Consider the following 254,961-nt stretch of genomic DNA (forward strand, 5'->3'; position numbering starts at 1 on the left):
CGTGGTTGTGGGGAGACCTTGCGTGTCTTGTGGTGGATCGATCACGTTGTCTAGTATGACTACTTATGTATGCTAATGAGCGCGCGTAATTATAGAGACGTACTAATCGAGAAAGTAAGTAGCAAATAATCATTAAAGCTGTAGTGTCATACCCTTAAGGCAGAGTTCCCCTAATTATTTTGCATGCGCTGTCGGCACCTTTCCTACCGCACATGTTAGGGAGAAAGAGGTTCCTTCTCGGACAAGGAGGAGTCAGTGCGAGAGAGAACGGAACACGCAGCTAGTGAGATGAGGAGGGTTCCGCTCTCTGGAGTGTGCACCGGTCTCTTTCCCACTGGCTTCCTTTTACCCGCCCGAAAGAAGGACGACGGATGCCATAGCTTCCGTTGGTGGCTGTCGAGGTAGAACAAAAAAAGTGCACTCTATTTTTTGTCCCTTGTTTGCAAGCTATATGAAGTCAAGAATGCCCACCCTTCTCCTCATTGGAGTCGTTGCATGGCGTTCACCTTTTTGAAGCGAAAAGCTTCAGTACGCTAGGTAACGCAGTCCTCGCGTAGGGCGGAGAATAACCTTGAATGACCTTCATCCCAGCCACGCTAGCCGTGTGTGACCATATGTGGTACAGTTGTTGTATCGAACCCTTGACCCCTGACCCACAACCTTTAGTTGACCTTTGAGATGGGGCGACCTTTGGGTTGACCTTTGAGCTTAAGAACATCCGATGGGGTGATGTGAAGCCACGTGATGACATCCGATGGTGGTGTCATAAGACCATGTGATACCACGTCATAGCCACGTGGTCGTGTGGGTATATATAGAACGGCTGTCGCGAGCGTGTAGCGGAGCTGCCATGGACGAGCCTCAGACGCTTAGCAAGCGTGCTTGCTTTTCACTGAATTCCAGGGTTAGCCAAGTTAAGCCACTGCCAATATTTTGTACTAATATAGTTCTAACAGTGCACCCACCGAAAGAGGCAAACAGCACGTAATGCTAACCACTACACGATTTGTGGGAACATTACCATTATGTAGCAAGAATTCCATCATGTAGAATCAATATACCATTACGCGCTTTCAGCTGGACAGATCGATATATCTTGACACTTCCGTGATCAGGAAAACATAGTTAAGATCACAGCACGTTTTGGTTCAAACGCAATTTTATTTTCACAAATCAACAACCAAATACATGATTGCATGGTACTGGCAATTCAGTGCTGCTGACATCGTACCTCCTTGGAAGACGCCAGAAACGAAAAACAAAAAGTGTGCCTTGAAGAGTAGCGTAAGAAATAAAAACTTGCTAAAAGCGCAATATTTTGAAATAAATATGTTATGATCACAGCTTTCTTGCGACTTGAGGAAAATCGTTTTGCGACATGACTTTTGTTAGTCGCAACCTCTGAGTGATGTTATTTACACACGTGCTATATACATCAGTTGATCCGAGCGCTTACGCCCAAAACGCTGAGGTTAAACTTGTTTTTTCGTTCTCCTAATATTCAAGAATGTACCGCAACAACCATCTTAGCATCTGCAGAATTCCTATCTAAAAAGCAGTGAATAATGCGCAGTGCGTAAGCTGACAGTAGCTCGCAAGTTGTGTATAGGTCATGGCTGAATATTTCAGTTCTCCTATAGTGGAGTGCAATGAAATCATTTACTACGTATCTTTCAACATGACAGCTCATTTGGCCGCTAACATATAGCACGGTTCACTGGATGCATGTAATACCCCTATCACACGGCATTCGTCAAAGGACTTTGCTGGAAAGGCGCCTTTTCACTAAAGGAGCGCAAGCTTAAAGAAGTAGTGACGCAGCTACACAGTGCAGCTCAAAGGTAGTACGGTCACTTAGGCTTTTTCCTGTTGCTGGGCACGAGGTGGCTAAAGTGACAGTTTTAAATTTAGTAAGGTATTCTATATATTTGTTGAGCTCAGGCATTTTTTTATTCTTATCGCTTTCTTAAAAGAATTGCAACAGCTACTCTCATCAGCCGCAGCAGGTTTTGTGTACTGCCTTGGCCACCAGGGGCACTCGGGGTTGCTGCAACAATTTCACGGTTTTGAAAAAAGCAAAACCAGACAAACGTTTCGTATATTTATAAGATGTTTTCAAACAGTGTTGACTGCATATACTTTTTTCTTTTGATGTAGTCGAGGGTTTGACGGCATACCGTCTGGTCAGGAATCATGTTGATGCAGATTGCTGGTCACTGGCCAAAGTCAAAGGATGAAAAGACGTTTCGGGAGCACTACGGCTCCCTTGTTCACTATGAAGCAATCGGCGCACGGATTCGTCCTTTTGTAGCACCCAGTAGCGTTTTTAATGATTTAGCATAGATAGGATGTAGAGTTCCGTCGTTCCTGTTTAATGTGTTAGACGATGTCTGTATCATAAGGGACTCAAGATTCTGCCGTGCTGATGTGTTCTTTTCTGTTGTCAATATCTTTACTTGATCCCAGTTAATCTCGTGGCCGGATTCTTGCACATGCTCGGCGATGGCGTTAGATGCTGCTTTCCGGTTTCGGACGTCGTTCTGGTGCTCTCAGGCGTCTCCTGAAGTCCTTTGTTTCACCGATATATATTGATGAGCAATCGGCGCAGTCTATCTCATATACAACACCTGGAAATCTTTCACGAGGGAGCTTGTCCTTCACATTGACCAGTTCCGCTCGCACCTTGCCAGCGGGGACGTGCGCGATGTTGACGCCATGCTTGCGGAAAATACGTGCAAGCGCTTCGCTAATTCCCGCCACGTATGGGACAGCAGCTCGTTTTTCTTTTGTTTTTTCTGTGCTCTCGCGTTCTTCGGAGGTAGGCTGATTCGCTGTCATTCTTCTTTCGGTGTTCCTGATGAAGGAAAGAGGGTAGCCGTTTCTTCGAAGATCCGACTCTATTCTTTTCATTTCGCTCTTTAGATCGGCATCTTGACTGCATACCTGTCTGGCACGGTTGATCAGGGAGACAACCACAGACCGTTTGTTTACATGTTTACCGCAAACCTACGCACACTGGAAGATATTTAAATTTCAGTTCTGTGCACCCAGTCGCTCACAAAGGGTCTGTGGTTGTCTCCCTGATCAACCGTGCCAGACAGGTCTGCAGTCAAGATGCCGATCTAAAGAGCGAAATGAAAAGAATAGAGTCGGATCTTCGAAGAAACGGCTACCCTCTTTCCTTCATCAGGAACACCGAAAGAAGAATGACAGCGAATCAGCCTACCTCCGAAGAACGCGAGAGCACAGAAAAAACAAAAGAAAAACGAGCTGCTGTCCCATACGTGGCGGGAATTAGCGAAGCGCTTGTACGTATTTTCCGCAAGCATGGCGTCAACATCGCGCACGTCCCCGCTGGCAAGGTGCGAGCGGAACTGGTCAATGTGAAGGACAAGCTCCCTCGTGAAAGATTTCCAGGTGTTGTATATGAGATAGACTGCGCCGATTGCTCATCAATAAATATCGGTGAAACAAAGGACTTCAGGAGACGCCTGAGAGAGCACCAGAACGACGTCCGAAACCGGAAAGCAGCATCTAACGCCATCGCCGAGCATGTGCAAGAATCCGGCCACGAGATTAACTGGGATCAAGTAAAGATATTGACAACAGAAAAGAACACATCAGCACGGCAGAATCTTGAGTCCCTTATGATACAGACATCGTCTAACACATTAAACAGGAACGACGGAACTCTACATCCTATCTATGCTAAATCATTAAAAACGCTACTGGGTGCTACAAAAGGACGAATCCGTGCGCCGATTGCTTCATAGTGAACAAGGGAGCCGTAGTGCTCCCGAAACGTCTTTTCATCCTTTGACTTTGGCCAGTGACCAGCAATCTGCATCAACTTTTTTCTTTGCTTTTACTTTTTGATGTTGGACGACACTGCGATCGCAGATTCTCGAATGCCGCGCCTTTATAGGCTCCAAAGATCTCTGACTGGCGCCTTCGTCTCCAAGTCCCTTAGCGACAAAGGCGCAACATTTGTTTCGTGCAGCTGCTCTCCTTACGCCTTTGAAAATAAGGAGCTGATTGTCAAAGGCCTTTTGCGGTGCTCGTGCGACAGGGGTATGAGGCATGCATATTAATTTAGTAAAACTAATCATAACGGAAAATCCTGCTAACAAAACTCTAGTTGAGGTTTAAGGTGCAAACTACGCGGTTCATTCGGTGGTATAGCGCAATTTAAAGCTGCATTCTATTAAGTAATTTGATCTGTTGATTAGACCGCTCCAATCTCGCTTAACGCGTACTGTTAACATTGCGAAACACACACGCGTAATCAATCATTTTATCTCAATTTTATGACGAGATCATACAAAACCGATTCAGTCAGCTTAAGTAATCTAACAACTATTGCCAGAAGAAGGACACTCATCGTCGGCGGGAACTTCAGTTAGGTGTGGCACCTTGCCAACTGCTTCCAAGAGCAGTACTAGAGAGAAGCGAAAATAAACTTGAAGCTTCCTTGTTGCAATCACTGCTGGCAATCTCGATCAGAGAATCGGCGTGCCGTGCAAACTATAACAACTATCAGGTCGATGATTCTTCTCTCCTCCGTAACAGCCTCTCTCAACAGATCCGTTCGAAGCCTGCGGCGAGCGTTGGTGCCGACAAACAAACGTCGCGAGAGCAGGCTTGTAACGCGTCGCTCAATCTGAGGCCTCGATCTCTGCGGCTGGACTTATCATAAGCCTCGCTCTTGACGAGGCGCTCAGCGATGGAGATCAGCAACGACGGCAACCGTTTGAGAAATGAAAGAGAAAGAAGGGAGGACAGCTGGTTAGAGGGCACCCTCGGCAGGCTGGGGGAGGAGGTGGTTCTAGGCGACCTTGTCCTCGGGCCGGCAGACCCTCCGCAGGACGCCCCGGGCGTCGGGCGCATAGCGTGATTTCCAGGTCATGGCGACCGCGGCGTCGGCGAACATGCTGGGCAGGTTGAAGAGCAACAGCGCCAGCAGCCAACCGGGCGTGCCATCGCAGCGGTAGTAGCGCCGGGGCCGCGCCCTGGTCAGCGCGTGCGCCATGGCGTCCACCACCTCCGAGAGCTCGCGCCGGGACACCCTGGAGAGGAAGCGCACCATGGCCCGGCAGCGGTCGCGCGCGTACGCCTCGCCGTACGCCGCGCGCACCTGGTCCGGGGCGGCGGCGAACCGCTTCAGCAGCTCCTGCTCGGCGCGAGGGTTGATCTCCGTCCTGTGTGGGCCACGCATTCGTCATCATCGTCATCAAATCATCGCTGGACGAACACTCCTTACTGATCTTCGGAAAGCTTTGTCTTGCGCCAGCCGCGACCGTCCTACCCGAACGAATTTATTAATTTTGTCTCCCTTACTAACTTTCTATTGCTCTCTCCGTTTCCCTTCCATTGACGTCTGCTTGGTTAGGCTGTTATCTGCTATTTGCGTTAAAGCGCATCAACTCTGTGGAGTTTACTCTGCGATCGACGCTGCTCTCTCTCTCTCTTAGCTATTCTGAATGGCGCTGTTAATTAAATCACAATAAAGGAAGTTCCCAGAGGAGGGCTCCTGATTAATTTCGACCAACACAGGCTCTTTTAACGTGCTCTGACGTCACACAGCACATGGGCGTCTTTTGACGCGATGACGTTAAGGCTTTCGCTGTGCAGAAAATCCGGCATCGTCGTCGCTGGTGTCTGCGTTGTGAGCGAAAAATCCCCGGAGAAGCAACTCAGGTCGCGTGACCTTGTGGCGTCATCACAAGCTGCCCCACCGGATGGTGATCAAACTGACCACTGTGGCAGGTAGCAGTTAAATTAATGATTGGTCGCGAGTAGTTGCCCAGGAGGAGCAACCTGGGTCACACAAGCACCCCCGATGGCAGCACCATCGCAGGGCCACCGCTTAACCGCTGCACCACTGTGCCAGGAGTGGTGTGAGGACTCCCAGGTATTTATGAACGCAAAGCCGAGAATAACCAATTCAGCATACATGGCCGTTCACCCACTAAGGCTATAGCGTCATACCTTCAAATCGGAGCTTAAGTGTCCGCGACAATTTCTTAATATCCCCTGCATCGAAGTGTTGTCGCCGGAACCCGCAACCAACACTGAGAACTCGTGCGCAGCTGCCGAACGCCACTGAACCACCGCGCGCGCAGCGTCCTGTTATGTCTGTTTGGTGTAGCGCTACTGCACGTATTTGTAAGCTGCGTTGTGTACTGACACGTAGTAGGTGGGCTCGACGGTAGACACGCTGACGCCCCACTGGGCGAGCTCCCGCCTCAGTCCGTCGGCGAGGGCGATCACGGCCGCCTTGGTCATGGCATACGGCACGATCCACACGGGGGCCACTCGACCTGAGGAGAAGCAGACGAGGAAGGCTCTCAAAGACTCGTTTGGACGCTCATTGTAAAGGCTTATCATTAGCGAATGACAAGGAAAGAAAGACAGAGAAGGGTCCTTCACGAAATAAAAAACAAGGCTATAGCCAGCGCGTAAAAACATCGACATAGTTTACCGTGCTGTGAAGATGATGTTTCGGGAAAGAAAGACAGTAGGTTGCAGGTGAAAAAATTTATTTTTGAAACGAAAACCCACTCAAAGAAATGGGGTGTTTTAATTTTAAGGGCAGATACATAAGGATCACGACCGTCACCATCAGATGGACACCGCCCACTGCAGGACAAAAGCATCTCTCTTCAGTTAACCCTGTCGTGCGCTAGCTGCGGCCACCCAATCCCTGTAATCTCATCCGTCCACGTAAGTTTCTGCCGCCCCTGCTACGCTTGCCTACTCTCGGAATCCAGTCCGTTACCGTTAACTACCATCGGTCATTAGACTAGCCTCCCTGGATAAGTTCCGAGCCAGGTTAACCGTTGCCAGGTTCAGTTTCCAATGGTGGCTTGTCCCGGAGCCAGAGATTCTGAGCGCCCTCCGGTGCGTCATATAGGTTTGACCGCCGCCTTCATCGGTTGCTCCGCAGCCAGTGGGGACTGAAGGCCGAAGGTTAATTGTATTCATAAAAAAACGTTGTGGCCAAGTACTACACCAGGGTGGCCAAATCCTGTTCTGGTGAGCGAGTGCGTTGTCGGTTCCGGTGATTGAGATCAGGCCGCACCCCAGGCCTGGCTATGCAATTCCATCGACACGTGGATAAGGATATGGAGGGGCTAATCAAGAAACGACGTACGACCAAAATCGGCTGAGGACCATCTGGTTTTCCCTTAAATGGACAAAAGCACCTTCAGTTGGCTAGAGCTATATATCTCCGAAGCTGCAACGTGAAGTGAGGCTCTGGAGTGCTTTCGTTCTCCTTACGCTACTTGGCGAACAGAAATTTTTGTCGGCTTGGTATACCGTCCCCTGTCTCTAATACGCTTAGATCCGGCTCCGATCACATTAGAAGAAAACGAGGAATGGCATACCGGATGAATTCAATTCCAGTTTATTGAGCAGGAATTTTTGCGCAGAGGAGATATAATCATTCTACACTATAATTCTATCCTTCTTCTTTGTCCTTCCCTATTAATCTAAGGCGCCACCACGCACGTGTTTTCTTCAGTATCAGCTTGTGGCGCCTGACAACCATTCGAACGGCCAAGTACAACAGACTTCTGCATGAGCGATTTCCATACCAAGAATCAAGAAGAATCAGTCAAGAGCTGCATAATTTCCGAAAACAAAAATACACTTTGTTCACCGGGACATTACATGCGTCTTGTCTATGTCTTTGTAAATACAGGCCCGCGTAGGTCTACTGGGTAAATACGTAATAAGAGATCAAGAGCGTGCACGCGACTAATGTACATGCGTGTAGTCAAGAATTACAACCACTGATATTCATACGCATGTAGAAAAAAAAAACACTATCCTAGAAGTTTCAATCCCAGTCGAAAAATAAAAAACGACAGAATCGTGCGCTTAATATGATATATCTTCTTTTTGTTCGTTTAGTCGTAACTTATTTTTCTGTATTATTGTTGTATTCTTCTGTAGCGCTGTAGAATTCGTCCGTAGTAACCTGTAGTTTTGTGACCACAACAAGGAAAAGCAGAATACTACAAGGAATTATGTTGTTACTACAAGGTGGTGGCCAAAAGTACGACAAAAAATCTGTGTATAGTGACGACAGAAAATATTTTGATGTGTTTTTCGACTAAGAGCTGTCCTGTGCACCACCAACGCGCCCTACTCCACACCCCATCCCCTTCCCCTTCAAGCATGCAGCTGCACCAAGGCCAACTTACACCGCATGAGCACAGTAGGTTTGAGCATACAAGGGTAAGGAAATGAGAAACTCGTTACAACTACACACGAATGAAGCCAAGAGTCACTGCAATCAAATAAGCACAAGCCTCACGACCCACCACAAACGGGCCGAACGGTGGTAGTGCAGAGGAGGGCATAACCCCGGGTCGACGCTTGGCCAACGTCACGACGCGTCAAACCGTCGGTTGCCGGCATTTTCAATAAAGTTTTTCCTACCTACCTACCTACCTAGGAGGAGATGTTAGTGGCGCAGTCGTATGGCCTGAACATAATTTCATAGCAAACAGACAACCGCGCCGCCGATAGGGTCCGAGCCCATGACCTCTGCATGTCGCGTGCAATTCTCTACCACATGGGCCTGATTTCTACTAAAATATCTTTCACCTAAAGTGATTATGCAACTAATTTCCTAACCTTATTAGCAGCACCTACAGAGAAAGTTGCATTGCTTCATGTTTACCTTATTTTTTTTAATAATAATAGTGTTTATTGTTTTTGTCAAGGACATCTTCCGGCCTGCCAAAGCCAGATGTTGGCTTGACTGGCAGCCACCGACAGATAGCTGCACAAAAGAGGGAATAAGAAGGTGTGAAGTCATGAATACACACAAACGAGGAGTATTGCAAAAATTAATTTGGAAATTAGCCATTTTCAGAAACGCATGCCGGATTACCAGAAGACAAACCATAGCTCAGCGAAGTTAAAATATTGCTTATAACATATTTTTTCCCCAAAACCTACTACAGAAATAAAAACAACAAATGCCATAGCAAAGAGTGCTATATACACCACGTACTTTACTGTAGGTGCACATTCAATGGGCAGGCAATCACAATCTGGCAAATGGGCATATGCAAGTATAAAGGGACAGTGGCCATAATGTGCTTTTTTTTTCGGGGGGGGGGGGGGGTTCGAAAGCATACCAGTTCGACATTTGGTTTCAGCCCTATGTATGAGCCCCACGGGACATTCTCTGAAGCGCTGTTTCTCCAGTAGTTATTTATTCCTTGCGGTTCATAACCACAAGGGAAGCATTGTAGAAAGTGTTAGCATAGCGTTACCGTACACCGCTACTGTATACTGCCACCGCCAGGAGCCATTGCGCATGCGCAGATGGCAGCTGTCGGTGGCGGTGCATGGCAGCGATGCACGACTGTCCTGTGCTCAAAATTCCTTCGTCACTGAGGTGAAGGGAAGAGTTTTCGATTAGGACATTCTGCGCTACCGGAAGCGAAGCCGTTATCCTGCAGGAAGTCCGTCATCCCTGTGAAGGTAAAAGACAAGTCCTAATTAAAAGGGACGTTGTATCATGGCAACCAAGTGCATCAGTGTATAGCTTAAGCCTTTTGTCATTTGAAGAGAGAAACAGGTGGCCTAGCAATCACAAAAACGTAACCTAAAAATATTTGGCGTTTACCGAGCCTGAATGCAACCGCCAGCCAGCACAGTTCTCTGTTCTAAGAATGAGGAGGCCCTAACGTGGCCTCGTCTTCGTTCCCAAACAGTAGCACGTAAATCACAATGTGTGTAAACAGAGCGAAAATGACGCACTCGCGGCACTTCCTCTGCACAGCTGCCCACTTTGGAGGAGGAGGACGCTTTTCTCCCTTCACCATGCGTGACCAAGCGTGAGGAGTGCGGGGCAGGCTGCGTGGCCTTGGAACAGCTACAATGGGCAGCGAATGTGGACCGGCGGCCCAGATGTGTCTTCCGGCTTGAAACCACTTGCCGGCTGACGAGGCTTGTCGGCTCACTTTAACGTCCGGTTTTCCTTAGTTTTTCTGCCTGACAGTGAAAAACAAAGGGTTGCACTCGACCACCAAGAGCACCTTTCCGCGCCATTACGTGCATATTCCCTTCTAAAGAGAGGTCGCGGTAATCTTACCTACGAAGGTCAAATAGCATTCTGGCAACAGGATGTTTGGTCATAAAAGATGTCGGCAGTAAGTATTTTGCAGTTATCATGAGGTACAGCAGAAATCAGGGGACCAAATCGTAAATGTTTCTCGCTTCAGTCTGATTGTTATGCCCGTTGCGTGGGACTAATTTTTTAGATCTGTTTACGAAGCAACTGAACGTACGCAAGGCGACCGCGTGACTCAATTACAACCTTTGACCGTAAGGTTTCGGGTCTGATTTATTTTCTTCTCGAGAAATGATTCCCCAAAACAAATGTTGGTGCCTATGTGTACCGTCATCTTCTCGGGATAACCGGAGCTATTTACGTTAATTGCTGTGGCAGCCGCTTGATGGCACTACATGTAGAAAAATACGTTGTCGCTAGTCGTCTGCGCATTCTACTGTGAGTGAATGTGGAGAGATTGACGTCCACCTCGAACAGCGTGTAAACATACAATTCTGTGTGAAGCTTGGCAAGGCAGCCACACAGACGCATGAGCTCCTTCGTGACGCTTACGGCAAAGAGACATTAACGCGGGCGCGAGTTCTCGAGTGGCACAAGAGGTTCGTTTCGGGGAGAACGTCGGTGGAAGACGACAGAAGGCAGGGATGCCCTTCAACCTCACGGAATGAAAACAACGTGACTGGGATCAGGGAAATCATATAGCAAGACCACACCATTACAGTCCGCATGCTATCAGATGCATTCGCCATTAGTAAGACAACATGCTACCAACTTTTGCGTGAAAACTTGGGGAAACTAAAGCTGAATGCGAGACTTGTGCCGCACTCCCTCACACAGGACCGGGAGGCCACGCGGGCATCAGTGAGCGCTGAATTCCTCTCCGAGGCAGAGAAGGATGCAGCATTCGTCGATAGCATCATTACTGAAGACGAAACATGGTGTTTTCAATACGATCCTCAAACAAGGAGGCAGAGCGCCGAATATCGGTCCACAACCTCTCCGGTGTCGAGAAAGGTGCGAAGACAGAAGACCAAAACAAAGACGATGCTGATAGTTTTTTTCGATGCCAGAGGTGTCATACACCACGAGTTAATCCCAAAAGGGCGGTCGGTGAATCAGGAGTTTCATATCCGCTTGTTCCAACACGTGCGTGATGCACTGCGACGCCGTCGCCCTGACTTATGGGCATCTGGACAATGGAGCCTTTTCCACGATAACGCAAAGCCGCACACTGCTCTCAGCTTGACAAAATTTCTCGCCAAGCACGGTATTATTGTACTTCCCCATCCGCCATACTCGCCTGACCTCTCCCGATGCGATTTTTTCCGGTTTCCTTGTGCAAGAGAGCCCTAAAAGGTCGCAGGATGGGGAGTGTGAAGGCCTTTCAAGACGCCACGACAAAGGAGCTGACAGCCCTGCCAAAACAAGCGTTTTCCAACTGTTTCCAAGACCTCAAGAAGCGTTGGAAGCTGTGTATAGACTGCAAGGAAGACTATTTCGAAGGGGTGCTGCACAAATTATCTCAATGTTAAACGCATTTTTTTTAACGGACTCAGTCTCGGAATTTTACGGACAAAGGTTGTACTTATTCGCTTTCAGAAATAATCAAAACTTGAATACCGATGTGAAGAAACGGACCGGTGGGGATGTTATGATTATATCACTGCATGGACCTAAGCTGTGTCAGTGTGTGTTTTAAAAGACCCGAAGCGGCATAAACCGATATCAGGTGCTTCAGAGAAACCACTAATTTAATGATATCGCATTAATAAATAGATAAAATATGTATTTTTTTCAAATGTGTTATTTCGATTATCTGTCTAGATTGCTGTCTAGAAACTAGGCTGTTCATTATCCGGTTGGCAGGTTGTGATGACGTCACAAGACCACATGACTTCTCTCGATCGAGTAATCATTAGTTAAATTTCCATCTGCCACGGTAGGCAGGTTGTGATGGCCTCATAAGGTAACTTGCCTTCCTATGACCAATGAGCGAATTTCGTCTCGAACATGACGGGCTTTTGGTGTGGCGACAACTCCAATGCTATACATTAAACTAAATAAGCAACATACGTTGTTGGGCTACATGGTGCATAGTATTAAGAAAATAAACTAGCCAAAAAGACGCACAGAAGAAGATAGGAAAAAACTTTTGGTTTTTGGGGTCCTGACGAAATTTTCAAACAATATACTGTTTGTTGAATTTCTTTTAGAAAAAGGGGCGCAGTATCTATATTGCTGCAGACCATTTCATATGACCTGAAAAAAGTGTCACCAAGGGTGTATGCATCGTTTTGAAGTATCAATTTTAGTATTTATTTTGTCTGAGGCATAGGAACGTATGTGTCGCAAAGATGAATGTCCGCAATCTTGCTCCCATCGTTCACTAACCAAGTAGATCGCTTCTAACCACCACCGCGCCTAATATTTGGCGGTGCGCACGTGTAACATACCGACCTGCGTAGCTGGCCACGAAGACGAGCCTTCCCCTCGAACGGCGCAGCAGGGGCAGGAAGGCCCGGGTGACGCGCACCGTGCCGTGCACGTTGACGTCGAACATCCAGCCAACCTCCCGCTGGCTCGTCCACTCGAACTCGCTGAAGATGTTCACGCCCGCGTTGCACACCACGCCCCACAGCTCTGCATTCAAGTGCACACGCACGGGCAGACATGCACACCATCAGCGTCAAACGAAAATAGCACTAGCTGTTTAAGAGGAAATACTGGCCATGGGGACTATCAACACTTACAAAGAGGTCTTCGAGCCTTTGAAGCGAAAAGCAACTGCGCTAATGTTCGGTTTTCTTAATCTAAGGTCTTCTCATTTCACTGTACTTGTTTATTTGTCTTCGCGTTTGATTTTAATTCGGTAGTACGTCACAAGGGAAGTTGCTTACCCAACAGTCTGTGAAGAACGCAATATTGTGTGGAAAATAGAGTAATGGAAGGGTACCTTTGAAAACAGCGCATCCATAGCAGTCAAACTGTGCATTCTGGTCTATTACAATAAATTTCTCTCGGTACCCATGGCAGTGCTATACACTATATACCTTCATACCTGTTTATTAACTTATATGTTTATTGTGAGAGGGAAAATGACAATAGGCTTGGAGAGAGATTTTAGAATGCTTTGCGATTTCTCGTGTGAATCCTCTGTGAGCATGAAAACATGTTATGTCTTCAAATTGAGAGCACACTTGGAAGGCTAATCTATCGATCAGCTGTATATAGCTGGAAAATGCCAGGAATTTGAGTTCGGGAACTATTGGCCGGAGTGGAATAGTGCGCATCTCCGTTGATTCGTTCGAGCTAGCATGACGGTGTCTGCGGATTTCCTCCTCTGCAATCATCATCCTCATCATCATCATCAGCACCATCAGCGAGCTTCAGCGCACTGCAGGACAAATGCCTCTCTCGCTTATTCCCGTGTTAACCTGGTCCTCCACCAGCTGCGGTCAACTTGTGTACCTGTGAACCTCCTAATGTAATGTCTCCACTTGGTCTTCTACCATTTCCAGCAACACTTTCCGAGTCCACTCCACTACCTTAGAAGAGCATTAGTTGCCTGTCCTACGCCCTACATGTCTCTCCCATACCCTTTCTCTCTTGATTTCAGCTAGGATATATTTTAAAACTCTCTTTTGTTCTTTAAACCAATCACTTGTGTTCCTATCTCTCTGCTTCCACCCGATCTTTTTCCCTTCCATGACTCAGTGCGCCGTCCTCAGCTTGATTTCGAGCCTACTCGTTAGCATTCAATTTTCTGCCCTATGGATGAGCACTAACAGGTTGAAACTACCCTCTTGAGAGATATTCGTAGGCTTCGTTTCTCTATCTCACGGTTATCCTTCTCATCGCCACACCTAATTTCAAAACCAGCGACCGGAAACAATCCTTGCGTCGCTATTCGACTGCGTGAGCTCAGCGGTCACGAGTTGAGCGGCCTGCGAAGTGCCCACGTGCATACACAGGCGTGGCGTGTTCGAATACTCACGGTGCTGTCCCAGCTCTCGCTCGACCATGAGCACCGCCTCCGCGACCTGCTTGTCGTCAGTGACGTCCAGCGGCACGACCTGCAGGCCAGACCTGCTGGCCGCCTCCAGCTCGGCGCGGCTCTGGTCCGGGAAGAGGCACCCGGCGAACACCTTGTACCCTTCGCCATCCAGGCGCCGTGCAAGCAACTTGCCGAAGCCGCGGTCACAGCCTGCGGCCCAGCATAAGACAGGAACCCCGGGGCTGTGAGGCCTGAGCGAAGGAAGCTCTTAAACGGGCTCTGAAACCACTTCCGAGGAAAGCACATTAACTCACTTAATCACTGCACTGTGTTGTCATGCAAACCTGAGTCAAATAATACGCTTCTACACGCAGCAGAGGATCCACAATCACGCGCTAAAGAGCCATTCCCGGCGACTTTTTCATTCTCGCACCCCCCTCCGTCGCTCGCACCTGTGTAATACAAGTTGAGAGATGGGTATTGGTGAAATTCTATCAGACGTCAGGCAGCTACCGTGGCCGCGGCCAATATGCGGCGTAGCTTCGGCGTGTCAGGAAGATCCGCCCCCGGAGGTGGGGACAGCGGAGAAGCGCCAACCTTTCAGCGTGCAAAAAGTAACGAGAGGGGAGCGAAAGGCGTGGAGACATTGAAATTCAAAGTTTGACTAGAGATAGCCCAACTTCTACAAAGCGCATTAAAAAAAATTCTTGCTGGACAGTATTCGTGCAGCGGCGTACTTAGGCATCCCAAGCATACCGCAACTTTATTATAGCCCCTTTCAGAGCCCTTTTCAGAGCACCTTCAAGGGACGGTGATATAAAAATTTTCATACTGACAGTTTCCCCTTTGTCTCTTGATTCAAAACTTAGGATGTCCGGACTGACGGGTGTTGTGCTATATCGAACGCCACGCTCGCTAGCGCACCGCATGCACTTGCGACAGTTTCTCATCGGGAGTTCGTTATGATTCCCGAGAGGAAGGGCTGACTTGTGGCATCATGACAAGCACATGGCTTGCTGCTCGACACTATCACATAAAGCTGACGTCACATGAAATCTTTTATAAGATTGACGCCACATTGCTGATTTAAGCAGGTTTAGCCGTTCTACCCAGCTAAATTTCACGTGCTTTGCCCCGAAGGCAGGACAGCCGTTTTCTGCAGTTTTTTTTAATAAATTACACTGGGTGAGAGCATTCTCTTCGAACTCAAGGAATGCCATGCTATAGCTTCTATACAGTATGGAATATTTGCGTACTTATTTACACGAATGGTGGAGAGCTTGACCACAGGACCGGGGAATATGGATACACGGGCTTTCTAACTAGAACACACTAGAAGATGACGAACCAACTAAATAATGTGATGAGGCAGGACTCAAGATAAAATAACTTGAAGATGAAGATTCTGATGGAATACTTTCCACGATTTGCGAGGCGCTACGCACGCGAAGACAAGTAACACATACTGAGGGGGCTTGATTTACTTGCCATCCGTGACTATCTTGCACGGCTGCCTTGGTCTGCCGCATCTGCCTCAGGGGGTTCCTCCGAAGAATCCTAGTCATGTGTGCAGCCAGACGCCTCAGAGATAAGTAATAACTTCCTACTTCAAGGATCTTAGCCTGGGCACTGTAATAGTTTATGTAAAGTCCTTACGTCCGAAATGCGGTGCCAGATATATCCTATCTCATGAATGACTGCTTGAGCAACGCTCTAACAAAGAGCCGGCTTTTAGCGCGGAAGCAAGAGCCATTCCCTCGAAGGTCTGACTACACACACGAATGAGGTTCTCTGGATGAACAAGCTGAGGCAGCTGCACAACAGATCAAAGAAATAGTCAAGGATCCCAAGTACCACCAGTCTTGTCCGCATGTGTTCCTTGTATTCATTTGTGCGGCGTTTTGTAAATCATGAAATATGGCAGATAGTGCAATAATGCAGTGATTTCTCACTATCTCAGGCGGCTCTGACAGTGACGCAGCCTGGAAAACTAATGAAGCCAGCAGGAATAGAAAATATGCGCGAGTATCTTGCCACAAATTTCGTTAAGCAAATTTATGCACAAAATATTCTTTGTAGCCCTTTTCATTTCACAAATCCCCATAAGTCACCGCAGAATATGTGTAATTAGTGCACTCGCTAAAAAGAAACGATAAATTTCCATGGCAGGCCGGTATTTATAGAAGGCCGGCATATGCAGCTCGTTGCTTCTTAAATTTCAAATTAGGCTGCTTATTAAGTAAGCCTCTCTTTTAATACTTTTAAAGGTTGCTGAAGCAGCTCTAATGAGCATGATACTAGAAGACTTCGCTCGGCAAGAGCCTTGCTTGCTGCGGCTGAATGCACTTGGTAATGCACACAGAGGCGTAACAGAAAAAAACACAAGGAAAATAACAGAGACCGAACAATTCACTCAGTAAACAAAGCGCATGATGAGGCGAGGTTACTCAACCGAAAGAGACGCGGAAATATTCGTATCGTTGGGATAGCAGCGTGCTGTCCTGCACTGCCAATCAGTGCCCGCCTTATGCTAACAAAGCGAAGTACCTGATCGGAATTGGGGCAGACTGCGATAAGGAATAGTTCTGACCAAGCTGGTGCAACAGTTCGATGAAATTGAACTAACATCGTTCACCTTGTGCCACGGTGTGTGCACGCGTTTTAATACAATAGAGTGACGCGAACTTTTGTTATTTACGCGTAAAAAGCTTCTGTGTAGTTTTTGTTCACGCCATGCAAACAGCAGAGGGCGCTGCATGACTGAACTGGCGGCTAATGAAGCGCGTCAACGTATTGTAGCAGATATGAAGGAGACAACGGACGCACTTTGAGCCACTTCCTGAACGAAACGAGCCTTCTCGGCGGGTCGTCGGACGACCGATGAAAGTCGCGGCGCCTTGATGCATGTTGATATCCAGCCCCCTTTTAAGAGGCAGCTGAGGCTGGCACTAAGCCTGCATTCCTAAACAAACAAAAAATAACAGTGAAACGAACAACTTGCACGGCTCCAGCGGGGCGAATATCCTGCAACGGTGCGACGGAGCAAGCCAGCGCAGGAACAGTTTCCAGTGTGGCAGGGGTTCAGTTTCCTTGCATTCTGCGCGCTGACACGCCATTTAACTTCATGCACGTCACTTCCTGCTTAGTTACTTCCGGTCTCCGTTGGCGCATGGTGTTTGCTTAGGCGTTCAATTTTGAGCGCATTTTTTGCTCTCCTAGCTTATACGACTGTATAGAGTGATACTGACGTAAAAGCGCGCCGCATAACCCTTATGCACGGTACATGTTTAAAATTAGGCTCCACGGATTAAAAAAAAAATAACCAGCACCAATACACAAAAGTCATTATTGTAAATGGGTTATACGGTCAAGCGGACGCAAACAGTGCGAAAAATTGGTCAAATGCTTTTGGGGAATCCCCCAAGGTGGAGCAGATTTGTAACAAGGGAGTAATTACTCACTGACATCCACCCGAGCGCAGCCGTATGGCTACAAAGGAAAGCTTGAAAACTGGGCATGTTTATGCTGAAAAAAAAATTGTTCTATTTTGTACAATTTTAGTAGCGCGCCTTTGTCCTGAAATATGAACATGTAAAGTTTCAGCTCAAATCGTGTAATTACGCATGCCAGACCGCGGCACTCATTATGAGGCTCCTCTCTGGTGAGCCACAACTGTTGCGTATGGCGCTCCGCCTGACAAGAATATGGAGTTGCAGCCGACGGTGATAATTTTTCGTTCTTGGCCACCGAAGCTGAAGAATGTCACTGCGCCGGTGGCTTGGGGCCAGCACTGTTTCTGTAAGCGATTGCCTGTAGGACGGGTGGATGATAAGACGTGGTGCTGCTCTAGAGTTTGCATGCGGCGATGCGCAGCGATACCACGTTGCTGGACAGGAGAGAAAATTTATAAGCGTCGCCTATAGCTCCACATTCTTGCTTAGGCGAAGCGCCATACGCAACAGCTTGGGCACATCAGGAAGGAGCTTCATGCCGAGGGACGCGGTCTCGTCTGCGTAACTAGACGGAGAGGGCTGAAAATTTAGACGTGCATATCTCAGGACACAGGTGTGTTACGAAAAGTGTACAAAGTACAATAGTTGTCAAGTGCCACTCTCTCCAAGTTTTCAGTATAAACAGGCATGCTAACTGCACTTAATAAAGGTTAACTAATAAATTTTGGTTAATTACTGAGTTTACGATGAGGATTTTTTTCTAATATTCTGTGTGCTAATATTTTGCGTATACGCATGCGCACAGAGATAGTGCGTTTCTTTCTGCAACAACCTGCAATATTATGTGTCAGCTTCTCCAACAGGGTGTATTCAAACCAAAATAACTTGGGTGTACTGCTCTCCGTACTTTTTTTTCTAATCCGTAAAGCCTACTTCTGAACGCCTGCATATGCGGTCAAGACATGTTATTGCTTGTCGGTCCATGTGCTAAGGGCAGTTCGAATGACGCGAAAAGTTGTGTTCACTTCTGTCCGGGCTTCATCATGTAGTTATTCTCTCTGGACTGCTAAAGAATTTTAATTTATACAGCGAGATCTTCAGTTATTACTATCACATACTTCAAGGATCAGGGTTGGGCACGATAATTCGAAGAAATTGCTGCTGGTTTAGCTCTGGTTAACCCTCGTCGAAAGCGAAAAGCTGCATCTGAATTGAATTGAATTGGCTTTTGGGGAAAGGAAATGGCGAGGTATCTGTCTCATATATCGGCTGACACCTGAACCGCGCCGTTAGAGAAGGAATAAAGGAGGGACTAAGAGAAGAAAGGAAGAAAGAGGTGCCGTAGTGGAGGGCTGCGGAATAATTCCGACCACCTGGGGATCTTTAACATGTACTGACATCGCACAGCACACGGGCGCCTTAGCGTTTCGCCTGCATCGAAACGCGGCCACCGCGGTCGGGACCCTGGCTACGTTTGTGGTCGAGCGACTGGCGGTTTTCATAGATAGCCATACTGACACACACACACAGTAGTAGGCATTTTTTTTTATTGTTAAACACCTTGCTTTCCTCGAAACGACATTAAAGGCGCTCACACAAGACAGTATATATTTAATGTAGCTTCGGTGATATTTACAACTCTATCATTGCTCGTTGTACGCAGAGACATGAAACCAAATCCGGTTCCAAACGACGTGTAAACCCTGCAGATAATTTCAGAAATGCAAATTGAAAAAGAAATTGGTTTTGTGGGGGAACGAAAATGGCGCAGTGTGAGACAGACGTCATTTACTTTTCTTAAAACCAATCTTCATTTCATTTTCCTTCTCTTGCGGGCGCGGTTCGGGTATCGAAAGAGATATGTGAGACAGGCGTCATTTCCTTGTTCGACCTCTAGCTACATTCAAGGTCAAACTTGCGGCCCCGCAGACGCCTCGAAAAGCTGGCGTAGTGAAGCTTTTCGCTTCAAAAAGTATCTCTGATACTCGATACCCTCAACAATTTTGTTTCCGGTACCGTTACATGATACAAAATAGAAATTAATTTCCGATGCAGATACTCGATACTGAATCGTCGATACTTCAACACACCATTGATGCCGCCACTATTAACAAAGCTGCTAATATGATTACCTAAATTAAGATTATTATATATCCATAATTTCTGGAATATTTAGTGTATTTAAGAGCACAGCTTTTTTAAAGGGTTAAAAAAACCCGTCCGCGATTATTTCTTTAAGATGCGCTACCGGTCCAGCTGCTTTTGTTAAACTTTAACGTTGGGCGGAAGCCATGACGGCGTTGAAACGATCCCTTCCTGATGCAGCCTATACCAAAATCCTTTCCTAGGCTAATGATCTGTACGCGAATCGGTCTGTGAGCACTTCACTATATACGAATAAACTTGAAACTTTTTATGATGCTTTTCGTTTGTTACTGCAGTACATACCGGCTTTCCACTGCCTTTGCCCTGCGCTAATTGGCTCAAGCTGCGCACACTTCGTAAAGTCCGACAGCTATTGCCATATCACTGCACTAAGGATGTTTGAAGTTGAACATTCTGCGTTAAAAGCTACAAAGAAATTTTAAAAGAAATGAAGGGCTGAAAGTTTTTATTAGGCAGAACATATCTTGCTGACCCCTGTTATTTAGACATTTCTTTTACTTAACGGTATTGAGTAGCAGCATTTTGTCGAACCACCGGCCCGAAAGAGCCACGCGATGCGGCCATACTATACGCGAAGCAAAGTAAAAAAAAAGCTTCTGAGCAGGAGCAGACGAGCACGTTGCCGTGTTGCATTTAATGGAGGCGCCTTTTATCAACGAATAAGAATGAAGAATAGCCACTTCTACTCGAGGATCCTGGCGATACAGTTAACTCAATTGCAGTAGCGCCTCTTGAGAACTATGGCTTGTTGTAGCGTTTGGTTATCCGAACGAAAGGAATGCATCAGCTGACTGACGCATTTGACACTGCCGGCACTGATTACCCGCGTGTCGAAGAGTGCGTGACTTTATCATGCTGACAAATTAATGAACAAGTGTTCTGCAAGGTCTTGAGCATGACGGCGAAAGTCGTTCATTTCTGTTGGCAACCACCGCAACTTGAAATAAGGGTGGGCAGGTGTTGTTTCTACCACTATTGCACTGTTAACAAAAATGAAACACCGAAGTGGGAGTAGATGGCTTGTCCTTAGCGCACACCAAAAGGAGGTTTTATTTACTCCTTTATAGAAGGGGGTATTTAGGAGTACCAGGGAGTAATTTTTGTACTACCCATAGAAATGGGGCCCAAAACTGGCGTCGTGTTTATTTATCCTTATTCAGGCTCATTCTTACAGCAGTGCCAGCGGCGGGAACGGGCAGTAGCTGTGGAGGCCGCCAGCAACGCAACTTGGGAAACTGCGCTGCCCTAATTAATGTGAACCCGCGTCACGCATTTTTTTCGCCGTCTGCAAGCCCAGCGGCGGCGTAGGCGGAGGCGGCAGGTGTCGTCTGCTTTTGCTTCACGAGCTCGTTTGGTTGGCTATGTTCATAGATAAAATGATGTAAATTAGAATCAATAGTTCAAATCTGAAAAGGAGCCGCGGGGTAGTTTCCACGCTATATTTGACTAAAACCCAGAGCAGAATAAGTTGAAAATGAAAACACCTCTGAAGGTAGTTTGGTATAGCAGTGTTTGATTTCATATTCACTTCTTTAAGGCTTGGCTTTTCAATATGATTGAGGAAAAATGTAGCCTCGTCAGCTGAATCAAGAGCTCAGCGTTGAAACTAAGTTCTATCACAGTTCCACGTTCATGCAACGCATCATAATCTGCTGCAACACACCGCGAGAACCACATGAAAAAAGCTGTGAGAATTGGGCCTAAGCGGAGGCTCTAACGGGGTGGCGACACTAACAAAAGAAGGTCAGGTATGGTTAGAGCTCTGCAGGCTTTTTAAGAGAAGTCAAATTATGTAGTTTACTGTAACGGAAAACAGCGACAAGCCGATATCTTGTACCGCGGCAGGCGCCCGTGAAGGCGCAGAAGTGAGCAAATATCCAGTGACGATGGTAACCAGGGGGTCGTCACTCACAGCTATTATCAGACGACTGACCAGAAGCAGACGAGACGTAGGCTCGGGACGGATGGCGCAAGATGGTGTTTTTTTTTTTTTTACTCCATTTGGGACTTGGGGCGCATTGAGACCAAGAAACTCCTTATAAAATGGGAGTTATAAGGAGAATTCTTTTCCTTTATACTCCATTATTTATTGCAGGGAGTAAACTTGGTCATTTAGCACATTTTTACTCCATATTGAGGAATTAAATGTTTCCGCATATGGAGTATAAAGTGTGGCGCCAACCATTTAAACTCCCATTTGGGTTGATTCTTGTTTACAGTGTGGGAGGCTCTCTCCACGTCCCTTCTTCCACCGAGTGTGTAGAACACAAGGTACACGCCGTCTATTTTTGCTCACGTTTGCTCACAGTATTGGTACGAATGTAGTCGGGAAAACTGGCGCCATATTGAGGTCAGCCGGTAGGGGGGTTATATATAGAAGAACGAACATGTATGTGATTGTCTGAAATGGCGGTGCTCGGCTTGCTGTGTGCGTCCTACGGCCGCATGATGGCGTCAGTCTATTTTTCTTGCCATTGCTTGCATTTTCTGTACCATCTGCGAGGGCACACACTAACACATGCCGCCTGCTTTTCTCGTAATGGGGTTAGTAATGCTCTCACATAGAACAAAAAAACGAGATGGTGCACAAGGTTCTGTGCTCAGTGCCATCTATAGGTGAGGACAATAATACAACGGAGGAAAATAACTAGTGGCAAAGGGCGCTCGGTATATGGACATATCCTTGAGGACCGTGTAGTCCGCAACATATGCAGCAGATGGAGCCGGATTAGCGCAGACGTTCGCACGTAATCTTGCACGAACATTTGAATACCCGGCAAATCCGGCACCCTCATACCGGCAATAATGAACTGTGCATTCTTATTTCCTTCCTTAGTTGTGCCAGCCATCCATCACATGGCTTCCTTCGCAAAACGGTTCAGGGCTATTCCACGTGTGCATGCGGCTGTCAGCTCGTTCCATAAAGTTCAGAGCAAAACTGTCTCTCCGTTATTCGCAAGGTGATTCAACCGCAAGAGACAGTGTCTTTTTTTGGTTTCCAAGCTACTCGTACGCTTCTTTGGCTTGCACTGCGGCTCGTGTAGCATCCCCAATGCTCCAGATGTCTGGGAGGCAATAACTTTTCCCACACCCCTCCACAACTTCAGATGGTTGGGGCGTTACCAGGCCTTCTACTCTAGACGACTCAAGAGTAACGACAGTAGTCTAGGAACTTTCGAAAAAGACGGAAAAACCAGCAGGCTGTGCTGTCATATACAAGATCGATGTCCCAACAGCCCGAGCCATAAGCACAAAAAAAAAGAAATAGCAACAGTCTGTATACACGTGCAAGGTACGAAACTAAGGTATTATTAATGGCGGTCGAGTATCGACAGCATTGGTAATTTTTTTGCGATGGCATAGAAGCCTCGGTGGAGCAAAGGCCGGCTACCACAGTCCGGCGTTGTACAGCAAAATCCTAATTGGCTGGCGGGGAGTGATGTCATTAGTGACGTCACCAGAGAGAAGAAAACAAATTGGATGGAGGGACGTGACGTCACCAGCCTAGAGAAGGCTCATTCGCTGGAGGAAAGGGACGTCATCAGACCAAGTTCGTCTGGTGAAGCCTCCGCCTGCCAACCGCGGCAGGTGACGCACGGGAAGAGCAACTTGGGGTCTCACAAACGCCACCGCTCACTACCGGGAAAGGCATCAACGGTTCCAAATGACATGGCACTGCGACCCCATAATAGAATTAGTTATCCTTGTGTTTTCTATTGAGTACCAACCTCATTAAAGAGCAGTAGTAGTAGTGATTTGTTTAAAATTATTTATTTATTTATTTATTTATTTATTTATTTATTTATTTATTTATTTATTTATTTATTTCAAAATACTGCAGGCAGCAATGCTGCCCAGGCAGGAGAGGGTTACAAAAGGTAAGCTTGCAAAGAACGCTCAAAGGTATTAATGTTAGTGCATTCAACAACCGAAGCAGGCAGGCGATTCCATTGTTCGATTGTACATGGGAAAAAAGATTTTTGGAACTGCTTGGTCCTGGCATTGTATGGCCTTATCACTTTTGTGTGGTTCAGCATTGATGATCCTTGTGGTGCACAAAGTAAATACGAATAACGTGGCAATCCTGTTTTGTTATGATATAACAAGTGCAAAAATTTTAACCTGGCAATCTGTCTGCGCATCTGAAGCGGCTCAAACTTATGCTGTCTCGGCATATCAGTAACGGAAGAACGTTTCCGGTAATCGGATGAGATGAACCTGGTTGCATGACGTTGGATGTGCTCCACCTGCTCGATGTTTTTTTTTACATGATACGGATCCCACCCAAAAAGGAAGGAACCCATTTCTGTTAGCCCCGGCATCAGCCATCCCTAGGGGGAGCACCTGAGCTGGGGCAGCGGAAATAAAGGGATAGCAGGGAGACTGGAGGAATGAAGTGAAAGAGGTGAGGAGACAGGCAGAGGCACAATATACAAGTATTGTATTCACACAATAGTAAATATGTACAGGTCAGGCGCGTGTGATGTCCTTACTCGCAGAGGAACGAGCTCATTAAAGATCTAAATTTGATTATCGCATGTCACCGCGTCTAATATACCTGTGTAATATATCGTTGTCTGAAAGAATATTTTCACTGCGAATTTTTTTTCCTCGTATCTTGAAGGAAGCGAGTGACGCCCTAAAGTAATAAAGAGATGAGTGACGAGAACTCTCTCCGGCACGAGATTCTCAAATCGCGCGATCCTGTATGGAGAAGCATGTCGTATTTTGCTCGCTTTGTTCAGAGCACGGAAAACATATTCACGACATGTGGCTACAGCGGCTATAAGAATTACCTTTTCCGTGCATCTGCTACAAGTGAAGTTCAAAAACTTGTTATTTATGCTTATCTAAATATAGATTAGCGTCAAAGGAAGAGCGCATATGCCCCCCCCCCCCCCCCCTAACTTACTAAACGACTGCTTGAATTTCATTCCACATGTACCATGCTTGTTTAAACCATCGGCTCCTCCTACCTGATGCGCCGACGCCTTACGTATCCCGCAGGGTATAGAGAGCGCTCAGACCTATTGGCGATTTGCCCTACCCAGAGGAGACTCCTGAATTTATCTAGAATGGCGGCGCTACGGAGGACTGCTTCCGGGAGCAATCTGTCTAGAATCGTGCTTGTTTTAGAATTCCGCAATGAACTCGCGCTTGTCACTCTTTTGTTGATCGACGGTGTTCAAGAAGTGCTGCGAAAATGGCTGGCGCGAATGTGGAGCAGTGGACGGTGAACGCGCACTTTGGAAAAAATTTAAACACACTCAGCAATTGTGGACAAAAATATTTTTGAGCGGGAAATCTTTTATGAACTCAATTTTTTGAATAATGTAAGATTTCACTATAACAATAAATATATCCGCAGATCACCCAGCGGCAGAGTAATGTTCCGTTTATGTTCGTTAGTCTTCTTTGTTGGTCCGAGTGCGGATGAGAGCGGCTTCGATCCAATAGGAGTTTCACAAGGCGATGCAGGTGTTGAATAAGAGTGATATATTTTCTTGTTACATTTTCAGATAACACAAAAATACAAGATATTCGGTTCGCCTCAGCGTCCTGGTTGTGGCCGCGCACGGCACACTTATGGCTCGCAAGCCGTTTTGAATGGGCCAGCCGCGCACGACTGCCCTGAAATACGCCGAGCCCTCGGGCGACCGCGGGAGGTCTGAACTTGCGACCGCGCACAGTCGCTGCTCCGTTCAAACTCAAACATACTCGCCGCTGAACCTCTGTTCCCCCCATGTACAGCCCACCCACGCTTTATTTATCTCAGCAGTTGCGTGACATACGCGGCCCGTGGCCGCGACGCTCGCCTGGCCCCACGGGTGCGTCGCCAGCACTCGGCAGGTGTTTACGTCTGCTGAGGCCAAACATCGCAATTCTTGAATAGCAGCGGAGGCGCGGGTAACCCGGGGCTGACCGGGTCACAGGACACAGCTGCTGTAGCCAGACACGGGCTCTGTAAGCGGGTGCGAGTGCTGCGGGTCAGGGTTCGGCCGGCAAGGAAATTCCCCTGGCGCCGAAGTTCGCTACAGGCAGTCTTGTAGTTCTTTTTTTTTTCTATTCACGTTTTTCCTATCATCAAAAGCGTTCCTCATTTCTTTCTATGGCAGTCCTAACTGTTCAATGCTATCGCTGGAAACACTTTAAAAGAAAGATTTTGCAACATATCAGAATAATGAACAATTACCTTCAATATTCCATAAGAGTGTCTTACAATTTTCCAATTTTCAAAATTGTTGCCCGGGAAACCTGGACTTGAACAGCATTGACGTTGGCGACTAGTGCAATGGGTAAATGGCAGATATAGACGCGCATTTTTTTTTCCATTTCGCACTACAGGTAAGCAACGCTCCGCGACTGTCATGCGGCTACACAAAAAACAAGCTATAAATGACCTCACTATCACGGTTTTAATTGCTAAGCTGCCCTGTTTTTCGTTCTTTCGTACTGACAAATTTCAGTCAACACGTACTGCTTTATAGAAACGAACATATTTTTTTTGTTTGGGTGCAAAGGTAGAAAGTGATAACACTATGATATCGCCTTCTCTGCGCACAGTTTTCTCAGAACAACCGCGTCTGATGATCTATGTTTGTAAGCAGTGAATTCAAGCAGGTTATGCATGCAAGACCACCATGATACAATCTTTTCGTCCGATTCTATTCTGTTATCACCATCCGCCTGTCATAGCGCATGTTTGCAGTCACTGAGAAGGCATGGGGAAAAAAGCGTTATTATAACAAAGTGGACAACACCCGCCAAACTTGGACAACAAATCACGATACGACCAAGCAATAAGAAGGCCCGCCGTTACAGGGACATTTATGAAAAAAAAAAACTGCTCGCGCTACCATACCTCGTGTGTGCTGAGCAATAGCTGTTTAAAAATAGCGCCTCATACTTACATAGTTCCGCGCAAATCACTTCTTTATAAAAAGAGGCGTTCCCGCAAGAACACCACTATACAGCGTGCAAACTTCCTGTCCGCATGCTTTGTGGCACCAGAAAACTAACTCGAACAAGGACATTCACCGCCTCTTCTATGTTATCAGAGTGCTAACATTCACGTAGCAGGACCCCCGAAATATATCGAGAAAAACTGTTACAGCAACGTCCTGGTGCGCCGGAAGACCACTCGCTCTACGAAGCAAACAGCATGGAGCCGCGCCCCGATCTTTCTTGGCTAGTTCGCGGCGCCGCCGCAAGTGGCGTCAATTTCGTGAAAATCGCCAGTAAGAACGGTCTGCCGTTTACTTCCGCTTCGTATGCGCTTTATGTGCCAAATATTTAGCATGTTGCGGCCATTCTTGTTGCTACTGATGGTGCGATGCTGCTACTGCTTCTGATGATCATTGTGATGGATGTGGTGGCGTGCATAATTGTGCTGTGGCGGCGACTGTGATCGTCGTAATGGTGGTGCTGGTGATCTACGCTTTGCAATTTTGGTCGGGCAGGTGATGCTGATGCATCACTATCTGGTCCATCGATGCGCCCTTTGCTTCTACTCCGTGTCTGTCCATTCTTTTACTGGATGGTGGCTGATGTCACCCTCACCTGTGACGAGCACGGCTTTTCCGCGGGGGATGAGCTTGGCGTTGGGCAGCACGAAGGTGGTGAGCACCCAGCCCAGCAGCAGCGTAAGCGCCAGCAGGGTCAGCAGGGCACCCAGCCACCACAGCGCCAGCCGCCAGTCGTGCTCGTGCGCCGGCAGCCAGCGCCACAGCGCCACCAGGCAGCCGGCCACGCTCAGGTGCACCACGACGTCACGACGCACCTGCAGCTGAGAATAGACAGGCGCCGCATCTCCCGCATTACAGGTTGCTCCAGTCTGTTGATGAGAGTGTCGTTTGCTAAAAGCACGTACCAAGCATTAGGGAGCTTTAGCACAGCGTTGCCGTACATCGCTACTACCCGGCGCAGACAGCGCATGCGCAGATGTCCCAGATGTGGAAGATGCGCCTGTACTTGATGCACACTTGACCACTCGCGCATGCGCTATTGGCAGCTATAGGTAGAGTTATACGATAACAATATGCTAAAGCTTTATTAAAACGATAGCTGCGTAACTTTAGCGTCAGCTTCGTCGTAATATGTCGTAACTTTAATCGTTGGGTGGTTGAGCATCCGCCTCGTATGCGGGAGGTGCGGGGTTCGATCCCCAGTGCCGCCGGGTACCCACCGGTGATACAATGGGTACAAGCTTTCCCCTGGCCTGGTGCTCGGCATCTTTAGGGTGAAATGCTTGGAAAATGAGTATCTGACCCCAGCTTGAGCCCATGCAAATACCTTGTGCTATGGCGCTCTTTGGCCATAGACGCCCTTGCGCCATAAAAATCCATAATCATCATCATCAACAACTTTAATCGCCTCCGTTCACGCTCTTGGAGACGGGAATGTCATCTTGACAGGAGCGAGGGGAAGGCTAAGCTGGGAGTTTTTACTGCTCGCTTACTTCCTGAAAGACACCTAAGTCGGCATATATGTATGTTTGAAGAATTATCTATTTGAAAGCTGCTGCATTCAGCTAGCGCTACCCGAGCGCTTGAAATTCCGAGTTTTGTGAGACGTCATCACAACAGTAACACAAAACACACGCAAGTGAAATGGAGGACGACGCTGCCCTGCGTTTCACTTACACATGTTTTTTATGTTGCTTTCTCGCAAGACAAATAACAACGAACAAAGGTTGAACCTATTTTAAAATTTTGAGTACGACTGGTCTACGGGGTAGTATATTATACAAGTCGGGGAAGAAAGTTGTTCTGGGCATCGCGATACTCGGTGCTGCGTTTTTACGACAGGGACTGCGAATGATAGAACGCTTTGTTTCGTAGTGACGACGGTTTCATATTAGCCTTCAGGTGTAAATATCAGGAGAGCTTCTGCGTACTGAGCGTTACGCTGTGGAGCAGTAGAACCCAAATTCTGTGCGACAGCTGGAAGTCGAGCAGCGATCCCTAACACTTGGCAAACAATGCACATGGGAGCGTATAGCCGCTGACAGCAAATAACGTGCTACCGAACGGCGCAGCAGAGCTCACATTTTCTGCATCAGTTTTTTTTTTTTTACAGCCGTGCCATATCCGGCCTGGACAGTTTCACACTCCAGGCCGAGCATACGATTTCCGAAGCGAGTACACTGATATGATCTATCACCAATATCCAATAAGTTGTGAAGGAAACATATGTACTCGCTGAGTGTGTTGTAAACGCGTATGTTTGTCAAACTGCAACAATGATACAAGTATCCATTCTGATGCACAGACCCCAGAGTCAATTCAGTTTCAGTTTAGGTCAAGAGGCCACCGACGCGTTGCTCTGCTAAGCGGTTCACATTTTTGATCGTGCGTATGTCTCGATGAGACCACTTCACGAAAAAGCGGTGGAAGGTAAACTTGAATAATGTACAACTTTTCCACATGTGTCTCTGCACCGAATGAACTGCTTCGGCGTCACTGCTTAACCGAGGTAGAAGGAAAAATTGTTTTTTTTTTATTTTCTGAGGAAAGGAAATGGGGTAGCACGCCGCGTTTCAATGGCGGCGAAACGCAAAAGGCACCCGTGTGCTATGCAATGTCGGTGCACGTTCAAGATACCAAGCTGGTCGAAATTACACCGGAGCCTTCTACTACGGCAGCTCTTGATTTTTTTTCTTTTACTACCACCGTCCTGCCTTCCCTGATGGCGTGGTTGAGGCGTCCGCCTAGAAATTAGACAGTTAATGCTTTATTTTCTTATTTCGAACTTCTTTTCCTCATTAGTTTTTTACACTTGAATTCCCAGATGCGAAAATGTGTGGCTCGTCTAGAGAGAACGGCTCTATCACTTCTCCAGATGACCTTCAACTGTCCTTGTGGGTGTATCGGATAACGCATGTAAAGAGCAAGGGTTTGCGTTCCCTTCAGAACTCCCTGTGCACCTCAAAGTTTCCGGCATTTACTAACTATAGATCATGAGATGACGGGCTGCGTCCGTAGCGCGTGCGCAGTGCCTTCAGTGTTTTTTGATTGTTTGGTGGTGTGTAAACAGCGAAGATGTAATGCGTGAACAGTAAACGTTGTTTATATATTTAGTTTTATTTCTTTTTACTTCCTTTCTTGAAGCTTTCTGTACTTCTTTCACAGCACGTCTCATTGTTGTATGAGCATCAAAGCTCTGAAACAAAAACAAACAGGCTCCGTTACTGGGGTGCCCCTCCATACCTTTTTTTCACGACCATTTCTCTCCCTTCTCTCAATAATTCCACGTGCTCGTAAGGCCGTGAAGAGAGCTCAGCTCTGCAGGACGGCAGCGTACACCAGAGGGAGCAGCCACCGCCTGACGGCCTCACTCAAGGAAGCAACGTTTTCCGCTGCGCACCTCGGATCGCACGCTTTCCTTCTTCGGGCGTTCTTTTATTTTTCTGCTTGCCGGTTCTTTCTGTTCTTCTGCCGGAAGTTAGTCTCTCAAGAGATTACTTTGTCACGTTCCACGCGTCTCTGGAAAGTGAGCGCTCTCCGGCGACACAACGTTAGAGACGTTTATCCTCGCGTTTCCTCCTCACAAACAGACGTCATTTAACAACAAGCGAAATGAGTAGAGTTGGTTTCCGCTTTGCTAAACTAAACGTGTCCTAAACTGAGGTATCACTTGAGACGTACGTAGTCAGGAGACAAATATTGCTAGCTGCTAGCTGTGGAAAAGTTCCATGCAGAACGGGCTGATAACGTTGTAACGTCGCACCGTGAATGCAGTGTCCCCGTGATGAAAACGTGTCTTCTGCGTTGCTACACACGAATGTTGGTGGCGAAGTATAGGTACCCTTGACGCCAAGTAACAGTCACATTTATTAGCTTAAATGGTAGTATATATAGGCGGCACTTTATCGTAGCCTGTGCTATGAAAAGTGTCCTTGAGGCTCAGCAGCTGATTGCACAAACAACGCTTGCGTGTGCGTATCCCAAGAACCTAATGCATTTGAGTTACGTCAGCCTTCGTTAACTAACATTAAGTTATATTAGAATAATCATCATCGTTTAATTTTACTTAGTCCTGTCAGGGACAGTACATATGTTATGTTGTGTTGGTTATGTACGGTTTTAACGTCCTGAAACGACCTATAGGCAATCAAGGACGCCACAGTGGAGGGCTCCGCGGATTAATTAATTAACCCGTAGATATAGTGTGACGCGGAAGGCTGGAGATTAAATTTCTAACGCCCTGTACAGAGCCATCTCAAGCCAGACATGCGAGATGAACGCCGAAAAACTCGGGGCACACATAAGCTTCGCCTTAATTGTATGACGCGGCGGCGTTAATGGGCACTCAACAGCCTGGGGTCCTCCTTGCATATCATTTTGCAGACACAGATACTGTTCTTTATTTTATTTTTCATTTGCCACAAGACACACAAGGCCTCCCTTTAACCAAGTCGAGCGAATGTTCTCCAGTGTTCGAGGGTTAGCGTGGCCAGCTCACGACCAAAGGAGCAACGGTTCGAGACCCGGCTCGACGATTTTTCTTTTCGGCACAATTGCTTTCCTTTCTTCAGAGACACTACGTAACGATGGTGGAATGACGTCGCGACCCTATCGACAAATGAGGAAATGTGCAGTGACGTCACCACTGTTGTACTGTGCCATCTTTGAATTATCCGCGCGAGGTCATGTGGTAGTGACGTCATGACCCTCTCGACCAATTCCGATATTCCAGGCACGCAACGCCAACGGCTATTGCTCCGCTGAAGGGTACCATAACGCTATCGCGCAGGCAGGCAGGTCTGGCAGGCAGGTCTGGCAGGTCTGGCAGGCTCTTGATCCCGGATGGTGGCCAACAGTCCATGACGTGTGGCGACCTCTCCAGCCCACTCTACCAGCCGCCTTTGTGAGGCCGGTTCAGAGGTGGAGACCGCGATCTCCCAACCCTCTTTGTCCGTGAGGTTCCAGCGAGATGGTGGTTGGAATTCTCGGCAGAGATATAACATGTGGTCAGAGTTGGCTCTCGGAGCCCCACAAAGAGAGCATTCGGGTCTGTATTGGCCTGGGTGCATAAGGGCTAACAAAGCCGGTGAAGGAAATGTGCGAGCCTGGAGCTGTCTCCAGGTAGTTTGTTGTTCTTTGGAGAGGGAGATGTGTGGTGGGAGATAGACGAGACTTTACTCCCTGTAATGGAGGGTTATTTCATGATAGGTGACGAGCCGGTCCCTAGCGCTACCCCGGACATTTTAGGACGGTCGCCTCCGAGTTTCACATAAACGCCGGTGTGGCTCCGGAGAGCTTGTGTTTTTTTGTTCGCTCGTTTTGCATGCATCAGCGCTTTAAATAGCCCAAAATAAGCGAACTTCAAGGATGCCAACAGTCACCGAAAAGAAGGAGCACAGAAGATTTTTTTTTTTATTTGTGGTGTTCATCAATGGGCGGTTAATACGGTAATTATTTAAAGGTAATTGATTAGAAAGCAGAAGAAAAATTCTACGGGCTATTACAATTCTCCCTAATGTGAAATTTGAGCGCAGCTTTGTCGGTGTCTCAGGCTCTCTAGGCTCATTGTTTTGCTTTGCTGGGTCGTCGGCACGCCTGGCGACGATATTAGTTCGATAGTAGTATTAGGTGAAGGAGAATACGACGTGCAATGCACAGCACGCGAGGATGTGTAAGGCCTGATCGGCTGCGGCGATAGCATATAGTGTCCTCGTGCAGTGGCCAGCGAAGCTGATCTGTTCGCGGAGCCGTGGGTTGGAATCCCGGTCGCATTTATCTTTGTTTATTTATTTTATTTATTATGGTTCGGCTAGGTTACACCGACGGGGGCGACGTGGATCAACACATGAACGGGCTCTTAAGGGCTGTGCTCTGAAAAACAACCACATGCCGCCGGTGGGATCCGAACCCACGACGTCCGAATATCGCGTCCGGTGCTCTAGCAACTGAGCTACGGCGACGACCGTACGATCTTCTGCGTTCGGAGGCGTTTATGAGTAGTGTAACCAAACCTTGAGAGTGTTCACCAGCACCACCCTCGTCCATAGTGGCGGACGTAGTACGTCCTGTTTTACCGCGAGTGCTACATCGATCGAACAGTGAAGGCGGAAGCTGTAGCAAGCGCCTCTCCTCCCTACGCTCGTCAGCGCAAAGCAAATTCAATTATTTAGGTAATGGCTTCTCATTGAAACGAGTCTAAATGAAAATCGCTGGACCCTGAAATCAGTGTACAGCCACGAAGTGGACATATTAGGACCGGTCAGAAATTTCATAATTAATCATCGCGCCAATTCTTTACAATAATCTGAAACTTTTTCTGCAGCTGGATAATAATTTGAAACGGAGGGGGTTACCAAGCAGGCTAACATCTATTAATAACAGCTAAGGTGCATGCAGTGGCGCTTATACGCTGCAGTGTATATTAAAGCAGTCTTGTAGGCGCCACTAAGTACACAATGGACGTGGTCATTTTGAAACATAAGGATAATTATAAGTGTTTGGTTTGTGGTTTGTGGGATATGACATCCCAAAACAGCTCTGTGAGGAACGCCGTAGTGGAGGGCTCCGGATGATTTCGACCGCCTTGTGCACTGTAATCGCACAGTACACGGGCCTCTGGAATTTCGCCTCCACCGAAATGCGACCGCCGCGGCCGGGATCGAACCCGCGTCTTTCGGGTCAGCCGCCGACCACCATGATTCATACGTGCCTGTTGTTTCTATGCAATTTAAAACGGAGACGGGAGAACCGAAACCGGCAGAATGTTCAGTTTCTTAGATTTCCATCAAATTGAGCGCATAAGAGTGAATGCCTATACGTCCGTGACGTCATCAAACTCAAATCGGAAGCCGGCCAAGAAGCTCGGCCGCATCAAACGTATACAGTGCGGCAGCTCGCAGTTTACGCACGGTTCAGGTGACCTTAACAGTCTTGCTTGTATAGAATGCGAGTGGTCACTATGCACGACCTGATGAGGCTAAACGATTTTTGCCTGCGGTCAGTATACACGAACCTGTTCAATGCTGTCGCCACGTGCGCGTGACTGAATCGGCATCTTGTGCCGCACTCCAGGAATTAGTCGTTGCTCTTGGCGTTAAATCAGCGCATGTTTTGTATGGTCCAAAGCGGAAGCGAAAGAACCGTGGCTCTGAAGTGCGCAGAAGTCATCGCAGGAACAGTGAAATGTAGGGCCTTGATGCTGCAGCAGGAGCAGGCAAAAAGTTTTCCACCGTGGAACATCAAAGACCGAGCTCTACTTTTGACACTTCAAAGCAGCGTCAGGTTAAGCGTGACATTCAACAAACGTTTACAGGAGGTGATTTACATATCGATTCGCGCGCTCACTAGGTTTATAGCGCAGTGTAGTTAAGACTTGAGACATTCGCTTGTGCCAGCGCTGAACGCCCATGAAGGCACTGAACACGTAATCACTGCTGTACCAATCGGTACCTCTAGTCAATCGGTATAATCGCTCTACTTCGTGAGCTGACCAGACATGTTAAGAGAGGATAAGGTTGCTGTAAGCTACATAAGGCGTCAGCTTTACGATTATACTGCTAGAAACTGCTCACCGCAACGGCAATTGAATATCAGCCGACGTGTTGTTTCAACGGTTACGGTGCTCGGCTGCTGACTCTAAAGACGCGGGCTCAATCGCGGCTGCGGCGGTAGCATTTTCTATGGAGGCGAAATGCTAGAGGCTCGTGTAAGTGCAATGTCAGCGCGCGTTAAAGAATCCCAGGTGGTCAAAATTATCTAGAGCTCTCCACTACGGCGTCCCTCATAGCCTGACTGGTTTTGGGACGTTAAGCCGCACGAAACCAAGCCAATTAAATATTAAATACGAGAGTTAGAAACACAGTTTCGTGGCCTAACGAGAACAGAAAACTGGGCGAGTTGGAATGTATTCATCTTTAAGAAGCGTGAAACACAGGACAAGTGGAAGAAACATGAGACGACACGACCGTGTCGTGGCCTCTCTGCCACCACGCACACGACCACCCACTACCAACTGCCGTTTTCGCCGATCGGTGTCCAGGCCAATGTCCTGCAGGAATTTTAGACGAACGCGGGAACACTGCATCCCAAAGGTTCGGTTTTCACTACGTCAACCCACCTTCTCCGCACATACAAAAGAACCTTGCTTAATTAAGCTATTCCTCACATCGTGGAGCGGTTACGGCTCTTGACACCGCAGACGATGTTGCGCTGTGGATGCTCTTTCTCTCTGAATGACAGTACACTCTGTCGCATGCATTCACGTGTGCTTAAACTCGTCGAGTAGCACGTATACACACACAAGCTTCGTAAACTCCCTGACTTTCGTAAGCACGCACCGTCTATTCCCGCAGCAAGTGCTCTTGATGCATCTAAAACATTCCGACCACACCACCAAACCCTGTCCAAATCCCCACAATAAATGAGCGCCACTTCAGCAGGGGCATCAACGGCAGCAGTCTCGCTGAGCGTTTACGTACCAGGCCGCCGATGACTCTGTCCGCGGACAGGGAAGCGAACATGGCCGGCGCCGCAGCAGGAGACGACGCCGCGGCATGGGAGGCGTGCGGTTCCCGCCAGCACAGGCAGCAGCAGCAGCAGCAGCGCGCGAGCAGCCGGCCGAGAGCCCCCCTGACTCGCTTCTCGGGCCTTGGCGTGAGCGGCAAATGTGGCGCAACGGAGCAGCCCTGTTTCCTCGGCCACTTCGAGGTCAGGGCTGTCGTCCCTCGGCTGCGGCGGCTCCTCCTTGCCGCCCAGCGACCGTCGCAGGCGGCGTCGCCCCTTGAGATACCGGCTCTCTCGCCATGCATGCACGTCCAGCCGCCGCAGTGACGGCTTCACGGTGCACCGTCCCAGAAACCGCCCGAGCTCGGCGCTGAGGAGTTGTGCAAGTCACCGGCGGCGGCCGTGCATTCGCCCTGCTCTGTGCACGCGCTAGGCGGTAATTGCTCTACCCTCGCGCGTGAACTGACAGTGAGTGTGCGTGTAGCACAGCGTTCCACATAAGCTTTATACCCTAACATTCAAGGAGCAAAGCTGCTGGTGCGTTGTTCACGGACGCAGGTGACGAAATCTAGAAGAGCTCTTTACCGGACCATAACCCGCTTTGTCGTGAAAGCTGCCAGTTCTTTTTTAACAGCGATGGTGTATTAGGAACTGTCTCCTCCAGGGTAAACGGTGTCGCCGTCGTAGTATGTCGCAAAAGCAAACTTCCGCTTTTAGCTGGTTCCGGATCAAACTTTGCCCAAGTAGGCCTAAACTATAACCGGCATATCAGGTGAAGGGAGGGCACTATCAAGTGTGTATCGCTTGAGGCCATGTGTTTCAGTTGGGCCCTGGAGAATGGGTGCACTGCTGAGGCCGGGTGGTGAGGGTGCGCTACAGCGCTACAGCTATTGTTGCCACATTTGCTCCCCGGAGGAGGCGCAAGCGTCTGGGATTTTCATTTTATCTTTATTTTTTACAGCGCTAGCTGTTTGTGCGATCTGTGGCGCGGTTTCGCGTCGTGCGAAACCGCGCGCTCTTGTGACGTCTTGTGACGTCAGCGTCACGGGGCGGGCGAGCGTGTCGTCACTCAATCGCTCGCTATGATACGGAAGGGTGGGTCGCCCGGTGCAGCATTCCGAAGAACTCCGCGGCGAACGTCTCTGTGCATGACGTGCGTGCGAGCTCGGGTTGTCGAGAAGACGACAAAAAGCGCGCAACGATCAGGAACTGCGCACCCGTGAAGCCGAAGCAGCCACTAGCTAGATGCAAGCGATCCACAATAGCGCCGCTCGGGCGTTTAATCGTCAGTTTTGCACCGACTCGTTCCGCCTTGCGTATTCGCTCAACAAGTAACTTTCAGCGACGTTGACTTTCAGGCTGCACGGGTAATTAACCGCCTCATTCATCGGTGAAGTCATAGCGAGGACGGGTTAAGCGACCAGTAAACGCAGGAAATCTCTACATATTTTAAATCTTTACACGGCAATTTTTTTTTCCTTCTGTCTCGGCGTTGATGTACCGCACTATTCGGAACGAAGGAAGCCAACACAAGGAGGAGAGGTGAAGGGTGCATGTGCAACGTTTAAGACTGCACGACCTATCTCAGAATACCACGGCCACGTCTTCTGTCGTCCGTCTTAAACGACTCACTCGTAGAAGTACTTTTGTTTTCGTTTTTCATGCCGGCCGTTGGAGACGTTCTTTTTTTCCTTCTACAGCGCCAGCTATCAAGCGCTGTTCTTGGGTTTCGTGTCGCAGTAGCAGTAGTCGTCATCGTAGTCGGCTTAAACGGTTGGTGGGTGGGTAGGCGTGGCTACCGTGGAAAGAAGAGGGTGTGACGAGTACGCAGGAATGCGCGACCGCAGAGTGGTTACCACGGGAACCATCCGGGGGGAGGTTACCGAGGAAAGAGAACGGCGGGCAGTATGACGAGAGCCAACACCCTCTCAATGCTAAGGCCTCTCCACCGGCCGCGTGACGTCACGCCAAGGGACCGTGCAGGCCCCGCGCTCCGCGATTTCAGCGCGCCGCGCCCGTCTGCACTATTCGGGTACTGCCGTACGTAGCTGCCTTATAAGTGATTCCTTCATTTTCATTTTTGTCGTTGCTGCAGAAAAGAAATTCGCTAGTTTGTGCGCGCCTTAGGCTATCATTTTATCTGCTTTATATATTTTTTTTATTGCAGAACACCTTATTGTCAAGAAAGTTCGAGCTGCTAATACAGTTTTTTATAATAAACAATTTAGCATACGGCCGCCAATTTCGCATTATTGGTCATTATAATAAAAAATTGATTAGTTAATTTCAATTAATCATCTAATTATTAGGTTCTATCACGTACATGATGTCTGCCGTGCGGTAAAATCCATCCGCACAGACCGCACATGCGTATATCTAGTTGTTAAAGTAGAAGTTCGTGAACATTGAAAAAAAAAACACCGTCTACTGCGCATTGTGTTAGTTTTATTCTGTATTGTGTTTTGCTTAAAGCTTTCACACACAGCAATAATGACACTCACAATAATGTTGCGCTGTTGAGTATTTGTACAGCTAATCTGACCCTTACAATAAAAAACGACGAGACACCAGCAATGAAGTGTGCGCAAAGCATTTTTATTGCTTGGGAATAAAACTTACTTCTTCTTAAGCGTTGCTGCTTTCCGGGCTGCGGCCTTCTGCTGCGCATTGTCTTGTATGGCATCATTTCTTAGTTTGCAAAAGTTGTTTAGAACAACGTTGGTTGCAACGCGTACTACCAAGCGCAGGAGAGTTTGTGCAGTGTGGCCATTTTCACATGTCTCAATGTCGTGTTCGTCCAGGAGGGAAATCGTCTGTGAAATCACGACACCACGTTGATTTCTACAGGAGAGAAAATCTTCCGCGGTTGCTCCAAAAGACAACTTCTCTGCAACTAGTTTAGTCATCAGTACCATGTGAACTGTGCATGGCTGGGGAAACTTCAGCCCTCCTCTCGACAGGTTAGCTATCATGGCAGTATTTTCCGCTTCGATCTCTCGATTTTCAATCACCAATGTGCTGAAGCAAGCAGAACATGAAAGCTTCTTTAAAGCAGCATGAGCAGCGTATCCTGCAATGTAGACAATAGCATCCATGTCAGAGTGGGCGTGTGTAATATCGTCGTCGCTGACAGCCACAGAAAAGTTGCATGGGACAAGATCCTCACTTACGTCTTCAAACTCTGTTTCCTCGCGTGGAAATGTCAAAAGTTTTTGAAGACGAAGCTTCTTCTCACATTCGTAGAGCTGACGCACGGAAATGTGGTACTGTGATCCTGCCAGCTGGCGGTAACGGCCGAACCGGTCTTCTAGCGCATCCGTCTGAAATTTGCCCAGCAGTACGTACTTGAAGTGAAGTTCTTCTAAGCAGTAGCGCGAGAGTTCTACCAGAGAATAGCATGTCAGTCGCAAAGCACTGTGAGTCTCTTTCGTCAGCGAGCCACTGGTGATGTTTATTCTTGCCCAAGCGTCCAACCAGTCCACAACGCCGCTCAGGAAAGCTAACTGTGTGTCATCAACAGACCTTACAGGGTCTTGCATGCTGTCCCTTAGCCTCTGGCCTTTGCAAGGGGTCTTAACATTGACTATTTGCCACCATGTGAGGATAACGTCAATGAAAAGAGCAGTCGACTCAGCTTGAGGAATCTTGAACGCGGAACCATGTGTCCTGAGGGCATTTGAAACAAACTGATTAATGACGTCGAGAGCGAGCTTTACATTTTGCCGCTCCATTGAGGTTGGATTCACGGCTTTTGCGTTCAGTCTGTAAGCAGCCTTCACAAGCGACGTCTTCTCTGAAGAATAAAGCTGCCGCACAGCTGCGAAAGAAGCAGCTTTCATACGAGGAGGCCCTTCGGGCATTGCTCCACTCAAGTCCATTTCAGGGAAATAGAGGCATGTTCCAGGGTTTTTCTGGTTAATCCAATTGTTCCTAATGCACTTCAAGAGATGCACAGGATCGACCACGTAGAAAAGAGGGCGAGCGTTATCGGCTGGATGGGGATAGACAATGCTCACCTGAGGACTTGTAGCAAATAACGACATCATCTTGCGGTTCAGAGCATTGTTGTCCGTTATCACAGCGATAATTTTGAGCCCCATTTTCTCAACATTAATGATTATGTTCTTAGCATGCTCGTGCAAAATTTCTGCGCTCAGTTTGCTCACAGGTAATATGTGAATGACGTCCTTGTTTGCAGAAAGGAGTGATTGTACCATGAACACATGGGCTGTTGTTGCTGGTTCCGTTGAATGAACCGACGATCCTACTATTGTGCCCCCTTTGTAGTCGAAGTATGGTTTTATGTGGATCTCATCGATCATCAGGGTCACTGTCTTCTCGTGGTCTTTCATTGATTTGACTCGTTCTCGGATGTAGGAGAGACAGTGCGGTTGATTTTGCTCCACAAGAGGGTCAGCTTTGTAATTTGAGCAAACACGGCGCAGTGTGGAAGGATGGGGCAGAATGATTCTTGATGCAGCTCTTGTGAAGTGATATGCGTGAGGAGAAATTGAATTCAAAATACTGGCGAATACCAGCAGCTCTGCGCTATACACATGCTGTTTCGCGAGGAGAAGCTCTATCTGCTCAACCAGAAATTTCAGCAAAGAAGACTGTTCTTTCGTCGTATCACTGTCCTCAATGAGGTCTGCAAGCAGTGAACCGACAAACTGCAATACTTTAGTATGTTTCGACTCTTTCGTCACCTCAGGTATATTATGCAAGCCTATCTCGAGTTCTTCTAGCAGCAAGGACAGGCTGGAGGTGTCGCATACTTGAGCTGGCAGAATCCTGCCTGAAGGAAGCGACAGAAGCTTCACTCCATTCAAGAAAACAGAAAGTGACAGATCAGGGAGAACTACCAAGGCGCATTTCACATTAGGTGAAGGATCATTCTCGATGAGAAGGAACCTAACGCACTGCTCATCGACAGAAACGGTCCAGAATTTCGTGTTGCAGATTCCAGGCAACTTAGATTTGAACTCCTCGTAAGATGAAACTTTGTTTCTTTTCTGTTCAAGCTCATTAGACTGAAGTGACTTCCTCATAGCCTCCTGCAAAGCAGCGTTTTCCCTTCTTGCTTTTTTCGTCTCTGGCGATTCACTCCGTCCAGGCGTTGAGGACAAGTATTTTGGGCAGTTTGGAAAAACAGAAGGCGCAGCATCAATCTTCAACTGTAGCCTGTCACGCTTCACCTCTATTATTTTCCCTGTCAGTTCATCTTGGTGTGACAACGTCGTAATGAAGTCGCCTGCGTGGAAGTGCAGTTCACACACCTGCACGAGAAAATGAAGCAAGGCCATTCGCCATGACTCTCCATTGCCTAAAACACTAAGTAAAAAGAGTCTGAATAGTGAACAGCTTTTACATATTTACACAGCTTTTACACAAGCCTTATGCACATCCACAGAACTAAATGCTTCCTGGACAATTCATACATAAGTGTAAGAAGTGATATCATTGCCTACAAAGACAGCATGCCTTTCCGGGAGCGACAGCTCACAACTAAGATAATTACCAGCGCCTATTAAGCAATATTTCAGAGTCTTACCCTCGAATGCTCTGTAGGTGTGAAATCCTTCCGTGGAATGGCTCGCAACCAGGCTTTTCTTCGTACTTCGTCTCTTGGGAAGCAATCAGTAATCAGCAATCAGCAATCAGCAATCAGCAGGCAATCAGTTTCCCATTCGTGCGCTAGCACAGGTACGCACGCCACACAAGAAACGGCCACACGAAACAGACACAGCCGTGCGAGGAGCGAACGGAAATGCACCCAACGCCAGGCTGAAAGACTCAAGCAGCAGCTAGACGCTCACTGCAAGACTGCGTTCGTGTCTGTGCTTGCCCGGGCAAGCGCGAGCACATCGAGGGAGACAACCGAGCGGAGCGGAGCCGCGCTTGGTGAGCAGCCTGACCGGACACTTGGCGTGACGTAGCGCGTGTGGAAAGGAGGGCCTGGAGAGGCCTGAAGAAAGTATTTAGAGGGTGTTGCGAGAGCGGATCGAGGAATGTAGCACGGACCATCTGCGACGGCTGCTGCTGCTAAACGCGCCGCCCAAGCAGGGGGTGGCGCTGCGCGAGCAAAGCGGAGGACAGGGGAGGAGCAAAAGTCTAAAAATGAGTATGCGTGGAAGACTAAAAAGAGTTCCCTATAACTATACATGTATGAGGTCACTCTTACATTTTCCAGACACGGAAATTCTGGACCAGCACGTTTTTCAACTAAAAACAGTTTATGAACGCAAGATTTCGCTGTAACAATCAGTATATCCACAGATCTCTCCTTCGTAGGCTTGAATTTTTTTTTGTTGCTATTATCGTTTTTATTATCGATATTGTTTTGTTATCGGTTTATCGGAAAAATGGACCATTACCTTCAATATCTGCATAACAGTAACTTACAATATTCCTGTTTCCTCACAATTAAAACTGACTTCCAAGAATCCTGGACGTCATCAAAACATCGTGAAATAGCAGTAACTTAACAACTATCGCTGAATCTCGCGTTACACAGTGGTAACCGTCCTGTGACTTTTTTTCGCCAATTCTTCCCCAGTTTGTTATGACCACCTTCACATAATACTCCAGTTCAGAGCCTGAAAGGGATCTGAATAAAGAAACTAAATATCATACACATAAATATAAAAATAATTCTGCTCCTAGTATCACAGAGAGAGTACAAGAAATGATAAGAGAGGTTAGAGCCCTTTTTATCCAAGAGTGACATTGTTTTTCTCAGGATGCTAAATTGAATGAACATCAAAAGGAAAGGAGCGACAATCTGTTCTTGATTCCAGGGCCCAAACCCTAACAGCCAGTTTCGTAGCGCCCCCAGGGTAGCCAGAAGGGGTAGCCAGATGGCTACGCGAAAGGAAGAAAGAGGTGGCGTAGTGGAGGTGTCCGGATAGGTTCGACCACCTATGGGTCTTTAACGTGCACTGACATCGCACAGCACACGGGCGCCTTTGCGTTTCGCCTCCATCGAAGCGCGGCCGCCACGGTCGGGTTCGAAGCCGAGTACTCCGGATCAGTAGCCGAGCGCCCTAACCACTGAGACACCGTGGCGGGCATTTTCAAATAACTTTCAGGCGTTCTGTAAATGTCCTCCAGCTCAGCTAATGCTGCGCCTATTTGACCTGCAAGATGTTTTTTTTAAAGTTCGTCAGACTTTTTGTAGTCGTCAAGATAAACAAACCGTCTTATAGACATTTCAACTGGACTCTGTGAGTGTTACTATATAAATGTTTATAAAATGTCTGGATACGTTATGACTCGTCGGCTGTTTACAAGAAACTTTTTTGACGTCTCGATGCATCTTGTAGCTATCTTCTAGCTCAGCTAGTGCTCTCAAAAGATAAGTCTTCTCAACTGGCCAAGATTTCTTGAGGAAGTTGTGCCTAATAAAGACCGCCGCAGTCATCCATGCAAACACATGAACCATCAAGGAATACAAACCCTGCACTTACCTTATACTGCCCGTAAACCTTCGCTAATCTTTGTATACCCCACTCCAATGACATCTGTAAGGTACATGGGGAGAACTGCCGATCTATAAAGTAGTGAAGGTATTTTGAGTCTACGAATTTATTCTTGGTGCATTGGAATTAATCCTGTTTAAATGCATGCGACGTTCTGTTAGTTGAAAGTCTTGATTCCTACCAGAGAAGAAAAATAAACTCAAAAGTGAAAGCTGTTTTATGGACATGCACACGAATTCTATATAAAAAGGTCGAGTAGAAACGTCGTGCAGACGTCTGTCAAAGATGTCTTAATTTTTACTGAAAAATCGCTCTTTGATTTTTGTGTCTTTGAGATGTACTGTGAGCGAACTTTCGGGGACAGACCAAAATGAGCTGTCGAGAGTTCTGATTGTCATACATGTAGCCTGTCGTAGACTGTCATTCAAGCCATTGTAGACATCTAGAATTTGTTTTGGGATATCTACCAGAAGTCTTGCAAATAGTCTTGTAGCTCGAAAAAAGGTGGGAGCTTCTGTTGTCACTCATGTGGCACAGGAATCGGGACAGCGTATACGGGCCAACAAAATATTCCTGCCGTAGGCAGTCACACATGCGTGTATGTGTTGATCACATGAGAATTGAGTTTTTTTATGTTGTCGCATTTCTGACGACCACGCAACTCTCTGTGTATTTTCTGTCTAAAAGTAAATATTGCACTTCAGCTGCATATGCGACCTTGTAGCTCAAGCCGTAAAACGTCTTGTGAGGAAGCCCTCCAGACTTCTGAAGCAGAATGTGCTGAAGACAACTTGCATAGAAAAGTGTCTTGCGTAGATGCTGAAGGCGTAAAAATCCTTCCTAAGACAGCTTCCCGACATTTTGGCTAAGGTGTCTTCTAGACAAGTACCAAAACAAGTGCAGTATCTTGTAGTCGTTTGAGCATCCGCGTCGCATGCGGGAGGTGCTTGGTTCGATCCCTAGTGCTGCCGGGTACCCACCGGCGATACAATGGGCACAAACTTTCCCCTGCCTAGCGCTCGGCTTATTTAGGGTGAAATGCTTGGGAAATGGGTCTCTTACTCCACCTTGAGTGGAAGAAAAAATCTAGTGTCATGGTGCTCTTTAGCCACAGATGCCCTTGCGCCATAAAAGTTCGTTATCATGTACATCTCTTTTGTAGCCCAAGATATCTGTCGCCATTACAGGATTTCAGGACATCTACAATATTTTCCGTGCTCAGTGGGGGTGAATTCCACATTGTGACTCTTGTATGCCAATTTGTCCAGAGCACCACTCCAAAGGAAAAAAATGCATATATCCAAAAATTTGGTGCCTCTACTTTGAATTCGCAGTTATGATTTCGTACCAACTGTTCAAGGACGGCATACCGCAAGTCGGTGGTATACTATGGCTATCCGGCGATTAATGCTCGCCCCACCCGTTAGCTGTTTGTCCATGTATCTTCATTATTTGTTTTTCTATGGACCTTTCATTTGATCGTGTGCTTACACAAAACATGGAGTGGTGGAGTTGTCAGTCAGCTCTCTTGGCGTGGCCTTCTGGAGCTGCTGTTGTGCCCTTAAGGCTGGTTCACAGTGAAAGCAAGCGAATGAGCGATTCAGCGGCGCGCCGCGGCGAAAATTTCTAACTTGTTCGAACCTCGCCGCTCACCGCCGCGACGACTCAAAAACTCAGTGGGTGCACTGGGTGGACATCTGAACCGCACTTACCGTACACCGTTCTAACGGCACTAACCGTGCCTTGAATAAAGAGATTAAGAGAGGAGTGAAAAGGAGCAGATATTTTTTAAAAAATGTCGAAGTTAGACCAGTTGTCGGTGAATTTCGCGATTTGTGCAACAAGCATAAATGCTGAAAATTTTGTTTTACCCGCCACTACATGTTTTGTTTCTCGCGTGTTCCGCTTGGTTGCGCCACAATAAAACGCATATAGCGGATTGGAGCAGTAGGAGCGGCTGGCGACTCAGTGGATCCAATCCAATCCACTGTTCTGACGCCGGTGTCTCTGTTGTGTGTTTTCAATCAAATAGCAACTCTTGCCGGCTTTCTCTTGTGTTCTGTTTCTGAGCGGAAACGGCCCTATTCACGCTGCATCATGGCTGGTGAGAATAACTGGGTTCCTCTGGAGAGCAATCCCGAGGTACGAAGTCCATACTTTCTCTTCTAAGCTGTGTTGCGTGCTTCTTGTCAAAGCGGTTCTAATCGTCCCGTTTCTCTTCATTTCAGGTGATTACGAAGGTACGAAGATGGGAAGTACGACGAATTTAGGAAGTTGAACGTTTAGACATTTCAGCTACTTGTGTTTGTTTTTTTCTTTGGCCGCTTACCAACTTTGCGAAGGCTTCGCTAACTCTAATCGATTCGCTGAAGCTTGGGCGGCTACCACTTTACGGGGGCTATTGATTTACAGTAACTTGTTAGTCTGTCTCGTTTGCAGTTTGCTCACAAGCTGGGACTGCCGGCAAATTGGTCCTTTGTGGACGTCCTGGGACTTGACCCGGAGTTTCTGGCCATGGTACCGTCGCCGGTGGCCGCCGTGTTGCTCCTTTTCCCTCTCAGCGGCAACGTAAGGCTCATCACGCTTACCGTGTAATACAACGCGGACTGTCCACACGCAACCTGTAATGAAGTGTCCCGTGTAGTGTGCCTTGATCCAGGGTGTCGTAGTTCCGTGCCGACAGCAGCGCCGTAATATGTAGCCCAGCGAGCGGAGGAAGTAGTTTCGAGCAGAACATAAGAGTTTTTGCGACGCCACGTGCATCATTCTATGCGCGCACCGCACAGCAGGACGCACGAGCGTTCGCTCACGATAAGGAGCGTTACGCTTCAGGCTCGCGGCCCTCGCAGTGTGAAATGCTGAAACCGACTCAAGCGTATGGGCAGCTTTGAGCTGGAAAGCCAAGAGGTTGCACCGTTGCTTGGGCATTGCAGGTTGCCTCAAATGCATGCAGTGAACACACAAGTTTTAGCTGTTGTGAGACAGTGGAACACAGGTTACATGAGCAACAACCTGTGGATGAATGGCAGCATGCAAGCACATTAGCCTCTCCTCTTCTACGTGGCCTGGTGAGGCCCATCTGTCTATTGTGCAAATATGCCACTGCTAAGCATCGCCGACGTTTTGCAGATCTTATTGCCAATAATTACCAAAACATAACGACCAGTGAGCAGTTTATGTATATTACCAATTTCACCGTGCCTCACAAAAGGTGCTGTACTTTAAGTTTGTGCTACTCAGTTGCAGTTCACACATATTACAATCCTTTCCACCTATTCCCAACAGTGAACACTGAAGCTTGCCACTCAGCAAAGTAGTGTTGCACACTTGTAGCCTTAACATATCCTGATGTAGGGATTATCTCACATGTCTTAAATCCAAGAGCTTTTTCTTCTTTAGTTGCCAACAGACACATCTTGTTAGAGAATGACTTGATTGGGGTAAGGTTTTTCCTTTATTTGGCCACGCCAAAACATTGTTGCAAGTTTCTCGGATAGCATATTCACTCTGCTGAAATTGTTGCCAGTGAAGTTTCAGTAGTGCCAGCAGTTTTAGCCATGCTGCACAGCAACGAACTCTCACTTTGATAGGCAGTTTCGCTCGCCGAAGCAAACAGGGACGTATGATAGACGTTAGACAGCCAGTTTGAGCAAAAACCCTCTTATAAAAGTCAGTGCCATATGTCGACGCTGAATTGCTATGCCCGATTACTGAATTAGAGTGAAGTTTGGTACTAAAACCTGAATTTTGAGATATTCGAAAGGAAAATCAGCTCTGCAACAAATAAATGTAGATGGGAATGCAGATCCTAAAACAGCACAAAAGAATAGTGGCATTGTCGTGAAAAGAAAAGATGGGGTAACTTTAGGTCTGGTTTAGCTTAATGGTAATTCCATCGAGAGCTGTTGCTTATGGTTTAGCTCCCATACAAACTCGTTCATTGCTTTATCTCAAGTGGCGCATCGTTGTTTAGGAGTGGTTGGCTGACTGGCTGCTGCTGCTGTGGCTTCTGCCTCCTCCCACTGGTGTTTGTGATGTCCTTGTTGAGCATGGCCTTCATCTGTTAGCACTTTCGGGGGCTTGACAGCAGGTGGATCGGCATTAGCAGCTTCGAGGTCTGGGGTGGTAACAGCTCTGCCTCCGCAACAGCTACCACCTGTTGCAGCTCTGCTGCTTTGGGTTGTGTCATCAGACCAGCTTTACTGAAGCTTTGCTGGAGGCCCCTCATATACTGCAAGATATTGCCACTCCTCTAGTGGTGCCATACCGCAGCTAAACTGCATTTCCTGGCAGTTGGCAAGCCTTGAGCCATCTCGGGGCTAGATGCTTTGTCGTCTTCATCTCTCATGCTGCCTGTTGCCTTGCGTGTCCCAACAATGTCTTGCGCGTATAAGTAACGCAAGTAAACCAGCCGTGCTTACGTCAACCGTTTCTCGGTGACAATATGCAGCTTTCGCTGCAATAAAGCAATGAAAAAATGCCCGATGTCCTGTCTAGCACATCTAAGGTACTATGACTAAGTAAATGAATGAATAAATATAAAATGAAATGCAGCATAAGTGGTAGCACCCGGCATTATCAGCACAGTTTTGTGTGTGCACGTGGTTTGGGCACAAAACTTTTCAAGCCTTGAGAAAGTTCAGAAAGCACCAGAAGTTCACAGTGCTAAAGCAGGTAGCACCATGAGCTGTTTCTGAAGGGAGATCAGCAAAACTTTGCTAAACATAGCATACACAAAAACATATTTATAGGTTCACAAAGAAAACATTTTTATTTTGTGTCTCGGGCTCCGAAAACGTGCTGTGCATGATGTGTCGGGTTCCAGAGGAAACAGCATCAGTGCAAATAACTGGTTTGCTGAGGCTGTGAAGCTGGCCATGTCCAGCACTGAGCAACTTTAATATTACCTGCCTATTTCTTTTTTTTCTCCATAAGTTGCAAAGCTGACTCTTTTTCTGCTAGGGGTAACTATAATGTGCCAAGCATCACAGTCTATGCCACCAGCATGCCCCAATTCCGTTTGTGTGCCAAAGACAAAATTGCCCCACTCTGTGTTGGCAGTGCTTGAATATAGACCTGGACTAAAATTCTCAAGTGCAAAAGTCAACGGGAACGAAGTCCCGAAAGTGGATGAAATTAGAATATTAGGTATCATTATCAACAGCATAGGTAGTAATGAAAGCCTGATTAAGAAATTAAAAAAACCAGGCGGAGCTCATAGTCAGAGTATTTAAGAAGACGTCCAACAGAAGGAGTGGCCTCACGGAGGCGTGTGACTCGGACTCGTACAAGCTTTTGTCACGAGCAGAATCTGCTACGCGACTCCATTCCTAAATATCAACAAGACCGAAGAAGAGGCAATGAACACCATAATAAAGAGATGCACTAAGTGCGCTCTAGGACTCCCTATAACTACTAACAACATTTTAGAGAAAATGGGGTTGCATAATGAGTGGGAAGAGCTAACTGCGGCTGTCAAGATCTCCCAGAGAGAGAGACTCGCAGGAACAGGGACGGGTAGACAAATCCTAGACTGGGTAAACCTACTAGTGCCCGGGGAAGGCGAAAGTGTCGGAGAAAGCATAGATCGGGAAATCGGAAAGCATCTATACGTCTCGCCCATACCGAAGAACATGCACCCCGTACACGACGAGGGGAGGAGGAAAAGCAGGGCTAAGCACCTCGCTAACATTTTGTCAAACTCCCTCCAGGATTGGTCGCATACATCGATGCGGCGATAGGGAAAGAAGGCGACATAACCTCGGTTGCCCTATTAGACACCAGGATTGCCATAGGAATCCATAGGAATCCATAGGAGATCTAACGCCGGTAGAGGCGAAGGAGATTGCAATAGCCATTGCCATTGCACGACCAGGCGTGAAACACGTCGTCAGCAATAGCAAAGCAGCGGTTAGGAATTCTAGCAAGGGTAGAGTCAGCAATCGTGCTGCCAAAATTCTGAACGAGCCGAGTCTCGCCGAAAGCGTGACTATAATCTGGACCCCAGCACACGCCGGTCTCACCGGCAACGAGGCTGCCCACATGCTCGCCTGCTCCTCGCTACCTCGGGGTGCTACGGACACCTCCACAACAACATCTAAAAGCAAAGAAAGTATTGGCACGTTTAGGGATCTAACCGACAATCTGAAGAAAGACGGGAGGATATATCTGCCACCGGATAGATCCCTGAGTAAAAAGGAATCCTACGACTGGAGAAGACTCCAAGCTTGAAATTTCTTCTCGCCCCTGTGAAGGAGTGGGATGGGTGCCACCAGAGGCAGAAGAGGGATGGTGCAGAAACCGAAATTTGTAAATTTTACGGCCACATGGCAACATTAGATCACATAATATAGAGATGCATTCGTGCCCCAGGGCGCAACGCGATTAAAACTAGCGTTGAATGGGAGACCACGCTAAGAAGCTCCAACGAAAAAACTCAGCGCTTCGCCATCTGCCTGGCGGCCGAGGCTGAAGACCTCTTCTCCTAGACGGGGTCGGATGTCCTCCGGCTGCGGTGCGACAGACTGCCTCCCCGGACGCCCGCATGCGGACCCGTAGGTGGCTGCCGTGCCATATTCGGTGGAAATAAATGTTCTTCCTCCTCCTCCTTTTCAAGTGTATGTCCACATAAGTCAACGCCATCAGTTGGAGGCCCAAATGCAGAAGTTATCAAGTCACAGCTGACCTGCCTGCTATGTCATCTTGGCTGAGACTTAACTTTCCTTTGTTTGAGCAGTTGTGCAGAATTGATTCTTAAGTTATATGTGCTATACTTAAGATCTCTGTTTAAGCATTCAAAGGCAAGGACAGCTGGCTGTATTCGATTTAAAGGGGTTGGAGCTGCTGTCAAACTAACATGGTCTGAGATGATAGCAGCAGTTTTGAAGCAAGGAACCATGTCAAGTTTAAGCCAAGCCAGTTTAGACCTCTATATTAAATGACCTGTTCCAGAATATGAGCTCAACTTAGGTCCATAACAGTGACTTGGTATCAATGAGCTGCTTGACTTAATGTCTTCCTGCGTTATCTACCTGTATTCATTCATGCGCCGCCTGCAAGAAAAACAATTGCAGCCCCATTAAACATGCTAGATGCTTATAGACGTGGCTTTCAAACAATGGAGCACACAATGAAATGCTGCAGCAGAGCTTGCAGTGAGTGAAGGACATTCTGAAACCTACCTCACATTCGCTTTGCCAAGCAAACTGCGTGCCATCATTCAGTGTATGCATTGTCTGTTGTGGCATTTTAAATGCCGCCTTCAGTTCAGAAAGCAGGATGTAGGACAGCTGTACCAATTGTTCCAGATTATTTCTTTACATGTTCGGCATAGCTAAAGCCAGTTTAGCATGAGGGAAATTTCTTTGAAAGGGACACGGAAGACATAAAGAAGTTGGCTTGCATCGATAGGGTACTGCAGTCTAATCAGAGAGACTACTCTCGCCAAAAATAGAGCTTTTATAAGCCAGAAAAGATAAAGAAATGAAAAACAGGTGTTTCAGTAAAACACTCTCCGGGGCATGTTGGTTCATAGCTAACAAGAATAAAAGCGCAACAACACGACACAAAGAAGGAGGAAACCGACAGGACAGGCGCTAACTTGCAACACTTTACTGTCTTCATAAACCGCCGCGTATATATCAACCACAGGGGGGGGTAAAGACAGATAGGGGGAACACAGTTGAAAGCACGTGCGTAGAAAACTCGAATATGGCACAACAAGAACAGGTGATTCCGCAGATACTATGCCATATCTAAAAACTGACATTCTTTTTTATACATCACGATCGACGGGGTGCTAACACATGCACTCCCACTCTTACATATTCTGTGCGCTTCTATCAATTCGCGTGCAATCGTGTCTTTACTTTTGCAGATCACACTTGTTTCCAGAAGTTTTGCTCCACATGCCTTCTTTCTTCCTTCTTCTTTCCAGCAATCCTTACAGTGAATCGGTAGATTTGACCCGGTCCCATTCTTTAATGACAGACTGTGTTCTCTCAAACGGTCATTAATACATCGCCCCGTTTGGCCGATGTAAGTTTTACCGCACGTCAGTGGGATGCTATACACAACTCCAACCGCACAATCTACAAAAGGATTAGCATGTTTCGTTTGGCAAACTTTATTCTTGTCCTTATCCGGGTTAGTCATTCGGCACAATGCGGCGAGTTTTCCTGGGAGCAGAAAAAACCACTGGCACCTTGTACTTGGAAGCAACATGCTTAAGATTATGTGCAACTTTATGCGAATACGGGATCACAACTGGTCTAATTTTCTTTTCTGAGGTTCCACTTTCGTCTCTTTTTTCTTTTCGTACTTTCTTCACCTTTTTTAGTAAAGCTTCGCTGACTGAGCTCAAGACCGTAGGTGGAAAGCCCGCCTGTTTTAGCTTCCGAATCTGGGCGTAAAAGCTTTCCTGCGCTTTGTGGCAACACGACTTCTTTAGAGAGGATTTTGAAGCTTTAGGTACGTTGACGACTTTTTAATTGTATTAAGGAAACAATCATCTTTGTCCTACCAGCGGGTCGTGGAAGAAGTTTTAGCCGATTTTAAAAATCACGCTGCATGCTTAGATTTTACCTATGAGCTCCCGAAGGGAAATAGCTTGTAGTTTTTAGATATTGACATCACCATTACTGACGAAAGCGCATGCTGGAAGTATTGCCCCCGTGCCCGCAAGGAACTGTTGCCGTACGGCTCTACGCATTCGAAAACGGTAAAGCGCGCCGTCACCATGATGTGCCTGGAATCCTCTCTAAAGAAGTCGTGTTGCCACAAAGCGCAGGAAAGCTTTTACGCCCAGATTCGGAAGCTAAAACAGGCGGGCTTTCCACCTTCGATCTTGAGCTCAGTCAGCGAAGCTTTACTAAAAAAGGTGAAGAAAGTACGAAAAGAAGAAAGAGACGAAAGTGGAACCTCAGAAAAGAAAATTAGACCAGTTGTGATCCCGTATTCGCATAAAGTTGCACATAATCTTAAGCATGTTGCTTCCAAGTACTAGGTGCCAGTGGTTTTTTCTGCTCCCAGGAAACTCGCCGCATTGTGCCGAATGACTAACCCGGATAAGGACAAGAATAAAGTTTGCCAAACGAAACATGCTAATCCTTTTGTAGATTGTGCGGTTGGAGTTGTGTATAGCATCCCACTGACGTGCGGTAAAACTTACATCGGCCAAACGGGGCGATGTATTAATGACCGTTTGAGAGAACACAGTCTGTCATTAAAGAATGGGACCGGGTCAAATCTACCGATTCACTGTAAGGATTGCTGGAAAGAAGAAGGAAGAAAGAAGGCATGTGGAGCAAAACTTCTGGAAACAAGTGTGATCTGCAAAAGTAAAGACACGATCGCACGTGAATTGATAGAAGCGCACAGAATATGTAAGAGTGGGAGTGCATGTGTTAGCACCCCATCGATCGTGATGTATAAAAAAGGATGTCAGTTTTTAGATATGGCATAGTATCTGCGGAATCACCTGTTCTTATTGTGCCATATTCGAGTTTTCTACGCACGTGCTTTCAAATGTGTTCCCCCCTATCTGTCTTTACCCCCCCCCCCTCCCGTGGTTGATATATACGCGGCGGTTTATGAAGACAGTAAAGTGTTGCAAGTTAGCGCCTGTCCTGTCGGTTTCCTCCTTCTTTGTGTCGTGTTGTTGCGCTTTTATTCTTGTTAACAGGTGTTTCTATCGCCGGCTGCTTTCACAACTAAAATGCATGCGTCGACTCCGATTTTTGAGCGCAGATCCCAGAGGCCGCACTACACCGTCATTCACTTAAAACAGTGGCAACAATTCTTTTTCGGTGCGAGCATTAAAAGTTTGAATCGAATGCCGGGAAGATTTTTAAATCCAATTTTCCCGCTGATAAGCAAGTATTTAGCTGCAGGTCAAACATCAGCATAGTCAGTAAGGGCTATATTATTGTTTTCCGCTAAGTACAGAAATTGCTTTGAGTAGTTCTTAGTGTACGTTTAAGCATTTACCCAAGACCTTTCGGTTAAGCATTTACTCAAGACCTGTAGATTTTGCATAATCATACACATATTGTTCATGAATTTCTTGGTACTGTATTGAGAATTTCTAATTTCATTCATTTAGTTTATTCAGTGTACTGTAAGTGTACATTCTTTTGTTGAAATGACTCTTCGCTCTATATAGATGTGCATTCAGTAAGCAACTACTCTAAGGGCAACAGCTACAGTGCCTTCTTTTTATGTTTTTGGCCTGTTCTAATGCACTGCACCAGGAGCAGACTACGCCTTTTGCCGTCCTAAGAAATGCAGGTAGGAACAGTAATAGCTCAGGTATTCAAGCTATAGGCGGTGACCCTGAGGTGACAAAATAAAAAATAAAGAAAGCTTCAAGCTCCTGCAATCTGAGCTCTTTCTCTAATTTATTAAGCTGACAGGTGTCATATTTATTGATTAACAGTCCACTTTGTATTTAATTTTATTTAGTAAATTGAGTGTTAGCAAGAAATCATTGTGGAAGTTCTGATGGATGGACAAAACCATTAATTACTGGAACATAATCTTTGCAATAGAGTTGAAGTAAAGACAGTCCATTGCCTTCCTAATGTCTGGAACACCAGGTGATGGCTAGTGCTTTGCTGTCTGGTGTTGTGGCAACTACTGTGCATGCTTTGTTATCCAAGTCCACATACTTGTTGGTCAACTTCTAGGTCCATTTTTCTTTTCTCCTACATTACATGGGCTGGCATTGTAGAGATCTCATTTGTGCAGTGTTTATAAAATGCACTGACACTATGATGCACTAGAGTTTTGCTACAAATTTCAAATTATTTGGTATTGAAATTGGCAGCAGGCAAGCTGGGACAGATTCATCATCAACAGGGAGCTAATTCATGACCAGCTAATGAGCTGCAGATCACGGATGGGTCCAATATAGTTTTAAAATCTACCTAATTACTGGTGTTTAGAAAATGGCTTAGTTTTTTTCTAACAATGACTGTGAAAAATAAGTCAAATGTGTGTCTGTCTGATACCAATTTAGCTTACTCACTTATGATTTTTGTACACACTGCAGGAAAAAAGCTCATTCTAAATTAAGGTATTCTTAGCACCAAGTTGCGTGTTCTTCATCTCTCAAGTTGTTTGCGGCACAGTGAAAGCTAGAGCTCTCCGTCCAACCAGGGCCAAGGAAGACAACAAATCATCCCACAAATATTTGAGCACCATTGTGACTATTTTTCAGACAGTTATTGCAGTAATAGAAAAGGTAGTTCAGGGCAGTGTTTTGAAAGTACAGCGAGGGCTTCAGTCATTGGTTAAATTAGCAGAGATACTCCACATAAACACAGCACTGCGGAAGCCTGCTACGAAGTGATGTGCCACGATTCATAAACATGGCTTCCGGCGAGGCGGTTCAGTCTCCTGCGCATAGCAGCTAGACATTGGTGCCCTTTCTTTCCTGGGGATGCAGCCACCAGTTGCGGAGTGAGGGATACGGAGCAACATGTTTTGTAGCTCACACCATTCTGATTGGCTCAGCTTCCTGCAGCCTTCACAGCGCAGCGCTACAAACAACTTGTGAAATAGAGTATAGTTCAGACTTGTGACAGACTGTTCTGCTTCAGTGCCTGTTAGCGTGCTGAAAGTAATGTGTTGAAAATGTCATTTGGAATGACTATTGTCTCAGATCCTTAACGGTGCAATGATTTATTTTTGTTCCTTTCAGTATGAAAGCTTTGTTAAGCAAAGAAGCCATGAGATTGAAAGTGGCAGCCAAGCAGTTAGTGGCAAGGTCTTTTTCATGAAGCAGACCATCAAGAATGCTTGTGGTGCAATGGCACTGCTCCATGCACTGGCTAACAGCTTGGATCAGGTCCCATTTGGAGGTAAGGATGACCACGTCTGCACATACTTGAGTGTCTGCAGGAACACATACTTCTGCCACAAATCTGCAGACAGATAAGTTAATCGCTAAACGTGACTTGCAAAATGTGGTCTTGAATAGCCTTTCACAACAATTTCATAGGCTGCTCTGATGTATCACTGAATGCCATTGCCCTTTCGTCCAGCAAACTCTCTTTGTGCAAGTGATCATTTGTCCCAGTGTTTGTGCAACAAGTTGCATTTGTTGTGCAGGCACTAGGAAGTAAAGTTGAAACCCATTACAACAAAGTTGAATGAGCCCTGCGATTTCTTCGCTTATAACAATTGCTTCATTATAGCAATACGCAACTTGGGTTGCAACTGTTGGATGCCAACAGGCTTACTTACCTGCCAGTGCGTATACCAGGGGCAGGATAGTTGGCATTTAGTATGGCACCAGTGTGCATTATGGAAGCCTTCAACATGTGCACCGAGCCCACCACATGGCCAAATATGTACACGAACTGAACATGTCAGCCTTGCCAATGCACACCTGTCTGCAGCAGCCTACATGGGCTTGAGAGCCTAGAAAACAGTCCTTGATCAATCATCTATTCAGACCTATTCAGAATGCTTAGCGCTGTTTTTCTAAGTGCTGAAGGTACTGTGGGCGATTGATAAATCAGGGCATTTCCTCCAGTCTGTAGAAGCCTTAATTAATGAGGTTTTACTGCCCATCATGTTATTCTTAGGTGCCAGCCATGCCAATTCATGGGTCTTTGTCACTCATCTTTCCTGACCACATTATAGGTTGCATATTGTTATGTTGTCTAATCAAGCAATATTCATTTCTCTGCACATCACATATTGGGCTGAGTCTGTCTAGTTTGCTTATTTTGGTGTCAATGACCAGATACTATTTAGAAGAAGTAAGGATCATCGATTCAGTATTTGAAGGCACTCTTTCTTCGTATTCGTGTTCAATTTGTATCAGAAATTTTAACTTTCGCACACCCCTAGTAAAATTAAAATGCCCTGCAAAAGAAGCCTGCAGCATGTGGCTACTTGCTTAGTGCAGCAAGAAAAGGTAGCCGCGGCTGTTGTGGCAAAGCATGCTCGGATTCGCCCAGCCCGCAGTTTTCCAATTGCGCCGTTTGGAAAAAAAATATTTTGTGTGCACTTGCATGCACACAAACGGCCTGTCACATGGCAGCTACTACACAAAACATGAAAAATTACCTGCTGTCGTGTGTATTTCAGCGCCATTTTTCTTGCAAAATTACACCGATCACGATGACACGGAAACCTCCCTCAATTCACCATCAATATTTACAAACATGCTAGCGTCGTCTCCTGAAAGTCATCTGCATGTGCACAACTTTTTTTGCACCTCCTTGACGGCTGGTGCCGCGGTTCCTTGCACCACGGCGGCACCACGGCTGCACCCAAATCAATCGCGGATGGGATTGCAGGGGACACTTGTAGTAAACGGCTTTAGTGCAGCGCACCATGAACTGGTGCAGGCGATGCAGTGAACCACAGCTGAATAGAATTCAGCTTGTAATGTTACTACAGTGTCACAGGTATTATTGACAGAGCACCACCTTTGGTAATGCAGCAGAGTTATTTATTGCGTCCAGATTTCTGTATTGCTATTTTCTAATTGCTTTATTCGCTGTTTGTTTTAACAGTAGGGTTGACTGTAAGGAATATTGTGTGATTGTCAACTATGTTCAATAAAATCCCTGGAGTTGCCCCTTAATCCATCTCCCAGTTTGCCCCACACTCTGCTTACTAAGGCTGAATGGAATTGTTGCTTGTTATGAATTTTAGGCAAGCCTAACTGATTGAGGTCATGCATCTATGATAGGCACATGCTGTTGGGGCCGTGGCGCAGTTGCTAATACTACTGGCATCACAGGCAATCTGAACAGCTGTCGAATTTTATTGCAATCAGGCTCCTAGAAGTTCATTCAGGCTCATAAAATGTCACTGTCATCAGTTAAAATTGGATATTTTTTTTTTCCTGCACAGGCACAGCTCTATAACTTTACTGGTGTGTTCATTGACCATAGAGGGTCCGCTCACATGATAGAGGTGTAATATTTTTTTTAAAAGAGACTGAGAATTTTTGCCTAAATTCTCTAAATGTGCGAAAAGCAGAATTGCTTGAAGGATAAAGATGACGATGAAGACAAAGAATTTTCTGTGTGTGTCTTCGCGCCACAGATGGAAGTTGATGAAGACTACAATATGCAATGCACAGTGCGAGTGTGTTTTGCAGTTTAACACGAGGAGTGCTCGGCTGCAGCAAAAGCCTAATGCTCTCGAGCACTGGCTAGTGAAGCTGATCTGTTTTGTGCCGCCGTGTGTTTGAATCCCATTTGTGGCGATATTTGTTTGATTTATTTTTATTTATTTCACTTGGCACAAACTAACAAACATTGCAAGATACTTGGCACAAACTGACAAATATCGCAAGGTCTTGCGCGGTGTTTACCCATCGGAATAGTGCGTTCACACTAATAGCCTCACAGATGCCACTCAGCTGCTCTACATAGCCAAATGATCTGCATCGATTAGGGCTTCTAAACAAGAACTTAGTTAATGTATGGTGGATTGCTCAGCCAACAGCCAGCACCCCCCGGCTAGGTGAAATTGTCTTGGGCCCCTCCCGAAAAAAAAATCCTGACCATGTGCCTGATGTGGTTGGAGTTGTCCTCATCCACATTTATTTTATTCCTTGTACTCTGTCTTCCTGTCTGCAAGTGAGGCACGGCATGACTGTGTAACTAGGCAAAGAAGAACCAGTATTTTTTGAGTGGAAATGAAGGTGCTCTGAGTTTGAGAAGTGATTGTAACAAATCTCAGCCTTGATTGTGCATGATTATATTGACCAAATGAGCATAATTGGCGCAATGTGAGCAAAACAGTTCTTGGTGTGGCATGTGTGGTTTAATAATAACAATAATAATAGTAAGACCTTGTTTACATTATTTTACGTGATGTAGGAAGCCTGCAGAAAAAGGAGCTGAAAAACCAGCTGCGGCCCACTTCATTGGCAGTTCACATAAGTCTACAAACAGTAGCATGAATAGCATTTCTCTTACAGCAACATCCTTCAGCCCTCATATGGGTTGTGAAGAACATGATGAAGGGTCCCTGGTTAATTCTGACAATCTTGGGTTCTTAAGTATGCACTGACATTGCATAGCACATTGGCAGCAGTGCATTCAGCCCCATTGATGTGTGGCTGCTTGTTTGGAATTCATTCTCATTTAATTGCAGGCTTATTTATCTACTGGGCCACCACGGCAGGGCAGGGCTGTACTTCTTATGACAAGTGGCAATCACCATCTCGCTGGCAAATATCTGTGATATGCTTACATTTCTCTTATTGTCTTTTTTTAGACGACAGTCTGTTCAAGAAATTCCTGGACGCTACTACAGCTATGAACCCTGATGAGAGAGGAACCTATTTAGAGCAGTGTAAGGTAGGTGTCTACACTGTTTACCAACAGCTTACATTTTCCAGTGGTTGGGAGCAGTCCTGTGGTGCTGCCAAAGCGACCGGCAACAGTGTGCATTCGTTGTGTTTTATACAGTGACTTTTTTTAAACGTTTACAGATTTTATTTTAAAAGCTGTGATAGATACGTCGGTACAGTTTGTACAAGTGGATTGTACAACATGACGGACATTAGTATGTTCCTTATTTTGATCAATAATTGGACGATTTATAAGATAAAATTAACTAATCGTTTTTTCTATTTTAGCGAGCAAGCTCGTATTGCAAAATTGAAGGCCGTCAGCATCGGTGGAGAGCCGTTGTAAAATTGTCCTAACCTGTATTGTGGTTTTACATTTCTGACGTCAAAAATGTGTTGGAAAGCTTATTGAGCTGGTTTTCCTGCATTACAAATCTCTAAAATGGTGCTGCTGCATGTGTTATTGTCGCCAAGATCGTTAACTTCTTCTACTTGATAAAGACACAAACGGCATCTGTATTTGATGCGTAAGATATGTGAGCAGTGCCATTTTCTAATATGCAAAGTGGGAAAGCTAATTCAACAGGCTTATCGATGAGTATTTCTGCTGTTTGATCTTTCAAACAACATTGCAGATTAAGAGAATTTAAATATTGGGTTAATTTTCGATGTTGACAGCCTTCAATTTTTTAATGTGATCTTTCCTCCTGGAATCAAAAATATAAAAGATGATAGTTAATTTTAGTTAATTAATTATCTAATTATTGATGTCTATCATGCACTAAATGCCCACCTTGCTAAGCACTGTCCACCTTCACAGATTATACTCACGTGTCTCTTGCAGATTTTAAAATAGATGTCTGTAAATGTTTTAAAAAATCATGGTATTTTAATATGTAAAAACTGCACATTTTGTTAACGTAATGTTAAATGTTGGCATCTCTTTGGCACAGCTTGTGCAGCTCTGGGGTCAACTGATCTTATGGTTCAATGGTAACTTCACTTCCCTTTTATTGAATTCACTCATCATTACCAGTAAAATGCTGCACCTAAGGCTAAAATTGTGCAGCAAATTGTATTTTCATGTAAGCACCTCCTAAATTGTGTCCACTCTCAGTTTGTATATTTCTGACGGCTGGCTTCATTCTGGGGCAGCCTAGGCAGTTGAGTTTCAGCGGTCTTGCGCCTGAGATCTTTAATGGAGTATAGACACCTGATATTAATTGCATGCTTTCTTCTCTGTACCGATTCACAAGATATTACAATAGATCTATCACCATGCATTTAGATGTATTCGCGCTTTGTTTCTGTATCATCACACTTGGCGAGTAGTAGCTGTAAGTTTTCGTTTTCTCTGAAATGAGCAATAGCAAGTGCTGGAATGTTTCCAAGACCAGAGAGGACTGCAGGCTCTCTTATTTCTTGAGGGACCAAATTTTTTAGGCATAGGTATGTGGTAGCGAGGAAATAGCAGCCAATTAAAAAATCCACTTTCAGAATTTTCACCAAACGTAACCACATTCTCATGCAGAACAGTATGACACAAAATTTGTTGTTCTAGGCCTCTTTTACCAACTGACAGGTAAGCATGATGTAATGGCTCAACACTAGAATTGAAGCCTGTTGAGCTAGTTCATGCCACATAAACACCGCAAGACTAGGATGGGACAAGAAAGGACACGTAGCAACACAAGTGCTGACATCCAAATGTTCATTTCTTGCTGAGGCACCATTTATGTACATTGTAATGATTTATGAACGCTGTGTGTACACACAGCTACACATAGCGTCAGTGGATATGTGTGTACATAAATCGTGCCTCGGCTAGAAATAAACATATCGGAAGTCGGCACTCGATATGTTGCTGTGTGCTCCTGTTTATTTGAGAACTGAAACATGTCTAAATCAAGTGTTTTTTATTTTGACGAAGCAGTTTATCAAAGTTTCAGTGTTCACTTGAATTTATTGAATACCTTATTTACAAACCCTCCAGACCATACCAGGTTATTTTCTTGTTTTTCACCCCTGGGTGAAAATACCAGAAAAAAGAACCTTTTATGCAAAATTCTGTTTTTGTCAGAGCCTTCCCATCACTAGTTGTGAGCAGTGTGATGTTAGCATGTGGTGGCTCAGTACCTATGGTGTTTGGCTGCATGGCCTGAGGTTGTTGGTTCAATTGGTTCAATTCAATGGCAGGCAAATGCAAAAAAAGCCCATCTTCTTATTGGGCATGTTAAGGAACCCCACTTGGTCAATATTAATCTAAAGCCCTCCACTAAAATGTGCTTCATAGCTCACTGTGTTGCAGTGGCATGTGAGGCTCTGTTTTTAATTATTATTTGTAACTCATGAGGAAATCTTGCATGTCATTGTTTTTCAGGAAATTGCTCAAGTCCATGAGGAATATGCCAAACAAGGACAAACACAGGTAAGAGATTAATACATTCATGTTATGCCATCCTTTTGTGTTGCGTGAGCGAGTACAGAGCTTTCTGAGAGCTGAGCACGTTTATGTAGTTTATGTACAGTCCATTGCTATATTCTCACCTAGGACTTGCCATAATGGCCGCGATGACATGCCGTACTGCCATGTACGGTCAATGCCCTTTTGGCATGGTATGAGACATCACCTGATATTTGATGTTTGAGGGCCAGGTTTGATAGTTTACTTCAGCAGTGCTTGCAAGATTTCAAATTGCAAGTGTTTCTATGTAACATTGTTTGTCAGTTTTCTTTGGTATGAAGAAGGCTTTGGATACCACCTGGAAGTTTGGTATTCTCCACAACGTAGCTGACTCAGGTAGCCAAGATAGGATACTGAACTGCATGAAAGATTTCTTGTCCAACTGTTCATTTCATGTGCGCCTGGGTTCAGTGCTTTTGAGGAACTTTTCTGGAGTGCAACAGAAAAAGAAATAGATTATATGAAGGCAAATGTGTTTGGTGGGTCAACCAGGTAGGCGTTCTGGTGGCATGCCGATGTGTTGAATGTGAGGGGCAAGGTACCCTTATGCCTATGTTTTTATTTTGGGTTTTGTTTCGGTTTTGTTTCGAATAAATTATCTGGTCGCGGAAATACTTTTCAGCCCCAGGGGTCACTAGTAACCCTTTGCATATAAAAAGCCTGTTTTGTGGAATAAACCTCAGATGAAGTCTGGCGTTCGGAGTGTCAACTCTCTTTGTCTGTGTGTTTCTGTATGCTGGAATGATGCTTCATAATTATACCCAGAACCAACTAGCCTAGCATTCTACGCTTAGTCATGCATGCACTAGTAACCACTTTTCAAGGAAGTGATTCTCTGCCGCCTTTGGATAGGCCACACTCTGTACACACAGCTTCATCTTGACAAAACAATACAAAGCTACATATGAACTCTGCAGAGAAGTGGTAACTACAGGCCACATTTTAACACAATAGCGTTAAGGGCCCCATTCTCCGGAAAATCTGGTGTTGGTGTTGGCATTGTCGGTGTCGGCGTTGTGAGTGAAAAATCATGAGCGTGGCTCAGGCAGGTGGTCCCTAGAGAGCAACCTAGGAGGCAGGTGGGCCACCTAGGTCACATCCACCAAGGTTACGTGACCTGCTCACCGGCTGGTGAGCCTACTGGATAATGAAAAAACTGCCCTGAGTAGCACGTGGCAGTTAAATTAATGATTGGTTGTTCAGGAAGAGCAACTTAGTCCGCACAAGGCCCACCACATCGCAGGGCAGTGGTGCATCGCTTAACCGCTGCAGCACTGTGCCAAAATAGGTATGAGGATTCCCAGTGATCTATGAATGTAAAGTAGAGAATAACCTTATGAATATATGGGAATTAACGAATGTTAAGAGTAAAAATTGAACCACAGTTGACACCCCACTCCAAAGCTGAATTTACACGCTGCAAAGCACAAGATTCTCAGCAACTGTGCTGCTTCTTTCGTATCAGCCTGACGATCACAGTCGATGAGAATTTCAGAATATAATACAAATTTGTAGGATTTCGGTGGGCAGAGTGCATGTTCCGAACACTGTCCCATGCTACTATGGTAGATATGAATGCAGCGAACTTCTACTGAACCCTCAAGTGCTCACTATGCTGCCCGCCCACTGCCGACTGCACGATCACCAGTAGTGCGGTGCACACAGAGCAGTGAGAGGTGAAACATGGCCCAAATATTGCTGGCATCATGATCGCCAGTCGCGCGATATGGGCCGCGAGTAGTGAGTAGTGGCATGCAGCCGTAAATAAATTCTGTTAGCCATAAACAAATCTGCGGGAAAGCATTTCTCATGCTTTTAAATGATGTGAATATTTGTCATGATCCCGTCAGATTCATATCATTGAGCTTCTGGTGTAGTACAAAATGGTGACAGGATTGGAGAATCGCATTGTGTATTTATCGGGTCAGGCTGCAATACCACAGCAGTAGAATTTTGACAGAAGTAAAAAGGCTCCTTGAGGGCAGGGATCAGTGCAGCTGCTAGGGACACTTGGATTGAAAATGCAACCTTGGTGGTGAAAAGATAAAATTCTCACTTTGCGTTCCTCGAACTTAATAGTTAGTAAGATAATTGGCAATATGAGCTGCTCTGTGCTACTTCTGGACTAACATTGAAACTAGCTTAAAATGTGCTACGAAGTTATCGACTTTGTTTCTTCACGCATGTTTTGTGTGGTAAAGTGCAAACGGAAGCACGTAACAAAAAGTTGGAACATGAAAGGATGTTTTTTACGCCTCCGATATCTTTATATGCCCTTCTAGTTATACACTTAGAACTTATTGACGGCGCACCATGGTTACCGCTCTCATTTTTTCTTTATTTTCAGGCACCAAGTGCAGATGAAAATGTGGATCTACACTTCGTTTGCTTGGCGAATGTGGATGGCCACATCTATGACTTGGGTGAGGTGCCACATATTTGTTGCTTGCGCATTCATATAAGCATGTGGTGTTCCAGTTCGTTTTCTCTTTTGTTGCTTTAAAGGACTATAGACACCAAATTTTGCATGCATGTTTTCTTCTTTCAAATGATGCGTTGACATTATAATACATGTATCATGACATGGTATTCGCCTTTGACCGCTGTATAATTTATATCGGAATTTCTTTTTGATGCTGTTTTGGGCTCACCAACGGAATGATGTAGTTCTTGTTTAGATCCCTTGAGGCGCAACAAACACTGCAATATAATCACTGATTATTAGTTTTTGATTCACGACAACACTCAGGCCAGCCTGCTTCAAGAGCTGGATTGATTACTAAACCAGCCGCCGCGGTGGCTCAGTGGTTATAGCGCTTGGCTTCTGACCAGAAAGACGCGGGTTCGATCCCGGCCGCGGTGGTTGAATTTTGATGAAGGCGAAATTCTAGAGGCTCGTGTACAGTGCAGTGCTCTTATAATGATGCCACATATAATGATATATTGGTTATAATGATAAGTTGACTTAAGAGTATCAACTTATGCATTGAGTCTATGGAAAAAAAACCATATATATAGCGACATGTTCGTGACCGAATATCGGTACAACAATGAGAATTTTGCCTTCTGTTTTCCATTCTGAGCGTGACATTCGCGGTGCAGAGTTCCACTGAACGATGTCGAGATGGGGCGAAAACTTGGGGCGGATACACGAGTTCGCCGTGCTTGCCACCATTTTTCCTGTGCGCGCCGACTACGAAAGCCACGGAGAGCGAGCATTGCGAGTTGGTGTAAGCGCCGCAAGACGGCGCCAGTTGCTCCGCGCGTCGGCCGTATCGGCTGCGCTACGGAAGGAGCTCGGTGGGAAAGAGAGAGGGGAAAAAAAAAACGAAGCAGTGGCTCCCCTCGCGCAGCCTTTACGAGAACAAGCATGGAAGCAGAGGGGCTGAGGTAGTCAGACCAGTGCTCTCCGCCTGTCAAAGATGGCGCTGACCAAGTGCAAAACTGGGATGCTGGAGGACTCTCGCAGTGGCTTCAAAGTGAGTGCGCTCATGAAGAAGCATTGATAGAGTGCGCTCGTCAAGAACCATTGACACTGGCCCACCTTCGACACCGATGACTCTCTTGAGCGCGCCAAGAAAGAGAAACTGAAGAAAAGTGATAGCAAAGATCCACCACTTTAGGTTTTTAAAGCTGTCTTGTATACAGAGCTCATATCTTGGAAATTATGCCTATGCAAATAATACAATGGAATGTCAGAGGCCTGCTACATAACCTCGATGATATAAGAGAATTAACCTCTGAATTCCAACCGAAGGTGCTCTGTGTACTGGAGACGCACCTGAATGCCTCTAACAAAGGCTTTTTGAAGCACTATACTGCATTCTGCAATGACCGCTGCAACGGTCGTGTGTTGTCAGGCGGTGTGGCAAAAATAGTAGATAGGCGAGTGGCATGTCAGCACTTGCAGCTTAGAACAGCTCTTGAAGCTGTATCTGTTTGTGCCATAGTTTTTGGTAGGCTATTAACAATTTGTTCTTTGTTTTCCTTCCGACTACCATTTCAGCATTTCACAGTTTGAAAGGTTCCGGAACCATACTTACTACTAGGCGATTTTAACACCCGCAGCACACCCTGGAGTGACTCCCATTGTGATGCGCGAGGCCGACAAATAGAAAGGTTCCTTTTATGATGTGGCGTATGTTTGTACAAAAAACACAAACCCACTTACTACCGTATTTATTCGAATCTAGGCCGATACTTTTTTTTTTTTTTCAAATAATCGTATTCCAAACTCTAGGGTCGGCTTAGATTCGAGGATTTTAAAAAATGTGGCAGTTTTTCATTGAAACTGCTAAATATGGTGCATAGCTAGCGCCATCTAGAAAGGTCAGTATCGCAGCCGCTACTAGCCGTGCCAGTAGCCAACCATACAAAAACGAGGTCGCCATTTTGAGCTGTGTCGTGTCTGCCGTATCGGTGTGCGGCATGCTGTTATCGCGATAACACCAAGCAGGAGGTGCCACTAAAGTGCTGCTGTCAAGCGAAAAGTTGTGATAGCCGCAGAGGCATCGTCGAACCTTCAAGCCAGGCGGGACTTTGGCGTCGACGGGAAAAAACGTCCGTCCTTGGAGGGGACACCGACAGCAGCTTTCTGCGTACGCTGCAACGAGAATGGCATTTAGCAGACCAAAGAAAGGCCGTCACCACGAAGTGGAGACAGTTTTGGCCGACTTTGTTCGGACACAGAGAGCAGCTGCCCTTCCAGTGACAACAGAAGTGCTCCAAGCGAAAGCTAGGGAACTTTCGAGGGAGTGAGGCCTAACGACAAAGGATTTCAAAACCAGCCGGGGCTGGCTTCAGAAATTCATGAAGTGCTCCAGCTTCAGCCTTCGACGTCACACTTCAATCACCCAGAAGCTGGCAAGCGATTTCAAAGAAAAGCTGATAGCTTTTCAGCGCTACGTGCTGCGAAAGAGAGAAGCGGCAGGCTACAACCTTGGACAAATTGGCAATGCCAACCAGGCAGCTGTGTATTTTGGTATGCCAGTGGCGTACATCATGAATGAAAAGGGTGCCAAGGAGGTGAAGGTGCACTCTGCAGCTACAAGGAGCAGCGCGCAACTGTGATGCTGTGCTGCACAGCTGATGTACATAAACTGCCTCTTTATATGATATTTAAAAGGAAGACACTGCCCGCTCGAGAAACTTTCTTAAGGGGAGAACTGGGTCTTGAGCACTATTTTCTTAATAGTCAAACTACCAACATTAAATGTGCTCATTTCAAATATGCTGTTGGTTACGTTCTACATAAACCTGTTCAATAGTTAGAAGGACCTTTCTGTTCTATATTTGCGGGAAGCTTGCTGAAAGATTCATTGAAGGAAAATGGATAAAAGATGTATGAATCTATTCCTAAACAACTAAGGAACTCAATAAAACTAGTTTTACATTCATATCTTTTTTCTAGCCGGAGTTATAGAAGTTTAAAGTTTCAACTTCAAGAGTACATGCTTCCCCTTTCTACTTTCTCATACATTTTCAAAATGTCTATGCAGTTAGAGGCCTTTTATAGTAGCTTTATTGTGTTCCTTCCACGCTCAAGAGTCAGTAAAAAAAAATCATTAAAATCTGACAAGTAGAAGGATCACAGCGCCACCTGCAAAATAGAAGGATTGGAAAATTTTACATTTTGAGAAAAATGCAAAAAACGAATTGCAATCTCAGAAAGCATTTCAGTGAAACAGAAGTAAAGAATTATTTATCACTTTGACTTAATATGCTCCCGGAGAGTAATCGGCATCAGTTTTACCCCTCTGTCTTCTTCGTGCTGCGGTCCGAAAAGCTGCCGAGGCAGCACGCTTTTTTTCGGCCCTCACATTGCGGTGCATGTCTTCCTCAGCTGCCCTTTGGCTGCCTTTTTCGCTCTGGTTTAGCTGCAGCTCTTTCAAGATGGCTGAGTTAGCATTTCGTGCACCCATGTTGAAGCGTATTATGGCTTTTGCAACTGCAGTCTTTACTGCAAACAGTGACACATTTTTGTCTTTCAGCACAAGACTCCATATTAGAGAGTGCAATGCCTCGTTTGCATTTTGCGTCCTATTTCTTTGACAACGCTGTAGTAGCATTCTGTCAGCCAAGCGCTGATACACTGGCAGTAGTGCAGTGCCAACACACTCGGAGAGGTTGTACTTATGATTTGGGGGCAGCTCATTTTTTGCCTTGGCAACATTATACTTGCACCAAGAATGTTGACCACTTGGGCAGAGACTGTGGTTAGGCCTGTCATCTGTAGAAGTTATGTGGTTATAGGTAGCCATTACAGATGAGTGCATTGCATCCAGTTTTCATGCGTGTGATTTCAGGATCCAACCATAATAACTGGACAACTTGGTAATCAAGTCGCCAGTCAGTCGCCCCTTGCCGCTGATACGCTCTCCATCTTCAGTCGGGCTTCTGCACCAAGTTGCGAAGTGCAGCTCCCATGCATTTCTGCACGTGGTTTATGCAGTCCTCTTTTAGGACATCAATAAGCCCGTACACTTTAGCTTCCTGAACTGCATTGTATGAGCGGCTGTCACCATCACACAGCATTGTTGTGTACCTGAGGCCATGGACAGAGTGCGATCGCTGAAAAAGCACCAATGCTGCCTCAACTTCCACCTGACCGGCCTTACTTCCGGTGTTCTTTTGGCAGACATGGCGAGTTTCCCAAGCTGCGTATTCTGGGCTGTCAGGACGTGGTGCACACTCGCAGCCCAAGCAAAAATTTGATAAAACTACATAGCCAGCACGTAACCACAGAATAGCTCTATGGCTGTAGCTACACCTATGTGGGAGCAATGACCCCTGGTGTGCCAAGTGCCATCAAAACAAATGGCAATATTTCCCGGGCTGCTGAAGTTTAGTTTGCTGTACAGCTCCTTCACTGCTGTGGCACACTCAGACAAGTTCTTTTTGCAAGCTGCTGTTGCTGCTGGTTGCATCTTTGTTTTCAGGTAATGCTGAAAAGTCTTATTGTGCAAGCCTCTATGGGAGATCCCAAGTCCAGCAAAAATATTGTTTAGTGCCGTCAGGCCATTTCCCGTGCTTTGTATAGCACGCGTCGCCAGCAGATTGATCTCGAAAGGTCTGCAGCTCTCTTGTCGCTCGACTCTGCGCGAGCTCCACTCGGACCCGACGTTGCCACAGTTGGCACATTTCATTTTTAGTTTCACAGCCAAACCGAATTTGCGCGCGTCCTCTTCGATAGTCACCGCCCCACGGCACATGCGGCACGCCGTAGACGCCAACAAGCTGTTCACCGCTTCCGAATCGACGATAGTGTACGTCGTTCGCGACAAACTCAGTGCCCCATGTTCCGTAGCCAGCAACGTCATCTTGCGCCCCGTCGCTGACACAGATGACAGTTCTGTAGTTTTAGCTTCGTCCCGCCGCTAAAGATCTTCATGTTCATGTTCAGCACTTGTAATGTACGCTGTGTCAATCCTCACGAGGTTCGGCCAGCTTCCTCCGTTGTCGGCAGCAGACGCGTCGGAGATCGCCCCAGCAGCGGCAGTCTCGCTCGCCGTTCCGCGTTGTGCTGACATCGCCATGGAAGCTTCATTGGATTCATCTCGCCGTTGGAGATATTCATCGGCACTTTCATATGTTGAGTCCATCCTTGCGCAGTCCGGGCGGCTACCTCCGCTGTTGGCAGCAGATGTGTCGCGGACCGCCACTGAGGCGACAGTCTCCCCCCTCCCCTTGTGCGCTGTGTTGGCATCGAGCGTTGCGGTATAAGGGTTCGCGGCCGCCGACCTTGATGACAGCGGTGCCTCATTGCGCTTCACAGCACGTTTTTTTCGCCTTTTTCCAAATTTGTGCACGGTAGCGAACTTCCGACGGTCGTTCGGCATCGTTCACGGCAGTGACTTTTACAAAATGGTGCCGTCAATGAACGCTGCCACTTGCTAGGCAAATCTGTGCTCCAATCAAGCGCGGCCATTTTTGTCACGTGATGGTTGAAGGCCAATAGTAGGGCGCGAACGTGTGTTCGTTTTTGCTTTGTATCTTCTCTGTGGAAGCACAATGGCGGTTGGCATTTGGTGGCAAAGCATGCCGAAAGAACGCTGTTTCAAATCAAACCAAGATGGCCGCGCTCCGACAAGCTGTTTTGAGATTATGGGTGATGCAAAATAGGCTGTTTCGCGGGCGCGTTTTTCGGTTTTTTGTCGAATAAATTGCGAATATTTAATAAAATACAGCTCTTTCAGCCCTAAATTTTGGCAGGAAGGCGCGGAAGAGTGAGAAAAATTCAAAGGTAGTGAAATTCAAAAATTGATTTTTTCGCGATTTTTTTCGTCTCCAAGACCCGTGTCCCCGTTTAAGAAATGTCATTGTGCGGCCAAATGAGAACGGGTGGATGACAGGTGCGATGGCGGAAGAGTGGGTTAAGATTGTGTGGCGACGGCGTCCAGGAGCCCTTTTGTCAAAGAACTCTCTCCTTGTTGTCAACTCTTACCGTGGGCACTTAACCGACAACGTGAAGGCTGCGCTCGCCCAAGTGAACACTGACCTCGCTGTCATACCGGGCGGCATGACGGGCCAGTTGCAGCCACTTGATGTCTGCATCAACAAAACTTTCAAGGATTGTCTGCGGAAATATTACGCGGACTGGTTGGCTGACGAAGACCACATGCTAGCGGCATCGGGCCGCATCAAATGTGCGTCACTATCGCAGCTGGCGGGCTGGGTAGCTGCAGCGTGGGACGACCTCCCAGGTACTGTAATCGTGCGCGCCTTTAAAAAGGGCAACATATCTAATGCGCTTGACGGTACCGAAGATAGTGCACTGTTTGAAGGTGACAGTGACAAGGAAAATCAAATAATAATTAAAATTAAAGAAAATTAAACTGGAGGCAGAAAGAGGACAGGGAAAGGCTTTCGCATTTCTGCTCTAAAACCGACTTAAGTGCAATCCTGTAATTTTAACCTCTAGCTTAGAATCAAATGCTTATACAACAATTCTTTTGATCATTTAGTATGTAATATCATCCGCCCCTGACGCCGTATTCTTCCTACTGCATAGGGCTGCTTTAAGTTCATACATACTTATTGGTCGATTGTACCCTTCCCCACAGCATCTTCAACTCTGTATTGTCATTGCTTCCACTGAACACTTGTGAACTAGGAACTTAGGCGAATAATTTTTCGAGCTGGATACCGATGCAAAGTGCTCTCCAAGGGTGTCTGCTTGTGCTTCTAATGTCTCCCCAAGGCAAATTACTAGGGGTAAGGGGTTTATATATTGCTCTTTTAGCTTTCTTATGTTGTTGTACACTTTCTTTGCATCCGTATAGAAATTTATTGAGGAGACGTAGGCTGTCCATTTATCTCGCTTAGCTCAACACCGTATGCATTTTCCATTCGATTTGCAGTGCTTGAATTTGATCCAATATTCAGCTGTTGGTTAGCGAGAGAACATGCTCAAGGCTTTATTTTGTTTTTTCTTAGCTTGCTCACAGTCCTGATTCCACCATAGCTTCGCAGCAGTCGCAATACCTCTGAACTGAGGTATGGTCTGGTGCGCTGCGTTATATGCACAGTTCTTCTGCTTTAAGAAGATGAATAGAGCCGTGCGATAAGGACAGCTCTTTAAATTTTTCCCAATCGGCACTGACGACTGCCAACGTTTGTGATATGATGGCCTATCTAATTCCTTTTCTGAAGCCTGCAGTACTATTGAGAAATGATCACTGCCATATGGATTTTTTTAGAACTCTCCAGACCAGGCTTGACATAAGGATGAGTGAGCCTATTACTAAGACAATTGACGAATATGTGTTGTGTGCTGAAACATATTGTGTTTACTTGAATATAGGCCGACCCTGATTCCAAGCCGACCCCCTAAAGTCCGAAGCCAACAAAACAAAACTATTACCTCGAATGTAGGCTGAACAATAAAAAGTGAGGACAGCGTTCACAACATGCAAACAGCATTTATTGAATCTGAACGTGCAGAGCTCATTCAACGTCGTCGCCGCTACTAGACTCGTAGCTGTGTTCCTTGTCTCTGTCACCTTCAAACAGTGCACTATCTTCGGTACCGTCAAGCGCATTAGATATGTTGCACTGGGATGTCGCTGGGATGTCGTCCCACGCTGCAGCTACCCAGCCCACCAGCAGCGATAGCGTTGCACGTTTGATGCGGCCCATTGCCGTTAGCATGTAGTCTTCGTCAGTCAACCAGTCCATGTAAAATTTCAGCAGACGATCCTTGAAAGGTTAGTTGATGCAGACATCAAGTGGCTGCAACTGGCCTGTCATGCCGCCCGGTATGACTGCGAGGTCCGTATTCGCTTGGGCGAGCACAGCCTTCACGTTGTCGGTCAAGTGCCCATAGTAAGAGTCAACGAGAAGGAACGAGTTCTTTGTCAAAAAGGGCTCCTGGACGCCGTCACCACACAATCTTAACCCACTCTTCCACCATCGCACCCGTCATCCACCCGTTCTCATTTGCCCGCACAATGACATTTCTTGGGAAAGTTTCTGGAGCGGGTAGTGTCTTCCTTTTAAATATCATAAAAGGAGGGAGTTTATGTCCATCAGCTGTGCAGCACAGCATCAGTTGCGCGCTGCTTCTCGTAGCCCGCAGAGCGCACCTTCACCTCCTTGGCACCCTTTTCATTCACGGTGTACGCCACTGGTATGTCAAAATACACAGCCGTCTGGTCGGCGTTGCCGATTTGCCGAAGGTTGTAGCCTGCCGCTTCTCTCTTTCGCAGCACGTAGCGCTGAAAAGCTATCAGCTTTTCTTTGAAATCGCTTGCCAGCTTCTGGGTGATTGAAGTGTGACGTCGGAGGCTGAAGCCGGAGCACTTCATGAATTTCTGGAGCCAGCCCCGGCTGGCTTTGAAAGCTTTTGGCGTTAAGCCTCGCTCCCTCGAAAGTTCCCTAGCTTTCGCTTGGTGCACTTCAGTTGTCACTGGAAGGGCAACAGCGGGCGCCTTGCTCACCGTGACCAATCAGTGCATTTGTATTGGCCGGCCACGGTACACAGTAGCAGTACGCATTATGCTAAAGTCTCCAGTGTCTGACGCAGGTTAGAACAGTTAGAAAATCGCTTCGTTGAAGTATCGTTGACAAGATTGAGGATAGGCCACACACACACACCGGATGTACTCGTATCTACTCTCATCCAACCCTTACCCTCCCTCTCTGTGATAAAAGTGGGCATCACGACTCTGCTGTGCATGCACTCATCGAGTGCACCTGCTGTGAGAATGAATGAAGGCCCTGTTTTGCAGAAGTATACAAGCAGTGCATTCCACTTCATCTGAAAATCTTCCTTGCACCCGATTTACTATTTCATTGACGAGAACTTAACTTTTTAAAGAAAATTAGTTTTCTACAATCCGTCTCTTTTAAGTGAACCAACTAGATCAGCCTGTAATTTTATGCTATCTACACAGTCCAGTTTTATATCGTAGCCTGCTGTAATCTCATTGTACATTAGGTTAAAGGGTACCCTGGCATAGACAGGAGGGCACTGTAGACATGCACAGTGAGGATTCCCCGCCCCTTGCTCTTGGCAAGCCCTGTAACTTCCTTCAATTTAAACATTTTACTTCTTTTTTTTTTACAGGTCACCACATCGGTTTAGATCTATCATATTTAGATTTCTGATTATATTCCAGCCATTTATACTGGACTTTTCTTTACATTCACAGCATTTCATGACTTTCGCCATTTCACATAGTAACCATCCATCTGTGGCACTCTTTGGCCTCAGATGCCCTTGCGCCAATAAGCATTATTAATCAATTTGTCTGCATCGAATGCGCTAGAAAATCAGCGTGCATGAAGGTAACCTTCACACAGATCAAAGTTTGCAGGAGGTGTACTGTGAGAGCTGACTACATGCGGAAAAAGAAGGAAAAAAAGGAAGGGGAGTTAAGCTTTATGCACAGAGGCCCTGACCTCGTTTTGTTTTTCCAATGTGAAGACATTGTGCTTTAATGAAGGTATGCATGAAAGGTTTCAGTGCATGCGCTTTTTCGTCACTTTAAAATTGTGCCACAGTGTTCAGATCACAAAAGCACTGGGTTAGAGCTCACTTACCTTGTATTGTCAGTCGCTGGTACATTTGAAAGAACACAGTTGTATCCCCTGCCTAGAACCGAGGTCTAGATTTCCGTTATTCGGCGCGACAATGAATCTGTTACCGCAAGATATTCCATTTCAAGGGTGGTGGCAACGGCAAAAAATTCGCTTCTCACATATTCAAGTAGGCCTTCACGAAACATGCTCATTGCCATTAGCGTTTCGGACAGTAAACTGAGTGTATGCACACTATACCTACTTGACAAACAGAATGCAACTAATGTCACACTTAAAACAGTCAAGAAGTGACTAGCTTCGCTAGCTTCCAACAATATTCCTTCCTAGCTGGTTACCCTAGCCTATCTCTTAAACTCAGCCAAATATCATGAAAAGTTGCTTGAGAGTTGCCCTGCATCACTCCCTCGACCGCCATAGCGACCAGCGCTATGCCTACGACGTTTTTCACAGCGTAGATTACACCAAACTCGTCAGATTTCGTTTTACCTATGCCGGTCGTCATCACGACGGTGGAAGCTCATGCGGCGTCATAATCGGCCGGCCTTTTCTTGGCGGAACAGCCTCACTGCTGCTTGGAAAGCTTGTTCTATCAGTGCACAGATTTAGGAGGCGGGAAAATGAATGCGGAAGCTCTGAACTGCCGATTTGTGCCAGCTGCGTCCTGTTTGGTGTGTGCACCGCGAATGCAATCGCGCATACCAGCATGGTGGTCGTTTCCAGCCTAGACACCAAAGGGCGCCACATTCCCAAGATGGCAGCGCCCGTGATAAAATGGCGTGTAACGCCATCGCTTTGGCATGGCCGCACGATCTCCCGATTGAGCAGCCGTGGCTTTGGTTTCAGTTTTTTTTTCCAACACAAGGAGGCGATTTGAGAATTGAAAGTGGCTGTGGCTCAACTCACCTGAGCCAGGATAAACAGAGCGAAAGCTCTATTAAGCATGGTTAGACACGGTTTAGCTTTCGTTCATATTTGTTTTTTCAAGACTTCAGCCAGAGCAAATGGTTTCAGCGAGAGCAAAGCACGTGATGCAAGTGCGAGCATGTAGTTCTTGCCTTCCTCGATGAAGAGCGAGCGTCCAAGGTCCGTATTCCGAGTTTGTGCCATAATAAAAAGCGTCATAATCTGCCGCAACAGGCACGCCTGATCGGTTAAACGCCGGAAGCGGGTTGTGGTTTGGGTGCAGCAAAAAGGGTCGAAGGAACCGGACGATGACGTCAAACACAGGCGTGAGCAGCAGATGCTCGACAGCCAACATGGCGGCGCGCTCTGAAGTGTGGCCCCTCGCTTCAAATTGAACTCGTCGGTGTTACTACGTTTTTCGGCCCGTGAACTGGCTATAAACTGGGTACAGGACTTTCGCTTCATCTTGTCTTGCCTATAACAAATTGGATGGGCGATAAATTTGGCCTGTTTTCTAGTTTGTTGGACGATTCGGTAGCCCCTAGGTCTAACGAGCACCGGCTTGTTGCAGAAATTGTTCTCTTCATTCAAACTGGATGGCGCCACTATCACCGAGTTGTCTCGTCTGCATATGTTGAATGATGTAACATAAAGCAGAATGACCTGCAAAATACTTGTGTTTACTGCGCGCAAATGTGCATTTCCTGTTCTAGAGCTCTCTATTAGCGGTTGAAGCATCCTGCATCATGATCATGTGTAATGTCTGCCAGCGTGAGGCCACTCATGTGCACGGATGATCAGTCGCCAGCGACGCTACACCAAAGCGTTTGGCATGCCAGAGGTGGTTTTTTGGTGTCCACAGTTCTCGATAGCAGCGGTGGTGTGGCTGTGCATCATTGAGCTCGCGAGTTAGCTTGCAAGTTAGTTTTAAGGCGTCAATGAGCATGCGTGCGCTTCGTACGATGGCGAACCTATGAAAACTTCGTCTGCGAAGTCTCTCTATGCATATATCAAGAAAAACACAGAAGATTTTTTTAGCTCATCCCTTTTATTTACTTGCAGTGTCTGCATAAAATGAATGAAAAAAGTTAAATTACCGTCTGCACAACCGTCCGATCACCGCACCAATTTACATTCAGCGATGTTGCAGACGGCAAGTCGTCATGGCGTCTTGGTTCAGCCCGGCACGAAGCACGCATTGTGCAGCGAGTGAGTGCATGCTACGACTTTTCCTCTCCGTTCCCTTTTCGTCAAGATAAATGTAAAACGCCGTGTTGTGCGAACAAGCTAGCTGCGTTTTATTTACCATTGGCGACCGGCGGCGGTAGAGGCCGCCTTCTGTCACTGAAAAGCCTTGGGTGGTTGCGTACAATGTTTTCTTTAAGTACACATCCGGCCTTTAAGTGCAGAAAAGGGTGCCTGAACTATATTTATATTGTTTGTATTTGCTGAAGTCAGTTGGATAAATAAAGCAGCTTTGATATTACTCCTTTACAGTGGAATTCGATGCGCAACCGAGCTTGTGGCTGAGTGTTTCTTCTGTCGCATTGGTCGCGTTCTTTTTCTCGGCAAAGAGCAAAAGCGCCGCTGGACGTTTCGCTGCGGCAACCGCAACGCAGTGACATCCTGCCACCGCTACAGTCGCAATCGAACCGACATCCGCTTCCGGTTTTTTGACCAATCAGGTGTGGCCGCTGCAGCAGATTGACGCTTTATTATGACACAAACTCGGAATACGGCCCCTGAGCAGCGTCGGACGTGACTGCCAAGCGCGCAGCTATGGCGTCGATGAGTGTCGAGCCACCTGCCACGCGCCATTTTGCACATGGGGTCAAGTTTAAGAGCCAGTTGACCTTCATGGGAGGAGGAGTCGATCATCATGGGAGGAGTCGATCTTTTCGCTCTAAAGCTTTGACCGGGCGTAGTCCGCCGATCGGTGATAATGGCGTGCGTCTGTTGCTCCGCGTGCTCCTCGAAGGCGAAAAGCTACACTGAGCAAATTTTTCTTTTCTTTTTTTTTTTTAAAGCAGAGTGATGAGTGGAATGGTTGGATTTCAGTTCCGATTGTGAGACTTCGTCTCGGAGGCTCGTGACATCAGCGCGTGCTCCTGCGTGTTTCACTTTACCGTTCACGTTGCGTATAATGGAGTGCGCTTGATTTGTAAAGGATAAGAGTATAGTTTTATTTGGAGCTTTAGGGTAACTGCAACATACTGCCACGGTATTTTACCAAATGCGCCATCAGATTCTTTTATTATGGTGATGTCAAAGGCCACGCCCCTTTTAAAGCCTTTTGTCGTCTTCATTTTATTTTTGTTGCTACCAACAAAAAAAAAGATGGAAAAAACAGGGGCTGCTAGCTATGCCACAAAGCAAACAAAACTCGGAACACGTGTAATGTGCAGAACAACGCACGTCTACCTCCGCTTCGTGTACTCACGTGACTTCTTTCTCTAGTGGCACAGCAGCCATGTTGCCTAACTTGAAAGGCCGCGGAAAGTGCAGTGTATTTTGTACGCAGCTGAATATCGCAATATTTGTGGGTAAGAACATGGGCAACATTTTTATATTTTTTTTGCAATTAATTTCTGGCTCTGTGCAGTGCCTTACTTTTTTGTGCTTGTATTCTATTTTTTTTAAGTCGAACCCCGCTACAACGAAATTCAAGGGGTGCGCGAAAAATTCGTTGAATCGGAAATTTCGTTGTGGCGAAATAAGCCCGGAAAACTAAGATCTGACAGCACTGTTCAAAAATATCATTTATTTCAAAAAAAAAATAAATTCGGTCATCTTGGCTTGCGTCATTTTTAGTGGACATGAGCGTCGTGGTGCGAGTTTCACACTCGGCCAACAACTGCATCGCAGTGTCGTCGTCATGCGCACCAATGAAAGCACGACTGGTGTCAAATGCGTCCATCACATGCAATGCAGACGGCAGGGCTGGTGCATCTTTCGCTACTACATCCGCTGCTACATCCGTGCAAGTCCGCTGCAACATCTCCCTTTTTCCTGCCGCTGAAGGTCGCGCTGATAATTCCTGCCTTCTCTTCAAGAGAAGGGAACTCCCGCTTCCTAGACGAAGTCGTCATGCTCGTGTCGATTGCAGAGCACAAGAACGAGTGAAAAAAAAAAGTAGGGTAAACGCGCTGCTGCTGTTGCCGTATAGTGCCTATAGTAGGATACAACTTTAAAAAACAGCAGTTAGCACTGGGCCACGGTCCGCGGCGTACTGTATTACTCCGCTGGCCAGTCACAAAAGTGAAAGAAATCAGCTTTTTAATATTTGACTTTATTAAACAAGCCGGGTATCAAAATTCTAGAGCTTATAACTTTTTTCTCATGGTTAGCTTCTTGTTTAGGTGACAAGAGAAGTTTTAACAACGGCCTACATTTTTGTCGTGGAGGAATTCTGTGCGCCGGTCCTGAATGTGGGCGGAGCTTCACTGCAGACTTAAGTTGTATCCGACTATAGAATATGCCGGGCACTATAGTTGCCAGGCTGCTGCTTCCTTTGGCGACGGATTGGTTGCGGCTCTGGCTTGGAAGAAAACGGGCGCTTGCCCCCACGCCTTGTCGCAAGGCAGCCAGCCCGATTGTCATCACCACCAAGCAATGGCGGTCTTCATGTGCGTTTGAATTAGTGGATCAATTGGTTCCAGCGAAAGTTTAGTGGAACAATGCAGCGTGGACCTACGGAAGTATACACAGATGGGCGGCGATATGCTTCTGTTATTGTAAGATAAATATTTAAACCCAGATTCGCATAGCAAAAATTTCGTTGAAGCGGAAACGCGCCCCGAAAATGGTTCGTTGTGATGAGAAATTTGTTCCATTACTTTCTGTGGCGAGCTGACGGGGAAATGGAAATATTTAGTTGAAGCGGTTTTTGTTGTAGCGGGGTTCGACTGTGCCAGCATATTTAACCAATAAATTTTCGACAGTTTTGCACACACAACTCTGGCTTTTTTCGTTCAAAAGTGCTGCTAATAAGCTGCAATATCGTGCATTGCAATGTGCGATGCGTTTGGCGATTCTCATAAAAAAAAAAAACAGTTTGTTCCTCTTGGGGTTTCCATGTAGTAGTAACAATTTCTTGAATTCATGGATTCCTGGCATGGTATTCGAGTCATGCTGTCATGAACATCCACGGCCAATGTCCACCCCACGCAGCAGAGAATGTGCAGTCTCGCCTAATAGGTGGCTTGTCTTTTCCTGCATTCAGCAAAAAATTGCAGTCATCGTTTGCACAACGCTTCTACACGTAGGTATATGCCCAAAGGGCACTGCCACGGCAGATCGAGCGGCCGTGGCAGTGCTATATTGGCTGCAGCCTCCTTTGGGAATCGTTGCCTCGCACTCATACATACATTCCTACTGTATTTACCAGATTGTCAGTCGACTCGAATATAAGTCAACCCTCGCATATCGCGTCAGGAAAGAAAGGCGGGGCGTGCCCACGGGCCCATTCCACAATGAAAATTATAGTCACTGGACTACTCGTCCACACTTCCACCATCGTCGTCAAGCCTGTTTCACATGCTAGCCAAAACGCTCGCCATTCCTACCGCCGCGGCGCCGAAACCTACTTCGAGCCGCCGCTGAGGCTCGAGCGGCAGTAGTGACAAGATTCCAATAATAATAATAATAATAATTGTTTTTTTTTGGAAAGGAAATGGCGCAGTATCTGTCTCATATATCGTTGGACACCTGAACCGCGCCGTAAGGGAAGGGTAAAGGAGGGAGTGAAAGAAGAAAGGAAGAGAGAGGTGCCGTAGTGGAGGGCTCCGGGATGATTTCAACCACCTGGGGATCTTTAACGTGCACTGACATCGCACAGCACACGCGCGCCTTAGCGTTTTTCCTCCATAAAAACGCAGCCGCCGCGGTCGGGTTCGAACCCGGGAACTCCGGATCAGTAGTCGAGCGCCCTAACCACTGAGCCACCGCGAAGTTGGAAATTTTGCAGCGTAAGCTACATCGGCCGCGAACTTGCGATTTCGTTGTGGCGGTGCTCCGAGGAGGCAGAGACAGACCTTGAGCCGCTGCCTAGCAACCGCCACGGCTGGGTGGACGCCGCGTGCCTCGCCGCCTCCGCGCTTTGGTATGACGTCACATCGCTCAGTCCTTCGTCGTTGCGCTCGCCTTCGCTGGCTTCGCCAGCTGTATCGCATGCCTGATAAAATGTCGGATTGAAGCCTCCCCTCTCCCCCCCCCCCCCTACTGCCCCTACGGCCCCTGCCCGCCCTGGCCTCCTGCCTCGGAGATGCAGCGAGAGCGCAACCACAGTTGAGGCGGCGGTATGGACGGCGACAAGCCTGCTAAGCAGAAGGAGGCCTGGAATCGACATCGGAACGAGGTGAAGAGGAAACGAATCGCCCAGGAAACAGAGGAACAGCGCTCCGAACGACTGGCTGAACGCCGTGAATATGCCGCCGCGAGACGGGCACGTTATGTGCCGTCTTTAATGCAACAACAACATAGCTAGACATATATAGTATGGTGGAGCTGCCATAAAAAGAATGTAAACCAATAAGCTCCTGCCTGCACCACTGACGTATAACAGGCTTGACCCAATCGTAAAATAAATGAAAAGGCCCGAAGGCAATCCATCGTTTTGCCACCCGTAGGTGGAAAAATAAAAGAAAGGGGGGGGGGGGGATGCTACAAGCGACCCATCGCCGGGGGAACGGGCCCGGGGAGAGACCCCTGATCTCCCCTAGGACGTAGCGGAGGGGGTGGGATATAGGGTATGGGAAATTGGAATTGGGAAATGGTTATGGGAATGGGGACAGCGAGATTTTGCTCTGTTCCTTCGTTTGACATCGACTCCATTTCTGGCCCGCCTGGCCAGGACAGGTAGGGCATCGAGCTTTTCCAATGGTGCGGCTCCCCCACGGGATGCAGGACCACCCACTGGCTCCGACCGTCGGAGACAGGAAAGAAAGAAAAAAAAATCCAAACTTGGGGTCCGCAGCCACCTGCTCCTCCACGATTTTAAGGGTTGGATCGGACCGGCTGGTTACTAGCCGTCGACTGTGTTTCGCGGTTTTTCAGACTCCGGAAGTGTGTGTGGTGTGGTCCGGCCAACAGAGGCCCAGGTCGTCAGCCTATCGGCGCTTGGCCCTCGGCACCATAACCCGGTAACCCTGCGGGACCCACCTGTGCTACCTTCCAACCACCATGCACTTATTTCCTCCCCTTGCTTGCTCCACGCCTTCTGAGGAGGGAGTATTCAAGGCCGGGCGCCCGGGCCACGAACCAAGAATCGGGCATAGGGTGAGATAAGCCGGGCCTACTCCACCGGTACTCCACACATCGACGGTTTTCGCACTGGTCCTACTGCACACCCTCTACCCCGGCGTCCCCGGTGGTCCCCAAGACCGGGCCAGCCTCGGCGTCCGCAATATGCCACCCATCATAAGCGACCCGCAATGACACTGCTTCCCCGAGGACATCGATTCCGAGGAGCTCGGGCTGTCGGAACCCCCGCGCGGACCTGGCCTCTATGTAGCTAGAAACCGTGCGTCGGCACGCTACCGCGCGGACCTGACCTCTTCGTAGCCAGAAACCGAGCATTAGTAGCCGTGCACGTTCCCGTGAGCGGAGGTTTTTGACTTTTGACATTCCTTTCTACCGGATTTCGTGGGTCCAACCTGGTCTGCCTCCAGGCCTGCCTCCGCACAGACAACGGACCTCACGATTCGGCTGGCCCTCACAGCCGTGGGAGTCGCTGCAGCTCCCAAGACGATGGGCCCCGGAAAACCCATCCCCACCGCTGGCGTTGCACCGGAACAAAGCCTAGTAGCCGAAACTACACCGGCCCGTATCCGGCGGCAGGGGGGGGGGGGGGGGGCACAGCAGGCCGCACAGTCGGATGACTAACCTGGACTTGCATTCAAGACTAACCAAGGCTAGCCAAGCTATGCCTTAGCTTTCGCTATGTATATCCTGGCATAGCCGAGCTAAGCCACTGCCAATTTTTTTACCGCGACGCTCCAGTCGCTTGCTTCCAGGTGGCGCTGCCGTCGGCATCGCTGCTGTGGTCTCACAGCACGCCGTTCTAATGTCGTCGACCCGCGAAGTCCCGCACTTCGCAAAAAACCGCCCTACGGCATCGCGTTTAACAGCTGAAAAATTTTGCCTCGCTGCAGCCGCCACACCTGCATCACCCGTCCCTTAACGTCGAACTTTCAGCCCGGCGCGCAATTTGTTTCTTTGGCACAACTAGTGACAACCATCTTGAATGTAGCCGTGAACGAGCGCCGAACGCTTACTGGACCCGGAGCACTAATAACGAAGCACGACAGTAAAAACCGGTAGAACATGGCCGGCAGTCAAGTCAGATGCGTCAAACACAGCCAAACAAACTATGCGTGATTGGCGTTGACTCTTCAATCAGCTATACTTACACTTCCCGGAAGCGCTGCCGTTCCGAGTGGCGGTGTCGCCGCGATTGGAACAGCAGCCCTTCCATCAACTGTCGACACTCCCATGAGCGCAGAGTACGAAGTTAAAAGTAAAAAAAAAAATTAAAACTCTTCCGGACAAGCGCGCAGAATATATCCGAATGCTACTGAATAAAGCCGTAGCGCAAACATAAAATTGCAACCACGTAATGAACTCTCCCAACAATCTGATATTAACTTTTCTGGAAAAAAAATGGGTTCATTACGCGAGTTGTTACGGTATATATGCCGCCGTGGTGGCTCAGTGGTTACGGCACTCGGCTGCTGATCCGAAAGACGCGGGTTCGATCCTGGCCGCGATGGTTGTATTGCAATGGAAGCGATATTCTGGAGGTCCGTGTACTGTGCGATGTCAGTGCACGTTAGAGACCCACAGGTAGTCGAAATTTTGGGAGCCCTTCACTGCGGCGTCCCTCGTAGCCTGGGGAGCTTTGGACGTTATAAACCCTCTAAGTCAAATCAATGTTACGGTGTATGCTAAAACTAAAGAGAGCGACATAGGCATCACCATTGCTCGAGTGGCAGTTGAACATATGGCTCTTTGCTTAGTTTAATGTTATGGGCTAGCTTTCAGCCACACAGGCTGATCTCGTCGATTTTTCCACAGGACAGGTGTTCATTTAATTACTTGTTGTTGCACGAGGTGCTAATTATTCATTGATCACCTGCACGTCTGCTCATGCTTGCAGCAGTGGCTGTACAGTTAGGTCAGTGCCAAGCCAAACGGAAGAATCTGATGGATCCAGCAGCGCAAACAAAAAATTGAATACAGTTTTTATTCTCCAAAATGCTAGATTGTTCCCAGGGCGTAAATTTGCATTTAGCAACTTTTCTTGGCACAGAGGCCATTGTACGTTGGCCATTGCACATAGGCAGGATACGTTTGGTACAGAACGAGTCACAAGAACAGCAACATATCGTATAAACGCGTGTAAGGGAGGCTTTTTTTTTCAGGTTCGAGGGCCAATTTTCGCGGTGTGGCCCATACACGCGATGTGCGAAAAAAAATTTCAAATATAAACACCAATCGGGGAATGAGCGGCATTTATTCTACGTTGAGTCGTCGCTCACGGAGCCGGTGGTGCCGTGCTCTGGTGCATCCCGCAGGAAGTCTCGCAGCATGCCCGCTGTCAACGCGTGGCCGTTATTCCGCAGTTCCTTCAGATAGCAGAGCAACTCTTCTTCCAGTTCGGGAAACTTGCACAGCTTGCCTCGGAAAGCGCGCTTTTTACAGCTTGTGTTCCTCAATGCCATCCTCTTGGTTGCACCATCGCCGGACGCACTTCTCGGCCACGTCGAATTTCCTGCCCGCTTGCACGTTACCGCGAGTTCCGCAACTGCCGTGCTTTTGACAGCTACAAGAAGCTGGAGAACTCATGCCGAAATGGATAGCGGGAGCTCGCAGGAGGCAAAAAAAAATGATGATGATGACCGGCGGCCTCGGGCGCCATCCGTGCGCAGCACCTGGAAGCTGCTATGCGCGTGCGTGGCCTCCGCGATCAAGCGAACCTTTGCTCGCTGCCGGAGCTGATCGCAGAGGCCACGGCGCGTGCATTTCGAAGGCTATTCCCGCGTGGTCGTGGAAAATTTGGGTGCGGCCCGTACACGGGTGCGGACCTTGCACGCGTTTATGCGGTAATGCAAAATGAATACTTGAAAAACATAAACTCTTGCTGGGTTTATATGAAAAGTAATTCTGCCTCTTTTGGGAAAGCAGTGGCGCTCTATTAAACATTTTAAAAACTGGTAAATATTCCCTAATGATTGTAATTTGTGCTGAGTGTGCAAGTGAAGAACAAACCATGGCTCAGAATTTCAAGTCGGGGAGTTCAAGGCAGCAGTGGGGTCACGGGGTGGGCGGGTGGGCGGGTGGGCTTTGGGTGGGGGTGGGGGCGCAATCTGCATCGGGTACAAAGCTCAATGGGATGCAGAGGCAGCAGAGGAGGGCTGGAGGTGAGATGCAGTGCAGGGACTCCGGAACCGTTTTTGAGTGGGGTGCAACACTTCGAGTCTGTTTTGTAATTTAGTTTTTTTATTCCAGGCCGCCGCGGTGGCTGAGTGGTTACGGCGCTCGGCTGCTGGCCCGATAGACGCGGGTTCGATCCTGGCCGCGGCGGTCGAATTTCGATGGAGGCGAAATTCTAGAGGCCCGTGTACTGTGCGATGCAGTGCACGTTAACGAACCCCAGGTGGTCGAAATTTCCGGAGCCCTTCACTACGGCGTCCCTCATAGCCTGAGTCGCTTTGGGACGTTAAACCCCTATAAACCAAAGCCAGTTATTTATTCCTTAATTTAATATTTACATACTGAATTATATACTTCTTGTTTATATTTTTCTTATTTTGCACAGTTCAAAGGTCTGTGTGTGTTAATGCGTATAAAACTTGAAATAGGCTGCACTGAAAAGTTTGTTCTGCTAATCATGCTAATGAACAGGGGTCAGAAGGGGGGGGGGGGGTCTCAGTGTTTCAATTCCGAAGGTCACTACCTCCTCTGACGTTGTGTCGAAATACTTTTTTTTTTCTAGTAAAATCAAGGTTTCTTGATTCCAGAATCGCTACGACGTGTAGGCAATACAGGCGAGGGTCCCTGAGTGTGTCTGAAGACACCTCAAAAATGGCATGCATTGACCTATAGGAGGCCAAGCATCGGTCAGCATTGGACTTCTTCACCATCATCGCTCAAAAAGATTTTCTTTGTCTCTCACAAGGTTTTCACTAGACCTGCAAAAATATTGAGGATATCGCTGCCTGTAGTATAGTGTCATGAGAGGGGAGTGTGGATCTAATTTGAAACTTATCAAAAACTACATCTAGCCTGTAATCGCCTAGACTCTCAGGCGTTGCAGGATTGTTTCTTGAAAGCGACTGTCAAAAAGCATCAACATTAGCTTTGCAGCCCTCACGGCCATGAGAACAAAATTTTGATTTCATTTTTTTCTTTTTTTGCTCCATACACACTGAGCGAATCCTTTCACCAAGTGTGGTCACATTTTGTACATTTGTTAGTTCCTGACCAGGGTGCGCCGGGTGCAGCTGACCCTATGGACGCTACTGCAAGGCAATGAGGGCAATTTGTAGCGCACACGAAGATAGAAGTACGCAGCGAATCTCTGCAAGTTTGGCCTGACAGTCACCAGGTGGCGCCACCTGTCCATCATCCGCTGTTTCTGCAATCCATTCTATTCAGATTCAGCCGCAGAATAATTTACATGTTTTTGGATATGAGGGGATCTGTTACGCGTTTAACTTTATGCCCACTTCAGTTCAGAAAAAAAGTTTAGCAGTGACACTTTTCTATTTGAGACAGGAATTCACAGTGTTACTATGTTGCACATGTGTTGTTTAACTTTTTTTCATCCCTGTTTTGTGCCTAGATGGACGCAAGCCATTCCCTTTCAACTGTGGTGCTACTACTGTGGATTCCTTCTTGAAGGTCAGTGGTGCTTCACTGTTATATATAGTGTTGTATATATATATACCTCTCCCCCCCCCCCCCCCCCCCCCCCCAAACCGCCGTGGTGGCTCAGTTGTTACGGGCTTGGCTGCTGACCCGAAAGACGTGGGTTCGATCCCGACCACGGCGGTCGCATTTCGATGGATGCGAAATGCTGGAGGGCCTGTACTATGCGATGTCAGACACGTTAAAGAATCCCAGGCGCTAGAAGTTATCCGGAGGCCCCCCACTACGGCGTCCCTCATAGACTGAGTCGTTTTATTTCAGAATACTGCAGGCCACTGCTTGGCCCAAGCAGGGACGTTAAAACCCATAAAGCATGCAGCTTCCCTCATAGCCTTGTGTCGCTTCAGGACGTTAAGCCGTGAAATTTACATTTTATGTTAGTGCTCTAAACTGTAGTTTCACGACGAGCTGTGTACCGAAGTTATTGTCACGCGATAGTCATCGCCTTGGCGCTTTGCAGTCGCTGTCACATCACAGCAATAATATGGCTTGCAGACTTCGTTTGCCAAACTGAAAGGAGCACTTCTGTATATGTCGAGAAATTGTGGGTTTTAAAAGATTCCGCAGTGTTTGTCAGCACCAAAGCCTTAAAATGTATATTCGGGCTAGGCACTTTCGACTGCCGGACCAACTCCTTAAGGCGTGGCTTTCATTGCTGAAAGGCCCCGAGTTAACGAAGCTCCTAGTTGATAGTGCCCTCAGGTCAGAGGTTCCTGCGCCTTATATATAATTATATGTGTGTCTGAGGAGATTGAAACGAATGCTTTGAATCTGGTAGGCATTTTTTTCATCGCTGGTAGAAGTAAATCCGGCTGAAACAGGAAATAGTCCAAGCTCGTTTTTGCTTGCAAGCAACATGGCGGGGGACGAGATAAGAAGATTGGCAAGATGAGAGGGGGGTAGAGGTTGTGAGCGATGCGAAGCTGCACATCCTTCGTGTGGTTCCGCGCGCATTAGTCTAGTTCCGCCGCGGGACCCGCAGCGCCGTCGAGTGAGGGACGACTGCTCTAGCCCCCCCTCCCTCCTCACACACGAGACCTGAGGTGGGTTCCGGGGCACGGCGCGGGACGTAAGAGCATCGGTCGGGGAGGTGTTCGGCGGCATTCGTCACGTCACCCGTTTGCCGCTCATCGTCACCACTTCTCCCACGCTGTAGCAGGTTGGCTACAATGCCCACGCCGCTTTCCCCGCCGTCGCCCTGCGTGGACCTGAGCAGCGCCCAGAGGTGCGCCCTTCTTGGCCGAAGGCGTGGCGCGGCGGCGGCGTCTGGGTGCGCGCTTTTCGGCGCTACCAGACCGGTAGTCGCCTGCCGCGCCGAGCGCCATTTGTTTCAGCGCCCTGCTGCGGTTCTCTCTTCGCTGCTGTCCCGGTGCGCAGCTTGCTGCTCTCCCGAGAGGGAGACCGCAGCGGTTTTAGCCGCCACTCTGCTGCTGCTGCTTCGCCGTCTTGTGCGACGCTCACTTTCGCGCGGGCCACCGGTTGGAGGCACCCTAGCTTTCTCTGCTGCAGCTAACAGCCGTCCGACGGCCACTGTGTGGACACCTCCGGATTCACTTGTTTGTCGCTGTTACTGCGGCCCGAGGGGTAGTTCCCCTGCCGGTGCTCGTGGAGTAAACTTTGATGCTCCGAGAAGCAGCCTGAGTTTTGTTGTTCGCGTCGCACAGGCCTCGCAGGCGGTTTGTGTGGGGCCGTACTTCTGGACTGAGGGTGCTGATGGCATTCTAGAAAGCACTTGAAGTCACGAAAGTATCTTTGATTTCTTTTGCCCATATAGTATACTTTGGCCACTGCTTACAACGTGACTGCAGAGTCTCCAGATGCAGGGCCTTCAATCTTCGGTTTGCAGACCTTCCTTAAATGTTCCTGAAGCGGTTAAGGCGACCACGTTCGCGTTTGCTCCCGGCTGCAAAGTTCATTTCGCCCCGCTTAACGTGTGTGTTCCTGCGCTGCTTGAGCCCCCCCCCCCCCTTTTTTTTTTTGCAGTTGGAAGATTGAGCCAGCAAAGTTTGGCTGGCATTTATGGGGTTCATGTCTCAACGTTGAACACCGTTTGGAGGAACGCTGTAGAGCCCTATCGAGCTCCGAAGCAAACGTCAGTATTCTGAAAGACACTGAGGCAGTGCGGTCTGCATGCGTGTAGTTAGACGCGTGTTTATTACAGCAAAAAACGTTACCCTCCGTCAAGTATACTCTTGTGTGCCCGTTCCTGCGTTCCACGTTGTAGTCGTTAGCGTAAAACGGCACCTGACAAGTGGCAGGTGGCAACGGAGCGAAGCGCCACCTGCCACGGCGAGAGCGGAGCAATGGACAGCTGGAAGGTGGCTGCCACGGCAAGATCCCTGAAGGCTTGTGAATAGCTGTGCTCAAACCTCGCGTTACCGGCTATCGTAATCGTCTGTCAATTTTTAAAATTTTAATTAGACGCGTGAGTTACTGGGTGTTCCAGTACTGCATTAAATACGACGTCACGCTTATCAAACCGTTTTCGATGCTTGTAAGCGAACAAGACGAAAGCCTGTGCAGTGGGGCGACATTGACACTGGTGGTGGTTACTCCTATGTCTGGATACAATTAAGCCGCGCAGTCTGAAGTGACTGTGACCCCAAAACTACCGACTAGCGGAACTATAGCCATCAGTTGGTGCCTGTTCGTAGACTGCGTCTGAACATCCGATCGTTTACTGCCGAGACAGTACGCAGTGCTCAGAGTGTAAGGGTGCTGGCTTCTTACGTTGCTTGTACGTTGAGCATGCGCGTAACGAAAAGGTGACCATTACCACTCGTTCGATTCGGCCGTCCTGCCCGTATAGAGCGAGGCTTTCTCTCCGTCAGTTTTTTGAATATTCCCCGACAGGGACGACCGCATATGCGCCGCCGCCGCCGTCGAGGGCCCCCAATTTGTTCGCGGCGAGTCGGCCGGGCTCCTCATGCCCCATTGGCTGCGCAGCTTGATTCTTTATAGCGAGCAGAGGAGGGGGGGGGGGGGGGGGGTGAAGCGAGGAGACCCCCGGGGTCATCGCCGGCGTCCATTAATAAAGGGCCGGCCGGACCGATTTGCGCAAGCTTCTTCGCGTCGGCCCCGTGCGCATGTATACTACGCGCGGAGAGCCGAGTGGAACGCGCGCAGGTGCCCCCGAGATGGATGGCCTGCGCTGCCCCCGGGCGACCCCCCTCGCTACGGCGGACCGACGAAATTGGCTCGCGGGCTGTGTGCGCGCGGCAGGAGAGTCAGATCCTTATGCCGGACCCCCCCCCCCCCCCCCCCCCCTCCTCCTTCCCTCTCCTCCTGTGGCCGCCTTCTCTCCCTCCTTCGTCCGCTTCGAAACGGAATGGCCTCAGGATTCCGGTATTGCATACCGCGTCCAAGACTGGGCTACTCATCTGGAGGACTCTGTCGCTGGCAGGAGAGAATTCAGTAACAGACTTGTCGCGAGTTGTTAGATTCCCAAAAAAGAAAGTAGACCGCAGCGGTGGCCGAGTTGTTGAGCATCCGCCTCGCATGTGAGAGGTCCGGGGTTCGATCCCCAAGTACCGCCGGGTACTCACCGGTGATACAATGGGTACAAGCTTTCCCCTCGTCTGGTGCTCGGCTTATCTCGGGTGAAATGCTTGGAAAATGGGTCATTGGCCCAACCTTGAGTAATCAAAAATACCTTGTGCAATGGCGTTCTTTGGCCATAAATGCCCTTGCGCCATAAAAATTCATAATCATTATCCACAAAAAGAAAAGAAGCACATGTTGGAAACAAACTAACATTTTAAAAACTAGTACCCTTGCACAACATTCAGGTTTTTCTCACCTTGTGTTTGGCATATGATAGCGTTTTTTATCTTCCTGTTTGTTATTATTTTACTATTAACACACCGTACCAACCTTTGGGGTATTCCGGAGTGCTCCTGCTCCTTTAAACCTTTGACAAGGTCTAGAAGTCCTCACCCTCCAGGGATTCGGAGCGCATCGGTGATGAAATGGAGGACGCAAAATCCGGTGGCCCGTGTAACGTTAAGAAAGGGGCGTGCTCTCGTTTCCTCTCGCGCACTTCGCAACGAGGAGCTGTCCAGAAATCGCGAAGAGTTTGGTCAGCAGAGTTTCTGAACATATTCGAATCCGGGTGGCTCTGCCTGCTTTCACGTGCTGTGCTCATTGCTACAAGGCATTCACAGCATTCTCGAGATTCGTGTGTGTACGTACACCTCCCCGTCAAAAGTGTACAGCTAAAGGGGTTTGCTTTCGAGGCCTGCAGCGTGCCTGGTTATGCATCCTCAGTGACCGCAGTCTCTCCAAGGAGGAATGACTTCGCGTCCTCAACTGTCCTAAGCTTTGGACAGCTAGGTGTGCTAGGGAGCCCCGGTACGTAGACAAGAAGCGAATCCATTGGTCTGTATACTTTTTGACGGGGGCTGTACGTGCGTGAGCGCGGCTTGTCTTGTTGTTTCTCTGGGCCGTCGTGCGCGCTGCTTCCCTGGCCACCGCGTGCCCCTGTGCAAATAGAGACGCCGCGAGCCCGTGCGGGACAAAGCTCAACGATGGGCGTGGACGGGGCGGCCGTTTAATTAGAGAGCGGGGCGGGTGTGTCATTCACACCGCGCGGCGTTCCTTCCTCCGCCGTGCAGCATCTCGGCTGCGCTTGCGGGTAACGAGGGTTTACGTGTGGGAAATATGTGCGCGACGTACGAAGGGACAAGGGCAGCTGTTGATTGTCGGAGTTCACACGTGATGCTTATGAGTCATGACATTGACGGGTGACATTACTGCACCTCGCATTATAATGCAATCGATTTGTTGGCAGTTTTTACGCAGTCTTAAGATGGCTGCTGTAGTGGGTGCAGTCAGGCTGATGATGACGATGCAGTGAGGTTGTAGCGAGACCTCCTTTCACCACCCCCCTTCCACCGCACGCTTTCTTTTTCTTGCTATTTTCTTCGAAACGTTGCCATCTCGTAGGCTTCGTGAATAGGTAGGTGAGCCAGGTTCATGTGCGTGTTCAGCTGCGTATTGTTTTAAGAGAAAGTTCGCTGCACGCCCTCACAGGCAGGAAGGAAAGGCTGCGTCGCTTTATTCAGCGGAATCCATCCGGGAGGCCTGTGCAGCAGTGGCGTTTATGTACTTAGCGGATCCTGGACCGTGCAGCTTTTGGCCGTGCAGAGTGTGTGTTCGGTGTTCGTGGGGTTACCGAAAGTACGAACGTTACCGCGCCTTTCCTTTCCTCGTGGCCTCCTCCTCTCCTGCTTTCGTTTTCCCTTTTTGTTGTTGCTGCTCATGGCCCGGGAGTGCTGGCGTCAACTTGCAGCTTTCCGGCGACGCACTTTGCTCAGCTGATATTCGGGCATATATCTTTCTCTGGCTCTGCAGCAAATATCACAGCGCGAACCGTCACCGGCCAGACGTGTATGACTGGCTCGAGAAGCGTGAGAATCAGAACGACGTAGCAGTTTTTCCCCACATGTCGGTGACGCAACATTGGTCTGATAGATTTTTTTTTTTTCCGGCTTCGTGAAACATTGTGAATGTTCTCAAATAGTTACTGCGCCAAGTTCATAAAAAGGCCAAGTAAAATTTACGACGCTGTGATGGCTTAGAACGGCGGTTTTCGATTGAAATTTGCTGGAAATCATCCCCTGTGCTGGAAGCGATTAAAATTGATACAGTTATTTATTATTACTGCGGGTGGGATTAAGTAATCGTTTGAATGCGCTGCTTCTTTCCGTTTTTGCACTTTGCTTTCGCAGCTGGTTTAAATTTGCTCACCTGTATCTTTCTTTTGTACGCCTGGGACCGCTACTGGCGCGTTGTTTAAAGCGGGCGACCGCGAGAAAACCAAATATTGACAAATTGGAGTACACTGCAACGCATAGAGGAAAGGGGGGGGGGGGGGTGATTTAGAGAGGGAACCGGCGATGTAGGGCTACGCGGCGACCTAAGCGTTGATCGCGCGATCACGACTCGCGATCTGTTCGTGCTCAGCACGCGCGGCGGCTGAATCGTGACTGCCACCGTCTTTCGCGGTGCACCGCTCGCGCTTGCCGCTGACCCCCGGGGGTCGGAGGGGTCCTGACCCCGCATTTACCACGGCGTGTCACGTCTCCCGCCAGGCTCCCCCTAGCGACGTGCCGTGGCCTCGCTTCTTCGTGCTGCTGCCGGGCCGTCACCGCGGCTGATCTGTTATCTTGCTTGTAAGCGGGGACCCTCGCGGGGCTCCTGTGTGTGTGCGCTACCGTTGAGGCCGTCAGCACTGCCGCCGCCGGTGTGTGGCGATGCATTGGCTGAGTAATGGCGCGTGTTCGAGACGGCGGCGATAGCCACGTGGCGCCTCGGGCTGTCAGCGACGGCAGCTCGCCTGCAGCGCTGAATGACAGCGCGCGCGTTGTCTACTACCGAGCGTGTGTTTTTCGCCCCCCGTTTTCGTAGTGTAGAGGTTCCTGTCTTCTCGCATAGTCTTGAGCGGGCCCTGTAAGAATTGTAGGGCTTTCCCTACATTTTTTCTTTTTTTTTAAAATTTTCTCGCTTTCCTCCAAGCGTGTGCTTCTGTGCTTCTGCTAAGGTACGGAAGGAGGTTTGTGCTGGGTTCGCGTTTTCGGGAACTGCTGTTGGGAGTCTTTCCTGGCATATGGTCTGGTGATGGTTGGGGTGTTTGTGTGGGCTGCTTTCTCGGCGAGTTAGTTGAAGTATGTGTTCAGTGTCCCCGTTAATTTGCTCGGCCGTGGTGAGTTTTTCTTTTTCTTGTATAAGCTCCACTAGGGAGCTTTTTCTGTGTCTCGTTGGTGGTCATTTTTTCTGCATTATAGCTCATTGGCCTGGGCGTTCGATCGGCTTCTCGCTCAAGACCGCGGTACCGAACTCTGGCCGCAGTGGCGCCCGCATTCCGATGGGGGCGAAATGCAAAAACGACAGAGTGTTGTACGACGTCACAGTTGGCTGGAAGATCCCTGCGTCGTCGAAATTTGTCCGGCGCCCTCTACCTAGGCGTCCCTCCATAGCCCCACATGTGCATCTGCGGGACGTTAAATGGGATCATGCTCTCGTTCATCTTGTTCTAAAAGTGGTGCATGTGCGTGCTTCGGCAAACACGCGCCTTGCGGCGAAGCCAGACGCTGTTAGGCGGGGAAGCCTGTCGCCAATTTTTCTCCATATTGCGCCGCGCTGCATGCAGCCATAGTTCCTACCCTCGGCACCAGAGTGGAAGCTACGAGGCGAGAGCGTTCGAGTCGCTGCGCTGGAAGAAGTATATGCGCTATCCAGAAACTGTCTTTTGCGACAAGCTCTTCGTTGCTCAGCCGTTCATTCGGACGTAGTTGTCGTCGCCCGGACCACGTCCACAGAAGGGCCTCCCTCTCGTAATTAAAGCCCTGCTCTATTGTCGCACATAGATCCCAGATGGCGTGGCTGGCTGACAGTGGGGTGGGACGAAGCGGAGAACGTGCTTGCCAGCGCCTTGACAGCTGCGCGTGGTGTCATCACGAGAGCAACGTTGGCGTCATGTGCACGTACGTCGTAAAAATTAGCTGTGTTCCTGCTGTGACGCGGGCGATTTTCGAAAAGGATCTCGTGCCGGCGGCAGTCGTCCCTATCCTAGCAAACTTCCCTAATCTCATCTCTCCGCCGTGGAAGGAACATTTTCACGATGATGGCTATGGGGTGATAAAACTGACCTGCGCTGTTCAAGGAAACGTTGGTGGGGGGCGCCGGGAGTCGGGTAGAAGATAAAATCGGGTAAGTGTGCGGGGATAGGGTGACAATAATTTGCGTTTTCATGTGTTCACCAGTGTGGTTGATTTTTGCCCTTGACGACGCCCTGCTGAAGAAGGACGCGCCGCGGTTGGGATACAGGAGTGGCCGCGCTCCCGATTTCCTGGCGGCGGGCGTAGGAGGCCGGAGAGCCTCTGCACAGGTTCAACTCATTTAATGTCCGCAATTATGAGGCCACTGTAGCTTGCGCGCTGTTTTCAGCAAGCTTTGCACTTGCTTGCCTGATGTGGAGTCGCTTTCCCGCAGGGCTACCCGGCTACGCGGCTAAGTGGTCCCGCAGGCACTCGTTTGCTCCCCGGATCAGCTTTTGAGCTCCTCTGCTAGTGCTCGTCGATTGCACTGTCTTGTAAAGGTGACTTAGCCTTGGCTGTTTATATCGTGTAGTAGGATGGACAGTTGAGCGAGTTGGGAAAGGTGCATATTGGGTGGAACAGCGCAAACGTAAGAAAGCGCTTGTCTGTGTGTTCCTTGGTTTTTTTTCTGTATTTCGTCAGTTTGGGCTGTTCCATCCAGAATGCTGTTTATATCCATTATGCTCACCACTGTGTATCAAAACAAAGGCCAGGAGAGGGAGGGCAGTTCAAGTAAGAACGTGCTAAGTGCCGCTTTGCTGGCCTTTCGGCTGACTGCCATCATCGGATGGTCTTGTATATTTCTGGCATCCTTGCTTGAGCTATTAATTTTGCATATAGTTGGATCTAGGTGCGTGGAATAATGCAAGTTTATTTAACTTCCCGGGTAAATTAATTCGGAGCCCTTCAGTATGGGGCGTATCCTAGCCCGCGCGCTTTGGCACATGCATCGTGGTGCGGTGCCCTTCGGTGGAGCGTTTGTTTCTCAGCGGCGGTTTCTTAGCGCGAACAGTAATGTATGGTGCCCGCAGCGGAGAAGGAGCTCGAGTAGTGACGAGTCTGTCCTGTGCAGAGGACTCGTCGCCATGCGTCTTCGACAAACGCCCTCGGGCCCGTATTCGTTTGAGTCGCGTGCGCCGAAGACTTGCAGCAAGAAAACGCGACCATGTAGGCCAGTGCGGTCTGCCACCGTGCTTGGGCGGGCGGTGTGTCGTGTAGGCACGCTGCACCCTGTGCGGGAAACCGCCGCAGTCGCTACAGGTGGGCAGACAGGAAAGGAGGCGTATATAGGGGGGGGCTGATTCCGCGTCCGATTTTGTGGAAAGGAGACGAACGGACCGCGGAGGAAATTGGTGTCTGCCGCTCTCCCTAGAGGCCTGCGAGGGATGCGTGTTGCGATGCGTGTGCGCTGCCCTCCCCCAAACCGATTTGATCCAGGGAGAGCGAGAGATGCCGTCAGGGGGGGAGAGCGTTCGCGCGAGGGATCGGTTGTTGTTACTTTTCGCCGGCGCGTTTTTATAGCCGGCTCGCTCTGCGGGAGTCCCGGAGGAGTCGGAGATCAAATCTTGCGGCCCGATCGATCGAGGCTTGCTTGGCCTTCTCTCGCCGCGTGTCTTTCGTTATTTTTTTTTCTTTCTCGCACGCGGCACTGCGCATTGGCCGAGCTGGCAACGAGGGCGTGCGCCGCGTCCTCCAATGGTCGGACCGTGCGCCGCGTCCCCCCTCCCACCGCTCTGCCGCTGCCGCTTCTGCACATTCGGAGTGTGCTCGGTTTTGCACTCGCTACACCACGCGTGTGCGTATGGGTGAAACTCCCACGCCGTCGTAGAGGGGTCCCTCCTCCTCCTCCTCCTCATCTTTGGTTGCAAGGGGTCCTCGGCTGCTGACGCCAGTGGTGTAAACGGCAGCATCGGCGTAATCGCCTCTGAAGAAGAGGCGGAGGAGGCGCAGCGACCGGCAGCTTGTTCCAGGGAAAGGGGGGGGTCGATGGATTGTTGCAGCGGAGGAAAAGGGAAATTACGTGGCCGGGTCAAAATGGCCGCTGCTCCGGCAGCGCTCGGATGCGCTTGTGCGGCGGTAGTGCGTCGGGGTCAGCAATCCTCTTTTCCAGCACTTCTCGCCGGGATAAGCGGGAAGGGGGGGGGGGGGGGAGGGGGGGGGGGATGCCGCGCTGCGCTTCGTGCCAGCCAGCCTGCCGCCGACTTGTTGTGGATGCTGCGCCGTTCATTACGTGCCGGGTGCGCATTTTGTTTCGCGTTTGCGCCCGGGAGAGGAGGCGAGCGGGTTCTTGTGCCGAGGGCGTACGGCACTGTGCGCGTGTGCCGCTGCCCCTTGAATGTAATGGCAACCCGAAATACCTGCGAGCCGCCGCCACTGTCTCGTAACTCTTGTTACGCGCGGTTCATTATACCGCTATTATAATCGACGTGAAACTGCGCGGACCGTTGTTGTTGTATCGGGAAAGGAGGGGAGAGACGCTTTATGTAAGAGCTCTCGGTGTAATCGGGATGCGAATAAATACGTTCGCTCTGCGTTATGGGCACTGCTGTTCTTACCGGCGCATCGCCAGCAGCGGTGTAAAGGCCACACTAATTCACCCACCCTTCGCCAGTGTGGTGGAGGGGTGCAGAACTACGCGTGGGCACGACTAGGGACGTCTAGAAGTGGCTCGCGGCTTCTCTCGCTGCGGCTCTGCCTTTCTTCGTGTTTACTGCGGGGAGCAAGATGAGCGCTCACCGAGGCCACGCGTATTGCTGCCCCTGGTGAACACAGAGTGGTTCGACGTCTCTCTGGCAGAGCCAAGAACCAGGCGTGCACGAGGCGCGTTTTGATCGCTTTCGAGGCTGCTGCGAAGCATGTGTATTGGCACACGTGCCGGCTGTACATCTCGTGCTTGCCTAGCTCTGGAGCGAGCTGGTTGGTCAAGTTGTCTAGTTTGAGCTGGTATCGTGATGGCCAAGCACAGAGGGTCATCAGGAAGATTAAAAAATGGATGCAAAGATTGCATAGAACATCTATCGGTGCGCCTCCTTCTAGGGAACTCGGGGAAGGAAAACCCTATAAAACTCAGCAGCGAGTGCGGTCGAGGCGCTTCCTCTGTCTGATAATCCCCCCCTCCCAAGACGCTCCCCTTTTACTAAAGAGAGACACTGTCAGTTGCTCTGTACGTGTGCAGAATGGAAGTTTCAGTGTCTTCCTCGCAACCCCGTCTCCGATCTTCCTCGTCCCTTCATTGGCCCGACCACTCTACCCGAGTCCCAGCAATAGTCGTATGCATACAACTCAAGAATGACGCGGATTTTCGCCGTCAAATCACTCCTTTCCAGGCAGTGGCATCGCCGGTTCTCGAATTGGCTAGCTTGGCAATACAGGGAGGGGACAATCCCCGACCATGCATGGAGGGCACTGTCCCCTTTATATCTGCCACTCCCTGCGTTGTCACGCTAGCAGGCTCATGAGAACCGGCCGACGCCACTGGCTGGAAGGGGGGTGCTTCGACGGGGAAAGGCCGCTTCATTCTCGCGTCTGGCTCGGCCGTTCATCCGACCGAAGCGCGCCCAGCGAGCCTGTTGTCGCTTTGTGCGCGCCACCTTCCCGCAAGGGCTCCCGCTTAGGCCTCATTCTTCTTTTTTATTTGATTCTTGGGGAAAGGAAATGGCGCATTATCTTTCTCACATATCGGCGGACACCTTAACCGCGCCGTAAGGGAAGGGATAAAGGAGGGACTGAGAGATGATAGGAACAAACAGGTGCCTTAGTGGAGGGCTCCGGAATAATTTCCACCACCTGGGGATCTTTAACGTGCAGTGGCATCGCACAGCACACGGGCGCCTTTTGCGTTGCGCGTCCATCGAATCGTTCGAACCCGGGTCCTCCGGCTCAGTAGACGAGCGCCTTAACCACTGAGCCACAGCGGCGGGTAAATTAGGCCTCATTCTCGCAGCTTTTTTTCGTGTGTTGCGGTCGGCTGTAGCGTGGTGCATCAAACTGGTACTGCGATGGGAAAGTGTCTCAACGCCGAGCCCTTGACAAAGCTTGTGAGGCTGCATTGTTCCTCTAGCAACACTTGCTGTTGGGCGAGTCATATTAAGAAACCAAGCTTTAAAGACACGGAAATGAAAGCAAGCGCTGTCATGCGAGATTGACTACGGTAGTGGCCTCAACTTATTCTGCCCTGGTTTTATACTGAACTGCGGCTTGGTGCATGACCATAAGATTCCACTATAAAATTCCGTTTCCGCTGTATACTTTTGGCAGAGCTTGTAAGGTTACATCACTTCATCTACGGTCAAAATAATGGGGACGCTTTTTTTTAGTCATTTCAAGGTAGAATGAGACGGCACTGTAGAAGCAATGTTGCTGCCTGTTTCTGTTGTCCGTGTCAGTTCTTTCACCACATACCCACTGCCATCGTGACACGTAACCATGCTCTGGGTACATCTTGTTCAATTCATGTCTTCATACCTCTAATATGTGTCTTCTTCCATATCGGTGGCCCAGATGCCGTGGACACCTTCCCACGAACCGGTTTCAACTTTCATGTCTTGCCCTTTTCTGGTTGTGCCGGAAACGGCGAAGCCACGGCCGTGGTCACATGACTTTGTGACGTCATCGTCTTCGAGAGCAGTCGTCGACTTTCGTACTAACGCCGTACGTGAATTCGCATGAAGTGCCACGGCGGGCAGATGACAATTTAATTCAATTTAATTCGATAGATTTAATTTTCGACCTGTCACGGTGGGCTGGTTTCCACCTACAAGGTGATGTGACACTGGGACGTCGTCGCCGTCTCGACCAATCCACTGCTTTTGTGACACTAACGGACGCGAAATCTGAATCCATCGCATTATTAACGGGCTACCAAGCAAGCAAGCTCGCAAAGCACGAGCAGACGACTCCCGCACGCTGCCGCCGCGCTTGCAGATGGCACTGAGCCACATGCGTCGGGCTCCTCGCAAAAAAGCTCGCGCTTTGGGCGCTGTCGGGAAAAATTGTCCGGCGTTGGCGACCGTTTCAAGCGTCGCAGCCGGAGCAACCGACCGCACCGGCAGCAACCTGGCCTGGCTTGTGGCGTCATCACAACCTGCCCTCCCGTATTGTGTGAAAACTGACCACAGTGGCAGTTAATGACCGGCCGCTCGGTAAGAGCAACCCGGGTCGCACGAGCAGCCCCATTGGTGGCAGCACCTGCCATCGGAGGGCGGGGGCTGATCGCTTAACCGCTCCACCGCTGCTCCCAGGGATCCGTGAACGTAAAGAAGAGAATGACCAGTTGCGCATGCATGGGCATGAACCGATTAACGCCACCGCGTCATTCCCTTACGGCGGAGCTCAAGTCTCCACTCTAGTCTCTTTCGCTATTTCTTCCGGTTGGGCGCCCAGTCGGTCATTGCCTGTAAAAATAGTCTCCTTCCGTCCGATACCAGGAGGCTGCGCGGTCTGTGCGTGCCTCGGCCATCGATCAGTTGGTGGCCTCGTTTCGGTGTCGCCCTCCTCGTGCAGTAGTGTGTACGTGTGCAGGCGCACGACAGCGTTGGCTGATTCGGCAACCGCGGTATATACCCGTACACACACGCCGCTCAGAGAGCCAAAGTGATATGGATCGTGTGCGTGTGTGTTTAAAGTGCGGTCTCGTATTAGCAGCCGCATGCGCGTTCGGGCCAGCTCGTGCTCGTGCATCGCACCAACCTCCGCCGCGCTGTGTGTGTCTATATGGGCGCGGCCGCTGTGGCGTGCATAATCATGCGGCGCGGCACGGCTCCCGTCCGAAGCGAAATGCCAGCGCGCGCTCATCCGCCCTTCATTTGTCCTTTTTCGCTATTGTGCGTAGTGTAGAGGTTCAGCGCGAGTGGCGCAAAGAGTCTGCTTTTGTCTTGCGCGGCTTTCGTTAATCCCCATTCGCCTCTTCTCTCCCGCGCGGCGCTCGCACCCTCCATTTCTTGATATATACTTTCGCTAGCCTTCTTCCTTCCCGTCTTTCCTTCCTTCTGTCTTTCTTCGGCGCCCGCATACTGGTTTAAGAATGTGTCTTTTCTTCCGCGCTCGTCCAGTGCTTGCTTTTTGCTACTACGACCGTGTATTCTGTGAGCGTGACTTTCTCGTTACTGCGACAAAACTTGCGAAGGCTTCTCCGAGAACGCACCGAATCCGTTGCGGAGTAGGTTGAAAGGCCGTGCATGTAATGTAGTTGCTTGTAAGTTGCGCAGTTATATATAGCCGCTATTTTAGTAGGTAAATCGTGAGGCGAGCAAACAGTGCAGTTGGCCGGAGGTCAGTTAGGTGAAGTTGGTCGGTCCCTTACAAAAATTTCTTCAGACAATTTGTAGACTGTTCATAGAGTTCTGTCTATAAAGTCTATAGACTCTCTATAGAGAAACCTTAGAGAACAATCTGTAGGCAATACAAATGCTATGGACACACTATTGACGATCTATAATAGACAAAAAGAAATATCTATAGGAAGCCAGTAGTCTGTAAGGAGTCTCTAGACTGTGTATAGACCACTTTTATAATGGGTACTGCAGCCTATCAGAATTCGCTGCCCCTGAAGAGAACGAGAACCCTGGGAATTGAGAATTACCGAGCGAGATGGAAATCGCAATGCGCTCGCCATGTGTATAAATTTCTTCCAAGCACACTCGAAGGCGTGGCGGTGAAGCGGAGGAGTGGTTGCTTGTGCCTGCCGCAGCGCATATTGTGCGGCTGCGCATGAGCTGCCTTTTGTCGCTCGCGGCAGCCCTTTTCTCCGTCTGCGAAAACACCCGGCAATTAACCCGCGTGTGTACCTTTTCTTCCACTCTGCGGAACCACGCGGATGTGTTCACGCCCCCCTATCTCTGTTCATTTATAAGAGGCCAGTGATAATCACTGCCACCACAGAAGCTCTCCGTCAGCGGGTCCTTACGGGTGAGCTGTGCGTGTACACATTGGTCGTGTCGATATTCCCGTCTAACGACTTGCGCGGCCGACGCGTGATGCGCGTTTTCGATAAGGAGCCAAGCTGCGCCAGCTGGGGCAAAGTCTGTTCTTGTAATGCCAATAGCCCGTGCCTGCTGCGCGTACGAAAACACGCTTCGGGCAACGGGTTAAACGGTGGTGCCCGCGCTTTTTTGTTCGCGCGTAACCGCGCGGACTGTGCATCACAAGAAGGGCCCGGGAAAACGGAACGAGCTGAGCGCGCGGTTGCTGCTTGATCGCCGAGCGGATTGCGCCGGGGCGAGAAGGAAAAGGCCTCCTTATTCGTCTTTCTTGTTCTTTTCGTGTTCTCTTCCTGGTTGTGCAGTGACCGGGGCCACGGGTACAGCATAACCTGCGAGCCGATCGGCGTAGAGAGCTGGTTGGTGTGCGCATGCGTCATATCGTGTAGCGTTTCTGCGTATAGCTGGCGTACTTGCTCTCCGAGCATGCACGCACGCGTATGTGAGCAGCAGCGCCAACAGCAGCAGCCGCGGGGCTCTTCTTTCTGTGCCTTCCGAGCGGGAGCGCCGTCTGTGTACGGGGCGGAGGCAACGAGGGGGGTTAGGGCGCTAGTCAGGCGGCGGCCATAATTCTCGCGATGACCGAGTCGCGATAAGCGGCCCAAACCGGGAAGGCGAAGAAGCCCGCCGCTATGGTGTGCATACCCCGTGGAGTTCTCCTCCGTGCACGTGTATCATACCTGCTGCTCGATTCCTCGTCAGCCGGGTGGGCGAAATGAAGCGCGCTAATTGCAGGGCCCCGTGGCTGGCTTTCCGGTGTGCGCGTTGGTCGTCCACCTCTCTCTCTCTCTCTCGGCCTAACCGCCCCGCGGCCGACCGCTGTGCGCGCACAAACACCGCTGCCGATAACGTCGCTCTGTCCGGCCGGCAGAAGCTCGGCATCAGGAAGCTCCAGCAGAGGGCCACCCATTTCTCGCGCTCACGATTGCTGCCTGCGTGTGTGTTGGTGTGCGCTTGCTCGGCCATTGTGTGGCTCTGCAGTTGCGCGTGTGTGCGTGCGCAAAAGCAGCCGCGTATACAGTTGCGATCCTGAAGCTCGTTTCCTTATTTCTGTTTATCTTTTTCGTCGGCTTCTGCGGCGCTCTCGGCGTGCGTGTGTGATCGAGAACTTCGATCTGGGATCGAGCCGCCGCTGCGCATGCCGTTTGTCCCGCGCAGCCTTTTTAATTTTCTTTTTTTTTCTATTTTACGTTCCCCGCGTGCTTCGGGCTCTTTTAATCTGCACTGCGCGATGCCTCCGCTATCTATATCTCTCTCCGAGCGTCCTGTGCATCGACGGCCCTTCTGCGTGGCGCTACTGAATTGAGCCTGGCCGATCCATCATGCGCACCGGACAGTTTGGTGCGTGCAGGTTCCTCCCGCGTGTGGCGCTGATTAAACGGGTGTGGCTGGCTTGCGTGTTTGTGTGGCGAAGCGTCGCGCGCGCCAGTGGGGGCTCCTTTGTGGAGAGCGTAAATGCCCGTTATCTGATCCCCCTCGAGCGGCCTGCATGACGCTAATTGTCGCCCAACGATGTTGCGGGAAACGGCGCGCAAAGATCCTTGTGTGCGTACGCATACAGCGGCATCGCGTCGTCTTTTTGCTCCGACTGTGTGCGCTGCTGAAATAGTTTTGCCCCTGTATATGGACGATCGCAAAATGCTAGAGGCGTGTGTGCTGTGCGATGTCAGTGCACGTCAAAGGGCTCTGAAACACCTTCAGAGGAGAGCGCATCAACTCTCTCAATCACTGCATTGTGTTGTCCTGAACGCCTGAGCCAAATGATACTCACCTTCATGCAGCTGAGAACCCACAGTCGGGCGCAAAGGTTGGCGAGCCCTTTCCAGCGACTTTCTCATGTTTACACCCTCCCCCGTCGCATGCTTATGCATATGCTGGCCAGCCTGCTCGTTGGTTCGATTCTTCCGGACGTCAGCCAGCTACCGTGGCAGCGGCCAGTCAGCCTCGCCACTCCGGCAGATCAGGAAACTCAGTGGTGTAAATCCGCGCAAATTTCAGGGGTAACCTAACAAGTCCTAGATGCGGGTAAAGCCCAAAGTACCGACAGAGCTGCCGCCGTCAGCAGAAGCCAAGCTGACCGGGCGTGATAAGGAGGAGGAAATTGGACAGTCGCCGGTAGAAGCCTGCAGAGCATCCCATAGCGAAAGGCCCTTTCTCCTTGCCCACAGTTAAATGCGGCACAGCGTGCTGTATTGTTTGACCGGTGAATTGTATCTTCGCCTGCGTTCCTGACGTACGAAAAGCTGACTGGTTGAAGACACTGTGTTTTCGGAGAACCCTCGCGTAACCAATGCGCATGTGGTCTTTGGGGTTGCGAATTCCTCACTTCAGATCTGGAAAGTGTTTTGACCAGAGGTGGGCAAATGCCCTCGTTTTTTCCTTTCCTCCCTCGCCCTCACTTGTTTGGCTGTGGGGCCCTTTCGAACGCCTTTCACGGTCCCCGTCTCCTCGTTTTACGGAGCCATGCTGTGAGAAGCGTGACCGAATCGCTCGCGAACGGCTGGTCTCGTTTTTCAGTCTTTCCGCTATGCTTTTCTTTTTATTTTTTCACGCGTGTCTAGACTCCTCTACCGGGGGCCTTCTGTGTGATACACATTACGTATACCACCGCGAGTGATGGTCGTTTTCCGGATTCCTCCGTCCGGCGTTCTTCGGTACGACACCGCATCGCTCGCTGTCTTGGTGTTCTCACTGACGCCGGCCGCGGGTAATTGGAAAGCGTCCGGCTAATGGGATTCCGGACACCCGTGAAAGGAGCCTCGGCAGTGTTCGCAGCCCTTCGTTCGGATGGACTCGCCTCGAAATGCCTGCTGCCGGTGTACCACTGCGTGCGTGTGCTGCCGACTCCGCCGCCGTCGGACGTGGGTTTGATTTCCATCGCCCACGCGCCCCAATGCAACCGAATGCTCCCGTGCGTGCCCACACTATACCGCGGCGCGCTTGTCCGAGCCACTGCTGTTGATGTGGAGGCGAAGGGTTTCTTCGGCGGCAGGCAAGAGAAAAAAGACATAAGGGGGGACCCGTGGGCGTTTGAAATGCCCGGCAGTTAAATGTCTTGTCGATCGACCTTTACCGCTCGCTCCTTCTCCTCGTGGCCGCGCATTTGCTTGTCTCGTGTGCAGCGTGCGCCTCGGTGTTAACTGAAGTGGCCGCGCGTCTGTTGGAGGCGGCAGCCTTATCCTCCGCGCAGGCGTCCACGTATAAAACGTCGCACACGCATGCCCCCGCCGTATATGCGCACGTCACGTGTGGGTGCACGTTCACATATGCAACCCTGGCGCTGCACAGCGGAGGCGGGGCGAAACTCCCAGCCGTTCGCTGTGTTTCGAACGCTTGTAGGGGTCAGTATAGCAGCAGCGTTCTCCTCCTCACTTTATTTCTGCGCTTCTTCCTCGCGAGGCAGGGACCCTGATTTTAGTCGGCAGGTCCGTGCACCTCATTTTTCCTCTTACTACCGCTGCTACTATGCTCGCTGTATAGAAAAGTGGCTGCGGGAAGTAAACGCTTCCAAGTCTCGGCACATTGACGCGTTCCTGAACTTTCTAAAGCGCTGCAGCTGCCTGTGTCATTCTTCAGAAGGGAGAAAGGCGGCACCCTCTTGCGTGTCTTGTGGCGCCTTCGCGTATTTCTCTTGTGCGTAGCTTCGCCAGGATGCTACTCTGTATTGGAGCGCTCCTCAGCTGCCTCACACGTGCCGAGAGGCCCACGACTTCGCATTTCTTTCGGCCTTTTTGCTGCGTCGTAAGCGAAGACTGCCGCGCTCATTGGCTGGCCTGTTACGCGGATACATAAGTAAGGGGACGTCAAGGACTTGAAAAATTGCAGACCTATCTGCTTACTGTCCGTGGCCACACAATGTATTTTCTAAGTTAATCGCAAATAAAATCAGGACAACCTTAGACTGCAATCAGCCAAATGATCAGACAGGCTTTCGTAAACGATACTCGACAGTACACCAAATTCACACTATGACAGAGAAATGCGCAGAATATAAACAACTCCTATATATATAGCGTTCATTGATTACGAGAAAGCATTTGACTCAGCGGAAACCTCAGCAGTCATGCGTGCATTGCGGAATCATAGTGTAGAAGAGCCTTATGTGGAAATACCGACAGATGTCTATATAGCAACTGCACAGCTGCCATAGTCGTTCATAAAATCGGCAATAAAATTCCAATAAGCAAGGACCGCCGCGGTGGCTGAGTGGTTATGGCGCTCGTCTGCTGACCCGAAAGACACGGGCTCGATCTCGGCCGCGGCCGTCGAATTTCGATGGAGGCGAAATTCTTCTAGAGGCCCTTGTACTGTGCGATGTCAGTGCACGGTGAAGAACTCCAGGTGATCGAAATTTCTGGAGCCCTTCACTGCGGCGTTCCTCATAGCGTGAGCCGCTTTGCGACGTTAAACCCCATAGACCAAACCAATACAAAAGGGTGTCGGGCAGTGAGACATGATCCCTCGGATGCTATTCACCGCCTGTTTGCAGGAGCTAGGTGTTCGAGGCCTGGATTGGGAACAGTAGGGGACCAGAGTTAGTGGAGAATACCTAAGTAATTTGCGATTCGCTGGTGGCGTTGCCTTGCTAAGTTACTGAGGAGGTGACCTGGAAATCATGATCAATGAGTTATACAGGCAGAGCAAAATGGTAGGTTTTAAAATTAACGTACAGAAAACCAAAGTAATGTTCAACAGCAAGGGAACAGCAGTTCACAACTGGTAACGAGGTGCTGGAAGTAGTAAGGGAATACGTCTACTTAGGGCAGGTAGTGGCCGCTGATCCGGATCATGAGAGGGAAATAACTAGAAGAATAAGAATGGGGTGGAGCGCATGTGGCATGTACTTTCAGATCATGAATAGCAGTTTACCAATATCCCTCGAAAGAAATGTGTACAACAGCTGTATCTTACCGGTACTCACCTACGGAGCAGAAACGTGGAGGCTAACGAAAAGGGTTCAGCTTATGTTAAGGACAACGCAGCGAGGTATGGAAAGGAAAATGATAGGTGTAACGTTAAGAGACCGGAAGCGGGCAGAGTGGGTGAGGGAACAAACGCGGGTTAATGACATCCTAGTCGAAATCAAAAGGAAGAAATGGGCTTGGGCAGGGCATGTAATGCGAAGGCAAGATAACCGCTGGCCCTTAATGGCAACGGAGCGGATTCCAAGAGAGCGCAAGCGTAGCAGGTGGCGGCAGAAAGTTATGTGGGCGAGTGAGATTAAGAAGTTTGCTGGTATATGGTGGCCGTAGCTGGTTAGGGACAGGATTAATTGGAGAGGCATGGGCGAGGCCTTCGCCCCGCAGTGGGCGTAATCAGGCTGGTGATAATCATATCCGGCTACTATATGCGTTCATGCCGGTGAATGGGAACTTTCAAAATTGTGCGGCTATACCGTCCAAGTGCAAGTGTGGCTGGCCCTTTAGAGTGAGCGTTCTCCGAGGGAGACAGGGGATGACGGGGGGGGGGGGGGGGGGGGGGGGGGGGGAATCTGTTGCTTCTACCCGCAGAAGAGGGAAATATGTCCGAGAGCTTTTCTCTCTTATTGTGTGTGTTTGTTTACTACAGAGCCTTCCGTTTACGAAACAAGCGAGTGTATGTCGTCACTTATTACCAGCCCTTGGTCGTTGTGCTTGTTCTCTCCCGTTGTTTGTCTCTGTCGTGGGTGCCCCTCTGCGGGGCCTCGCCAATTTTCACCTTGAGCGCATCTCCTTAACGGGGTGAAAAATGAGCTCCGCGCTGTCGACAGGCCATGCTTCACGCGTCCCGCGCGAGTGTCACGCAGTGCGCGGGGCGACCCGTTGTGTCCCTCCCCCTCCTTCGTTTCCTCTGTTTTCGCGCGGCTCGAAGAGGCCACTTCGTCTCGCGCCGACGAGCTTCGGAGCTGTCTCTGCCGTTGGCCGGGCGTAATTGAAAGAAGGGACGCAGCGAAGGCCAAATAAAGGAGGAGGTCTCCGTGCGGCCGGCTCCTTCGCTCCGGGACGAGCAGGTATTTTCTGTTCACCCGTAGTTGCCGAAACGTCGTCCACGATTGTGCGCGCACCGCGGCGAGCGATGTTTCCGTTTGCTCCAGTTCATTAGGTGCGAGCGCAGTTCGAGGCGCAGCGGGCGCTTCTTCGACTCCTGGAGTCTGGCGCCGCGGTGTCCCTGTTCGCCGTCCACGCTCAGAGCTAGGCCTAATATGTATACAGGGGAGGGAGGAGGCTCAGCGAGTTTCCTCGGTGGGGATGAAACCATGCAAAACGCCGCATTTTCATCGAATAAAATTTAAGGAACGTGCAGCTAGGACCGCCTGCCCCTTCGATGATTGCCCATAAATCTGCACCTTTGCTCGCAGTTGTGCAGTATCGACAATTAACCTAGCCTGAAATGACGGAGCGTTTAACAGATCAATAGCTGCTGCGTGCAGCCACGAGAACGCGAACTAACAACGAGGCGAGGCACTCTCTGCACTGTTATCGGCGTTTCTCTTGCATATCGGTTATGTTATCGTGGTCGTCGCTTCGTCATTGGAGGTTACGTTGTCCCACCGTGTAGAACTGCCAGGCGCTCGCCCTCCCGGCGGCAACTTTGAAACGTGGCTTGCAGCATGGGACGAGGAGACGAGGCATGCAGTGTGCCTTGCATGATTCCCTGGCGAAGGCAGCTCATACTCGGCGCACGCCAGCGCAGCGCCCTATATCCCTCCTGCCTGCAGTGGGACGGCACTCTGTTGCTCGTTCGAGGGGTTGTTGAGCCGCCTGTTGACTAGTGCGCATCAAATGTAATTGCGAGAGGCGTATCCGCATGGACATGAGTCAGCGCCCCGTCGCGATCGCCTTGCATAGACAGCAATTAAGGCTGTGCGGGAAAAGAATGGATTCCGCTTTTCAGCCTGGCCGGTCTCTGGGTCGTGTACTGCTTGCGGCACCGAGCACACTGCCCATTCGTGTACCGAACGGGAATGGCGCATGTATTGAAGGGAAGCCGAGAGATAAGGCAACTGCTTCTGCGGTTTGGGGAAATTCTGCAATTCTGTTGCGAACGGCATCGGCTTTTCCCGGTCCCTGCTAAGGGCCTGAGTGAAGCCGATGAGCGAACTCTCAGGCGTCCGCCCACCAACACTGTGTTGTGTCCTGCAATAGGAAAACATTTCGACCACAAAATTGATGGGCGCTGCCCTCAGTATGGGGAAGTGTCTGATAACTTCCACATGGTTTGGGCCTGTCAGAAGAATCCTTCCCCTCCCCCAAACCCTTTCCCTGCTCAATTTCTCGGGGCTGGAGTTTCAAACGGCGCAAGTAGCGGCCTCGTCCGGCAGAGTCCCGCATTAAGGATTCCACCTATGTAAAGCGCCATTTTTGGCCTGCAAACTCTCCTTTCACTGAATAAATATTTTTCACCACCGCCACCTCTTTCTCTCGTCCGTTGCGCCGCTCAGTTTAATGCGCTCGGCTTGCTTCTTCGCTGGAGCTGTACGGAGCAAGTGCAGTCAGTGTCCGTGTACTACGCCGATGGAGTAGCGCCTGCTGCCGCCTGATCATGTCTGGGTGGAGGGGGAAGACTTTGATGAGCCCTCAGAGCGCGGCCGGTCGTCGACGGCACGTTCTTTCTTGTACGCGCCAAGTGGCGGATTTCTGTCTCCGGACGGCGATGGCAGCAACAGCACCACTGGTGGTTGGCGATGGCGGTTGGCAGCATCGGAAGCGGCGGCCGCCCTTGCAGGCGGCGTCCCGCGGCGAAACCATTTGGCCGCGCCGCATGAGTCCGCGGCCCTTCTTTCGGCCGCTGCTGAGACGGCAGCACACTTTCATCCCCCTCTGCGACCACTGCACTCTCCCCGGCAGTGCGTTCACATGGCGCGCAGGAAAGAGCGACTGACTGCATGAGCCGCCAATGGGCAGCGGCGTAACACGCCAAAGAAAATGTGCAATTATAATGGCGGTGCGCCCCACCATGCAGTGCAGGGTCGTGCGCATGCGTGCGTACGCCGATGCCGGCCGCTCGCCGACGTCAGCCGCGTTGCGCGCTTTCGTCGTGTCTGTCGGTCGGTGTCGGTGGCCTGTGCCGCATCGCTGAGCGACGCGCCCTGATCGGGCGACAGACACGCTGTCTCCTCCGCTTGACGTGCGGGGAAGACGCCACGAGCAACGACGGCGATGACCGAGAAGGCGTTGCGGGTCCGCGCTGTTGTTTCTTGTATAATTTTTCCTTCGAGCCTTCCGTGCACTCCTGACGGGTGTTACGTGTATTGCGTACGACCTTGAGCGGGATCCACTCCCTCCTCTGCGTATGTTGAATATTTTTTTTTTCGCTTTTATCGGCAGAAGTTGGCAGCATTATGGGAAGCGATGTTGGCTTGTAGCATCTAGCCGGATAAAACTCGACAGTGAAGCGGCATATGCCCCTGAGGGAGGTATATTTGCCGCTTGTACATGCTGCCTCAACTGACGGCAGTGGTAGGCGCAAGGCAAATACTGCGATGCCATGGTGACAAAGCAAGTTGTTGGCCGACTTGGTGCCGATCTTGCACAGTTCCAGCAGGAAAGACAGGACAAGAGCGGACAGTGCAGCTCTTTGTTCCGTCGTCCTCTCTTGTGTCTTTCGTGCCGTAACTACGGCCATGCATGGTGACGCCCAGGGAGCGCTTGTTGCAGTGTGCTTGATTTCTTCATTGCCGCCGCGGATGTCCTGATACGCAGTCTTGGTCCCTCGGTCGGGAGTAGGAAGTGGTGGAGATTTCCACTGGGGCTAAATACGAGGGGAGGTCGGAAATTTCGTAACTTTGGTTGGCAAACTGATGAAAGAGAAATTTGAGTGCCACCAAAAGAAAGCCTGGTCATCCAACATTTCTCGACGTATTCGCCGCTAATGTCAATGTATTTCTTCGTAATGTACTTAGAGATCACTCTAAGTTTTTTTTTTTTTTCAATGCTTTTTGCATATATTTCTCAATGCCAGCAACATTCGCATCACTGGTCGACGATTTAGGTTGTCCACTGCGCTCATAATTTCTGTGGTCAAAGTGGCCTTTTCGACCACTTGAATACAATGATCTTAAATTGGCTCTTCCTTGTTAACATGCTGTTGAAGCATGACATGTCACTGGGTGTGTCCGAGACCATAGTGAAAAAGGCGCCGCAGCATGATTTTTCATTTCTTCTCGTTCGAGAACGTCACGGTTGTGCTCGAACCAGCTTCGCTTTTGTTTATACTCATAGTTTGCGTGTTTATCAGATAAGGCTCCGTAAAGCAGTATTGCACCTCCAAAACCACGTAGAAACACCATTTTAAAGCTAGACGAGATAAGAACTTCGTGCAGCAATATCTACTGCCACAGGCCACGGAATTCCCTGCCTCCCTTCGTTTACCACATCATGCGGTTGTGGCGGAAGAGTGTTGTAGTGAAGTTTCGCTGCGCATCGGAGGGTGACGGTCGCGCGATATATTGGGAGTGTCATCTTCTGTGCAGCGAAAATTATGATGGCTGGAGGGAAAGTTGCGCGCCTAAATGCCAGGCGGTTGACCGAGTGTGGCGAAAGCTAAGACTTGCAGAAACTGTGCTCTGACTTCCGCGCATCCAGCCCACCTATGCCCATCTTTTTTCAGACGTTACCGCTTACCAACAGCAGAAGCTATGACTGCACCGTCTGTTGGAAAGGGCTTTCATTTCATTCCTTTCTTCGTGGCTTGACACCAGTGAAAATCTTGCGGTTAGAGGTTGGACGAATGATGCTGGCGGGGCATAGCTGTTCAAAGGCGCGGGCATCGATCGCTGCCATGGAACGACTTACAGTGTGGCAGGACGTTCCTTAAATTCCCATCTCTGGCTGCACTTTGTTTATCTTCTGGCCAATTAGAACTAATCGACCACCGTAATCCCCTCCCCTCAAGAGTATCGGGTGGAGGCCGTGAAGCTCGCCGCAGACGCCTGCTGTTTGTACCGTTGTTCGTTTCTGAAAAGCTCGGTTATTTTTGTCGTCGTTCTCGCTGTTCTTTTCTGGGCCAAAAGGCTGCACCTGCGCTTCGTCTTGGGTGACCAAGTGGCCCAAGGAGTTTGGCCCACTGGCGCTTCGTGTGAGCATGTCACGTATACCAAACTTTAGTTGCTTTGCCTCACATAGATCTTGCCCCCATCTAGATCTCGCTGGCCCTTAACCCCTTCAGAAACAGGTGCAGAGTCACGGCCGGATTGGCGACACGGTCTTTCGGCTGCCGACGTGGGCCACAGCGCTATGTTCGGATTAAACCCCGGCGGGGGAGTACGAAAAAAATTGGCGGTGGTTTAGCTCTGGTTAAACCCGGAGTGACGCGATAGCTACAGCTAGCGGGGTGGAACTCGCTCAGTTGAATTGCAAAGTCAGTCTTTCGCCGTTCCGTTTCGCTGGGCGTTCCTTCTTCATCTTCGTCCCACTTGAGACGGCGCATGCGCACAGCTGTGGCAGCTCGGTTTCGGAGCAGCTGCTACGCACCACGTGGCTGGTCACGTGACCAACCACGTGATCAGCCACGGCGCCGGCAGCTGCTCCGCACCACGTGACAGCGCAGCGGTGCCGCCACGCTGAAGGCTCGAAATGCTGCCGTAATGTAGCTATCGCTACGAAATAGTGTTCCCACGGCCTCCTGTCGGATTCCTCCGTGGATTCTTTACTTTTGGGCGTAAACGGTTTTCATCAACCGTTCGTTATGCTTCATTCGATGGGTTTTTAATACTTGAGGTGCTCTTTCGTGACCAGTTTTTATTTATTTTTTTCAGTTGTGGGGCCAGCTTGAACATTTGGGGCGTTGCGAGACACACAGAACACACTGTTGACTTTCAACTTTAATGGCCAGATTTAAGGGTGAGGAGGAAGAGAGGGCAGTGCGCATGACAAGCAGGAAAGCAACAAGGAGCGTAGAAAAGGGCATCTCGACGGAAACACGGAAACCAGGTGCTAACGAAACGCAGGCAGGTGACCAAAAACAAGTCTCGAAAGCAAAACTAAAAACACCCGAAAAATAAGTCTTGTTTGAAAATACAATGAAAGCGTCATGGAAACACGGCTAAACAGAGCTAAAAGCTGACTGAAAAGTTGGACAGAAATGGTTTATGGGGTTTAACGTCCCAAAGCGACTCAGTCTATGAGAGACGCCGTAGTGAAGGGCTCCGGGAATTTCGACCACCTGGGGTTCTTTAACGTGCACTGACATCGCACAGTACACGGGCGCATTAGCGTTTTGCCTCCATCGAAATTCGACCGCCGCGGCCGGGATTGAACCCACGTCTTACGGGCCAGCAGCCGAGCGCCGTAACCACTCAGCCACCGCGGCGGCAAGTTGGATATAAAGGAAACGAAGTAAAAAGTTAAAAACTCAAGGCTTCAACTTAGGAGGAAACGATTGTAGTCGCCAACAGATAGATACACGACTAAACGAGACTAAAAGTTAATGCAGGTGACTGAAATGCATTTAAAACCAAAGGTGAACAAGATTCTAAAAGCATTCGGGGCTAAAAGATTTTAAACCGCCGCCTCATGAGTCAGGCCAGATTTTGTTTGGGAAAGCTTTTCCATCGGGAGTGCTATGTATGCGATGCTGACACAGTTCTTTCCTATTAGTGCGAATGCATTACTAGTCCCACTGCGATAAAAGCCGGTGCGTGCGTGCGTGTGTGTGTGTGAGAGAGAGAGAGAGAGAGAGATAGAGTGTGTGTGTGTGTGTGAGAGAGAGAGACAGAGAGAGTGTGTGTGTGAGAGAGTGTGTGTGCGTGCGAGAGAGAGAGAGAGTGTGTGTGTGTGTGTGTGAGAGAGAGAGAGAGTGTGAGTGTGTGTGTGTGTGTGTGTGTGTGTGTGTGTGTGTGTGTGTGTGTGTGTGTGTGTGTGTGTGTGTGTGTGTGTGTGTGTGTGTGTGTGTGAGAGAGAGAGAGAGAGAGAGAGAGAGAGTGCGTGTGTGCTACCGTAATGTAGCTATCGCTACAAAACCGCGTTCGGCGTTTGATAGGCTTCAGTGCGCGAGCTGTGCCTTCTCTTTGAGCTTTAGCATACGGTTTATGCATGCGTTCAAGTGTCGTGTATCCGTAAGTGCATACCTCCACCAGTGTATGTGCACCGAGACATGCGGGCTTTAAAACTGCCAGCTCGGTCCATTCCCGAGAGGCACTTGTCCGAATTAGCGTGCTCATATTCTCTCCCTTAACTGCGCAGCTCCGCACACTGTGTAATATGCGCCGAGGCGTAAATTATACTCGAAGCAGTGCGCGCCGTGTCGGCGAGTCCTGTAGGCACGCCGCGCCATGTAGCCGTGCTCTGTCGCGGCAAAAATGCATCGCGCGGAGTCCCCATTAGTTCCGCATCGCCGCGGTGCGGCGGATATATTATAAACGCGCGTCGTCGGTCCTTTTCAACTCATTTCCATTCTCCGTTGCGAGGAAGAACGCGCTTGATTGCGTTGAGGTTTTTCTCGCTTGTTTTCCCTTATCGAAATGGCGGTCATTTTCTCTCCCGGCGTGCGTACGCGTTGCTGCGCCAGTTCTGCGCCTCTGATGTTCCTTTCCGTCCTGTGGGCGCTGCTTCCTGTGTTCTGGAATAATAATTACTATGCGCAGTGGGCCGTACCGGCGCGTATTGGCACGTTAAAGATCTTTGATTCGAACGCGCGTTTCGTCTATCGGCATGTATACTACACGCTCGAAGTGGGTCAGGCCAGTGAAAAGATAAAGCGTGCTTCCTTTGTGCTCTTCTCGTGGTGCTTGTGCATCGAGCAGTGTGCGCGAGAGGCACCCCGTGCTTGGTGCACGAAAACGGCGCGCTGCGTGCTGCGCGCGCGGTCTCCTATATTTACGCGCTTATCTCGGGCGCATATCAAATGCGGCGGTGGCGCGCAGGTCGCCCGCGTTTTCTTTTTTTTTTTCTCGGCACCCGCTGTGCACCCCACTGGGCTATTCTCGTTGCCGGTGTTGGCGGCGCAGTGACCATGGTTGGGCATTGGCGCGAGCAATCAACCCGGGGTGATGTAAGCCTCGATCGATGTGGGGAGACGGGTACTGCTTGTGTCACCCTTTCCATAGTTAGCTGTAAGCAGCCGAAAAGACAGAGCGTTCAGCGCGCGTGCATTGAAGATGCAAATCGGCTGGGGAAGCCGTTTCTCTGCACGTGCTGTCGCGAACGGTGGTTTGAAGCGGCTGTGCTTAATGTAGCCGAATGAAGACGCTGGCTCGTGCGTGCGCGTTAAGCTAACCATTAGGTTGTGTCGGGCAGAACCCCCCCCCCCCCCCCCCCCCCCCCCCTAATTAGTAGGTGCGGTGCTGGTATAGCCTGCGAGCTGGCGAAGCGTTTTTCTGGGAGCCTCGGCTTTCATGCGGATTTGCCCGTTCATCATAACTCATGCGTGCATTGATGACTTCAACACAAGTCTTCGCTTAGCGGAGGCATACTAGAGGTTTTGGCATAGCCTGCCACCGCATGCGCAGGAGGCATCCAGTAAACTGGTATGCGTGCTCTCGAAACACGAATTATCCTATATATGTTGGAGTAAGCTGCCCGTATTCCGGAGTACAGTTCGATGACTAAATATACGGAATGCTTAAGTCTGGGCAACGGAGACATATTCCGGCTGCAAAGCATAGTAACCTGATGCAGTTCTAGCAATAGGAGAAGCATTTAAACGCGGCACCGGAGGTATTGGGGCTGCCAGTCATACAAGGTTGAAACCTCGGATGAAATCTTCGCAACATGCTAGAAATTTGCGTGCTTTGAATAGGAAATATGTTTCCCTTGCCAGCCGTATTTCGTATTTTTAGTGACGGAAGCCAACGCCAGGGCTTGGACAGCCTAGTCCCTTTATACTCCTATGTAGGCTACTTTGTGTTGACAAATATCCGATGCAGTGACAAGTATCCGCTATGCTAGACGTCTCTGCTGACGTGAACTTATAACGGATCAGACTGGAGCCTACTGCGCACGGCAGCTGATCGGCTACACCTGGCGCCTCGGAGCAGCTGGTTGTCGACGGCAGCGAGCTGCCGCACGGTCGTCCGACTGTGGTAACACTGTTACTGGAACGGCGGTGGGCGCGGACGCGCAATAGCTAAACAGTACCATGCGCTTTCTACCTTTTTATGAGCAGTGATAAGTACTAACCTTCACGAGACAACTGCACAGGCCTTTTCTTTTTTTTTCGGAATAGCGGATAGATTCAAAAGGAAGCCCGTTCTTCAAAGAAAGGTTGTTGGTATAGCGATATTTTTCTTCCCTTCTACGGGGCAGCATCGCAGGCGATGGTAGGCCGGCTTGGCGATGTGGGTGCTGTGCGGTTTTGCAGATAGCTATTGCTGCATCGCGCACTGTGCAGTTGCGTTTTGTTGCCTTGCGGATTTCGTTGGAAGAGGCTGTCGGAGTAATAGAATGGAATCCTACTCCGTAAAGGTTTATAACCGTTACTGTGTGCGCGGTTATTTGTAGGGGGAGTCTAGCGGTAGTCTAAACTTTCTGTTTAATTGCAAGTGCAGCCAAAGTCTACCGCTTAACGATCACCGTATTGCTGTGTGTGTCGCGCTAGGTACCCCTGTCTGCGTGCGCAGTAGTAGTTCCTTTGCAAGAGCAATTCGTGACGGGCACACAGTACATGCAACCGTTGTTTAATAACGTTCAAAGTGTATTACGTCCCCGCGTATTCTAGTTTGTGGCTGGTTGCCACCGTCGCTCTGATTAGACCGCGAATATTCCGCATCCGGATCAGATCATGATCGGTAGTACTCGTGGGGTTGTTGACCAAGATGGTCGATCAGTGTGGCTTGATGAATAGCTTTCTGAGATAACTTTGACAGTGAAGAGTGTACGCGGAAATACTCGGCCAGCAGACCCGGTCTCTTTCGTGTATCAAGATGTCTTGCCGGAGTATCACCGTCTTGAGCGGTTCGCGGAAATGTCTCTCAGTGCGTCGCGTTCGAAGCCTGCCGCAGCATCAGCACTTTCGATCAGAGCGGGCGCTGCCGATCTCATTTCATTGACCGACTTCTTATACTGGCGCTTACTAAAGGAAGTATTGAGAGCCCATTTCTTCGGGTCGCCTCTTGTGACGACGGTGCCGGTGATCCGTTCTGGCTCGTAACCGGGAGGTTTATATGCCTACCCGTGCACGTTCCCTCGGGTGAAGCATACTGCCATGCATGTGAGCGGCTGCTGACGGTTAACAGTCTGAAGTGAACACAAACGAGGGGCCTCTTTGGCGATGCGAAATGCTTACCGATTGCCTGGCACGAGCAACATCGCAAGAAAGCGCGCAGCAAACGAAATGCGGAATGAAATATGGGACGAGACGTATTCGCGCTTTTTTTTATTCTCTTGTTCTGTGCTGTCTTCTTTTGCGCGTTTCTTTGAAACTCTGAAACAAGAAGGCTCTGACTGAACGCATCATTGATTCTCTGGCGATATACAGCGTGTTTCGTGTGAGGAAAAAAAAATGAAAAGCTGCCTCAGAATTGTCGAATTCGGCGTTTTTTCACTTGGCTTCGACCGGAATGCAGCCGCCGCCGCTGTGCTTCGAATATTATGCACATTTGCTCACTACCAAGACGCCATCTCCTCTGAGCCATAACGACCCGAAAAAAGAAACGGTCCCAACGCGGAGGCAACGCGAACGCTTAGAAAACGCGCACCGGTACAAGAATGGGATGACATGTCTGCGTGTTGTGTTTGCTGGGGCGTCCGTGTTGTGCTTTCGCCGAAGGTGCGGAGCGTGGCGTCAAGACCCTCGAATCGCCGCTGGTCGTCTCAGTCGAAGCGCCGGGAAGAGAGCGAGCCTCTCATTACAGTGGTGCGGGCCTCGATCGGCCAAGTGGGCGCGTGTCCTCCGCGCGACGACGCGTCACGCCCTTGAAGGGGCGAGCCCGGTGGTCCCTTCTTCCGGGGCCGCGCATGGCGTGGAGCGCGCATCGTGACGGGACCCTCCCAGCCGCCGCCACGCGACCCATTCAAGGGAGCCTCGTTGTCGGGCCGCCGACGGTCACGATTTCTGCGCGCCTGGTTGGCAGCTCTTCGGTGGCATCATTGCGCGTTCACGGCAATCTCCAGTAGCGGGTAGGTGGGGAGAAGCAGATTGGAGAGTATACGAGACGATTTCATTCATCGCCTTCGTGCGTACTCGCGCGGTCGCGGTGCGCCGCCATTCACAGTAGCCGCCGCTGCTGCTACTGCGTCTTGCCAGTGGCGCTGTTCGCTTCACTCCGCTGTGGTATTCTTGTTGAGCGCCCGTTTTGTGCGTGCGTTCTGTTCGGGACCCTGCGGTGAGTTTTTTTTAAGCGAAAAACGTCACTACGCCAGCTTTTCGAGCGGGCCGCAAGTTTGACCTTGAACGTAGCTAGAGGTCAAACCATGAACATAACTTGTGGTAGTCAGGCTTGACACCAAGGTGGTCCATAAGGTCAGAGGTCAAAGTCGAGATAGTTGGTGCAATAGTCGCTGGTGTCGCTGCTGTAGCTGACGTCGTATGTAAAAGAGGAGGAGCAAGAAGTCGAGGGGCATATCAGCACGTGTGTGCGCACTCACTGCCAGACGCCTGGGGCGATGGAGGAAGATGAACATCCTGCCGTAGCAGTGCGCCGAGAAGCCATAGTCGTGAAGTTCATGTCGTTTCGAAGAAAACAAGATGCTTAACAAACAAAAAATACCTACTACTGTATGTGTGTCAGTATGGCTATCTGTGGAAACTGCCAGTCGCTCGACCACAACCATAGCGAGAGAGATGCAGCTTTTCGCTTTCGACCAGGGTTAACCAGAGCCAAACCACCAGGAATTTTTTTCTTCCGTGCTTGGCTCTATGAGTGCTGTGAGGTGTATTCTTCTCTGATTTACACGATGCACCGTGGCGGCAACCTTATTTTTAGAGTATCAGAAGTCTCGCCGAAGGGCTTTCGTCACGAATGAGTGTTTTGGTTCATATAAAGGAAACATTTAGGGAATATTCTTAATTAAAGGGGGCGCGATCAACCATAGCAGCGGCGCGATAACTTCGTGCCCTGCTTTTTGAGATGCTCTGTTGATTTCTCGGAATGGTGTGGACAACATTGTTAGGTGTACGAACATTCTTCTGCCTTTATTGGGCGCATCTAAATGTTTGAGCGGAGTGTGCTCTGCAATGAGGCAAGTGTTTGGTCTAATTCTCGACTTTACTGAGTGGCAACTGCGGATAGCTTTCACTACGGAGTGTAACAGCCGGCTATGCGTGTCTTAGCGCAACATATATTCTCGCCAGTGGGTCCCGACTGCTCCTCGCCGTATACTCATGTGTGATATTGCGCATGCGGAGAAGCCCTCGAGGCATGGTGCTTGCTGGGCATGCACCCGGGCGGCGCGCCTTCGCCGACGCATGCCTCAACGTGCGCTTTGACCTCGACACTTGAGGGCCTCAGGAGTCCGCCGGGACGTGTGACGGGGCTCTCGTCTCCTCTCCGCATCATCGGGGAATGTGGTCGCGTGTCTGCCTCTCCGTCGTCGAGTGGGCGGCCTCATGAGCACATCGCGCGCCACGACCCGGTGTTGTTGTACGTGCGTGCGCGGGCCAGTATAGATCTCGGAGGATGCGAGAAGGGGATCGGCGACGAGAACAAGTAACAGAACTAAAACGTATACCCGGGCGTCGCGTGTATGCTTCGCGCTGATAGGACGCCCGCTTATGCGCGGTCTCTCTCCCACCTTCGCTCGCAAGATCTGCGTGCATCATCGTGGTTCCAGAATACGCGTTCTCCCCCTCTCTCTCCCCCCCTTTCGAAAGAAAGGGGACGCCGCTTCGGTTCCTAATCAGAGTCCGGTCGTCGTCGTCGGCCCGGGAACGGTATCGACCCGGATGCACCGGGGTCGCATCGTCCAATTTGGTGCCCTCCTACCGGCCTGCCCGTCGCCCTCTCCTTCTCTTTCGCTTGCTGTGCGTGTATCTCCTTTCCGGTGCCCGATCCGGCGGGCAACCCGCGGCCGCTGCTCTGCGGCCTCGCTTATCCATCTATCTGTCTATCCCCGGGCCTTTTGTTTTTGACGAAGGGGGCTCCCCCTCCTCCCCCTCTTTGCTGCTTCGCCTCTGCCGCCGCGTTTTCGGGGTTGTTATTTGGCGGGCAAGGTCATCTTGCTGGAGTCCCGGGCCACGCCCACCGTTGCGCGAAGAAGGCGCCGCGGACGCCTCCGCGGCTCGAGACGCGCGCGCGCGCTCTCGGGGCATTACACGCTTCCCCCTCTCCTCCTCGTGTGCCTTCCTCGCTTACCTTCGGGGTAAAACTAGGAACGAAAGTGGAGAGGGTACAGTGGACTGCTGTGGAGCCCCCTCTGTGTCCGTCGTGCCAGATAGTATACTTGCTCCCCCACCTTGCCGTTGTCGTCCATTCTGTTGTGGCGGCGGGAGCAGAAACATCAAGCCCCCCCCCTGCTGCCACCGCGTTTCTTTATTCCGCCCTTCCGCGCCATTTTCATACGAGAAACGTTATGAAAATGCGGGCGTTACGAAAACAAGCTCTCTCGTCGTCATGCCTTCCGCCGCTGGCGAAAGTTGAGGCGGCGTTGCTCGCAAAAGCAGTGTGAAGGACGGTAGACGGGGCAAGGGGATTCTGTTTCGCTTTGTTTCGACTTCCCTCCGCGATAGCCGTCGGGCGAATTTTCGGTAACATAGGCCAGCTTTTAATGTGAGTCCTCGACTCTTGTCTGGTGTGCGCACCTTGTGAGAATTTTTTTTTTCCTCCCTTCTTCGTGCCCCGCGCATTTTCGTGAGGAGTGACTCGTCCGCTCTGGACGAGAGAGGTCGGCCTTATCGGCGCAGGCCGCTTAGCCAAGAAGAGTCTGCTTGTATAATGAGCGGGGGCTTCCCTCCGGCAACACGCCTACGTATGCCTCTCGGTGCGGATGACGGGTTGCGGCAAGATTGAACAAAAGATTGCCCCCCTTCTCACCTAACAAAAGGAGCAGCACTCGAGAGCCCTGAAGGGATATCGCGCGAGGATAGCCGGCTAACTGTGCTGCCGACACCTTGGCGCCTCTGACTGGGCCTGGCCTGCTCCGTGCATACGCATGAGCACTTTTGCTGCTGTCCGCTTGGACGTCGATAAGGGCGGCAGATTCAGCGACTCTCATGTTGTGCATGCCCTTATAGTTTCAGCTTTTTCGTTAAAGATGCAGCGCGCATGTTACTTTATCTGCCCTACCTAAGGTTTTTTTTTTTTCTGAAAAGCTGCTTGAGATTGGGACCTGCACCATTTAAACGTCCAGCTTGTGCGACTTTCATAACGTGACGGCGTAGGAAATACAAACATAGCATGATTTTCACGCAGATATAATGATATGAAATTTACAAAGAAATGTTAAGCTCAAGAGTATACCTGTATGTGGTTTGTACACAACAAATAGAAGCCCACTGACTCCTCCGCCAACCTATTAGGTGCCTCCTGTCTTCAGTAGTTATCAGTTAAGCAGAACAAAGCTTGCCTAAAAATTCTGTTCCAGATGCTCTACAGCAGCTACAAATTGGACGTTAATGAACGCATTTATCCTTAAAATGAGCCCAGTAGCGACAGTAGTGCTTAAATCTACCCTGTATTTAGCCTATATTGGTGGCCTACAAATTGCATGTGCGTCTTCGAGTATATCAGTTTGCGAAAGGCAAATACAGATTGCAGTAAATGAATCGTCTTGCTAGGTTGAAAAAAAAATGGTTTAAAATTTTCACCTCGTAATACAGTCGCTGTATTATTCTCGTTGAAGCGAGGAATACACAGATCCCACTCTCTATATGAAGAAAACCCATTTGCCCGTAAAATCGGAGCACAAATTTCTTGGTGGAACTTTTGACAAGATTCCAACTTTCCTGCCTCACATAAACCTTAGTGTTATCACGCAAACGTTGAGTGTACGACAGGGCTTGTCTTTTACATGTGTATCGTTTCCTCGTACACTCCGGTGAGAGCACGGGTATACAATACCAGGTGTTTCAGGGATGCCCGTCACTAATTCTTAGTTTTTTCTTCAGGTAAAGAGAGAAGCTTTTTGAGACATAGTAGTACCAGTGTTTTCGGACGTCAGAAAACAGGCGAATCATGTAATTACCTATCTGGAATAACTCCTAGATGTCCGCAAATTTTTCTTTGCGGTGTCTTCAGCTTTGCGGTGTCTTCAGCTTTGCGAACTGGCAAATCAACATCGTCTGGAAGGCTCATTTTCGGGGAAAAATCGGGTTTAGCCCGGTTTTGAAAAACTGTGTTCGGGGTGCGGGGATTGGGTAAATTTGGGTTTTACCCGTAAGCGAACTGCCCTAGATGTATATCATGAATCGGATTTACTGGAAATACTACCAGGTGCAGTGCACAACTCCTGCCCCCATGGTGTAACCTCCCCACTATGTGCAATTTGTGACACTCTTCCACAAAAACGAAACCCGGCCAGCGGAACACAACAAGAATACCTTATACTGCAAAAAAAAAAAAAAAAATGTCCGAAATGAACTTGATTTTACACCGACAAATCAAACGCAGCCCTTTAAGCTATACGAGGCAAAGATTACCGCAAACCGCATTAATTTCTGTTCCCGAATGGAACGCTGTGTCTGCCGCAGTTAGAAATAAATTACAAGAGAACATTCAGAGCTGTATAATCTAAACTGACTCACTAAGCGTGCCGAAAGCGGTACACCCTAGAAACGCAGTAAAGTCATTAATAGGGGAGATTATACACAATATAAAGCAACAGCTGCTACACAGGGATAAACTATAAGGGTGAACGAACAAACGCGCGCACGCACGCTTATCCAGGCAAGGTACAAAGGTCTGTCTTAGAGGCTGGCAGAACAGCACGGATGGCTGACAAGTGACAGTCCCCTTTCCCAAAACACACAACACCCTAGCATGGTTAAAAAAAATCGTGGATAGAATAACACACACTGCAACAGTCGGTAAAAGCGATGCATATCACTCAGGTACTGAAAGCGGAACGCGATTACGAAATCGTCTTTTCTAAGGTGACAACAAATATACGTGGCACCTTTTCTTTTCTTTTTTTTTTTTTTGAAGATTGCTATGGACGATGATTCGCTTTCAATAGAGGTGGCAGTAGGATGGTGATTTTCAAAATCAGCTATAAAAATCGTTGCTTTTGCGTACCATAGTTTGGGCGTATCTTGCTCTTGTAAGTTGTGTAGCGTGTATTGTAGTCCTGTGCATGCTTTCTGAAGGTGTTTTCTATAAGCAATTTCAATAAGCTTTATTTTTTGGGAGACAGCAATGGCTGTTGTTTAGTTAAAAATTTTCTTTTGTTTATACATTGTTCTTTAAAAGCGGAGTAGCGTGGCTTCTACAGGGTGAGTTCTTAGTTATTCGCATTATGCGTTTCGTAATGGTTACCCAAACAGGTAGACAATACTGAAGACATGAATGCACGGGCCTGTAATACATTTGTTTTGTTTTGTTTTTTCAGTCGAGGAAGTAATAGATTTCTTAGTTTATCAATAACACCAACGGATCTCGCAAAGCTATTTTTCATGGTGTCGATATAATTTGACCAGCTTATATTTTTTTTTCAAACAGCACAAAGAAAGGTGTGGCATGGGGAGCGTTGCATGACTGCATCATTGTATTTAACACTATGCTTTCATCAATGCGGTTATTATGAGAGCGATAATAATAACCCAATAAGCTAGAATAGCCCAATAACCCCACCCTTCAAAGCTGACAATAAAGTTTTCACTCACTCACTCACTCCCACTGAAGAGTGCACAGGTTTTCACCAGAAAAAAAAAAGTACGTTAGTGTCGTCAGTATCGGTGTTAGTGGTACGTTTGTACCATTTTTGTATAAAGGAAAAAGAAGTGCACCGAGAATGGACCCTTGTGGGACACCGAATTTGATTTCTCCTAATATGGATATCGAATGTCGAATGTCTGTGTACTGTAACTGGTTAGCTAAATAGCTTTTTACTAGGCTAAAAGCACTTACTCATTTGGCTTGTAGCAAGATACCATGTTTAATGGAGTGAAACGCCTTTCTTTTTTTAGATCGAGAAATATTCCATTTGTATACGGCTTGCTCTCGATGTTACCTCCCATTCTTTCTTTAATGTGCAGCAGCGCCGTATCGGTGGATATGTGTTTTCGAAAACCGTATTAAGCTTGTTAAATTATTTTCAGCACAAAAATTTCGATTCTTTAATCACTTGTTCTACTGATTTTGAAAAAAAAAATTGTATGACTGAAATTGGTCTGTAGTTAATGTCCTTTCTGTCACCTCCTTTAAAGATTACCATACCTTTGCTGTTTTTAATTCTTCGGGAAAAAAAACACCAATACCCAGCATCAGATTACATATATATGACGGAGGTTTACTAATGTGCACAACGACTGTTTTTTAGCCTCTGCTTATATACCATAGACACCACAGGCTGCTGAATTCTTTAACTTCAGCAATAAGTTACCTTTTTCAGCCTCAACTCTAGGTGCGAGAGAGACTTGCTCACACTTCAAGAAATCACGACCTATAAATGAGGTGTCCGAAGCGCCTGATGCTCCGCTCCTTAACAATGGTGATTAAACATATCTGCCAATGAAGCTCATATGTATGATACGTCTTCATCAGTGACCTCAAAAACAGCTTTAATCGTTGTGCGGAAGTAGTTGATTTACTTTTTCCAAACTTTTAAAATAATTAAGAATGAGTGGACTTATTCTCATAACTCTTGTTTGCTAACTTCATATTTTGAGTTAACTTGTTCCTTACCTTTTGTAATTCGATAAAGTACTCTGGTTGCCTTGTCTTTATCGAATCAACGAGAAGTCTATCTCGTTCCGTGATTCGTTTTAAAAGTGTGTTGTCAGCCCATGGTTTCCTGCATTTCTTGCATCGTTTACTCTCCCTTAAGGGAAAAGCTTTGAAATGCAGTTATGTGATTACGGCAGCAAGACAGTTAACGCCTCAACAGGATCCGTCGAGTTGTATATCTTGGACCAGTGCGTTTTGCTGACTAATGTTTCAAAATCAGCAGTCGTGACCTTGTTTTTCACTCTATACTGTAATTGCGCGTCGGGTTTGTGTTCTCGGCGTCTTTTTGCTTCAGGTGTGAATAACGCGAAGTTCGGCATACGATTACTTACTTCGGATATCAGAACACCCGGTTCTAAACCAACCTTTTGCGTCGTGAAGCTCAAGTCAAGCAGGGTTGCAGATGCATTTGCCACCCTTGACATTTTCGTAGCCAAAGGAGAGGAATACATTCAGAAACGCTTGCAAGGTGTGTTCTAAAGAAAGCAGGTTGATATCAAAATCACGCATGTCAGTGAGAAGTTGACCAGTCTGTGAACAGTAATCTAGCAGGCGTCCAGTGAAATCTAACAACTCAGATATAACACCCGAAGGTGGCTTGTAAATAACTAGAAATATGTTGGCGCATTCGATCGTGAGAGATTCGTAGTCTTTGTATAACAGAGAAATCACGAATGACATCGAAGCGTAAGTCGCATTCTACTTAAAAGGCTGCACCTCTGCCTGTTTTATTTTTCCTGGACCGTGAGGAGCACTTGTGTCCTGAGAAGTGCGCTGTATCGTAATCATGTGGAAACGAAGTATTCGTCGTCTAATTCATCCAGGAGCATCTAGAAGAGTATTCATCTCGGAGAATGAAACAGAGGTGGCTGCTCCAGGCGTATCTGTCGTCGCACACGCCGTTTCCGTGGCCACACTACGGCTACTGCGACGCCATCTTTTTGGGAGCATCTCACGGCCTCGGCAACAGCGACGGTCGCCGACGGAATTCGCCTAATGGAGCTACCGAGGCTTTGACATTAAAATGAATGGCAGGCCACATGAGATAATGAAATCAATAATATACTGCTCCTGCTAAAGCCAATCCTAGACGAAAATCAACACCAATACCGCTTTAATGAAGCTGTCTTATGCCGCCTTCGTATCGGACGTCCACACCTTGCACATGACTTATACTCATGGAACAAGGAAAGCCTGACGGAACCTAACAGTCACCGTAGTCAAGGAGCATAGGGGATGTTTTTTTTTAATGTGTTATGTGCATCAATGGCAGATCAGTAGCGTCATCTCTAAAGATCATTGATTACAAAGCAGAAGAAAACACATGCCGCCGGTGGGATCCGAACCCACGACCTCTGAATTTCTCGTCCGTTGCTCTACCAACTGAGCTACGGCGACGGCTGTCCTATCTTCTGCATTCGGCGGCATTTATGTGCGCGTGTTCGCAAACGTGGTTCCAAGTAAAAAGACGAGGGCAAGCATTGCCTGAATTGCAGCGTGCTTTTGTCTTCATTTTCGCCATCACGTGACAGTTCCGGGCAGACGGTATCGCAAAGCTCGCGAAAGGAACTGCGAGCACGTCTGCGTGCGTGCACCTCGCGCAGTTGGCGCACGAGGGGGTAAACTAACACAAATTTTGTCGGGTAAAACACTGTGGCGAAGCATCAGGGGTTGAAGATGATTACGTGCAGCCTTCGCTGGCAACGTACTGCGCTGCAGGTGTGTCTGCAGACGGCGAGTGCGCATCTGCTCAGCCCAGACGATGCCAGTGTTTCTCTTAACAATTTTAGTTAGGTATTACCACGCTGGCTAGTGCAGTGTGTCGCAGTCTAGTTAATGTATTCAATACCTAGCGTAGAAATCAACGGCTGCGATGCTTTATTTACCACCAATTCCCGGAACAAGCCTTACGTTGTGAACGCGGGCCCGTGCACTTCGAGCGAAATTACTCAGTTCAAGGCACCGATCATTCCTGTGATTCGAAGAAGCTAAAAACATGCTTGCAAGTCTCCCTAAAAACCCACACTCGGGGCCTCTCCGCCATGCCGCTCCCTGACCTTTTGCCTACCGTGAGCCTGCTAGCGACTGCAGCGCCACCTCGTTTGTTCGCAGACATGCGGTGCTTTATGCGGTGTAACGTCCCAAAGCGACTCGCGCTATGAGAGACACTGTAGTGGATTGCTCCGGATAATTTAGACCACCAGGGGTTCTTATTCTTAACGTTCACTGACATCGCACAGTGCACGGGCCTCTAGAATTTCGCCTCCATCGAAATGCGACCTCCGCGGCCGGGATCGAATCCGCGTCTGTCGGCTCGGCAGCCAAGCGCCATAACCACTGAGCCACGGCGGCGGCAACTGTGTATAGGCAACGAAGGAATCTGAAAGTGTCGGACTCAAATGAGCTGTTGCATGCCTTCGACGTTCTGTATTGTTTCGTTTAGTGAGCTCTGGCTGCCTGAGCGCAAGCATGAGTTTTTTTGTTTTGTTTTTTGCGAGCTTCGGAACAAATTCTCTTAGCAACATTATGGGGTGCAGGGATCGGATAAGGGTAGTAATACACATAATTTGCACAAAGTTTTCGCATTTCAGTTTGAGATCATGCACAACTTCGGATGGTGTGAGTATTTATCGGGTTCCCAGGAAATACTGCTCTAGCTAGGCCGCTCTCGCTAGAGCAAGCGATCAAGCGCTCTAGCTAGGCCGTTGCTGTTCAAACACCAGAACAAAACCTTTGTTTGTTGGGTGCGTGGCACTGGCGGGGTTTGTCTGGGTCGACACTTGCGGCTAACCTTGATTTGGTTTGGGGACTGTGGTGCAGATCTATTGATTGATGCCACGACTTGGGCCAGTGAATTGGAGAGAAATGGGGGACGGCTGATTACCTATGGACATGAAGCTGCGATGATGCCGCGCTGCTAGTGGTTTCACGGGGTTCATTAATCCTCTTTGTCTGAGACTACGTTCTCTTGGTGTGCAGTGTGGCAGACCAGGTCCAGCATGTTTTCCGCTGAAATACTGTACATCTACTTCCATTCTTTCCCGGTAAAGAGAAATAAAACTTATTAGGCACTGCATAGCTCTTGGACAAGCATGCACGCGACCATTAAAGGCCTGTAGTACTCCGGAACGGAGGTCGGCAAAGTCCGAAAACATAACGACGTGGCTACTTGGTACGCGGCCTTATTGTACGGCCGGCAAACAAAACACGCGAGGGTAGGAAACCGGGAGATCAGACGGCGTTGTTTCTGGAAGGCGGAAAGGAGAAAGACGGGGGAGGGGGAGTAGTCATCTGAACCGGATCTGGCAGCAGCAGCTCTCAGCCTGCTACGGGTCTCGCAGTGTATGGTAGCCGCTGCAGCAGGAGCAGCAGCTCGTCTCGTCCCCCTGGGGGCGAGGCTGCCTCCTGCCTGCCGTGCTTGGACGGCCAATAAGTGCCGCTGTATTTATAATGAAGGCAGGGATAGACGAAGCGTCCGGCGGCATTTTCGGCGAGCGTATCAAAACGGCCCAGGAATCGCCTCGGGCACCACCACCGCCGCCGCTGCTCCTCCCGCCCAGGGTCAACGCATAGGGCACCGACGACTAACTCCCTCCTCCGGCCAAGAATGAAGCTCTCTCTCTCTCTGGTCATCTCCTTCCTATACTGCTTACGCGGCTGTTTTGAGCTTGTGAATTTTTTTGCTTTTGTTGTTGTTATGTGCCCATCCAGCCTGCTCCTGGTGCTGTCTGTGTCAAGTGCGGGCTTTATACGCGCACGGCGATGATGCCGCTTGAGGAGGAGGATGGGGACAGGGCAGCGATCGCTTCTCTTCACCCTGGGCAGAGCTGGTCGCCTTCCTCCTCGTCGGTGCCGTGCCATGGCAGTGCTCGCCTTTCCCCGCGCGGATACCCCTGGTATCGGCGTAATGAAATGTAATGGGGCCCTTGGGCTCTCTCTCCTGCTGCTGCCGCGGATGTGCGAGGGCTGCATTGCGTGCAGGCGCATGCTGTTACCGCGCGGGTGTATACTGGCGTTTCGTCTGGTCGTTGGGTTGCGTCACGGAGAAAGGACAGGCGCGGTTACTGTCTCACTCCGGGCGGACGCCTGAACCGCGCCATGTGGGAAGGGATGAGAGGTGGCGGGGAGGGAATCCTTAAATTGGGAAAAGGAGTTTGCGCTGATGCACATTTTGCGCCAGTCTATAGCTGATTGCCGCTGCGTCGCCGCGAGAATCCGTACAAGCGAAAGCATTACGGTTCGCTTGCTTCTCTCCGCAAAACCAGCTCGAAAGAAAGAGAGAGGGGTGATATGTCACATCCGCCCTTAGCGTGCAGTTGCCTCCGTGCATAACTTATTACGTGGCTGTCATCGATTATGCGGTAAGCGGGTGCGCATTCCTTAGCGCGCGGTGCGCTGCATGGCACGGACCGGGCACCACCTGACAGCTGGACAGCGGTGGAATAGCGTGTGTTTGTTTCGTGGGCACCTACGCGCCTCGGAGTTCGTGCCATCAGCCGCTAAATTAGTGCAGAACGGACCGGCACACTATATAGACACACAGTATAGCGTGCCGTGAGCCGGGCTGCAATTAAGCATACGTCTCCATTTTCTCTAATTACGGTGCGCTCGATCGTTTTCGTATACGTCGGTATACTATATGCATCGAGTTCTTTGGTCGCCGGTCGCAGCACCGCGAGAGGAGCTCTATGCTGCCCAGTTTCGCCTCGGGCTGGCGTTATTTGCTCGGCGATTATTTTGAGGAAACCTGGGAGCGCTCATTCTTGTTTCCTTGGCAAACTTTTCGACGGGGGACACGGGGCATTTTCCTAGGCTTCCCTGCACTCTGGCGTTCTCGCGTCGTCGCGAAGCTACGCATCGGCCAAGTGCTCGCAGCGTTGTGCAGCCGCGAGAGAAGCGCGGGGACTTGACTCTCGAGCGCCATCTTTCTTCTCCTCCGAGGAGCAATCATCCCTGACGACATTTAAATAATTGCTTTGACTCTGGGACCCCGCATTCGGCGAGCGCGTGCGTACGTGGCCGTGGAGCGTCCGCGAGGAGGAGGGAGCATGGTCGGCGTGCTCCTGCATGTGCTGCTCTGAAACGAAAGAAAGAAAGAGGGAACGAAGGGAAGGGAAGGCCAAGCCGGGCGATACGTAAGCGGTGCGCGGGCATGCGCACTCCATATTCGCCCGGTCGGCGTTGTTGCTGTCCGGACGGCAAAAGGCATCTTGCCCGAATAAATGCACCAGCACAAAGATCAGAACGGGGGGAGCATTAGGCAAGGCCGGGAGGAGCTTCATCGGCGGCTCGTAATTGCGCATGCGCGGCACGCACCCGGATGCAAAGGCACCTGCTGCGCCTTCTGTATGCAGCAGCAGCATCAGCGGCTTCTGTGCGATGTTGCTGTACAGCATGCGCCGCGCTTGCCTCTGCCCCTCTGTACGCAACAGAAGCCTCGCTATGCTAGTGGCGGTTCGATTTGCCGCTGCTTCTGCAGGCAGGCTTTGCCCACTTGCTGCGAAATTGCGAGCGCGGACCGGAAAAGTGCTCTCTCTCTCTCGCTCTCCACTGCTTGCGCGCATTTTTGGGCGCTGCGCTGCTCGCCTCCTCCTCCTCCGCTGGGTCCCGCGTGGCTGTCGCGGGCGCGGCGCAGTAATTTGCCGCGAGGCTCCCTGACTGATGACACCGAGCGCAGCCGGACCTCTCGTCGCGGTGCGTCTCTCGACTTGCGGTCGCTGCGCGGCAGAGGAGGCGGTGCGATGCGGGGTCGCGTCGTCGCTGCCGTCATTGCGCTTTTTGTCCGGCTCGCTTCCCTTTTTGGGCAGTCGCGGTAATTAAAAATTTGTCAGCCGGACTCGGATGGAAGTTTGAAATTGATAGCCTCCGCTGCGAGACGGGAGGAGTATGTACTATGCGCGAGGCTCGTTGACCTCAGCGCCTTTCCTCCCGCTTACTTTTTGTGTTGTACGCCTCCACTTCTCTCGCCTCGACTGCGTGTTACCGCTGTAAGTGCGTGCAGAATGATCGCTCGCGCAGCGTAGATTTCATATCCCGCCCGCGTGATTTCGTTGCTCCTTGAGAGCCTTTCGGTATCTTGTTTTTCTACGCGCCACATGCGGCAACTAAAGTGCTTTACTGCTTTCGCGCATGGCGCCTGTGGTTCTGCGGTCCCTGCGTGGAGTCGAGTCAGACGTCTGTGTTTCTGTTCGTGCTTCTATTTTTTTTTTACGCGTATCCACTTATTTACGCTCTTCGAAGGAATGCGGGATACTGACTCATGGCTTTTCCCGCCGCGGTGGCTCAGTGGTTATGGTGCTCGGCTGCTGACCCGAAGGACGCGGGTTCGATCCCGTCCGCGGCGGTCGCATTTCGATGGAGGCGGAATGGAGGCTCGTGTTCTGTGCGATGTCAGTGCGCGTTAGAGATCCCCAGGTGGTCGAAACTATTCCAGAGCCCTCAATTACGGCCTCGCTCGTAGCCTCAATCGTTTTTTCACGTTCAATCCCATAAACCAAACCAATCATGGCTTTTTCTTGACAGTCCTGATACTTATTTTCCCCCGTCTACATGTTTTCTTCCAACTCGGCCATCGGTATTTGGGGTTTGTGGTTTACTTATCAGCACTGCACGTTCTCTAATTAGACTGCATCGCGTACGAACGGAAGTACAGATGGGACAAAAGCGAATCGATTGGGATCAAGGAAGACGCTTGTTGCTTATATTCTTAATGACAACACCGCGAGATAGAGCACTGTGCGCACCTTTTGCGACTCAACAGCTGATCAGTGTCCTCTCGTGTCAAGACCTAGGAGCTGCCTGTGCGCGCTAGATATTCGTTTGACAGCAATGTGGAGGCAGAGATACCAGGAAGGAGCTCATTTTTTCGGTAATTTGTCAAGATAGCCTGTGCCGCACCGTATATGCTAACGACAGCGCAGTAATAATGACACTGTAGGCGCTGCCTTTGTCCGTTGCGTGCTCTTCGTACCTGACTAGAATATTTACGTTGCTCTCGTTCGCGTTCAGAGCAGGGCTGAGCTTTGTCGGAATTTAATGTCTTTTGGCGTTTCGCCTGTGGGTGGACGTGCGGTCAGTTTGACGGGAGCCTTCGTTTCGAAAAGCGAACTGTTTGGTTACTGCTGAAACTTCAGTCTTTTTATTAATTGCGCGACGCGAAAAAAAAATTGGCAGGTGTTCGCTCGTTTTGCGGCGAAGATGTGACTTTAAAAAGAAGTGCACTCCGATATCATGACCACTGATTGCACATTCTTTTCGGGTTAAATGACTGATAATCAGGTTATCCCGAAGGTGACGTCATTGAAATTTCTCAGTGACGCCACCGGCCTGTATCTCCATGTTCCATGTAGGTCCGTAATTCTTTCGTGTGTGTTTTCCATGTTTGACGCCAGCTGTTTCCATGCGCACAGAAGTGGTTATTGAAAGAAAAACTACTAAGTATGGGTGTTCGGTTTGCGGCGGAATGTTTGAAGAGGGCGAAGTCTTGAGATCTTCAAGCCCACCGTGTGATGTTGCGGCGTGTTCTCAGTTTCGCTTGCTCTGTTGCGTTGATCTCACCGCTCCTTTTCTCTCTCTCTCCCCTCCGTGTTCGCAGGACGCCAGCCAGGTGTGCAAGGACTACATGGCCCGCGACCCGGAGAACTTGAATTTCAGCGTGGTGGCCCTGGCCAAGACTGACGGCTAAGCGCTGCCTTAGCTCGTACGTGCGCGGCGAAAAGCGACCGTGCCCTGCTGTCGTCGTGACTGCATTTTTTTAACGGCTTTGTTTATCGCCGCCATTGCGCTGCTTTGTCATTCTTTATTTGCCACGCGAGGCAAATGAAGAATGATAAGGCGATATGAACGAGTCCCGTCCTCCACGCGAGGCAAATTCGTTTCCTCGGTAGACGCGAAGTGATCGCCCTCGAAGTGTCGCGGTCACGCGCTTCTAGGCTCCCAGCTAATATTATTACGGCCACGTGACAGTGTTGTATAGGTGCAAGGACGGTGTAGCATGCGCGTAGCATTGCAGTACTGTCCCTCTATTGTGCCATGTTTGGGCTTACGTAAGACATAATTCAGTACCGCGATTGCTTGCGAAGAAGGGTTTTGAAAGCACGAATCGTTGGGCGAGTTGGTTTTGTGTGGTGGAGAGAGCGGAGGGAAGAGAACAAACACACATCACAGCGCTGTGGTGCTCTTCCTGGGTCGTGTGCCGTTGCGCTGCTGCTTCACGTAGATCGTTACGAAGGGGTGCTTAACTTGCAACAACTTTCGTTACGATTGAAGCACGCCTATGTTCGAAATGTATCTGTGAAGGGCGAATGGAGAGCTGCAATTTGCGACCTGGTTTCAGTATAATTTTAGACCCAGCGGGCACCTTTGTGGCCTACCGTAGGCGCAGCGTCTTCAAGCGTGCTGTAGCGAAACGGTCGCATCGGGGCGTACTTTTTTCAAAGCTTCGGGGCCAGAATGATTGCTCGCGTTCCTTGTGTGGTCCAAGTCAAAGCGGTATAATCAGTTCAGTGTCCTCGGCCTCGTGCGTCTGTGTACGTGGTTTCTTCGCTCGGACCGACTGACGACGCGTAAAGTTTTCGCTTTCCCCCATCCTTTATTCTATCCGTAAATAGTACCAGTGGCCGCCGTCATTCCCACAGTGGCGCCGCCTTTGCACCTGGTGGTTTGCTCGCTGGTCACTCCAAACAGAGACAATAGTTTTTTTCTCTTTGCGAAACGGCTCGCGAAAGGCTTGGGCAGTGGTCGCCTGAGGCATTTTGTAAATGTCATTGCTGCGCGCGTACCTCTTTACTGTCGCCTGTTCTCAAGGGCCGTTCTCGTTCGTTCGGCGGCGGGGACACGCCCTTCCATTGGAATGCCCCCGTGCGGGATTCTTCTTCCGCGTGCCACTCTCTGCAACGGAAACAAAAGCGCCCTCTACGGAGCGGGAAGAGCTGGGAGGGGATTCGAACGACTGCGTGAGGCACATTGCCGGCGGAACCCTTTCACTGTGCGCGATATGCAACCGCCGTGGCTGCAAAGACACGGCAACGTCGCCTCTATCCGGTGACCACTTCTTTTCTCGTGCGCCGCGGCCGAATGTCCGGCGGTCTCGGTCCACCGGTCTTCAGCCGCCGCGAAAGGAACAGGCCTAAAAAGATGTCCCGGTAAGTAGGGACAAGGCGAAGGGGAGAGCGAGGATTGACTGTGTGGCAGGAATTTCGGCGCAACACTTCCCTTTTATTCTCTCTTCCCCCCTCCCTCTGTCTCTCTAAACGCGCGTTCTGCGCTCGCTGTCTGGAACCCGGAACTCATCCGTCGAACGGCCCAACCCAGGTTTTTCCATTGTGTCCACACGGGCCGGTTCGGCCATGCGGATTCTCTCTCCCTCTTTCTTTCCCGACCGGCCTCAACAATGGGTGGGCGGCGCGGCTGGGAGAAAGGGCAGAAGCTCTTTACTTTCCCTTTTTGCTTTCCCCCTACTCCCGTCTTCCCCTTTGTGCAGCGTCTAGCGCGAGGCTTTCCCTTTTTTCTCTGTGTGTGTGCGCGTGCGTGTGTGCGTCAGGGCATGTGTATGTGCTAATGTGCCGCAGTTCGCTTGTCGTCCGGCGGAGAACGTCGTCCTGCAAAGGCATCTCTTCGATGTTGGCGCCACCTTTCCGTGCTTTGCTTAAAGCCGTTTCTCTGCGTGTAGTTTTGTGGGCGGCCCGTGCACCGGTCGGGCTGGGGCGCGTTGCCGGCAGCGTGGCCGGCCGGTGTCTCGTCATCGCTGCGGGGCCATATTGCACGCCTGGTCGCAAATCTGGGTCACTCGGCGGCGCCAGACGCTGGACACACCGGGCTTCCCCATCTGCGCGCATTGGGCGAGGCCCCTGGTAAAAGGCGACGCGTCTGCCGGTGATGTCGTGTTGCCCTGTTTGTCATCGCCGCGGCCCTGTTGTCGTCACCTGCTCGTCGTCGTGCGCCATTGTGTCGCGCTTTCGTGTCTTGCTCGCGTTTCTTTGCGCACGTTTCGCTTTCTGCGTATAGTCTGATGCGCGGGCTTTCATGCTTGAGGCCAGCCGTCGGCTTGAAACGCGGAAACTGGACGCACGGCTTTTCTTGTGTGTTGTGCAGTTACATAAATGGCTCCCTTTCTGAATGCCGGGTGTACAGCGGGAGGTACAGCCCGCTGTTTTTGTCTTGTCTCCTTATGCCGGAGTTCGCATGCCTGTTGATATTTAATCGCTCTCTGCTGCCGGATATACTGTGTACATGATATCTGCCCAACATCCACTGCGTGCACCTCAAAACACGCTCAGGCTTCGCCCCACATTTCCGCGTGACGCACTTTCAGAACCCGACTGCATCGCGTCAGAGGACAACTCCGGTGGTTCTCCAGCATTTGGAGGTGTCGATCGCGTCCACATTCCTTGGGGCGCGGTGACTCTGGCAGGACAAACCGTTCTTCAAAGATAACGAGAAATATTTTGGAAGAGCAAAAACAGCAAACCGAAACTCGGTTCGTTGCCAGAGAGTATCCTCTGACGTAGCGATCACGTCAGATACAGTATTCGAAAAACACTCGTACGCGCTTTGAATGGCTGAAACAGCGACTGGAAATGGCGGTTGATTTCATAAAATGCGTAGTAGGAGTGGGGTAATAACTTACGATTACTGTTTGTGACGTCGCAAATGCAATGTTGCTCGCACGAATCGCCTGAACAGAGGCCACGAAAATGGCAAACAAAATCGGTTCGCGCAGGAATTAAATCGCCGTGTAGCTCCCAAATATCGTGGAAAAGATGAGGACGCAGAGGAAAACGTAGTAAAACAGAGTAAAAGTTTCATTACAAAATGTGAATGTCGAAAGGCCTCCGGAGTTGATCTTTAAAGATAAAGTTTCTTCGTGTTACTACTACTCGGTGCTCACTTAGAGTGCGCGCAGAGGTTCTAGCTCCTTCTCGCTACAGCAAGCGGCCCACAAGAAAAAAGAAGGGGGGGGGGGGGGGGTTAAGGAGGATGAATTACGGGGCAAACAGGCGTCACTTCCGGTATGCGAGCCGTGCCCTACCTTCGAACAACACACCCGTCCGCGAAGGTGGCGGCTGCGTCTCGTCGCACGTGGCCGGCACGCGTCCAGTTCCGGATGAGCAGCGCGCGCCAAAAAAGTCGTGATGGCCCCCGGGCAAGATTGCGGCGGGCCGAGCGAGCGTGCGCCTTGGCTGTTACCGGCAGGGTCGTGACTCGGCCTGATCATCCCAAGAAAAGGGGGGGGGGGGGGGGGGGGGGGGCTATCTTTTCCGCCCGGGCACGTGGCGTTTTTGGCGGAATGCGCCGCCGGCCCGTTAGCTAATCGCTGACGCTTCAACGTGCTGGGGGTGAACGGGGGCCCGCGAGCCTTGTTCGGTACACGTGCGAGTGGGGGCGGGACCGCTGCTCGCCTGTCTTTCCTTTTCTCGTATACCTTCTTTTCTGACGCGTCTGCCTCCGCCTTTGATCTTCATTGTGCGGGGGACGATTTTGGCTTATTCGAGGCGAGTGATTATGCTCTGTGCCGAGGGGCGATGTGCCTGCTCAAATGCTGCGCAGGAGAGTGCTTCAGTTGTTTCCCCAGCTTTGGCTGTGGCGTATATTAGTTCGTTGTGACTGACGCATTGTGCTTACTCTTTGCTTGTTCTGCCCACAGGTGCGTTGACGCGTGGCGAAATTAATTTTTCAGGCTATGGGAGCACGCTATTACTCGTGCGTTTTCTTAGAAATTGGTTAATGCATTAGGAAAGGCGGCGTACCTTTTAGTGCATTTAAAAGGTAAGAGGATCATTTTAAATACCTTGCGGTCTAAGCAATACACAGCTGTATGAACAGCTTGTAAATATCGGCCTTGACTTATGGAGACTCCTCGACGCAGCCTAAAAGCATCTATGCCTGCGGCGGTTCGGTGGCTGGTACGGAGCACCACATGACGGGATCGATATCAGCCGTGGCGGCCGCGGATTTGCATGCAGGCGAAATCCAAAAAATGAGCCGTCGCTGAGGCAGCGACCGATTATCGAGCGTAAACACACCCAACATAGGTTGCCGGTTCGAATCCCTGCCGCGAGCTAAGCTCTAACGTAACTAAGTTCATGCTGCACGAAACGCTGAATCATGTGACGCCATCCGGAATACTCTGCGGCAGACGGTTGGGCCACAAATTTTACGCGAATGTCTGGTCTAAGTGGCCGACTTTGACGCCTGCTAGGCAGGGATACATATACGGGATCGATTGTCATAGTTCAGAGTACCACCACGGATACCATGGCAACCGCCGGGTTGCGATTTGCGTCATAACGCATAACGCTTGAGACCCGAAACGCAAGAAATGGAGCTTCTAGAAGCGCTCCTCTTCTGCGGAGGTCTCGGTTCGCTTTTAAAGAGGCGCTGCGTTGTCGGAAAATATTCGGGAGCTATATACGAGCTCATGACGTGCCTCGCATACGCCAGGTGCGCGGTTGGTCCGCACAGTGAGTCCGAAGATGCGGTGACCTCGCCCTGGCTGCATCGTCGCTGTGCAGGTGCAGGCTTACCGGGTTGCCGCACTGAAGGCCCAGGGTTCGTTTACTTCCGTTTCCTCGCCGTTCGCTCTCGCAAAATGTTTTCGTTGTGGTGTGCCGCCGCCGGAGCGACGCTGCTCACTGGCCGTGGTAGCTGCGTGGCTCCCGAAAGGATCTAACCACCTGTGAACAGAATGACGCAGGGGTGCGCGACGGAGGAGGGCGCGAGCATGAAAAAGTCGCCTGAAAAGACTCGCCAACTTTCGCGCGCGATTGCGCGGGAATGTTGTAGTGCTTGAACGATTTTATGTACACTCCTCCTCAGAAGGGTGTTTTAGAGCACCTTTTAAAAGTAGTTATTTGTTCAGATGTTGTTGTGAAAAGCAGCTTAGTGATAGTAATTTTATTCCAGCAACGTCGTTACCTCCGTGTTTAATTACTTCTCGCACAGGGAATGTTTTATTGCCGAGGCGTGTGTGTGTGTGTGTGTGTGTGTGTGTGTGTGTGTGTGTGTGTGTGTGTGTGTGTGTGTGTGTGTGTGTGTGTGTGTGTGTGTGTGTGTGTGTGTGTGTGTGTGTGTGTGTGTGTGTGTGTTTTCTAGCTTACAGAATCCTATTTTTGGTGAGAGCAGTCACTTTGTGATAGGAACTGGGTACCCGATTGATACAGGTCAACTTCAGGTTGTCTTAAGTGTGTCCCACAACAACTTCATTTTGAAGTACCGCTTTATATTGGCCGCAGTCATGATATATTATTCTGATTACTGGACAACTTCCGGCCATCAGACAGGATCATCCGTGAAAAAAAAAAACTATACTGCCATTCATAGTTTTTATTTGTTTGTTTGTTTTTTCTTTCTCTTTCTTTCTTTCTTTCATGTGAAGCAGTACATCGGCGAACGCTGTATACGCTCTTCCGAGTGTTGCTTTGTGTTGGGGCCTCCCGTGGTAGCCCTCGGCATATATCCCATTGTCTTCTGACGTTGTCATGGCTGCTGACTGATTTTTAATCTTCTTTTACATTTTTCAGGTTTGCTGCGATGGTGAAAGCCGCGCCCAGCAGCCAGCTTTTGTGTTGCCGTGCTTGTGGGCTCCTCTCGCCTAGTCGTTTTCATTTCTGCCAAGGATTCTATAGAGCAGCTGCTTTGTCTCGTGCATGGAGTTCGTGCCTTTTTCCACGCTGCTTGAGCTCAGGAAAGCCACTACGCTATTACTAAAGAAAAGCGCGCGTGAAACTTTTTGCCTTTGCGGATGTACTGAGCGTGAATAAAGTATTCTTGCAGAAGAATCTGTCGATTTCATCCATGTTCCTGCGCTGCACCGGCGTACATGTCCTGTCGAAATCGCGACGAACCTTTCGCTTCAGTGCTGGCCACTATTCACTATACTGCCGCCGCCGCGGTGGTTCAGTGGTTACGGCGCTCGACTGCTGACCCGAAAGACGCGGGTTCGATCTCGGCTGCGGCGTTCGAATTTCGATGGAGGCGAAATGCTAGAGGCCCGTGTACTGTCCGTTGTCAGTGCATGTTAAAAAAAACCTAGATGGTCGAAATTTTTGCAGCCCTTCAGTACAGCGTCCCTCATAGCCTTAGTCGCTTTGGGACGTTAAGCCCCAATAGCCATAGCGAACTAAATTGTGAGGTGGAGCACATGAGAGGAAAAAGGTGAGTGCTTTCTTACCGACGGCATTGCTCATGGGGCTGTCCTCTAGTGGCAAAGTAGAAAAATATTTTCGAATGGTGAGGTATTGGTTTGTGCCGCTACTAATTCTCGAGTCTCGATGTCCTGCGCTTGCGTGTATTGTATTGTGCACTGCAATATTTGACATCACTGCTCGAGACTACATAGGTGCTGTGACAGCCATGTCGCTCTGCTCCTTTTGTGGCACCTCGAGTGGAAGCTCATGAGAAGCGGTTGAGAGAAGATGCAGGGACAAGTTCGTGAACTGCACCCGTTCCTCTGCTGGTCTGCTGCAAGCACAGCACTGAATTTTTTTCACGGATATCGCGACGAGCCTGCTCTGTAAAATTAAGCATGAAATATTTTTTACTCCCATTCTCGGCAAATTAAGACCAACATAGCTCAAGCCTGAGACCGAATTTGAAGCTGAGTGTCTCAAAAATATTCGTAAACTTTCCGTCGGTATGGTATCCTCCAGTAGACAACTATCTTCAGCCCCGAGCGGGATTCGAGCCGGCGGCGGCGCAAACAGGTCTGCTTCGCTTCCCACTGCGACCACCCGGCCATCGCCGCAGCTTCTGGCGCTCTGCTCTTGGATGTCGACGTCGGCGTGTCTCCGTCCGTTTTGCACCGCGTATGTTTGCGAAGGCCGCTCGGAGAAAAAGCTTTCGGGATGTGGATTCGCGGAAAACAATTTATTTCTTCGCTGTTTCGCTATTCAGATATTTTTAGTGTGAATGGAGCACGCATGTCATCTCCTGGGTCAGTACTTTTATTTGACCTGCTTTGCAGGGCACCACGGAAATGCGTCCCGCAGCCCACCACCTAAAAAGTACGTTGACGTAGTGAACACGCCAAGCGGTGCGCTTGCTAACGTGGAAGCTCGTGCAGCATTAGCTAGCCATAGGAGTTTCCCTCGGAGTACACACGCTGCTCCGCACTACATGTAAACCGAGGCGCGTCAAAAACGAAACTACGTGGACACGCGAAGCACCAAAACATACCGAAACTGAGCTGGCTGCCTGTTGCGTCGGCAAGTATTGATTTTGCTTGGCTTCCAACATTCGATCGTCTTTTTAACGTCGTCTTCGTGTGAAAAAAGTGCTCTAACGGTTCCAAAACAAAACTTGATAAACCAACAGCGTGTTTACAAACATAGGGGGCGCTCGCGGACGCCGCAGCCGACTGGGAGTGAAAATTAGGGTTAGCGCCCTTAACAATACATGGAAGCAAACGTTTTGAAACCAGTTTTCTGATTTCGCAGTGCACCTATGATTCCCCTTCGTAGAGAATAATTTATCCTACAACATATTGTGATAGTATGAAACATTTTGAAGGCGATGTATTTATTATTAAACTCTGATTTGAACGGCAGTATTTGCGAGGAAACGTAGCGCACGATGCGCATACTGCACGAGAAGTATGCGCGATTCGGGGGAACCCCTAACTGACAGAACCCCTTTTGGGGATATGTCTGCGCATTCATCGTGGCATTTTATAGCGATAGCTTCGAAATCGCGTAGCATACTTTGTCGCAGTTTTCAGTGCACTTGCCAATTGTTAACGCGTGGCCGCCTCCGTGGGTAGTCTGCGGAACGATAAAAGTATTTTTTTTTTTAGGTTTTGCTTACATGTGTGTTCTATGGGTCGTATTCCGTACCCTCAGACGGAAGTGACTCCCTCGGGCACGTATCGCGGTGTTTTAAAAGTACCCCGTCTTTGAAATAATTTTCCCTATTCTCACAATATGTTCTAGGATGCACTTGCTTATTATTCATGAACGTAATCCATCATAGGCTCACTTTGTAACCAGACTGAATGATTGAAAATTTTATTGCCATCTATTTGGCATTCTTCATGGCTCTCTTCCGCAGCTGCTCCAGGTGGCCGGCAGTTGAAGCTGTCGGCGACGTCTTGCGCTCTTGCCACAGCCTTGGACTGAAAAATGCTTTGAAAAATTTGCTTCCGCGTTTTCTTATGGTTGTTAACCCTACTTTTCACCCCCAGTCGTCCCAGCCAGCGACAGTGGCGCTACCGCATCTTGCTTTTGTCGCAGGTCGGTGTTGGTCTACACGTAAGTATCCAAGCGCGTAACTTTCATGCACGCTTGTCAGCCTCAGAGATCATTGATTATATATTCGGGGTTTAGTGCAAACCCACTCGTACGCTTACCAACACCGACCTAGAATCTTGTCACCACCGTGCGTACGTTCGTTATTAATACGAAAGCATTTCTAGGCTATGTCGACGGGGTCGTGTTCGCCGCGATTGTGACGTCCTCAGAAGAGACAGCATCAAATGAGTGGTTGTTATCGATAGATGACGATGCGAGGATGAACCCCCAAAATTTTGATGTCAAAAGTATGAGTAGTTAATTAGAGCCAATAATATCAAAAAACGTCGAAATACCGCGGACGTCGATTAGTGAGTGGTCGGGAAAAAGCCGTGGACGGCAAAATAGCGGGAAAATAGGCAAAACGTTAAAATAAAGTTTGAAATGGATTTAAATGTGTTTGATGAGTCATAATTAATTGAACAAAACATTTGATTGACAGATTATTAATTAATCAGAAGCAAACGTCAATGGACTCTGAGGGGCGACGAGTGTCGCGGAAGCGTCAGTGCTTTCGCGTTCCTCCAATGCTGGTGGCCGTAGTGATCTCTAACGCTTTGTGCCGTTTCCTAGCAACAGTGACGTCACCTTAAGCGAATTAAACTAAGCATAAAAACACATCCACCTCCAATATGGCCCTGCCAACCCAGAATTTGACCTTGGCCGATTCGTACCAAGATGTCCGGCTCGCGGCCTCGTCCAACTACATGACGGCTGTGTTAGTGTCCTCACGATTTTCGCCGACAAGTTTCAGCAGCTCGGCTTTCACCTTCGCGCTTGATTTTACATTCTTGCTTCATTTGTGCGTCGTGGGGGCAAGCCTTGAAGATAAGGGCGCACCATGCCCCGCCTTTCGGGCCGTTAAAATCAATTACCCGGACTTGAAACCTGAACAGAAGGATCTTCTCTCGGCTCTTCTAACCGATTACGCAGATTTCTTCGCCACCAGCTCGAAGGTCGGTCGCACTCCTGTCGCGAAGCATCGCATCTTCACCGGCGAGGCCACGTCACCTGTATGGCAGCGCCCATGCCGAATTTCCCCGAAGGAACGCGCAGCCATTCAAACGCAAGTCGACGGAATGCTCGCCGACGATGTTATCTAGCCGTCCAGTTACCAGTGGCCATCGTAAACAAAGAAAGACAACACTTTACGGTTCTGTCTCGATTACAGGAAACTGAACACCTTGGCCAAAAAGGAGGCTTACTCGCTCCCCAGGATTCATGACGTGCTCGACTGACTACGTGACGGGATTCCAGATACTTGGATCCCAAAAGCGGATACTGGCAGATAGAGGTGGACAAGAGAGAAAACTGCTTTTGTGACGCCCGACGGTCTATACGAGTTCAAGGTGCTCACGTTTGGCCTTCGCTCAGTGCCGGCCACGTTCCAGCGCATGGTAGACACTGTTTTATTTGGTCGCAAGTGGCAGACGTGCCTTGTATACCTGGACGGTGTCATTTTCTCGCCTACCTTCGAGCGCCCTCATATTAGTGCAACTTACGATCAAGCCTGAGAAATGCCGATCCGGCTTTGTCGAACTTCGATTCCTCGGACATGTTTTCAGCGCCCACTGCGTTCTCCGAGATCGCGACAAGACTCCGCTGCGCAGAAAATCCGGCGTCGGTGTCGGCGTTGTGAAGGAAAAATCACAGGGGTGGCTCTTGCCGGTGGTCCCGAGAGCGTAACCTTGGAGGCGGGTGGGCCACCTAGGTCACGTGCCCTTGCGGCATCATCACAACCTGCCCACCGGATAGCAGAGGTGGGCATTTGACCTGGCATTTGACATGGACCTCACCTCAACCTCAAAAAGAATTTGCCGACCTCACTCAACCTAAACCTCATCAGTTGAGGTTGAGGTCTCCTTAGACGCCCTCACCTCACTTTTCCTGAAGCCACTGCTGACCTCGCTAAACCTCAAATAGTGAGGTTGAGGTCGGCTGCTCGACCTCAGAAAACAAACGATAAACAAAACAAAAAGCGAATAAGAAGATTTTCAGTTAAAAACACTTCAGAGAATCCTGTGAGACAGGAAAGCCAAAGTGATGATGGTGTTATTAAATAAGGTGTGTACAGACACTATTGATGCGCATGCAATAGGAGAAGCTTATAATCTGGGATGAACCCTCAGAGAGTATACGGCCTGCGAGCTGGGGTGTCCCATACGCGGTTACCACCAGTACGTCGGTCAATACTGTATATGTGTCAGTATTTGGCAACCTGCTTCGTATATACCTGTTCGTACTGGGAGCCTTTCGCTCATTCGCGCACGAACCGGCAATTGACAGAGACAGCCCTTGTACATCATCTACCAGAAATTGGGAGGAGGGGGAGGCATTCACGACACTCTTTTCAGCCTTGAGAATAGTTACCGAATATAAAGAAACTGGTCGTCGATGTAGATTCCAATGCTACGGCTATGCAGACGCATATCAGTATATTTCGATTTTCTAGCTCCATCCGGCATAGCGAGAATGCTCTTTTCAGTCCTCTGTATGTTGCCTTCGAAAACACTTAACGAGCTGCGACGACTGTAGTACACCAACAGAGGCACGTTGTATTCGTGTCTGCGTTGAAGCGAGCGGCTTCTTTTATTAATGTGAAAGCATTAGAGGGCTCACATTCAAGGTCATATCCTCAAAAAAGTGTCCGCAAGAAACGGCACCATGCCACGTCACGAACCAACGGTGCCACGCGACGAAGATGATGACGTAACATAATGCTAATTATATAATTAGGTAATGCTGAGACTAATAGGTATAATTAGTGACGACATCATGTGAGTGTGGCGTTAAACCAGGTCACGTGACAGCGATGTAATGTGCCATCAAACCTAGTCATTTGATGACGCTGTAGTATGAATTCACACCTACTCACGTGACAACGATGTAATTTCTCGTCATACCAGGCCCCCATCCGCCCACTTCCACCCCCATTTCAAGGTCCATATGGATCTCGCATTACTACACATGCGCGCATGACGCATTAAAAAGAGTGCCCACAACCCGGTCCACATTAATGACAATCGGATTGTACAGCAGGTAAACGCGCCAGTTCTCATGTATGACATAGTGCAAATATCATGCAACGACACATGCCTTTGACTCTCGAGATGATGGCGATGATTATGATGCTAACAATATCCTTATGAGCCCGGGAATGTCTGATATACCGCTACCAAATAAAAGTTGCCAGAATATTGATTAAATATTGTACATTACCCAGCAACCGAGGACAATTATTGTGCGGGAAAATAGGAATACCTGCAGCTAATAATTAAGGATGATGTTGATGTTCCTGGGAGGTCAAGACCCTCCCCCGTTTTCGCCATTTCCTGCCAGGTGGCGATGGTAATGGCTTCGAAATCCTGGGAATTCTCCGATGACTCGGTGATCCCGCGGCATTTTGAAAGAAAGGGCTAGATTACATCTACGAGCACTGTGCCAACTATTGAAATCACACGGATCAAAATAACGCCTATATAGAGTGGGCAGCGTGAACCGCTCTCTCTGTCAAGAGCGTCATGGCTCTCCGCTCAAATTTCCCCGCGGCGAAATCTTTTTTCCCAGCCGCCCCCTCACCCCACCCCGGGGAAAAAAAAAAACCCCGCCTAAGTACTCATACGCCTCAACAGAATTCTGGGTACCATTTCGTCAACCAGACTGAGACAAGCTGCTTTAAGTAAATCTCTTGTTTTCCTTCAAAAATGAACTAATCAATGGTACGCCAGCATCCTCGAAATTTTTTACCCACGAGCACCACGCGTGCTTTCTGCGATGCCGATTAAGGCGAACGATGGGTCTCTGCAAAATAGTTAAAGGAAAGATAACGTGTAGTGCCTGGTAGTCTGCAGCGCAGGCCGCCAACCTAACTGATCCCATACGAGAAAAGAAAAAACAATGATTTGAAACATACAAACAAAAATCGCACGCTAAAAACAGAAGTGAACAACAGTGTGCCCCATTAAGCGTCATATATTAGAAGGTTTGAAACATCGACTCAGCACCACAACGCGAGCATGTAATCAGTTCCATTCACACAACTTCATTAAAAAAGGGAAGAGGGATCATGCTACTACATCACCATGCGTTCATTATAGTTGTGCATTTTTTCCCCGCTGTAACACTGATATGCAGGCGCGTTCGCCCCGTGTTGCGGTGTTTCGGCATAATAAGCGAATTTCCGAGAATTAACAAGGAACCGGAGACCAAAAGAGCGGCATTTAGGAAGGATTAAAAATTTAAATTATATTTGCATGTGCTTGCATTACGGAACGGGAATATACAGAATTAGTGTGAGATTCGAAAGGAAAAGTCACCGATCAAGAGCGTCGACGGTGTTATACAGGTTTTCTGGCTTCGTGCTTTCTTAATCAAAACAGCAGGTGTCCTAGTTATAAACCACCTGAATCACATTCTCTCGCCTGTGCCGACTACTCCAGTTTCTGTTAAGTCAGCTTGTAATGTACAGCAGGATCCCCTTTATTCGACTTTCTTCGCCGGCAACGAGCTTGAACACAAAACAGTATTGCTTGGGGCCATCCGCGCTGCGACGAATTTATTGCGTGCTTGTTGGACTGAACTTATTTGTGTGCGGCATCAAACAAAGCTACCGCGGGTCAACGTGAGTTACGTGCTTTGCGCGCTCCCGGGAGTTTGAGCCGACCGTTAGGCAGCCGTGTGCTACGCCAGCGTGGCAAGGGGGAGGGAGAGTGGCCACTGTGACAGTAACACTCCTTCCGGGAAGACCAGAGGGATGCGTCTTACTGTAGGCTCGGAGTGAGCGGACATAACAGCGCGGCACCGGAAGCTAAGAGGGAACTGTGGAATCCGGCTATCCAAAGAGGAAAAACCGAACACCAAGCGTCATTGCCTGAGCACTGCGGTGATGCGGTGCAACTCCGCTTCGGAAGCGGCAGTCTTCGGAGTAAGATGTGGCAACTGCAAAAAGTCTCGACCTCAAAATTTCGACCTTACTGAATGACGACCTCACTCAACCTCAAACTCACGCGTGAGGTTGAGGTCTGATTTGCTGACCTCACTCACAAATTTTGAGTCGTCGACGACCTCACCTCATCCTCACCTCACGACGTGAGGTTGAGGTCATTTTGAGGTTGAGGTCGAAACCTCGTGAGGTTGCCCACCTCTGCCGGATAGTGAGCAAACTGCCCACCAAGGCAGGTGGCAGTTAAATTAATGATTTGTTGCTCGGGAAAAGCAACCTTGGCCGCACAAGGCCCACTGCTGGGCGCACCTGCTATCGCAGGACAGTGGCGCATCGCTTAACCGCAGCACCACTGCACCAGGAGAGGTATGAGAACTCCAAGGGTTATATGAACGTAAAGTCGAGAATGACCTCCTGCATATGTGGGAATTAACCAATTGCGCTATCGCGTCATACCCTTGGGGCAGCTTCTCAAATTTTGGGACTCTGTTCTAAGTGCAGCCAGCGCTTTGTCTAAGATTTCTCCAGAATCGCTGTACCCTTAACAGTACTGACTAAATATGGCACACACGTCTTGCGGGGAAGCAATCAAGAAGTTTCATGGAGCTTCGCAGCCGCTTCCAGACTCCTCCAATCCTCGTCCATTTCGATCAAGACGCTGCGACCGACATGCACACTGATGCCAGCAACGTTGGCCTTGGGGTGGTCCTGAAGTGGCAGGGCGATGTCGAATTAGTTATTGCTTACGCAAGCCGAACTCTGATCCGATCGGAAGGTAACGATGCGACGACTGAGAAAGAATGCCTTGCGTTCCTCTGTGCCAACAGCAAGTTTAGACCATTGCTCTACGGACGACCCTTTCGTGTTGTGAGCGACCACCACTCGATATGCTGGCTGGCAGGATCCGTCTGGGCGGTTGGCGAGGTGGAGCCTCCGCAGGGGTATGACGTAACGGTCGTCTACAAGTCGGAGCAGATGCACAGAGATGCAGAATGCTTATCACGGGCGAACGTGGACCTGGCTCAGCAGTAATTAGCCGAAGATTTCCCTTCGATTTGTGCTGTTCACGCAATGCATATGACTCAGCTCCAAAGGGCGGACCCAGAGTTAGCGCCGCTCATCGAGTACCTGGAAGGCTGTGATGCTCGTGTTCCGCGTGTCTTCCTTCGTGGGCTGCAGTCCTTCACTGTGCGAAATGGCGTCCTATACATGCGCAACTTTGAGAAAAACCAAGAGGCGTTTCTCCTGGTCGTACCATCTCAGCTGCGACCCAATATATTGAGCGCTTGCCACGACGAACCATCTGCCAGCCACTTGGGAGCCAGTCGTACCTTAGCAAGGACTCTGCAGAAGTGCTAATGGCGCCTCTTAATTCCGGCAGTGCGCGCCTACGTGAAAACCAGCCGCGACTGCCAACGCCAACGCTGTAAGTGCCCACCCTTAAACCCGGCCTGAATTCTCCAGCCCATAGCGCCTCCAAAGACTCCGTTCCAACAAGTGGGAATGGCCTACTTGGACCTTTCCCGAAGTCCTGGAAAACGTTGGATTGCTGTCGCGACTGACTATTTAACGCGGCACACTGAGAGCACGTCGCGTGCAAACGGAACTGCTATCGAAGTAGCGGCGTTTTTTCTACACAACATTGTCTTCCGTCATGGCGCCCCTGCGGTTATCATTAGCGACCGTGGAGCTGCTTTCATGCACGGCCCGCTTAACTCACACTGTGCTGAATATGATACACACCCACCATATAGGCGTACGACGCCATACCACACGCAGAGAAATGCCTTGGTAGAACTACTCAGCGGGTCGCTGACCGACATGCTATCCACGTATGTTGATGTGGAGCATAAAACATGGGACCAAATTCTCCCATACGCAACATTCGCTTACAATACAGCCCAGCAGGAGACGACGCTGCTCGCTCCCTCCCAGCTTGTCTTCGGTCGTCCGGTTACTACTATACACTGGATGCAATGTTTCCCGTCGACCCTGAGTGCGACAGTGAGCCTAACCTCGACGTCGCCGCTTTTGCTCAGCGTGCGGAAGAAGTCCGCCAAATGGGCCGCAGCGAATGCACCGTCAACAGATCATCGATGCTGGCAGCTACAACCTCGGGCGGCGATTTTTTGCTTACCAACCTGGTGACCCATGTGTGGGTTTAGACACTAGTTCGACGCCGCAGACTGTCTTAAAAGCTACTGCACCGATACTTCGGTTCTTAACGTGTTTTCCGCCACATTAGCGACGTTGCTTACAAAGTTTCCCCAGGAAGTCAAGCCCGCTCATCACACAGACCACCGCGTACCGACGTTGTGCACGTCATTCGGCTGAAACCCTACCACGGCCGGCCGTCAGATTGTAGTTGAGGCTGGATGCCGCCTTGTTCCTTGTTGTGCTGCTCTCGTTTCCTTGCGCCCTTTCAGCTCTTCCGCCTGGTGGAAGCCGGCCGCACTGAGGTGATGCTGCAAAGGAGGGAGCAATGGCATGCGCATGCTTTAGAAGTCGAAGTGGCAGAGGTGGCTTTTCTTGCTTGCTGCGCCATTCTTCCAGAGGCCAACAAATGCAACCCCTGCTCGGCTGTTTGGGGTAGTACTGTCCCTGAATGCCTGTTGTGTAATAGTCGCGACAATATGGTGCCCAAGCGGAACCGCGATGAAGTACATTGAAAACCCTGTAGCACTGCTGCATGCGTATGGTAGTTCGCAGCGTGTTCTCTATGCGGCAGCAAGTATGCGAAGGCTAACCCTGCTTATTTAACTTATTACTTAACTCCACTTACAAGACGCATATGTAGCCGCAGGCTTCAAAAAGTTTACTGTTCCTGGGTTCTCAGGTGTAGATGGACCACACCCATACCCAGAGAGAAAGAGACAGAGGAAAAAAAGGTAGTCTGTCGCTCCACAATACGAGAGCTTCCAGGTTTTAGTTGCCCGTACTGTGCCCTTATTGCGCGCAGCACACCGACACTTTTAGATACCGATCTCTTAATTAGGCATCGCTACTTTGTCATCCGGCTCTGGCCCTGCATTGTTTCAGCGACGGGGAGCGACCAGGATGTCTTCACGAGTTTCATTGTCACTTCTCGTGTTGTGGAGTGACAGATTACCTTCTTTTTTTTTTCATTCTCTGCCTGTCTCTGTGCGTTATGGGTGTGCCGAATCTACAACTCACAGTCCAGGCTCAGTCAACTTGTTGAAGCTTGCGGCTGCGCATGTGCCTTACCTGTGACGTTCAGTAAGCAGGGTTAGTCTTGGCATACTTGGTGCCGTACAGTTGCCTCTGCGGTGAGGCAACGCTACCCATCGCGGCATGATGGCTTCCTCAGAGAGTGGGCGTGACGACCGAAATCGGTCTACTCCGAAGCTCCATCGGAAAGCAACCACCGAATGTTTCGGCTCAGCTTCACAAGCGAAGTCGCTGTACCCACAGTGCGTCGACCTGGCTGGCATCGCCATTCCACGCGCCCGAGGGTCTCTTCAGCCGCGTTCCACGGACCCTTTGCGTGCCGTACCGACCGGGGCTGAGCGTGTTAATAGGAGCTGTGAAGTCGTTCCGCGTGGGGTCCCCCTCCCCTCTTCCACTGGTAATGATAGTGCGCCGCCGCGATTGCCGGCCGTGCGAGCACGCCACGGCGGCGGCGGCCCGAGGTTATTAGCCGAGCGCAGCGCCTATAAGCCATGGCTGCCCTCGACGCAGAGCCTGATCCTGATTGAAGTGGGCGGCTTTGGCAGGGCGCGAAGGGATAACCGAAGCGCGCTCTGCTTCTTCGCTGCTGCTGAGGCGACGTGGTCTGCGGATTAATCTGCGGTGGCAGCGTCGCTCGCCGAAGAGGAGAGCGCGCGCCTCCGGCCAAGTTCGATGGCGTGCGGTGCTCGATGCACCGGCGTGATTAATACAGGCCCGCGCGCCGCACATTGCTCGTTCCACTCGGTCGCTCGCTGTGGCGGCCAAGGGAGGATGTAGCAACTGGTTAGCCGGCCTCTCTCTCCCTTCTTCGCTGTTCATTCTCTCTCGGTCAGTGCTCGCGAGCGCCTCTTCTCTGCGTGTGTGTGTTTGCGCATGTATGTGCTCGCCGATGTCCAGTAGATGGATCAGGGAAGAAGGAAGAGTTGCTCCCGAAAACGGCCTGGGCGGGGCATTCCGTCTTCCACCTGCAGAGCTGGACTGCGCTGCGCTCGTGTTCTTGTTTGCCTGGCCCGATTTCTCCTCCTGCCCCTGATCTTTTGCGTCTTTTGTTTCACCCTCGGCCGCCGTTTTGTTTGCAATCAGGCTCGCGCAATGAATTAATGGGCGGGCGAGGCCCCCGCCACCGTCTGCTTGCTGCACGCCTGCCGCTTTGCGGATGACGGGTGGCCGGCGTGGGCGCGGTGTGTATGCGGTGAGCTACCGTGCGCACCGCCTCCAAGGACACAGCTCGCGCTCGGGTAACTCTGCGTAGTGATAGCCGTGAAATGGGACACTGCACGCGATCGGCTGAGCTGTGCTCACAGCCACACACGATCGAACCATGACGAAAGGTGCAGCTGAAACGTGCCTGCGGTTATAGGCACAGGGCTTGTTTTTTCGAATAACGGCACGCAAATGTGTTGTACGGCAGCGCTTCGCGGTGCCTCATTAACACGTGGTGGTCCATGCGAGGCGAGCCTGCGTTGCAGTCCTTTCCAAGGGCTCCCGCAGCCCCTCTCACCGCGTCTGCAGTCTTCATGCATTGCGGGAAGGAATTCCGCAAGGTGCGTGTGCGATCGGGCATGACGAGCGTAAACGGCAAGCCAGCTGTATTCAGGGGTGCGTCTATACTTTGTTTGGCTGTGGCGACGAGGGGGCTCGGATCAAGGAAAATGAGTGCGCGCCGAGAAAATGGTATACCGTGTACAGTGCCGGCTCCGTAACCGCGCTTCGCGGGCCGGGCAATCGATAACGTCTCGCATGACTGCGTTAACGCGGTTTCGAAGCAGCAACGCTTCAGTCTCTGTTGTGGCTATCTCACAGTAGCGAAGAAAAGGATTGTGCAGGGTGATTAAGTGTCCGGGAAAGAAAAGTAAAGTAGCTTGATCACCTTGTTCGTTATGGTCGGTCGATGGATCCGTGGTTATACATGGTCATCTGACCGAGATTGAAACTCAGCTGTTGCTTGCTGCGACAGTTCCTCTTGAGTGTTTCCATCATGCTCAGAGTCGTCATTCTGCAATACTTGTGTTTTTATGTTCGCTGCGCTTCGTGTAGCGTCATATGTTTGATGCGTGTACTGAGATTTCGGTGCACATTGAAGAAGCCCAAATGGTGGAAAATATTTGCAGTCCTCCAATACCACGGAGAAAGTTACAAATATACCTAACCTCGCACAACAGGGCACTGATGAAGCATAGTCGGGTGCTTTTGATAATAGCAGTGGTGAATGCAGCGCGTAGCTCTTGTCTCTTGCACATGTTTTACGTAACCTCCTCTTTGTGCAAAAATTGAAAACTTTCTCTGCGGGATGCCAGGCTCCGGTCAGGAAACCCGCAGGGATTAGTCCTCTCATGTGATCGGTGAGAGTAACAAAATTGCGCGCAGCTGTCTGTGTGGCGTTGCACAACAGTGCTTCAGGTGCCCCATATCGGCGGGGCTGGTTTACCACCTCGATTCACCCTTGCTCACAACAGATGATACAGCCGCAATGGACAGCCCACGCCACAGGAGGGAGAAAGAGCTCTTGCTTTAGAACTCCATTCAGTGATGATAGAGACAGGCTATCCTAGAGCACGGCAAGGCTTTTCAGCTGTAATTTTATATATTACCCCGAGGGCATTCAGATAAAGCGAAGGGAAGGCGATGTAAACCATGCAAACTCATCGTACTTCAAGAGAATTTAATTGAAGTGAAATGCCTTAGGAAAACGAAGAAATTTTGTAAAATCAGAAAAAAAAAACCTACATAGTACTCCGTTCAAGTAACTTTGCTGGTGGATCGGCGGTGCTTATTTGTTGTGCTGATTGGCCTATTCTATTTGTTGTAATCACTTTACTTCGGCGTCCCTCATAGCAGATGGGCATCTTCGGGACATTACACCCATCATACCACACCATTCTATTAATAATGAATCAAAACCGCGGTGGCCAATTTGGCTTTGAACTACACGCATAGATCAAAAAAGCTACCTGAGGGTTAGGAGACAGGCAAATGGGTCCGATGTCAAAACTCACTGGAATGTCGAAATGCACTGATTACATTTTTTGTCTCGTTTTCCCTGGCCCCCTCCGCGCTGTTTCTTTTCCTTTCTTTCTTTCTTTCTTTCTTTCTTTCTTTCTTTCTTTCTTTCTTTCTTTCTTTCTTTCTTTCTTTCTTTCTTTCTTTCTTTCTTTCTTTCTTTGCTTCACCATCGTGCCTGCGTGCTTCGTCTCTCACGAACTGCTCAGAAGCGCGTGAACACCTTCGTTCGTTCGCGCAAATGCCCTGGCTGGACGCATCCGCACGGCGGAGACCTTCTCGCGCGCGGTCTTCAGTGGTCGTCGTGCGGGGCTGCAGAGAGCGCAGCAACGTCTTCCCCGTGGCTGTATACACGTGTGTCATTTTTTACGGCGGGTCGTTACGGACAGATTTATCGCCGCTCGGCCGTTCGTGGCGCTGGTCAACCAGCGCTTCCATTTGCGGCTCTTCGTTGATTTATCGCCTTCATTTCGGCTGCGCGGACCCACCAGGGAGGCGGTCAGCGTTTTCTTTACGGTCGCCCCGGCGGCGCTGGCAGGCGTCGAAAACGCCTGCGGTAGACCGCGGTGCATCGAATCTGGGCATTTGTCCAGAACTCGGTGCGAGGTACCATCTGCGCACGGGGAGAGGAAGACGTGTGGTCATATGCGAGCGTATTAGTTGTTTGCGCAGCCTGTTGTAATTTGATGTACTACGTCATGTTTTGAGCCCAAAAGCTACGCATGCCTTTGACGATCACACACGCATTATAGGCGAGTGCTGAATGAATATTGACAGCAGGTGGAGTGTTCACTTCCAATACCGCGGTGGATCTCTGCTGAGTATAGGGCGTGCGACGTACAGCACTGGGACCATTTAGAGGAGTAAATGGTCGCCGGAGCTCCACCCTCGAAAGGGGCAAAAGCGTTAAGGGTGAGGAGGACTGGTGTCGGGTTGCCTGAGTCGACGTGCACCCCCCACGCTTCGCAGTGATTACTGCGACGGTGGCCGTTCCTTGTGCTAAACAAATACAGCCAGAGCAACGACGCTCATCAATCGCTTTGCCTCGTGTTTGTAATAGTAATGGTATCAAATTTGCTATCGACGGGATCAAAAAAAAATAAAAACTAATTCAACTTACCGGCTTGCTATACAATGTGCGTTCATAACGTCAGCGAGGTGTCTATATGCAAATTTTAATAGCACTGTGATACCCCCCGAGTGAGCCGAGCCCTTACTTTGAAATGGCGTCGAAGTGTTACGAATGTATATAGTCGTTTGCTTGTAAATATTTTGACGGTTCAGAGACGTTTAGTTAAAACACAATGCAGAATTTAAACAGAGTATTTTGGATGGCGATATCGAAGTTAGTCGAATCTTGTATCAAGGCTGCAGAGGAATCCTAGACCCTGCTCGCCTTCGACTCGCAGTCTCACAGCAATGCTCAGGATCCTGCTCCAGGAGGAAGCCGTATACACAGTGCCACCCGGCGCATTACTCTGTGTGCCGGCGGAGGCTTATTCAAGCGCGGAGAGTGCTTGCGCTCGTAAACGACCAAGCATTTTCCCCCTGCCGCAGAGGCCGTCGGCCCCGGAGGGACGTCGCAGGGACATCAGGCCTACGACGTCTTTACCACGCTGTGTATAGATGCGCGCGCGCAAGTATCGCGGGGACAAGTCTTTCGAATCCTGATTTACGCTGGTTGTTGGCTCGCCATGGCCATATTGACTCTCTATGTCGGCCTTCTTTGCTAAGCCTCGGCGCTGAAATGGCGCCAGTGCTGTGCTGTGAGCGGATTGATTCGGACGACGAAAGAAGGAATGAGGAGGGGGGGACATTTTCGACCGGCTTTCTGGCTGGCTCACTACAGGAGAATTCTTTTCTGTTTTTGAAGCATGGATGGCTTGACAATGCGGCAGAATGGTTCAAACTTGTCACCCGTCTGCCGCGGTTTAGCCCCGGTATACTATACAGCACCGGCCTTTGGTTCGTCGCCGCTTTTACACCATGCCAGACTGGCTTCCTGCGTATTCTCCCGCCGCCTTCTATGAATCGCGAGGCCATTTACTCAGGATTACCGCTCCCTGCACTGCACAACTTCCGCGTTCCCGGCTGAGAGCTCACGACGCTGATATGCATAGGCAGCTGATATGGCGGAATAAACCGCGTTTCTCTCTGTATCAGCGAAAAGCGGTCGCCCACACTCATTCTGTACTGTATGTACTGTACATTGTACTGTGCTTCCTTCTCTTCGTCCCTCGTCGTTTTGCGCGGTGCACTCCATTGTTAACCAGCAACTAGCCCGCCTTTCCCCGTTACATGTGCTCTTTATGTCCCCGTGTGCATAGAAATTGCGCTCGGTGGTCACGGAAAACATGGCCGATACCGGTGCACCTCTCCCCCTTCTCTGTGGGACAGGCCGGAGGCATTTTATCCCAACAGCCAGCGAGAAGGCTTGTCCCGCCGAGGCGTGACATTATCCATGATAAATATCGTGTCACTTCTGTCTGTACTACATTTTTGCATGCGTGGTTCTGCTCCGCCAAGTCCTCTTTGAGCTGGGTCTAAGTGTACATCGCTTTCCGGACCTGAGATATTTATTTTTTTATTTTATTCACACTTTAGCCTTCAGCGCCAAAGCATTTCAGAAGGAAGCGGGCGTCACATGCAGTGAAATAGATATCATGAGGTTATACTATTCAAATACTCCTTGCCTAAAAAATAAATAAATAACATAATAATAGAGCACAGTGGATTTAAATTTCGTTCAGTTAAGAGACAAAAGTTTCTGCTAGCACGTGCCAAATTTTTTGGGAGTGCATTCCATTCCGGGATTGTTCTGGGGAAAAAGGGGAATATCATGTAATTAGTTGCGCAGATAATTTCGCGAATCTTGTTTTCGTGGTCTCTTCTGGTCCAACGGTAGTGAAGAGCTTGATAATAAGCATCTCAATGTTCGCCAAATTATAAAATATGGAGTGAATCAGCTTGAGTCTACTTCTCTTCCGCCTTTTTTTTTTGAAAGGTTCTGGTCAGATACTAGTGCTGATGCCAGTTGCGCTAGCTTCTCTTGAATATTGTTGGATATGAATCTTGGTGCCCGGTTTTAGGTACCTTCTAATTCTCTCTTAGATAATCTTGGATAGATAGGCTTTTTAACTGATACTGATTAGTTAACTTTTTAACTATTACTGTTAGGCTCCTTAATTATTGAGATTTGTGTGGCCCACGATAGGAATATCCATATCAGTTTTTAGAATTTCGAAAGCGTGGTTTCCTATCCGTTGTGGCCCAACAAATTTTGGCTACATCGCGCCAGAATGCATGCGCTTTCAAGAAGCTTGCAGGCAAAGCTACCTCTCCAGTGCGAGTAACATGTCGAAATAGCCAAAAAATGTTTGGCTAGAGCGCCGAACGTAACCGCGTTTTCGAAAGTCTGAAAACTGATATGGATATTACTTATGGTGACCTACATGCCTCTTAATAATTAAGGAGCTTAGCAGAAAGAGTAAAAATCCTAACTTTTCAATATTATTTTAACAACACCTGCTGACAGGCTAGATGGTGCATTGCAGATTGACGGAATAATAAGCGCAAAGGTCAACACACACAAGAGTCCGTGTCTTCCTCTGCTCTTGTGTGTGTTGACCTGTGCGCTTATTATTCCGTCAATCTATTCAATATTAGTTAACCGGTCCACTAGTTAGCACGTCTTAGCTGTTCTGTTGCACTAAACCGCTCACAATGCTATACGGAAAAAAAGTGGTCTTCTAATCCCACTCGGGGCTACGGCGAGAGCCGCGACGCTTGGTGAAGCCGGGGTCCGAAGAACTTGGCAGGCGCCCGGAGGGTGCTCAAGGGTGAAACAGTCGTTGAGGCTTAACACCCGCTGGTGCGTATAAGACGGCTGAAGTGAGAGTTAAAAATTAAAGTGGGGGTATTTTCTTCATTCATTGAGCTCAGATATTTTTTTTTAAATTCTTATTGCTTCGTTAAAAGAACTGCAAACAGCTACCCTCATCGGCAGCAGCAGGTTTTGTGTATTATTTGCTTTGACCACCAGGGGCACTCGGGGCTGCTAAAAGAATTTTGCTGTCTTGAAATCTGAGCATAAAATATAAACACCCGTCCAAAAAGCGAAACCAGACACACCTTTCGTATATTTGTAAGGCATTTTGAAATAATGTTAGCTGCATAGATTTTTTTTTGCTTTTGCTTTTTGACGTTAGATGGCACTGCGATCGCAGGTTCTTAAAGTCCGCGCCTTTGAGCTCCAAAGGTATCGTATGGGCGCCTTCGCTTCCAAGGCCCTTAGCAGAAAAGGCGCAACATTTGTGCCATGTAGCTGCACTCCTTGTGACTTTGAACATAAAGACGCGATTCTCAAAGGCCTCTGCGATGCCCGTGTGACAGGCGTATAAAGCTGAAGAGGAGTAGCCAACACACGGAGTTTAGAATATAGTTAGCTCTTACCCGAGGTCTGAATGGCGATGTGCTCAGCTTGCCGCTTGAGAGAGCCACCGTCCGCAATGCGGATCCGGTACTAATACGGTGGTTGAACGCAGCATATGCCTGTTGTTGTCGGAGTCGCTATGTTTTTCGGCAACCATTGAGGTGGTGACACACTTCGGACGTTGCATTGCCATGGATGGAGACCGCGACTCTGAGCAGCTAACAAGCAGCCGCCCCTACCAAGCGTGCAACCGGTCTTCCATTGTTCTGAGCGAAGCAAGTCAGCTTCGCATACAAACCGCAGCACTTGCAAGTGTCTCTTTCTGTTAGCAGTTAAGTCCACGTTTAGCTCTGATCGCAAATGAAGCTACCTAGTGTCGCTTCACATTTGGCTCATTAAAATAGTCATTTCTCGTAGTAGGATGTTGTAGAAGTATAATGCTTTTGTCCCGAGGCCGTGGGGTATCAATAAACTGAAAGAAACAGTGCAGTCTGTAGCTGACGGCTGTCCCTGAAGTGAAAATGCGACATTCACTTCAAGGCTGCTGTCAGTTACTGTTGGTAATTAATGTTGGAGGTGCTGGTATATCTGTTTCATTATTAGGTAGGCCTCGAGGATTTGTTGTGGGAGTATGTGCTTCCATGTCGTACTGAGCCGAAACAAGCGCTGGATCGTCTTTTATTTATTTATTTAATCCTAAATGCCCAGGACTGGGCATTAGACAGGGGAGGAATGTTTCGAAGAAACCAGCAACCGACAACAAATGATAGAAAATGTACAGCAGGCAAAGTTGAGCTGACATTTCTTGATAAGAGGAGATTGAATAGAACTATGAAAACACGTTGGTACACAAAACAAGCTCAGGCACTCTTCAGCATAGCACAGGAATAACATAAATTAAGCAAACCAAAAAGGTACCGCCAAAATGTAACGGCATTCATAACACACAGAGGAATCAAGCCCTGTATGACGCAGTTTCTGTGTTCCAAAAAATTAGTAAACCTCATTCGACATGGCTGACTACGCTGGATGACAGAGCGTTCCATTCATTTATTGCCAATACCAGCGGTGACTTCTGATATTTTAGCGTGCGACCGAAAATCGGGCGTATATTGTGCGCTTGATCCAGGCCAGCTGAGCAATGGGGCGCAGGAAAGATTAGATTTCGGGAGAATGGCTGGTTGCTGTGGTACAACGTATGAAAAAAATGACAACCGAGCAAATTTTGTACGCCTAAAAACATGTTGAAGATTCATGATGAATACGTATTTTGCATATGCTATTTTGCAGTTTAGCGTCTTTCAGGATGTTTTTATTTCGTTCCTGACGCAGGGCCACCATAGCTGTCGGCGTAAATCTCTCTTGGTCTTGAAAGCGCGTGAGATTCCCAGCAACGTCGTAAAAAGCTGTTACAGCGGAGCCGCCCGCAGCGCAAAAACACACACATAAACAAATGGAGAAGTCAGCTGTGCGTCTTTTTCCCGCAGTCTTCTACTGGAAACTATTACTTGTTCTGTTGCAATAGGTCGATGCCTTTTGGGCGATCGTTCAGGCTATTCTGCGATGCTCTTGCTACATGATTTCCACCGACGTAGAGGGAAAGATAAGCGAAATATTTTCGCACTCACTCGATTTCATTATTGTGCGCTTTGATCCCCGGGCTTCAAACTGCACTTATTTTTAAGCGTAGTGTGGGAGCCAGAAGTTAACGCAGTATCTATAGCTTGGGACTACGAGAAGTCAGTATCAGGCGCATTGTTAATGTTATGCACATTGTTAATGTTATGTATATATAGGTATAGTGTACTTATTAGATTCCATGTGCGCAGATTCTCAACTATTAGAACTGGCGCAGTAGGAACTTGCACATCGCTAACTAAACTCATCAAGGGACGAAACAATTTTATATTCTTGATAGCTGGATTTTTCTTGGCTCTTTGTTCGATAACAAAAGGCGCTTTTGTTGGGGAGAGATTGGAAGTTGAAATATTCTTTTTTTATTTCCATTGTACCTCACTTTCAGGCCAGTAATCCTTAGTTTTTATTTGGCCGCGACTCTGCCAGACTCATTAAATTCTACCCAATCCACTTAATACGATCTCGAAAGTCATCACATATTAGTTGTGGAATCGGCCCTTGCGAAAATTTCTTTAGACAGTCTATAGACTGTCCACAGACTTTCTATAGACAAATACTATGGGCAAGTCTCTAGACAATACAAATCCTATAGGCAGCCTGGAGACAATCTATAGATTTATGGCCATGCACTTTTTGTAGACTTGTGCCTACAGATGGTCTGTAGACTATGAATAGACAGAAGGAAATATCTACAGGAAGGCAATAGAGTCTATAGAAAGTCTCTGATAGTCTATAGACCATTTTTACAAGTAGACTTATACATGTTTTTTTTTAGCCTTTTCTCTTTTCAAACTTATGAGAGTTCCTTGTTTAGGGCAAACACCCTTGGTTTTCAACAGAATACGGTAACGCATCGAGCTGAGCCAATATCAATGCCAACGCGATAGCCTTAAAGGCCTCTTTACTCAGAAAATCCGGCATCGGCTTTGTCGGCTTTGTGAGCGAAAAATAACGGGTATGGCTCTGGCAGGTGGTCCCCAGTGAGCAACCCAGGAGGCAGGAGAGCCACCTTGGTCACGTGACCTTGCGGCGTCATCACAACCTCCCCACCGCTGCAGGTGGCAGTTAAATTAATGACTGGTCGCTTGGGAAGAGCAGCCTGTGTCGCACAAGGCCCACCGCTGGGAGCACCTGCCATTGCAGGACAGTGGCGCATCGCTTAGCCGCTGCACCACTGCGCCGAGAAGGGTATGAGGACTCCCAGGGATATATCAATGTAAAGTAGAGAACGACCATCTCCATATATGTGAATTAAGCCATTTATCTATCGCGTCATGCCTCTAAGGCATAGCGTAAGTGTCTCCTCCAATTTTTTTTTTCTCAGTGTCCGTTTACACACGAAACTAAGCTATATAAAAAAATATACTGGCCCTCAAGAACTACGCCGCGGCCCCGAGGAGCAAAGAAAGCAACACCTGACCGCAATGCTGTCGTTCATGAGACAATGCTTGGGCGCGGTTGCGGCATACAGAAATACAAGCTGCACAGACACACGCATTATGCTTCAAGTAGCTCCTGCTATATTTTACTTTTTCATTTTTTTTTGTAATTTTGCTCCTGGGCGCATCGCTGGAGCACTACAGCTCGTTGCATATACCAGTTGTCCCAACTAAATGTAACCATGCTGTAAAAAAAAAATGCTTTCTAGGCAAGTGAAACATAGTGCAACCGACTGAGTGCTGTTGGAAGTCGTGTGGATTAGTCTGTACTACCTTTTCGCTGTATAAAGTTAATGAGGACTAATTATCTAACATGTTAAAAATTGGCTTTCGGAAAAAGTGTCTCTTCGAAAGCTGTAGTTCGGGTTGAAAAACAGCAAACTGAAATGTTTATAACAAGGTACCATTTCCATATTTTCTAACTGGCTTAAAAAAAACCGCCAACGGGTCAGAAGTTGCTGGTGCATATCTTGCGGCCACTGCAGACGCAAAGCCGCGTCGGGAACAGTGCTCCTGAGATTAGCAGGTCTTGCTCTCAGAGAGCGCGTCTTGGGGCGCTCAACTATTTGGCTACGCCATCACGTCGCACTTCTTGTACTTCGCATGTTTTATTTTTTGTTTAGACATGTAAAAAGCTCTGCGTAACTGGTACCTTGTTGCAAATATCTCAGACTGGCACTTTTATACAGGATCTCCAGCTTCCGAGCTTACACGTTTTTCCTGAGGCCAAGACTTAAAAAGGTAACTAATGACTATTTACTAATTAACTATCTTTTCAAGACGAAAAAGATACTGCAGACTAGGACACGCGGCTGGTCAGCACCGCGTTCGTTTCACACTCCTAGGAAACTACGTCTATTTTTTTTAAAACTTTTCTACACTTAGCTGGGGCACCTGTTATATACAGGTTGTCCAACATGACTTGTGCCAAGGTTTTAAAAATGAAACACTTCGGACACGAATTGAACCGAATGCATAATGTTGGCACTAGCCTAGAGTTACTCGGGATTTTTTTTTTTATTTTCGCCTTAACTAACTGACTAGTTACGTTTAATTGATCAACTTTTTAAACATTGCCTGCAGGCTCCAAGTGTGATTGGCAAAGTTGTGGAGCACCTTCGCGACAGTCTGTGTGTGTCTTCTCCTGGTCCTGCGTCTTTTTATTTTTTCGCAGAAACATTAAAAAAAACTGTTTCCCACACGATATATATCACATGCTCTTTTTTTTTACGCATTCCAAAGATTGCCCGCGCAATATGAAAAAGTACTACGTGACGGGGCGACTACGCTGCCGCTAGCCTCTCCGCAACCTAAGTGTTCGTTGCTGACCCAACACCCCAAGGAATGTCTGCATTCTCCCGTGCAGTCATCATCACTATACTGCGCCTTAGCGGACCCTGCAGCGCGGAGAAAACGACCCGGTCTTCCCAAGAAACAAACGCGACTGGCTCGCTTGTGGACATTCGCGGCGCACCGCTTTACCTTGGCCCGCGTTCGTTGCCTCTGGGCAGACGGCCCGGCCTGAGTGGCGACACCGCAAGAGGCAGGCAGGCAGAGTGCGCAAAGAAAGAAGCACGAAGTGAACGAACTAATGAAGGAAATAGTTTCGTGCTTTGCTCTCGTTTCGGTCCCGAGGAGGCAACTGTGCAGCAGAGGGGCGACTCCGCCAGTAGCTTCGAAACTGCACCTGGCCTGTGCCTGTGCGCCCGGTGGGGGATCAATTATTTGCCGAGCGCCGAATTACAGGGACAGCGCCGGGCGATGCTGCTGCTGTTGTTGCGTACCGTGTGCTGCGTGGTTTCGTGGCTGTAGGGGCGGGGCCCACCAGGTTTGGTGAGCGTGGTCGACCGAAATGAAGCAGTCGGCCCGGCACCGCTTTGAGGGACCAGAGCAGCGGCGGCGTTCGGTTACATACCTGTTATTGCCTCCGATGCTGCTGTTGTTGTTGTCGATGCTGAACCGGGCTGAGCGTGCGTGTCTCGGCCATCTCGTGGTCTCCTCCCCTGTCCGCCCAACATTGTTTGTCTCCCTCTCCTTCGTCTCGCCCTTCGGCCCTTGCGGAACCACGGAGAGGGGGCGTGCTCCGCGTTCCTCCCGACTGCACCCCCCCCCTTCCCCCCTTCAGACAAATGGCGCGCTAACAAATTGCGTCTTCTCTGTTTCGTTTTCCGCTATTGCCTCCCGAGCACTGCCACTTTTGAAAACGGCACTTTTATGTACGTAAGAAAGGAAAGGAACAAGAAATGCTCTCAAGCTGGAAGACCGCACTCTGGCCGCTGCCCCGAAGGTAATGGGAGATGACCCGTAAGGGTGACTCAGCGGGCGAAGCGAACTTACGAAGCGCGTCTGTGTCCGAGGTTCTCGCCGCGCTTAGTAGTACTGTGTTATTGGGGGACGTAGATGACGAGGTGATTGCAGTTCTCAGCTCTGCACCATTTCGAGAACCGCGAAGTTCTCCTATGCTGGGCGGAACGCCGGTGTCCACCATTTATCGAAACAATTTTCGCTCGAACAATTTTGTTCGAGGCTCTTAACCACTGGAGATTTGCTGCTTGTTTTGCTGTTTTCCGTTATGTAAGCCCACATCGGAATTCCAGTTTCGTCCAAGTTTCATTGGAAACTTTAACCAGAAGTGGGCAGAACGGTATTTTGTAACCATTCAGGCAAGCTACTGGAGCCCGCGGTGTCTATACTGATCTGCATGTGCCTGGATACTATATAGGTATTTTCTGCACTTTATCACCAACTGCAGCGTCGCCGCGATATATCGTCGAGGTTGGCACAACTGATAATAAGAAGATAATCAAATCGAACGAAATTAATAATAATTTTATACCGGCCCGGCTTATGCTTGCACACGCCTTTCGCTCAAATACCACCTGGAGTCAGGAGGAACAATTTTCCCGCCGATTCTGCGTACAAGCGCGCACCCGTCCTTGCGCCTCACGAATGAAGTGCGGCTTCCTATCTAAATGATAAAACACAATTTTCTCTTCCTACACACATCGCACACTTTGAGGTGATGCGTAGTTCTTTTTTTTTCGCTTCAGAGAAAGATAATGAGGCAAGAGCAGGCATAAGAGCTGCATGCCCATCATCATCGTGCCATGCGTACAGATGTGTACAGCGTGCGGGGAGCAGGGCAACCGCGCTTGCTTTACAGCATACACTGAGCGTGTGAGTGTGCGCGCTCCTGACGTGTATGCGTGACCCGCTTATTGCGCGGAGCGCGAAGGGGAGGAGGATCTCTCGGTTCGCAGTCGCCGGGGGGCCTTATTGATCTGACAATCAAGAGGCGAAGGGACGTCACGTCACGCGTCAAGCCTCGAGGCAGCGGCGACGACCGGCGGAGTAAATGAGACCGGTGTTTTGGCTCTGTTACGTCGCCGCCGATGTTCCGTCGATCACTCCGTGAGCTCGGCTCCACCGCCAGCCGAGCAGCCGTGGCTTGAGAGGAGCGCCTCTGCTGCTGCTTCTGCTTGCAGGGCTCAGCTTCTGAGCCGCTGGGCGTGGGAACAGGAACGACGGCCCCTCGCGCGGTCACTTCTTTCCGCTGTGAAGTGTGTGTACACTCCGTCGCGCTCTTGTTTGCTTCGCGTCTTTTCGGTGTTTAACCTCCTGCTCTGAGCTCTTCCTCCCTCTCGTTGCTGTGCAATTGGGCGCATACGTTTGCTGTTTGCTCGCGGTTTAATGAGCAACGTCTGGCTCGTCGCTGTTTCGAACCGTCAAGGGATGCATGCGTAGTGTAGCTCGTGAATGCCTTGCTTCTTATTTTCTTTTATCCTTAGCACCGGCTTTCGCTGTCGCGACCATAGGCTTGAAGTGACCACAGTTATCTTGCATGCCATATGTTCTGCGTAAAGCGTGTTCAATCTATTGTTACTTTCAAACACCAAGTGTGTGTGTGGTTTTTTTTGCCACTTACCTGACTATTCTATTTATTCTTGCCCTTTGAAGGAACGTGAACGTATAGCTTTGTATAGAAAAGCGGGTCATCGGTGAGAAGAAAGAACCTAGTGAACATCCACCTCACGGAAGGGGAATGCTCGGGGAGCCTCCCTATCGCGTGCACGTCGTCGATGTTCGGCGAAACGGCGGGCCGCATCACTTAGCGCTTGGAGCCGACTGTATGAAAAATCGGGTATACTTTTTCAGCCATTTTGCTTTGTTTTATTCTTTAGCTTCAGGTATGTGGCGTGCTCAGCACTTTGCACCAGTCGATACTGCGCTCATTCTTCGGCGTAAAGGCTACTCGTATATAATACGCAGTGAAGCCTTCAAACGCCGAGTGGCTGCCGCAGAGCGGAGGCACTGACCCGCGGCCGGGGTTATTTGCCTACACACGTCGCAAGGTCCTGTTCAGGCACGCGAGGCATCTTGCGCAGGCGACTGCGCAGAAGATGCGCATACTCATGGGAATACAGTGCCTCAGCCGAGGGGCCAGAAGCGCGGAATGAGCTGTTGCTCGTCTTAACGGCGGCCGACGTCGTAAAGAGCGATCACCTCGCAGGGCATCACGCGTGTGCTGGAAGAAGGAACTGGCGCGATGCGCGTTTGTGACCGCCCGCATCGGAGAATCGTCCGTCGTTTACGACTGAGGAGATTAATTGATCATCACGTCGATCCAGTGGCCCGAAAAAGAAAATCCCCCCCCCCCCCCCTCATCCACCACTTGCGTCCCTGTACTTTCACGGTGCATGGTGCGGCTGTGGGTTTTCGTCCTTTCTGTATCTTTTCTTCTTTGCCTTTAATGCCGTCAGGCGCGTTACGAAGCGGCTTCGGCCAACGACGCCCCGTGGCCGATTCTTTGGGCTGCGTGTTGTAGCGCGCGAGTGCACAAGCGCCGACGGTAATTGGGGCATAAATTCTGCACACGCAGCCCGAATGCGCGGCTCGCTCGCTCCGGGGTGCAACGGGCTCCCCTTTGAGATATCGGTTTGAGAGAGTAATAACAGGGGCCTCACTGGCTTGGTATAAGGAGCGAAGAGTGATTACCGCGCCGCCTGCCAGTTGGATGGAGAGTAACGCGCCCTTTAGGCCACCCCCTCCTCCTCCTCCCTCTCGCCGTGAGTGGTGTGTGTGCGCGTACGTGTGTGCCTTTCCCCCAAATCGAGGATAGCAACAGCGTTCATCTTTAGCCTCGCATGTACGGGCGTGCGTGACGTGTGGCCACGGGAAAAGAGTGAGGCCGCCTTTTAATAAAGCGCGAAGGAAGTGCGAATGAATGAGGTTTCCGCCAGTAAACATAAATACGCAGCAACGGAGGCCAGCAAAACCAAAATACAAGACATGACTAGGGCGCATGTGGGCCGGGCCGCGCAGCTATCTCCGCCGGGGACAAGGCAGCTTCACCAGTTGGCCCATGTGCGACAAGTGAAGCTTACTTCGCAGGAGAGCTGCGACGCGGGCTGTGACGCGAATGCGGTCCTCTGGTGAGCTTTGTCACTTGGGCTGTGTACTTAGTAACGCTTTGTGCCAACCTGTTACTTGACTTCGCTTCTGGAGACTGAAGACCAGGGACAGGAAGGCGTTGGCCAAGAGGAACTACTAGAAGCAAACATGGTTGCTGTGGTGTACCATTCCGCTGCCTCCGCTGCGTCAAGGTGGTTTTTGCTTGTACGAGTTTTTAGCCGCATGCGCCTTTGTGTCGTGAAGTCATTCCGAGTTACCATGAAACGCCTCAACCGCGTAGGAACAACAATGCTTCTGGTCTTTCAGGAGCACAGCGTTTTAAGAGAGCTAGTCAACAGCACACTTTGTCATCCATTCCTTGACGTTTAATTGGATCTGCGATGAAAAAGAGAAACGAAGATGGGTCTCGAAGCGTACGTTGGAAGTATGAAACCCTCTGTCCACTGGCCGGTGTTTGGACAAGCGGAATTCCTCTGGTCCAAACTTGTCTTTTCCTGTCGTCTTGTTTTCTAAAAGAATTCCTGTGTAGGCAACAGCCCGGAAAAATACAAGTTATCTGTTCAAGTTCGTGCTTCCAGAAGTTAGGCGCACAACATAAGGAATGAACAACGCATTTTATTGGACAGAGGAGATCCTCAACCACAGCAGAGCTATAGGGAATAAAGGAAGCTGTCTCGTATATATTGCGCTAACCCAGGACGCTGGGTAATCTTCACGGACTCGCAAGCAGAGCTGCAAACCTTGTCCAACCTACTCAGGAGAACAAATCACCAGCCATTTTCTCATGATATTGCATACTTGCACCACTTGGCTGTTGCTGAAGGCCACTGCATAATTTTGCAATGAATTCCAGCTCACTGCGGTATCCTGGCCTACGAGAGAGCAGACGAAGCGGCCCACAAAGGTCTACAGCGTCGTAACCACAAAATGAGATGCGTCCCAACTCGCCAAACGATATACCCAAGATGAAAAGAACAGCTTCTGGAACTTGCCAAGTCATCATTACCCCTTTCTCCATTCCATCGACCCACAGCTCAAATCAAGACTACCACTAGGGCTTCCGCGTCATTTAGAAACAATTTATCATCGTCTCCGTCTTAATGCTGCATTTACGAACAGTCTACGATGCCGCTTCACAACTATAGACGGCTCAATTGAGACTCTACTTTCATATTCTCTTCGAATGTCCAGCTTACGCCAAATTAAGCATGGGACTCCATTTTAGGTTATTTAGGCTGCTACAGACAGCAGCGACGTGCAATAATATTCTTATTTGACTATTTAGACACTATTGGCATTTTAGACAAACTCTAAATTGCCCGAATTAACACTTGATCACCCCGCTGTACATGCACAGAACTTGACTTCGGTATCATACAAAGAAGCCATCATGCAGGGAGCTATTGCGCTACAGCCCGCTTCAATGACCGCACTCTTTTGTAGACTCCATTTCATTCATCAGGTGCAACGCTGTGAAAGGTACGGAAGTAGTCCGGGCGGGAAAATAAAGGGAGGCGTGTTACTCCGCACTTGTTCTGTGGTCGAATGGTCTAACTCAAGAGAAAGCGACAGCGTGTCGTCAGCAATAAGAGTACATTTAATCAAGATCATGAGAAAAGTGTCATGTGGTAAGCCTGCAGGCAAAGGATTTACTGTTTCGCTCACCACAAGGAACGCACTGCTTTTTGGTTACGGATGCAGACGGCGCGAACAGGAGCACTAGCTTTGACAGCATTGCACATGATGTTTGAAACGGAGTATGGCACCCTTCTTCCATATTTACTCCCCAATTCCCTCCCCTATACAGAGCAGCATGTCAGCGAATATTCACGCCGCTAAAATCTGTTTTTCGTTACAGAGCTCTATACTTATATATACAGCTGATTAGTATAAACAAAATTTTAGGGGACACTTAAGCTCCGTCTTAACAGTACGACGCAATAGCTTAATAGGTTAGCGCCCATATATGCGGAATTGGTCATTCTAGTCTCTACATTCGTAAATCGTAGGGAGCCATCACACCGGTCCTGGGGCAGCGGTGTAACGGTTAAGCAATGCGCCACTGCCGTGTCGTGGTGGGTGCTGCCACCCGTGGGTCTTGTGCGACCCAGGTTGCTCCTCCTGGGCAGCTCCTGGCGACCAATCATTAATTTCGCTGCCATATGCCACGGTGGTCAGTTTGCTCACAATCCGGTGGGCAAGTTCTGATGACGCCACAAAATCACGTGACCTAGGTTGCTTCTTGGGGTGTTTTTCGCTCACAACGACGACACCGACGCCGACGACGCCGATTTTCTGCACAATGGGAGCCTTAACGCTTTCGCGTTTTAAGTTGAGAGGAAACTTAAGCTCCGCCTTAACGCTATGACGCGATAGCGTTGATGGGTCCTCAGCTGCCTGGGGCGCTCTTTGTCAATCACTTCGCAGACACGGACGCTGTTCTCTCTTTCACCATCACAAAACGCTTAAGCTGCTCTTAAGAGTACATTGCAGTAGCACTAGGGTTACCTCCCGCGCAAGTACTCCTCCGCATCTGTACAGCATGAACTGGTGGGCGAGTTGGTCAGACATGGTCCTCGTAAACCAGCGCAACGGCTCGAAGCCAAGCCTTGTTTGGCTGCCTTTTTTTGGCTTCGAGCCGTTGCGCTGGTTTACGAGAATACTCCATCTCTGTCGCCTAGGTTCTGCCTACATGCCCACATATGCGGAATTGGCCTTTCTCTACTTTACATTCATAGACCGCGGAGAGTCCTGGTATCATTCTTGGCGCAGTGGCGCAGCTATTAAAGGGACCATCAAATGGTGTTCAGTGAGGCCAAGAAAAGCACACGAGCGATCAGTGTTCCATCACTCGTCACCGCGCCACAAAAATGTTCAAGCTAGCTTCATTAACACCGAAAATACCGGCGATTAAAATTGGTACTCCTCCTCTCCCCCTCAACTCATACGAACCGACATGGCAGAAAAAAAAGAAACATGTCGGGACTAGACCCTAACTCACCTCATTCCTCCCGCGTCAATTGGTGAGAAGGCTGGCTAAGATTTGCCATTCATGTCATCCAGGTAGGGGTGGCTGAGAACGCGCGGTGAGATGCCGTCCTAATCGGTTGAGAGCAGCATTTTTTTTATCAAAATTATTTGTAAATAATAGAGTCCACGCGGTGGTTTTAAATTCGGCTCGAATACTTACAATGACCACTTGCACTGATAAGTTGCATTAGAATATGACCACCAAAATCATCTCAGGATCATTTTAAGCAATGCGCCGTATTCCCGGAAGGTGGCTGTTTCAAAAACTGCCACGGCGGGCCTTTTGAGACCCAAGTTACTCTTTCCGAGCAACCTCTCGCGACCAACCATTACGTAACTTCCACCTGCCACGGTGGGCAGCCTGCTCACAATCCGGTGGGCAGGTTGTGATGGCGTCACAAGATCACGTGACCTAGGTGGCATGTAGGCCACTTACTTTTCACAGCGAGAGAATATAGCGTAGAGTAAAACAGGACACAGAAGAAACGAACAACACGAGCGTGTAGAGCTCGTTTTGTTAGTTTCTTCTGTGCCCTGTTCTACTCTGCGCTATATTCTCTCGCTATGGTCATTCACCAACAAGCCGAAAAAGCCACGCTTTTCACCAACTTTTCTCGACACGCCGATGCCGGAGTTGCCGCTGAACGGGACCCTTAAAGCTATCGCTCCAATACGTAGAGGTCGCCTATATAGGGAGGGAGACTAGCGAGGGACCGCCTTCGGGAAGGAATGGTGGAACTGCAACTCCCCACCCCCTCGAGTCCAGTGATCAGAAGCCGATAAATGAAGAAATATCGCATTCTTATTCATGTGCGCTTTTTCCAAGTTAAATATCCATAATACACAATCACGTGTCGCACATCCGTGCAAACTTATCCTGGGTAATCAACATGTAACTAGCGTGTACTGTCCGGGACAAAAGCAACTGACCCGCCCCCTAGGTTCCGAACAGTGCGCCGGTCTCAACAACAGGAGTGCATCGTAAAGTGGCGCCCGCATGCGGGGTGGCAACTTATACACTAACTCCAGTGCGGCATACTGTTCTGTAGATGCTCCCGCAGTGAGCAGAGTGGCGTCAAGGTTTTCCCCTCCCCGCTCGTAACGCCATTCACGGAGCGGCGATCAGATGATCGCGCTGACGTCAAACATTCCAATTCGTTGCTACGCAGCCGTCTTCGCAGTTGCAGCGCTGCTTCATCGCATGCAAATTTTCCTGAGGCACCACGTGCTGGAACCTGCTATGCTAAATGTCTGTTTAGCATGGTGTGCAGTGTCTTACGCTTAGTTAAATGCATGGCGATCCTGTTAAAACGGTACAATTTAAACGGTACAAAGAAAATGTGTCGCTTCTGATCCGTCGTAACTATATTCCGGTCTAAGAAAAAGCAAGCGAAGCACCAAACACCGCCGGCGATGCCCTAACCGTGGCTCCTGCCACACGAGGAGTAGCTTTGCGGCGGAGTTTGGAACATTATGCGAACCTTCACGCAACTCGGCTCCCTGCGGAAGCATATACAAGAACACTAGTTCTGCACGGGTCGCTACTTGAAGTGGTAGTCTTTACTTTTGACCCCGATTGCACAGTGTAACGGGATTTGAAGGTGGTCACTTCAGGTTTAACCAACTCGCGTTAAACTCCTCTAACACGGTTTTATTTTCGCAACAACTCTGCAACGAGGGCATAAGCTTAGCTAGACGGATTCCTTTATCGTGCACAGACATGTTTGTTGGGGACTAAGCGACCGTCACGTCAGAATTTTTGGTCTTTCTAGACTGCATTTTCTCTCATTCGTGAAGGCGCCGACAGTGGTATATGCTTTTGTTGGCTCAACAGAACTTATTTCAGATTGGAGCCCATCACGCATTACTAAGGAAGACACCCACAAAGAGCACCAAACTCTCAGGTGTCCAGCTCACGTGGTGTTCTGAACTAAAGCTCTCCCTGGTCATCTTGTTCTGGGCCTATCCCCTACACATATTTGCCATTGCGCAGTTGCAATTTTTGCACAGGCCCCAGCATTTAACGTTTCGGCAGAATAAAAACACCTGAGAATCGGGCAACGCAACGAAGATTAGAACAATCATTTCCGTCGCCACTTCGCCCAAGGAGTGCCTGCTGCCTCACGTTGGGCCCGCCGCCCTCTGCGTGTTAAGCGCCCGCAGTTTGCTCTCGATAGATTCATTCGAACGGGAGCTGCCTCTCTTCGCCCACGCCAGCATTAACAACTCGTGGGCGAGAACAGAATCGAAAGTTTAGGGCAGAAATCTGGCGTCCGGAAGTCGCTTTTGCTCTCGCCAACGCGCGCCCTCCATACAAGCCGCCATGCTCCACGGAGAAAGGTCGTCGAACTTTCACATCTCTCCGGCCCACGCCGACGATGAAGAATGGAAAGAGAAAACAAAAAAGGGGGGCAGAGGACATATCGCAGCCGCTGACGTGATCAGTGGTCGACGGTCACTGCTGTTTATCGCGGCTAGGGAAATTGACCGGTCCCCTGGCAGGGCCGTATATCTTGGCGTCCCCGTTGCACGGAAGGGGGGCAGCGTCGTGTAGGTGGCTCTCGCGGTGCAGCATCGGTGCGACGACGGCATCAACTGCTCGCCTGCCATTCACGCGGTCGATGGCAGGCAGGTCTCCGTATTCCTCCCCCTCCCCCTTGCACGTCTTTCTCTTTTTCGCTCCAGCGAAGCGGCGCGCGCTGCTCGATGATCTGCCCAGATGGATGCCTTGTCGATCAAGCCTTCTCAGACACGCCCTCTTGGCGCGAGGGCAACTTTTCACTGGCTCTCTTGTTTTTGATTCCAGTTCGACGGGCGGCATATGCTGCCGCTTTGTCGGTGCGGTGTGTGCAGAATCGCGCTGCATTTTTCTTTTTTTTTTTTTCATTCGGCGTTGCCGGGGCCGCCTTTGCTCGCGGAAGGTTGGCTGCCCGTATCTACCGGCGGACGTCCTGCATGCGCACCGGGAGTCCCTCTCCTCTTCGTCGCCGACATGCGCTTACACGTGAAGTCCGTGCATCGCGTTCTTTTCTGCTGGTCTTTTCTTTTGCGCGTGATGGCGCATGTTTCACTATAGTTTGGCGCTCAACGCTCTGCTCAATGTGGGGCGTACACGTATCGCCCACTTTTTGCGCCGCGGTCCATGCTGCGCTGTTCAGTAACCCAGAAGTTTTCAATGCCAAATTACTTAATAGCACGACGCGCAGGAGCGGAATGGATAAACGATAATGCGCGAAGTGTTTCACGAAATTGGAAGACAGGGCGCCGCGGTTGAGCCGGTGCCGGACGACGAGTTTGTTGGACAAACTGTCCGCAATCATCCTTGCCATTCTTTTCGCTACTGGTAAACAGAAAAAAAAAAAACTTACTATCCCGGTTGAAAGGTTTGCTGTGATGTTCATGAAATAACTCGAAAGAGCTTAATTTGAATCTGTGCTTGTGGAACATCGGTCCCTCATCTCCGTCCAGTGCCTTACAGATGCTGTACGGATGTTGCTTCACAGCACTGATTGTTGCCAACTCTTTCAAACAGGTAGTCTATGGTCTCCTAGCCCGAACTGGGGTCCGTGACTGTTCGGGGAGACCGATGAAAAGAGCTACGGCGTGCTAGTGAACTTCGGTTTTCCAACGACTTTTCATGGCTTTCGGCCTTTCTCAGTTTAGGAGCTTCTTTCTAGGATGTTTGTGAAGTCGAGCTCTTCTTAGGATGGCCGCCTTCCTTCAGATATACCCGTATGTTCTTTCCCCCCTTCCTCCTGTGCAGTACGGAAGCACTTGATCCGAATGAGCACTGACCTCAACCATATTTACTATGGTAGTTTTAATTAAGTTTCCTTTAGCGTTCGCGCCTTCGAGTTCTAGTTACTGGGAACTCCCGCTTTTCCTGTTCACCTATGAAAACATTTTTCCAGCTTTTGATATATTTTTTTCGCAATCTGCTTTAGTGGTCTCCTAATCCTCTTAACGAACTACCCCATTTTTATCCTGGGAGCTTTTTTGCCTGGAGTGGATATGCGGGTCAGTGTGTGGGCATCATGGACAATGTGCCATATATTCGGGGATGTGCATAATTCAAGAAGCCCGCTTACTGCCGCCATGTTGGTGAAAGATCGGCTATTTGCAGTAGCCATGCGGGTCGTTTGGTGGCTGCTGCGTGGCTCGTGTAGTGCGAAATCCGCATTGTCCAGGCAGACGACTCACCGGCAGTATGACGGAGAATAGAGGCTGCCTCCAAAGACCATGCGGGAAGGCCCGCGGAAGTCGGGATTTTCGGAGCGGCATGATCACACAGGATCGAGAGCGCCTACCGCCCGACCGGCTTGGATTCTACTCCCGTTGGAGACGATGTGAAGGGCGGAGTGATTGCTTATAACAACTCACGCCGACACGAATAGCGGTTGTGACGCCGTTCACTGCGGCGAACATATACAACGGTGTTTCGCAGCAAGAGCTCCAAAACACTTCGAACTTAGACAGCGGGCGAAGCCGCAGCGCCTCTCGTACACTGGCTGCTCTGCAGATAGTGTCTTTACGCTCGGATCCCTGTTTTCATCCAAGTGGCAACAGCTTCTTGTGCACTCTTTCAGCACCGCCTCCAGCTAGTGAGAGTGTCCGTCCCAAAACCAAGTTTGCCCAGCCATGGCTACATCACATGACCAAACAGGACCCATGCTCAAAGAGGCCCTCCGCCTGGTACAATCGTGCTACATTCGCCGAAGGTGACGGCGGTAGTCCTTGGTTAAAGCACAGTACGGCACAACTTGTAGAGCCGATCACCTACACAGAGGTTCTTTTCAAGATTCTCATCGTATGTGGCACTAGCACCTACGAGCATCACCACCAGGGGGCCTGTGGAGGTCACTAGGAGGCTCATTTCTCCTGCAGTTGACGTTACCGAAGTGTTGATGAGCACCATTATCGGAAGAAATTCGTACTCAGCAGATATCTCGCTGCTGACGCTCACACTAGAGCTCGATATTTTCTGCAATCTGTCATAATAACTCCAAACCATCCATGTACGTCGTATATAGCTATAGTCCCCAATGCCCGAGTGTATACCACTATAGCTATACCACCATATGTATACCACCACGCTCATCGGAACGGGGGGCAGCTTGCCAGGAGTTCCAACAAGAGAGTATGACTCTTCATGACAATCGGGCTTGGTTTTCCCTTCCTGGATATGACAGGTGAGGCGCGTTGAAAATGCGTCAGCGTTCGGCGCCCTGCTGCTACCTGGACCCTGACGTGCGGCGTCCGTGCTTCCAAAGGAGCATGCGAGGCCTCTTCTCCATCGAAGAAGGGTGGCGCTGGTCTCCAGCGTGGACAAGAGGGGACTGGGAAGGTGGGGAGGAGGCCTCTGTCACGTCAAAACTGGGCGGCATTAATTGAACGTGGTATTTTTTTCTTTTTCTTTTTTGGCTGTACCATTCTTGAGCATATTGGAGTGGCAGTCGAGCAGAGCCCATGTCTCACTATTCAGTAAACGTATTCAGTGAGCCGAGCATCCGGAGCCATTTTTATACTTCGAAAGAGGCCACTCCAAATCCCCGATTACCAAATTCTTTCTGGACTAACATGACCATACCGGGTACACTTTAGATGGGTGACTTCCCAACCTATATGGATGACGCTGTGAATGGCCAGACGATGAAGAGCTTTGTTTTACGACACTCCGCTGTATCCCTTACAAAATTATTTTTGGCAGTCTATAGAATGTCCACAGACTTCTGTCTATAAAGTCTATAGACACTCTATAGACGAACCCTAGAGAATTGACAGTCTATAGGCAATACAAATCTTATAGACAGTCTATATAAAAGGTATAGATTTATGGCCGTACACTTTTAGTAGACTTTTTGTCTATAGACTGTGAATAAAGAAATATCTGTAGGAAGGTAATAGAGTCTATAAGAAGTCTACAGACTGGCACCATTTTTATAAGGGTTGAGAAAGGTGCCACATTCAAATGTGGTTGAAAAAGGACCCATCCGTCCTATTATTTTTTCGCCCACCGTAAAGGTGGTGAGAGGAACCGATAGATGTACCGTTCTCCATCCGCTTTTTGTGAGTCCAATAACTCCGAACGCAATAGGGTTAAAGGCCACGTTCCTCAGAAAATCCGGTGGCGGCGGTGGCGGCGGTGGCGGCGTCGGCGCTGTAAGCGAAAAAATTGCCGCCGCGGTGGTTATGGCCTTCGGCTGATGACCCGAAAGACGCGGGTTCGATCCCAGCCGCAGCGGTCGAATTGAGGTGGAGGCGAAATTCTAGAGGCCCGTGTACTGCGCGATGTGAGTGCACGTTAAAGAACCCCTGCTGGTCGAAATTTCCGGAGCCCATCACTACGGCGTCCCTCATAGCCCGAGTCGCTTTGGGACGTTTAAACCCCATAAACCCAAAACCCATAAAACATAATCAAAAAATCACGGGAGTGACTCTGGTAGGTGGTGTCCAGAGAGCAACCTAGGAGGCAGGTGGGTCACCTAGGTCGCGTGACGTTGCGACGTCATCACAACCTGTCCACCGGATAGTGAGCACACTGCCCACCGTGGCAGGTGGCAGTTAAATTAATGATTGGTCGCTCGGGAAGCGCAACCTGGCCTACACAAGGCCTACCGCTGGGAGCGCCTGTCATCGCAGGGCAGTGGCGCATCGCTTAACTGCAGCACCACCGCGGCAGGGCTCCCAGGGATGTATGAATGTTAAGTATAGAATGACCTTCTCCATATTTACCAATTAACCTATTAAGCCATCGCTTAGGGCGGAGCATAAGTGTGTCCTTAAATTTTTGTGCACTTCGTTTTTGCCCCCATACCCTCGCTAGCGGTCGCTGGAATCAGTCAATCACTTGGTCGGATGGGAGAAGTCCAACTGAATCGGACGAATAGAACTCTATTTTGCGGGCTTGCATTCACTGCACGCCTTCCATTCATCCCCCGCTTACTAACAATGTGAGCGCACAATGCGTGAAAAGAGCGCGCCGTAAAAAGCGGCCTCATTGGTCTCGCTTTCAACTCACACAGAGGATTAGAAATTTGTTTTTATATTTACAGCAGCACGTGGTTATAAGATTGATGAGGAAACATAAACAAAGAAAGAAGCAACCTTATCATTTTAAACCCAAGCGAAAGCGGTTGAATAATTCTTATAGCTTGTTTTCTTCGCTGGCAGCATGGCGGTCGTTGTGTCTTGCTACCTATAAATGCTTAATGCTAAAAGTGGCGACTCTAGTTGTCTCATTCGCCCGTTATACAAATATCCATCACCGATGTCATATATTTGAAATTTTTAACAAAAGCACGTCGTACATCTTGCGCTCCGCTTTCACACTGGATGGTTTAAAACACCAGGCAGAGATTTCTTCCTTATCTCTCGTTTATTGCTTTGAGAAACGACACTATTTGTCTCCCACGAGGCTGCCCCTACATAGCGACGCACAAGCACGAGTTATTCGTGAAATTTCAAAACAAGCGCGCATCTTCCTAGGCTGTCCCTAGAAGGAGTGCCACCACGTTGGATGAATTCATGCGCCCCTCTAGGCTGTGAAAATCGGCAATAAGAAAACGCAGGAGCACTCGCTTACGTCCTGCAACTGCGAGATATGAGAGTATTCTATATGCATCTGTCGGCGTGAAAGGAACTCTCGGTACTTTCGCCTTCAATCAGTGCACGGAAGGGACGCTGATAGTCGCGCCGCACCCCAGCTGCGCCATCACGAGTGTGGCTATCGAGCCCAGCTGAGCTGTGTCCTTGCAAGTGAGACATTTCGACGGAGCCCATCGTCCTTTCCCGGGTGCCTGCTATGGCTGAAATAGGAACATTTTTATTATCAGTAGGAGAGCAGCTGGAGCTGTTTTTTTTTTTTTGCTACCACGGAGAAAGGAAACAGCAGTATGTAGATCCTAACGTCTCAATTTGAAGCCGAAACTCTGGAACATATCCTTCTTGAGTGCCCTGCGTATGCCGATGAGCGTACGTACTATGAACATTGCATGAAGAAGCTCTCCCCTGTTCCTCTATCAGTGGACAGTGTTTTAGGTCCCTTATCCTGCCATAGGCAACAGAGACATGCAATAAACTTTTATTCGCATATTTAAAGGACATTGCACACCTTGACAAGCCCTAATTTCACCTTGCATGCTATCCTCATAAATTCTTCACGCAGTGAACTTTGTTAGCCCATTTGTCGGACTACTATACAGTTCATCATTCCATATGTGACTTCATTACTCGCCGATGCACCTTAGTACGCATTTAATGGCCGTGTTTTATCTTTCCCCTTTTTAATAGTGTTATTTTGCCTTTTCCGCACAGCTCTCCTTCTGCCTTTATCTCCCAAATTCTCTTGCCCACGCTGGGTAGCATGCCATCGATCTTTAAACGCCGGTTAAATTCTCGGTTTTTCATTAAAGGGCTTCTCTCTCTCTCTCTCTCGCAAGTGAGGGCTCCGCTATGACCAATCGGCCCAACGGTACTAGAATAAACTTAGTTTGTTCTAACAATGTTGAGTCGGCCGTGTCTCAGCGCGATTGCGCATGCGCTGCGAAAGCCGACGACGAGCAGATGACAGCTTGCGCATACACTGTCAACGCCAAGGAAGAGCAGACGGTCTTGCTTCGCGCTGGGCCCCTGTACAGGCAGACGCGGACAGACGCACCTGCAAAGAACTGCAGCCAACATGCAGACTCCACACAGGGAAGAACACACGGAGTACACGAGGCTGCACAACTGTTCAACCTCGTGTTCTTCCCTGTGTGGCGTCTACATGTTGGCTGCAGTTCTCTTTGATCGCGTACCAGCTATCTCGGAAACAAACTCTGTTACATCGATCAGGAAAGAAGGCATTGTGATACCCAGTTGTTACGTGCCTTAGTGCCAGTCGCGCACCTTTTCAAAAAGGGGGCGATGGGCGCTACCATGTTTGGCACTGGGGCTGTGCTCGTAGTACACGCAACGGTTGAGGCTTAAGCTCCCTTACTTTCTCCCGAGGTGTTCATCTTGTCCCGGCATTCTTCGCGGCTCTGTATCCGGCTGCTGTGATTGTAAACGTATTCTCACCTGTGTGTTATTTTTTAAAGAGTCTTGCAGTTGTCATGGTAACGAACACACAACGCCAGCAGCTTGCCAAAAGAGAACTGCAAAGCTGGGGCGCCAAGCCTGAGCGACGCAGCGTGTGTTCCCTTCTTTCTTGGTTCTTTTCTTGTTGTTTAGCGCTGTTTTAATATTATGGAGCATTTCCAACTCGCCCAATCTGCCGTTCTTCCGCGGCGAAAGCAGTCACAGGCTTTCGAAACAAGTGCGTAAACACGCATTGAGGGTTAACCGTCACAGAAGTCTCGCCAAACATTGTACTACCCGCAAAACACAATGGCTGCACAAGACAGCAAAATTTCATACGTCACGCGGCCATGGTTCTCGACACGCGCGGTGCAGGCGCTGTTGCCGTGCCGACTCTGTTTTGTCGAAGAATTCCGTGCTTCCTTGCGCAAAACCGCGTTACTTGCGGCACACTTTCCGTAACGCAGTGCGGACAGCCTGGGGCCTTTCCTATCGATTCCTTCTTCACTGGTTAGGACGTACTGTGACACCGACGCCATCCACCACGAAGAGAGCCCCTCATATATCCACGGCTCTATCAGGGTAACGGTGAAGCCCTGTTTGTTGAACAGACGAGTAACGCCGTCCGAGTTTCCCATGTTTTGGTCCTTTCGCACCAGCTGCTTGGACGTAGTTGTCGCGCTGGCACAGTCTCCGAAGCACTCGCGAATGGTTTCGCCTATTATGTACAGCCACTGCACTTCGTAATCGCGGCACGCTTCGCGCTGTCGTCCTACGTCGCCAGCTTGACCGCTTACATCTGTCGGAGACTTGCTTGATCTGATTCTTGTCGCGTTTAATGATGAAAATTTACAAAGCAGGCAGATGCACAAATTTTTGAAAGTTCTGTGATATTCAAGGATACAAATTTGTATAAGCTGTAAGTGAAGCATGCCAAGTTCGTTTGCGCTAGCATTCACAATGAGGACGTGATCGACGATTGACGTTCAGGCTTTTTCTCACAACACTTGAGAAGTGCGGAGAAGCTCAAAATAACGTCACGGACGGCATAAGATTTCTTATTTCTGCTGAATTCGCCCACACCGTGATGGGCGTCGTCGGATGCCGCCAAACAACGCTTCACATGTTTTGTATCCGGTGGCGTTGGTTTTCTTTCTTCTAAGCTGGCGTTTCCGCGTTGAAACTCTACCGGCACCGCAGATGGCGTCATTAGACGTTTACAGCATACCGGAGACGTACTACCGGAGACGTATACCGGTTTACCGGACCCCTCCTGCGTAAGCAACGTGGCTCCCCCTCACCCCAACAACGCCAATGCGCATGCGCGAGAGGGGTACGGTTAACCGGTATACGTCTCCGGTAGTACGTCTCGGTTATGCTAAAAACGTCTATTGTGTGTGCCCAACTGATGCTGTGCGCTGCGCAGAAGCCTGAAAGCCACTGCGGTTTTAATCGCAGATCTCGTCACTTCTTCAAATGCTCGCCCATAAGTATTTTACATGCTCTTCGTCTCTCCCTCCATTCCCCTTCCCATGTATAGGGAGTTTGCACGAAAGCTGGCGGCGCTATGCATTCTGGGTAGTCCGCCATTTTGTCGTCCTTGTTAGCAGCCGACGCACCCAGGCCAGGCAGCAGTGTTTTTATCCGAGTGCCGTATCGTCTTCTACAGTCATCAAAACTAACAAGGGGATGCATATTCGCCGCCCCGGCGTGCTTTGAAGATGTCGGCAGTTTCGTCAGAGACCTATACTTCGTCTCACAAGATGTTTGCAGCACCACGGAAGGTAGAGCTCTCTCGTCCAATCAGGGCTGCAGAAACGCAGAAAATAGTCCCTCGAATATTTGAAGAGTGTATGACTATTAATCAAAACAATAAGCATTGCAACTAAAAACATGATTTGGACAGGTATATTTAAATGGTAGGGAGTGTTTCAATCACTGGTGAAATTACCAGACAAAGCCCGTACGGACACAGCTCTGCGGAGGCCTGCTGCGAGGTAGTGATGCGTCGCCACTTTCCAACATGGCGTCGGACGAGTCTGTTGTGTCTCCTGTGTGCTCTACACCGACAGTGCGCTGTTTCCCCAAGCAGGCGAAGCAGGTGGCTTTAAATGTTCTTGAAGCGCTTCGCGTCGAGTGCGGGGGTAGTTGGAGTACAAATGCGCTCATCAAGAGGACGGCAAAACTCACGCAGGTGAGCGAGCGAACGCTTTACAAGTGGACAACGGAGACGTTGAACGCGGGCCGAGGTTGTCACCGAAGAAGCGTGCTGGCGGAAGAGGCCGCGAGCGGACGAAGAAGCTGGACGCTTTTGACCTGAGCGTGTTGCGAAGGGTGGTACACACCTTTTTCCAGAGAGGGGAAATTCCAACTATCGCGAAGGTGGTTGCGCATTTCGAAGAGGACGAAACGCTACCGACCGTGTCCGCAGCGACAATGCAGAGGATGTTGAAGAAACTTGGCTTCCGATATAAGAAGCGCACTCGGAATGCGATGTTAATCGAAGCGACGCACATTGTGCAGTGTCGCCGCCGGTACCTGCGCCAGATAGCGGAGCTGCGACGCCAGGGTAGGCCTATTTTCTTCACCGACGAAACGTGGGTTAACGCCGGCCACACGCGAAGTCGAGTGTGGACTGACTGCACCATCCAATCTGCACACCAAGCGCATCGATCCGGACTGTCGACTGGTCTACAAAACCCCAGTGGCAAAGGTGGCAGGCTTATTGTGACGCATTGCGGTAGTGAGCAAGGTTTTGTCGAAGGCGCAGCGGAAGTTTTCCGAGCGAAGAAAAACTCGGGCGATTACCACGAGGAAATGAACGGGGAACACTACGAAAACTGGTTCTCCAGGAGACCTCCCACTACTACCACCCGGCAGCGTTATAGTGATGGACAACGCGCCATATCATTCTGTGAAGCAGGATAAAGTGCCGCGGATGAGTAGCCTCGAAAAGGACATACAGGCTTGGCTGTCCGGAAAAGGTGTCGCGTGGAGCAGCGGCATGGTGAAGGCCGAGCTCATGCAGCTTGTCAGCAATGTGAACACAGGTGGGGAGCAATACCGTGTCGACTGCATTGCTAAAGCTGCTGGCCATCTCGTTGTGCGCCTGCCACCGTACCACTGCCAACTGAACCCGATAGAGCTTGTCTGGAGCGACGTCAAGGGTTTCGTGGCCAGCCAAAACAAGACGTTTAAGCTCCAAGACGTCGAGCCTCTGGTTTAGCAAGGCATCACGCAAGTGACTGTTGAGAAATGGAAGAATTACGTGCAGCATATTATCAGTGAGGAAGATGTGATGAGAAAACTGGACCACATCATCGACGATGTTGTTGACCAGGGACCGGCCATTGTTGTCAACCTGGAGGACGACACAACCAGCAGTGCTGAATTCAGTTGTTATGAGGACGATGAGATGATCGAACCCGGTTAACGTGCGTTGCCTCTCGCGCAGCACATGGGCTTGTTTTGCATTTCGCCACCATCGACACTCGGCTGCCTCGGCACGCTGGAGTAAATAAATTTATATGCACATGACACGATTACTGAAATTTACTGCGACGCGACAACAGAGGAACTGATGAGAACAGTACCCTGGTTGTCTCACATATATCGGTGGACACCCGAACCGCGCAGTAAAGGAAGGGATAAAGGAGAGAGGGAAAGAAGAAAGACAATATCTCGGTGGACACCCGAACCGCATCGTAAAGGAAGAGATAAAGGAGGGAAAGAAGCGAGAGAAAACTGAAAATTGAAAGTTGGATTTTGAGGAAAGGCGCGGCGCTGCGCGGTGGAACACCTGTGGCTCGGTGCTACTATAAATAGAGGTAGAAAGAAGCCACCTGGACATCAGGTGGATCGAGCCACAGGCGCGTAGGAACACACTAATGTAGTGCGCGCCATCCTGATTGGACGAGAGAGCTGTACCTTTCGTAGTGCTGCAAACATCTTGTGAGACGGAGTATACGTGTCGACTCCGCGCCCGAAAGACCGGGCGCGCTACGAGGAGAAAACAAAACAGTGCGGCGTGGACCCATTCACGCTATGCGCGGATGACTGCACTGTCGATTTCAACTTGTGGCCGCCCGTCGACATCGCCGATATTCACGAATTTCTAGTTCTGAAAACTAGTTTTGTTACTCGGCAGCAGCTTAAGGCCAGAAAAGCTTTGGAAGGGCACAACTTCCTCACAAGTGGATGCGTACGCGAGCCATGCATGAAAACGGTCGTAGCCGACACAGTGATACTCAAAACACAGGTAAGGACATAAAACCTTTTTTTTTCGTGAAGTTTTCAACATTCTGCTCATTTAAGCTTGTCCAAATCTTAGCAGCCCTTTCAGGCTGAATGATTCCTTTTAACGGATATGAAACGAGCCTTGTAGTGTGATAACCACACTCAATATTGAAATATTTAACAAGTTAGAAACATAATCATGTTTATTTAACATCATGACGATGTCGAATCTGCCAACAAAAAGCCAGTGAAAAGGCTTGAGGAGGCCGACGCATCCCACAGAGTCACTTCAGTGGTACACAACATGATATCATTTTCAGAGAAAAACAACAAAACACAACATATTTGGCATTAGCTATACATCCATTCAGACTTCTTACATAATTGATTGGAGAGAGTGTAGCCCAACATTTGACAACCATAACTTGTTCAGATCCTCGGTACAAACCATTTTAATGTCGTTCGTGTAGATTAGTGTAGAATTATCTGGCACTTTGCATTGTAATCCTGACAGCTTTACCATAGGGCAATTTTTTAACTGTGGATTTATACCGCCATAGGAGCAAAATATCGTACAGCTGTGGCAAGCGGCTGATTCTAAGTTTATTGAAAGTCAGTTCAGTAGGTCCTAACCGGAAAGCATTCACAGCATTTCGAGCAGCTTTCTTTTTAAGGAGGTACAAGCGTTTAAGTTTAGTGAAAAACGTAGTGCCCCACACCAAAACGCAATAATTTGCAGCAGAATAAAACTGTTCATTATACAACTATTCCTAATGTGATTTGGCTTGAAGTATCTAAGTCGGCACAAAATACCGACAACCTTTGACAGAAGTTGTTACATATTACGCGAAGTGTGCCTGTCAAGCTTTTCTAAGCTTATTTTTTGTGCATGTAGTGCAGTTTTCGCTCATCTTTTGGCGCTTACCACGCTTTTTAATACGTGGCGATAACGTACGTTAATTACCGCAAAACTTGCATTGCTGTATTGGTTCAAGCACAGTGGGATACACCAATAAGCTTAACGTGAACAATAGATGTTACGGCTAAAATCATCTTAAATGACAGCGTTTCTAAAAGTCGTGGTGTTACCAGCCTTTCATCCAGAACTACCACATATTAGCGACGCGGGAGGTGTGGTGGGCATAGATCTGCGGCCCGGAATTCATTGTCGTTTTTGTATACTAACATTCCAAGTGTTTTGCCGAAACGCGTTGAACTCTGTGAGAATATCGATGAATATGACGCTGACATTGTTCGCCTTACCGAAACGTGGCTTTCGGCGAAAGTTAACAGCTCTGGTTTTTTTCTTTGTAGCAAATGCTTTCTCCCTTATTGGTGTCACAGGAGTGAAAGGATCGGAGGCGGCCTTTTGATAGCTGTTGCTGACTTTTTTTTTTCTTCTCCTGTGCATGCTGCCACCAGATTAGAACTTCTGGAGTTGAACTGCGAACGCACGTTTAAAAACTGATTTTGGGCGTTTACTCTCGCCATCCCTCGTGCGGTGCCACCTTCTTTGAAGAACTTCATGATGCTCTTTACGCGATTACCGTTCATTTTACAACTGTTCCTGTTGTGTTAGTAGGCAATTTCAATTTTCTAACTGTTTTATGGTCCAACGTGCGTTCTTATGCGACCCTTTTGCTACTGAGTGTGATTTTTTTTTGCATATGCGTGTTGATTTTAGTCTGTCATAACTTGTCACGCAACCTACCCGTATTAATCTTCTTCCAACTCGCTAGACTTTGCTCTTACAACGATTCAGTGGTTATGGCACTCTGCTGCTGACCCGAAAGACGCGGGTCCGATCCCGGCCGCGACGGTTGAATTTCGATGGAGGCGAAATTTTAGAGGCCCGTGTACTGTGCGATGTCAGTGCACGTTAAAGAACTGAGCAACAAGGTCTTCCACGGGCCCGGGAGCGCGAGCCTCTTGAGCGATATTGGTGGGGGTCTCTCGGACAGTCCCAGAAGATGTGGTCTACGGTGGCTTTGCCGCCGCATTTGCTGCACTCCGGCTTAAATATATCCAGGTACACATAGCGTAGGACAGCTGGATTAGGGAGAGTTTTTTGTTTGAAGTTGTCTCCACAGTACCTCCTGTTCTTTGTTTAGGCTTTTATGCGGAGCAGGGAAGGTTAGCCTTTCTAGCCTATAATGCTGAGTAATCTCATGGTAGGTATTAAGGCCGTCTCTCGTGCAAAATTCGTGCAATAAGAGGAAAGAAGAAACGCCTGTTTCGCTCCGCCAAAATGTCCAATTCTCTGCCCCGGAGGGATACATACAGCTCCGGTGCTTCTGTCTGCAAAACAGCGCTAAAACTATCTAAGGAATCATTTTTTAGTAATACCATTCTGAAGATGTTAAGAACCCGAAGCAATTTTGGAACGGATCTATCTACTATTATTCTAAAAACTTCCGGTGACTAATTGATTTTGAGCGAAATGTGCTTCGTTGTTCTTAACGATGTGTTCACAGCTGCTTTTACTAACTATTTAAATAACGCTTCCGTCCGGCGGCTTTTTTGTTTTGGACCCTATTATTATAGATCCTCTTGGCATTGAAAAAGTAATTGAACTGCTAAAAATGTCATCACCTTGTGGCGTGGATAACGTCAATTTTAAAATTTTAAAATATACTGAAGTCTATAGTGCTATGATTGTTTCTAAATTATTCCAACAATCGCTTGAATATGATTATCTACCCAATGACTGGAATGCGGGCGACGTGTTCCCTTGCAAATGTCTGGGGACAAACATTCTCCTAAAAACTATCGACCAATTTCTCTTCTTAGCATCCCGAGTAAGATCATGGAACATGTAATCTATTCTCATCTTGCGGATTTCCTTGAGTCAATTTTTTTTTTTCAGTCATTGCCCCCAATACGGGTTTCGTAAAATATTTTCTTACGAGACTCAGCTTCCATGTTTTACACAGTATCTGCATTCTATTCTTGACCAGGGTTCTATGGCAGACTGTACATTTCTCGATTTCTATAAAGCCTTAGATAAAGTTTTTCACTGATTACTTCTTTTCAGGCTGAACAATCTTAATCTCCACTCTAACGTTATTTCACAACGTTATAATAGTTCTCAATTTGTGGCTGCAAATATAACTCTCGTTCCTATCCACCGGGTTCAGGCGTTCCCCAGAATTCGGTTCTAGGGCCCTTCCTTTTTTCTCATTTATGTAGATGACTTCTCTGATAACACTGGTTCTTCTATGTCTTTTTGCTGACGATTCCATATTATTTACCGTAAAAGTAACAGTGAATATGACGCTTCTCTTCTTCAATCTAATATTAACCAAGTTTTGAATTGGTACAAATTATCGGATGGCATATCCCCCGAACGGGCATCTGCTTCATGCAGACGTTGGTGAGTGGCGACACCACGGGTTCCCGACCATCCGCAGGGACATCCCCGCAAGGGGATGATGGTGAACACTGCATCACCTCGGACACGAGCACCCGCGCCTAGCCGTGCGTGGCATCGTCGTGTCCGGAGAAAAGGGGGACCTGGTGGTTGAGCCGATGCCGAGCGTTTGGACCTTTAAGGCTCCTCGGCGGAGGCAACACACCACTTTGGCCCCAGCTTCCTGTAGACGGCACCTCCGACCTGACCCGACCGGGGGGAATCGGCAGTCGCCTTTTCTTATCCTCCCCTCCATCTTTCACTTTCCTATCTCTTTCTCACAACTCTCCTATCTCCTACTCACTTCTTGGTTTTTCCTTTTTCCTGACGGCGAGGGTTAACCTTGTGTGACCAACTACCCTGAGTTCCGTCATATTTGTTTATAGCTGGGGTGTACAGCTGGCGTGGACAGGACTTGCTGGCAAGTTCCTTTCCTGTCCCCTCGTTGGGCTCCATAACGGGCGGCTGGCACCGTGGCCGAACATGAAATCATATTCTATGGCTCCACCTCCCACACATATTGGTCGCACTCTGAGAAGGGTGCTGCCGGCCGATGACATCACTACTCACTGCTTCGGGAAGACGAAAGAATCATTTCCAAAATAGCATGTCCTTCATAGTGAGGAAACAGAAAAAAAACTGCAAGAATTGAATTATGTCCCCGTTCCTAGCCTCAAAATGCGGTTTTCGACGTCACCGATTTATGGTAGACCTATTGGTGCGCCTTGAAACACGCATCCGGGAGGCCCACGCAAATGGCCAGAACTGTCTCTCTATATTTTTTTTATCTAGAAAAAGCATACGACACAACCTGGAGGTATGGAATCCTCCAGGACCTCGTCAACACTGGAACTGCCGGAAAAATGCTCCGCTGTATTGAAGACTTTCTTTCCGTGCCTTTAGAGTCCGACTGGGCAACACTCTGATGTGTTCGTTCAAGCACGTTAAGTGTGACGCTCTTTTCCTTAAAAATAAATTCATTAACTAATATCATCCCGCCTAGTGTGTAGTACTCGCTCTACGTAGATGATCTGCCAGTCCGTTTTACATCACGCAGCTTTGCTATCTGTGAACGACAAATACAAACAACTGTCAATCGCCTCACAAAGTGGGCAGATGAAAATGGCTTTAAGTTTTCTCCAGGTAAAACGGTCTCAGTCTGCTTCTCACGCAAACGAGTCTTGCTTCCACATCCATCCCTGCATCTCAACGGAAAAACCATCCCCCGTAAAAACCGAACAAAAGTTTCTTGGTTTGATTTTTTACTTGAAACCAACATTCGGACCACGCATCAAACAGCTGAAGCTCCGCTCTCAGAAAGCAAGAAATATTCTGAAAGTTCTGTCCCACAAGACATGGAGTGCAGACATGGTTTGCTTACTCCGCCTATACCGGTCGCTGATTCGTTCAAAGAATGGCTATGGGTGCGTTGTTTATTGTTCAGACCGACCATCCACATTGAAGGCTCTAGACCCCGTCCATAATCTCGGTTTAGGGATTACTTTAGGCGCACACCGAACGTCACCTATTCAAAGCCTATATGTGGAATGCCACGAACCATCCTTGCAATCGCGAAGAATGCTTTTAACGCTGACGTAACGCATAAAATTTATTTTCATCGCCGGAATACCCCTGGAGACCTATTTTGGAAAATATACGTCAGACTACTCTTTTCCGAAATAAGACATACCAACCATAGGAATAAGGATTAACTAGACCGCCAAATCATGTGAATTCAATATTTCTGTAGAGCACCTGTTCCCGTACGAAAATGACGTCGCACCCTGGATAAAAACGCCCCTGCAATGTAATTTTGCATTGACCAAGTACGTAAGAAAGCTGCACCGTTGGCACTTATAAAAAATCGAGTTTTTTTTTTATTTGAAGAAAAATATAACGAATTTACAACTTTATGCAGATATGGTTCAAAAACACATGACTGTTAGTGCAGCTGCTGTGAAAAAGGGTTCAACCGGCCGTGCCGTTATAATTAGCGCAAAAGCAAGTCTGTACACTGCGGAAATATACGGGATATTAACAGCACTGGACAAAATAAGTAGTCAACACAATAAAAACGCAGTAATATACAGACTCCAGAAGTACCATGACTGCAATTAGCTCGAAACAAAAATAAAAAAAACCCTTTACTCTATATCCTGCAACAACTTCATCGGCTTGTGATACGCTGGTGCAGTGTACACTTCTGCTGGCTTCCAAGCCATGTTGGGATTCCAGTAAACGAGCTCGCTGACTCCGTGGCAGGAAATGCAACCAGGAGCGATGCCAACAGAATGAAATTTCCTGCCAGGACTATAAAGGAGCAATTAAGCGAGCGCAGAAATCTAAGTGCCAAGTTGACTGCAACCATGAACAAAATAATAAAATACACCGCATAAAGCGAAACATAAAAGACTGGAAGGATTGCCGTCATAAAAACATATTTTATGAAGTCCTACATTCAAGACTACGAATCGAGCACGCACACTTAACACACGATTATTTCCTACTGGGAGCAGAACCACCGGAATGCGAGCACTGCAATGGCCCGCTTTCAGTCATTCACATCCTTTTAACCTGCACATTTTATGAAACGCATCGTCACGCACATTTTGCAAACCTTTACAAATAGCACGTACCATTCCATCCATTACTTTTTATTAGGTGATGAACTTATGTTACCATTTGAGAAAGTTGTGGAATTTTTAAACAGCACTGGAATTTTAAGGTATTTACAATTTTCTGTTTTCTCATATCAGATCATGCAAAGGGTGCCCTGTCACAGGCAAGGAGGCACCGTAGCCATGCACGATGGGAGGCAACTCCTCGCCCTCTTGCTATTGGCAACGCCCTGCATTCAGCCTCTATTTCAATGTATTTTTACCCCCATCATTACACCACATTTTAAGTAATGATATTTAGATCTCGTGATTTTGTTCCAGCCATTTACACAGGATTTTTAGTCGCTTTTATTTATTTATTGTGCGCATCGTTTCATAATTACATGATTTTCGCTATAAACTATATTTAGATAAACATTGTTTTGGCGCTCTTTGGCCTTAGTCGCCCTTGCGCCAATAAACTCCCAACAAACTAACTAAATTCCCAGTTATGTAGCCGACATTACTGACTTGAGTACTTTTAAGACTGCCGTATGCAATCTCTCTTTATAAATTCTGTCCATTTCCTTGCATTTGCTCTCACTGTCAATTAATTTTTTGTCACGAGCTTTTTTTTTTTTTGGCCGTGTTAACCATGACTGTATTTTTTTGTCTGTTTCTTTTGCTGCCTTATACCAGTTATTAACTTTCTTGCTGCACTGTATGTTATCCAGTGTATGTCCTCCAACTCCCATCGGTAATGTTTTCGGGCTCTGAAGGTATTTAAATAAATAATTAGGCCAGTGACGACCGTAGTTTCCACCACCATGCACTAACACCGCGATCTCGGATTCTATTTTTGATCTGACGCTCGCACGGGCATACATGAACGCGCAATTGAGTTTGTTGGTTTCCGTGGATATGATGGGCTGGAATGTAAAATTACTGTTACATTTAGATGTCATGAACAAGGTCGTAATGCCGATGGCTCGTGATATGCAGAAAAAAAAGAAACGAAATACAATTGTTTTTAGGATGCTTCACCGCGATGCACGATTTTATCTTCCGTAGCTAAATATTGTACCATTGACAGCGTTAAAGTACAAGTGTTACCGAGCGTCGTTTTCATTTTGTTTATTTGTTTTCGTCGGGACCATCCGTATTTCTTAATGTGAAAGCATTACTATAGTCATATTACGAGAAAATACAGCAGCGTGTGTTAGTGTGTGTACTCGCAGATGGTAAAGAAAATCTCAGCGATGGCAAGTAAAATATAGGGTGACGTCATCAAGACCGAACACCACCATTTCAGACAATCATATACATGTCGTTCGTTTATATCTACTCCCTATTGGCCGACTTATATCGACTCCCTATTGGCGCCAGTTTTCCCGACTACATTTCGGGTGGTGTCATACGCACGCGTGTGTGTGTTGGAGCGGTTGGAGGTGTGTTTGTGTGGGGAGTGTCAATGCACCCAGGGACAGTAATGTTTCCGCATTCCCATACGTATTGCACCCAGGGACAGTAATGTTTCCGCATTCCCATACGTATACGTATACGTATGGGAATGCGAAAGCATTACTGTCCCTGGGTGCATTGACACCCCCCACACAAACACATATGCGTATGGGAATGCGAAAGCATTCATATCCCTGGGTGCATTGGAAGAATTGGAAGAGACACTTAAGGCTGCTTATAAGCAGCCTCAAATGTCTCTTCCAATTGTTTTTTTGCGAGCGAGGAGGTGGGGGCCTCTTTCTCCGTGCGAGAGCCGGTGAGCGACAGCTGCGGCTGGCGCGCTGGGACCCGAAGCAGTGCTCCAGATTTTGACGGAACGGCAGAGGCTCGCGCGCTGGTCGGCTCCCTCCCCGACGTTTCGTGGGAGGGAGGCTTCTGCACGTCTTCGTCACTCATGCGTGTATTGGAGTGTTTTTTTTTTTTGCGTATCTGTGTGTTTGTAACTGCGAGATTATCAACTTTGACACGAGCCAGAACACCCTATGTGTGACCCAGAGCCGGTGCCTGAAACAAGCATGAGCAATCCGGGTTCGAATGAAAGCCCGATCGTGTGTGCGAGGGGTGCGTTGAGTGGAACGATGTTGCTTAGTTGTGTTTAATCAAGACATTGCAAATTGTGTATATATTAAACTTCAATAATCTCAACTGTAACTTGCAATGCGTCTTTCTATCTATATATACGTACGCTTTCGTTTCTTCTTAGTTAGCCAATAAGCTAACACAAGCTTGGACTGTTCCTTCGTTCCTGTACACTTCTCCTGAGGCTCCCTACTTGCAAATAATATCGTCGAGAAGAGAAAATGTACGAGTTTCTGCCATTTGACACGTAGCCCCGGAAAGATGAAAACACTGAGCTCACCGTCTCAGCAAGCATCATCAATCTTTCTCTCTGACATCACACAACTGGCTGGCCGTCGTTCTTGATGAGGCAGCCGATTATCGAGCTCTAATTCGACCGGTAGCGAATGAGGCCGACGCAGTAATCTCCGCGCGGCATTTATGCAGTGCCCACCGACGTGTAGTGCAGTGTTTATACGATCACTCGCAAAACAGTGGGCATGCCTTGAGAGCACGCCCAGGCACGCGCTGCGTATCTGCACCGTGCAATTTCTGGACGCCTTTGAAACACACAAATGATATTCACTGCAGCCTTTCCAGAGACGCCCGGCACATGTGCGCGTTCGATTGGGCCAATAATCTGGTTAGGTCATCAAAGCGCTGCAGCGCAAGATGACTGGGCGCTGCGCACTATATGTTTTGTGAATCAAGTATGCGCATAAATTAACTGTGTCTCGTCCCCGGTTCGCTTTACGTGGGCGCTTCCCGGAGTAACGGGGAACGTTAATTTCAGGGTTCCGTGTAGTTATAACGCACCGCGATTCGGGCTGGAGAAAATCCGCTGTCAGTTTGCTGCGGCTTTGCGTTTTTTGGTTATGTGCCGCGAGCCTCGCACGTTGAGCTAGGTTACTAGCATGACTGAGAAAAATGCCTTGGCGCGCATAGTAATTTCTAACGTTGTGCCAATGCAGCTAGATAAGTGGATTGAAGAAAAAGTTCCGCTGTAAATTTATTTCTATATTGTGTGTGTCCTCATTAAGCCGCCCCAAAAGCATAAACTTAACTTTCACCAAGCACTCCTGGTGCTCGGTAGAGTTTGTTACTACTAATCCTTGTAGAGTCTAGTCAGCCGAATGCGCTTTTTCAGGCGCATGGCGGTGAAGTCTTTCCCACTGTCTTGCCTCAAAAGAAATGACGTTTACACGAGCGCTATACCCCCGTGTCGCTTACACGGCAGCTGACAAGCGTAGTGTCGTGTCGCATAAAGCTGGGTTCAGTTCTCAAAATGAACGATTGCTCTGCGCCTCGACGTGGTGCACACACGGAGGGCCCGCGTTCAAATACATGCAGGTTTTTCATTTACGCTCGTCTCGCGTTTCTTCTCGGGGGTCGATGGGCATATATGCAGGGTGCGGCACCCATACACACGCAAAACTCCGCTTTCGGTGGCGTCCTAGATTTCTCCTAGTACGCGGGCCCGCGGTCTTCCTTCCGTTGACGACCGAAGCCGCTAGACTGCGGGACGTGTGCCTTATGACGTCACGCGAACGAGCGCCGTGCCGCTGATGATTGGCTGTCGCGCTACGACCTCCTTCCTTGCCCCCTCCTCTCCTGCACGCGCTCCTCATCTTGACCTGGAAAGTGCGCACGGGAATTGACACGATGCGTTCGTCGTGTTTCGTCATATGTCGCTAATGTAAACACTACGGGGGTGGGGGAAGGGGAGGAGTGGTGCTGTTTGTCGTGCCGCTTACGATGCCGTCACCGCCCACCCGCCTCCCCTGGTTTGGCAGATGTGTCGCGTATCTCGCCACGTATAATTCCCCATGCGATCTTTCCACTTGACCTCATACGCCTTTTGGAGAGCTTCGGCGATGCACGCGAGGTGGTGAACAGCGCAGTATTTTTTTTCGTTTTTTAGTTCATATACGGGATGTAAGCGTAACGAAGGCGAATAAGGATTGTTTTGGTTATCCCCTTGTTATCTTCTGTTTTCACGTTTTTATTTGATACCTGATAACAGCAGTGATCTCAAGCAACGGATACCTACATCAGGCGAAAGGCCTAACGTAGGCAAGTACCAAAAAGAAGAAGTATGAGAACTGCAAAGAGTATGGCCTCGGGGCTTGACAGCGCTTCAGCCACGAGCAGAAGTGAGCATTTCATTAGGCCAGTGGAAATATAAGGTCTACCTGCAGTTCACTTGGCCGTGGTCATACAGTGGCCATGTAGACTTGTCGAAAGTTCCCTAATATAACTGACTTTGCACTTCTGAGGTTGTCGTGCCACCAACACGAACATTACAGCGTGTTCATTCAGGCTTCACATAAGCACTCAGGCTGCACTTGCGGCAGAAATGATTTACTCATATGGCACACAAAATATATTTCATGAGAGGCTCCTGAATGAAGTCCTTGTAAGCCATATGTGCCCTGAACGCAAGGAAACACGGTAACCGCTGTTCGTCTGCTTATGAACTCCGTGCAGCAACGGGAGCAACAAAAGGAAGGGGCAGAATGGGGAAGGGAGGTTGCGTAGGAAGGAGATGAAAGCGACTCCGGCGACATCGCAAATTCATGGCGTCTCGGCTTCGGGCACTGCTCCACAGCACTGTGCGTGCGATGCGCGTGCGCGGGTGAGCAGCTCCACGCAGAGCGCGTGAAAAAAAACCTTCCGTCTCCGGCGCAGCTTTTCTGACTGCGGCGCCATGACCGATCGGCGGGGCTTCATGGCCGCTTTCCAGATGTTACGCAACCATCCGTCTTGCATCCCCGCGGCAAAGCATCGAAAATCGCGGCCTCTTTTTTGCGCCCGCTGCGTGCAGCTTGTCGGCCCGACGAGCCAGTTCTCCGTGTTTGCCCGACTCGGGCGAATCGCCTCGCGAGGCGTCGCGGTGAAAGATGCTTTGATCGATGGGTGCTGTTCCCCTCCTCCTCCTCTGCTCCCTCCTCCACTTCTGTCCTGCGCTTCGAGTCGGCCCAGATCGCTCGATCTGGTCGTTCGCTTCGGTGACACTCGCGTGCGGTGTGAAAACACGGTTTGGTGGGAAAATTCCTTCTATTCTCTCCTCTCCTTCTCTGTATCTTTCTTTTGCTGAGCAGTATTGCGCGAATCTGCCACATTGAGCAAGGTCTGAGACGTTGAGCAGCAACGTGAGAAATTTACGCGACAGACGAAGTCAGCGCCGGAGTGTCAACAGTGCTGCCAGGTGCAGAGGGACGCGAAACACGACCGAATTTTTTTTTTTCGATTCTTGGTCCATAAAACGTACGTCCAGTGCGTCGTGCATCGCACCGACAGTAATATCGTCGTTCATTTTTGCTGTTCACTCCGCAGAGTAATACGAAATAATCATTTTTAACGCCAGATTTCTCAAGGCGTTGCAGAACTATTTAACGCCGCATGGACAGAAGGAATGCGAACCGATGGCATTCTGTATGAGAAATTTCGCTGCAAAGAGGCCTTAAAATGTCGGTGGGTGTTCAGTGACATCTGCCAGAGACTGAACGGACTTTGGCGTTTAATTTTGAATCTCCACGCTGAGTATACGCGCAGCTTAGCTGTTTAAAGTAATTGAAGAATTGTAACTACACAAAATAAGTTTTTCAATGACTACAACCATATTTTACATTTCTACAGCCTGGACATAACGAATAAAAGTTATCTACAAGCGCAAATGTTTCATAGGATGCTTAATGGCCTATGCTTGCAGGGTATATGTCCTCTGCCCCAATAAGAAAGGGCAGACGAAATGAGTAAATATTCCAAATAACAAAAATGTTTGATGCAGTGTGAGATCTAACGTGAAAATCATAACCAGTGAGTGGTACATAAATATAAAGGGTATAGGTTAAATTTGGCATCATTTATGTTACGAAAGTATAAAGGTTGGTTAGAGAAAAGAGTTCCATGTCTGCCTGTTTGCCAAAGGAAACTAAACTAATCTCTACTCTTTCGTCTGGTTATTTCGAACACGTAAACGAGGAGACAAAATAATGTAGTCATTGGTGTCGATGTCGTTTTGGCCGAAGGCACTGCGTGAGCAACTTGACAAAATAGATGAACGTAGGTTGCATCTTCGTTTCAAGGCCTCTTTTTAAAATGCTTCAGTAGACATTGGGCATACGTTCTACACTTAGTATATATACTTGAGTAAGGCACAGAACTGCAGCTGCTACTTACACTTCAGTAAAGGAAAAATTGTGAAATGACGCATAACTCCGCCGGGGTGGCTCAGTGGTTAGGGCGCTCGGCTACTTATCAGGAGTACCCGGGTTCGAGCCCGACCGCGGCGGCAGCGTTTCGATGGAGGTGAAACGCAGAGGCGCCCGTGTGCTGTGCGATGTCAGTGCACGTTAATGATCCCCAGGTGGTCGAAATTTTTTCCGGAGACCTCCACTACCGCATCTCTGCCTTCCTTTTTTCTCTCAGTCCCTCCTTTATCCCTTCCCTTACGGCGCGGTTCCGGTTCCGCCGAGATGTGCGACAGATACTCCGCCATTTCATTTCCCCCAAAACCAATTTGCAATTTCGACATATGGCAGTTTATTTCCGTACATGACCTGAATATTGAAACTGCGTATGCAAAATAGCTGAACCAATTTTCGCTGTTTCCGCAGTTTGGCGTGAACGTCGCCTACTTCCAAGCTCCTTTACTTTCTTGCTTAGATCCGTCTATAGCCCCTGTCCTATATGCCGGTTCGTTCTGCGAAACCGCAACAAAGGCACCGGCCAGCAGGGAACAGAGAGGAGACTGCGTAGTTGCCAGACCGACAGGTTGCGAAAGCAAGCAGGACCTACGGTCTATTTGCCTGCTGGGGCATGTCTTTCTCGCGGCGGGGCCGACATTGAAAGAAGCGGCGCCATGTCTGCGCAGAACAAAAGACGGCGGAGCTGTCGGTAGATCAGTGACGAAACTTGCTCCGATGGTCGCATGAATATTGTAATACCGCATACACCCAGGCTACGTGCGCGGGAGGGGGAACCTGACTTCTTTCCGCGGAAAGACCACGAGCCGCCTTTTTTCAGCCTGTCGCGGGCCATTTCTCCCTTTAGCAGGCATGCAAATGGTATGCAAACGACCCAAGGGCAGCATCCAGCGGCCGCTCTGTCGAATGCATTCTCCCTCCCCTCCCTATCAACCTCCTTATACGATGACTCGCCGTCTTCTGCCTTCCCCTCGGCTTTCTTTCCGCGGCCTCTTTGACTAAGCGATGTCGTGTTATCCGTGGTTCCGCGGCATGGGGGTATACCACCCGAACGTATTCCCCCGTCGTATACATGGCATATGCGTGCATGCGTCTAACTCGTCGCCGCCGTTTATGTGCATACTTCCTACGCATATGCACGAAACACCACTTCCTCCACTAGCTCTCCCCCTGTTGAACAGTTCCTCCGTAACCATGTTGTATGCCAAGTGTATAACCTCCTTATTTTTTTCTTTCATTCGCAGGCCTCACATATGCAGCACACACTATTCAAGCTAGCTTCGTCTTATCAAGCAGAACTGTTTTCTTCATCTCTCGCAAACTACAAATCCCTTTTGAACTCAGTCAGTTCGGGATCTGGTTTCCGCGGTGCCGTGTTAGGGCTAATGGACCGAGCTTGGCTTTGAAGCCAATGTGCGCGGAACGATCGTTTATATGCAGCTTTTCTAGCGCTCACGTCACCGCATTTCGTGCATTCGTTGTGCAACGCTAGGTAGCAAGCATCTTCTGGTGATACGCAACCAGTACAGTTCCCAAGTGACAGTGCTTCCGTGTGAGGTTGCTGTTTTCGTGTGGGACGTTTGGTTTGAAGACATAAAAGACGGTCGTCGTGTCCAACCCATCCTTGGCAGCATCACGTAGGTACATTTCAACGAGTGTAGAAGCAGAAACCATCATTGCGAATTGCCTGATATGTATCATATTAGGAATCCTTCAAAAACTGTTCAGGGAGGAAAGCATAGGAGGGGTGATTTATTTATTTGCTGTCTGGCTGAAAGCTTATGACAGAGGAGGATTCACGCTAAAATTGTGAGATCAAAAACAGCGAAACAATGATGCAGTCTATGTTACGCGATATTAGCGGTGGTCGTTTTGAAGTGACTGACGTTAGTAATAACCTTGACTCGGTAATATAGGGGCGACGAGTTCCGACAGGCGACGAACTTAAAACCGTGCTCCAAGTCTCAACATACTCTCTTCAACAGTTTCGTTCCAGCCGCGGTAATATTTCGTTATCGAAACGACTACTCGATCGGGTTCCTTTGTGATGCTCTGTGGCTGCGCCAAACTCGAAGCTCATTAGTTCCTTAGGGAGCTAAGCGAAACACGACTCAGCCCACTGCGAGTTTGTTGGCATTCAAACGTAGCTCTTTCCATATGTCATTCTATCTCAAGTGAGAATGTGCTGGCCGTAAGAACCACGGCGGCAAAAACAAAACGATTGAAAATAAAACGAACAGGCAGTGAGCGCGCTGAGTTTTCGCGCCTCTTTTGCGCGCGCGGAAGGAGGAGGACGATGAAGGAATGGCGTGGGACACCTCATTTAGCCGCACGCCTACCACGACGACGACCAAGAAATGCCTTTCGCTGCGGGTTAAAAGAACGCGCGCGTCTCGAGCGACGGTGACACTGCGCAAGTCGCTTGAAGAAGGGAGGCGTACGCGAGCCTGCTGGGCGCTTTTCTCTCTATCACCGGCGCTGTTATTCGACTTGGTGCTTGAGAGAGAAAGCCCAAGGGCCACGCAGAACGGCGCATGGCTGGTTGCCGAGCGGCAGTCGTGTTGTGCAGCAGCGGAGGGCACCCCGCAGAGCTGGCTGTTTCTCGGAGCTGCGACGGCGACATCGTGAGCGGCGCCGGGTGTCGCAAGAGTCAGGCTGCATGGTCGCTCTCCGGTGGCGCACATTCTCCCGAGGCCGACAAAGGACTTGTCTCCTGCGCAGTCTTCTTGCTTTCTGTCTGTTTTCTTCGGTGTTCACTCTATCTATCTCTCGTTCCTAATGGAGAAGGCGAAGGGAAGCGGTGTGCGAGGCGCCCCGCAACTTTCAGAGGCCTTGGCACGCGAGAGAGAAGCCACGGCGTCCCTTTTCTACAAATGCTGCCCGGCTGCGAAACGGCAGTGCGTCGATTTGGCAGTAGTTGGGTACTGCTTGGCTTACGTGGCTTACTTGGTAGATACAGGTATCCTCATGTTTCTTGAGCTCGGAGTTTTATTTTTCTGCAATTTTCTGATCAGAATGCAGTGAGCGCGGTAATTGACGAAGGAATGTTTTCGGTTCTATAAAGAGGTACGTAAGCGTTTAGTTAAAGTGCGCCACAAATGGTTTCGTTCAAGATAATTTTACTCCTTCTGGCATGATGTGGAGAAGCCAAAGACAATCCACTGCAACGTTTCGCATTTCATCAGAATAGATGTGCTGTGCAGCGCGTAGTCTGTTTCAAAGTCGCTTGTATTCGACTATATATACAGCTAAATTCTGCAGCCGAACAAACTTCATATCGTGGAACAAGCAAGAGCTTCCAACAGGAGCAGGGAGGAGACATCTATCTCACATTTTACTAACGATTAGCTTTTAACTGTCAGCCGCCTAGCGGAATCTTGATCAACTTTAGGTTAGTACGGAGGCGTCAGCAATGCTCACGTTAACGCTTGTCAATCTCATTTCGGTCAGGTTCCGTCAATGACAAGCGCATGCAGTATTTGCTGCGGGGCGATCGAATGTGAAGAGGCTACAGGATGCACTGTCAAAGTTGGTCGTAAGCTCCCATAGAGCCTGGTCTTCTTCTGAGATTTCTTAAAGCTGAAAATATCTAGAGGCTGAGGAGAAGCGTCATGCTGACTCTTGGGCAGCTTGGTGACTTCATAGCCACCGTAACTGTCTGCATACACTGCTTAAAAGCATACCGTGTGGCCTGGGGACTTCTGGCCAACCCTCTGCAGACGCATACCGCAACCGTCTTTTTATTATAGTGCAGCAGAGCAGCACGGGCTCATTGCAGGCTGCCGCCGAAGAGGATGCGGACGGTTGTTCCACATGCGCAAGACCTGCCCGCTGGACCACCGTTCGAAATGCCTGGACGTCTCCGCTACCGCGGCCTTGAACGCTGACTTGCCAGTGCCTTCTGGTGTCAGCCCTGTGCTCCCCAGTACCCATACATGGTATATGTACAGGCTGTTCAAAAATAAGATTTAAGGATTTAAAAAATATCGAGAGCAGTGCACAACAGTCCGTACTGTAAATTATGCGGCCCGGTGGGCACAAATATTGATAAAAATTGTCAAGGTAACCTGAGTAGTGACCTAAAATTCATTAACTATCTTTTTTTTCACCGCAGTTAGCGTGCATGTATAGCTATATTGAAAACCTAGAGGCAATGACGTTCAAAAACTAACTGTTCCATAGCGCGCCTGTGTATCCTGAAACATGTACATTTAAAATTTCAGCGCAAACCGTGCAATCACGCATGCGGGATCGCAGCGCTCGGCATGAAGCTCATCCGTAATGTGACACAGCCATTGCATATGGCGCTCCGCCTGACAAGGATGTGGAATTACAGCCGACAGTGGTAACTTTTCGTTCTCGGCCAGCGAAGCTGAAGACTATCACTGCGCCGGCGGTGTGGGGCGAGCGCTGTTTCTTGAAACGATTGCTTTCATAGTGGGTGATAAGACCCTCTAGACCTCGCGTGCGATCAAGCGCAGCAATGTAACACATCTGGCCAAGAGCGAAAATTCCACATTCCTGTCAGGCGAAGCGCCGTACGCAACAGCTGCGTTACATTACAGAGGAGCTCATGCCGAACGCCACGATCTCGCATGCGTAACTGAATGGTTTGGGCTGAAATTTTATACTTGCATATTTCACGACACAAGTGCGTTACTAAAATTGCACATGTGAAGATGGGCATTAGCCTAGCCGCATTGGCATCGCTCCGAGCGAGACCATGCCCATCCTGACCGACGGCGGTCTGTGTTTCACCGCTGCTTCCGTCGACCTCAGTCAGCGTCGCCAAATAAACCGTTGTTGCATTTGGCGGAGCTTCGGTTCTCTGACAGAGTTAGTAGCCCACTCGGGAGGCCACTAAGCCCCGAAACTCGAGAAAGCCCGGTGGTCAGTACCGAGTAGCGGTTAGTGGACCTGACGAAATCGCAGCCGACACCGACCCTTGGAAAAGCACGCGCGAATTAGACCTTGTGGTAGCGTGAGATGTGAGCTGCGGACATAAAATGAGACTCCAAGCCGTTGTAGCATGGAGGTAGAAGTTTCACGGACTGTGTCAGGGGGCGAACGCCGGTGGTATGACGCCATTCGAAAACGTGAAAGGGCTCCAACTGTGTGAAAATAGCGTGGAGTAAGAGCCCAAGTACCGAATGGCTGGCGCGAAATCTCTGCCATCTTAGTACTGTCGGACGGTCGAGGTGGTGGATCCTGGCTTGGGGGAGGAGATCTCGGTCGAGCCCTTGTTCGGTTTCCCTGTCTCGGACGGTCGGGGACCCCGGCAAACGTCGTCTGTGGCATGGAAGTACGCTTGGAGGCCGAGGGCCGCACTATCGGTTGAAATTTGAGTGCTCGACCTCTATGGAGGCCTGGGAAGGAGCTGAAAGGGATCAGAAATACGGACAAAACACTCCGCTGTTCCCAATCCCTCCTAATTCCAATAATCCTACCCATATTTCCCATATCCCATTCCCACGTCCCATCCTTACCTGTTACTTCCTAGGGGAGATCAGGGAAGTTTCCCCGGATCCGCTCTCCGGCGGTGGGTCTCAGTAGCAGTGCTTCCCCCTATCGATTTCTTTCCACCTTCGGGTGGCAAAATTCCATTCAACCAAGGGCCACATCTTTTATATTACCATTGGGATTATACTCGCTATACTTATGTGGTGCGGGAGAAGCCAATTTTTCTTTTTCATTTTGTTGCCTCAACATAACTTATGTCCCCGTCCTCCCTGGAACTCCGCAGCGACACGCTACCGACCACCGTTATGCCCGCCGACGCCTACCATCAAGCCGCGCAAGTGGCCCCGGCAGTCATATATGTTCCGGTTCCCTCCGCCAGCGGGACCCCACCGTCTTCAGCGCTACTGACGACCACTACGCTGAAGACCGGCTCACATTCCACGAGCGGGCCAGCACCTAAATAAGTGGGACGACGCTACGAAATTGAATAGCGTCATTTTCTATTTGACCGGCGTTGCCAACCTCTGGTATCGCCACCACGAAGCTGACCTCTCCACGTGGGCCACCTTCCAGAAGAACCTCACCGATGTGTTCGGTCGCCCCGCTGTCCGAAGGATTCGTGCCGAGCAACGCTAGTCGAGCGAGACTGGCCTTCACCTGCTACACTGAAGATGGGGTGAACCTGCGTTCGTTCGTCAACGCCCAGATGGTCGAGACAGACAAGGTAAAGCATATTTTGAAAGGGATCGGGGATGACACATTTCAGATGCTGTTGTCCCGTGTTCTCCGCACCGTTTCCTAATTTGTCAGTCTCTCCCGGAGACACGACGAGCTGCGCAAGCAGAAACTCCTCACTCGCCAGCCCGCCAAGCCTGTCGATTCGCTTGCTGGACTCTCAAGTGCACCTGACCACTCGGTGCTATCGCAACAGATCAAAGACTTGATACGGGAGGAAGTTGCTCATCAACTCTCTCTTGTGCCACCCCACCCCGGGCCGTATCCATACCTGACGACCAACCTTTGCCGTGTCATCACCGACCGTGTGGCTGAAGCCCTTCCACCGTTCCATCCGCCTGCACCAGCACCTCAGCCTGCCCCCTGTTGCTGCCCCATTGAATTATGCTGACGCCATTGCACACCCGAGGCCACCTAGCCACTGCTCGAGCTACGGTGCGCCTGAAAGGGCCACAGAAAGGGGTGTTTGAGCTTGGTTTTAAAATGCTTGCACTATGCAGAGTACAGGCCACCTAGCGTCCATGCCGCGTACGAGACCTCAGAAGCGGGCGGGAAATTTACAATACTTTTTTTTTTAAATTCCTGCTTTCGCACCTCGCCGCGACACGCGCTGCCGGGTTTCCGCGCGAAAACCTGGCAGACGACGTCACGTCCTGCAAATGACGTCAGCAGTCGTGGGTTGGTTCACAGCTCATTGGTTCACAGCGCCAAATTGCAGACGTCACGCGCTACAGCGGCCGAGGCCACTCCGCGCGAGCCGCAACCGGCAGAGGCAAGGGAGGGCCGGCGGAGCAGCGCCGCCGTTTTGGCGTGCGAGAGGAGTGGGAAAAGTGCGAAGACGCGGAAGTTCAAATTTTGTCTGCATATAGCTCAGCTTCCACAAAAAGCATTAAAATAATTCTTGCTGGGGGATAATTATGAACCGTCGTCTTTTAACATCCCAGACATATCGCACCTTTATTGAGACCCCCTTTCTGGGTCCCTTTAAGCGCCTGTGCCTCAGGTCCCTCAAGTGACGAGGCCTTTTTTCAGACCGGTTCCACCAATCGGAAATCCCTGGCGTACAGGTGACAACCGCCCCACCTGCTACTCTTGCGGACTGCCTGCTCATGTGACCTGGTATTGCCGTAGTCGTAAGCCAGTATCCCCGCCGCCTCCCAAAGTTGCCAGCTACTGGCCTCCTCAGATTCAACACTCGGCGACAGCCGCCGAGCCGCGCCAGAATCGTCCACTTTCACCTGATCGCTCCACCCAGTGCTCGCCTTCCCCGCGTCCCTTTCTCCCATATACGCTCTTTGCCTGCTTTGCCCAATCGGCAGAGGTGAAACGATTGACTGCAGGCCATCGGCGCGCACTTGGCCGCCGGTTATCCACAGTTTCAGTGCCGCGTTTTTTGCTGCTTCTTTGTGCCGCCATGCTCCCTCCGGTGTGGCGTCACAGGGGATGAAGTGCTCTTTGCTCTCCGCACTTGCTGAAACCGCGAGTTTTTAGACTCCGGGGGCAGGTATGCGGCGCCTCCTCGTTCGCTATAACCGACTGGGACGGCCACACTTGTTCGTTCTATCTGGGATGCATTGCCATTGCCTTAGTGCTTAATTTTACGGTGGCGCCGCCCCGTCCATAATGACCGAGCGCTCGCTATACTTTCGGTGGTTGTTTCGACTGTATTCCTAAAGAGCACCTGTGAAAACAAGTGCAAAATTTCACGATGAGAAGACGGTCTAGTCAAAGTTTGTTCGCTCTTGGGACACTTTCGAGTATGCTACCGTCCTAGTGCTCTGCTCATCCATGTCTCTTTTTTTTTTTTGCGCACGTCGAACACTCACGAAAAATAGTTTGCGAGTTGGTTCGCTGTTGCGTTCGAGCTTTCAAATTGTCCCGTCCTTTGAAGGTGAAGGTAGCGCTATAAGGAAGACCACAGTGTGAAAGGACGGCACGGCAAAGAAGAACGCCACTAACAACTGGTGTATTTTTCGCTCCAAGGTTCATATTCATAGGCTTTATCACATCACATGCGCACAACGGGGCGGCATCAGCCGCTTTAATAAGAGAGTGTGAGCTATTAAAATTGCATTTAAAACGGTTGGCGACAACTAGTTGTGCTGATGTGATGTGATAAAGCCTATAAATATGAACCCTAGAGCGAAAAATTGGCCAGTTGTTAGTAGCGTTCTTCTTTGCCCTGCCACCCTTTCACACTGTAGTCTTCCTCCATAGCGCTACCTTCACTTTCAAAAAAATGAATCACCGATTCGGCAGCACCAAGTTTCATCAATTCCCCTGCCAGCCATTAAAAGATACCGAAAAAGTTCTGCATAAAGTTTTTTTTTTTTTGGCATATCCTAACGTGTCCTAAAACATATGTAGATGGTTAGGATTCGCAGGGTCTTTTGAAGCAACATTTCGGGGGCAAAATGCAAAGGATTGACAATAACGCCCAAAAGATTGTTGTGAACATATAAACGTACATGCGTTTCGAACGGGTGCTCCCACAGCAGCCCATGTGTTCTGTCAAGGTTATCTTGTTCGAGGTCCGCATGGATTACTCTCTATGCATTATTTCGCTTCTCCTTAGCACGGGCCTACGTGGATGACACAAGCTAGCACATTACCGGAGCAACACGGCATACCGGGAACTTGCTCCAAGGTTAGCCCTTTAAATGCCTTGGATCTCTCAAACAAGTCCGCCGATGGTCAAGGTGGAGACGCACCACAGCCTGTCGCTCTTCTCTGAAGCCCTCGAGCCACTCGCGTGCACGGCAACTCGCGCAAGCCAGCCGACTGCCCGCGGTGCAACACTCGGGCAGCGCTCTCTCTCTCCCTGCGGCGACACGCCAAAACCGCAGCGGCGGCGGCGGTCGTGAAGTCCAGATCGGGGCTGGCCCCTGACCTCTTCATCCGTCTTGCTCAGCAGCCGACGGCCGAAGCCCGTCAAGCCGCGCGCGCGGCCGGCTTCTCCGCCTGACGCATGCCGTATGCATCGCCTCCCGCGAGGCTAGAACGGGAGCGTGCTTTGCTTCGGCGACATTCGGCTTTGTCGCGCCCGCCCGCCGCCGCTCGGCGCCGGCGTCGTCGGCCTCTCTCTGTACACAAAGCGACGGCCGGCGCGCGGCGAGCACCGCTTCGCCCGTCGGAGGAAAACCTGTCACGCGCTCGTCCTTGCTCGTTTTGCGCGACGTTTCTTTTCCCGGCCTCCGCGATCTTCTTTTAAGCTGTTAGGGCTGACACGTGGAGGCTCTCTCTTTCCGTCTATATTCGTTTTGATTTCGTTGCGAGGAGTGAGAGTATCCCGTGGTGAGGATGGCGCATTCCTCGCGTCTTCTGCCTGTCTCGTTTGCTGGGCCATCGGTAGTCAAGCATCGTGTCATGGTTGTCGCGATGCACGCGACGCGCTAAGATGGCCACGCAGCCGGCCGTCGCGGGCCTTGCCGGTATGTAGACACCTGGGGTGAGCGCTACGTGAGCCGGCGTGGTTGCCGTGTAAATTAGTGCCTAGCGTTGACGTGATTAGAAACGAAAGCCAACAAATCCGGAGGTCATGGGTTCGGATCCCTCCGGCGGCGTGCGCTTGTTTTTTCTTCTGCTTTTATTAATCTCCCCTTGATAAAACCTACAAAAAAGGCATCCCCTATCCCCTTGGTTTTAGTGACTCTTGGCTTCCGTCATTTATGTCATGACGAGCATCTATTTCCATTCCCTTGTCTTCATCGAGGGCCTCGCGTCTGGCAATCTCGATAACATAGGAAACACAAGATGGTTCTCGCACAGCTCCGGCCCTCACCATTCTACCACGTTCCTACGTGGCACTCGCGGTAATACAGGACGTACTCCGTACGCCGCTATTGACGAAGGTAGCGCTGGTGAGCGCTCTCAAGGTTCTCTTTCCACATGAATACCTTCGAAACCTGCACATTGGACAGCCGTCACTGCACCTCAGTTTGTAGAGCACCGGACGCGAAATTCGGAAGTCGTGGGTTCGGATCCCACCGGCGGCATGCGCATGTTTTTCTTCTGCTTTTATTATTCTGCCATCGATAAAAACTACAAAAAAAAGACATCACCTATGCTTCTCGGTTTCGGTGGCTGTTGGCTTCCTTCATATACGTCATAGCGAGCACCTCTTTCCATTTCCTTGTTTCTTGGTTGCCTTTACTATATAATAAGCAGGAAACAAATAGTCGTTTCCAGTAGACTTTAAACGGCAACTAAAGAGCTTTTAGAATTCGATGAGCTTAAATGAGCCGAATGTGGGAAACTTGCAGGTAAACCATGCGAAATCTTTTTGCTCTAGCATTTGAAATGGTGACGTAGTCGCCGACTAAAGCTGTGTCGGCGTTTAGGCTTCCTTGCACTGCACAGCGACAGGCAGAAGCCGCAATGATGACGTCACGTACGGCGATGCTAAGTTTCCAGCGAGGAAGCGGTTGTTTGAAGAAAAAAAAAGAATGCTGGAGAAGGCGAAGCTCATGAAGCATTGTTTTTCGTAATCGGCAGACGCACAGCAGCATGTAGACGAAGTCAGCGGGCATCTGAAATTTCGGCGACAATGACGTCACCGCGAGTTTTTCCGCACTCCTCCAACGCATTGAGGAGAAGCCTAACATACTTGCAGTTTGAATCGGTGATTACGTCACCATTTTAAATGCCGCATGCCGCAAAACTGCTTTGCATGCTTTACCTAGAAGCTTCATAGATTAGAATTTTCGAATAACCTCGAATTCTCAAAACACGATTTCACTTTCCCTTTACGCAAATCTGGCGCTTCATCGACTGTCGACACATTTTACTGAAACCTTAACGGTACGTTCTCCGCAGTCTTCTCATCTCCTGTGTCTAATTTTGCAACCGGGCGATGTTTTGTTCCAGCGCGAATCAATTTTAAATTTTCCGTTTCGTGGCGTCATGTGGAGGGATTCATACGAATAAGTTCGCGTGCGTTACATCGAAGCTGTAGCCCGTAGATATTCGTTCGTTCAACGTTTATGAAGCACGAAATATCGACCTTGCTTTTTGTCATTTCAAACAAATAATGACCCAAACTGTCAATTACAGTCGGCATTTTAGCTGGTTCAACGCGCACAGGTTGTTTTGCGACATTTTCCATGCGTCATAATCTGGTCTGTCGTAACGTCATACTTCAGTGGCAACCCAGTTTCGGTTCCAGTTTCCAAGTTTCTGCTGTTTTAAAACAGTTTTACTCGATAGTTTGAAATATATATTTCTTTTGTGTGCCAGAGAGAGGATCGAGGCTAAGGAATGTGACGTGATTATCAATTCAAAATGTCCAAAAACCAAAAAGAAAAAAAAACGAAGTTGGCGCTTAAGGGGAATGGGCCGTAGGTTCGACATCTTTGAACGCCAGGAACACAACAGCGAGGTGGGCTGTGCGCGCGGGCACATTGTCGTAGTGCAAGGCTGTACCAGATACAGTCCTTCCATTGGTCGCCATTCTCGCATCCAGACGAAAAAATTAGGCAACGGTTTAACCCGGCTAAACCCAAGTTACCAAAGCGAAACCTCGAAAGTTATGCCTGGTAAAGCTTGGCTACACTTGGTTGTTGCTTGGTAGTAATGACTGACGTTTAGCCTAGGTTTGTCTAACTTTAAAGCTTTCGGTTTGGCTACTCTCTTCGTATCTGTGCGGCAGCCTGTCGGCGAGCTACGTCCACTGAATGATCGGATTCGGCCCACGGTCTTCGCAACTTCTGAGACGCAGACAGTTCACGAGGCGTCTCGCCTGGATCACCCATGACGACTGCCGCCGTTAAATTGTCGAGAGCTGTTGCAATGCGTTGGCACCGGCTGAGAGGCAGCGGAGGCTATATCACCTAGACAGAGCGAGCGAGCGAGAGCACGGCTCCGCCGTAGCTGCGGTTGCGTGGCGTCATGGTTGTCACGTGACTAGGCAGAGGCGAGCGCTCGGTTTCGGTGGCGGCGGCTGAGTGACGTCATAGCTGTCACGTGGTTTCTCCTCGGTTCAAGGTCAAACGCGCACACGCCGAAGAAGCTACTGCGGGGAGTAGTAGAAGTCTTCGATTTTAAAATTTCGCTAGGCGCCGAGCATATACCACCGCCACCTCTCACCCTCTTTTGTATGGGGCAAGGCTGCAAGGGGGCCGGCAACAGTGTCCGCAAACTAAGATACAGCGCGTTCACGAGTTTTCATAAAAGTAGACGGACTCTATCTGAATTGCGCTCTAGAGGTGCAAAGAATTCTCCCTCACGCGTTTAAGTGCAGGTATGTGAAATACGCCTCGTGCACTCTTTAACCTTGCAGATTATTCGACGTGAACACTATTAACAACAGGCGTCAAGTTAAGCGGTTAGCAGGCACGTTATAGCCCTGTAGGCACTTCCTTGTCCGATGTGGAGGCGGTATGCATATCTACACGCATACCGAAGCTCATCTACCGCGGCATTAACATTCCTTCCCGATGGCCAAACCAGCACGACGGCACGCTCGCTTCGAGGGGTGTTCCTCTCTCGGCGCACGACGCCCGTAACACTACTACACGTAGTATCCGCAGCCGAACTGTGAATGAAAGAGCTGCCCAGGAGCGCTCACGGCAAGTGGTCTCTCCTTTTTTTCTTCCTCCCTTCCACTTAGGCGCTGGAAGGGCGTCCCGGGAAACGAGACGGACACGAAACCGTGACGGTGTTGGCGTGACCGGGAACGCGTAAGGTCTTGGCCGCGGGGTTTCCGAGTTGACCATTAATAGATCGCCTCCCCAACGAGCCGGGTCTACGCGCCGAGGTGTGCTGTACCCTGCTCGTTTCCGGTGTGCCCTCGCGTTAGCCAGAGGTCGCCGCGCGTGGGCGGAGGTCAGAGGTTGTCACCTGCGGCCCGGTCTCCGTCTCCTAGCGCCCGCTGCTGCCGCTGTTGCCGCTGCTGCTGCTCTTGCGGTCACGGTCCGAGGGTTAGATAGTGCACACACGACGGTGTTGCAGACGAGGTGCTGCGTGCAAATCGCCTGGCTCGCGTGGAATCTAGTGTCGCAAGTTTTCCGCGTACGCTTCATCATTACGAGAGAGGGTTGTCGGCTATGACGTCGTGCACTCGGGTGCTGCCTTTGCGAATAATTATGCGACGAGCGGAGCTGGCATCACGCGCAACACATGGCTTGTACCCTGTCACACGGACACACTGAGACGCTATTGAGTCGAGACCCTTCGAGATTCTCAATCGCTATCGAACTCGAAGGAGTTGCGCCGCTGCTGCACGGCAGACTCGATCGCCGTCGAGAGATTTTTCTATAATCTCACACCAAGCTATTGTGCCGCCACCGTCGCCGTCAGTAATTTTGCACGGTGCAAAATATCAGCCCACTAGTTTAACCTGGAAAGGTTAAAACCCAGATGGCTATTCCTTACAGTAACATAAATTGCTTTCGAAATTAACTTTTTTGTTTGTGTACTTTCAAGGAAGCTGGTGTTGTGTGTTTTTTGTATCGTTGGCAAAAAAGCCATAATTCTTGTTCCACTTCACCTGCAGTGTTTTGTAGTCCTGCCTGACTTTCTTTCTGCAAATTAATTTGTGTACTTTTAAGTTCGACATTCTTTAAAGATGACACTGCCCTGGTCTCATTATTCCCCCGCTCGTCGCAGCCACTGTTCCGCGCCTGAGAATGCACGCAGCCGGCGCTGGAAGGCCCTCGAGATCTCGATTGAGTGCCGAGCTGCTCCACTGACTCAGTAGATTTTTTACTAGGCGGCCATCGGAGCAGCCCGCGCAGCAGCGCTCGATTGGCCTTCATTCGTTCGAGAGCCTTCGAAATGACCGTGTGGCATTGGTATACGCCTTCACTTTACTGCTTGAAGAGTGTGTGAAGCACAGCGGTACTTTTATATCAAATGTTTTGCAACATAGAGTGACAGTTCACTCTACCTTCACGCCACCTGCTTTTAGCATGCCTCACTGTCATTATCACCAGCATCGTCATCAACCACGTTACATCCACTTCAGACAGCCGGGGCTGGTTGCATGTCACAGAGAACTTCCTAAGCTGGGCCTCGATAATTGAATTTCCGCCGTCCTCAATTACGTTTCCTTCCTTTTGTCACTCTTCCCTCATTCACCTTGTCACAGTGGACAACCGGCTGTCTCTTCTCCGTAGTACGCCTGTCAGGCACGTGGCCAGGATTTTTTTTCGGAGGAAGCCCGAGATAAATTTTTGTACGAGGGAGAGAGGAGAAAGGGAAGTCGGCCTCCCTCGGGCCCACCCTTGGATACATGTCGTAAGGCGAATGTCCAACTTTTGGTCTCACACTCCGACGCGGGGATTTTTCTGAGAGGCATGCATTACTGCTGCTATCACAGTTATAGAAATGAAAAGAAGCAAAAAATTAATTCGAATACGAATTCCTCTGAGCCTTCAGTAAATTCTAAATATTTCTGATAAAATTCTAAAGGATCACAAAATGCGATATAGGTTTCCTCGTTTCATCTAGTATACTGCTTGTCACCGACTTGTGAGGCTGCTTGAATGGCTATTCAGAACTCTTAATGCGCGAAAGCAACTCATTGCTGCATTTAACGTACGTTTTCCTTCGTGCTTCACAGTAGTTTCAGTGGTATCAGCTCACTATACTGATTACAGAACTAGTCTGTCATCGCAATAAAATTGGCTACATCTCCGGGCATCCATCGGCAAAGCAATTTCCTTCCCATCTAAAAGCGTCTGTTTTGCTCAGATTCATTTCCTTTTCTTGATTATAAGTAGAACGCAGCCAAGTCGCACTTGCATTGCTCTAATCCTTTCGGCTCTCTTTCTGTACCTATCTCCTTCATCCCTATTATTTTAAAAGAGTTAGATGTTGGGCTAGTTGGATTTGTGACATTTCAGTTGCCTTGTACAATGCTGAAGTGAATTACCTATCACGTCTAGCGCGATGACCTTTTTCTTTTGCACTTTCCAAGTGACTTGATAGCCTGCGCCCGCGCAGGCCTGTGGTTTTATATCCCGTCGTCGTTCCCTCAATAAATCTTTCTTTGTGTCCCTGTCCTGGTTGCGCTAAACTAAGTGACATGGTTTCCGCGTACTATCAGTTCTACTATTACCCTTTGACGGGACATTACTGTTTCTATCGAAATGAAATATTTTTCCGCCTAAACAGTATAGTGAGCCGCCGCGGTGGCTCAGTGGTTACGGCGCTCGGCTGCTTGCCCGAAAGACGCGGGTTCGATCCCGGCCGCGGCAGTCGAATTTTGTGGAGGCAAAATTCTAGAGGCCCGTTGCAAGTGCACATGCAATAACCCCAGTCATTTTTTTTTTTTGCACATCCTGCTTCCTCCTCCCCGCTTTCGTTTCCACTCTCTCTCTATTTCCCTGCAAAATGGCGTGAGTCTATTGCTCGTTGTGCCAGTAACAGTTTCCGGTTTCCTCGTTGCTGGCGTTGACCCTTCCTTCCGCCGAGTGTACTGTTCCGTTTGGTACGGTACGGTTCACATTATCATCAAGAACAGACTCGGCAGGATTCGAAGCTCCAGATATCGCACTTAGCGCAGCCTCGGAGAACCGAGGCCCAAAAACTACGCAGGCATCCTGCAGCGAGCGGCGCTCTTTTTTATCGCGAAGATTCGCCGTGGGGAATTCCCCGCGCAATACCGCGCTGTCTCGTTTCCGCGTAATCCCTCCCGCGGTGCGGAGCCGCCGCTGAATCGACGCTGTCTCATCCCTTCTCTGCGTACTCGCTTCTCGTTAACGCGCACCGACACCATTAATACAGCTTTCACTCAATACGTGCTTTCTGTTCCTTGCTTTAGAGCTTGTTTGTTTTATTTTTATTTGATGTTATTTTACGCGGAGAAGACGCTGAGCGCATTCGTAAACCGGAGCACAGCGTACATAAAGTGCGTGCCATGCCGCGGACACTAATGCCCTCACAAACAAACAAAAAAGACCCCATCGCGCGTGCCGACAAAGGGCCGCCTATGGCGTTGGCGTGCAATAATATAAAAGGCACTAAAAAAGAAACTATCTCACTATCTCATCTCTCGTTGGCGATCTTTACACGCGAACGTGATCGCTTTCCAGGAAGCGGTGCTTTCCCGCCCCCGCTTGTGTGTCTACACACTCAGCCGGCACCTTATGGAAGAAAGCCTAGCATACAGGAAGAAGGACGTGAATCAAAGGAATAATAAAGAGAAGAAAGCGGAGAGCAAATCTTTCGGCGCCTCAGAGTGCGCGCACTATGTGCGTGTACCCATGTAACACAAGCATGCCGAGTTCTGCAGTTCACCCGCTCCGCGTTGTTACAAGCTCGAGGCATGCAGGGCATAGAGAAAGTAGAGTAGGTAAGCAGAGGAGGCAACTAAAGTGGAGTTGAGGGTTGGGGAGGCGCCGCGTCCTGGCGCCCCGGACAGCCGCTCTTCCACATTTTCCTTTGTCTTAGAAGAAAAGACAACGCGAGAGGCGTCGATGATGGCGGCCGTAGAAGAGCGCCGTTGCGTCGCGCCGTCTCGTCTGCACGGGTCATCGCCGAGGGTCGGAGGTCATGCTGCCCTCACGCGTAGTTGTGGGCGGAGTGGTCGCGGCTGGTGGTTGCGGCGCCACTTGGGATCCGGTGTGCGCGCGCGCCGGCCGTAAGTGCACTTCTATACGAGGAAAAGGAACGGAGAGACGAAAAGAAGAGGACGAAGGAGCGAGAGAGAAAAAGAAAGAAAGAAAGGGCTCGAATGAGCGGCCCTTTAGCGTGTGCGTGGCGTGCCGGCACTGGCGAATTAACGTGAAAGTGAGGGGGTGTATTTCCGCCGCCGCTGCTGATTGCGAACCGTATGGCTCGGCACGGCGCGCAGTGCGTGTCCACGCGCTGTTTTCGGCTTGTAAGAACGCCGCGCTCATTATCCGCTGACCTGCAAGAGTGCGATAAACAAAAAAAAAAAACAAAAAGGGGGAGGCAAGAACGATGAGGTTGGGGGCGCCTTTAAGATTATTTCTCTCGTGAAAGTGAGCTCCAAGCCTGCCACGCGTGTCCTGGTAAGGTAGTAGATGGGCAGCTCACGGAAGTGAAGGAAAGGGGGAGATCCGAGTAAGTGCACGGGTGGCGGGCGTCGGGACTTATTAGGTGGCTGCGCGGCTTGTCTTCACGGTGACGTACCGGCTTCGCGCGGAAACGGATAGACGATGGAACCTCTCACCTGCGCTTTGGACTGCGGCGCTGCTTTTGAACTGAATATTGCCATTGTGCGGGCGGTTTTGAACTAAGTATACGCGACTCTGGAGCAACCCGCACATCATATGATAAATATTTACCTGATACATACGACACTTCGAGGACGTGGGTGTTCAGGGGCACTCGAAGCTGCTCAGAATGTTTATAAGTGGCAAAAGGTGCCATAATTTCACTAAACGTAAAGTGCTCAGCGTTGGAAAGATGAGAGGACTTTTGTGCGACCAGCGTGCTGAACCTCACACTCAACTTCAGGGTTACAAAATCAATGTGCCGCTCAGGGCTTAGGGGCGCTTCATGCCCGCACAATAAAAGCCACTGTGGCCCTTGTGCGGCAAAGGTTGCTCTTACCGAGTGGCCAATCATTAATTTAACTGCCACCGGCCACGGTGGGCAGTTTTCTCACACACCGCTGGCCAGGTTGTGATGACGCCACAGGGTCACGTGACCTAAGTGGCCCACCTGCCTCCAAGGTTGCTGCCTGGGCACCACCTGGCAGAGCCATTCCCGCGATGTTTCGCTCACAACGCCAACGCCAACAGCACCGACACCGGATTTTCTGGGGAACGGGGCCTAAATTTAACGCTACTGCGTTAAGAATAGAGTCAAATAAAATATAGTGTTGGTGCCTGCGAAGTGATAAGCAAAGAGCACCTCAGGCCACTGCAGGGACCTGCTAACACTATTGCGTCACACCCTTGAGGCGCTGCTTAAGTACCCCCGAATTTTTTTATTCCTTTGTAGTTTAGCCAACTTACACTAATTGTCGTTGTTTCTGACATCCCATTTTCATTGGACGCCCATATTCATGTTGTTGCGTTTTAAGATGGCGTAATTGGTGTACATATACTGAGAAACAGAGGGTGTCATTTAAACTGGCGCTTATAGAGGCAAACGAACGGCAGGACTAAGGCATGCGGCATTTAAAGCTTTGCCGACATTACTAGCTTGAACAGTACCAAGCAATGACACCACCATTGCTATTAGCATTAGCATGCTAATTACCAAGAACATTAGCGAAATTGATAAATGCGCAAGTCGCTAATTACCAATAGCATTGCCGCTGCGAGGAAGTACTGTTATAAGCGATGTTACCTTTTAAGAGGTAGAGTTACTTTATTCATGCCTGCTCATCAAAGTAAATCTTTAACTTTGGCATTCATCCTGCTTTTCAGTATTTAATCTCGTTGAAGCAGCCATAGTTCCTTTTTGCCTAGGAAAACAGAATCTTTATTCACAAGCCCGCTTATTTTTCCATATATAATGTCCTGAACCTATAAGAAGGCGACAATCCCTTGATCGCACTCCGCTGCTGGCCCGAAAGACGCTGGTTCGATCCCGGCCGCGGCGGTCGAATTTAGATGGAGGCGAAATTATATAGGCCCGTGTGATGTGCGATGTGAGTGCACGTTAAAGAACCCCAGGTGGTCGAAATTTCCGGAGCCCTTCACTACGGTGTCCCTCATAGCTTGAGCCGTTTTGGGACGTTAAACCACCATAAACCATAAACCTTTATCTCACGTACGTTAGTTTCGTAGCACGTTAAGGCCTCGTATTATCTGTACTTTCTCCTTCTACAGGCCGACGAGCAACTCATACACAACTTAGTTCTGTCTTGAAGAACGAAAAATAAAATATATGCCCTCACACGCTGGTTAGCGACTGGACGCGTCGAAAAACAGCAGGCTGAACTGCTCGATGCCTTAGGACAGCACTTTTCTTAATTGCGACGCATGTATGTTTTCATTTTATTTCCTTTCTTTTTCTTAGAAGCGACAGCCAGCACCCGATAGTCGGGGAATCGAGTGAAAAGATACTATCGAAGTGATGCTGTCCCTTGCTCGTAACTAACTTCCAATGCTGGCACGCAGAAAAGTGCCGGGAATAAGTCTTGTTGGACAGGTTCTGGACCAACTGCGAGCAGCGCATATTTGCTGTTAATTAAACGCATCCTACAAACGAGTCCCTCCACTGCGCGCCGGAAGGTTGTTTCTCACGGGAATCGCGGCGGAACCCGCTTTGATTCATTGCAGACGAAGGCGGCGATACAAACATTGGATTACAGGCGGCCCCGCCGTTTGTCCAGAAGCGGCCGGGGTTCTGGCAGAAGACACCGGAAGGGCAAAGGGAACGACAGCCAGGAGCAGACGGACGGCTTGTTACAGGTGGCTTCACTTCTCAACCAGCGGATGTATCGCCTGGAGCTGCCACCGTCGACGTTCACATACAGCCACTTTCAAAGCCAGTGTAGAAACAAAAAGCTTGCTTCCTTATATTTTTTTTCCCCTCTAAAGAAGAAGTTTTTATTGCTAGTCCTTCTGTTTGTCGACGTATGAAGAAGGTAATTAGTTTCCCATGCAGAGGTAACCCTTGTGCAAGTTGTTTTTATTCCTAGTCGACGAGTAAACCAGCTCTCGGTGTGGTTTGTGTGTCACGTCCGCTGGAATCGTAATGGCGCTACCTAATCCGTCTGGAAGATTCCGGAAGGCTCTTTAAAGGGCTTGGATATTTCTTTCTGTTCCAAAGCTGGTAGACGAAGAACAGGAGGAGAAAAAAACGATAAAATTGAACTCAATGACTTGCCGGCTCAACTGAAATTCTAGCAACTGTCAACGCTTGGCACCCTGTCCTATTTGCTTTCATATTTATTGTGCGGCGCAGAATCATTAATGAGCTAAAAGTTCGCTGCCTCTGAGCCCGTGGGAAGACAACAGAGTCTACGGGAGCGACTCACGGGGCTTTTAAGATTCGCTGTCCTCTTGTGTTCAGCATAAACGTGATCTACTATATATATATATATATATATATATATATATATATATATATATATATATATATATATATATATATATATATATATATATATATATATATATATATATATATATATATATATATATATATATATATATATATATATATATATATATATATATATATATATATATATATATATATATATATATATATTACAGAAGAGTAGGAAACCAGGGGCCGTATTCCGAGTTTGTGTCATAATAAAAAGCGCCATCATCTGCTCCAGCGGCCACACCTGCTTGGTCGAAACTCCGGATACGGATGGGGTGGTTCGGATGCAGCAAAAAGTGTGAAAGAAAACTAACCGTGACGGCACTTAGATCACACGGCAGCGGAGCAAAGGTGGCAGCTTTCGGTGGATCAGAAATAAAAGCCCACGAGCTATAAGGACAGCAGAATCGGTCCGTCGAACGGCGAATCTCACTCACATCGTCAGGTTGTGAGGTTCGAGCTAGTTCTTTGGGCGTGAAATGGTACTGTGTGACAGTCTCTATCTGCGTCCGTCTATTCGTCGTTTCTTGCCCATATTATCAAGTGAATCTCGCACAGGACGTCCTGTCGGTGCAGCAGCTCCGTTTGCTGCCGGTCAGGGATGTGGCTATCAGCATACATCCAGTCCAGGGGCCGGTGTGCAACAACGCAGTGCACGTCCTTCACTATGGCCCCCTCCAGGAGGCACCTCTTTGCGAGTTTCTCTGCTCGAGTGTCGTACGGGGCCACTCGGCCGACCGTACACACGGCCCAGCACTGAATGCGCGCTCCGGGCGCGCACTCTGGAGGGTGAGATTAGCAACGTCTCGTAGGGAGAGCTGGTCCCTGCAGACGGGCAACCAGCGCGGGCTGCTCCGGTGGCTGCTTCTCGTCCCACCTCATCGCGACTGCTGCGGTCTGTGCACACAGGACGATGAGTAAGGGAGAGCGAGACAGAGAGGCTGACACTCCATTTGCGGAGGAAATCGTGGCGACGCCTCGCATGCACTACCCCAGCGGGCATGCGGTGCCCCGCGGGGACGAGCTGGAGGAAGACCAAGTGGCCCCCGTACGCGCTGAAGAATGGATCTGCCAATTGACCTCCTCCTCCTCCACCCCACTCTTCAGCAGCGTGCTCGAAGTCGCTCCTGGCGGCTGCTGAAGAGCGTGACGTGCAGTGGTCATCTGGAATTCCTGCGCTTTTGTGTACACGGACCGCTGCCGCACGACTGTGCGCTCAGACCCGTTCAGCTTGCATTTGTAGCGAACGTTGACCGTGACTGAGTTGGAGAGGTTGCTCCTAGTGTTTGTCGTGACGTGCGCTCGTAGCGCGCAGATGGAGTCTGGCCGTAGCACGTATTTGTCAAGTTCTCAGTCGGCGTGTGACTCCTTAGGAACCCGGCTGAATTTTAGTTCATACGTTATGTAAGCAATATAAACTTAGGGACGGCATAGCAGTGACTTGTCGCACTGGACCACTGCGCTTCTTTTCCGGAAGAGTTTATTACGGACACCAAACACAGATGCACACAGAAGTCACAAACTCGTGCGCGCTCCAGATGCAGTATTAACGACGTCAGCCAGTGGGGGCGCGTTGACATTTCTTAGAGTGAAGTTTGAGTCCCTTGGGAGAAGCTAACTTCTCTAGCTGTTTGAATTAGCACGAACGTTCAATAGCCGCTGTATGACACAAATACTCCCAGGGAACATTTGTTGGTCATGATTCGGTAATAACGGAGGAAAGGAAACAAGCCTTCAGCAGCGGCAGATTTATCGCCCACTCTTGGAGATGGCGGTTAATAAGGGGGAGTGGTTCGATTTGAAACGCGTATTTCTGATAATTTCCTTCGACTAAGAAATAGTTTTCAGTAAGGTATTTCCTATGCAAAATTTCTCGCTTGAAGAGGCAAGGAGGGCATTGCTTGCCCCCCCCCCCCCCCCCCCCCCCGCGCCCCTCCTCGTCATAAATCCGCCCCTGACCTTCAGATGCCTTCATGTAAAACCTTATCAAGTCGTTTTATGGAGAGTTCACAGAACTATATTTATGCAATGAATTTACTTCAATTCGTCTAATTCAGCTTGCAATGAACTGCGCGACCATTAAACAGTATACTCTACTGGGGCATCTTAACAGCTGCAGGGGTCAAGGTCTCGCTGAAGAAAATATAATAATACAAGAGTGAGCCAAGAGCATTCCAAGATGTTGCACTCCCAGACCGTGTGGCACATTTTTTTTTCTGCCCGAAAATAAGGAAATGTAGAAACGAGTGAGGAATGGCCGGTGTATACATGCGACAGACAAGGTGCGCATGCGAGTGTATCAAATTTCCAAAGTGGTCTAGCTGCACCGGGCTTTTAGCATTGTGAGCCTCGAATAAAAAAAGCGCGCAGTGTATAAACCATTCTGAGCCATGATAATGTTTCTGGTCTCGGACACGTGGCCGACCAGATCCATTGTGGTCCACTTTCTCTGCTTTCTCTACTTTGCTTCGCTTGGGCCACGCTCTCCTCCGTGCGCGAAGACAGCGTTGGACAGGTTTGCTTCTTCCCTCCACCTGAGTCGCCCCGTGGTTCTTCGGGGGTCCGGCTGGTCGCCCTTTCTCCCCTCCGATGGGTTGGGCCGGCAGAGGTCAGTCGATCTCGACCCGCTTTTTCTTTGGCCGGCTACCCAGGTGTGCGCGGGCTGCACTTTCGTTCCCTTTTTTCTCCTTTCTTTTACCCCCCCCCCCCTCATTTTTTAGTATTTCTTTCGGACCTCTTCTTTCTTATGATGTAACTGCGCACCAGAAATGTTACTTTTCTCTTCCTCGTACTCAGCGCCGTTCCTGCTCCCTCCTCTTTTTATACTCGTGCGTAGGATACGAATAGCGAATCTCCCTTGAGTGCGGGGCAGTCAATTTAAAGTTTTAGTGAGCGGTTATGTACTCAAGTGTCACTCTGCCTGAGAGAACGGACAGAATAGTTTCATTCTTGAAAGCTTTTAGCATAATGTTCTCGCCGCCTTGATCTCCACGAGACTGCAGTCTGAGTCAGTGATCCCAATTTCTCGGGGGTGCTTTTAGCTTAACACCACCGCCGTTGCTCAATCCCTCAAAAATTGCAAAGTGCAAATGCAAGCGCATGGTCTCATTTTGTGTACACGTCACTTGCACGCAAAAGCTATACAATTCCACATCATCATCATCATCAGTCTGACTACACTCACTGCAGGGCAAGGGCCTCTCCCATGTCTCTTCAACTAACCCGGTCCTTTGCCAGATGCATCCACCATATATGCCTGCAAACTTCTTAATCTCATCCGCCAACCTAACCTTCTGCCGCCCCCTGCCACGCTTGCTTTCTCTTGGAATCTACTCCGTTACCCTTAAGGACCAGCGGTTATCTTGCCTTCGCAGTACATGCCCTGCTCAAGCCCATTTCTTCCTCTTGATTTCGATTAGGATGTCATTAACCCGCGTTTGTTCCCTCGCCCACTCTGCCCGCTTCCGGTCTCTTAACGTTACACCTATCATTTTTATTTCCATGGCTCGCTGCGTACAGTTCATTTATAGATAGATAGATAAAGAGGAGGAGGGAAAGACAGGGATGTTAACCAGAAAGGGGTTCCGGTTGGCTACCCTGCACTGGGGAAGAGGGATTAGGGGCCAAAAGGAGGAAGAGAGAAGGGGAAAAAGGCATAACACACACACACACACACACACACACACACACACACACACACACACACACACACACACACACACACACACACACACACACACACACACACACACACACACACACACACACACACACACACACACACACACACACACACACACACACACACACACACACACACACACACACACACACACACACACACACACACACACACACACACACACACACACACACACACACACACACACACGCGCACAACGCTGTCACAATTTGTCACTCAATCCAGTCGCTCTCAAGTAGGCAAAGAGTGCCTTGTATGCCTTGAGGGCAGTCGGCTGCTGTGGCCACGGACCGCGGATCTTTTGCTCTGTTAATGGGCGAGGATCGAGGCGGTCCAGGGCACAACACAGTGTATGTCTTGCACTCGCAAATGCAGGGCACTCACAGAGAAGGATGAGCGATGGTCTCCTCACAACCGCAGCTTTCACAGGCAAGACTGTCGGCCATCCCCCCATCCGGAAAGACCTGACGCAGCGTGTGGGCTTCGCCCTTTGACGCTGGAGCTCACACTTTTAGCGTGGAACACGGGAGAGTTTTGCAACCTCCCCCTCAAGGCACTGGACCTTGGACTGCGCCTTCGTCTTCCACGTAACTTAGAACATCGCGATGCAACAGTGTTATGCCGTTTATGGATCGGCGTTGCTTTTACCAACAGTTCATTTATACTCAAGTAAAACGGAAATAGAGGTCAACCGTCGCTCTACGTGTCAGTGGCGAATTCCCGATGTGCCCGCGACCACCCACAGCTTGTCCGTCTCAACGATGTCCTTGCAAACACTTTCCTGCTCGCATTTTCACATTTCGCGCAGGAAGTGACTGTTCACCGGAGCAGTCGTCACAGCTAAAGAAATGCTATCGAGGAAGATTGCGACGTATTCATATGACACGAAATAACAGCAAGCACCGCAACAACGCATGTATGCCTATACTGGAACCTTACAGCTCCGCGGTTGATGGCGTTCGGCTACTGAGCCCAAGGTGTTGAGTTCGACCCCGGCTGCGGCATCTGCATGCTTGCAACATGTTGAAGGCCAGCTGCAGATGTCTCTGTGTTATGAGATTCTGGCGCTCCCAGGTGCTCGAAATAATTCGTGAGCACTCCACAATATAGCTTGCCTCATTCCTGGGGCGCTTAGAAATCCTTCAGTCATTCTTTAGCAGTTGGCTATGTAGAACGCGCCAAGGCGAGTGTCTCGTGATATATATATATATATATATATATATATATATATATATATATATATATATATATATATATATATATATATATATATATATATATATATATATATATATATATATATATATATATATATATATATATATATATATATATATATATATATATATATAGCAGACCTTGGATGTCCGGAAACTATTCCGAAATAGCTGGGTCAGCTCGTAAGGTTCGAGCAAACTCATGTGCTGTACGAGACTGAAATAAGAACAGCAAGACCCAACCCGGGTGTAACAGAAGATGTGGATGCAAGCTGTAACAAAAGGGAAAGAACAGTGCTGTAAAAACGCTAGTAGTAAGTAGGACATGGACAGCCATCATGGGCCATTTTCTTTTCGACCAAAAAGGCAGTTAATCGTTTGACTCCTTACGCCGCCGCGCTCGGCTGCCAACCATAAAGACGCGGGTTCGATCCCGGCCGCGGCGCTCGAATTTCGATGGAGGCGAAATTCTAGAGGCCCGTGTACCGTGCGAGGTCAGTGCACGCTAAAGAACCCCAGGGGGTCGAAATTATCTGTAGCACTCCGCTACGCCATCCCTAGTAGCCTGAGCCGCTTTGGGAGGTTAAAGCCCCATAAACCATAAACTTTTGACGCATTACATTTAGTACATCTTTATGAAAGAAGACACCTGAGAAATTTCTGTCTTATACAGCAATACGTTTGCGTTTGGATGTGAACGTCTTGGTAGAAATCGTACCGGTCGGGAGGTTAACTAGACACGAAATAACGCAACATTCCGACCAGAAATCTCGTGAAGAGAAACTCGACGTTTCGGCTACAGATGTATGTTAAAATGTTCACACCTAAATCAATACGCAATCACTTCGGACAGGAGACGGCAAGGCTTCCGAACCGTTACGTCGACTGCCTCCGCAGTCTCTTTTCCGGATTCTCCCCCGAAGAAGCTGAGCCGACTCCCAAACGTATGGTTTCTCTTCGTGGCACTTTTTTGCCTGAGTTACGTGCTGTCCTCTTCAAGGATGTGTTCGCAATGAGATAAAATTGGATGTCAGTGTAATTTGCTTACGAAGCGCTTAAATAAGGAAAGAAAAATCCCAAACATTTTCACGCGTTCAGCTGCGCATGCTACACATCCTTCTCTGTTAGGACGCCTTTGTCTGTCTTGCGCTATGTGTTCAAGAACTTCGACCCAACTAGCCCAAACCAAGCTTCTGTTGCACTCCAGTCCCTTGACTAGCCGTAAGCCCGGTCCGTATAAGGTGTCTGTTCTTCAGTAAGTGTGTACAGGGGTTACCAGTGGCACTCACGAGTGCAACGCTCGGAATATGATGACTAATCGGTTTTTAGCTACCTTTAGTTCATTTTTGAGGCTCCACTCATTCGTGACAGATGTCCCAGCTGGAACATCTCCGCACTAATGCGGAAGCGGCCGACGGCAAAACATCTTGAAAAGCGATGAAGAGAAGAAGCAGATGTCACTGGGCAGAAATGAGGCGCGCCATTTTTATTTTACAGATGCGCAGAGTGAAAATTTTAAATATTAGTATTGGCACCATCGAGCAACCACCGGTAAATTTGACAAGCAAATCGGGCAATGAACTGGACGAACAGGAGCGAGAAACAAAACACAGGCACGGAAGCAGTGCCTCTGTTTGTGTTTCGTTGTGAACGCCAACTCGTTTCTCAATCTTTTTTTTTTCTTCCAAGGTTCCCGTTTTTCTTAATTCCAAATTCGTAACTGGATAGAACGGGATAATGCGAGCGCTTGCCGTTCAGTAAATTCTTTGGATGATAACGCCTTCATACTTTGTAGGACAACCAGAAACATCGGAGTGAAAACACTTTCAAAGACATCACGCAGCATTAAATACATATAGCGTGCACCTCGAGCACCGTACATCCTTCGTGTATCCTCGGTTGCTATACACACCTATCCAGACAAATATTAGCTTGTACTCCGGACCAAGTAAAAGTGTCCTGAAAAAGGCCACTAAACTATGTGGCACTATACTGCGCGTGGGAGGATGCCAATTAGTAATTACTCCCTTATTAGAACTATGCTGCACGAACGAAGTCTTAACAGCAATACGCGGTAATCAACCGTCTTCCTTAGCATCCGAAACCCGAAGTGCAGCGAACGTCTGATGACTCGTTATTACCCGACAACTGCTTAAAACAATTTTCAATGTGTTAAAGAAGATTGCAATAACAAGCGCGGTAATAAGGCGAAATGTGATCGAACTGTGCGCTCTCGGTCGTGATGTCGCGTCGGCCGAGCCGGCCGAGCCGAGGAGGAAATAAGATCTACAATGCGTTTTGTGAGCATTCGGAACGTATCCCAAGCAGAAAAATAGCTGCTGGACATGCCTTGGAAGTCGTGCCACTGTGCACTGGCAGCGGATGTCGTTCTGTCGTAAACGCCGAGGGAAACGAATTTACGTGAGGACACCGTTGAGTCGGTTACGGCGAGCGGCCAGTGCGGCCGAGCCCCTCTCCGAGTGTACTCAGTCACCAGCGGCGCCTTTACACCTTACCTCACTTGTGAGTACAAGCAGGTCTACTTTTACTTAAAGGACTATAGACACCTAATTTTACTGCCTGTTTTCTTCTTTAAAATGAAGCGTTAGACATCAGAATACATGGATTACCGCGTGGTATTCGCCTTCGCGATCGCTAAATAATTGGTAGTTGAATTTCTTATCACATGTTTCTGTTTCGGTCGCATCAACCGAACGATGGCTGTGACTTGAAGCTGAACTTTAGGTCACGTGAGTCACGGAAAAACCGCAATATAAACGCTTATACGTATTTTTAACTAACTACAGCACTTAAACCAGCCTTCTTCAAAAGCTAGAACTACAACAAACCACGTATCAGCAGTTATATTGCCGTTTTTTTTTATTCCTCACCTGACCTAAAGTTAAACGTCACAGGCATTGTTCGGTGGATGGAAACAGCGTCAAGAAGAAATTCAATTATAAATTATTATTTCTTGTCGCAGGAAAATACGATATATTCTATGTATAACAATGTCTAACGCATCGTTTGAAAGCAGAAAACACAAAAGCAAAAATTTTGTGTCTGTAGTCCTTTAAACCTTCCTGTATTATTGTATGCATTTAGAGGTCTTTCTAAGAGTTAACAGCGCTTCACCTCCTGACTTAACCATCAACTCGGCTCCTCTCCTTTCTGAACGTGTAAACCCTTTAAAGATATTTCCACGTCAGATGTATCATCACACGTCCGTGCTGGCTTTTCGCAAAGACAGCTACTGACTGAAGCGAGCTCTTCATACGAGTTCCTATACATGAAAAACTGTCGCTGCGGGCGTTCCACAACAGAAAAATTTAAAATTGGTTTTTGGGGAAAGGAAATCGCGAAGTAGCTGCCTCGCATATCGGCGGACACCTGAACCGCGCCGTAAGGGAAGGGATAAAGGAGGGAGTGAAAGAAGGGAAGGGAAGGAAGAGGTGCCGTAGTGGAGGGCTCCGGAATAATTTCGACCACCTGGGAATCTTTAACATGCACTGACATCGCACAGCACACGGGCGCCTTAGCGTTTCGCCTCCACCGAAACGCTACCGCCGAGGTCGGGTTTTCCACAACCGTAATTCTGCAAAACTTGAGCGTGTCTGTCGTGTTGGGCCGAAACCGTAAAACAGGTTGAAGAAATGTTGCTTTTTTTTTCGAGAAAGACCTCCAAAACATGTACTGTTAATTACAAATTATGTGATAGCGCCCAATAACGTTCGCTGGTAATTAACACGTTAAAGAAGCAATGCCGCAGAACTTTTTTCTTCTCTGTTGAAGCAAGAAGCCTGCGGGTATACTTATTCAAGATAACTGAGTTATAAAATAACTTGAACAGTGGCTCCAGTTATACCACCGCTACGAAATCCACGCTTTAGGCCGAACATTAGTGATTCAATATACGGAGTTCACACTTCGCGACATTCCCGTGTTGTGTGAAGAAAAAAATATACCTTTAAGAGATCTACATGGCATGTGCATGCAAGTCTCAAGGCTCAACTGCATTTGAGCCTTTTCCATCTAGGTGACCCTCAGAAACTCCCTGTACTGGAAGAGCCTTCCTTCGTACTGTATATCGCCATCCCTCATGCAGACTCTCCTCGTTTAAATAGAGCCATTGAATTAATTTTCAGTTAACGTTATTGTTGTTTCCGTGCCCTGCCTCCATGTGGAACTATGCTTTCCTTCATCGCCAGAAATAAATGAGCAAAAATATTGTACTCGCGTGTCGCTTGAGTAGAGCGAGAAACACGTATGATTTTCTAGTTAAACTTGGTTTTGTATAGTGTGCATATAATAAAACGATGATTTAAGCCTGACACATTTTTGACCGCTCTTAAACTGTTATTGCGTGATTCGTTAAAGCTTTGCCTTAAAGTCTTCGGGACACTCTGGAGGCAGATAAAACTATCTAAAAACGCAGTCAGACACATCTCACTCTTCAGTAGTCTGTACTTCATGTTAATCCAAATAACGCGCATATACACAAGCTGAAAAACACGACATGGCGTAGCAGGCCAGCTCAACGTATGTGAACACTTGTAATCTGTACTGTGTTATCTATAACCTGTATTGAAAAGGCTGACTTTTGATGACATGTTATTGCATTGAGTTAACGTGCTCTTGCCTTTGTGTTACACTCTAAACGGTTACTGGATGCGATTTCACGGGGAGGGCAATCGCGATATCAGGTTGTGAGGCGGTGTCCCTAACATTCTAAGAAGCGGAAGACTGGCACACTATCAATGCCTTATGAGCGCCTACGAGGAATACTCGAAAGGGTTGCTCGGAACACTGGAAAAGTCGTCAAAAGTGGTGCAAGCTTCATTCCAGAAAAGGTTTTTATCATAAGACTCCATGACGCACCACTGCTATAGATCCTTCAGGGCGGCCGCATGTTTAATGTCTAGCAAACGCGTGACATCGCATAGCCGTTCTACTTTCGAAACAAATACGATTAGACAAGCAGTCAGAAATATTTGTTTTATGGGACGAAGAGCTGAAGTGAGCTGGTTTGAATCTGCCATACTGTCACAGTGTGAAAGACGACAGACCAAGAAAGTGGCATGGCAACACAGCGCTAACAACTTATTCCTTCTGCCTTTCATACGCCCTGTATTGCCGGTTACACGTGCAGTTATCCTCCCGCATGTTCTCGGTCCAGACACGCTTCAGCTTCTTTGTCACCCGGCATTTCTGCAAAGTTGTAAAGGATCGCCGGCTACGTCGTTTGGCTGCAGAGTGCAAGGTCGCGGGATCGAATCCCAGCCACGGCGAAGGAGGCGAAGGGCTGACACTCCCGGTAGCTTTGTGGGATGCGAGTGCACGTCGAAGAGACCCAGGTGGTCAAAATTAATCCAGAGCCCTCCAGAACGGCGCCTCTCATTGCACAAGCGTGGCTGCGGGGCGTCAAATCGCGCATATCAGCCACAAACTAAATACGCGTTTGCTCATCCCTCCTATATATATATATATATATATATATATATATATATATATATATATATATATATATATATATATATATATATATATATATATATATATATATATATATATATATATATATATATATATATATATATATATATATATATGAAGGGAGCCAACAGTCACCGAAACCAAGGTGCATAGGGGAACGTTAATTTTTTTTATTATTATTATTTTTAATGTGTTATGCTTATCAGTGGGATAATAATACTTAGATTAATAAATCGCTTACACCCAGTAAACATAAATACCCACGAGAGCAGCAGATTGGACAGCCGTCGCCGTAGCTCAGTTGGTAAGAGCACCGGACGCGATATTCGGAGGTCGTGGGTTCGGATCCCACCGGCGGCATGGTTGTTTTTTCTGCTGCTTTATAAGTAATTTTCTTTAAGCGATTTATTAATCTAAGTATTATTATCCCACTGATAAGCATAACACATTAATAATAATAAAAAAAAAATTAACGTTCCCCTATGCACCTTGGTTTCGGTGACTGTTGGCTCCCTTCATAAATTTGTCAAACGGGCCCTTCATTTCCTTTATATATATATATATATATATATATATATATATATATATATATATATATATATATATATATATATATATATATATATATATATATATATATATATATATATATATATATATATATATATATACTGGACTTTAATGCTCACTGCTCGACTGGTGCGAGCGCTGCTGCATCCTTCGCGACGAATGGAAGGTGCCTCTGCGTCTTGGCTTCTCATTGTTCGCGCTTTTGACGTAAAAGGACGCGCTCCAGCGAAGGCTGTAGGTGCGAGTGACCGTTCTTGAGGGGAGGGTTTTATGCGTTTATTTTTATTTTTTTTTCTTTCCCTGTGTGCGCTGGCGTTGACCGCCCGATCGAAATGCCGGAGTACAAGCGCCTGCTCGCCCAAGACTGCAAGAAGAGTGTCCCGACAGACCTTCTTACTTCGCAGTCTTTCTTATCCTCTTTTTTATTTTTTATTCTCTTCGAAGCAGCAAGCAAAGCGACCTCTGCTGCTTTTAAGGCGGGCAGGCTCGACGCGCACGCTCATGCGGCACTTGTGTACAGCATCGCCCGCAGTATATGTGCGCGACGGCGTCCATGAATATTTCATACGGTCCCTCTCATAAATCCACTGACGCGCGAAAACACAGCTGAGAAGGCGGCCCTCCTTCGCTTCCTTTATGGGAGCCCTTTTTTTCTCTCTCTCTTTTGTTGTTTTCAGCCTCAGCCATATGCGGGTTTTCCCCCGCACACTCTTGAGCCCCAGGTTCAACGCGTGTGGTCTCGGAACCATTGTTGCGGTTTCCTGACCGCACAAAGAGACCTGGCGGTCGCAGGACCTTCTCCCGTGGCGGTGTTCCACACAGTAGGAAGTGAAGAGCCTCCGCCAGGTATACAGGATAGTGTACGGCTGCGAGGAATGCGGCAGGGTTCGAACGAACCGGTGTTGGCGTGACGCATAATAAGTTTGATCCAAGGTGTTTGGCAAGCACGGCTCTTACTTTGTCGATATGCATACCCCGCACAGCGGGTCTTTTCAGCGGTCTGCTCATGATTCTTTTTAATCGCTAGTTCAGAAAAGAAGGTAGACAAGGTGTTAAAAGCATTCAAAGCACTTTCGCTATGAGAAGCGGAGCCTATATAAGCCTTATCACTGCAATCTCCCGAGCTGGCTGCTCACTTGCGATTTCTTTGCACCAGCGAACAAAAATGTTTGTGGTATTATAATATTTGCATAACATGCAAATCATGTGGAGACTTTGGAGCCGGTGCACGAAGGCCACAGCCTTATATATTTCTGGCCTTTGTGCCTTAAGAATCACATGCATATGGAACTTCGTGGAGGAATTTCATGACGTTTCGGAGCGTGGGGTGCAATCATACATGTTCGAGGAGCAGAAGTTACGAATTACGCTTTTCGTAACTAAGTAACAAGTCTGTCAAGTTCCTCACCACGTACATCGTCAAAATTGGTCACCCGGCACCGCACTCTTCACTGTACTTATGTCATTCTAAAAAATAACAGAATATTGTGTAAGATGCGCCAGGAATCAGGAAATATAACCTCACTCTTCCGTGTGAGGTAGCCTAATTCGTTAAGCTTTCGTCGAATGCTTTAACAGCAAAGAAACCATGAGAAGAGCGCAAGTACGAGTCCTGTCGACTGCGCCACATTTAGCATGGCTGTGTTTATATCCAAGGAGGCAGCTCGCTTTCAAGGCTAAGTTTCTGCGTGCGCCGTTTCTCTTCGTACATGCCACTATATAGAATGCGGCAACGTGCCTGCGTGCAGCGTTAATAGAAGCCGTTCTTGAACCCTCTCCACGCTGTCACAACTTCGGCCAAGCAAGTCAGATATATATACACCGTTCATACGCCTGGGCATGCAGCGACCGTTGTGTTGCCAAAGCCGAGACCTTTCTTGCGACTTTCTCGCATTGTGCCCTAAACATTAGGGTATATAGCTATGTCTCTCCTGTGTGGCTGTCTTAGTCATACACCTTTCGCGGAGAACAAGCCAACAGCATCCCTCCATATAATGGGCGTCCTTCGCCTCGGAAGATGAGTGCGTCTGCGCTCTCTGCATGAGCAAACAGCTTGCCGGCTTTCCCGGCGGTTGGCTGCAACGAGCGTATGAACGCGAGCCTTGTCAGCTTCGTCAGGTGGCCAGACCCGAGATCTTTCACAACGCTCCCTCGACGAATATAAGGTGCGCGCTTCTTGGCTGACGCGCCCTCGCAAGTCGGACGGGCATCTCTTCTCCTCGCGTGCACAACAGTTTGAGATGGGCTGGCCTGACGCAACCCTATCTTTTCACGCATTACATCTGCTACAAGTAAAGACAATTATGCCGCGTCAAGAATCGCAGCGCATGGCGCAACAGCTTGCGTTAATACAGATGAAGGAGTTGTAGCAGTAGTGGTAAGTTTCGCTCTTATGGTCCAATGCTCCGTTAAAGGCGCTGTGTAGTCTGGGAATTATGCATTGTGGTAATGCAGGACAGGCTATTGTATGTCGTCAAAATCGATGCAGTGGCAAGTTTTCTGGTTACACCAGCTGTCCCAGCTAAATGTAACCAAGTTTTTAAAAAACACAGAATGTCCTACCCACGTGAAACCAACTGAAGGTTATTTAGAGTCGCGTGACCAAGTCTGCATAATTTATTTGTTCTTCAAATTTACGTAGCTAAGCCTATTTAACTAAATTTTTATTTATTGACTTGAGGAACTACGTGTCAATGGAAAAGTTGTAGATCGCTTTGTAAAACAGCTTACTGAAACGTTTGCACCAAGGTACTGCTTACGTAAAGTAGTTTTTTTACCGGCCTTAAACCATAACTCGCACAATAAAAAAAAACGTGCAACGTGACAACGGTGCCACTCCAAAATCCCAAGACGCCCCTTAGAGAACAAAATCTGGTTTTTCCTGAACCTCTCGCCCCGATGAGCTTTTGCGTGCACATTGGAGCAGAGATGTGAGCCAGCAGCTGGTCACGTGATAGCGCTCTTTTAAGGCCAATAATTAAAACTGCATAAATCATACCTTGATGGAAATAGCACTGCTATAGGTTTCTCGATATGATGTGTGACTTTTCCATTCATGCTTGGTTCCGCAAGTCAGTAATTATATTGTTAGCTAATTAGGCTTCCGTAATTAAATCTGAAGAACAAAAATACTGCTGACTAGGCTAGGTGACTCTGAACAATCCTCAGTGGGTTTCACGGGACTAAGACATTTCGTCGTCTTTAAAATCTTGGTTACATTTAGCAGGGACCCCTAGTATATATCAGGAAGAAAAGTGACTCGTGCTCATATGTTTGTGGAGGACCAGCCACCAAGTGCCCATATCTCTTACAAGTGCCGACTGACTCATTGGCTAACTTGTTTATGCAATTCGTACAGCAGTCATATAGGGTTGGTGAACTGGGATATAAGCCGGTTTGTAAACTTGCAATGGTTTAGTATATTACGGCCCTTGTATATTACTACAAAGTGAAGTTTATTTGACACTCCAAAAACGATCCAATCAAAAACAGTATGCACATAACCGCAACGAGTGTCACAATCTAATCACCTACACATCGGGTGATCACTTAAATACGCGCAAACCATTTAACGTAAACCAGTCATTTTAAAATACGGCAGCACTTCACAAAAGGAATCAGCCCCTCTGCGTCAACGGGAAGGAGGAAAACTCAGTGTTATCCCTCAGGACAGCTGAACCTGTCGTTCGACACGTGTCTGTATATTGATGGCAAGCTATAGCTTTCAGAGACCACTACAGTTTCGTCGTCGGAAGCGCACTAAAGCGGTTCATTCGTTAAACTAAAACTTCCCTGCCTGAAGAAAAACGACTCTGTCCTTGTCCATTTGTTTCTTTAGCATTGCATGGCCTCAAGATTTCTAAGCGGGACCCCACCCAGTGTTAAATAAAGCTCAGAGGACGTGGAATGAGTCTGCGCGGATTTAGCTGTGCATTTTACTGTTTTCGTCGTTTCTAAAAGCGAAGACCGGTCGCAGTGTATCAGCGGTTAAAGCGCTCGCCTGCTGAGCCGGGGAACCTGGGTGCTAACCCGACCGCGACCACGTTTCGATACAGGCGAAACGCAAAAACCCGCCCGTGTGCTACGCAATGTCAGTGCACGGTAAAGATCCCCAGGTGGTATAAATTAATCCGGAGCCCTCCACTACGGCACCTATTCCTCTCTTTTTCTTTCACTCCCACAACCCTTACTTCATGGCGCGGTTGAGGTGTCCACCTAGAACTGAGACAGCTACTGCACCATTTTCTTTCTTCAAAAATCTTTTTTTGTTCAATTGTCGCCTAAAAGCGTAGCTATCTGCCCCCTACTACCTCTCCCACAGCGCACATACACACACACCTCCCAGCGCCTGCGTCGCCTCGCGGAGCTTCGTCACAACGGAAAGGCCCAATATTTCTTAGCGAGAGGAGGAGGGGCGAAGGGCGAGGGGGGGGGGGGGGGGGGGGGTTGATGCCGTCGGGATGCTTGTCACTCTAGCTTAGCTCACCCGCGCGCTCCTCCCTGGTGCTGCTCTTCAGCGGCCGGTTGCTCTTCGGCCGCATGCACTGCGTGCAGATTGCGAAGGGCTCCTCGGGACTTGCGCTGTCTTTCACTGCTTTTGTGAAACGAGAGAGAGAGAGAGAGAGAGAAAAGGCGCTGCATTCGTTTCGCTGTCGCGTAGATCCTCTCCTCTCGTCATCTCTTTTGCGTTTTTTTTTGCTTGCTTTGTTTTTGTTTGTTGCATCCTTCGTGTTGGTCACCTCCTCTGCGCGCACTCTCGGCGACTATCGCTGATGCGCTTGTCGGCAGCTGCTTATGGTGTAATAGACTGTCCACGCAACGACTGCGTGGCTCGCATTTTGATTGGAGACACAAACAGGCAAAAAAAAACGACTAATATCTGTTGTTGGAGTGAAAAGCCTACACGTAGCGACCGCTCTGACGGCAAGGTCTGACGGCCGTCCCTAATGTTCAGGAGGGACCCACAGCGCTGCCGTGGTCGGCCGGGACGGGGCGGTGGTGGCGGTGCTTTCACTTTTTTCGCCTTCAGTTGGGCGGCATCACCTGCCTTTCATGTTGCTATTCACTCATATCGGTGCCACACCGGACATGTACGTCACGCGGTGATAGCGCTGAATGCCGAACACTGAGTGAATGGACTGCTTTAAGAAAGTTTATGGCGGACAACGGTGTCTGTCCACCAGTGCAGCGCCATTATTCAACGCCGATCACCGCGCAGAGAACGGCGATGTTCTCAGAATGCCGTATGCATCGGATGGGAACTCGGATGGTTTCTTGACAAAACTCTGTCGCATAGAGACAAGAAATTAGACTGTGATCAATGGGTCACGTTGACTTGCAAGCTTGTTTGCGTTATCTATTGGTTAATAAACAAAGGGATGCTGGAGGTGCGGTTTTCGAGAGACCACCACAGTTCAGACGCTGTTGAGACTCCAGCCAAATGTCACATATGTAAAGCTCGTAATGTGGATGTGCACTTTGTAGGGAATATACGGGCAGAATTTTTCCAGCGAAAGAGAGTGCTTAAGCGAATAGCAATCACGCGCAAATGCTATACAAGCTTGCGGAACGCTTCGTCCAGTCGTCGTTGAAGTCGTGAAAGCGCAGTACTCGCTGTATTTCACACTGATTCGGGGAATGCAGTTGGCCTCGAACAATAATGGTTCGGCTAAAAAGAGTTGTGTCTAACTAACATCCCGAATTCGCGGACGTACACGCACTTAATTTGGAAACATTATAAATGCGAGCCACACCTCATTTTAAATCTTTTAAGTAATGCTGAGAATAGGCCCCCTTATTGAAAGCTAACATAGGCTCTGATCGCAGTCACTTTATGCTTTATTTGTGTTTTTCTTTATGATTTATATTTTATTTGGGTACGGCAGACCAAGACCCACGTGACATTGAAAACATTAAGTCATATCAATTAGATAAAAGTTAACGGCTAGCTTGACGGAACCGCGCGTGGTGGGAGTTAGTTTAGTTAACTCTCTGCATCTTATATCTGATAGATGTTGCTTACTGCCTGTACTAGTAGGCGGAGAAAGAATGTGGTGGTCTACTCTGTCGTCGAGAGTATGGTGCAAGCATGAAATGCATTTGCAGGGAAGGCATAGCGCTTTCTAGGACGTCTCATAGATGATGCTACCCCGCTGGGAAGTAGAATTTTTGCTTCTCAATGTGCCCCTTCTTTCGCCCGCTTCTGTTTGTCGCCCCGGGTAGCGCGCATGCTCTCTTCGGCTGCTTCCGCGTCTTGAGGATCTGCCGCCATCAGCCGCTTTTCCAAGCAGGACAGCGCGCTCCTCGGTTTCCGCTGGCGCTGTCGCTGCGTTACGTGTAGCCGCATATTCATCCAACTGTGGTTTTAGATCGAAAGCATTACATGACTTATCGCCAGCAAGCAGCAGTGGCCCCAAAAATCGCACCATCTTCCTTCTTAAAATTTCTTCTGAAGGTGCGGGGAATTAATTCAACTCAGGACTTTTTTACAGAGACAGATATTGAATTTCTGATGCCATCATGATATTATCATGGTGAGTCATCAGAAGTTAATCACAGGGGCCACATATGGTGTGTTTTTGCGTCAGACCGAGATCATTAATTCCTAATAAGTTCTTGCATTAACTTTTTTTTTTCTACCCGACTGACAACATAAATTCTTGATGAATTTTCGTATTAATTTTGCTGGACACGGCTGACATAATAAATTCTTGATGTGTTGTTGCATAAACTTTCCTGACGAAAAAAAAGTGTTTATATGCATGAAGACACCAGAACCGCATCTTTTTCAAGCACCGCCTCAGCCATTTTTTTTTATTTCTCGTGAAGCAATGATGCAAGTCAACAGAATTTTGCAGTTCACAGTCCTCATTTGTATCTGCCGAAGAATGCATATATGGCGCCAAATTTATATCAGAAAACTCTACTTATTAAAGGTGCACGAAAGAGGAATCTGAATTCGTATTTTTACCGCTGGAACTCGATCTACACGTTCCCAGCATTCTTAGAAACTTATTATTGCCATTTGTGGCCGATTGCCCTAATTAAATCAGATTAAACGTCCCGACTCCCGCATTTTTTTTTTTTTTGAAATCAACGCGGTAAGTAGGAGGAGTCAACCAACGCGTCAGCCAGTACCGCGGCGGCTTGCCGCTCTGCCATCGGCGGAGTGATACGTAAATCAAAGAGTCCACGTGCATTTTTATTTCCGTGGGCATAATTTGCGGCTATATTGTCTGCGACTGAAACTGTTTATTCACAGAAAGCTAAAAAACAAAATAAAAGCGAAAGCGAAGCCGCTACAGGACTGACTGACGCGTTGGTTGACTCCGCCCACCTACCGCGTTCAGTTAAAAAAAAGGCGGGAGCCGGGACGTTTAATCCGATCTAAATTAGGCAAATCGACCGCACAGGACAATAATTCGAAGTTTCTAAGAATGCCCAGAACGTGTAGATAGAGTTCCCGTGGTAAAAAGACGAGTTCAGATTCTTCTTTAGTGCACCTTTAACAGCTCCCCACGAACGCTTGTTACGGGGCGTCTTATTGGCAGTGTATAAGCATGCGCCTGCGCTGTGCAGGAGTACAGATTAGGTGAGTGTACCGGCATGGCATGCACTTTCAGATACTGTAGTGCCCTATTCTCAACCTTGTTGTTGCTTGCTGCTTTCAGAACTTAGATGGAAGCTGCTTGCAGCAATGATTGGCGGACTCTGATCCTGGACTGTTCTCCGTTTGGGTAAAGTAGCATGTGAAATAGTTCAGTGAATCTTTACATTGTGTGCAAGAGAGCGTCATCGCAGCGGTTTCTGTACGGTGCTAAATATCCGCTAGAAAAAACGGCATTCACGACTTTTTTTTTATTTTTACCATAACACCAGTTTGAGTGCGTCATAAACTCTTCAGAAAGGCCTCATGAATTCAACACGTACTGCAAATGAAATTAACTAGAATCTCAACAGGAAAAAACACATCTCGTCTTAATCAGAAGCTTGGTGGCCAATATTAATCAGCAATGCATCAGAAATTCAAGCCAGAAGTAATTAGAAATATCTGATTTGTGTTATGTCTGAAATCATTGACATTTTATACGAAACTCGTCACAAATTTTTGTAAAGGGCAGCCCATAGGCCACAAAACCGCGTTGCTTCCTGGTATACGAAGGTGAACCTATTATATGCGTTGCCTTACGACTGTATGCTAATGAGTAGGTGTGTCACTAGAAAGAAAGAGAAATATTACAAAATGAAAAAATAAAAAGTAAATATAACGAAGCATTGTTTTCGAACTCAAAGCACGTAAGTAGTCTTAAGTGACCTCCGTAACTTTTTTTATCTTAGTGATGGGCAGCGTCTCTCGTTTCTTTGACTCTTTGACGGGGCATAGCCCTTGCCTGCTCTTGAAGCAACCACTCCCGGCGCAGAACGAACGGCCGAGTGATGACGAAGACGACGTTTTCTAACACGTAATGCAAGGGGCTATAGTTAGAACACGCAGCGTGAGAGGCAGTAGCGATAGCGGAGTTGTGATCCTGAATTCCGCCCTGTGTGCACTTATTTTGTTGAAAATGTATGCAAGCTGCATGACGTATTCAGGAACAAAGGTGGCTGTGGGGAACTCATTGAAGTGATGGACGTCCTGGTTAAATTGAACGTCCATAAGTTTTGACGTCAAGCGAACTCACACGGCTTTGGTGTTTTTGTGCTTGCCGCAATAGACAATAAAGAAAAAAGGCGGTAATGGTGGAGTGGTATAAGATATTGGGATACGAATAAATCCTGCTTGCCGGTTGCTAGTTCGAATCCCGCTGGGGCAGAATTACGGCGAAGCTTTTGACTGAAAATTTCGGAAGTCTTCGGATACTGAATTTCGCTTGACGTTCGCCCTCATGGTCGTCTTCAGGTTCGCCGCATTTCTCGGGCTATATTCGCCTTAGTTTGTTGAGGATGGGAGCTGTAAGCATACTATGCTTAAAATTTCAACACCTGCCATAACTTGAATATGGGTGCTAACTTCGGTATTTTCTGAACAAGACTGGCCTACGAGCAACATTATTTGTTTGTTAGGCACCTCTTTTGTCGTTTTTGTCTCCACTTAATCATGACTTGTGGCGAACAAATGTTGACAGATGTGTCTGACGCTAAACGCAAAATGCTGCAAAAAGGAAACAGGTGCACAGTTGTGAGTATACAATAGCAATCTAATGCAAAAAATGCACAGCGCGAATTACGCGGGATTTGGTGATGACTATACGTCTCTGGTGGTTCGGCGGGGTTGCTACATGTAGCTTCCATCATCGCAACAGCGGCGAGAGGGGCGGCTGCTAGGCCTCAGCCAAAGAGAGATAGACAGGAAGAAAGAGAGGAACAACGCAGTTATCGATAGTTGATTAAAGGTTCTTGGGCAAGTCCGACTAAAAAGTACAACAACAGTGTCCGTTGCACTGCGTTGCCACATCAGTTATAGCAGCGTCATTACGCGCATCGAGCACACAGCTTCGACCCCAAAACACAGAGGCCTGGATCTCAGTAATCATACAGCACGAATTGATACACATAATGAGATTAAATACACAGCGGATATGGGGATAAGAGCAAGAAATTGGGATAGTCTCAAGTGGCTTCTTTGCGCCGAGTTTCGCTATGACTGTGAAGAAAAAGGTGACGGCGGTTGCTTTCTTTGCCGCAACGTGTTCCTAACGCCATGCCGTGGTTCGCCTTCACCGTCGTTGTTATTTGAGAAACTCAGCGCAGCGGAACCAAAGGCACAGAGAGGTTTGGAGACAACGTCCTGAGGGAGTGGAGACCTTAAAAAGTCGTCAATGCTCGGTCAACTGCGACCTTTGCTACGGCGAAGGCACCGACGAAAGAAGAAAACTAACTTCTCTGTTGTGAGCTTCACGAGAGAAAGTAGCAAACGACACCTGTGTGTGCTCCGAGCATACCGTCAAGGATCAGCGCATTTGCTATTGAATGTGCTACCAGAACGTTGCTAGAGTTTACGCTTCTCCGCCATCTTCACCGCATTTTGTTGTTGTTATATTGTTAGTGGCTATTTAGCAACAAAATAACAACAGAAGGAAAAGATGCTGCTAGCCGCGGCATCTGCCATCGAAACCTGAAGCACCGCTGCCGGTCTGTGTACATTTTATATACCTATAGATGTTCAGTTTCAATATGTGTCATATGGAAGTAGTGCCCCGTGTGTGTACCAGTTTATTTCAGTACCGTTGCCTATCTGTATTGACCGTAATTTCAATAGATTTCCAGCTATCCCCGCGAACCTCTCGCTATTTACAGTCTAATACTGCCGTTCATAAAACTTATTTGGCTACCTATGGAAGCGAAGAGAGGGCAGTTGCTAGGCTCGACAAACATTCTATATTTGATGCCAGACGCGCTGCAGTTTGGGGAATGTAGTGGCCACGGAAGGAAGAGCAGGTATGCGATTGTTCAGTCGACGCACACGTTCCAGTAGTTCACAAAAGCCGCAAACAGTTTGGCGACGGCGTCCTACACCTTATCCGTCGTTGCAAGGCCAACGAACTCACGCTTCATTTTTGGCGCCATCACCGGAGCCCACAACGCGGAAAGCCCTTTTTTCCCCCTTCCTTGTGCACACGTAAGTCCAGCCAGCGAGAAGCACCCCATGCAAAGCAGTGGCGCCTCTTTCTTCCTCTTTCCTCCCTATTTTCGAAGCCAGCTAGAGAAGGACCTTCCGGACATAGTTTATTTTCGGGAGGGAAAGAAAGGAAAGGCCGTTGAATTCTCCTGGCCACCCGACGTGCCAGCGCACTGTGCCGGCCGCACACGTGCGGTGGAAGCTTTGGCGGTCACGACGCCGCGAGTGGGTTGGTTCCGGGTAATCAAAAGTGAAAGCGCGCGTTCGCAATAAGGGAAAAAGGGGAGCCAAAAGCCGGAAGGACCGTACGGGAAGGGACCGCCGGCAAGAAAAGAAGGAAGGAAAACAGAGAGAAAAAAAAATAGTAATCCCGGTAGATGGCGCAGCGGAGCGATGCGTGTCAGCGTTGACGGTTGGGCATGCTCGCAGAGTGACGGGAACCTCCCCTTTTCACGTTTGAGGAAAAGCTCCCTTTGACGCCGCCTGCCAGGGGAAGAGAGCGCGGGGCCGTGGTGCGCAACCCTTTTGTGCGACGCGACGTTGCGTGGACGGCCCGAGCGACGCCCCGTGATTAATGGTGGTTCGGACAGCGCGACGCATGCACGTCAAGTCACGCGCTCCGCGCGCTTTGTGTCCCGCCGTCGCAGAGGACGCTTACGTAAGGAGCCCCGTGCGACGGGCCGCGCATTCTCTCACAGTTGCCTCGCTTGCCGGGTTGTGGGCGCGTTCGCGCCGTGTATTCGACGAAGCAAGACGGCGGCGGTGGTGCGCCAAGAAATGCTCTGGGCACGAGCCCACACCCACTTTTGCGACTGCCATTGCTTTCCCTCTTTTATTCTCTGTTCTTTGTTTGACTGGCGCTTAGTGGACGTAGAACTGCAGCGGAGTCAGGCTGCCGCTGCATTACGGCGCGTATCTTGATATCGCGCCAGGCGTAGATGCTTAGTTCTCAATGTGCATACAGCCTGTAACGCCTATGAGAAGTTGACACCTATGACGGAAGCTTGACACATTGCTGACACCTCGTAAGTTGTCCTGGGCGTGAACTAACGTTACTCCGATCCCACTTGAGAACCGACTGCACTCACATCCTTTCTGAAGAGTGAACTCTATGCTGTTGTCAAGACGCACTTTTGGCCTGAATATTAGTGCACTGCTTGAAAATTAATTTTGGGCAATGCAGCAGGAACATATAGCATTCGTATTATTTCAAGACGTCACAATGGCTGTTCTATTAAGCTACGTGCTTCAACCGCAGCACTGCACTGTGTTTTCTGTGTCAAAGGAACGCTTGGCAGGTGGTTAGTTGAGCAGGTTTTACGTGCCGAAGCTCTGCATGAGCAAAGAAGCCCACCGTGCAGAAAGTCTCCGGTTTCAATTCTGAAGCCTTGAAATCTTTGAACGGGCGTCTATGCACCTCGCCTCTAAGTGCGACCTCTGCTCCCACGAAGGACTCAACACGGCCAACTTTAGTGCTTAGCAGTAGGCCTTATCCACGTGACTAAGTGCGGCAGGGTGGGATCGGTGTTGCTGTTTCTTCTTTTTTTTTTACGGCAGATGGGAGGAGGGATTTTCAAGCGCTTCGACTTCTGTTGTTAATCGCTAAGTTATCTTCAACCTCTGACTTTTGTACACATGGTCTATATATAGCCTTTAGTGTACAGCGCAGACCTTGGCCTTTCTCAGCACGGTTTCAACTTCCAGTCATGATGCACACTTACTTGCATAAAGAGCCTTTGTTATTTCTTCCTTTTGTCCAGTATACACCAGCATTATTCAAAATTAAACACGGCATTCTTTCAATAAATATACTATCTGTCTATATACGTCCGAAAAAAATGAGCAGGAGCCTGTTTACACTTCAGAACTAGTTTTTGTCTCAGTAAAACCCGTTATAATCTGTGTTCGTCCCTTATGAAAGTTACACTTCGCTAAAATTTCATTTTTATTGCTTCTTTTACGATGTTGGTTCGCAATAGGCTTATTTGCGCTTGGAGAAATGCATTATAATCAAACAGTGTGACAGCCAACAACATCAGGGACCTCGGATGGTTTTCAAAACAGCCTGCAGGGTGTTCCTTATTATATGTTTTTTTTTTTTTTCTGGAGAAGTACAAAGGGGGAGTCCTAGCCTGCTACTTTAGCGAAAAGCGCCTCTGTGAAATTTGTTCCACCAAATAGCCGTTTCAGTTAGTTTCTGTACAGTTGGCGCATCCCTACAGGTAATGAACGAAATAATTAAGGAAAAGCTTCACTAGTCTGGTCAAAAAAAGTGTCTGACGCGTCCTTTGATGATGTCACTCCTTTGGGTTCTTCTTGCGAGGCCACGCAGTAGTCGTAATAGTGCGCGAAGCGCTTGTCGCTGTCTCTGCGAGATATAACATAATCTCGGCAGCAGGGGGTGGCACTTCTGAAGCTTGAAGACCTTGGTTTGCGTGAGCTAAGCACAGTGGACACAGGATGTAAACACAGGAGCAAATACGGAACACAAACGCTGGAAGGCAACTAGAAACTTGGAGCACTAAGCGGGGGAGAATGAATACAGGTGAATTCTTAGTCTTCCTCTATCGCTGGACTTATTTCACTGCTCCTTACATGTACGCCTCAAGTGTTTCCCATGTCTGTGGGTTTGCAGAGCATGCCAGACTGTTAATACTTAGTCGCTGAACTCCACATGGGTGGGGATTCACATGTGAGAGGCTGAGTTTTTCTGATTCCCGGGGGAAGGCGACCGAACTACTGCCCTCTCCCTTTCTTCTCCGCCGTTTCCCAGACGCTGTCGACTGCGCGTATAAATAACCAGAGTGTCACGCAGCCCAGTGTCCGAGACGCACCCATTTCTCCGCCTGGTTGTTTCTTGTGCCTCCTTGTTCTTCGGGAGGGGCAATCGCCATCCTAAAAAATCGCTGTACATCCGTTTAATTTTTTTTTGTAAATTCCTCCTCCTTTTAGTGCGATCTCGGGGGAAGAAGACCACATATTCGCCGCTGGCCAGCTACCTTCCCTTTTTCCTCCCGCATTCATCGCCTCGTTTCCTTTGTTTGACCACACCTTCCTGGCTGCGAAAGGGGCAGAGTAGGGCCGTACGCGAGGGTTGCATGTAAGGGTGCGGCTGCCTTACTGCTCGGCCACTTAATGTGCGCCTCTTATAAGCAAAAACGCGGTGGTTTATTCGTCTCTGTGTGTTCTGGCTCATTATTTCCTGTCACTTCCTTTTGGTAGCGATCTCTTGTTTGTACGACAGTGAGTCTGGGTGGAATCGCGCCTTTGAGAACACTCAATGGTCTGTGTTCTTTTCAGACTGCTCGCTTACAGTCAACTTAAAATGTAACTCGTAAGGAGTGAGGTGCGTACGGGGTGAAGGAGGTTAAAGAATTCCCGGGCACTCCCTGTCAGAAGTGGGCTATGTAAAACACAGCTTCTTTTATGTTATTTTTGGTGACAGGAAGGGAACACCATAGCGACAAAAAAATGCTTGAAAGTGTTCCCTGAACAAAAGAATTCGCTTCTTGAAGTAGCAGTTCGCCATGGCTTCTCTGCTGCACTAACACAAACACGGCATGCGCCTAAAATTAACTTTTTCAAAAGCAGTAACGGTGTTACAAATATTTCCTTAGCAGTAGAGAGTGAAAATGCTAAGTGAAGCGTAGCACATGAATGTTCAAATCGAACGTTGTCTTCCTTGAAATAATGGTTATATGCTGACAACTAGTTATCTCACCGATACATTTAAGTCGAACCCTGGATTATCTATTCGTATATCTGTTCCCTTCTTTGTGCAGGGCAGCCGACTGGGACCCTTTTCTGGTTGATCTCCTTGTGATTCATTTTGCTCTGTCTCAGTATAACCCGAGTCAAAGAAAATTTTGAGAGTTGTTCGCTTGGATAGAAGACAAGTATTCCCCAGAAGCAAAAAAAAAAATAAGCAATTAATTCAGTCAATCATTCAAATGCCTCCGGAGCTTCCGCTATAGTATTCTGCGGGACAAATAGGCGTGGCAGCAAAACTGGCAGCATAGAGCCTGTGACCTTCAAAATCAAACAGAGGCGACCACGTTGTTAAAATGAGCTGCATGCGCTCCGAGAACTGTGAGCAGTCTGTAGCGAAGGGGGCCACCGCTGCCGCGAGGCAGGATGGGGTCAGAGAGGAGGCGGAAGCGCGATAAGGGGTTTCGTAGTAAGGCAGGGCTCCTATAAAGCGCCCTAGATAACACCGCGATTTCCTATGCACCTACAGAGAAGGAACCAGGATGCCACCTTTATGGCACGTGCTGGCAGGAGGCACGCCAGCGGTCGCAGAGGATGCGATCGTCCGTTGTCTCGAGGCGCCGCATCTTTTTTCCACATAACTGCGCTACTTTCATCTCTCATCCTGTTATGAGTACAACGGTCGAGAGACGGTATGCCTATACCTACTAATCGGGTGAACTGCTCGCTTCTATAGTCCAGTGTGAAGTAAGTTACGCTATGAAAACACACACGCTTGTTTCTTCAGTGGCAGTGTTTGTGGGCTAATTTGTTTTTGAATAGTGTGAATGCTTCCTTCTTAAGAATGGAGGCGGGGCTGAGCTACTGTAGAGTGTGGTGAGCTACAAATACACCAGCAGCGCACAAAGGGACATCGTATATTTCACAACTCAAATCACACAAGCAGAAAATCTATGCCTTCCAATACGGTTACAGCAGAATCTACGTCGGTAAACATGTCTGAGTCAAGTTTGTTCCTTTCTGTAATGCACCGACATGGCATGACTTATGTGCTGGCAAATTGCTTAGATGCACAGGTTGCGAAGCAGTGGGCCAGTATGCATACCTCAACTCCAGTGACCTCGCAGGTTCCAGTCAAGTAAAACAATCTTTTCAGGGAAAAAGAAAGGAAGCAGCTTTTGCCATCACCATTCTTTGGAACATGGTCCTGCGCGTAAATGTATACTTGGCTTGGAGGAACGGCCGAGTGGGGCTCAGGCTGCGTACAGCACAGTGCGCATAGCATCGAGCCGAGATTAGCAAGAAAGGATAGGTGCGTCATGCGAGTTTCTTATCTCTCTATTTACTTGCCCGCTTATCTGCAGAGAAGTGAAACGCCATTGCTGTGAGCGATGCAACAGACTTGGCTCACCTCATCCTGAGTCACACTACAGATTAGCAAAAGGAAATAGTGGTTCTAAATTAGGCATCGCGTCGTCGTTGCCTTATCACACACACCAGAGGACCGAGGAGAACGAGGCTCCGGTCTACAGCTCAAGCCTTTGGTTTTGATGCCAGTGGTCGGTTTATGCGCGGTGGGAGGGCTGCAGGAAGGGGCGTGTTACAGACCCCTTCGAAGCGGGTCTTGAGGCGAGCACGTCTTCCATTCTCTTCCAGCGATCATTTGCTGGTAAGCCTTGGAAGAGCAGCTGCTGAATTTGGACACCACTAAAGAATGAATCAGTAAATTTATGTTTGAAAAGGACGGGATTGAGCCCCGACTTTGGGAAAGTGGAGAATCATTAAGGATGAGAGTCATTAGGTGATGAGGTGAACACGCGCTTCTGCTGCAAAGTTCCAGAGACGGGTAGTTCTATAGTCTCCGGGTGCTTTGCTGGGTAGGTCCAGTCTTCATTGGTCCTCACGCGTGTGGGTCAGTGCGGATAAAGTGGCAGTCTGGCCAACGCTATTCAAAGTGTAAAATTATTACATCCCAGGTACGTACTATCGTGAGAAAAAATAAGAGACTCCGCCTGAGGTCAGCCATGTCGCGCTTCGTGGTCAGGCACGCGTTGAAGGTAATTGGGGGGGGGGGGGGGTCTAGACATCGAGTTCGCTCACAACAGTACAAAATACAAAAAGCATTTTTACTCAGACCCTACTACTGCAGCCCGTCAAACGACAGCAGATAGATTTACCACATTGGAGAGGCATCAGCGTAGAAGTATACCGGACTAAAGTACGCTGCCTGCGAATGCGTAGAGTCCTCACGTCTGCCACTGCGAGTGCGAGGACGGTGGCCGGCAATCCGCCAGATTAAATCGGTCTAGTGTACGATCCAAAAGGGTAGAAGATGTCACATCAAACCGCACTGGCAACAAAAAATATGACGTCAGCGAGCGACCACGTGTCACAGCTCTTACTGAGCGTGTACCTGGATGCCTGGTTGCGTGGATCCAGTCTCCATTGGTCACATCTCAGCACCTGACACGACGTTTAACTGCAGCTCAAGTACTGATTCGTATGGTACAAAGTGCAATATAGGTGTCGTGTGTACCGGTAGATCGCGCGTTCAGTTTCGTATCGCCGCCTGTGTTTCTTTTTTGAGTATTTTCTGTTACGCTAATGAGCTGTTGAATGCTCGTTTATGTTCGGAAAGCTCAGCAACAACCGAGTTCGCATTGTGGGGCTTGTCCTCATATTTTTATTCGAAGGGTAAATACACTGACAACCTCAACAAGTGGGGATTACACAGGCGCTGTGTCTGAATAGAATGTTTACTTTGAAAATTAACCCATTTCCAAACCGAAAAGAGTAAAACCAAGCTATCAAGTAAAATCTAAATAACTGGCAACAAAATGACGAGAGAGCGCGGGTACCAGAGCGATTTTCAAGAGAATCCGGCTCATCTTTTTGATAACGTTATGCGATAATGTTGCCCGCTCAAATTTTGGATCTCGTCCTTCTCCGTCATTGGTGCAGTGGGAAGCTTCTGGGTCGGACAGAAAGAGCATGCGCAGTCTTATGTTTCAATTCTCATTCCAATCTGCTCCTTTTCGAGTTTACCAGTGGCTCTAAGGCCTCCGTGCCGCTACTATCAGAACCGTCCACAGCGCGCAGTTTATCTTCAGAATGAAAAAAAAAAACAACACCGAGGAAAAGAACCGCGTAATGGCAACCATGCGTGGTATCTACATTGAGCACGTCCCCTCCACCGTGCTGATGCAACATTTTCAGCACTCGGGACAAGCAGATGTTGTCGTCACTCGGGAGATGACAATAACGTAGTACGACTTCCCTCCGGCGCACGCGTTATCGAAAGGTTCCCGCCTCTCAGCGTATCGTCGACACCGCACAACTGGCGTAAAACACCTCTGGCTCACGTACGGAAAGTGATAACGGAAGCGCGATTGCTCAATCTGTCGGAAACGGAACCGGGGGACAAACCCGCGTCGCGGAAACCTCCGTGCTCGAACCGGCGATAAAACTCAGCCGCGGCACGAGGCTTTTTTTTTTTCCTCCGCCTGGCAGAATTTCGATACGCGGAGTGGAGGAGGCTACGTCGCATAGCACAACTGCAGCCCCCCCTTTCCCCCAACCCCGCGAGGGAAGCAGCAGCTCAGCAAAGACTTGGGCGAAGTGCATCTGGTTGGGCGGCTTCAGCTACGCTTGGTCCTGGTCATTGGTCCATCTTGGACACCAGCCGCCGCGGTGGCTGAGTGGTTACGGCGCTCGGCTGCCGGCCCGAAAGACGCGGGTTCGATCCCGGCCGCGGCGGTCGAATTTCGATGGAGGCGAAATTCTAGAGGCCCGTGTACTGTGCGATGTCAGTGCACGTTAAAGAACCCCAGGTGGTCGAAATTTCCGGAGCCCTTCACTACGGCGTCTCTCATAGCCTGAGTCGCTTTGGGACGTTAAACCCCCCATAAACCAAACCAAACCATCTTGGACACCATCACGCCGGGAGGCCATTTTCAAAATGACACTCATGATGTGCGGTGTCTGGGCCAAGCAGCGGCACTGTACTTAGACAGCCTTCTTCTACGTCTAGCACTTCGGCCGCCTTCTTGCGTGTGCCGATTCGAATCGACATGTATTTACCTCTGAACGCACATTACTGATAGCAGGCACAGTTGATCGCAAGTTTTCCAGTGAAGCACGAAGTGGAAAACAAACAACCGGTAGTCTGTTGCCATATCAGAATGGATACTAAGAGGAAGGGAAACGTGGCAGAGAGAGGAAGCAAGACTAGTTGGACATCGATGGCAAGGCCCTTGTCTTACAGTAGGCGTAGTAGCTACATGGACTGAGGATGATGATGACGTCGGCGGAGGTCATGAAGCTCTACGTGAAGCGGCCTTCGTCGGTGGTAAACATGCATTGCGTCTTCCAAAGCCTCAGCACGCATCTCTCGTCTAAAAAACACGCTTCCCACTACATATGCGCTTATACGCAAGGCTCAATGACAAACGTCGTGGTACATCCGCTCCAGTGAGGCTAATGTTCATACCGCCTGGCCGACGCGCGCGACTGACATCCCACGCGCTATAGGACGGCGCGATTCCGCCGGTTGGCGGTTGGGTCGCGCGTGGTGCGACGGTGCCGCCGGACGTCTGCCCAAGGTCGCACTCCGTCGCGTGGATTGCTCGTCGCTCAGGCAGACGTCAGCTTCTCGGAATGCCCGCTTGTCGCACCGGTCGGCAAAGCGCGCGCCCGATCGCGATGCTCGTTTCCTCTATCTGCCCTGGTGATTGCGCGGCTACAGAGACAGGACGAGGTGGAGGAGTGGCAGTGCATTTTGCTTCCTTCTTCTAATTTCGTCTCGGCAAGGATTTAGCTTTGGTTACAGCGGTAAATGCTCTGTGTTATACCGTGATAGTGCACGCTTTGCTTACAGAAACGTAATTCTTGTCACCTGGTGCAAGGCGAGTGGCCGCGCCGCGGCTTATATCCTTCGCTGCGGCGCAGCCGCTAAGAGCACAGCGCGTGCGCCCTTCCTTTCATCCAAATCATCGGCGTCTAGAACGTTGTCAACACGAAGTGCTAATGAACGCCGACAGGTTTCGCTTTGTATACCCTGGATCAGCTGAGCTAATCCACATTTTTGTGTTTTGCTTGCCAACGGCAACGTTTTATTTTTGCCAATGGCAGCTTTCTAATCGGCTGCTCTGACTGGCAAATGAACGTTGCAACCTGCCGGGGTCTTTATTTTTGGTTTCCTTATTTGTGCCACAATAGTATTTGCAAGTGAATATCGGGCATGAACTTCATTACAACGATAGTTCTACATAAAGCTATTTCCCGGCGCCGTTGCAAACAGCGTAGTTTGCTTTCAACCGCAAACTCCAGAGTTCCACGTCTCACTGAAGAGAATGCTGTTCAGGTGGGTATGAACCATAAAAGACAAGCAGGGGCTGTCGATCCGGGGTCATTTAACCGTGACAGGTCTTATCTCGGGTGCATAACAGGCGACAAACCAAAATACATTTTCTTAGACAGTTCATGCGCATTATATGAGAGTCCATGGACTGTCACTTGAAATTTGTTGGGAAACGGCTTGGCTTGGTGCAGCCATCGCTGTAAGATTTTCGGTTTTGTAAAGAGCGAGATTTCCGCTTTGCTCTCGATGCGTGTCTTTTTTTGATGTTGTTTCTAGTCCTTCAGGAAAGGAGCTACAAATACCGTATTAGCTCGCATATTGGTCGATAGGCAGTTTAAGACGACCCACTAAATTTAGTAACTGGAAAAAATTTTTTTGACAATCATGTTGGTCGACCCAGAGAATCTCTAAGCTGCCAACGTTCGTACATTTAAGGCCACTGGCTCAGTGCACCATAAACTGCAACTGCGTCGGCGCCCAAAGAAAATGAACACCAGTTAACCGCTCCGGTTGTTTCTTCATTATCTCACGTACGTACGTTTGTGCGGCATCGAAATCGCGAGTGGTCGTTAATTTTTTTTTAACGCTTCCGTGCGTAAAGTTACGCCTCATTTAAATTGTTCCGGAAATGATATGGCGGTTGGGCGACTGGGAAAAGTTTTGTCTTTACGGCGATGAATGCAATGTCAGGCTGCGATGAACTAGTAGAGAACTTTCGTCTTAAATGCACTTGAAATAGACTACCCCAAGACATCACGTCAACGCATTTGTCTTTGCACCGAATACATAGTGGCCTTTTAATTTGCAGTCCATGAAGGATAATTCGCAGTTTATTCGCTGAATGCCTAGCTTCGCTTCGGGTATATGTTTCCTAATCGCAGCAAATTGGACCCACGAAAACAACGCTACCTTCGGTATCTGACAGAATCAGCTTGCTGTCGGATAGTTGGCGCAGACCTGTGTGTAGAGAGAGTCACGAAACCTGGACGGGACGTAGAATCAACGTTTGACGCCTCATGCAAACACCGGGCAGCCAATTTCAAGTCCCTCGCACCTTTCCTTGACAAGAAGCGCTCAGCAGCAATACCATTTCCATTTTCAAGCTTAACGAACAACAAGACACGATGCGCACTCTAATGTGCCAGCTTGTGTGCCAAGGAACAGTGGGGTGTGTCTTACTATACGGCAGCTATAATGGCCCAGACGTTGAACGCTTCAAAGGTGTACCAAGAAAAATAAGCTTATAATGGCAATACTCGTATAGAAGTGGTGTTTCCCGACTAAAATGGCCGTCCCACATCGAACAATCGAGCGTTACAAAGACACGAAAATAAACCATTTATTGCACATAACATTACTGCAGTGCAATACCCAATGGTAGCCGTGTTGTGGAACGTAGCTGCGGGTACATTTCGTTTTATTGTTGACGGTGTCAACTCATTAGATATTTTTTTTTACCTCGCCTATTGGCAAGAATGCGAGTCGTTCAGCTGGAGCAAAACGCCGCAGACAGCTTATATGCGAACGATGTCTGTGCAACAAGCTTTACGGATCACCGCGTAGCGCACACAAAGAACAGGTGCTTGAAGCCACACGCACCGCTGCCTGCCAGCGCCATTCTTGCCCTGCGCTGTCAGCGAACCATCAAGCGATTCCAAAACGCAGCATGTCACGTACTAGCGTCGGGCATTTTCCTCGGGGCGGAAAGCCCGCCCGGCTCGAGTCGAACAGCCTCAATTTGCGTTCCACATCGTACCGTGTAACACATCCGCTATTTGAGTAGCTGCCTCGAAGAAGCGCGGTAAGAAAAAACACAGAGCCCGTAGGCAGCCACTCTTGAGAAGAAAAATGCAGGGCACTTAACAAAGTGCGCTGTAAAAGCGCGATATTATTCTGTTTATCGCCAGACGTTTCACGGATCGTCTCCCCGCGATGTATGACGTGACCCCCGCATGGCTGCCCACGAATACCGGATCTCCACGGAATCCGCTCTCTCGCGAGGACCTCGTAAAAATAAAAATACTGGAAGGATAGTTGCGGCGGCCTCTGTTCGAACAGTGGTGCCGCTGCACATGTCAGACATGCGAGTGGCCGTGCTCTGCCAGGGCTACCGCGAGGCTTCCACCCCCACATTTGAAGGGAGAAAGAAACACGGGCATCAATGTGTAATGCCAACCCACCAGACAGACCGATCTTTTCGGTGGGCGGGCGAACACCGCCGCGGAAAGCCGAGCCGACCACTAGCTGGACGAACGCGTTGTTCCTGCATCGCTGGCTCGCGCCGACACCGCGGTTTTCCGTCGCTGAGTAAGACTCGAGAGCAAAGCGGTCTTTTAAGAAGCGCCCGCCGTCCTGTTTAGTCGTAATGAGGGGTCTTTGTGCGGCTCTAATGGCTCTAAGTGCCTTCGAGTGGCGCGAGGTGGCGCGCGCGATGCGATGCGATTCGCGCGCCCCCTATGCAGGCAGGCAGCCTTGCGCCGCTCCGCCAGCGGAGGGCCTTAATGACCCCTTGTGGGGACTTTTTGTTTTTCGTCTTTTGAAATCCGGGACTGGCAGGCCATGCATCATAGTCAAAGTGACTCCCCCGGCCGTCGCCTGTTTGGCTTTCGACTTCAGCGGACGTGTCGAAGCTCCACGTGAGCGGGCACCGGATAGCGGAACAGGAGTCGTGTAATGTATACCTCAGAATGGCCAGCATATCGCTGAGTCCCAGTGCAGCCTAAGCAAAAACTTTTTACCTTTATGCAAGGAGTTAAACCGACAGATATGATTCGAGCCACCGTATGTATAGCTATAGAGAACAAGCATTCACTGGTGCTCAGCGATGGATGCTAAATGATGAAAGGTTGAGGTTGCTGCTAGCGGATTTTGATCACGCCTTGGTCCAAGTGTTGCATTGCTTAACGTTTAATGTAAGATCAACATGCACATTAAATTTGTTTTAATATCTGGTTCACGTGTACTTTGTTTTGTATAAGAGTATTGGGAGCGCGGAATTGTACAAACTTTGTGACTTAAGCAGCCTGCAGTCGAGCTGGTGCGATTACCGATTGACTGGAATCCTTTGGTCATTCGAACTTCAGAACCCTCTGCGCGGATACGCACGTGCACTTCGCACTTCGGCAAGGAACAAAATACAAAGAGAGTCTCAAGTGGAACTGCTTAGTGCGCACGGAACGTGTAACAGGCGGAAACGCTTGGTGTGCACTCTGCCTTTTTGGCGAGCGCAAATGACCCTCGATGGGAACCGTTTTGGTTAAGCGATCTCCCCTATGAATAACGATAGCCCGTATATATTCGCGAACAAGGTGAAGCACTCAAAACGCGTCGGGGGCCGTGCGCAATTGACCCGACCGCGGTTCGAGAGTCAAAAATGCGCGCTCCGCAAGCTACCCGCCGCCGGACGTGCTCGCGCATGCGCCCTTCGAGAGGTATAATTTGTTACCCGGAGCAAGCACCACGCGCATGGCGCGCCGGACGCGCCGATATGTGCGTGGTTGGCCCGGGATCGCTGCCGAGACTGCGTGGATGAACACAGGCGCGCGCCTACAAGGGAGGAGGAGGGGGGGACTATACCGTGTTTTCTCGGTTGGTATTTGCATGCACGTAGGATGCATTGCTAGACGTAGGCATGTAATGCGGACAACAAATTGCCGATGGTCTGTTACGGTAACAAAACTGACTCCTTGAAAAGGGGAACCTTATGCAAAGGGCTGCTTTGAATAAGGGGAGAAAATCACTTTGAAGAATTTACTGCAATAGGATGGCCACGACTTGTGTAGGAAGGGACTAATTTAAAAATGACGGAAAAGCCATTGTCCTGCAGGTCGGTGCAACATAAAGGGCGATGGTGACGACGAGACATCGCTCTATGATGCTTTGGTTTTTATTGTGACCGCAGGAGTTCAGCTTGAATCACTGCCTATTTCATCGGTGGTGTGATGAACTATATAGTCGTGCAAGGGTATTCAGGGTAATACAGTATTTACGCACCGTGAGCGACTTTGAAATCGGTGCCTTCTGTGTTCACCGAGACATACTTGGCCGCTTAAGTTTACTTACCCGTGCAGAGGAGGTTGCGCTTCGGAGGGTTCGGGTCGGGGTTGCCCTCACACGTGCCGTCACTCGGAAGTGGCCTCAGTACCGAGATTTCTTTCCTCGGCCTGGGTGTCCGATATGTGAACGCGAGGTCATTGAAGCCGACATACATCACTTACTGTGGGACTGCCCAGCTCTCAAGCCTGCAAGGATCCGGCATCTGATGGTAGCGGGTCTTTCTCCGAGCAATCCTGCTCCATATATTGCCTGGACGCGGGGACCATACCATCGCTCTCAACTGCACTTCATAAAACCAGCAATGTTTTTCCATTACTTTAATCATTACTGCATCCTTCGTCACACCTTCGCCCATTGATGCCCCCCGAGGCAATAAATCTCGTTAAAAAAATAAAAAAGGTCTTTTCAGTTTTTGTCAACTCATACGCCTTAGTTTCCCTAGCAGTTGTGTGTCTCGTAAGGCTCAGCAAACACTACGTTTGATACAGGGAGCAAGTCCAGTTGTTTATACTGCTTCATATGTTTTCTACGTGGGCTCGTCAATACGAGTTCAAAGCTGATGTGGCACACAATAATCAACGTCCAGTCGTCCGTTGTAGCGTGCATTGCTACCCTAGATGTCATCATGACCAACAACAAGCAGGAAGTGTATCTAAACGTTGTATGCCACTCGACAATCGTTTGCATAAATACTGTTAGTGACGCATTTTCTTTCATTCCTTCTGGAACCTTCATAATTTGTGCGGAACTTTTTTTCGCAGGGGCTCAGTGGCTGTTGTATCCTGGGCCCGCTTGCACAAACGTGAGCCTCTAAGTCCAGACTTAAATTCGAATTTCGTCTTATTATAACCTAAGAGAAGTCTGGACTTCCCTGCAGACGTTCCATCGTGGTTTCGATAAAGCGGTAATGAAAAAAAAAAGTTCCGAGAATTTTCCTTCTCATCTGGTACGAAGAAATGACCGTCGTAGGTGAACCACTTTCCAATCTCCTCCTGATGCCCCCCTTTTCCTCGGCTCCATCTCCAACCAATTAATCTGTTTCCACCACTGCGACGTGCATGCATTGAAGTCCAGATACAGCTTTAGTGCGTCTAAGAAAAAAAGAGGATAACTTCAAAATAAGTTTTTCTGCAAGTGCGCACTATCCTCTGACGTCCAGATACTTAGTTCTGACCCAAATAGGCATTGTATCTTTTGCCTGAGGTTTAACCTTCCAAAGCGACGCTTGGGCTGTGAAGGACGCTATAGTGCAGAGTTAATTAGGACCATCTTGGGTTTTTTTTTTTTTATCGTGTACTCACGTCGCACACCGCTTGAGCGTTTTTATATGTCGCCTCAATCGGGATGCGATCGCCGAAGCTAAAATTTGATCCCTCTCCCTTGGGCTCAGTAACCGAACGCCGTAGCCACTAAGCCACCGCGGCGGATCTGACACCAATAGAGCACGTGGATACGCGTACATATTGCTTCCAAAAGCAGCATTGCGGGTTATATGGAGGCAAGTGTGGGTATATCGTACCTGGATCGGCAGCTTGCGATTCCCATCAGTAATCAGCTGCCCTCTCTAAAGAAGCGCTTTGTCATTCGGCTCATTGACAGCTCCGCCGAAGGTCTCTGCCGACAGGTGCGCAGGGAGCATTCCCGCGTGGTGCACTTCATCGCAATTTGATCTCAGAGGGCGCCTGCGGTGCAAGAAGTCCGCTCCAGGTGCGCGAAATGCTTCCTTCGCTCGTCAGCGAGACCATTTGTAATACCTGCGGCCGGAAAGGGAGAGAGCACTTTTCCTTCAGTTTGCAAACGAGTTCGCTTAAGAATGGCCGAGTTATGCTGCTAATGACTTATACTCTGCGGCGGCTTTGGATGGGAGTGCAGTCGTTTTTATTTTTGTCTGTAGAAGTGTTCGTAGTGAGCTGCGACCTTTTACGTCTCGGCAATTCCTGACCGAACGAAAGATTTTGCGTTAACACGTTTTGGCGGGCTAGTTGGTTATGCATCTTGAATAAACAGCGCGAACAAAGACGAGCACAAAAGACAAGAAAGCGCCGTGTCGTTCGCTTTCTTGTGTTTTGTGCTCGTCTTTGTTCGCGCTGTTTATTCAAGAAAGATTTTGTTCTTTCGCTCAGAACTCATACCACCTCAGCCACTGCTAGATGTGGTTTGCAGCTTAAATAAAGTGGCTCGTCCTCCTCTTATTTTTTTGTCTTTATTGCCTGTTTCGACAGTTTACAACAGATCACAAACATGTTCTGCGCTACATTGTCCAACATCAAGAGCGGACATGCGTTTCACTCACGTGAGAAAATCTATCACCTGACGATTGCAGTAACATTTGTAAGCTTACGGCTGCCATTCTGATTCCACAGGTTTTGACAAAAGGTAGTCTATGTGTAGGATGCCCCTCACATCTGACTATGTCCTGCACTACATCGGTTGTATCACTGAATTTCGCGCACCAATTATGACTTGAAGCTGCGGTAGTCAACTCATTAAACGTTAAATTACACGTTCATATAAACACCCCATAAAGTGTATGGAAGAACGACAGAGCAAGAGGGCACCGTACACCAAATCGAGGACCAGGAACACGCATCTTGTGTTTTATCCTTTCTTTCATTTATCTCTGCTGCGGAAAGTAAAATACAATACAGTGCAGCACAATACAGTTGGTTTATGGTTTATGCGGTTTACCGTCCCAAAGCGACCCAGGCTACGAGGGACGCCGTAACGAAGGGCTCCGAAATTTTCGACCACCTGGGACCCTTAACGTGCACTGACATCGCACTGTACACGGGCGTCAAGATTTTCGCCTCCATCGATATTCGACCGCCGCGGCAGGGATCGAACCTGCGTCTTTCGGGTCAGCAATAACCGAGTGCCATAACCACTGAGCCACCGCGGCGGCACAGGACAATACAATACAACACAATACAAAACAATACAGCACGGCACGGCACGGCACGGCACGGCACGGCACGGCACGGCACGGCACGGCACAGCATAGCACGGCACGGCACAGCACAATATGATAAAATACAACACAATACAATTTCATTCCGCAAGAGGTATAGGTGCTATCTGATCCAGCGGCAGCATAGAGCGCTTGGGAGCAGGGCACATATTTGTTCCGTACCGTTGTTGATACATAAGTCGGAGTGTGCCACTGCGACTGACAGTGACGCGTTCTTCATAAATGCAGCCATAGAATCCAAGAAAACATCCCTCATTAAGTGCATCGCCATTAACCTTCACTTTCACTGCGCTAATTCCTACCCGCCTCTTGCACTGCCTTACTCAATATTTTTGTCCCTGCTTTTCTCCAAGTTACGCGTTGTGCGCCTTTCCTGTCATTTTTTTTTTTGTATTTGTTGCTGGATGCATTCTCGTTTTCCGCTTCTGCACAGTTTCGATGAATTTCAGTGCAGGGTCCAGGCGCTGTATATGGGACCACGGGGAACGAAGGCTTCCGGCATGCTTTCTGTTTTCGCTGCTCTGGGGGCCTTCTCAGGTCGGCGCGCCTTTTTAATGGGGCGGAGCTGCAATGCCATTCATGAAACCAATGAAATGAGGGAACCAATGCAACTGCTGATTTCTCCGCATTCCATTTCCCGCTTTTTCCTGGTCGTTTGTAATCCCCGTATACATGTGAAACATATTCGGAGAGCGTACGCTTAAGCAGGTATAGTCACTAGACGTTTTTAGCATACCGGAGACGTACTACCGGAGACGTATACCGGTTTACCGGACCCCGCTCGCGCACGCGCAGTGGCTCCCCCTCACCCCAACAACGCCACTGCGCATGCGCAAGAGGGGTACGGTAAACCGGTATACTTCTCCGGTAGTACGTCTCCGGTATGCTAAATACGTCTATTCTCGCAGAAAAAAATAAAACTTGTAGCCAAGAGTGTTGTCGGTGATGACGACGGGGTACAGAGCGGAATGGCCTCCGCGCGCTGTACATTGCATAATCCAGAAAGGAGGAAAAGAACTGCAGGTGACTCAGATAGCAACTATTGCACTCGTAGGACTATATAACTGCAAAGCGGCATCAGCCACACTTAGCCTACCCGCGCGAGGACTGAGCGGACTTAGGGGGGGGGGCTATAGTTGGTGAAGCATGGTTTCTGGAAGAAGTTTTCTGAGCACTACAAAAACGAGGACACAGAAAGAAAGAACACAGGACGGGCAGCCGTCCACACACGGCGCCCGTCCTGTGTTCTTCTTTCTTTCTGTGTCCTCGTTTCTGTAGCGCTAAGAAAACTTCGAGAGACATGAGCGGCAGCCTGTACCTTTTGGGGTACTACACATAGTTCCCAGCCTCTCTAAAAAATATATCACGCACAAAACAAAAAGAGCAGCCTTCAGGTCTTGTGACAGTGCAAGTGCGGCTAATAGTTACTTTGCGCCGCTAGCTTAACAGATGAAGCGCGCGGTTCGCACTCGTTATCCGCTATCCGCTACCTAGCGCTGCAGCGCGTTTGTGCGCAGCGGAATAGAGACGCCATCACGGGGCCCGCGTCGCGCCGTCGTCCATCCGTCTTCATCCGGCGGCCGAATCTGAAATGCAGATGAGCCTGAGCAAGGCCATCTTCCCGCGTATTCGGGACATCCTCGACAGCTCGCAGCAGCAGCAGCAGCCTCCGCGGGCTGCTGCATTGTCCCGCCGAGGAGGCCCCAGGGCGCGGACTGTGCGGCGGCCAGACTACGCTCTGTGTGCGAGCTCGCCGTGCCGCCGGCGCGCAGTCAGTCACTCGACTGGCTCGAGGCCAGCGCAGTCTGTGTAGACACACGCATGGGTTCATCTACTGCTGCTGCTGTATGGGCGGTTCGGTTGCGGAGGCGCACCGGCGTGAATGGAAGGTGGGAATTTCAGAATGCGCCACCTCCGCTGCTCATTACGACAGATCGGCTTTCTCGCGCATAATTAACGCTCGTTTGCTTACGCTTTTGTTTTCTCCCCTAAGTCTTGGTTGCTTCGGCTCAGGTCGGTCTCCTGCGCAGTGCCAGGTAGACGCTGTCTCTGCCGTTCTTTTCTCGTCTCGGTAAGTTTAACGGCAGTGGCAGCTGTTGAACTTCAAGACTGGCCTGAAGAAGCTAAATCGTCGATCCAGGTGTTTCATTATGCTTCGAAAGTGTAGAAGAGACAGAGGGGAAGCCTTGATCCGCCACGGGGGCAGGTGAGGTCGGCAGGAGGACCTCATTCTAGGGAAAGGGAGGGGCGAAGGAAACAAAGAGATACCTCTCCGGTCATAAGTTTACGGAACGCACCTTTGGCGATATAGTTTAATTTCTTTGCAGAGGAGGCACATCGCTTGGAATTCGGTAATGCGCTGCGTAACTAGAACACCCGGAATTAGGCTGTGTACAAGGACGGGGATCAAATTCAACTGTAAGTCTTTACGCGAACAACTCTTATAGGGGCAGTGTTGTACGCAGTGTTGTCGCAGCATCATCCATAGACACAGCCGATTGCCATAATAGCTGGTTGCCATGGTAGCCAACGAGTCGCCATGGCAAAGAAGGAGAAGTTACCGGGCATTGTGTACCGGAGTCCCTGCGATGATTGTGAGCATGTCTATATTAGTGAAACACATGATTTTCGGAAAAGAGAGCAGCAGCACCACAATGATGTCAAGAACAAGCGCGTGGCAACCAACGCACTGGCTGATCATGCTATCTCCGAGGGCCATGACATCGAGTGGGATGGAGCGAAGATAATTTCAAAAGAAAAGAGCAAGACGACAAGGCTTTACCTGGAATCTTTTCATATTCAGACGACGGCAAACACGCTTAATCGCAACGAAGGCAATCTGCCCCCGATATACTCCCGCTGCTTAAGTCATATCATGAAACACATATAATCTACATTCATTTTCTTTCATATGTGAACAAGGCCCCCGTAGCGGGACCGAAATGTCATTTTTAGAACGATTGGTCGGCGCTTGAAGAATTTCCGCCAATTTCTAAACCACAATTCCTAAATACTGCTCGGAGCCGTAGCTTCAGTGTACGTGGCTTGTTTTTCGCTAAGCACTCGGACTGATGTCGTTGTAATGAAAAATGAGCGAAGAGTTATCCTGGCGACAAACCTAGCAGAAGGCGTGCTGAGGCCCGTGGTGTGAGCAACGCCGTAAAGGGCGCTATTGGTTCTGAATAAATCATACGAGTTCCGCATGATGTATCACCCGTGTCATACTTTTGCCCCATAAACGTCGCTGCAGAGCCGAAGAAAACAAACCACGGGGGAAAAAATGTGACACATAGTCACGAGCGCCGCACATTTGGTCTTTTACACGGTTTAAGCTATATGAAGGGAGAAAAGAGAAAGAGAGAGAGAGAGAGAAGGGAGACGGAAAAAGGTGATGACTGGCACCGAGTGAGTCCTTTCACGCCGCCCTCAATCCATCCTCGCCGAGCGTCGGCATGAAAGAGGAGAACCCCGCCGGCGCAGGTATACACGCCGGAGCGTAAAAATCTTGTTGTGGCAACAACACAAGTCCGGCGCCAAACCCGTACTTCCCCGAGGAAGTGATCCATCAGAGCGAGGAGTCCCCGCGCGAGGCGCTCCGAAAACCTGTCGCGTCTCTCTCGCGTGCACTGCGGAGCAGCATGCAGATCGCCGGCGGCTTCTGCACGTACTTACATCGTAGTTCTGAGAAAGGAGGCTTGAAGGAGATGGCGCGGGTGCAACACCACCGCGGCAACGTCACTCGCGGCGGCTTCGTTTGGAGATCGACGCGACGCGTGGTCGATTCTTGCGGACGTCGAGGAGGCGATCCGACTTACACGCGTTTTTCGGGAGAGCTCTATTGTGCTCTATGCCGCCGCCGTCACCAGAGCTCCATCGCGCGTCGCGAAGGTGAAGTAAAAGAAGATAGGAAGGTGGCCGTCGAGCGGGGAGGCGTCTTCCATTGTCGAGGTCGTCCGCCGCTGTCAGGTCGGTGATCGAACGAATTTAATGCGAGCTGATCTCGGATTGCTCTTCCGGTTCTTCACCGCCGTGAGTCTCTGTCAGCCGCCCTGCCCTATTCACTGGGTCCGCGCGACTAGAGCGAGCGCCTCGTTCGAGGAGACGCGGCGATGCCAGACGGCCTTCGCAGCGGCGGCGTTGTTCAATCGCCGTGCCACAAACACACGAAAGCGAAAAAAAAGATAGAAAAAAAGAATTTGGCGACATAAATAGAATGAGCTGTGCGTTTATAGAAACAGTGCTTTATATCCCGTGGTGAGGGGCCGGCCAGGCTGGTTGGCGGCCCCGAGGGGTACTAATTGGAAGCTGATCGATCGGTTAATCGGCTTTGCTGAGGCGTGCCTTCTTTTATGCGCAAGTGCGTCGCCGCCTTTCGGCGCCGTATACGCTGCGCGCGGCCGTTGCTGCCTCGGTCCCATCGCTCACGCGGGACCATTGGGGACGATCCGAGCGCGGCTTCGAATACGCTCTTCAGGACCTTTCTCTCTCCCTTCTTCGTGCAAGCCGGCGTGTTACAGTTCAGTCCCCCCACCACACGCACCACTTCTGGCCGCGGCCTTTATGCGGCAGCTCGGCGTCTCCCATGCGCCGCCTTGCGTCTTCGCTGTCGGCGTTGCGCGCTGCACAGCTCTCGTTCTTGTGAAGCGCCCGGCTGTCGCTTTACGACAACTGATACCACTGCTTACAAGGGATTGGGGTCACCCAACTGTTCGGACACTGCTGAGCGTCCCCGTCGTCAGCTTTTCCATCTTGCCCCTATTTTCAGCCCCCCCCCCCCCCCCCCCCTTTTTTTTCAACAGTATTCGTTGCGTTTTTATCGAATAGCTTCTGCGATTGCCGGCTTGCTTTGCTTTAGGAGAGCACTGAGGCTTCTCAGCACCATTTGTTTTCTTGTACAACAAAAAAAAATTGACAGGACGGTTACCACAGGTTAACTAAGCGACAGCTGTTAAGGTATTTGTACTTTGTTATGTTGTGGTAGAGAATATGAGAGCGACCTCACATCTGTACAGTTATGGGTCGTTCTTTTTTGTTTTGCACACATTGTCTTCTTTCGTCCATAGGTCTGCTCTCCAGTCCGCCGTTGTGAAAAAAACAGCACCGGCGATGATCTCCTCAGGCTGCGCATTTCGCATCAGCTGCCGCAGATGGAGAGTGCTACATTCGTGCGCTCTGGCCGTATACCCTTCCTCTTCCTTCCACAGCAACCACGTTCCGGACGGTTACCGTGGTACGCCTCCCTAAAATCTCGCCATGACCTCATCCTCTCACCGTACCCTCGTCCCACGACAACCCTCCTCCTCCTCCTAGGGTAACTACCCTCCGGTTTGTTCTCATGGCAGATGCGCCTTCTCACGCGCTCGCATACCCTCCTTCTTTCAAGGTAACCATCCTCTGGTTGGGGATTCCTCCGCTCTCTCCACACCCCCCTTCTTCCACGGTGACCACCTTCCGGACAGTTACCAGTCGTAGCCACCCTCTGGTTACGCCTTTCTACGCCTTTGCCATAAAGCTTCCTTCCATGAAAACCCACCTCGTGCCTCCGAGATAACTGCCCTCCGGGTTGTTTCCGTGGCAACCACTGACCGGTTACGCTTATGCTCTTACCTTTCCCTCCTCTATCCACGGTAACCACCCTCCGTACGGTTCCTGTGGTCACCACCCACCGGTTAGGCATTTTTACCTTCCTCCTTGCGCGTTAACCACCCTCGGAGTGGTTCCCATGGCAACGCACCCACCGGCTACGGTGACATCTACGACATGCTACTACATGCTGCAATGCGAAACCCAGGAACGGGCGCTTTAAGCTGTCGCTGTAAAACGAAGTGAAAAAAAAAGAAAACTAGAAACACAGATAGCGTTATGGTTACTTACGTGCAGGTAAGGTTTAGGGATTCGAAACTTTCACTGGCTACTGGGGACGCCACTGTAAATGTAACATGGCTGCCCGTGAGATGATTCGGCAGGCGCGCCATTGTGCTGACTTCCCTTCCTGAGCCTGCATTAAAATATTCGCGCTGTCTTATTCGAAGATGCTCTCGGTGCAGACCATGTTGGGTGGTCTGGCGCGGAGATAGGCACGGTATTGTCATCGTCTGTGGACAGGCATCTGGGGCGCGATAGAAACCACACGACGCACGCGTAGCTGGTCTGGTATGCAAAACATTCGGCTGCTGACGGCGCGGTGGACCATGTGCGATGCGCATACCGAGGTGGCACTAATCGCGCCACGTAGGACGGCGGGGGAACGCTCGACGCAACCGAAAAAAAGTTCAACTTTTTGTATTATTAGTTTTCAAAACCAGTACATACACATTTGGCTGGGCCCACAGCCTTTAGGGCTAGTAATGGGTGCAAATGCTAAACAAGCACAGTAATACTGGCAGACCTTATCATGACAGGACACAGTCACAGCGCTCGTGTATGTGTGCGTGTTTCTTCCTCCCGTCCTGTGTTATTCTGGGCAAAGTTTTTTTTAAATAAATCACAGCGCACTTCAGTAACGCACAAAAGAAGTTGG

General features: G+C 49.2%; 2 protein-coding genes and 1 non-coding gene across 4 annotated transcripts; 1 reads left to right on the forward strand and 2 right to left on the reverse strand.

Moving 5' to 3' along the window:
• Window positions 1–1,145: 1,145 nt before the first annotated feature.
• Window positions 1,146–35,335, reverse strand: LOC144129326 (retinol dehydrogenase 5-like). Its single transcript, XM_077663370.1, has 7 exons — window positions 35,151–35,335; window positions 27,269–27,494; window positions 14,091–14,300; window positions 12,554–12,736; window positions 6,188–6,320; window positions 3,852–5,198; window positions 1,146–2,138 (listed from the first exon to the last, which is right to left on the reverse strand). Exons 1-6 carry the CDS (start codon window positions 35,190–35,192, stop codon window positions 4,826–4,828), a joined length of 1,167 nt encoding a protein of 388 aa, XP_077519496.1. The 5' UTR covers window positions 35,193–35,335; the 3' UTR covers window positions 1,146–2,138; window positions 3,852–4,825.
• Window positions 35,336–44,592: 9,257 nt separating this feature from the next.
• On the forward strand, window positions 44,593–135,404 carry Uch (Ubiquitin carboxyl-terminal hydrolase). Of its 2 annotated transcripts, XM_077663372.1 has the most exons (10): window positions 44,594–44,795; window positions 44,882–44,893; window positions 45,093–45,221; window positions 54,355–54,514; window positions 57,903–57,985; window positions 60,359–60,406; window positions 62,790–62,865; window positions 84,231–84,289; window positions 129,221–129,325; window positions 135,147–135,404. In XM_077663372.1, the coding sequence occupies exons 1-9, from the start codon at window positions 44,751–44,753 to the stop codon at window positions 129,308–129,310; spliced, it is 702 nt and encodes a 233-aa protein (XP_077519498.1). In that variant the 5' UTR covers window positions 44,594–44,750; the 3' UTR covers window positions 129,311–129,325; window positions 135,147–135,404. The 2 variants fall into 2 exon arrangements, with proteins under 2 accessions (XP_077519497.1, XP_077519498.1); XM_077663371.1 differs by lacking the exon at window positions 44,882–44,893 and having other exon boundaries at window positions 44,593–44,795.
• On the reverse strand, window positions 122,952–123,024 carry TRNAS-AGA (transfer RNA serine (anticodon AGA)). The gene has a single exon. It is a non-coding gene; the product is annotated as a tRNA-Ser (tRNA).
• Window positions 135,405–254,961: the final 119,557 nt, after the last annotated feature.

This window comes from Amblyomma americanum, chromosome 4, assembly GCF_052857255.1.
Source record: "Amblyomma americanum isolate KBUSLIRL-KWMA chromosome 4, ASM5285725v1, whole genome shotgun sequence".
In the NCBI taxonomy this organism is placed as follows: domain Eukaryota; kingdom Metazoa; phylum Arthropoda; class Arachnida; order Ixodida; family Ixodidae; genus Amblyomma; species Amblyomma americanum.

Excerpts from the sequence above, each read along its gene's own strand:
- LOC144129326 (XM_077663370.1), bottom strand. The coding sequence starts at position 35,192 with ATGTTCGCTTCCCTGTCCGCGGACAGAGTCATCGGCGGCCTG. Across the intron at positions 27,495-35,150 it reads ACAGAGTCATCGGCGGCCTG|CTGCAGGTGCGTCGTGACGT; the intron begins GTACGTAAACGC and ends GTCTATTCTCAG. Across the intron at positions 12,737-14,090 it reads GCGAGAGCTGGGACAGCACC|AGCTGTGGGGCGTGGTGTGC; the intron begins GTGAGTATTCGA and ends ACTTGAATGCAG.
- Uch (XM_077663372.1), top strand. The coding sequence starts at position 44,751 with ATGGCTGGTGAGAATAACTGGGTTCCTCTGGAGAGCAATCCCGAG. Across the intron at positions 54,515-57,902 it reads GGATCAGGTCCCATTTGGAG|ACGACAGTCTGTTCAAGAAA; the intron begins GTAAGGATGACC and ends GTCTTTTTTTAG. Across the intron at positions 62,866-84,230 it reads TGGCCACATCTATGACTTGG|ATGGACGCAAGCCATTCCCT; the intron begins GTGAGGTGCCAC and ends TTTTGTGCCTAG.